Here is a 288,358-nt window from a genome sequence, read left to right on the forward strand (position 1 = left end):
GTAAAATTTGTGTTAAAGCTGGCATCCCAATTTTGGAAGAACTAAACCAGGGTGCCCTAAAAATATTCTACTTCAGAATAAACCACAACCATAAAAACCACAAAAATATCACACGTGAAGTGAGTGGTGCAACTCCGTGTGGGGGTTCCCGGGGTGGGGGGGGGGGGGAGAGAGTTCCAGACCCAAACTCACACTGCCCCGCGTCCGAAACGGTAAAGAAATGACAGTTAACATGTGGGGGTCCCCGGGGGTGGGGGGAGCTCCAGACCCCCAGGGACACGCCCAGGGGGCCGGGCCGGTTCCGGCATGCCGCCCCGCGTCCGAAACGGTTGAGAAATGACAGAGTTACTGTGTGCCGGTCCCTCTACTGTACTGTACTGTCACTGTACTGGCACACTCGAAATCATCATATATACAGTTAATAACACCATCGGGGCCCATGACGTAAATCACTGTCAAGTTCAAGTGCACGGTCATGTGCCCGAGACGGAGATTGATAATCTCCGTCAAATTAGTGCTATAAAAACTGATCGCATCGCTCTACAGCCTAGAGGTGCTTGTTGACGATGGGCACATTTTATTAATCGATGAAATAGGCCCGGGCCCTCAAGGTGTTTTAATAGGTGTTTGTGTGTGCGTTAGGTGGTGAAACAGGTGGTGAAAAACAACCATGCTGTTTTCTTGCTCATACCCAGCCAGGCAGGCAACCACCCAGCCAGCCAGCCATCCACGGCACACACATAACTCCGTAAGGGAGTGGTTGCAAGTTGCAACACTCAAAGAAATCACAGAAATGAACATGGTCCTCAAAAAACACTATCGAGAACAATACTTTGAATAGCAGCTGGCACAGAATTTACCACACGGCAAAACACCTTACAAGTCAATATTTCCATTTGTTAAATTAACACAAATGTTACTGTGCAGTTACTTAGCAACAGCCATGGCAACCGATTAAGGCAGCATCACAACTGCCAGTGTTCACACTCTAGTTATCTGGATACATGAATGTGTGAGCTAATTATACTCAACAACGCTGATTGTTCTTTTTTATGTCAAATTCTTACTGTGAAAAAATCTTCAGCAAATACTCCGATTATTTGAATCACCTTTACTATCTGAAAATAAGCTGCATTTTGTCAGTCATTTGAACACAAATTAGAAAAATGTCTAATTTCAACACAGATATGATTCTCCTTTACAAACCATTTATGGTGTAACTATGGTGTAATTGCTTTGTGTATGGATTTTCCAATACCGCAGTAATCACAGAGAAATCCCAGCTGTCCCATTACGCACACACGGGATGTCACTTTATGGGAAGATGATTAATCACGCAGTTTACCCATTTTTGAAGGATGCACTTAATGCATTCTCCCGAGTCCCACCACCACAGGGGCTAGTATACACCACCTCCTCCACATTCCGTGTTTGATATAAACTTTTAAAATGTATGTTGAACCTTTACAGCTCAAGGGAGGCCCACCAGTTTAAAACCTGAGTCTTCTATTTGAATGTTTGAGTCTGTCTATCTATGTTATACTGTGTGTGTGTGTGTGTGTGTGTGTGTGTGTGTGTGTGTGTGTAATAAGCTTAACAATGTCTTATTCATTTCTTGCCTTGATCTCCCAGCCCCACCCCCGCCCTCTTCTTCCCTTTCTTTGTTTCTTGGAAAGAATCCCACGATGGGAACTATATGCATACTGTGTGTGTGTGTGTGTGTGTGTGTGTGTGTGTGTGTGTGTGTGTGAGAGAGACCAAAGGTTTATAGTCTATCCCTGCAGGAGTGAAATCTTACCAAGGGTCAGGAGTGGTTGTGAATCACCCAAGTTCACCTCATGCTGCACAGTAAACAATGATACATTCCGCCAGGCACTTCGGTTTGCCTCTTTGATCACTTATTTTGTTTTTCATAATTCTATCCTCGCCACACCTATAGCCCATGTTTTTTGAAATTTTGAAAAAAACAGTTAGCCTCGTTTCTCATCATTTTGGACCATGGGCTATAGCCCATATCGTACGGCATTTGAGGCATTTGAGGATTTGAAAAAAATGAAAAATTGAAAGAAAAAAAATCCGCAATTTCCATTTTCGCAATTACCATTTCCGCAATTTCCGCAATTCCGCAATTTGACAAAAACGATGGGTTATAGCCCATGTTTTTTGAAAATTTGAAAAAAAAAGTTATCCTCGTTTCTCATCATTTTGGACCATTGGCTATAGCCCATATCGTACGGCATACTATAGCGCGCCGTTTTTCATCATTTTTGAGGATTTGAAAAAAATGACGAAATGACAAAAACGATGGGTTATAGCCCATGTTTTTTGAAATTTTGAAAAAAAAAAGTTAGCCTCGTTTCTCATCATTTTGGACCGTGGGATATAGCCCATATCGTACGGCATACTATAGCGCGCAGTTTTTCATCATTTTTGAAGATTTGAAAAAAATGACGAAATGACAAAAACGATGGGTTATAGCCCATGTTTTTTGAAATTTTGAAAAAAAAAGTTAGCCTCGTTTCTCATCATTTTGGACCGTGGGCTATAGCCCATATCGTACGGCATACTATAGCGCGCAGTTTTTCATCATTTTTGAAGATTTGAAAAAAATGACGAAATGACAAAAACGATGGGTTATAGCCCATGTTTTTTGAAAATTTGAAAAAAAAAGTTATCCTCGTTTCTCATCATTTTGGACCATGGGCTATAGCCCATATCGTACGGCATACTATAGCGCGCAGTTTTTCATCATTTTTGAAGATTTGAAAAAATGACGAAATGACAAAAACGATGGGTTATAGCCCATGTTTTTTGAAATTTTGAAAAAAAAAGTTATCCTCGTTTCTCATCATTTTGGACCATGGGCTATAGCCCATATCGTACGGCATACTATAGCGCGCCGTTTTTCATCATTTTTGAGGATTTGAAAAAAATGACGAAATGACAAAAACGATGGGTTATAGCCCATGTTTTTTTTAATTTTGAAAAAAAAAGTTAGCCTCGTTTCTCATCATTTTGGACCGTGGGCTATAGCCCATATCGTACGGCATACTATAGCGCGCAGTTTTTCATCATTTTTGAAGATTTGAAAAAAATGACGAAATGACAAAAACGATGGGTTATAGCCCATGTTTTTTGAAATTTTGGGAAAAAAAGTTAGCCTCGTTTCTCATCATTTTGGACCATGGGCTATAGCCTATATCGTACGGCATACTATAGCGCGCCGTTTTTCATCATTTTTGATGATTTGACAAAAATGAAAAAAAACGATGGGTTATAGCCCATGTTTTTTGAAATGTTGAAAAAAAAGTTATCCTCGTTTCTCATCATTTTGGACCATGGGCTATAGCCCATATCGTACGGCATACTATAGCGCGCAGTTTTTCATCATTTTTGAAGATTTGAAAAAAATGACGAAATGACAAAAACGATGGGTTATAGCCCATGTTTTTTGAAATTTTGAAAAAAAAAGTTAGCCTCGTTTCTCATCATTTTGGACCGTGGGCTATAGCCCATATCGTACGGCATACTATAGCGCGCAGTTTTTCATCATTTTTGAAGATTTGAAAAAAATGACGAAATGACAAAAACGATGGGTTATAGCCCATGTTTTTTGAAATTTTGAAAAAAAAAGTTAGCCTTGTTTCTCATCATTTTGGACCGTGGGCTATAGCCCATATCGTACGGCATACTATAGCGCGCAGTTTTTCATCATTTTTGAAGATTTGAAAAAAATGACGAAATGACAAAAACGATGGGTTATAGCCCATGTTTTTTGAAATTTTGAAAAAAAAAGTTATCCTCGTTTCTCATCATTTTGGACCGTGGGCTATAGCCCATATCGTACGGCATACTATAGCGAGCAGGTTTTTCATCATTTTTTAAGATTTGAAAAAAATGACGAAATGACAAAAACGATGGGTTATAGCCCATGTTTTTTGAAATTTTGAAAAAAAAAGTTAGCCTCGTTTCTCATCATTTTGGACCGTGGGCTATATCCCATATCGTACGGCATACTATAGCGCGCAGTTTTTCATCATTTTTGAAGATTTGAAAAAAATGACGAAATGACAAAAACGATGGGTTATAAGCCCATGTTTTTTGAAGAAAAAAGTTATCCTCGTTTCTCATTATTTTGGACCATGGGCTATAGACAAAACATGTCAAATAACAAAACAAAAGCAATAAACAAAAATCATCAACCACAACAATCCAAATGCCTAACCTAAATGCTTTTCAAAGCAAACTTATGTCATACAACCTCTAATCATTAGGGTTCATTATGACAACAAATGAGATTTAGGTTGGAACCTTTCACTGTAGAGCATGCAATAGCATCTTTTCTGCATGAGCTATGGTGGTGCAATGGTTAAAATTCAGACCTTGCAAACAGAAGGTTCTGGGTTCAAGTCCAGCACGGGCATTTTCCTCTTTGCATCTTTATCCAATCTTTCACTGTAGACTGTGCAATAGCATCAATTCTGCATGAGTCATGGTGGTGAACTGGTTAGGACACTGGCCCTGCAACCAGAAGGTTCCTGGTTCAAATACAGTCATGACAATTTTCCAATTAATCTTGTCTTGCATCTTTGTCGAATCTTTCACTGTAGAGCATGCAATAGCATCATTTCTGCATGAGCTATGGTGGTGCAATGGTTAAAATTCAGACCTTGCAAACAGAAGGTTCTGGGTTCAAGTCCAGCACGGGCATTTTCCTCTTTGCATCTTTATCCAATCTTTCACTGTAGACTGTGCAATAGCATCAATTCTGCATGAGTCATGGTGGTGAACTGGTTAGGACACTGGCCCTGCAACCAGAAGGTTCCTCGTTCAAATACAGTGATGACCTTTTTCCAAGTTTGTACTCTTGTCTCGAAAGTGGGTTAAGTATTACATTCCCGGTTATAGCTTACAGCCCAGCGTGGCTCAAAAGATACATCTGAGGTTTACAATCCAAAGGTTACTGGTTCAAAACTCAAACAAAACTAAAAATCAACAAAAAACTCAAACAAAACTAAAAGAAACTCAAACAAAACTAAAAATCAACAAAAAACTCAAACAAAACTAAAAGAAACTCAAACAAAACTAAAAATCTACAAAAAAATGCATCTGTGCTTGAAACAAACATTTCTGAGCCTGCATGTTCTCAATCAACCTAATTACATCCTGCTCTTTCTGGAGTTGTCATGTGACCAGCTGTGATTTTGGACTTTATTTGAACCTAAACCAACCACAGAAATATAATTCAATGTACAGCATAAATAACCGGGTAGCGGTGGCTCAGGGGTAGAGTGGCTGCATGGTAACCGCAAGGTTGCCAGCTCAAACCCGGGCTTCCCCAGAGTTGGTGTCGAAGTGTCCTTGAGCAAGACACTGAGGTTTAAACCCAACATGAGCATTTTTCTCTTTGCATCTTCATCCAATCTATCACTGCAGAGCATGCAATAGCATCAATTCCACATGAGCTATGATGGTGCAATGGTTACAATTCAGGCCTTGCAAACAGAAGGTTCTGGGTTCAAGTCCAGCATGGGCATTTTCCTCTTTGCCTCTTTATCCAATCTTTCACTGTAGAGCATGCAATAGCATCAATTCTGCATGAGCTATGGTGGTGCAATAGTTAAAATTCAGACCTTGCAAACAGAAGGTTCTGGGTTCAAGTCCAGCACGGGCATTTTCCTCTTTGCATCTTTATCCAATCTTTCACTGTAGACTGTGCAATAGCATCAATTCTGCATGAGTCATGGTGGTGAACTGGTTAGGACACTGGCCCTGCAACCAGAAGGTTCCTGGTTCAAATACAGTGATGACCTTTTTCCAAGTTTGTACTCTTGTACCTGTATCTCTAACCTTACAGTGCGCAAAAGAACAGGTTAAGTATGAATAGATAGATCTGACATGTCAGTGTGGCGCGAAAGATAAACCTGGAACTTAGAAACCAGAGGTACAGGGTTCAAACCTAACATTTTCACTGTCCATCTAAATTCTAAAAGGCTGGTTAAATACAAGTTCCCGATTGTATCTTACATGCCAGTGTGGCTCAGGGGATAAACCTGGGGTTTATAAACAGGACATTCAGGGTTCAAGTCTCCTGAAGAACATTTTCACTGTCCATCTAAATTCTAAAAGGCTGGTTAAATATTAGTTCCCGATTATACCTTACATGCCAGTGTGGCTCAATAGATAAAAACTAGGCTTCAAAAACCAAACGTCATAGGTTCAAACCTCAAAGTAAAACTAATAATCAACCAAAAAGTCAAACAAAAACTAAAAAACAAAAAAATCAACTGAAACAAAACAGCTGAGACAAAGTGTCATAAAAACTCAAATATCTCAATAAAAACTAAAAATAAAATGGTTCAATCAAATTAATGTGAAAAGTACAAAAATCACTTTGCTTAATATGTACATTTCTTAAGCTCCACCCCCAGGAGGCAGGCTCATTAAAAAAATCCCGCCCTAGAGGCGGGTTCCCAAAAAAGATCCTCCCCCTCCCACAGGAGCCAAAAGAGAGCGGGAGGAGGGAGGCCGGATTTCGGCTCTCTTTACCTTAAAAAGCCCAAAAATGAAGGTTTACCCTGAGCAAGATTCAAACCCACCACCTTCAGCTTGCGAGACCTATGCTTTCCTCTTACGCCACTAGGACTTTCACACTAATAAGAATTTGGAGGTTGTATTTAAGGTTGAAGGCAGAGGTGACAGGTCAAGGGATGAAAATCCACTTCAGACACCTCTACCCCTGCCAGAATGATTGAATCTAAAGGTGATGATCAGGGTTCATGACGACTCAACTGAGATTTAGGTGATTGCTTAAAACCATCTGGTAGAACATTGTTAGAGACTGCACACAGATTTACAATGTCATTAAAATGTCATACCCTTTGTTATCATATTAATGTATTCGTTTCTGATGATCACAAATTAAGTACATTTTATTGCTCTCACTTTAGACTTTTACTTTAAAAGTGAGAACAAATGCACTATAGCCTGTTTATCAAAAAGTGTTTTATGATTAGTATATATTTTTTTACACTTAATTTGTTTTGTTAAAGAACATTTGCTGTTCTCACTTTAGAAGTAAAAGTCTAAAGTGAGAGCAATAAAATGTACTTAATTTGTGATCATCAGAAACTAATACATTAATATGATAACAAAGGGTATGAGAAACTAGTTGAAAACACTTTAATGACCAAACAGCGCTGTTATGACCACAGCTCATCTTAGAGTAGCTCAATTAATTTAGAAAAAACAACACTTTATACACTCATGGCATGCAGCATGTCAATCAAATCAAGTATAGGCTGAGTTTTGAGCTATTCTATAGTGACTCAAGGAAACATTATTTAATTGAATCAAACAAATTCCATTTCACTTATTTATTACAACAAACACCAATCAATTAAATACAAAAACAAACAACAATTTGGGCTAAGAACTAAGTACTGTGGAATTGTATGTGTGACCATGTCTTAAATGCAACTTGATGGTATGCCATCTTGGGAAACCATTAAAAGTGCTAAGGTAACCACACTGCTTATGCATTACACAATGGTGAGAGTAGACAAGCCTATAAGCAGAGGCTTGTTAGAAGAACCACAATATGAAGGTCAAAGGCAACATTTCTGCACATTGGTCATCAACACTGATGCGTAGAGAGGGGACGCCTGAGAAACATACATTAGGACCACAAAGTCCAAAAATTGTATCGATGGCCTAAACTCAAAAAGTGCTACAAGCAGTTTCCTACTTTGCTCAGTCAGTGCACACAAAGAAAGACCAAACAGGAAATGGAGCATGGGCACCAGGCTTTATAGGGGAGGGGCTAATCAGTGACTACTTACACCTGAGTAATTGGGGGTGTGGCCTGGTCTCCCTGTCAGGTGTAAGTAGCCAATCAAACAAGTCCCATTTGCAGCAGAAATATAATTCAATTACGGCATTCAGTAATCCAAATAAAATCACTGAATCATTACTGAGGTGTTAGTGTTTGTTGTCAGGTTCTTATAGTTTCTTATAGTTTGATACCAGTGGTTTTAAAATGTTCTGACTGTCAAAAAAAGCATGAAAAGCTGGCTTGAGAGCATTGAAGGAGAGGCCCTTATATTATGCGTGCCATTAGTGGGCGCGTAGTTAGTCAATTAATGCTCCGTTGCATGTCGGTATCACATGCTCACAATGGCTAATCTACAAGCTCACAACTTGTGCGTGTTGTGAGGTTATTGAACGGCGATTTTAGATGCGCGATACCGCCATAAGACAAAGTATAAATCCGTCTTTAATTGTAAATGGTTGTGTGTGTGTGCTTGCCCAGGTTGTGGCCCACCCTGCACCTGAACCCAATGAGTCCCAGGGAGGTGAGGAGTGTGGTCAACGCAGAGTGCCAGGCCATGGAGGTCAAACTCACCAAGGACCAGGTGAGGGGGGCATAACAGTGTGGACAGATGGTCCTAAGGCTCTGACAAGCAAATCGGATTTGTCAGCCGTCTGCTGTCGCCCCGTCGAAGTATCACCAGTATCTAGCCCATATCATACGGCATACTATAGCGCGCAGTTTTTCATCATTTTTGAAGATTTGAAAAAAATGACGAAATGACAAAAACGATGGGTTATAGCCCATGTTTTTTTAAATGTTGAACTGGTTAGGACACTGGCCCTGCAACCAGAAGGTTCCTCGTTCAAATACAGTGATGACCTTTTTCCAAGTTTGTACTCTTGTCTCGAAAGTGGGTTAAGTATTACATTCCCGGTTATAGCTTACAGCCCAGCGTGGCTCAAAAGATACATCTGAGGTTTACAATCCAAAGGTTACTGGTTCAAAACTCAAACAAAACTAAAAATCAACAAAAAACTCAAACAAAACTAAAAGAAACTCAAACAAAACTAAAAATCTACAAAAAAATGCATCTGTGCTTGAAACAAACATTTCTGAGCCTGCATGTTCTCAATCAACCTAATTACATCCTGCTCTTTCTGGAGTTGTCATGTGACCAGCTGTGATTTTGGACTTTATTTGAACCTAAACCAACCACAGAAATATAATTCAATGTACAGCATAAATAACCGGGTAGCGGTGGCTCAGGGGTAGAGTGGCTGCATGGTAACCGCAAGGTTGCCAGCTCAAACCCGGGCTTCCCCAGAGTTGGTGTCGAAGTGTCCTTGAGCAAGACACTGAGGTTTAAACCCAACATGAGCATTTTTCTCTTTGCATCTTCATCCAATCTATCACTGCAGAGCATGCAATAGCATCAATTCCACATGAGCTATGATGGTGCAATGGTTACAATTCAGGCCTTGCAAACAGAAGGTTCTGGGTTCAAGTCCAGCATGGGCATTTTCCTCTTTGCCTCTTTATCCAATCTTTCACTGTAGAGCATGCAATAGCATCAATTCTGCATGAGCTATGGTGGTGCAATAGTTAAAATTCAGACCTTGCAAACAGAAGGTTCTGGGTTCAAGTCCAGCACGGGCATTTTCCTCTTTGCATCTTTATCCAATCTTTCACTGTAGACTGTGCAATAGCATCAATTCTGCATGAGTCATGGTGGTGAACTGGTTAGGACACTGGCCCTGCAACCAGAAGGTTCCTGGTTCAAATACAGTGATGACCTTTTTCCAAGTTTGTACTCTTGTACCTGTATCTCTAACCTTACAGTGCGCAAAAGAACAGGTTAAGTATGAATAGATAGATCTGACATGTCAGTGTGGCGCGAAAGATAAACCTGGAACTTAGAAACCAGAGGTACAGGGTTCAAACCTAACATTTTCACTGTCCATCTAAATTCTAAAAGGCTGGTTAAATACAAGTTCCCGATTGTATCTTACATGCCAGTGTGGCTCAGGGGATAAACCTGGGGTTTATAAACAGGACATTCAGGGTTCAAGTCTCCTGAAGAACATTTTCACTGTCCATCTAAATTCTAAAAGGCTGGTTAAATATTAGTTCCCGATTATACCTTACATGCCAGTGTGGCTCAATAGATAAAAACTAGGCTTCAAAAACCAAACGTCATAGGTTCAAACCTCAAAGAAAACTAATAATCAACCAAAAAGTCAAACAAAAACTAAAAAACAAAAAAATCAACTGAAACAAAACAGCTGAGACAAAGTGTCATAAAAACTCAAATATCTCAATAAAAACTAAAAATAAAATGGTTCAATCAAATTAATGTGAAAAGTACAAAAATCACTTTGCTTAATATGTACATTTCTTAAGCTCCACCCCCAGGAGGCAGGCTCATTAAAAAAATCCCGCCCTAGAGGCGGGTTCCCAAAAAAGATCCTCCCCCTCCCACAGGAGCCAAAAGAGAGCGGGAGGAGGGAGGCCGGATTTCGGCTCTCTTTACCTTAAAAAGCCCAAAAATGAAGGTTTACCCTGAGCAAGATTCAAACCCACCACCTTCAGCTTGCGAGACCTATGCTTTCCTCTTACGCCACTAGGACTTTCACACTAATAAGAATTTGGAGGTTGTATTTAAGGTTGAAGGCAGAGGTGACAGGTCAAGGGATGAAAATCCACTTCAGACACCTCTACCCCTGCCAGAATGATTGAATCTAAAGGTGATGATCAGGGTTCATGACGACTCAACTGAGATTTAGGTGATTGCTTAAAACCATCTGGTAGAACATTGTTAGAGACTGCACACAGATTTACAATGTCATTAAAATGTCATACCCTTTGTTATCATATTAATGTATTAGTTTCTGATGATCACAAATTAAGTACATTTTATTGCTCTCACTTTAGACTTTTACTTTAAAAGTGAGAACAAATGCACTATAGCCTGTTTATCAAAAAGTGTTTTATGATTAGTATATATTTTTTTACACTTAATTTGTTTTGTTAAAGAACATTTGCTGTTCTCACTTTAGAAGTAAAAGTCTAAAGTGAGAGCAATAAAATGTACTTAATTTGTGATCATCAGAAACTAATACATTAATATGATAACAAAGGGTATGAGAAACTAGTTGAAAACACTTTAATGACCAAACAGCGCTGTTATGACCACAGCTCATCTTAGAGTAGCTCAATTAATTTAGAAAAAACAACACTTTATACACTCATGGCATGCAGCATGTCAATCAAATCAAGTATAGGCTGAGTTTTGAGCTATTCTATAGTGACTCAAGGAAACATTATTTAATTGAATCAAACAAATTCCATTTCACTTATTTATTACAACAAACACCAATCAATTAAATAAAAAAACAAACAACAATTTGGGCTAAGAACTAAGTACTCTGGAATTGTATGTGTGACCATGTCTTAAATGCAACTTGATGGTATGCCATCTTGGGAAACCATTAAAAGTGCTAAGGTAACCACACTGCTTATGCATTACACAATGGTGAGAGTAGACAAGCCTATAAGCAGAGGCTTGTTAGAAGAACCACAATATGAAGGTCAAAGGCAACATTTCTGCACATTGGTCATCAACACTGATGCGTAGAGAGGGGACGCCTGAGAAACATACATTAGGACCACAAAGTCCAAAAATTGTATCGATGGCCTAAACTCAAAAAGTGCTACAAGCAGTTTCCTACTTTGCTCAGTCAGTGCACACAAAGAAAGACCAAACAGGAAATGGAGCATGGGCACCAGGCTTTATAGGGGAGGGGCTAATCAGTGACTACTTACACCTGAGTAATTGGGGGTGTGGCCTGGTCTCCCTGTCAGGTGTAAGTAGCCAATCAAACAAGTCCCATTTGCAGCAGAAATATAATTCAATTACGGCATTCAGTAATCCAAATAAAATCACTGAATCATTACTGAGGTGTTAGTGTTTGTTGTCAGGTTCTTATAGTTTCTTATAGTTTGATACCAGTGGTTTTAAAATGTTCTGACTGTCAAAAAAAGCATGAAAAGCTGGCTTGAGAGCATTGAAGGAGAGGCCCTTATATTATGCGTGCCATTAGTGGGCGCGTAGTTAGTCAATTAATGCTCCGTTGCATGTCGGTATCACATGCTCACAATGGCTAATCTACAAGCTCACAACTTGTGCGTGTTGTGAGGTTATTGAACGGCGATTTTAGATGCGCGATACCGCCATAAGACAAAGTATAAATCCGTCTTTAATTGTAAATGGTTGTGTGTGTGTGCTTGCCCAGGTTGTGGCCCACCCTGCACCTGAACCCACTGAGTCCCAGGGAGGTGAGGAGTGTGGTCAACGCAGAGTGCCAGGCCATGGAGGTCAAACTCACCAAGGACCAGGTGAGGGGGGCATAACAGTGTGGACAGATGGTCCTAAGGCTCTGACAAGCAAATCGGATTTGTCAGCCGTCTGCTGTCGCCCCGTCGAAGTATCACCAGTATCTAGCCCATATCATACGGCATACTATAGCGCGCAGTTTTTCATCATTTTTTAAGATTTGAACAAAATGACGAAATGACAAAAACGATGGGTTATAGCCCATGTTTTTTGAAATTTTGAAAAAAAAGTTAGCCTCGTTTCTCATCATTTTGGACCGTGGGCTATAGCCCATATCGTACGGCATACTATAGCGCACAGTTTTTCATCATTTTTGAAGATTTGAAAAAAATGACGAAATGACAAAAATGATGGGTTATAGCCCATGTTTTTTGAAATTTTGAAAAAAAAAGTTAGCCTCGTTTCTCATCATTTTGGACCATGGGCTATAGCCCATATCGTACGGCATACTATAGCACGCAGTTTTTCATCATTTTTGAAGATTTGAAAAAAATGACGAAATGACAAAAACGATGGGTTATAGCCCATGTTTTTTGAAATTTTGAAAAAAAAAGTTAGCCTTGTTTCTCATCATTTTGGACCGTGGGCTATAGCCCATATCGTACGGCATACTATAGCGCGCAGTTTTTCATCATTTTTGAAGATTTGAAAAAAATGACGAAATGACAAAAACGATGGGTAATAGCCCATGTTTTTTGAAATTTTGAAAAAAAAAGTTAGCCTTGTTTCTCATCATTTTGGACCGTGGGCTATAGCCCATATCGTACGGCATACTATAGCGCGCAGTTTTTCATCATTTTTGAAGATTTGAAAAAAATGACGAAATGACAAAAACGATGGGTTATAGCCCATGTTTTTTGAAATTTTGAAAAAAAAAGTTAGCCTCGTTTCTCATCATTTTGGACCGTGGGCTATAGCCCATATCGTACGGCATACTATAGCGCGCAGTTTTTCATCATTTTTGAAGATTTGAAAAAAATGACGAAATGACAAAAACGATGGGTTATAGCCCATGTTTTTTGAAATTTTGAAAAAAAAAGTTAGCCTCGTTTCTCATCATTTTGGACCGTGGGCTATAGCCCATATCGTACGGCATACTATAGCGCGCAGTTTTTCATCATTTTTTAAGATTTGAACAAAATGACGAAATGACAAAAACGATGGGTTATAGCCCATGTTTTTTGAAATTTTGAAAAAAAAGTTAGCCTCGTTTCTCATCATTTTGGACCGTGGGCTATAGCCCATATCGTACGGCATACTATAGCGCGCAGTTTTTCATCATTTTTGAAGATTTGAAAAAAATGACGAAATGACAAAAACGATGGGTTATAGCCCATGTTTTTTGAAATTTTGAAAAAAAAAGTTATCCTCGTTACTCATCATTTTGGACCATGGGCTATAGCCCATATCGTACGGCATACTATAGCACGCCGTTTTTCATCATTTTTGAGGATTTGAAAAAAATGACGAAATGACAAAAACGATGGGTTATAGCCCATGTTTTTTGAAATTTTGAAAAAAAAAGTTAGCCTTGTTTCTCATCATTTTGGACCGTGGGCTATAGCCCATATCGTACGGCATACTATAGCGCGCAGTTTTTCATCATTTTTGAAGATTTGAAAAAAATGACGAAATGACAAAAACGATGGGTTATAGCCCATGTTTTTTGAAATTTTGAAAAAAAAAGTTAGCCTCGTTTCTCATCATTTTGGACCATGGGCTATAACCCATTGTTTTTGTCATTTCGTCATTTTTTTCAAATCTTCAAAAATGATGAAAAACGGCGCGCTATAGTAGGCCGTACGATATGGGCTATAGCCCACGGTCCAAAATGATGAGAAACGAGGCTAACTTTTTTTTTCAAAATTTCAAAAAACATGGGCTATAACCCATCGTTTTTGTCATTTCGTCATTTTTTTCAAATCCTCAAAAATGATGAAAAACGGCGCGCTATAGTATGCCGTACGATATGGGCTATAGCCCACGGTCCAAAATGATGAGAAACGAGGCTAACTCTTTTTTTTCAAAATTTCAAAAAACATGGGCTATAACCCATTGTTTTTGTCATTTCGTCATTTTTTTCAAATCTTCAAAAATGATGAAAAACGGCGTGCTATAGTATGACGTACGATACGGGCTATAGCCCATGGTCCAAAATGATGAAAAACGAGGGTAATTTTCTTTTCTAAAAGTCTAAAAACAGACGTCTAAAACACGTCTATTTTAGACGTGTTTTAGACGTCTATTTTTAGACTTTTAGAAAAAAAAAAATGACGTTTTTTATCCCATTTTTAGACACACGTCTAATAGCCGGCTATTGCTCAGTGGGATGGTCAAAATTGATGAAAAAACAAGGATTCAAATTTTCTTCAAAAAATCAAAAAAAAAAAGCTATAACCCATCGTTTTTTTTTTTTTTTTTTTCAAATCCTCAAAAATGTTGAAAAACGGCGTGCTATTGCATGCCGTACGATATGGGCTATAGCCCATGGTCCAAAATGATGAAAAACGAGGGTAATCTTTTTTTTCAAAATTTCAAAAAACATGGGCTATAACCCATTGTTTTTGTCATTTCGTCATTTTTTTCAAATCTTCAAAAATGATGAAAAACGGCGCGCTATAGTAGGCCGTACGATATGGGCTATAGCCCACGGTCCAAAATGATGAGAAACGAGGCTAACTTTTTTTTTCAAAATTTCAAAAAACATGGGCTATAACCCATCGTTTTTGTCATTTCGTCATTTTTTTCAAATCCTCAAAAATGATGAAAAACGGCGCGCTATAGTATGCCGTACGATATGGGCTATAGCCCACGGTCCAAAATGATGAGAAACGAGGCTAACTCTTTTTTTTCAAAATTTCAAAAAACATGGGCTATAACCCATTGTTTTTGTCATTTCGTCATTTTTTTCAAATCTTCAAAAATGATGAAAAACGGCGTGCTATAGTATGACGTACGATACGGGCTATAGCCCATGGTCCAAAATGATGAAAAACGAGGGTAATTTTCTTTTCTAAAAGTCTAAAAACAGACGTCTAAAACACGTCTATTTTAGACGTGTTTTAGACGTCTATTTTTAGACTTTTAGAAAAAAAAAATTGACGTTTTTTATCCCATTTTTAGACACACGTCTAATAGCCGGCTATTGCTCAGTGGGATGGTCAAAAATGATGAAAAAACAAGGATTCAAATTTTCTTCAAAAAATCAAAAAAAAAAAGCTATAACCCATCGTTTTTTTTATTTTTTTTTCAAATCCTCAAAAATGTTGAAAAACGGCGTGCTATTGCATGCCGTACGATATGGGCTATAGCCCATGGTCCAAAATGATGAAAAACGAGGGTAATCTTTTTTTTCAAAATTTCAAAAAACATGGGCTATATATAACCCATTGTTTTTGTCATTTCGTCATTTTTTTCAAATCTTCAAAAATGATGAAAAACGGCGTGCTATAGTATGACGTACGATACGGGCTATAGCCCATGGTCCAAAATGATGAAAAACGAGGGTAATTTTCTTTTCTAAAAGTCTAAAAACAGACGTCTAAAACACGTCTATTTTTAGACGTGTTTTAGACGTCTATTTTTAAGACTTTTAGAAAGAAAAAAAAATTGACGTTTTTTATCCCATTTTTAGACACACGTCTAATAGCCGGCTATTGCTCAGTGGGATGGTCAAAAATGATGAAAAAACAAGGATTCAAATTTTCTTCAAAAAATCAAAAAAAAAAAAGCTATAACCCATCGTTTTTTTTATTTTTTTTTTCAAATCCTCAAAAATGTTGAAAAACGGCGTGCTATTGCATGCCGTACGATATGGGCTATAGCCCATGGTCCAAAATGATGAAAAACGAGGGTAATCTTTTTTTTCAAAATTTCAAAAAACATGGGCTATAACCCATTGTTTTTGTCATTTCGTCATTTTTTTCAAATCTTCAAAAATGATGAAAAACGGCGCGCTATAGTAGGCCGTACGATATGGGCTATAGCCCATGGTCCAAAATGATGAGAAACGAGGCTAACTTTTTTTTTCAAAATTTCAAAAAACATGGGCTATAACCCATCGTTTTTGTCATTTCGTCATTTTTTTCAAATCCTCAAAAATGATGAAAAACTGCGCGCTATAGTATGCCGTACGATATGGGCTATAGCCCACGGTCGAAAATGATGAGAAACGAGGCTAACTTTTTTTTTCAAAATTTCAAAAAACATGGGCTATAACCCATCGTTTTTTTCATTTCGTCATTTTTTTCAAATCCTCAAAAATGATGAAAAATGGCGCGCTATAGTATGCCGTACGATATGGGCTATAGCCCACGGTCCAAAATGATGAGAAACGAGGCTAACTTTTTTTTCAAAATGTCAAAAAACATGGGCTATAACCCATTGTTTTTGTCATTTCGTCATTTTTTTCAAATCTTCAAAAATGATGAAAAACGGCGCGCTATAGTAGGCCGTACGATATGGGCTATAGCCCATGGTCCAAAATGATGAGAAACGAGGCTAACTTTTTTTTTCAAAATTTCAAAAAACATGGGCTATAACCCATCGTTTTTGTCATTTCGTCATTTTTTTCAAATCCTCAAAAATGATGAAAAACTGCGCGCTATAGTATGCCGTACGATATGGGCTATAGCCCACGGTCCAAAATGATGAAAAACGAGGCTAACTTTTTTTTTCAAAATTTCAAAAAACATGGGCTATAACCCATCGTTTTTGACATTTCGTCATTTTTTTCAAATCCTCAAAAATGATGAAAAATGGCGCGCTATAGTATGCCGTACGATATGGGCTATAGCCCACGGTCCAAAATGATGAGAAACGAGGCTAACTTTTTTTTCAAAATTTCAAAAAACATGGGCTATAACCCATTGTTTTTGTCATTTCGTCATTTTTTTCAAATCTTCAAAAATGATGAAAAACGGCGCGCTATAGTAGGCCGTACGATATGGGCTATAGCCCATGGTCCAAAATGATGAGAAACGAGGCTAACTTTTTTTTTCAAAATTTCAAAAAACATGGGCTATAACCCATCGTTTTTGTCATTTCGTCATTTTTTTCAAATCCTCAAAAATGATGAAAAACTGCGCGCTATAGTATGCCGTACGATATGGGCTATAGCCCACGGTCCAAAATGATGAAAAACGAGGCTAACATTTTTTTTCAAAATTTCAAAAAACATGGGCTATAACCCATCGTTTTTGACATTTCGTCATTTTTTTCAAATCCTCAAAAATGATGAAAAACGGCGCGCTATAGTATGCCGTACGATATGGGCTATAGCCCACGGTCCAAAATGATGAGAAACGAGGCTAACTTTTTTTTTTTAAATTTCAAAAAACATGGGCTATAACCCATCGTTTTTGTCATTTCGTCATTTTTTTCAAATCCTCAAAAATGATGAAAAACGGCGCGCTATAGTATGCCGTACGATATGGGCTATAGCCCACGGTCCAAAATGATGAGAAACGAGGCTAACTTTTTTTTTCAAAATTTCAAAAAACATGGGCTATAACCCATTGTTTTTGTCATTTCGTCATTTTTTTCAAATCTTCAAAAATGATGAAAAACGGCGTGCTATAGTATGACGTACGATACGGGCTATAGCCCATGGTCCAAAATGATGAGAAACGAGGCTAACTTTTTTTTTTTAAATTTAAAAAAACATGGGCTATAACCCATCGTTTTTGTCATTTCGTCATTTTTTTCAAATCCTCAAAAATGATGAAAAACGGCGCGCTATAGTATGCCGTACGATATGGGCTATAGCCCACGGTCCAAAATGATGAGAAACGAGGCTAACTTTTTTTTTCAAAATTTCAAAAAACATGGGCTATAACCCATTGTTTTTGTCATTTCGTCATTTTTTTCAAATCTTCAAAAATGATGAAAAACGGCGTGCTATAGTATGACGTACGATACGGGCTATAGCCCATGGTCCAAAATGATGAAAAACGAGGGTAATTTTCTTTTCTAAAAGTCTAAAAACAGACGTCTAAAACACGTCTATTTTAGACGTGTTTTAGACGTCTATTTTTAGACTTTTAGAAGAAAAAAAAATTGACGTTTTTTATCCCATTTTTAGACACACGTCTAATAGCCGGCTATTGCTCAGTGGGATGGTCAAAATTGATGAAAAAACAAGGATTCAAAATTTCTTCAAAAAATCAAAAAAAAAAAGCTATAACCCATCGTTTTTTTTTTTTTTTTTTTCAAATCCTCAAAAATGTTGAAAAACGGCGTGCTATTGCATGCCGTACGATATGGGCTATAGCCCATGGTCCAAAATGATGAAAAACGAGGGTAATCTTTTTTTTCAAAATTTCAAAAAACATGGGCTATAACCCATTGTTTTTGTCATTTCGTCATTTTTTTCAAATCTTCAAAAATGATGAAAAACGGCGCGCTATAGTAGGCCGTACGATATGGGCTATAGCCCATGGTCCAAAATGATGAGAAACGAGGCTAACTTTTTTTTTCAAAATTTCAAAAAACATGGGCTATAACCCATCGTTTTTGTCATTTCGTCATTTTTTTCAAATCCTCAAAAATGATGAAAAACTGCGCGCTATAGTATGCCGTACGATATGGGCTATAGCCCACGGTCCAAAATGATGAGAAACGAGGCTAACTTTTTTTTTCAAAATTTCAAAAAACATGGGCTATAACCCATCGTTTTTTTCATTTCGTCATTTTTTTCAAATCCTCAAAAATGATGAAAAATGGCGCGCTATAGTATGCCGTACGATATGGGCTATAGCCCACGGTCCAAAATGATGAGAAACGAGGCTAACCTTTTTTTTCAAAATTTCAAAAAACATGGGCTATAACCCATTGTTTTTGTCATTTCGTCATTTTTTTCAAATCTTCAAAAATGATGAAAAACGGCGCGCTATAGTAGGCCGTACGATATGGGCTATAGCCCATGGTCCAAAATGATGAGAAACGAGGCTAACTTTTTTTTTCAAAATTTCAAAAAACATGGGCTATAACCCATCGTTTTTGTCATTTCGTCATTTTTTTCAAATCCTCAAAAATGATGAAAAACTGCGCGCTATAGTATGCCGTACGATATGGGCTATAGCCCACGGTCCAAAATGATGAAAAACGAGGCTAACTTTTTTTTTCAAAATTTCAAAAAACATGGGCTATAACCCATCGTTTTTGTCATTTCGTCATTTTTTTCAAATCCTCAAAAATGATGAAAAACGGCGCGCTATAGTATGCCGTACGATATGGGCTATAGCCCACGGTCCAAAATGATGAGAAACGAGGGTAATTTTCTTTTCAAAATTTCAAAAAACATGGGCTATAACCCATTGTTTTTGTCATTTCGTCATTTTTTTCAAATCTTCAAAAATGATGAAAAACGGCGTGCTATAGTATGACGTACGATACGGGCTATAGCCCATGGTCCAAAATGATGAAAAACGAGGGTAATTTTCTTTTCTAAAAGTCTAAAAACAGACGTCTAAAACACGTCTATTTTTAAGACTTTTAGAAAAAAAAAAAATTGACGTTTTTTATCCCATTTTTAGACACACGTCTAATAGCCGGCTATTGCTCAGTGGGATGGTCAAAAATGATGAAAAAACAAGGATTCAAATTTTCTTCAAAAAATCAAAAAACAAAAGCTATAACCCATCGTTTTTTTTATTTTTTTTTCAAATCCTCAAAAATGTTGAAAAACGGCGTGCTATTGCATGCCGTACGATATGGGCTATAGCCCACGGTCCAAAATGATGAAAAACGAGGGTAATCTTTTTTTTCAAAATTTCAAAAAACATGGGCTATAACCCATTGTTTTTGTCATTTCGTCATTTTTTTCAAATCTTCAAAAATGATGAAAAACGGCGCGCTATAGTAGGCCGTACGATATGGGCTATAGCCCATGGTCCAAAATGATGAGAAACGAGGCTAACTTTTTTTTTCAAAATTTCAAAAAACATGGGCTATAACCCATCGTTTTTGTCATTTCGTCATTTTTTTCAAATCCTCAAAAATGATGAAAAACGGCGCGCTATAGTATGCCGTACGATATGGGCTATAGCCCACGGTCCAAAATGATGAGAAACGAGGCTAACTTTTTTTTTCAAAATTTCAAAAAACATGGGCTATAACCCATTGTTTTTGTCATTTCGTCATTTTTTTCAAATCTTCAAAAATGATGAAAAACGGCGTGCTATAGTATGACGTACGATACGGGCTATAGCCCATGGTCCAAAATGATGAAAAACGAGGGTAATTTTCTTTTCTAAAAGTCTAAAAACAGACGTCTAAAACACGTCTATTTTAGACGTGTTTTAGACGTCTATTTTTAGACTTTTAGAAAAAAAAAAATGACGTTTTTTATCCCATTTTTAGACACACGTCTAATAGCCGGCTATTGCTCAGTGGGATGGTCAAAATTGATGAAAAAACAAGGATTCAAATTTTCTTCAAAAAATCAAAAAAAAAAAGCTATAACCCATCGTTTTTTTTTTTTTTTTTTTCAAATCCTCAAAAATGTTGAAAAACGGCGTGCTATTGCATGCCGTACGATATGGGCTATAGCCCATGGTCCAAAATGATGAAAAACGAGGGTAATCTTTTTTTTCAAAATTTCAAAAAACATGGGCTATAACCCATTGTTTTTGTCATTTCGTCATTTTTTTCAAATCTTCAAAAATGATGAAAAACGGCGCGCTATAGTAGGCCGTACGATATGGGCTATAGCCCACGGTCCAAAATGATGAGAAACGAGGCTAACCTTTTTTTTCAAAATTTCAAAAAACATGGGCTATAACCCATCGTTTTTGTCATTTCGTCATTTTTTTCAAATCCTCAAAAATGATGAAAAACGGCGCGCTATAGTATGCCGTACGATATGGGCTATAGCCCACGGTCCAAAATGATGAGAAACGAGGCTAACTCTTTTTTTTCAAAATTTCAAAAAACATGGGCTATAACCCATTGTTTTTGTCATTTCGTCATTTTTTTCAAATCTTCAAAAATGATGAAAAACGGCGTGCTATAGTATGACTTACTATACGGGCTATAGCCCATGGTCCAAAATGATGAAAAACGAGGGTAATTTTCTTTTCTAAAAGTCTAAAAACAGACGTCTAAAACACGTCTCTTTTAGACGTGTTTTAGACGTCTATTTTTAGACTTTTAGAAAAAAAAAATTGACGTTTTTTATCCCATTTTTAGACACACGTCTAATAGCCGGCTATTGCTCAGTGGGATGGTCAAAAATGATGAAAAAACAAGGATTCAAATTTTCTTCAAAAAATCAAAAAAAAAAGCTATAACCCATCGTTTTTTTTATTTTTTTTTCAAATCCTCAAAAATGTTGAAAAACGGCGTGCTATTGCATGCCGTACGATATGGGCTATAGCCCATGGTCCAAAATGATGAAAAACGAGGGTAATCTTTTTTTTCAAAATTTCAAAAAACATGGGCTATAACCCATTGTTTTTGTCATTTCGTCATTTTTTTCAAATCTTCAAAAATGATGAAAAACGGCGTGCTATAGTATGACGTACGATACGGGCTATAGCCCATGGTCCAAAATGATGAAAAACGAGGGTAATTTTCTTTTCTAAAAGTCTAAAAACAGACGTCTAAAACACGTCTATTTTAGACGTGTTTTAGACGTCTATTTTTAGACTTTTAGAAAAAAAAAAATGACGTTTTTTATCCCATTTTTAGACACACGTCTAATAGCCGGCTATTGCTCAGTGGGATGGTCAAAATTGATGAAAAAACAAGGATTCAAATTTTCTTCAAAAAATCAAAAAAAAAAAGCTATAACCCATCGTTTTTTTTTTTTTTTTTTTCAAATCCTCAAAAATGTTGAAAAACGGCGTGCTATTGCATGCCGTACGATATGGGCTATAGCCCATGGTCCAAAATGATGAAAAACGAGGGTAATCTTTTTTTTCAAAATTTCAAAAAACATGGGCTATAACCCATTGTTTTTGTCATTTCGTCATTTTTTTCAAATCTTCAAAAATGATGAAAAACGGCGCGCTATAGTAGGCCGTACGATATGGGCTATAGCCCACGGTCCAAAATGATGAGAAACGAGGCTAACTTTTTTTTTCAAAATTTCAAAAAACATGGGCTATAACCCATCGTTTTTGTCATTTCGTCATTTTTTTCAAATCCTCAAAAATGATGAAAAACGGCGCGCTATAGTATGCCGTACGATATGGGCTATAGCCCACGGTCCAAAATGATGAGAAACGAGGCTAACTCTTTTTTTTCAAAATTTCAAAAAACATGGGCTATAACCCATTGTTTTTGTCATTTCGTCATTTTTTTCAAATCTTCAAAAATGATGAAAAACGGCGTGCTATAGTATGACGTACGATACGGGCTATAGCCCATGGTCCAAAATGATGAAAAACGAGGGTAATTTTCTTTTCTAAAAGTCTAAAAACAGACGTCTAAAACACGTCTATTTTAGACGTGTTTTAGACGTCTATTTTTAGACTTTTAGAAAAAAAAAATTGACGTTTTTTATCCCATTTTTAGACACACGTCTAATAGCCGGCTATTGCTCAGTGGGATGGTCAAAAATGATGAAAAAACAAGGATTCAAATTTTCTTCAAAAAATCAAAAAAAAAAAGCTATAACCCATCGTTTTTTTTATTTTTTTTTCAAATCCTCAAAAATGTTGAAAAACGGCGTGCTATTGCATGCCGTACGATATGGGCTATAGCCCATGGTCCAAAATGATGAAAACGAGGGTAATCTTTTTTTTCAAAATTTCAAAAAACATGGGCTATAACCCATTGTTTTTGTCATTTCGTCATTTTTTTCAAATCTTCAAAAATGATGAAAAACGGCGTGCTATAGTATGACGTACGATACGGGCTATAGCCCATGGTCCAAAATGATGAAAAACGAGGGTAATTTTCTTTTCTAAAAGTCTAAAAACAGACGTCTAAAACACGTCTATTTTTAGACGTGTTTTAGACGTCTATTTTTAAGACTTTTAGAAAAAAAAAAAATTGACGTTTTTTATCCCATTTTTAGACACACGTCTAATAGCCGGCTATTGCTCAGTGGGATGGTCAAAAATGATGAAAAAACAAGGATTCAAATTTTCTTCAAAAAATCAAAAACAAAAAGCTATAACCCATCGTTTTTTTTATTTTATTTTCAAATCCTCAAAAATGTTGAAAAACGGCGTGCTATTGCATGCCGTACGATATGGGCTATAGCCCATGGTCCAAAATGATGAAAAACGAGGGTAATCTTTTTTTTCAAAATTTCAAAAAACATGGGCTATAACCCATTGTTTTTGTCATTTCGTCATTTTTTTCAAATCTTCAAAAATGATGAAAAACGGCGCGCTATAGTAGGCCGTACGATATGGGCTATAGCCCATGGTCCAAAATGATGAGAAACGAGGCTAACTTTTTTTTTCAAAATTTCAAAAAACATGGGCTATAACCCATCGTTTTTGTCATTTCGTCATTTTTTTCAAATCCTCAAAAATGATGAAAAACTGCGCGCTATAGTATGCCGTACGATATGGGCTATAGCCCACGGTCGAAAATGATGAGAAACGAGGCTAACTTTTTTTTTCAAAATTTCAAAAAACATGGGCTATAACCCATCGTTTTTTTCATTTCGTCATTTTTTTCAAATCCTCAAAAATGATGAAAAATGGCGCGCTATAGTATGCCGTACGATATGGGCTATAGCCCACGGTCCAAAATGATGAGAAACGAGGCTAACCTTTTTTTTCAAAATTTCAAAAAACATGGGCTATAACCCATTGTTTTTGTCATTTCGTCATTTTTTTCAAATCTTCAAAAATGATGAAAAACGGCGCGCTATAGTAGGCCGTACGATATGGGCTATAGCCCATGGTCCAAAATGATGAGAAACGAGGCTAACTTTTTTTTTCAAAATTTCAAAAGACATGGGCTATAACCCATCGTTTTTGTCATTTCGTCATTTTTTTCAAATCCTCAAAAATGATGAAAAACTGCGCGCTATAGTATGCCGTACGATATGGGCTATAGCCCACGGTCCAAAATGATGAAAAACGAGGCTAACTTTTTTTTTCAAAATTTCAAAAAACATGGGCTATAACCCATCGTTTTTGACATTTCGTCATTTTTTTCAAATCCTCAAAAATGATGAAAAACGGCGCGCTATAGTATGCCGTACGATATGGGCTATAGCCCACGGTCCAAAATGATGAGAAACGAGGCTAACTTTTTTTTTTTAAATTTCAAAAAACATGGGCTATAACCCATCGTTTTTGTCATTTCGTCATTTTTTTCAAATCCTCAAAAATGATGAAAAACGGCGCGCTATAGTATGCCGTACGATATGGGCTATAGCCCACGGTCCAAAATGATGAGAAACGAGGCTAACTTTTTTTTTCAAAATTTCAAAAAACATGGGCTATAACCCATTGTTTTTGTCATTTCGTCATTTTTTTCAAATCTTCAAAAATGATGAAAAACGGCGTGCTATAGTATGACGTACGATACGGGCTATAGCCCATGGTCCAAAATGATGAAAAACGAGGGTAATTTTCTTTTCTAAAAGTCTAAAAACAGACGTCTAAAACACGTCTATTTTAGACGTGTTTTAGACGTCTATTTTTAGACTTTTAGAAGAAAAAAAAATTGACGTTTTTTATCCCATTTTTAGACACACGTCTAATAGCCGGCTATTGCTCAGTGGGATGGTCAAAATTGATGAAAAAACAAGGATTCAAAATTTCTTCAAAAAATCAAAAAAAAAAAGCTATAACCCATCGTTTTTTTTTTTTTTTTTTTCAAATCCTCAAAAATGTTGAAAAACGGCGTGCTATTGCATGCCGTACGATATGGGCTATAGCCCATGGTCCAAAATGATGAAAAATGAGGGTAATCTTTTTTTTCAAAATTTCAAAAAACATGGGCTATAACCCATCGTTTTTGTCATTTCGTCATTTTTTTCAAATCCTCAAAAATGATGAAAAACTGCGCGCTATAGTATGCCGTACGATATGGGCTATAGCCCACGGTCCAAAATGATGAGAAACGAGGCTAACTTTTTTTTTCAAAATTTCAAAAAACATGGGCTATAACCCATCGTTTTTGTCATTTCGTCATTTTTTTCAAATCCTCAAAAATGATGAAAAATGGCGCGCTATAGTATGCCGTACGATATGGGCTATAGCCCACGGTCCAAAATGATGAGAAACGAGGCTAACCTTTTTTTTCAAAATTTCAAAAAACATGGGCTATAACCCATTGTTTTTGTCATTTCGTCATTTTTTTCAAATCTTCAAAAATGATGAAAAACGGCGCGCTATAGTAGGCCGTACGATATGGGCTATAGCCCATGGTCCAAAATGATGAGAAACGAGGCTAACTTTTTTTTTCAAAATTTCAAAAAACATGGGATATAACCCATCGTTTTTGTCATTTCGTCATTTTTTTCAAATCCTCAAAAATGATGAAAAACGGCGCGCTATAGTATGCCGTACGATATGGGCTATAGCCCACGGTCCAAAATGATGAGAAACGAGGCTAACTCAAAATTTCAAAAAACATGGGCTATAACCCATTGTTTTTGTCATTTTGTCATTTTTTTAAAATCTTCAAAAATGTTGAAAAACGGCGTGCTATTGCATGCCGTACGATATGGGCTATAGCCCATGGTCCAAAATGATGAAAAACGAGGGTAATCTTTTTTTTCAAAATTTCAAAAAACATGGGCTATAACCCATTGTTTTTGTCATTTCGTCATTTTTTTCAAATCTTCAAAAATGATGAAAAACGGCGCGCTATAGTAGGCCGTACGATATGGGCTATAGCCCACGGTCCAAAATGATGAGAAACGAGGCTAACTTTTTTTTTCAAAATTTCAAAAAACATGGGCTATAACCCATCGTTTTTGTCATTTCGTCATTTTTTTCAAATCCTCAAAAATGATGAAAAACGGCGCGCTATAGTATGCCGTACGATATGGGCTATAGCCCATGGTCCAAAATGATGAAAAACGAGGGTAATCTTTTTTTTCAAAATTTCAAAAAACATGGGCTATAACCCATTGTTTTTGTCATTTCGTCATTTTTTTCAAATCTTCAAAAATGATGAAAAACGGCGTGCTATAGTATGACGTACGATACGGGCTATAGCCCATGGTCCAAAATGATGAAAAACGAGGGTAATTTTCTTTTCTAAAAGTCTAAAAACAGACGTCTAAAACACGTCTATTTTAGACGTGTTTTAGATGTCTATTTTTAGACTTTTAGAAAAAAAAAATTGACGTTTTTTATCCCATTTTTAGACACACGTCTAATAGCCGGCTATTGCTCAGTGGGATGGTCAAAATTGATGAAAAAACAAGGATTCAAAATTTCTTCAAAAAATCAAAAAAAAAAAGCTATAACCCATCGTTTTTTTTTTTTTTTTTTTCAAATCCTCAAAAATGTTGAAAAACGGCGTGCTATTGCATGCCGTACGATATGGGCTATAGCCCATGGTCCAAAATGATGAAAAACGAGGGTAATCTTTTTTTTCAAAATTTCAAAAAACATGGGCTATAACCCATTGTTTTTGTCATTTCGTCATTTTTTTCAAATCTTCAAAAATGATGAAAAACGGCGCGCTATAGTAGGCCGTACGATATGGGCTATAGCCCACGGTCCAAAATGATGAGAAACGAGGCTAACTTTTTTTTTCAAAATTTCAAAAAACATGGGCTATAACCCATCGTTTTTGTCATTTCGTCATTTTTTTCAAATCCTCAAAAATGATGAAAAACGGCGCGCTATAGTATGCCGTACGATATGGGCTATAGCCCACGGTCCAAAATGATGAGAAACGAGGCTAACTTTTTTTTTCAAAATTTCAAAAAACATGGGCTATAACCCATTGTTTTTGTCATTTCGTCATTTTTTTCAAATCTTCAAAAATGATGAAAAACGGCGCGCTATAGTAGGCCGTACGATATGGGCTATAGCCCACGGTCCAAAATGATGAGAAACGAGGCTAACTTTTTTTTTCAAAATTTCAAAAAACATGGGCTATAACCCATCGTTTTTGTCATTTCGTCATTTTTTTCAAATCCTCAAAAATGATGAAAAACGGCGCGCTATAGTATGCCGTACGATATGGGCTATAGCCCATGGTCCAAAATGATGAAAAACGAGGGTAATCTTTTTTTTCAAAATTTCAAAAAACATGGGCTATAACCCATTGTTTTTGTCATTTCGTCATTTTTTTCAAATCTTCAAAAATGATGAAAAACGGCGTGCTATAGTATGACGTACGATACGGGCTATAGCCCATGGTCCAAAATGATGAAAAACGAGGGTAATTTTCTTTTCTAAAAGTCTAAAAACAGACGTCTAAAACACGTCTATTTTAGACGTGTTTTAGACGTCTATTTTTAGACTTTTAGAAAGAAAAAAAATTGACGTTTTTTATCCCATTTTTAGACACACGTCTAATAGCCGGCTATTGCTCAGTGGGATGGTCAAAATTGATGAAAAAACAAGGATTCAAATTTTCTTCAAAAAATCAAAAAAAAAAAGCTATAACCCATCGTTTTTTTTTTTTTTTTTTTTTCAAATCCTCAAAAATGTTGAAAAACGGCGTGCTATTGCATGCCGTACGATATGGGCTATAGCCCATGGTCCAAAATGATGAAAAACGAGGGTAATCTTTTTTTTCAAAATTTCAAAAAACATGGGCTATAACCCATTGTTTTTGTCATTTCGTCATTTTTTTCAAATCTTCAAAAATGATGAAAAACGGCGCGCTATAGTAGGCCGTACGATATGGGCTATAGCCCACGGTCCAAAATGATGAGAAACGAGGCTAACCTTTTTTTTCAAAATTTCAAAAAACATGGGCTATAACCCATTGTTTTTGTCATTTCGTCATTTTTTTCAAATCTTCAAAAATGATGAAAAACGGCGCGCTATAGTAGGCCGTACGATATGGGCTATAGCCCATGGTCCAAAATGAGGAGAAACGAGGCTAACTTTTTTTTTCAAAATTTCAAAAAACATGGGCTATAACCCATTGTTTTTGTCATTTCGTCATTTTTTTCAAATCTTCAAAAATGATGAAAAACGGCGCGCTATAGTAGGCCGTACGATATGGGCTATAGCCCACGGTCCAAAATGATGAGAAACGAGGCTAACCTTTTTTTTCAAAATTTCAAAAAACATGGGCTATAACCCATCGTTTTTGTCATTTCGTCATTTTTTTCAAATCCTCAAAAATGATGAAAAACTGCGCGCTATAGTAGGCCGTACGATATGGGCTATAGCCCACGGTCCAAAATGATGAGAAACGAGGCTAACCTTTTTTTTCAAAATTTCAAAAAACATGGGCTATAACCCATTGTTTTTGTCATTTCGTCATTTTTTTCAAATCCTCAAAAATGATGAAAAACGGCGCGCTATAGTATGCCGTACGATATGGGCTATAGCCCACGGTCCAAAATGATGAGAAACGAGGCTAACTTTTTTTTTCAAAATTTCAAAAAACATGGGCTATAACCCATTGTTTTTGTCATTTCGTCATTTTTTCAAATCTTCAAAAATGATGAAAAACGGCGTGCTATAGTATGACGTACGATACGGGCTATAGCCCATGGTCCAAAATGATGAAAAACGAGGGTAATTTTCTTTTCTAAAAGTCTAAAAACAGACGTCTAAAACACGTCTATTTTAGACGTGTTTTAGACGTCTATTTTTAGACTTTTAGAAAAAAAAATTGCTCAGTGGGATGGTCAAAATTGATGAAAAAACAAGGATTCAAATTTTCTTCAAAAAATCAAAAAAGAAAAGCTATAACCCATCGTTTTTTTTTTTTTTTTTTTTCAAATCCTCAAAAATGTTGAAAAACGGCGTGCTATTGCATGCCGTACGATATGGGCTATAGCCCATGGTCCAAAATGATGAAAAACGAGGGTAATCTTTTTTTTCAAAATTTCAAAAAACATGGGCTATAACCCATTGTTTTTGTCATTTCGTCATTTTTTTCAAATCTTCAAAAATGATGAAAAACGGCGCGCTATAGTAGGCCGTACGATATGGGCTATAGCCCACGGTCCAAAATGATGAGAAACGAGGCTAACCTTTTTTTTCAAAATTTCAAAAAACATGGGCTATAACCCATTGTTTTTGTCATTTCGTCATTTTTTTCAAATCTTCAAAAATGATGAAAAACGGCGCGCTATAGTAGGCCGTACGATATGGGCTATAGCCCATGGTCCAAAATGATGAGAAACGAGGCTAACTTTTTTTTTCAAAATTTCAAAAAACATGGGCTATAACCCATTGTTTTTGTCATTTCGTCATTTTTTTCAAATCTTCAAAAATGATGAAAAACGGCGCGCTATAGTAGGCCGTACGATATGGGCTATAGCCCACGGTCCAAAATGATGAGAAACGAGGCTAACCTTTTTTTTCAAAATTTCAAAAAACATGGGCTATAACCCATCGTTTTTGTCATTTCGTCATTTTTTTCAAATCCTCAAAAATGATGAAAAACTGCGCGCTATAGTATGCCGTACGATATGGGCTATAGCCCACGGTCCAAAATGATGAGAAACGAGGCTAACTTTTTTTTTCAAAATTTCAAAAAACATGGGCTATAACCCATCGTTTTTGTCATTTCGTCATTTTTTTCAAATCCTCAAAAATGATGAAAAACGGCGCGCTATAGTATGCCGTACGATATGGGCTATAGCCCACGGTCCAAAATGATGAGAAACGAGGCTAACTTTTTTTTTCAAAATTTCAAAAAACATGGGCTATAACCCATTGTTTTTGTCATTTCGTCATTTTTTTCAAATCTTCAAAAATGATGAAAAACGGCGTGCTATAGTATGACGTACGATACGGGCTATAGCCCATGGTCCAAAATGATGAAAAACGAGGGTAATTTTCTTTTCTAAAAGTCTAAAAATAGACGTCTAAAACACGTCTAAAAATAGACTTTTAGAAAAGAAAATTGACGAAATGACAAAAACAATGGGTTATAGCCCATGTTTTTTGAAATTTTGAAAAAAAAAGTTAGCCTCGTTTCTCATCATTTTGGACCGTGGGCTATAGCCCATATCGTACGGCATACTATAGCGCGCAGTTTTTCATCATTTTTGAGGATTTGAAAAAAATGACGAAATGACAAAAACGATGGGTTATAGCCCATGTTTTTTTAAATTTTGAAAAAAAAAGTTAGCCTCGTTTCTCATCATTTTGGACCATGGGCTATAGCCCATATCGTACGGCATGCAATAGCACGCCGTTTTTCAACATTTTTGAAGATTTGAAAAAAATGACGAAATGACAAAAACAATGGGTTATAGCCCATGTTTTTTGAAATTTTGAAAAAAAAAGTTAGCCTCGTTTCTCATCATTTTGGACCGTGGGCTATAGCCCATATCGTACGGCATACTATAGCGCGCAGTTTTTCATCATTTTTGAGGATTTGAAAAAAATGACGAAATGACAAAAACGATGGGTTATAGCCCATGTTTTTTGAAATTTTGAAAAAAAAAGTTAGCCTCGTTTCTCATCATTTTGGACCATGGGCTATAGCCCATATCGTACGGCCTACTATAGCGCGCCGTTTTTCATCATTTTTGAAGATTTGAAAAAAATGACGAAATGACAAAAACAATGGGTTATAGCCCATGTTTTTTGAAATTTTGAAAAAAAAGGTTAGCCTCGTTTCTCATCATTTTGGACCGTGGGCTATAGCCCATATCGTACGGCATACTATAGCGCGCCGTTTTTCATCATTTTTGAGGATTTGAAAAAAATGACGAAATGACAAAAACGATGGGTTATAGCCCATGTTTTTTGAAATTTTGAAAAAAAAAGTTAGCCTCGTTTCTCATCATTTTGGACCGTGGGCTATAGCCCATATCGTAAGGCATACTATAGCGCGCCGTTTTTCATCATTTTTGAGGATTTGAAAAAAATGACGAAATGACAAAAACGATGGGTTATAGCCCATGTTTTTTGAAATTTTGAAAAAAAAAGTTAGCCTCGTTTCTCATCATTTTGGACCATGGGCTATAGCCCATATCGTACGGCCTACTATAGCGCGCCGTTTTTCATCATTTTTGAAGATTTGAAAAAAATGACGAAATGACAAAAACAATGGGTTATAGCCCATGTTTTTTGAAATTTTGAAAAAAAAAGTTAGCCTCGTTTCTCATCATTTTGGACCGTGGGCTATAGCCCATATCGTACGGCATACTATAGCGCGCCGTTTTTCATCATTTTTGAGGATTTGAAAAAAATTACGAAATGACAAAAACGATGGGTTATAGCCCATGTTTTTTGAAATTTTGAAAAAAAAAGTTAGCCTCGTTTCTCATCATTTTGGACCGTGGGCTATAGCCCATATCGTACGGCATACTATAGCGCACAGTTTTTCATCATTTTTGAGGATTTGAAAAAAATGACGAAATGACAAAAACGATGGGTTATAGCCCATGTTTTTTGAAATTTTGAAAAAAAAAGTTAGCCTCGTTTCTCATCATTTTGGACCATGGGCTATAGCCCATATCGTACGGCCTACTATAGCGCGCCGTTTTTCATCATTTTTGAAGATTTGAAAAAAATGACGAAATGACAAAAACGATGGGTTATAGCCCATGTTTTTTGAAATTTTGAAAAAAAAAGTTAGCCTCGTTTCTCATCATTTTGGACCGTGGGCTATAGCCCATATCGTACGGCCTACTATAGCGCGCCGTTTTTCATCATTTTTGAAGATTTGAAAAAAATGACGAAATGACAAAAACAATGGGTTATAGCCCATGTTTTTTGAAATTTTGAAAAAAAAATTACCCTCGTTTTTCATCATTTTGGACCATGGGCTATAGCCCATATCGTACGGCATGCAATAGCACGCCGTTTTTGAACATTTTTGAGGATTTGAAAAAAAAATTAAAAAAACGATGGGTTATAGCCTTTTTTTTTTGATTTTTTGAAGAAAATTTGAATCCTTGTTTTTTCATCATTTTTGACCATCCCACTGAGCAATAGCCGGCTATTAGACGTGTGTCTAAAAATGGGATAAAAAAACGTCATCTTTTTTTTTTCTAAAAGTCTAAAAATAGACGTGTTTTAGACGTCTGTTTTTAGACTTTTAGAAAAGAAAATTACCCTCGTTTTTCATCATTTTGGACCATGGGCTATAGCCCGTATCGTACGTCATACTATAGCACGCCGTTTTTCAACATTTTTGAAGATTTGAAAAAAATGACGAAATGACAAAAACGATGGGTTATAGCCCATGTTTTTTGAAATTTTGAAAAAAAAAGTTAGCCTCGTTTCTCATCATTTTGGACCATGGGCTATAGCCCATATCGTACGGCCTACTATAGCGCGCCGTTTTTCATCATTTTTGAAGATTTGAAAAAAATGACGAAATGACAAAAACAATGGGTTATAGCCCATGTTTTTTGAAATTTTGAAAAAAAAGATTACCCTCGTTTTTCATCATTTTGGACCATGGGATATAGCCCATATCGTACGGCATGCAATAGCACGCCGTTTTTGAGGATTTGAAAAAAAAATTAAAAAAACGATGGGTTATAGCCTTTTTTTTTGATTTTTTGAAGAAAATTTGAATCCTTGTTTTTTCATCATTTTTGACCATCCCACTGAGCAATAGCCGGCTATTAGACGTGTGTCTAAAAATGGGATAAAAAACTTCATTTTTTTTTTTTTCTAAAAGTCTAAAAATAGACGTGTTTTAGACGTCTGTTTTTAGACTTTTAGAAAAGAAAATTACCCTCGTTTTTCATCATTTTGGACCATGGGCTATAGCCCGTATCGTACGTCATACTATAGCACGCCGTTTTTCATCATTTTTGAAGATTTGAAAAAAATGACGAAATGACAAAAACAATGGGTTATAGCCCATGTTTTTTGAAATTTTGAAAAAAAAAGTTAGCCTCGTTTCTCATCATTTTGGACCGTGGGCTATAGCCCATATCGTACGGCATACTATAGCGCGCAGTTTTTCATCATTTTTGAGGATTTGAAAAAAATGACGAAATGACAAAAACGATGGGTTATAGCCCATGTTTTTTGAAATTTTGAAAAAAAAAGTTAGCCTCGTTTCTCATCATTTTGGACCATGGGCTATAGCCCATATCGTACGGCCTACTATAGCGCGCCGTTTTTCATCATTTTTGAGGATTTGAAAAAAATGACGAAATGACAAAAACGATGGGTTATAGCCCATGTTTTTTGAAAATTAGAAAAAAAAAGTTAGCCTCGTTTCTCATCATTTTGGACCGTGGGCTATAGCCCATATCGTACGGCATACTATAGCGCGCAGTTTTTCATCATTTTTGAAGATTTGAAAAAAATTACGAAATGACAAAAACGATGGGTTATAGCCCATGTTTTTTGAAAATTTGAAAAAATAAGTTATCCTCGTTTCTCATCATTTTGGACCATGGGCTATAGCCCATATCGTACGGCATACTATAGCACGCAGTTTTTCATCATTTTTGAAGATTTGAAAAAAATGACGAAATGACAAAAACGATGGGTTATAGCCCATGTTTTTTGAAATTTTGAAAAAAAAAATAGCCTCGTTTCTCATCATTTTGGACCGTGGGCTATAGCCCATATCGTACAGCATACTATAGCGCGCAGTTTTTCATCATTTTTGAAGATTTGAAAAAAATGACGAAATGACAAAAACGATGGGTTATAGCCCATGTTTTTTGAAATTTTGGGAAAAAAAGTTAGCCTCGTTTCTCATCATTTTGGACCGTGGGCTATAGCCCATATCGTACGGCATACTATAGCGTGCAGTTTTTCATCATTTTTGAAGATTTGAAAAAAAAGACGAAATGACAAAAACGATGGGTTATAGCCCATGTTTTTTGAAATTTTGAAAAAAAAAGTTAGCCTCGTTTCTCATCATTTTGGACCGTGGGCTATAGCCCATATCGTACGGCATACTATAGCACGCAGTTTTTCATCATTTTTGAAGATTTGAAAAAAATGACGAAATGACAAAAACGATGGGTTATAGCCCATGTTTTTTGAAATTTTGAAAAAAAAAGTTAGCCTCGTTTCTCATCATTTTGGACCGTGGGCTATAGCCCATATCGTACGGCATACTATAGCGCGCAGTTTTTCATCATTTTTGAAGATTTGAAAAAAATGACGAAATGACAAAAACGATGGGTTATAGCCCATGTTTTTTGAAATTTTGGGAAAAAAAGTTAGCCTCGTTTCTCATCATTTTGGACCGTGGGCTATAGCCCATATCGTACGGCATACTATAGCGTGCAGTTTTTCATCATTTTTGAAGATTTGAAAAAAAAGACGAAATGACAAAAACGATGGGTTATAGCCCATGTTTTTTGAAATTTTGAAAAAAAAAGTTAGCCTCGTTTCTCATCATTTTGGACCGTGGGCTATAGCCCATATCGTACGGCATACTATAGCGCGCAGTTTTTCATCATTTTTGAAGATTTGAAAAAAATGACGAAATGACAAAAACGATGGGTTATAGCCCATGTTTTTTGAAATTTTGAAAAAAAAAGTTAGCCTCGTTTCTCATCATTTTGGACCGTGGGCTATAGCCCATATCGTACGGCATACTATAGCGCGCAGTTTTTCATCATTTTTTAAGATTTGAAAAAAATGACGAAATGACAAAAACGATGGGTTATAGCCCATGTTTTTTGAAATTTTGAAAAAAAAAGTTAGCCTCGTTTCTCATCATTTTGGACCGTGGGCTATAGCCCATATCGTACGGCATACTATAGCGCGCAGTTTTTCATCATTTTTGAAGATTTGAAAAAAATGACGAAATGACAAAAACGATGGGTTATAGCCCATGTTTTTTGAAAATTTGAAAAAAAAAGTTAGCCTCGTTTCTCATCATTTTGGACCATGGGCTATAGCCCATATCGTACGGCATACTATAGCGCGCAGTTTTTCATCATTTTTGAAGATTTGAAAAAAATGACGAAATGACAAAAACGATGGGTTATAGCCCATGTTTTTTGAAAATTTGAAAAAAAAAGTTATCCTCGTTTCTCATCATTTTGGACCATGGGCTATAGCCCATATCGTACGGCATACTATAGCACGCAGTTTTTCATCATTTTTGAAGATTTGAAAAAAATGACGAAATGACAAAAACGATGGGTTATAGCCCATGTTTTTTGAAAATTAGAAAAAAAAAGTTAGCCTCGTTTCTCATCATTTTGGACCGTGGGCTATAGCCCATATCGTACGGCATACTATAGCGCGCAGTTTTTCATCATTTTTGAAGATTTGAAAAAAATTACGAAATGACAAAAACGATGGGTTATAGCCCATGTTTTTTGAAAATTTGAAAAAATAAGTTATCCTCGTTTCTCATCATTTTGAACCATGGGCTATAGCCCATATCGTACGGCATACTATAGCACGCAGTTTTTCATCATTTTTGAAGATTTGAAAAAAATGACGAAATGACAAAAACGATGGGTTATAGCCCATGTTTTTTGAAATTTTGAAAAAAAAAGTTAGCCTCGTTTCTCATCATTTTGGACCGTGGGCTATAGCCCATATCGTACAGCATACTATAGCGCGCAGTTTTTCATCATTTTTGAAGATTTGAAAAAAATGACGAAATGACAAAAACGATGGGTTATAGCCCATGTTTTTTGAAATTTTGGGAAAAAAAGTTAGCCTCGTTTCTCATCATTTTGGACCGTGGGCTATAGCCCATATCGTACGGCATACTATAGCGTGCAGTTTTTCATCATTTTTGAAGATTTGAAAAAAAAGACGAAATGACAAAAACGATGGGTTATAGCCCATGTTTTTTGAAATTTTGAAAAAAAAAGTTAGCCTCGTTTCTCATCATTTTGGACCGTGGGCTATAGCCCATATCGTACGGCATACTATAGCGCGCAGTTTTTCATCATTTTTGAAGATTTGAAAAAAATGACGAAATGACAGAAACGATGGGTTATAGCCCATGTTTTTTGAAATTTTGAAAAAAAAAGTTAGCCTCGTTTCTCATCATTTTGGACCGTGGGCTATAGCCCATATCGTACGGCATACTATAGCGCGCAGTTTTTCATCATTTTTTAAGATTTGAAAAAAATGACGAAATGACAAAAACGATGGGTTATAGCCCATGTTTTTTGAAATTTTGAAAAAAAAAGTTAGCCTCGTTTCTCATCATTTTGGACCGTGGGCTATAGCCCATATCGTACGGCATACTATAGCGCGCAGTTTTTCATCATTTTTGAAGATTTGAAAAAAAATGACGAAATGACAAAAACGATGGGTTATAGCCCATGTTTTTTGAAAATTTGAAAAAAAAAGTTAGCCTCGTTTCTCATCATTTTGGACCGTGGGCTATAGCCCATATCGTACGGCATACTATAGCGCGCAGTTTTTCATCATTTTTGAAGATTTGAAAAAAATGACGAAATGACAAAAACGATGGGTTATAGCCCATGTTTTTTGAAATTTTGAAAAAAAAAGTTAGCCTCGTTTCTCATCATTTTGGACCGTGGGCTATAGCCCATATCGTACGGCATACTATAGCGCGCAGTTTTTCATCATTTTTTAAGATTTGAAAAAAATGACGAAATGACAAAAACGATGGGTTATAGCCCATGTTTTTTGAAATTTTGAAAAAAAAAGTTAGCCTCGTTTCTCATCATTTTGGACCGTGGGCTATAGCCCATATCGTACGGCATACTATAGCGCGCAGTTTTTCATCATTTTTGAAGATTTGAAAAAAATGACGAAATGACAAAAACGATGGGTTATAGCCCATGTTTTTTGAAAATTTGAAAAAAAAAGTTAGCCTCGTTTCTCATCATTTTGGACCATGGGCTATAGCCCATATCGTACGGCATACTATAGCGCGCAGTTTTTCATCATTTTTGAAGATTTGAAAAAAATGACGAAATGACAAAAACGATGGGTTATAGCCCATGTTTTTTGAAAATTTGAAAAAAAAAGTTATCCTCGTTTCTCATCATTTTGGACCATGGGCTATAGCCCATATCGTACGGCATACTATAGCACGCAGTTTTTCATCATTTTTGAAGATTTGAAAAAAATGACGAAATGACAAAAACGATGGGTTATAGCCCATGTTTTTTGAAAATTAGAAAAAAAAAGTTAGCCTCGTTTCTCATCATTTTGGACCGTGGGCTATAGCCCATATCGTACGGCATACTATAGCGCGCAGTTTTTCATCATTTTTGAAGATTTGAAAAAAATTACGAAATGACAAAAACGATGGGTTATAGCCCATGTTTTTTGAAAATTTGAAAAAATAAGTTATCCTCGTTTCTCATCATTTTGGACCATGGGCTATAGCCCATATCGTACGGCATACTATAGCACGCAGTTTTTCATCATTTTTGAAGATTTGAAAAAAATGACGAAATGACAAAAACGATGGGTTATAGCCCATGTTTTTTGAAATTTTGAAAAAAAAAGTTAGCCTCGTTTCTCATCATTTTGGACCGTGGGCTATAGCCCATATCGTACAGCATACTATAGCGCGCAGTTTTTCATCATTTTTGAAGATTTGAAAAAAATGACGAAATGACAAAAACGATGGGTTATAGCCCATGTTTTTTGAAATTTTGGGAAAAAAAGTTAGCCTCGTTTCTCATCATTTTGGACCGTGGGCTATAGCCCATATCGTACGGCATACTATAGCGTGCAGTTTTTCATCATTTTTGAAGATTTGAAAAAAAAGACGAAATGACAAAAACGATGGGTTATAGCCCATGTTTTTTGAAATTTTGAAAAAAAAAGTTAGCCTCGTTTCTCATCATTTTGGACCGTGGGCTATAGCCCATATCGTACGGCATACTATAGCGCGCAGTTTTTCATCATTTTTGAAGATTTGAAAAAAATGACGAAATGACAGAAACGATGGGTTATAGCCCATGTTTTTTGAAATTTTGAAAAAAAAAGTTAGCCTCGTTTCTCATCATTTTGGACCGTGGGCTATAGCCCATATCGTACGGCATACTATAGCGCGCAGTTTTTCATCATTTTTTAAGATTTGAAAAAAATGACGAAATGACAAAAACGATGGGTTATAGCCCATGTTTTTTGAAATTTTGAAAAAAAAAGTTAGCCTCGTTTCTCATCATTTTGGACCGTGGGCTATAGCCCATATCGTACGGCATACTATAGCGCGCAGTTTTTCATCATTTTTGAAGATTTGAAAAAAAATGACGAAATGACAAAAACGATGGGTTATAGCCCATGTTTTTTGAAAATTTGAAAAAAAAAGTTATCCTCGTTTCTCATCATTTTGGACCATGAGCTATAGCCCATATCGTACGGCATACTATAGCGCGCAGTTTTTCATCATTTTTGAAGATTTGAAAAAAATGACGAAATGACAAAAACGATGGGTTATAGCCCATGTTTTTTGAAAATTTGAAAAAAAAAAGTTATCCTCGTTTCTCATCATTTTGGACCATGGGCTATAGCCCATATCGTACGGCATACTATAGCACGCAGTTTTTCATCATTTTTGAAGATTTGAAAAAAATGACAAAATGACAAAAACGATGGGTTATAGCCCATGTTTTTTGAAAATTAGAAAAAAAAAGTTAGCCTCGTTTCTCATCATTTTGGACCGTGGGCTATAGCCCATATCGTACGGCATACTATAGCGCGCAGTTTTTCATCATTTTTGAAGATTTGAAAAAAATGACGAAATGACAAAAACGATGGGTTATAGCCCATGTTTTTTGAAAATTTGAAAAAAAAAGTTATCCTCGTTTCTCATCATTTTGGACCATGGGCTATAGCCCATATCGTACGGCATACTATAGCACGCAGTTTTTCATCATTTTTGAAGATTTGAAAAAAATGACGAAATGACAAAAACGATGGGTTATAGCCCATGTTTTTTGAAATTTTGAAAAAAAAAGTTAGCCTCGTTTCTCATCATTTTGGACCGTGGGCTATAGCCCATATCGTACGGCATACTATAGCGCGCAGTTTTTCATCATTTTTGAAGATTTGAAAAAAATGACGAAATGACAAAAACGATGGGTATAGCCCATGTTTTTTGAAATTTTGAAAAAAAAAGTTATCCTCGTTTCTCATCATTTTGGACCATGGGCTATAGCCCATATCGTACGGCATACTATAGCGCGCCGTTTTTCATCATTTTTGAGGATTTGAAAAAAATGACGAAATGACAAAAACGATGGGTTATAGCCCATGTTTTTTGAAATTTTGAAAAAAAAAGTTAGCCTCGTTTCTCATCATTTTGGACCGTGGGCTATAGCCCATATCGTACGGCATACTATAGCGCGCAGTTTTTCATCATTTTTGAAGATTTGAAAAAAAATGACGAAATGACAAAAACGATGGGTTATAGCCCATGTTTTTTGAAAATTTGAAAAAAAAAGTTATCCTCGTTTCTCATCATTTTGGACCATGAGCTATAGCCCATATCGTACGGCATACTATAGCGCGCAGTTTTTCATCATTTTTGAAGATTTGAAAAAAATGACGAAATGACAAAAACGATGGGTTATAGCCCATGTTTTTTGAAATTTTGAAAAATAAAAGTTAGCCTCGTTTCTCATCATTTTGGACCATGGGCTATAGCCCATATCGTACGGCATACTATAGCACGCAGTTTTTCATCATTTTTGAAGATTTGAAAAAAATGACGAAATGACAAAAACGATGGGTTATAGCCCATGTTTTTTGAAATTTTGAAAAAAAAAAAGTTAGCCTCGTTTCTCATCATTTTGGACCGTGGGCTATAGCCCATATCGTACGGCATACTATAGCGCGCAGTTTTTCATCATTTTTGAAGATTTGAAAAAAATGACGAAATGACAAAAACGATGGGTTATAGCCCATGTTTTTTTAAATTTTGAAAAAAAAAGTTAGCCTCGTTTCTCATCATTTTGGACCGTGGGCTATAGCCCATATCGTACGGCATACTATAGCGCGCAGTTTTTCATCATTTTTGAAGATTTGAAAAAAAATGACGAAATGACAAAAACGATGGGTTATAGACCATGTTTTTTGAAAATTTGAAAAAAAAAGTTAGCCTCGTTTCTCATCATTTTGGACCGTGGGCTATAGCCCATATCGTACGGCATACTATAGCGCGCAGTTTTTCATCATTTTTGAAGATTTGAAAAAAATGACGAAATGACAAAAACGATGGGTTATAGCCCATGTTTTTTGAAATTTTGAAAAAAAAAGTTATCCTCGTTTCTCATCATTTTGGACCATGGGCTATAGCCCATATCGTACGGAATACTATAGCGCGCAGTTTTTCATCATTTTTGATGATTTGACAAAAATAAAAAAATGAAAAAAACGATCGGTTATATTGAAGCGTGCACCTACACACGCACAGGCGCACATGCGTATGCACACCTGGACCTGTAAATGAACAACACAAAAACTAAGGCACTGGTGTCGGACTTCTGGTTTACCGGAACGGGGTTCAACTCCCTGCAGTGCCCTGCTAAATGTGTTGTAAAAACAGCCTCTTAAGACCAAGTCATTGAAGTGTTGATCACGGTTCCATGGCCCATGACAGTCTCACAGCACGTATTGGACACACACAGACGCACACGCTATCATATCACATGGTGCTTCTCCCATGCCTCATCAATCTTTTACTGTACATTCATCCTTTCCTGCCCAATAGGCCCGTCCCACCAATTTGCATAAGCCATTATGGCTGTCAGCACTCAGGAGTGCTATAAATCCTATAAGTATTCATCCGCTGGGAGAAGTTTTTAAAAGACGTGTAATACATGTACCAGGGTTTAACCTGTGACTAATGAGGAATGAGTGAGGGTCCTCCACGGTGAAGCATCATCCAGACATTATGATGAGTAAGGAGCCTTCGTGATGAACAAGGCCTACACTCCTGAGGAGAGATTTGCCTCTTCTTTATTCTATTTCCTGCGAAGTGCGCATGCACAAATGTTAACTGCGCCTCAGGCGCAATCTCATATAAAATGCATGATTATGATACTTAATACTTAAGTTGCCTGGCTCATTTACAGTGCAGTATTACAGTATGTCATTCCTGGCCTGTCGAATTGAACGGGATATATTCCTTTAAAACCTCAGGAAGAACACGGCTTTATGATTAAATTCTACCTCCATCTGCCAGCATCAATTACAGAAAATGTTTGCCTTGCTGAATTGGAAGCAGGGATATCTCTCCTGCGCCATCAACAGTACGCAGTACGCTGCCGTGAGAATAGGAAACTCAATAGAGGCACAATATCAAAAATAGATTTATTTTCTCTATCCCACCCTAATTAAAGCTGTAGTGCACAGCTGGCACTCTGCGCTAGTGGATCTGGGCTGGCTCCCGCTCTTGGCGAGTGTGAGCATGACTGGTTGATTCTCTGCATCAAGACAGGCAGAGTTGACATCATCAGGGTGAGAAGAACAGAGAATGTCCTCCTTTTTAATGACAAAACACACAAGCGAGGCCAAACCCAGCAGAGAGCTCAGACAGAGATGGAAGCATTCTGCCAAGTGCACTAATTCAAGATGACTCCTCCACAGGGCAACAACTTTCAAACTCAGCGAAAACTTAAGCCTCCCAGCAGGAGCCAATGCCTTCAGAAGTTCAAAACAGAAACTGTATTAAATACTGTATATAGAAGGAATTATGTTGAAGCACAACCCCAAAAGATGTTATACAGGACTGGACAACCCAAACGCTTGGATTCTAGTTTATCCATAAAGAACTATATCTGTGAACACCAGCCCCATTTGGCCTGAAGTCAATCCGCAGTGCTAAGCCAACTCTGCATAGACTACATTGTCTCCAGTCTAATTAAGGGGCTCTCCCAGCCGCAAGCGGATAAGCCGAAGAGTGTGTGGAAGCTTTAAAGTTGCAGTCGTCAGACTCGTCACCACTGCTTTAACCGTCTGCATCCACAATCTGAATGGCTGCCAGCCAGGTGTTTCCGGAAGAGTCTTGTAAAACCTGATTGAAACAAACTGCGTTGCCCCACGCGGGCTCACTCAACACTTCCATAATGACACGTCATTATCTTCAGCACACATCTTTCTGCTTCATTTAAGCAATTCCTAACCAGGGAAATCCATCACAGAGGTGCCGCTTATCCTACGGTCGCGCCAACCTCCAGCACTCGCTGATTTATTCTATCTGCGATCAGCTCTGTCTTTTGGCCTCCGCCGTGGCACAGAAGGGCACCTTGAACCTTTCTAATTATGAAGCCATAATTTAAAACTTCATCAGTCCATGGTGTTGGGTGGGCCAATGGACATGGAGGCAAACAGCAGGATCTGTCTTCAGGTGGGGCTCATTATTTAGGTGAAGGCGAGGGCATGTTAATAGGCTATATATGTAAATATGGGCGATGATGGGGATGGGAAGACTGATGCTCTGTGGAGTTCTTTCACTCACTTACACTAATAACAGTCCAGGGTCGTGTTACTTTGTTTAAGATGAGGCCAGATTTGATGAAAGCTCACCCCATTAGTTAGCCACTCAAGTTAGTTTTTCTCATTTATCTAGAGGACACAAACAACAAAGTGTTCTTCTACTCTAAGTGGGCCTATACATCCCCAGGATGTGGCAAGTGCAACAACTACACTGAGCAGCATGCAAACACTTTCTCATGATTGTGATTTTGTCCTCTGCTCCACTGTCTTGGTGGAGCATCTGGACAATGAAAGATGAAGGTGGTGAGGTGTGTGCGTGCCGTGCATGTGCAAAAACAGAAGGATAGCTCTACATTCAACAACACTGTAATAAAGCAATTATTCGCCACTGCATATTGTTCTCCATGACCATTTATGTTTACCTGGAACATTATCGAGTGATGCATCGTCCGCAGCGCAGGTGGTGGAGATTGTAAACATGTTTTTCTCCCAAAGAAATAACTTGAAGATTTAATTCTGAGGATCCTCTCTCTCCAGGGCCCTCAGGGACAACGTAGCTTGTAGATTGGTTCATGCACAATACTACCGCACAACTATGTACATAAATCTGTTCAGAAGAGCAGAGCCTTCAGTTAGCAGACGACGCATCCATCGTCTGACCAAAGTCACCTTGAGCAATCAAATTACTTCTGAAATATAATCACTCCGAGTCCTACTCAATCAGAATTCAGAACTGTAAATTTTCCATTTCTTCTTTGAGGTGTCAAGAATACCTTCGGTTCAAGCAACGGCCAATGCAACCACGTTCCAAGCATTACAACTACCTGTACGCAAACGGGGAATAAAGAGAGAAAGATTAAAACCTCATAAACCGTTTTGCTTTAATAATGAAATAAAATAAGAAAAGGCAGAGTTACAGTTTGTGATATTCTTGTTGTCGGTTGGGGTTGACGATGGTATGCTGAGTGTTGGGTAAGCAGGCTAAGGAAAAGAAACACACTTGGTTGAACTGCCCTGTTAGGAGCCGTACATCAGCAGTGAGACGTGCACATACAGCATAGAGTAGTGGTCCTCAAACATTTTCATGTCATGTATTTTAGGTAATATCTGATCCTTCCATGACCGCGGAGAGCAAAGGTTTGTTTCTCAGTGGATTTATCATCGATGAAGATTAAAAAAAGAATTGAGCAACAATATTTTTGCATAAAAATGACTCATTTCCCCCCATTAATAACTTTCAGATTTAAATCACTAAGCATGCATAAATGAAGCATTTCTGATGATCACATGGTGACTTTTCTACCTAACTTTGGAGATAAAGGCAACGGCTCAGTTGAGGAACTTGCCTCTGCATAATTCACCGTAAAACAATTGCTAAAATCATAAGTTCAATAAAAAACTACATTTCTGTGTGATTCACTGTTCCCCACTTTCACTCAAGTGTATCAACAATGGGCTGAAAGTAAAAGCTTTTCCCCCAGAAAGTAGAAGGTGGAGTGGGGGCTCATCGACAGTAAAGGTTTACTTGCACCACAGAGCCAATCTAACAGTGGTAATGCCCTGGCCAAGGTTATTTCTGTTCACTTCACACACACAGACCAAATGGGTGTAGTTAGCAGATATCCCCAGGCCAGCATGCTGCAATCCATTTCAGTTTAGTTACTTCTAGGTGCCGTAAACTACCTCTGGGCTTCAATACCCACAATTAATGTTCTCATCCGTCTTTATCCCCATATGTCCTGGAGATAGCGTTTCTCTTCTCTCAGTCCTGCCAGAATCTTCATTGCTTCCAATTGGTCAAGCTGGAGTTCTGCTCTGATCATCTCGAGCAGAGTGTCATTCACATCCTTGGCCATGTTCTTGGCATCCCTGGTAATGGAAAGAATGTGAATCAAACAATACAACTTAGCTCAAAATGATGACCGTCTTGGTTTGGAAACATAATTGGGAGCATTGGTGAGTGCAAATAATTGTAAAAATCCGATCAAAAGACCATTTTTCTGTACATTCTACTGTACAGAAAAGCTCTACACTGACAGCATAGGCTCTTTGTATGTTGGAAGGCATTATGTAGACCAGGGGTGGGAAACTTTGAAGTTGGAGAGGGCCACTATATTTCCGCACTCACTCCAGGGGGGCCACATTGCACATATGCAGTGCGACACGTTTTGAGCTTGTAGATCTGCTATTTTTGCTATGTTTGAATTGAAATATCCAGATTTGTTTTTCCTTTATGCTATTTTTTAATTGGAATTTGTATTTAATTTCAAATGCATTTAGTTATACTTCTGTTAACCTTTTGAACTTAAATGCAAACTAATGCTACTAATATAGACTGAAGTAATTAAAGTGGGTCATGTTTGGAAATGTAACAGCTGAAATCAATAATATATCAGCATTCCGATATTAACCTGCCGCCCCCGGGCAGCCAGTTGCCCATGTATGATGTAGACTGTAGAGCATTAGTGTGGACATACGTATATATTGGTATGACGGAGCAGAGATATTGCCGAGAGCTATTGGGCCATCATTCCAGAGCTTTCAGTGTAATTAATCAGTGACTGCCTGACATTAATCTACCTTAATTTTCCCTTCTCAAAATTTCTACCACTTTCCTTGCTGTCTGTTCTTGTTAATTTGCCGCAATATCTATTTCCTAAGAGCATTTGCGCACTTGCTGGCCGTTATAACTAAAGTCAAGTCAAATCATGCTAGAAAAGTGCGCAGATCTCGTACCGGTATATGGTAAATCGATGTGCCAAATAAATAAACATAAATAAATAAACTACACTGTTACATTTATACAAAAGAAGAGACAACAAAGTCACTAGATCCTTCTCACAAGACAAAAGTTCCTGGGCGGAAAATTAATTAAAATCTATAAACAAACAATAAGTTGCAAAAACAAGTACACAGAGTACATGCACAACAAGGTGGGGGCGCAAAGTTACCACACAAGCTGTTATCTCTTGATGTGATCACATATCAATTCTGATTGGTTGTTCCATACTTCGATAAATAAAACTGTGCGGCTTGTACTGTGCAAGCTGGCAGAGTGTGGGTTCCTTCCTTCATTGATGTTGCTTGCCTGCTGCATTTAGCCTATGCACCTGCTTTTAACTCTTTTGTTATACATCTGGCAGTATTCAAAATTACACTGTGAAGTCTCCAAAGAGGAAGGTGTTAACGACTGTAATGAGATAAGCGACTTGAAAGTTCTGTGACAATCTTCTTCAAGAAAATGTAAATGTGTCCACATGCAAAAAGCCTGCATCCACAATCACTTTAGTTTTCAAGTTGATGCATGACAGATTTTACTTTTGCCTTTGAAATTCTCCACTGTGAAAATAAGGATGAATAAAAGATTCTCTGCACACAGTGCACAGGGCTATGACAATTATTATTACATTTGCTAAAATGCACTATCAGCAGTAAACCGTTTTATATAACGATAACACAGTACTACAGTATTTAATCCATTAAAACCAGGGAAGTATCCGTCATTCATTTTAGATACAGATAGTCAAAAATATATACAAGCTCACATCGCCTCACTTTATGACACACTGCAAGCTTGTACATCTGCTATTTCTTTTAACATTTTTTTAAAATCTTGAAAAACGACTTGACTACTGATTTAGAAGGGTTAAAACTACGGGTTAAAACTACCACTATCCAGTCCATCTCACCCACAAACGTAGAGGCAGCCGTTCTGTTTGAGCAGGATGTCGGCGACATGTTGGCCGCTAAGAAGCAGGTTGTGTTGGACGTATCTGGGTCCTGGTGGGGAGCCGGTGGTGGTCTTGTCCTCCTGATTGTCTCTGGAGAAACACACCCTGAGGTGGCTCAGAGTACCGCTGGACACAAAGCCCTCAAGCTCCTCTCTGGGGTTAAAGAGAGAGTTCATGTCAGCCGTTAAAAAGGAACGTCCACTTTGAATCAAAATATCCAAAAATGGAAATTGTAGCTTAAAGATTATCATGATAATGTTGTTAAGACAAATGAAGATAGTCATAATTATGGTAATAAACTTGGCAAATGGTACATTTATTACCATTATTATGTCAATCTTGTTACCCATATTATCGGGACATTCTCTGGTTCACAGCAAATGTTCTACTCTAACATGATATAAGCAGTTCAAAGATTATCGAAACTGGCGCCCGTAAATAAAGTCTGAAGTCTCGTTTGAAATACCCATTCTGCATACTGTGAAATAAAAATTTCAATCAATCAATCAAAGATGCACTATGTAACGTCCAATTACAATGTTTACATCCAATCTGTATGGTAAGGCTTAGGTATGTTACAATATGACCTATACAATCAATGTGGTTCTACTGAGACATACATTATAGGTCCCGTGACTGAGTGGTATACTGCATGAAGGTCAAAATTCAATTTCTGCCCTGAGCAAACAGGCAGGCTGTATTAGCTCAGTGGTAAAAATGTCAGCACTTGCACAGGAGATTCAAATCTGAGGTAGAAAAGTAGCGTTTCTAGATTATAGCTTCAGTCATCCATTATAGATGTCCCATCTGATTTCTTTGGTAAGAACCAAATATTTCAGCTTGGCTTCATATGCAAAGTTCAGTCACTGTTATGCACATCAGCACGCACGCACGCACGCACGCGCACACGCACACACACACACACACACACACACACACACACACACACACACACACACACACACACACACACACACACACACACACACACACACACACACACACACACACACACACACACACACACACACACCTCTAGACTTGGGCATTTTTCAATAATACATGAAAGCCACGGTATGAATACAAAGGGTAGAAATTAGTGCTGTGGTTGCCTTTGTTCTGTCACTTCCATTTAGTTGCAGCCCAGAATTGGAAACTGAGATACATCTTTAGCTGGGTAGTCATTATAAAAAGCCCACCAAACCTATTGACTACATTCTTACATACGCCTATATCACACCTCCTGGTTATTAGTCCATCTGCTACAGTAACTAGGGTTCTCCATTTCTCACTTCTGTGATCACAAAGTATTTCTGAAAGTAAAAACGAATAGATGAGATACCATGGCATTTGGCTCTCAATAATCACCGACTGTCATGAGATAAACGTATGGTTGTACTTTCTGGTAGGGCTGGGTGATAGGACTTCAAAATCAATATCACGATTATTTCAAACCTTTGTATCGATTACGATTAATGAACAATTATTAAAGATAAAGAAAACTGCTCCACGATTTTTCAATTAAACTACGGTTATCGGTTCTAATAATATCGGTTTTGATATACCTATACCACAGCTAGACCTGTCCCATGCTGTCTGAGAACAGCCCATGGCAATATTCCCAGAGCCTAGAATAGTAAGGGTGTGTGGAAGTGTGAGTGAGCACTACAGAGAATTGAACATTTGGAGTGTACAACAAGTCGATTGTGCTAGTGCACATTCTGTCATAAGATTTCTCAGCACGTATTATTGTTTTACATCAAAAGCCAGATACACTGAACTTATCCATTAATAAATATTTAATAAAATATAATTGGATACCACGCTTGCGGCGAGGTCCAGGGTTGATTTCATGCTCTCCGAGTCTCCGACATGAAACCAATCTGGGATTGTTGTTCTTCTCTTCATCCTGCTGCAGGTGTATATTTTTTTGTATTCCCATCTATGCAAAGTGGTCCTCACTGACTCATACAACAGACGGCCATAATCACACTAGTCAACACTGCAGGGGGTGTGCATATATTCCCACTTATCGACAAAACCCTGCTGGGAACAAACTCAAAGCTACCTGGCTGTGAGTCGCCGATTTAACAGAGAGATAGAGGAAACACGAGAGAACAAACAAAGACTTCTATGATCTGTTCCTCTGTGATTAAAGACGTTAATCCATGCATGCCGTTTAATCCTGTGACAGAAATTGGTTTCTGATTACATGTCTACCATTGACTGGGTACACCAGTCAATCAGCATTTAGCCAGCGTGAATTAAGAATAATTAATGTTTGACCAAGGAGTCCTTTGTGCACTCAAAGTATTTGCAGACTTTGAGTCATGCACTCTGTGCCAATGTCATGACTGAGCACAGCTGGTGAGACACACAGTGTTGGGGAGAGAGTTGTTAAGAGTGACGATCGTAGTTGACGTGAATAGGACAAAGTTGTGAACGACATAAGTATGCCACCGTTAAAGGGGACTACTGATCTGTTTTCAGCGACCCAACGCAGTAGCCATGCAGTCGTAAATCAGCTTCGGATGGGCACATCCATAAATATCATTTTTGTGAGGCAGGTCGTTGCGGACATCAGCCAAGGGTTCGCTCATAATTCTGCCATTGCATTATTCAGACCATTAGGTTAGTATGAGGTTAGGTTTTAGTTCTACAGCAGTGGGTTTCAACCCTTTTCATTTCAAGGCCCATTATTTATTCGGCATTTGAGCCACGGACCACCTTTTGATGAGATTTAGTCTCTCAGACTTATATTTTGTCGTCATTGGATAAAGATTTGTCCATGCTGTATTGAAACATTGAACATAATAAGTCTGCATGCCAGACTAGTGCTATACGATATGATATCCAAAGGCCCCCCCCTTGTGGTTGTAGGATAAGGAGAACAGTCTGAAGGAGAGACTAGGTTGCACTGATTCTAACCCGTGTGAACTGATAAGTAACCAGAGAGGGGTGCTCTGTGGAGTGCAGAACTGCACCAGGCTGGGTGGCCTACACAAGGCTGTGCAAGTCATGGGTTGCAGCCATAAGAAAGCTAGATGGCTCAGCCGCGCTCTGGCCAATGGAGAGCGACGTTGCTACGTGGCGGCCATCTAACCGAGGGGCAGCAAAACATGGTGTCTATGGGGCATGTACTTTATAAATAACCATAACTTGCTTAATTGTCAACCAATTTTAGTTTGTTATAAACATCAGAGATGTCCGCATACTTTTATACAATGCCCATAAAACAATTAATCAGATCAGCGTCCTGAATCATAGCCACGTTGACAACGTTTGTAATAAACCAACCCGTTTGTAAATCCGTCAAGATTTGAGGGAGTTATGACTATTTTTGTTTGAGCTGCCATAGAACATATACTGTACTGTAGCCCCTCAGCAAGATGGCCACCGGGTGAACTACGTCAGAGACTCCGCCTTGAGCCTTTATATACGTCTATGGTTGCAGCTGCCAGGACCCGAGGAAGCTTCAGGAGAAATGGCATTTCACCGACATACAGTAGAACTCTTCCCATCTCTTTTAGGAGTGAAAGTATTTTGGAGGTGCGCTCTAAAAGCAGTGTGTGTGTGTGTGTGTGTGTGTGTGTGTGTGTGTGTGTGTGTGTGTGTGTGTGTGTGTGTGTGTGTGTGTGTGTGTGTGTGTGTGTGTGTGTGTGTGTGCGTGCGTGCGTGCATATCAATCATTGGTGTCTACTTACTGTCACACTAGAGGGACATAAATCTAACTTACCTGAAAAGGTAGTCTCTGTCTTTGTGGCGACAGCCAAAGAACAACCAGGTCTCACCAAACGGCACCTCAGGCTTCATCTGCCGCTCCTTCTCCCTAAAAGGCAATTAGAGAGTAACTCAGTGGTCAATCAATATTAAGAAACGGCTAGACTGGGGAGAGAAAAAGAGTCCTTTAACTTCTGTCTGCAGAGACAATCGACCAAGCACCACAATGTCCTAATGCATAGGAATGAGTGTGTGTGCTGCAATGAGGTTATTACTATTATTAAATTACCCACAAACAGCAAGATGGATCGCATCACCATCAACTGTTGCTAAACTGGCTCAAGTCCTCGGCAGTACACGACACGTGTGCATGCACACAGGCGTGTCTTTTCAACTACACTTGCATGTTATGTGAAACCACCGCTGTAAAAGCTATTCCTCTTGTGGCCCGGAAATCTGGCATGGCTCCCAGAATGCTTTGCAAATAATGGCAGCGTGATGGCACCCGGCACCAAAGATGCTGCTATCTGCGACGCACACCTGCTGGGAAGGTGACAGCACCGTGCAGATAACAACAGTTGACCCCCAACCTTGTACAATGCCATCAGTCAGTTGACCCATCCGAAGGGCCAGGCCTTATCTGTTTATCCCCATCTGGCAAAGGGGGACAGAAGGATGAAGAGAGAGAGAAGAGGATAAAAAGAGACAGGAATGTTGCTGAAATCACCAACAGGGACAATGGGCCCTGTGGATGTCACAGAGAGGCATGGAGATTTGGGGCCTTTGTGCCGTGTCTCTGCACCTCGGGGATAAGACGTCTGCTTCCACTGCTCCCCAACCTGCGCCATTCTTATACTGAATGACTTGTTGTCGCCCCCACTCCCCACCCCACCACTAGAAAGTGCTGAATTATCTGTGGTCACAATAACAAAATGGAAGCCAAGTGTCACAATTGATGGAGTTGTATGGTACCTAAAAAGGTATTAGAAGAGTGTTGACAGCTATTCTGTGGCGGGACAAAATTGAGTCCGGTCTGAATAAGCATACTACACAAAGCCTCGCCTCATTGAATTTGAAGGTAAGTTGACAGTTCTTGTACACGTTTGTACAAGTTTGTCTCAACTTTGTGCTAGTAGAATGGGGTCAGGTAGATAGCTGCATGGCAGAGCTGCTCGAAACAATCTGATCCCCAACCATTAGCATCCTGGATGAGATTCTTCAGATGTGCAAACAGCCCCCCAAGTAAACTCATTTTAGCGGCTTCGTCTATCTCCTCTCCTCGCCCTGCCCCGGAGGGATCAATACCAATATGAAAAACCAGGATCCCATTTTGAGCAGAGCACACAAGCGTCATCTCCAGAATACAAATTACATTGCATAGCCAACACTGAACGGTCTGCAACACAGTCCCAGAGGGGACAGCAGCATTGCCAGTGCACTCCATTTGGGGGCGGTCACCTTTCAGTGGCATTCAGAGGAACAGCGGGTGGAAGGAAATCGCAATGGATGACATGGTGGTTAACACCCAGGTTGTGGTATGCGCTCTAATACTGTGATCCACGAAGGCCGATGGGAGAGTCTCAAAAGTCAATGAAAGGATAAACAAACAAACCTTGCACACAACAACTCACAATTGCCTTGACACTAGTGCAGCGCGATTCCATATACATATTTACTTATATGCATGCCCACTTTACAATGCATTCAGCACAATACAGTACACATGTGCACCACACTCCAATTGTAATCAGCCATTTGACGGATGAATGGACAGTTGGACACACAAACACACACACACACACACACACACACACACACACACACACACACACACACACACACACACACACACACACACACACACTTAAGTTAGTCGATAAAAAAACCCAGTAAATGTTATAAATGCTTAATGATATCCCTTCAACTATAGGCACTACAGCCTACATACTGTAGAAAGGTTTCCCAATATCCAGATTGTGAGAATCTCATGCCCCATTACTCATATACAGTATACACTCAGACTGTAATCAATACCAGACCGCCCAGGGTCTTCTCTACATCTCCAGATAGCAGCAACTCAAGCGTCAACTCTTGACCTTTCAGCCGTTTCACCCTACTTACACTTGTTACTAATTTAGCTACAAAATAGCACAAAGGAGTTTCTAAAACAGGCAATTAAATTCAAGGGAGCTTTATTGGCATGAGAAAATATCCGTTTAAATTGCCAAAGCAAATGTCAAAAACAGTTGAAAATGGGGAAAGTATACAGTTGGACGGGGTACAGCATTTTGTAAACAGAGCTATAGTCACATTGCATCGTCATATACATGTTGTACAGGGTACAAAGCTTTTTTGAAACAAGTAGCAGCATTTTTCACTTTGGGACAAATAGCAGCAGGTGGAGGTGCGACTGTGTGTGTGTTGTGCCGTGTGTGTGTGCGTGTCACGGCTTAGGGATTGGAGTGTCCCTGTGTCGTTTTCCTGCTAGCTCGGACCTTGAGGCAGCATACATCATCCTGCTGACAAAATGGTGATTGTTATCTCTTATCAAAATGCAGCATCAGCAGCGGGTTCTTTGTTTGGAATCTCGAGTCAGATTGTGTACACAGCCGTGCCCCATGACAGCTTTTCACGTTCCCCTGACACAATGCACAGCTGGTAGGAGACACAGACAAAGAGAGAGAGACATCGATGGAGATAGGAAGACGGCAAGGAAAAACGATGGAGACACTAAGAAGATGTACTTGATAGATGCTTTCACATGGCTTCCTCCCATTGCAAATTAGTCTCTTTGAAGTAGCGTAGTATGACTAATGTCAGATAGGCAGTAGAGAGATGTATTTTTTTTACATCATGACAAGGTCCCGTGCAGATATCAATGAACCACAAAACATTTACCGTTATCATTTATTTTGAGAAATGTAATTGTAAAGATAATAAGCCACTTGGCTGAGGTTAGAAGACCCTAAACTGTTTATATGGTCAGTGTCTGATCAATCTGGGAACCCATCAGTTTAGAATGTGTTGCAGAGCTCCTAATCTACCTTGAGAGATTAGTGTCCGATATATACATTAGGGCTGACCTTGGTTAGTCGAATAATCGATCGGAATGAGTCTTAAACTACTCTCTTAGTCGATTAGTCAATGTTTTGTTTTTTTGCATGATTCGACTTAGAGATTGGACTAATTTGTTATATTAATTAACAAATAGTTTTAAAAAATAGCTTATATATCATGATTTATCGGTAGAAACCAAGCATTCTGTACTGTATGTTATCAGACATTAAGCACCCCCCCACAGCCCAAATTGAATGATTCTCTATTGCAGGGTTCCCCAATTAGTTTTCCCCAAGGGCCAAATTTTGTCTAGGGTGACATGCTGGTGCCACAAAAATGTAATTGTATTAGTTAAAATACATGTAGAATACCTATTTGACAGTTGCAGGAACAAATTTGCCTTGATGCATTAACGAGCATCAATGAGCTGGACACACATGTCAGTTCTGCAGTAAAGTGACTGGAGTTTCTCTCCAAAAGCCCATGAATATGACGGAATATGATGATTATGGAACACTGTGATTATGGTAAACTAAGCTCACATTTCATATCACACACACACACACACACACACACACACACACACACACACACACACACACACACACACACACACAATACCTGTATTATTCACCAGCCCCCACAATAATATATAATAGTTTACTATAAAAATCCTTATTCGGGGACAGCCCTAATATACATACTGTACACTTGAATATTCCCTTTCTCTCCCAATCTCTCCCTCTTTCTGCATCTCTCTCTGTATGCATGCACTCGCACTCACTCCAGAATAGAACAGAAAACGACTGAGAAGTAAATTCACCCAGACATGGTTGAGACTAGCAGCCTATTTGACAAACGTATTGATCAGACACAGACCTGTATATTGTGCGCAGCAAGTGTCCAGGTTTGTTTGGTACCATAAGGACTCTAAAAGATGCATGTGGCCACTCGGCCGTGGTGTAATTATAATTCAAACGATTAAAGAAGTGTGGGGGGGGGGACCAAATAAAAGTCTCCATGCCCGTGGTTATTAATCAGTGTCCTGTCCACCAGAACATGTCCTCTCTGGCTGAAGCTCACATTGAGATGCGACGCATTATTAGCTGCAGTTGTTTTTATACAAAAATGTTTAAAGATGGAGTGCCCCGATTTTTTTCCACCCTAAAACAAGATCATCAGGTATTATTATAATATAACTTTTTCCAAAAAGTGTACAGTATTTTTTTAAATCATGCTTTTATATGGACACACCACTGTTACCGGTGGAAACATGTTGGCAGTTGCCTTTTTAATTGAATAAAGGCTTTCCTCCTCATTTTAACCTTGAGTGCCCGGATCGTTTTTTTATGCCTTGTGTATAAGTGCTGTTTGTCGGCTTTCAAACAGTTCCTTGACAAACCCACTGATGCACCCATTCTATGGCCACAAACAATTGCATTAATTTTGCTTTGCTTTTACTGGAAATAAAGTGCACAATACAAAAATGTACTCATTCTTCTGTGCTACTAGTAAAAAACTTGTTTGTCGTTTACACAACGGTCTCTAAAGAAAGCGGCAAAATAAAATATCAGATGTGCCTTCCGTTTAAACTTTAGACGGCAGATGCATTATCGGGGGTTGAAAAAGCATTAAAGTGGAACTACCTTCCAGAGTGGAAATCATTGAAAACGCTGCACCTGGCGTCTCCATGAAAACATGAAATCCTCAAAATGTGTGATGTCATGGCTCTGTTCACACCGGCTGATGTAAACAAACACCATGTGCGTTCGTTCGTGCCTCCTTCTAGATGCCGTCGTCGTCATCTAAACGTGGCCTAAATTAACCCATCCAATTGTCATTGGAAAGCCGTCCAACGAGAACTGCTGTTGTAAAGCAATCATTCATTGCAAGATTTCTCTGGCCCCCTCTGACACATACCGGTACTTATTCATAAAAGGTGCATTTTACAGGGCTTTAATGTCAAGACGATACGACAGTAATATTAGGAGGCACAACTCTATAACTCTAACCATTGTTTTACCATACATGATACCATAACCTTATTGTTGTGTATATTATGCATGCATAGTTGATTGGTGGAAGAGCATAGGAAATAGTGCAGGCAGCCAACAGTCAATATCCCCACTTCACCTCCTCAGCAATTACTAGTCATGATTTACATTAACACCCTCACCACCCCTAGAACGCTTTACTTCGAAATCAATATGTCTCTTTGCTCTCACCTGACCCGTGGTTGTTCATTACAGATGAAGTCATAAACGGTGGCTTTGGAGAGGGCTTGATTTATTCCTGCTGGGACAACTGAAGCACCTGGTATAATCCCTGACGTGTTCACAGCCCTGTCTGCCAGATTAACGGCCGTCCACGGAGCGCTAGGACACACCGGCGTTTGTGTTGCATTAAGCAAAGTCTTTTGCAATTGTTGATTCAAAATATATGCAGATTATCTTCACTTGACATCACCTGAATGTCAATGACATGACTATGAATTAATGCATTATTTTAAAATAATCATTTATCACATAATAAGTCACCATTCTATCAGGGTGCTTGACATTCTCCTGCATTTTCTCAACTTCTACCTGGCCTATTGATTTGGTCATTTACAGGTTCCGTTCATAGGACGTGTCCACACCTATTTTTTTTTACAGTCTATGGTCCACACGTCATAGGGAATCCAATCGACGGATGCATAGGACGCGTGTACACGTCCTAGCGCATCCTCAATGATATCAGGCGAGAGAATAATATTCAGATTTTTTTTTAGTGAGCCGGGGTGGCGTTTCAGCCATGTCTTTCCGGCACCCCAGAGCTCCTATTTTGAAGGAATCCCGGGAATGATTGTGTTAAGTCAAAACAGCACATTTGTGGGTTCGAAGGGGCCTCCAGCTAAATGATTGATAGGGAACCAAATGGACCCTGTACCGGTCTGTAACTCTGAGAGTGTACAAATGTAACCAAATGGACTCGGAAGGGTCCGTTTTGTTGCATTTGCACACGCTCAAGAGTTATGGCGTTCCGTATTGTCTGACAACACCGTTGCTCCCGACATGCGTGGCCGGTTACAACTAACCCGTGTCAGGTTAAAACTCACCTGTGGCTTCCTGTGACATTAGGTTTAGGGTTCAGGATTTGGTCCGACTGTTATGGCGGACCAAACACATGCGCCCTACCAAACTGGGGCTCCTTGGAATTAAAAGGTTTGAGAACCGCAGTTGAAGAATTTGGACAATTAATTAAAATGTATATAAAGCAAGGTCTTTTATTTACTTTTAAATGTTTAAATGGGCTGGCCCCCGAATACCTCTCCGGGCTCGTAAAACCCTACACCCCGGCTAGAGCTCTGCGCTCTGCGGATCAGGTACTGCTAGAGGGCCGAATAACTAGCAAAAGCACTAGGGGCGCACGCTCTTTCGCGGCTGCAGCTCCCAGGCTCTGGAAGAGCTTGCCCCTTCACTTGAAGTTTGCATTGATACTTCACTTTCAAGTGTTTGGTACCATGAGAGCAAGAACCCCCAATACCGTATATAGAACACAATGGTCTATGTTCTACATCTGTTACTATTGCTGTACCTCATGTGAATATCTGCCGCGATATAACAAAGTGGTTTGAACCGCCTGACATTGCTATACTTGCAGCTTAGAAATTGAAGCCTTAACCCACATAGTACTGCAAACAGCAGCAAAATAAAATACCAAAACAAAACAAGTGGACATTTTGGCCTAAGGGTGGTGCTAGAGGAAATCGCGTGTCACTCAAATGGTTAGGAGCATGAATGAGCTCAGTAGGTTTCATGGCAATCGATCCATTCGATTTTTGCGTAAAAGAGGAAAGGCCATGGGTTCACTAAAATCAGTAGGGGTCATCCTCCTGGGAGCATGGAGGTGCACAGAACATTCCATTGGCAATACAGCTTGTGGTATTCATGGCATAATGTTTGGGACAGAACCAACATTGGCATACGTTCTACATAAGTCCTGCTGCTAGCCAAGCTAAAAATATATCTATATCATATCATTGTTGCCGGGCAGAAACCCTCTCTAATTCATTGAGGAATTATTTTAAATTGTCATTTAAAAGAGCATGACTCAAAATATTCCCATTCTGGGCGGGAACCCCTTTTGGTGTTCTAACCCTTCTGGACGGGAACCCATACTGTAAATACTGTACAGTATGTACAGTATTCAAAATTTTAAAAACTTTGATGCTGCTATATAAATATTTGAAGTTTTTCAGAAACCTTAGGTCAGGATTTAGAGGGCTTTTTAGAATCGGCCTCAGTCCAAAATGGGTTAACACTAACCCATCCTTATGTGTAATGTCCTAATTTATTTGAGAGGTATTTGTTTTGTTTATGTTTTGGAGGGTTTAAATGTCAAAGTCAATGTCAATGTTGAGAGGGAGATTGATCGATTGACGGGCCGTGACACACGTGATTAAAAGGTACAGCATCTTGCAATTTATTCTGAGACATTACTTCTGTGTTGGTGTCAGTGGTTTATACGTAAAGCATGCATTGGTTGCTACGTTGTTGAAACATGTACATTTTATCTTAAGGAGGATCATTAATACCCCATGAAATTTTAACTTGTGATAGAAATATCTGACCGTTACAAATGAATGCCCTACTCCGTCCTACAGCTACAAACAATACGTGCTCTTCAAACTGCTGTACCTTTGCTGTAAGAAGCCGATGAAGGGTGCGACTCCTGTTCCTGGTCCCACCATAACGAACGGCAGCGATGGGTCAGAGGGAGGTCGGAAGGTGCAGTTCGGTCGGAGACTCGTGCGGATCTGGGGTCAGAAATCATTAGAAGCCATTTACGTTCAATTAGAGAAATTACTGCGATAATGAGAAAACCTCCACATATAATGATCGAAATGATCGAAATTAATGGACCTATTCCAAAACAATACACCAGTGAGGAGACCCAAGAGGTCCCGCTGGAAACAGGGCAGGATATGGCTGTCAGGTTTAATTTATTTTTATGTCATTTATGCTCTTAGAATCAATCCAGAATAATTTTCTGATTTACAATGAAGGCCAGTAGAAGTCGACCTCTTACGGATAAAACCAAATTATCCACTTGAAACCAATTAGAATCCCTATTCTAGGTATGTTGAATAGGTGATCATAGTGATCATTCGGCAAAAAGGGCAAACATTTTGCGAGAATAGCAGATCTACAAGCTCACAATGGGTCGCAACGTGATGCGAGATCACCTATTCTTGCCTAAGAGATATTAGTGTAGAGCCTGAGGGAGAAAACTAAAACGATGAGACCAAGTATAGACCGCTGGGGGACTCTGGTCAACAAAGTATACAGGGATTAAATGCTTAAGGTTAAACAATCCTTGATTGATGATTAAAGAGAACCGAACCGCTAATCAACAATAACCCAAAAAGGGAGACCCGTCTGAAGTGAGTGGCGCGGTAGTATACTTGTACTGTACTGTATTGTACAAGCTCTCCTTCCTGGCCTGTGTGTGTCCTGGGCATGACGTTAAACTGCTCCGTTGTAGTCAATGTAGTAGCTGCATGGATGCATTTGCAATTTCTGTGGACTATGTAACTTGCATACAAGAAGGCACTACTAAAAATGTCTGGGTTTCCGAGGCTAACGCTACCTGACGGCCCCTCCCATGAACAACTTACTGGGAAGAGAGGCAATATAGACCCGGCCATCTCTGCTGCCACTGCTTGTGCCCATGGAGTGCTAAGTGACATGTGTGTTATATCATGAGGACATATCTGAGTTTGTAAATGTAACCTTTACTGCACCTAACATATTTTCAACACTTTCATGTATGAGTCCAACAACAGAATACACCTTATTTCATCAATAACCCACCCTTCTATGTTTCTGGCAACAGGAAGATTGCAGCATACTCCAACCAAACAAGAACTTGTTGAACCCACACAAAACCATTGTATACTTCTAGCTCACACAGGTTGTGTTTATGGTGACTCGGAAAACTCCTCAGGCAAACTTCTGTTGTTTTCACTGCTGGCAGAATTAAGCCTTGGGCAGATTGCAGAAAAGAAATAAACAAAATAAATCACACCCACCTCGAACTTCTGACCAAGAACTTTGACAGCAAGAACTAACTTGTGAAAAATCACTGCCAAAGTTCTTCTGACGGTTCTGACTCCATTTTGTTCTTATTGACCTACCCTAGTAGAACAACATTTGTTTGTTTAGGCAGACTATGCTTGGTGAGTACTGTACAACTTGTCTTTGAGGTACTTTTACTTTACTTGAATACCGTATGTCCTTTTTGATCATTTATACTTGTACTCCACTACATCTCAGAAGGGATACTGTACTCTTTATTATTATTACACTACAATTATTTGAAAACTTTTATTACCAGTAAGACGCCCTGAGGGTGAGAAGCGACCTCGCACGCATCCGCCTGGGTGACGGCAGACTGCTGGCCGAGAGCTGGCGCATCGTCATGACTATCAGCTGACTATCAGCTGACTATGAGCTCCACATATGGAAATCCATGTGTTGGTTCATTTGGTTCATTTGCAAGTGTGACTCGCATCGCGGCAACCACACTGGTTATCATGAGACCATATATTGACATTCCCATATATGGGCTTAATATTGATGAAAAAACCAAGCTCACAACACTACGCACAACGTGTTGCATTGTGATCTCTATAATAAGTACTTTTGATACTTTTAAGTAGAATTTGATCCCAACACTCAAAATGTACTTTATTCTTTATTCATATGGATCCCCATATGGATAACTTAAAGATACTCAAGTAACGTTTTTAATTTAGAACTTAAACTTCTTAGTTTTGTATTTAGTAGAGTATTTCTACATTGTGGAATTGTTACTTTAATTAAGAAATCAATATTTCTTCCATGCACCACTGACTACGGTGCCTTTAGCTATGGCAAACCTTCCATTTCATCTAGCCCTGAATGAAAGAAGTTAAGAAAAGTGACAGGGGTTACAATCTGCCTGAGTATTCAATAAAACGTACTTTGGTTTCTCTTCCTGGTGAGCAGGGAAACCTTGCCTGAATGCCAGATGTCTTGAACTCCCCAGGCCCTCAGACTCCGCTTAGCTGAGGCAGTACTTGTACAACTGATTTTCCTGTGACTCAGACCCCTCCCTATCCACTCCTAAACTCAAAAATCTCTTGTTGTTTTGAAAAGAGCACCCCGGTGGCTCACCACCACATAAAGGAGGCTGTAGTCCGCCTGCTGCTTGCCGGGTTTTAATCGACCGAGGCTCTTTGCAGCATGTCATCCCTTCTAGCTCTCCTGCTTTTCCTTTCTCAGCCACTGTTGCCATCAGAAATAAAGCGGAAATGTCAATAAGAACATTCCAACTCCACTGGTATTTTTTCCCCCATCAACCACTTAAACTCTCTATACTTAGTGAAACGGACTTGAGCTGGATTGGCTCTGTACTTGGTCTGCATTTGTTTCTTTCTATACAAAATATCTTTGCCAGAAATAGACGATCTACTGTAGGAGCTCGCCAATGTGTCGCATTACCAGCTTGTATATTTGCAACTTTTGGCTAATGTTCTCCCAGAATATGGATGCTGGGTTTCAAGTGGCTAGCAGCAGTACAAAGTCAGCAAAAATATATATTTGTAATAGCATTAGAGACATTGGGAAGACGGTTCTAGCAGCATCTAATCTGAGGTCAGTAGGAATATAGTATGTCATTCTGATCCACAACATCACCTCTCAACTTGAGTGTGGCCCCTTGCTCCCATGATTTTTGTATTTTTTATTATACCCGCTCTTTAACCAATTTTAATTACATTATAATTGTGAGCAATTCATTCCCCAAGCCAAATTCCCTGTACAGTAATGTAATATTGGAACAAAATTAAAAGTATATCATCCGAGACCATTAAGATTGGGCCCGTGGGGGGTTCAGTGAGGCAGAGCCCACACACACTTTTATGATCTGATGCATGACGCATCAGTCATGTTTATCTTTTTATACAGATAATATCGACATTGGTTATCGACCAGAACAGAGATGTTGATATGGCCAGACATTTCACATGGGTGCATCCCTGTCCGATAGGCTCCTTACCGTTGGGGGAGATGGCCAGCAGGGAGCATTGGCAGATTGCACCAGCATGGAACTGACCAGGTCAGACAGCCAACCAGTGCACAGGCCCTGCCTCCCAGCAGGTCTCCCAGGGCAGACAGGGTACTCCACCACATTGAAGACAAATTGCAGCTTTTCTGGGTGCCTTAGATTGGAGCTGAGGACACAGGAGTAGACAGACAGACATTATTGAAGCGGAGAAATAATCAACCCAAATAACGTTTACATAAGTTTTCTATGGACAAAATGTGAGAATCCATTCCCTACTCGTCTACAGCAGGGGTAGGCAAGCTTTGGCACTGGTGCCAACATTAGCACAAAGGAGGGTGATCACTGGCACACTGGCATAAGTGTGAGAGAGAGGATGTTTTGTTTCTATTTGAAAGATACATCCTGCACATAATTCTACATTCTACTCTGAACTCTGACTGGGGAGGCAGGAGGGTTATGCTCTTGATCATTATAACAATGTGATAGAATATTTAAAAAGGGAAAAGGTTATATTCATGGACAATCAAAATATGTTTTGGAATTGTGGTGTCATTAAAATGACACGGCACACTGACTATGTAGATTATAGAAAATAAAAACATGGCACTTTGTTTCAAAAAGGTTGCAGACCCATGGTCATATTCAGAATCTTAATCGACAGAGCAAATAATGGATACTGGATATCCAGACTTGGCTGGTTGGTACAGACTGGCAACATGTAAACCTTTAACAGCTAGACATTTAACTTGCCGGTATTATTATTATTATTATTAAATGCAGCACTTTAAGCGCTCAAGTATATACAGGGGTTCCAAAACCTTTCCATGCAAAGGACCCGCAAATACCCACCATAAAAATACAACTTTTCACCCGTTTCTGTATTGGGAAATGTCAGGAAAAATGATGATAGTTGTATATGTCATAAAATCCCAAGGCGCAGTAGAGGAAGATATGTTCTGTTCTCATCTGCTACACTGGTCTCACCAAGAATACAACTTTAGAGGAGGTGCATTCCAACAAAGGATAATCAAAGGAATGAGGTTATGCACTCATTAAATGCAACTCTAATTACAGTATGGAAATGAGCATGGGAGAAGTAGAATGAAAATGAGAGCGCTAAATCATGATCTACATGAAATGTAAATTAAACCTAATTTGTGCGTTAATGCCAATTCGCGCTTTGCCAACTACAGCGCCAATTCAAAACGACTGACTTGTCTCTTTTGTCTAACAGACAAAACTGCGTCCGTGCTTCCTCCATCCTCTACCTCCTTGCTTAGGAAAGCACGCTCTCCCCATCCCTCACTCTCCATTTCCTGTGTGCCACTGGAGACCTCCATTGACCACAGCATCAATAATGCAAGCCTCTGTAATGTCTCAGTGCCATCTAATAAACTACAGACACCATCTCTCATTCCTTTCTCTTTTAGTGTGCACACATGCACACACAAGCATGAACAGTGAACCCACACACATGTTGCTGCGTGCAAAGTTGCAAACAGAACAGATTAGTGGAGAACTAATGAGAGGAGGTAGGCAGTTCTGACATTGGTTTCTTTAGATGTTGCTGTTCCATGTGAGGTTTAAAGCAAATCGAATAGGCACATTTAACAAGCATTGATTGATTGATTGAAGATCAATTGGAGAACTACAGTACATTTCAAGCACAACTCAATACAAAACTGTTAACTGTGGACGACACCATAAAGCATTACACTTGTTTACAATAGGGTCCACCATGTTCAATTCATCATAACATTTAGAGACAACAAATAAACACTATAGCCAAAAACTGGAAATCATCATAGAGGTAAAAAGGGAAAAACATATACAGTGAGAGGAAAAAGGGGTGGGATTCAGATTTTACGAGGGCCAGTTTCGAATTGCAGCTGTCCGTAGGTGCCCTTTGAGAGCGGTTTTGAAGGAGTCAAGGGATTCGCATGTCCTAATGACTGTTAGTAGGACGTTCCACATTTTGGTGGCATAGGAGCGAAATTAATTTAGTCCCTTCTTGTGCCGAATCTGGGTTGCACGTGGTTTGTTGAACTCCCTCTGGTGTTGTGGGTGTGGACTTCGTTGACATTAAGGAAGTATTTAGACAGGTACATGGGTATCTTGGTGGTGTAGCGAATCTTGTGGAACAGACCCATTGCAAGATGCTGTACTCTGTCGTCAATCCTAAGCCATTCCAATTCCAGACTGTCAAAATGGGCAGGGGTGAGGTGGGTTCGGGGAGTGAGGCCAAGTAGTAACCTGACCAGTTCGTTTTGGGAAGTCTGGAGCATGAATCAATGACCAGCTAAGTGTACCACAATAGCAATAGAAACAAGCAGCTATGGTTTACAGTGAACACAGACAATGATTCATGTTTACATGGTTTCGTGCAGAACAAAAGATAAGTCTCTTTGTCACCTTACCTGGCTGCTGAATAAGGCCTAGACTGCAACTTTGGCAGGTGCTCTGCAAAACAAACAAGCAATGTATGAGTCATAACATTATCTCTCACTTTTGACTGTTTCATGCCGTCAAACCCCAATAACCAAAGGCAGTGAATGTCACCCTCGGCTGCGGGGACATCTACCTACCAATCTATCCCCCGCCTGCCCTGGCAGGGTTAAAAACTCATTTCTAGGACACACTTCTATATTTATGAAATTACAAACTCAGGGTTATGGAGTCCCAAGTGTCCAGATGTGGAGCCAGTAGGAAACAGATTGCTTATGCAGACCTTATTTCAATAGCAGCCATGAAGGTGCCCTCCTTTGGGTAAGCTATGTGGTGTGTGCCGCATACAGTACGTGTGGAGGCTTCAATAAAAAGCGATAAAAGTTGAGGGAGCTAAAGAAAGGTTGTGGGCATTAGCAACAAGACATCGTTTCCCCCCCCCCCACCCAACATGCTCACAGTGTATTTTCTTATTTTTCATCCATTGAATCTAATGATAAATGAACCCAAAAGCTATGCTGCACCATGTGTACCAGCTGAGCCATTGGAAAAACACAATTTTTTCCTGATAAGCCCTTTGGTAAAGTAAGCAGCTGGGTGAAATCAGCTCTCTCCACCCGACGTTCCCTCTTTCTCTGACATCTAAAAAGCTCAGGGAGAGACAGCTCCCCACATTGACGTATGAAGTCTGCATTCCATGTCTTTGTGTGCCGTTGAAGATTACAAAACAAAAGCTGATGACAAATGATACCACTTAGCCTTAGTTTGCGTTAAAGCCTTGTGACAAATGAACAGGTTTGGTCTTCCTTCTAAATGTGCATCAAGTTCCCGACAGAAGAGACTACACAACAAGCTCAGGTATTAGCTAAAAGAAATACCCAGTAGTAGTACGACTACTACTTCTAAAATCCAAAATGTAATCGTGTGGATCCACATGGGAACAAAGTGTGGATCTGGTCTAAACATGATGCATCTTGGCAGGAGGGCGATTCGTTACTACAGGTTGGTCGAGGCCTGTTCAATATAGAGGGAGCGAATTGAGATGAATAGCATGTATCTCTGTCTGCATGCGTATGTATGTGCTTCCGTTGAAACTCCTCACTGTCAGGTGAAAATATTTTTGAGTGGTGCAGCCACTTCAAGGACCCTCCCTATGTCCATATGTCCATCCCTATGTCTGACCCTAACTATGTTTAGGGTAACAACAGGTGCTAAAGTGGCGCTGTTGCCTACAAACAAACAGAGAGAGAGTGTTGCCAGTTAAGGTTTCAGATTAGAGCCCCATAGACTTACATTATGAAATTAAGTTAAATATTAAAATAAATTATAAAACATACACTGTATGACAGATTAGTAAAGGTACTATTAGTTAGCCTAGCAGTGGAGAACCAAAAAGTGATAAAGACCTTAGGACCTTAAATTAGAGATATACTTGGCATCTATCCGGTAACAAGGACTTAAAGTGGCATCACAATATTTACCAAATGCCCTAGTCCAGTGGTTCCCAAAGTGAGGTCCGGGGACCCCCAGGGGTACCTGAGGGAGTTCCAGGGGGGACCCATCTATTTTGTTCATGTTCATAAAGTGCTAAAGTGTTTAAAGCAGTGGTTCCCAAACTTTTTCATGTCAAGGACCCCCAAATTGACACTACTTAGCCCGTGGACCCCCATTTGAAAAGATATGCCAGGGACCCCCATAAGAGAAGTCGTACACATTTAGACGTCTACATTTAGACGTCTGTATACATTTAGACCAGTGGTTCCCAAAGTGGGGTCCGGGGACCCCCAGGGGTACCTGAGGGAGTTCCAGGGGGGACCCATCTATTTTGTTCATGTTCATAAAGTGCTAAAGTGTTTAAAGCAGTGGTTCCCAAACTTACATTTAGACGTCTACATTTAGACGTCTACATTTAGACGTCTGTATACATTTAGACCAGTGGTTCCCAAAGTGGGGTCCGGGGACCCCCAGGGGTACCTGAGGGAGTTCCAGGGGGGACCCATCTATTTTGTTCATGTTCATAAAGTGCTAAAGTGTTTAAAGCAGTGGTTCCCAAACTTACATTTAGACGTCTACATTTAGTTGTCTACATTTAGACGTCTGTATACATTTAGACCAGTGGTTCCCAAAGTGGGGTCCGGGGACCCCCAGGGGTACCTGAGGGAGTTCCAGGGGGGACCCATCTATTTTGTTCATGTTCATAAAGTGCTAAAGTGTTTAAAGCAGTGGTTCCCAAACTTACATTTAGACGTCTACATTTAGACGTCTACATTTAGACGTCTGTATACATTTAGACCAGTGGTTCCCAAAGTGGGGTCCGGGGACCCCCTGGGGTACCTGAGGGAGTTCCAGGGGGGACCCATCTATTTTGTTCATGTTCATAAAGTGCTAAAGTGTTTAAAGAAGTGGTTCCCAAACTTACATTTAGACGTCTACATTTAGACGTCTACATTTAAACGTCTACATTTAGACGTATACATTTAGACAGTGTCCCCCTGAGTGCCTCCCCAGTGTCCCCCTGAGTGCCTCCCCAATGCCTCCCCAGTGTGCCTCCCGAGTGCCTTCCCAATGCCTCCCCAGTGTGCCTCCCGAGTGCCTTCCCAGTGCCTCCCCAGTGTGCCCCTGAGTGCCTCCCCAGTGCCTCCCCAGTGCCTCCTCAGTGCCTGCCCAGTGTCCCCCCAGTGTCTCCAATAGCAATACAAGAGCAATAATACTTATTAATTAATGAATCTAATTAATTAATTAATTAATCAAAATTGCGGCCTGTGCCCAGCACCATGCCAAAGCTTTTTCCTGCAGGAAACACTGCTTGTGGTTGTAAATATATTGTTATCCGTGTTGCGAGGATGAGAGGGTACCTGGAAAAATATCTACCCCAAAAGGGGTACCTGGTCCAAAAAAGTTTGGGAACCCCTGCCCTAGTCGATAAGTTCATGTTTCCTACAAACTTCCTTGATCAGCAATGAATGTACTACTAACATATTATGTCTCTTCAGTTGTCTGATACCGTCTGTCATTCAGATGAGACTTCTGATTACAAAATGGGAAGTGAACCTGTCACTACTATACCGGATGCTTTACGGATTATAATGTTCACTATGGTATCTCAATGTTTTATATTGGTCATAAAATAAAGCCCAACACTGAATTTTTACAGAGAACTTCTGTCGTAATCAAAAAATATTGATTGTGAGCTGTGCATTTGGTGGGCTGCAGAGATACGGTACACTGAAACACACTGCACAAGTATGTCTCCTAGTGGGCATGTTATCCCAAAATCAATCCGAACCAACCACTCCACACTGCAGCAAAATTGATTTAACTTTGGAGAAAATATCTTCATTCTTCAGGACCACCTGAAGGACAAATGCTTCTAGGCACAATTCAAAACAAAATACAGTGTGTACACACACACACACACACACACACACATGCGCGCGCACGCACACGCAGGAACACACCCTCTGCCTTCACCACGTATCACTGTGACTGTCTCCTCAATGCGCTATGTGACAGCAATGTCGGAAAACGAAGGTGAATTAATCCATCATCTCTCTCCCACTGCTGGCACAGAGGATACCGTTGCCGCTGACACATGGGATATAATATCACTTTTAACCCTTTCGAGTTCAAAGTTCTGCAAGTGACTCATACGAGATGGCCAAGAACCATCTCTGATCTAACCGCTATGATCGATGGGTTTCTATGTCGATGCTGCACAAAAGTCCCTCTAGTCTAGTAGTCTGTACGCAGAGGTACCATTAAAGTCCCTCTAGTCTAGTAGTCTGTATGCAGAGGTACCATTAAAGTCCCTCTAGTCTAGTAGTCTGTATGCAGAGGTACCATTAAAGTCCCTCTAGTCTAGTAGTCTGTATGCAGAGGCACCATTAAAGTCCCTCTAGTCTAGTAGTCTGTACGCAGAGGTACCATTAAAGTCCCTCTAGTCTAGTAGTCTGTATGCAGAGGTACCATTAAAGTCCCTCTAGTCTAGTAGTCTGTATGCAGAGGCACCATTAAAGTCCCTCTAGTCTAGTAGTCTGTACGCAGAGGTACCATTAAAGTCCCTCTAGTCTAGTAGTCTGTACGCAGAGGTACCATTAAAGTCCCTCTAGTCTAGTAGTCTGTATGCAGAGGTACCATTAAAGTCCCTCTAGTCTAGTAGTCTGTATGCAGAGGTACCATTAAAGTCCCTCTAGTCTAGTAGTCTGTATGCAGAGGTACCATTAAAGTCCCTCTAGTCTAGTAGTCTGTACGCAGAGGTACCATTAAAGTCCCTCTAGTCTAGTAGTCTGTACGCAGAGGTACCATTAAAGTCCCTCTAGTCTAGTAGTCTGTATGCAGAGGTACCATTAAAGTCCCTCTAGTCTAGTAGTCTGTACGCAGAGGTACCATTAAAGTCCCTCTAGTCTAGTAGTCTGTATGCAGAGGTACCATTAAAGTCCCTCTAGTCTAGTAGTCTGTACGCAGAGGTACCATTAAAGTCCCTCTAGTCTAGTAGTCTGTACGCAGAGGTACCATTAAAGTCCCTCTAGTCTAGTTGCGAACGCAGTGAGCACTAACTATGAGACCTAGCAGATCATGTCTGTCTGTCCCGCTGTTACACCACCTGCCCGCCACCAGAGGGCGCAGCTGTATCACACACAAAAACACACACACACACACACACACACACACACACCTTAACTTAACTTAACTTAAAAAAAACTTAACTTATAAAAAACGTAACTTAAAAAACATTTTACTTAAAAATAAATAACACACACCTTAACTAAAAAAATCTTAACTTAAAAAAAATCTTAAAAAACCACAAATATGTACGAGCTGCGTTCGCTTCCCGCGTTTGCGCGTCTTACTTGTAGTCTGTATGCAGAGGTACCATTAAAGTCCCTCTAGTCTAGTAGTCTGTATGCAGATGTACCATTCATTTGTATGTGTGTGTGTGTGGAGGCACATCCGATTCTGTGCTCAATGCAGTTTTTATTCTACCGTCAAATTGCCGATGTCATTCATTATTTGGGCATGGGAACTCTTCTCTGTAAAGACAAGAGAGTATTGGGAGGGGGGAACATGGTATCGGAATATATCTATTAAAAATATTGATTCTGTGAGATTTTCTCACTTTTTATCTATCCAAGACTCCTTGGATACTGACAATTTAACGCTCTACCAGTCACACTACATTAGTCCTACAGATATTTCTCATACAATCTCAGTTAAGCCTACAGCTTAAATAAAAGATGCCCAGACTAGATATGATTCAGCTCTGTGTTTTTCATTGTGCAACCGTTCAATCCAGAGGGCTTAGTTTCCACCTGTTCCACATTACACGGACATTAAATCCAGGAACCAATTTATATACCCATTTTATACCCTGCAGGCACAGGGCCACGGACGTCTGGATGTATGTGCCTCTTTCCTCATTATTTATAGTTAAGAGTACAATGGCAAAAACATCAATCAGCACAACCCTTCCACTTTCGGTCAAGCTAATGAAGCACCAATGGTAAAGTAATGTGTTCATTTGCTTCAACAGTGTACAGAGAGTAAGGGCAGACCATTAACCTATGCTCCTGAGTCCTGGTTGACCCTGCATTATGTCCTTGTGAAGCTCACCCGCTGACCGATGAATGGACCGCCACATTCCTGGGCAACAGCTGTTGCCCCGAAGTGCCTCCAGCAGCACATTTTTCACGGGGGCACGAAGGTCCACTCCTGATTGCCAATTTCTGCATCGGTTCACCACAGAGAAAGGTGCTGCGGTTGGCAATACAGGCCAAAAATAACCCACATTGGGTAGGCCAACTATATGTGACACAGCTGTTTTAGAGGACAATTCAAGTTGTATGTAAAGTTGTAGCCAACTCATTTCACTGTCTGGTAGTTTTCAGTCAAAGGATATTAGATGTATATTGAATGACCAGCCAACTCTCTAATGAACTCACTGAAAACATTCTTTCACTAAGCTCCGGTTTAGAAGATCACAAAGGTGATGGTGTGAAATGCAGAGGGAAAGGCAGAGAAACAACTGATCAATGTCATTAGCAGGGAATGAGGGGGGAAACGGTTATCTTTTGAAATGGTCAGGTCATTATTTTCACAGAAACTATCTCAAAATCTCATTTGTGTCTAATGGGGTTAATAATTGCACCAGTGAATCAATGTACATTATTTGGAGAAGCTCTGGGATCTCTAGCTAGCCATTTAATGTAATTATGGGTTATGAACAGTGGGACAATAAACAAGATCCATACTTTGCTGGGGTTATACTGACCCCTAGTGAATGCAAATATGCTAGACGGACAGACCTCTCTTGACTACATTTGTTATAGGTTAAGGAGCACTTGGTGTTGGATCCTTTCAAAAGTAAAGAATATATATATAGAGTATATTATTCCACCGATAGTTTTTCCCAGGTGTAGTTTACAGCAAAGGCCTTCGCAGTCTCCATCTACAATTAATCACATCTGATTCAAAACGCTGTAAAGTCTGCATCTGGTCATAAAGGCATTGTATTGTAACTCAATAAATGTCTACAGAAATTCCAGAAAAGTAATGTACCATTTCCTAACATCTTAAAAAACTGAAAAGCCCAGGGTGTTATATAGTTTTTCCCATATGATGGAGAAGAGCATAAATGCCAAGCAAAAGATATAAAAAGAAAAACTGTCTCATTGTGAAATAAGAAAGAAAGAAAAAAACAACGTGAAAGAAACGTTGTGAAAGAAATGTGACACCCGTCATATGTCATTGGGCTCAAATTCTCCCCTGGGCATATTGGCATTTAAGTATGAAGGCCCATACTTTGAGGAACATGCACTGTTTTCCCATTCACCAAAAATACTGCAGACAGACAATATATAAACGTTTGTCATTCTGACCTATGAGGAGGCTGAGAGGAGGCGAGATGGAAGGGAAAGCAGAGAGCAGGTCCAACACACTGAGGCGTGTGTCTCTCACAAACAGATTGTAGTCTGCAGAGCCTTGTTTACTGCATAACTCCTGCAATCTTCTCTTCTGCATGCTGTCCCCTGTATATTCCACCAAAGCTCTGACAAACCCCTGAAGGGATAGAAAGAAAAGTAGTGTGGTGGTTTGCATCTCATTTAGTCAGTGGTGTCAGGATTTTATTTTTCCCCAGAGGAACACATCCACTTCAGTTCTCATTTAGGAGCACAATCTACCAGTTGTTTTTTTATGCAAATCCACCTTTTCAGACTCCATCATGGCCTGTAGCACTTACCCTAGCCCCTTAGATAGCCCTTTTTGTAGACTTGGATAGCATTTTATACAGACTATAGCAAGTGGGTAGACAGCACTAGAATTACATTGTATGTAGTCATAGCACTTTATAGTATATATGTATAGTTTAATTATATAGAGATTCCACTGTTATGTTCTTAGCTTACGCATGTTTCATGAAAACTACTTTTCATGTATGTGATGTATTGCCATGCTTTTTTGTTCTTGCTTAATGTAAATCGCTCTGGATTAAGAGCAACATAAACCTGTGAGAACTCGTAATACAATGTCAATGTCTTGTGGCATGCCGACGCCACGCCACACTTGCAAATGAGACTGCCAGAAAAGCCATCGGCAGTCATCACATTTACAGCATGTTCAACAATGTTGTGATGTTGTCAAGCCAAAGGAGCCAATTAATTTCAATCAACAGCAATTTAGAATGCCTTCAGCTTAAGTTCCTAATGGCCCTCTTTTATGGACACACACGCTCAAGAATAAAACCATTTATGACCTCCTAATGTAAAACTGAATCTCCTTTGCCATAGCAGAATATGAAGCTAAACATGTCACTTTCTGGGAGCCAAATTTAGAGAATCCAGTCTCACCTGAGCTCATTAAAATGTACTGGAACTTTTGTAAAATGGGGAGCCAACAGAAACAGGCCAGTGGCCCAGTATTTTAGAAGCGATGCCATAGATATGGTGCAGATAACTCTCTTTACACAGCATTATACTAAGTGAAGTCATTAGAAGGCCATTTGTTTGGACTCAATTACTTGTAATCCCAAGATGAGAGAATTGTAAATATCAACAAATTTGCAATGAATTTACATTAATTTGCATTCTTTATTCTGTCCCAAATGCATTCTGATCAGTCGAGATAATATATTCTGAGCGTGTATGGCTGTGATGAATAGGATGTTCTGGGTGATTAGACATTCATTTACTGTACATTGTAGTGAAGCATACATGGATTGCACCTGTAATGTTGTTAAGAGTATGTCCTGCATTGGGGGGACAGAATTCCTCTGTGGTTCTTTGGTTAGGCCTGTCACAATTATTGCATAATCACCTAATCAACACATCACTTGTAAGCTTGTAGATCAGCTTTTTCTGTCATTTAATAATTAGTTGGAAAGTATAGAATTATTAAAATTGTGTCAGTAATGTGTAATTTCTTTGTATTTAAGTTATTTGTCATATCTGCACTGTGCAATTTGTGATTATGAAGCCGGAAACAGAAATAGAAATGTTATTCATATGATCCAGGAAAGGAAGTCAGGGAGAAAGTTGGCTGGTTGTTGAGCCACAAAGCAATGCAAAACTGTGAGTGGGTGGCACAGCGGTTTTCTGAAAAACGCGGCCGGTGTGTAACCACCTTTATTGGCCCGTGTTTGTGGAAGGGAAGCCCGGCAGGGAGGGCAATATTTGTCACACATACTCCTACGGGCTAGGCGGGCACCTATGACGGAGAGGACAGAGGCTCTAGTCTACTACGTCCTTCCGGTAGGGGCTCCTCACTGGCAGGTTAATCAGTAGGATACAACAGCAGTGACAACACACGTGTTTAGGAATTAATTGGCATAAGAACTGAAATTAGGGAGGTAAAAAACTAAAACAACACTGAGTGACTTTGGTTGAATAAAGTTTTCCTCCTTTTTAACCTTTAAGTGTGCCCGGATCTCCGGCTTTGTTCTAACACTGACTGACAGTGACTATTACTGTTCTCAGCAGTAAGAACAGTGTTGTCAATTAAACTAGTACATGAAAACAACTTGAAATAATTAAAAATATTGCTGTTGAAAAACTTCCCCTTCCCTTATTATTACAACTACAAATAATTGGTGTGAATAGCAGCCCACAAAAGTATACCTAGTGCTTTTACAGATACAGTATTGCAACTTAGCGGCTTAAACTTTTACAATAGAGTTTAAGAATAGCACACCTTCTTAGGCACACTCCTTATCTCCAGACACCATGTGAGCAGGTGTTGCAGAGTGCTGTTTTCAGGGATATAGGAGGGCACCTGGGCACCTATATGCAGGGAGACAAAAACACAGACAAAATCATGTCATGTTCATGACACTGTGAATGCCATGAAGCTAACAATCCAAAACTTAGAAGATGAAAACAGTGGGTAAATTATTGACCATTGTCAACAAAAGCTGAGTGATATATGGAAGTCCTGTATGATAGAACATAATGACCAGCAATACCAGCAAGTTCCCTTGCTGGTAGTTGATGTTTGCACTTATTTGTACCTATTTTGCATTATTTTATAAAATATTTACTATGTGCTGTTATTACTATGTACCGTATTACTTTTCCTGGTTGTTTTTATGCATTTCTTTTTGTGCAGCACTTTGGAAACCTTGTGTTTATGAAATAAATTTGACCCATTCCATGCTTTAGTGCAAATACCAGGTATTTTGGTTGTGGAAAAGATTTAATAACAATCCTGCACATTACCTTTCTTCTTGGTGTCATTGCGCAGGGAGAGCTGGACGCAGTGGTTCATCTGCTCCTGCAGGCCCAGTCTATAGAGAAGCTGTTGTACCTCAGACGTTCTGTTGGGGCATAGCACCTCAAACGAATCCCCCGGCTGGTAGGTCATTGCAGGATTGGCCTGGAACACAGAAAGAAGGAACATTGTAAACAAAACATTTCAAGTTGGTGTTTTACTTTCTCTGTTTACAGGCTGCAAGCCCTTGCAGCAGAGGAACAAGAGGCGTGAAGACATAACTCATGCTGCTTACTACAATGCACACTGCAGACTTGCTGCAATATCATGCTGTAGCCCTTCATCATTTAGAACAAAAGAGACAAACATAGTAATACAGTATGCTGTGGTGCTTACAGATATGTCCAGCTCTAACAGAAGGGCTGTCTTGACTGAATCCCCCCTGGTCAGCTGTACAGCCCTGGATATGGGCACCTCCTGAAGCATTTCTGTATTCAGTAGAGTAGAGCTCTGAGGAAATAAAAGATTTATTTCAAATAAACAAAGCCAAAAGAGGTACTGTAGTGTCACGCAAGGAATACCCCAGAGCTCTCTCAGCCAATTATTAAAAGGCACTCAAGCAGAACAAATAAAATGGGTAGCCAGCCCCACCACCAAAAATAAAATATAACTAGAACTGCACTCTGTCGAGTGCCTACTTGCTTGTCGACTGCTACAAACCATCAAATCTCAGCCTCTCTGTGAAAGAACGTTTACAATATTGAATTATTAGGTTTAGCTATTTGAAGTATGGTAAAAGCTTCTATTTATAAAAGAAATACAGTCCCATTGATTTAGAAGTGGGATCCACTTGTAGTTTCTCAAAGAAAAATAAGTCATGGATATCAGATGATTTTTTTTTAATATTAATTGAAAATATATTATTATTATTATAATATTATTTATTTTAAACTGTCAATAACATTGCTTTAAATTTACTTAATCTTGCACTATAGTGATATCAATACTAAATCATGGTCTGAGCAATAGGTGTCTCTAACTTCAATGTTTGTAATGGTATTTTCATATTTATTAAAATATACATGATCTAAAATACTTCAGTAATCTGTAGTTGGATTTGACATGAAGGTCTGGAATGGGTTGGATTGGGGGTCAAATCAACTAATCAAATGATTGTCGAGCATGGCACGGCTGCAGCTCATCACGTGGCTCGCCGCTCCAAGAGATGGGTCAAATGCGGAGAACAAATTTCACTGCGGTAACGTGTGACAAATCGTACGACTTTGACTTATTGTGAATATAACCCTCATTCATACTGTGTAATGTATGTTCATGTTCAAAACAAACACTGCATTTGGCCTTTAAAGAAAGACACAGAGATATATTGCCTGAATTGTGTGCAGCAGCAAATCTCACCTCATCTACTTTGTCTTGCTGAAGTGAGACATCAAGGAAGGCAGAGGGCAGTGCAGGAACGTTTAGAGCTGATTGTGACAAAGGCGGGAGTGAGTGAGTCAGTGAAGCCTCCAACTCATTATGGGGTACTCCAGAATCCCCAGTCTGTCTCTCTGGCTCTGATTTAGAAACATCAGCAATGCCATCTGACCCAGACGATATCCCAGGTCTATCCGACAAAGATGCTAGTCTGGGCTCAGAAACAGTCGTTTGTGCTGAAGCCAGAAATAATGATGTGGAGTCGCTTGCTAAAGGCTCTTTGTCTGGGTCAGAGTTCTGACCGTCAGTGTCAGTGAGACTTAGCAGGCTTAGTTTGACATCCGGAAGACTGGGAGTTTCCTTTATATGCGTGTCCTTCTCAGTGGCCATGATTGATAAGGCACCTTTGATTGCTTCCCACAGTCCTTCAATCCAGGGGTCCAGAACCAGCTCCAGCCTGGAGCAAAGACAGACAGCAAAGTCCAAAGGTGACAAAGCCTGATAATATCTCAGTTGTACCAGAGCATTGGAAGAAGGCTACCGGGGTCAACTTGGGAAAGTACCTGGCTACAGTTGTGAAATTCACAGTCCATGAAATCCTGAGCATGTTGAAATAGCAGCACACGCACACACACTCTCTCTGTACTTACCCTACACCATCGTCTGCATGTCCTGTAGCATAGAAATGTTTGGCTCCAAGTTCCTGTAGACGACTGTCAATTGTCTTGCCACAGTTGCAGAAATTTGCATAATTTGTGTCTCCCAAGGCTGGAGTGTACACAACAAAGCCTGTGTTAGGGGTTATTTCAATGGTTTACCCAGTCACTGCAATGCCTGATTTACACTTTGCACACCGTTGTTGTGCACGTGAAATATTAAATCTAAAAGCTCACTCACAACACATCAACAGTGACGTATTGTAGACCTTGAATTTTCGGTGCACAACACCCACCTGCAACTAAATATAACTCAGGTTTATGCAATATGTAACCTAAATATAAAATAAGTAGTGAATGACATAACCTGAGTGCTTGCAAAGTTCTCTGATTATAGTTTATAAATTACGGTGGTTGGTTACCTTTTGAGAACATTTTTGCACAAAACAATGAAAAAAGTGTTATGTACAGCAAACTGTCGTCATAGATTGACAGTCTGTGTTCAATGTGTACATTTCAAATATTGATTTATAGATAGACCGCACAATGCAGTAGCTTACCTAAAAGAGCATAGCAAAGGTTTTTAAAATGGTCTGATGCGAGCGTCTTCTTCTTAATTCTCCTCACAAAATTGAGTGAGTTGTCTGGTGGCTCTCCGTCTCCAGTAGTAGACACAACAAATACCACTGGAGCTTTCGCCCTCTCCAAGTCATACTGGAAACAGCAAGAATGATCAGCAAGTGGTGTTAACATTACTGTTACTGTCAATGCATAGGACTGGGACACATGTTGATATTATATTGATATCATGATATATTATGAGACTAGATAATATTGTCTGGAATTTTGTACAGAGCATGCGCATGCATAAAGTGAATGGCAAATCAAGTGGCAAAGTGAATTCAATTTAATGTTGTTTAATGCAGTCGGATATGATGTATGGGCTGTCAATGCCAGAAAGTAGTTTTTTGCCACTCAGTAGGTGTTCCCACATAACTTCCGGGTATGATGCCACGCGCATACCCGCTCTATTGTCATAATAATATATATGGCGGAAAATGTATTTTCCTGGTTTTAAAGGCTATATAAAAGCAAAGTGATGACATTTTCGGAACTTGCCGGACTGTTCTAGCTATTATTGTCTCTATTATTTGCCTTAGCACGTTTAAGCAATAGGCCTTCATCATAATTATTATCAAAAACTGTCATTGTGTAAATACTTTGTGAAAACACCAATTATCATCCCAATATCAATATTGAGGAATTTGGTAAGAAATAATGTGATACCCTCCCGCATAATAGCATAAAGTCATGCAGGATTTATTCTGCTCTGATTACAAATGTTAACTACCTTTTCGTTCTGGTCCAAGCAGCTAATGTCAGCGACCAGTCCGTGTTCCCCTGCCTCTTCAGCTATCCCCTCTGCAATGGACTGGGCCTGTCCCTTTTGAGAACCATACAAAATCAAGAACCGGCCATTCGCTTCACAGGGCATTCTGCAATAGTAAGAAACACAATCAAATTATTTCAACAAGGAATCCCAAATAGGCTCTGCACCGGTCGTCAAAACGTCAAAAGCCTTCTATGGAATGCCTTGATATGTAGCTAAAATATAATTATCATATTACATCTTGTGACGGCCCCCTGTATAGATTGTATTGTACTATATATTAGGGTGTATGGTATGGTATTGTGGTAGTATGGTAATTATATTAGGTGGTCTGGTGTAGCTTTGTATATTATATTTATTATTCACTTAGTTTGCTTTGCTATTCCTAATTCCCTTTCTCCTTGTGTTGCAGTGGATTAGAGCTGTGATGATCAATCAGCCAAGGGTCGGCACCTGGGCCTGGTGCCGACGCCCTATATAAGCCTGTCTCCCCAGTCCCTTCCTCAGCTCTGTTGTATTCAGTTCTCTTTTGCTCCTCTCCCACCATGCACCTTTTTCAGCATTTGGGTTAATACATACAACATGCACACACATCTCACTCATGCATACACGCACTACACTACTGATTACTGATTTCCACACCTCATCTGTTTGCTCTTGATTTGGGTATGATTTGGTTTAATTCCTTATTTTGGCCAGGCCAGGTATCTAACAGCTATAAAGACATAATAGTATCTACTGTCTGGAAAGACTAGCAATAATATGTGCAAATTGTGCATATTATCAGCAAGCAATTAATACTGGTGTCACGTGTGCCAATTAGTTGGATCATTGCTGGTCAACAAAGAAGTTATGATGAATTGAACAAGGTGGACCCTCTTGTAAACAATTCTAGTGCTTTATTGGTCGTCCACTCACAGTTAACAGTTATTTGTATTGAGTTGTGCTTGAAATGTACTGTAATTCTGCAAACTGTTAATACATATTCAATCAATCAAAAAGTTCACCTAACTAAAACATGGTTTTAGCTGTCAGCCTGTCACAGAGTAAAACATATTTGCATATAGTGCTCAGTCTTACCTAGTCGCTGAGAGTCTGGAAAATAAACAGACGGGCTGCCACAGAAAATGCTCTGCAACATTGTGGAGCCTCAAGAAGACCATGAACCACCTCCGGACATTACGTCACATTTGACGTCCAGAGACACAGGAATGAGCACGTGGATAGTACACTCTGTGCTGCTTGTCTTCTCTACAGACAATACTGCTTTAGTTACACAGTAAATGATTGGCTATTGTTGTGGTAAACATCATGATAACGGTGTCAGCACTGGTCAGCTCAACTTTCTCAAAACAATAAACCAGTGACATTTACAACTAACTGAAACGTGTCGAAATGCACATAACAGCAATTATGTTTGTCGGATTGTGTAAAAATGTGTTTTGTACCTCCAAAATAGCTTCTTCTACTGTCTGTCTGTCAGTGTGTGTGGAGTCGGACCATAGTGTTTACTTCTCCATCCATTGATTGATTCAGTCACGCGAGATAATAGTGCATCCCGTGGTCGCTCGAGATTGGACGAATCCATGTTAGAAAGGGGGTCAACTAAATGATAACACTTACAGTCACAGATGTTAATAAAAAAACGACTAATTTTAACATATTTTCAGACCCATGGTTTCTATCATAAACAATTTAAATGTGCTTTACTTTTAACCTCAACTTCCTCAAGTATGTGGGGAATATAGGAGGAATGCCTGGTTTCTATTCCGAATTAACCAGTCTGATCTGGTCTAGAACCCACCTACTGTATCCGGTTTTTTGCAAAGCCACATATGCATGCATGTATCGTTTCCGTATCCGCTCTACACCCAGACCGGATCAGTGAACTGTAAAGTAATGATGCCAGTCTAGCGTGCAACTCATAGCTTTTGGTCTAGTCTAGCTGTTGCCATGTCTGCTTATTACAAGCAAAGCATAAGTTTCTGTAAAGATGCTTGTAAATATTGGGTGGCTGCGGGATTTTCTTTTAGATATATATATATATATATTTTTTTTTAATGTTTCCTGGGCTCAATTGCACTGGCTTTTCTGGCTCAAACAATTAAATGCTCTGATTTTCCAGATGTCACTATTGAGGCCTGTTTACATGTTTTCATTGCAGCTCAAAAGGCTTCAGAACACACAGGCCACCGAAGTGTAATTGAGGTTATAATACCTAAAAGGGAAAATTAATGTCATGTTTACTTTAAACAAGTGGCTGTGGCTCTCACACATTTTCATGTCAAAGACCCCCAACATTAGTTTAGTATGTATTTGTCAGCAGACATCATCTGAACATAATGTTGTGCCGGGGAGGGACCCCCATCCCCCATACAAGATGCTTATGTGGCCACTTTTGGTATTGTTTTCATATATGTTGCTTATTTATCTCTGTCTTCTCTATGTATCTGGCAACACTGTTCACGCCCAGAGACCCTTCCAGAAGTCGCCGGCAAACTTGGTCGGCTTGCATTGTTGGACAGTGGACACTCCCAACCTTTTCCCGTTAAAAAGGCACTATTTGGTCCGTAAGACGCTTGTAAAGCGTCCAATCCCTCACTCGACATGTCCAGTTTGGGGACTCTCGCCTTCGACGAGTATGGAAGGCCGTTTATCATCATCAAAGACCAGGATAAGAAGACACGACTAACGGGCCTGGACGCACTGAAGGTACAATGGGCTAACAGTGACGCATGCTGATAGCATAACTGGATGCATGTGCATCGTGGTTGAAACGGGAAGGATCACTGATTAAACATTGTTTTTATTAAACCCCTGTTTGTTCCGTACCTTTTTAGGTGAAATTGTATTTATGTATTGTGCGATGTTCTTGCAGTCGGATGAGATTAGCCAGAGGATTATGCATGCTAGCACGACAGCCCATGTGCTCCCCTGTCTCTCGGTCTCGGGTTGAGAATGATGCTGCATGTTTAAAGAAGTGTTGACTCACTGGACATCATAAATAAAACTTGAAACTATCATTGACACTCTAACTCATTCGAATGAAGTGTGCATATTATAACTAGTAATTCAAAGAATGAAGCATTGTGACCTTTTCACGTGAATGAAATGTAGACAAGACTCATCCTTTTTTTTCTCATGATGTGTCGTCAAGTCATTCCCATGAGTTGTGCGGTTTCAACTAATCTTATGCAAAAGAAAATAAACTGTTTAAAATTATGTTAGTTGACACTGTAGTGTTTGTGTTTTGCAGTCTCACATCATGGCAGCCAAAGCAGTTGCTTCAACGCTCAAAACATCCCTGGGACCAAACGGTGAGTACAAACAATGTTTTATCCTCATCACACATATGAAAAGAGACTAGTTCAGATGGACTAATTTATTAAGATTCTAAAATTAAATTACTTGGATAATGGATTATATATGAAAAATAATGTGTTTGCCAGCATATACTGTTTTAACTGTTTTCCTGTTATCTCTGACCAGGCCTTGACAAGATGATGGTTGACAGGGATGGAGAAGTGACTATCACAAATGATGGAGCCACTATTCTCAGCATGATGGATGTGGACCACCAGATCGCCAAGCTCATGGTGGAGCTTTCCAAGTCCCAGGATGATGAAATTGGTGATGGAACCACTGGAGTAGTTGGTAAGGAGGAAGAAGATTATACAAATGCCTTCGGGGCCGCCCTAGTGTAGTGGTTGGAGCATAAGGGCCCATTCATACTCTTATTTTAGAGCCGAATAAAAGTCGGTTCGGTGCTGTAGAGCCTACAATGTAACGTCATTTGAGGTTCGTGGGGGCAGGTACCATCCTAAAGTCGTCTCTTCGGTGCTATTGAACATTTCTGACGAGCCGAAATCATTTCAGCACTACAGCGGTAAAATAGGAATATGAATCGGCCCTATGCATTTAATGCGGTAGATTGTGTGTTCGAACCCTGCCTGGGGTCAATGCCAGCAAGGACATGCGGTCCCAATGGGTTCCTAATTCCAATTCAAATTGGTTCAGATCTGAGCCAAGTCTCCTGAGTGCCTGAAGCCTGTCCTGGACAGGGTATCCGGATTCAAAAACTCATTAATTCAAATCAGAAATTCTCAAACTTCTTTTGTGCCAAGGACCCCCCCCCCCATGAATTACAAATGCAAAAATCTAAAATTACATGGATGCTTTCCCGTTTTCAATGGGTTAAGTACCATGGCTTAGTTAGCATGTAGTCATGGTGATTGGTGAGACTACGTACAGTTTAGTTGCTGTTCGACAGATTCGAGAACACGTATGAGCCGGTCTGACCGCAATAACTATGCCATTACCTGATTGTTTTGGAGAGTGCATGTAATCTGCACAGTCATGACTACACATACTGCAAGAAGACTGAAATAGGATTAATGCCAATTTCACACCAATAGTATTTTGTTTTTAAATGCATGTGTACAAAGCATCTGAAACACCTTGAAAGGTGATGTGTACTTTTGTGGGTATGTGTGTGCTTAGTAGTCCATGCTTATTTCAGACCAGCGCGTTTCTGGCTGGCTGCCTGCTACACTGTTCCAGTATATTTTTTATTTTTTACAGTTTGACTCCATAAAACGCGTACCCGCATTTTAATCCAATATCCTACGCTGCCGAGATTGGCATACGCTGAATTATTTTATTCATTATTTACTTTTGATCCGTGTAAATCCGGCGAAAAAAGGTTCCTCCGTTTGTTATGAACGATCGCACCACCCGCCATCTTGGTGCGACCGGAAGACCGCAGCACAAGACCCGCCTCCATGAGGAATTGTACCCCATTCATTTGCATTGGCCTCAATTTCCCAGCAGCCCACAGCATGTGTTGATTTCCAGTTTCGTCATCAAAACGAAACCATCTCGTCTCTAGCTCCGCGGCAAAGATGGTTTATTTTTATTTATTACAATACGGCGGATTAAACGCATAAAACAAAAGGCGGGAATGTGGGGTGCGCACGCTTTTCCGACACACTGAAGATCCGAAACGGGGGGACATGCGATGCGAAAAAGCGATGCTCCGACATGCGCTGCTCCCGTGCTTGCGGTTAGGGTTAGGTTAGGATTGAGGTTTCGGATCAATAGTATGTCGGAACTAAAGCCTGCACCCGGGAATGTCGTAGTAAGCACGCATCGTATCCTGGATTAAACAATTAGCGGCCGTCAAACTGTTAACGTCTTCCTCCATCAGTTCTGGCTGGAGCTCTTCTGGAGGAGGCCGAGCAGTTGCTGGACCGTGGCATCCACCCTATTCGTGTATCTGACGGCTTCGACCGGGCTGCACGTGTTGCCATTGCGGAGCTGGACAGGATTGGCGAGACCTTCCCCTTTGACCCCAACAACATAGAGCCTCTCATCCAGACGGCCATGACAACTCTGGGATCCAAAGTGTGAGTATTCTGAAAGTACTTCTGTTTTCAGTTATTTGATACAAAAATGAACATTATCTAGTTTTTTGCCCGCGTCTGCTGGATGTTGCTTCACTTTGTTTCCACTTGTTTTCTGCTAGCCAGGCAGGCCAGTTTGACTGCGTCCCTACCTGTGCAAATTGTTAACCATGAGGTTTATATTACTAACATGGCTTGGGTTGGTTGGCTACTCCTAATGGTCAACTTGAGAATCTTTATAGCCTATATGTTTTCAATAGTGCATTATTTTAGGGGCTGATATGTCAGTTAATTTATTGTCATAAATCTGTCATGTGGCTGCTCCCTTGGGTAATTAGTTGCCAACCATGTACTGTATGTATAAATGCCTGTCTCGCTCTTCTCCAGATATTTTGCTGTCAAGACTGTCAAGATGTTTTATCAAAATATCACCTTTTTGCCTTTCAGTATCAATCGCTGTCACAGACAAATGGCTGAGATTGCAGTGAATGCCATCCTCACTGTGGTTGACATGGAAAGGAAGGATGTGGACTTTGAGCTTATCAAGATGGAGGGCAAGGTGGGAGGAAAGCTGGAGGACACTCAGCTCATCAAGGGAGTTATTGTGGACAAAGAATTCAGCCACCCACAGATGCCCAAGGTACACACAAGCAAAGAAGAATTTATTCTTTGTCACTTTTCCATACCATGTAGATTAAGACACAATTGAATAGTTGACTGACTTCTACCTAAGAACTTAAGGAAACGGCAATAATGAAAATGTTTAGAAAGACCCTAAGACCTGCAGAGATTTCTTATGTCATTGCATTTGCGCCCCTATTCTTTTTTTTTTTTTTTTTTTTTTTTTTTTTTTACTGTTTCCAGTAAAACTAAGCAATGTCTTTGTTTGTGGACAGACTCTGAGAGACTGCAAGATTGCAATCCTTACCTGCCCGTTTGAGCCCCCAAAGCCCAAGACCAAGCATAAGTTGGATGTGACCTGTGTGGAAGACTACAGAGCCCTGCAGAAGTACGAGAAAGAGAAGTTCCTGGAGATGATCAAGCAGGTTAGTGTTGTCTGCATCCTTCAGCAATTAGACGGGTAGAGTAATGGTAATGATGCCTTTATTCTATTCAAACGTGTACTGTTCATATTCCAGAAACCAAAGTGCTAATTTAACTCGGGGTGTCTGCGTTAAATTTATACTTTTAGTGGGTACTATTACTATTAAAATAAAAACTGAAATCAATCTATTGTACCAATGTTGAATGATTGCTTCAAGTACGTTGTTTTACTATTGATCTATTGCACTACAAAACTTTTTGCATATTTCTTAATGCAGGTGAAAGACCAAGGAGCCAACCTGGCCATATGTCAGTGGGGCTTTGATGATGAGGCAAACCACCTTCTGCTTCAGAGTGAGCTGCCTGCCATACGCTGGGTCGGTGGGCCTGAGATCGAGGTGACAAGACCCTATTTTTAAATGTACTACTTGTATACCCACCCCCAAAGAAAACATGCTGGCTTAGAATTTGTTAAAGGTGCATTGTCAAATAATAGTTTTTTTATTTTTACACATTTTGGTGTTAAATTAATCAAGGTGTCACTTAATTTGGATTCCTGTCTGTATAGATTAAATCATTTCATTGTAACTGCTGAACAAATACAATTTATTCTTTTTCATAGAGCTGGCTATTTTCCCAGTGTGATTCGACATTTGAGAACTCTGAATTATCGGTTTAACACTGCCATGCTATCTGTTGGCCTTGAGCAATTTGGCGCTTGGCGTTTCCCCATGCGTAAAAAAAAATCTATAAAATGCTAGGAAACGTACTGTCCATGTCCAAATATATAACATTTTTCTCCTCCACAGTTGATCGCCATTGCTACTGGTGGCCGCATTGTGCCACGGTTCTCTGAGCTGACCCCTGAAAAGCTGGGCTCAGCCGGTTTAGTGAAGGAGATCTGCTTCGGCACCACCAAGGATCGCATGCTGGTCATCGAGGAGTGCAAAAACTCCAGAGCTGTGACCATCTTTATCCGCGGGGGCAACAAGATGGTGAGTGAGAGATGAAAAGTGAAATACCAGATCTGGAAATCAAGCTTCTCCACTCTGTGCGTGTGTATGTTGTAAGTGATTTCGGACCCCAGGAAGACTAGCACCAGCATGGAAACAAAACAAAAGTTAACATTTACCGAATCACGAAGGGAAAGGCACTTAAGTTCTGACTAGTATGCCACTGCCTCATTCTTTGTTGCTGTTGTGCCTTCCACTTTGCAAAACTTGAACATAGTTCTAGTCAATTCTACATTCTGTTCCAACAGTTGCCTGTTAATGTAATTCTCGCTGGGGATCAAATTAATGTAGCTGTTTTCCAACGGCAAACTGCTACATCCCTGTCAATGTCATAACGTCCAGTAGGCAGTAAATAGAATGATGAACTTCCGGCACTTCTTATAATAAGTGTAGTAATAAGTGAAATGGCCTTCAGTAATTTGGAGGTGTGGTTAGAGGGTTATCCTGTGTGGATCATGCACATAATTTCCCCAAAATTATTGCTTCCACATTTTGCCAGTGATTATGAATATTTAACCCATTTTGGGCGGGAACCCCTTTTGGTGTTATCATTGTTATGCTTTAGCTATTGATAGCGCTACCGAGTGGCGCGCTACGAGCTTGTAGGTCTGCTATTTTTGAAAAATCGAAGAACGACTGACATAGAAACATAGCTTTTTCAGAAAGCTGTCAGGATGTAGAAGACATTTTTAGAATCTGATCTCAGGTCAAAATTGGTTAAAATAGTCAGAATCTTTATCCACAAACCATGACTGTTGCAGATGTTGGTTAGGCAATTTAGATTATTGCTTGACAATGATTGATTTTGTGTTTTCTTTACTGCTAGATCGTTGAAGAGGCCAAACGTGCCCTCCATGATGCTCTGTGTGTGATCCGCAACCTGGTCAGAGACAACCGTGTTGTCTACGGTGGAGGAGCCTCTGAGATTGCATGTGCCCTGGCTGTCAACAAGGCAGCTGATAAAGTAAGCAACTCGGGATAAGAAACATTGTAGTCTTTATGACTAATAAGTGTTCAGTAATTTACAGCAGGAATACAAGTGTATTCAGACCTTACTTTCCTCTGAGTTCTATAATACATGTAGGTGAGTTTTCTAATGGCACAGGAAATTGTAATTGGAAGTAATAATTAAATCACCCAGTGTTAAAATGGAATAACCACAGTATATAGAATAGATGCTTGATTTACTTTGTAGATTTTAATCTGTAGATGCACTGCGCAAATATTATGCCCATGCCGAATGCCGATGGATACCTGACTCCAGCTCTTCTCTCTTTTAGTGCCCGTCATTGGAGCAATATGCCATGAGGGCGTTTGCAGATGCCTTGGAGGTAATCCCAATGGCACTGGCTGAGAACAGTGGGCTGAACCCCATCAAGACTATGACAGAGGTCAGAGCCAAACAGGTCACAGAGAACAACCCCTTCCTGGGCATTGACTGCCTCCACCTTAACACCAATGGTAAGTAACCAGCTTCATGTGGGGGGACTTAAGCATACCGGTAATTCAAATTATGAGATTGAGGCATTTAGCAAAGAAAGGGAGTGATGCCAGTCTGTAGTTAGTGACGTCTGGAAAATGTGACCATAAGCTGAAGGCAGTGAGAGCCTCATCTTGTGCCACTTCCTTTCGGCTGCTTTGAGATGTGTTCGCTCAGCTCTGCCAGTTTCAGATAACCAAGGAGCTGAATTTTTTACAGCTGCTGAAAGTTGCGGGTCTATGGTCAAACTAGGGGGTTTTCATGAATCTGAATCCATTCCAAGCATTAGTTTTGCACAAAAAACACTCCTTGGGCTTCAAAAGGCCATAGCCGTCAACCCGGTGTGCATACTTAGTTTAGACTAGTCATTGGTTAGACGTGGGTTAAGGTTGGGTTTAGGTGTGCTGCCCTGCCCACATTAGGGCAAGTGTCTATCGCAGAGTGTTTTTCTTGTAAAACGAATGCTTGGAATGGGTTCAGAATCATATAGACCCCCGAGTTTGGCCATAGCCACTTGCCCAAATATGCCGAAATGTGTTGACCTCATCACATTTTGTGATGACGGCAATGGCTGTTTTTAGCCCGAGGAGTGTCCTTCGTGCAAAACTAATGCTTGGAATGGAAACATTTTGCCTTATAATGTGGTTGTATGGTACCCCAACTTTCAGCAGCTGTCAACAATTCCCAGAGGGTAGTTGAATATAAACCAGCGCAGTGTCTTGACACTGCTCTGGTTTATTAACTCATAACTAATAATAACTAATAACTAATAAAATCTGTTTTTACTCTACTACAGACATGAAGCAGCAACATGTAATTGAGACTCTGATTGGCAAGAAGCAGCAGATCTCATTGGCCACTCAAGTGGTGAAGATGATCTTAAAAATCGATGACATCAGAAGCCCCGGAGAGTCTGAAGACTAAGTCCAGTTGAGTGTGCATTATGTGAAGGCTCTGCCCTATTCCTAACCCCAAGCATTGTCCAAAACGTTCGACATACTGTTATTTATCCTTTGATACAAAATCTCTCCCCTTTTCAAGGTGTTGTAGCACTGAAGTCATTAAAATGTTCTGTTCAAGTTGGTTTATTTGGTCATTTTTATTGGTATGACGTGATGAAGCATATTACAGAACGTTAAACTATGATAAACGTGAAACTTGCTTTTGAATTTAGTGGGTGCCCTGCATAAATGACTGTATATTGGTTACAAAAAGCCTTTATTTAATATTCCAAGTGTATCCCTACAATTTAAAGTTTCAATGCCAAGTAATTTGTAGCACCATAATTTAAGTCCACTAAAACTAAATTGCGCTGTACAACGGCAAGTATGCAGGTTTGAAAAGGAATGTTGGTGTTGGAATGGTAAAACTATCTTGACAATATCCAGATCTTCCTATATGGGGAGATCTATTCATTTTAGTTTATGAAACTAAGTGTGAATAGGGAATGCATAACATGCAATGTTAAGCTGAACAAATATGGTTTTACACTGAAGCCCTACATGTATTTCTTCAGCCAGTTAAGCATGTCTTTTCTAGCCTCCTGAATGCTGGGCTTGTCTGTGGGATTGATGTCCTCTCTTTTGCGATGGACAAACCCATGACCCTGACCGGGGTAAATCTTCACTTTGTAGTCCATGGTGCATTTCTCCTTTAGTTTCGCCTCAAGGACACTTACCTGAGAAGACCACATAACTAGAGCATGAGAAACATAATGACATCAGGTCTCGACTATTAAAAGCTTCCTACAAAAAGGGATGTATCTAAATTCATATTTTTAAATTGTCACCCCACCCAAAAAGTTTGAGCAATTAATAGAACCATTTCTATGCTTTTGAACTGAATCCCTTTTTTTTTTGTCCCAACTAAATTATTTAAAATAATTTTATGCAATGGGTTTCCTAGGGAAATCAGACCAAATGTCAAGAGATCCTTTGTAGAAATCCCCTGAAATTATATATATTAATTTAATTGAACCCAACTCTGTTGAACTGCATAAGTTCAGGTAAAATAAGTCTGTTTTGAAGCTCCCCAGACTACAGTACACATGCATTACATTAGGAATTTAGAAGAACAATTTGAATACAGTAGATATTAGATGCATTATATATATTCTACACAATACATACAGCTCCTCAAAAAAATTGAATATTCTGCAAAAGTTCATATTTCAATTAATTGCGCATAAAGTGAAATATTTAACACCTTTTGTTTTAATCTTGATTTCATCACCAGTCGTGGCATCGAGGTGATCAGCCTGTGGTAATGTTGTGGTGTTATGGAAGCCTAGGTTTGCTTTGATAACAGCCGTAAATTCATTTGTATTGTGTATTGCATTATTGTCTTATGTCTCACACCTTCCTCTTGACAATACAACATAGATTCTCTGGGGGGTTCAGGTCAGGCCAGTTGGCTGGTCAGTTGGTCAATACACCAGTTACTAGCTGTTATGGCACTGCAGGCAGGTGCCAAATCCTGCTGGATAGGAAAATCAGCATCTCCATAAAGCTTGTCTACATACGCAGTGGTGTCATGCTCGTAGAACGCAGTACCACACCGTGGTACCAGTCATTTGTTGACGCTCAGGGACGGGACGGAATGGTGCATGTGCGTGCACACTAGAACGCGTCTCCCTAGATTCAAGAGAAGATGCACCATAGAGTATTAAAAGATGCACCTAATCAACCTTGCGTCACCAGACTGTCCAAGACGCACAAAGTACCCAGTGGTCTAGGTTTATTGCCCCCCCCCCCCCCCCCCTCTATTTTAACGCCGTGTCAAGTACCGTGCCTACTTCTTTGCATAACAACATGACCGCTTTAACTGTTTATACCTGATGAGCGCACGGTAAGCATGCACACTTACATGGCTGTAGAGTAGACTAGGTGGTGTTTTGTACACAAGAATGCCTTTTTGAATTATATTACAGGAGAACATGAACTTTTGCAGAATATTCTGAGCTGTACATATGTATTTTTCTTCAAAACTTGATTACTGGTAGAGTGGAAAGTGAAGAAAATTAACCTGGTCCAATGGGATAACCTCATCTTTCTCCCCGAAGATGAATAGTGTTGGACTCTTAAGCTCATATCTATCCTCCCTCTCCTTGATAATACCTGCCCACATGGGAATGACAAAAAATATATTATCTCAGAAAGCTGCATGCCGTCTGAAGATTTTTCTAAAATAATTGTAATTCTCATCACTCATTATTAGTCACATCTTAAGATATACTATCAGTATCTGTACAACATAGTCTCTGTGATTTATTGACAAAGGCATTGTAATAAGAGAGTAGTGTCGCTAGCGTAGCTATTGGAATCATTTAACATCATTTGATTAGAGTCATGAGTGCAAATGGTGAAATGTAAATTAAAAGCTTTTCAATTAAACAAGTTATTGGGTACCAATCACATTACCGTAAACTGAGACTCCAGCTTTGACCTCTGGATACTGTAGGGCCAGTAAGTGTGTAGCAACCCCTCCCCAGCAGAAGCCCACTGCTCCGATGTGTTTCGCCTGACATTGTTCCTTAAGAAATGTCAGCACTGCATCCACCTCTCTAGGGAGGAAACACAGGAGCGAAGAGTAGAGGTCTGTTATAGAACGTCGCAGGCCTGCCCCCTTCCATGACGACGAGCGGCCCGGAAGAGAATTTCCCAATTAATTTTTCCCATAGACGTTTCAAAAAGTATTTAATTAAAGACCTGTAAGCCTCGGACAAAGCTAACTCTAAATGGACTATTGAATTAGATGACAATAGTTACTTGTTGATGTTTGTGGGCTTCTTGTCCTCCAGCCACTCCTGAAACTTGGACCAATCATGTGTAGGACTCCATGGTTCCTTCCCCATAAAGAAATCTGGGCAAACAGCACTGATCAACGGCACAACGGGAGAATAAATCATCATTACAATATCAGAGCGGTCAGCTTTTAAAAGCCTGAACTGTCTGTCAATGTTAGATTATTAAAGATTTGATTTTACACACATGTATCCATTAGCAGCCAGCATATCTGCCATATATCTAGTATTAGGCAGCTGCCATCCATATATATCCTGTATGACAATGATGGCTCTGTCGGATGCTGTGGGCGGCTTCACGACATAAGCCTTGATGTGCTCTATCTGGACCTCCTGGCCCAGGGCCCCATACTCCATCCTGTCACCAATATCACACGGGCATGACTTTGCTTCATTTGCCATCTGTAAAATACACATTAAACACAGAAATATAGCTTAGGTGTGCATATCTTGTACTGAGTAGTGAGGGGCAGCGATGGCCTAAAGGCCTATTGGTTTAGTTCCTATCTATCCACCAGAAAACAGTGTGTAAGTGTCAACAGTGTAAAATCTCCCTACCACACCTGTTCGGTCGGTGTCCCCCAGGGCTCAATACTACTAGGTCCAATTTTGTACTCATAAATGACCTACCTGAAGTATGTAATAATCTACATGTCCAGATGTATGCAGATGATGCTGTTGTACTTGCCCATGGTAAAAGCTATGCAAAGAGCTAACCTTTAAAAAACATGTGAAGAAAGTCACTAATACGATTAAATTAATTTTTAATTTAATTAAATTTAAACAAATTAGACCCTTCCTGACAGTTGGAGCGGCCAGATCGTATCTTCATTCACTGTATGATCCTATCACACATTGAATACTGTTTCACAAACTGGTCTTGCACAGGTGTGACTACTCTCAAACCCATAGAACAGCTCTACAAGAGTGCGCTCAAAGTCTTTGACAGGAAGCCCCACTACATATCATCATTGTAACATCCTCCGGAGGCTAATCTTTTTTAGCTTTGATAACTTAAAAAAATTCAAACAGGTTGGGGTCATATACAAGACCCTACATGGTCTGTGCCCGCCCCCCCCCTAAGTTAATTCATTAACCCATTCTGACCTGAGATCAGATTCATACGAGGTTTCCACTGGACACACACTGGTCTGATGAACCCATTCTGACCTGAGATCAGATTCTAAAAATGTCAGTCGTTCTTCGAATTTTTCAAAAATAGCAGACCTACAAGCTCATATCGCGCCACTCGGTGGCGCGATATGAGCTTGTAGATCTGCTATTTTTCAATAGGTAAAGCATAACATGATGCTAACACCAAAATGGGTGCCCGGTCAGAATGGGTTAAACGAAAGCCTGATAGGGGAATCAGTACCAGAGCAACCACTCGAGACTGCGAAGTGACGCACCGGCAAACATTCGGCCAAAATGTCCTCTCAGTACAGGGTTGTATAGCATGGAATGGCCTTCCTCTGCGTATAAGGGATTGTGCTACATTTCCATCTTTTAAATTCAATCTGAAAAAATGGTTGCTTGAAAACCAAAGCTGCAACCATTCATGATTATTTATTTTTTTATGCTGTGTTCCCTATGTAATGTTATGAAAATGTATTCCACTGTTTGCCTGTCTGTTTTCCGTTTTTTGTCCGTCCATTAATATGCATTGTCCTGTCCAAATAAACAAATAAAGTAAAGTAAATTCATACTCCAGTTTAAGGTGATAAGTGGTTAGTAAAAACAGTGTTGGGGTGAGCGGTGAGTTGCTTATCACTCAATACTGGAGTATGAATAGGCAGGCCTTAAAGGTTAGAGGAGCAGTAGCCCTGGTTCAGTGAGTTAGCGAGTCTCTCACTAACACCCTGATGGGAAAGCCTCTGCTGCACAAAGGGAAAAATTCCACTGCCTTGCAAAGGGTCCAATTTTACCGAAAATAAACAAAACTACTCTGCTAATCAGTAATCACCGAAACAAAGCCTGTTTTGTATTGGTGAAACTCTATTCTCCAAACTCGGAAGCGTCTCCGGTCCCCAGCTTCTCTCTAAAATGCACTTTGTGCCATTTTAATAATACCGGACAGTAACGTCTTCTACTACTACATTTCTGGGTTGTGCCTGCGCCAATCCAGTTGGATGCATTTTATTTCATGACAAAAAGAATGCATTTTAGAGAGAAGCTGAGACGCTTCGACGAAGTAGGATATTGTGAGCACCAGAGGCTTTCCAGACAGGGCCGAGAGACTCGCTAACGCACTGGACGAGGGCTAGAGGAGTAGGCTACCCTTGTTACCGGAAGGTTGCCGGTTCGATTCCCCAGATTGGCAGGAAATCTGGATGGGGAAGTGAATGGTCATCACTCCCCCAGCACTGCTGACGTGCCCTTGAGCAAGGCACTAACCCCCAAACTGTTCCAGTGGAGCTGCTTAGTGGTCAAGTGTGTTTCTATGTGCAGGGTGTTACTGAAAACAAGCACTCACTCAGCTATTACCCTGGGTAAATAAAGAACAACCAAAAATGGCATATATATAGATGTGCTGTGAGTGACTGAGTCATGCACTGGAGAGCAACCTTTGACCGAGCAACAGTAGGCTACACTAACATTGTGAAAAGCCTGGTGTAGCTTGGCTTGTGCGTCACAATTTACTATGTAATGTCTACATTTTTGGATGGATATTAAAAAAATAGTTCTCAGCCAAATGAGTTTGTTATAGCTGGTTGATATTGGTGAGGATGATGAATCGACCGTTCTCCCCAAAACCGAAATAGTGAAAATACTTCTTCAATCAATCAGCAGATATTGTATTGATCAGATCTCAAACTTACCTTCTTTCCGAGACGAGTGAGCCTGTGAGGACTCGGGACAGCTTTATTGAAGGAAAACGACTGCTTTACGGTATGTTCAGAACTTGTAGACAGATCATATGAATGGCTGGCTGAAATGTACGCCCCCTTAATATGAATGCACACCGCGAATCACATTTCGTCCAGTGGCAGTGCTGTTCGACGGTTAAAGGACCATGCCTTGGATCTATTGAGTATCAGATTCATAGTCGCATTTTACCGATTTTGAGTTTTGACATTTGCATAAGATACGAAAGTAAACGTAAGACTCGATGTGAATGAATGCTATATCCACAAGCACTGGCCTGTTACTGAGTTGATTGACCAACTAAGTCTGGTGACGCGAGATGTGTCCCAGTCCCAAGGACTCCCACAGTCAGGGCTGTCTGTCTGTCACATCATGGACAATCATCATTGCCATGGAAACCACGTAATAACATAATTTGCTGCTAAGAGTGATGAAATTAATGGAAATACAATTCTAATCACCTCCTCATTTAATCTTATTCCAAAGAAAACGAGAACTTGTTTATCATTCAATATCAGTATCAAGTTTCAAAAGTTAGCATTTTTCCAATCCATAGAAGTAAGTAGGGGCCTAAGTAATTAAGTAAGTACATTTTATTTATATAGCACTTCTCACAGAGAAAACTCACAAAGTGCTTTACATGCAATTGAGTGTTCTGTATTATTTTGTAATTACATGATTGACATTTATTATTTTCAGATGGAGGAAATTGGTTATTGGTTTTGATATAATATGTCAAACAAAAGGAATAAACCTATTATTCCTTTAGATTTTGGGATTCGTGCAACCTATGTTGACACTGTTCCCCATAGGCTGGGTACTGAAACGGGTTTCAGTGGTCACCTCATCACCTGAGTGTGCTCACACGAAGGCTCGGCCCAGAGCACTGTCCAAAACATTATGCATACTATTATTTATCATTTGATACAAAATCCCTCCCTCCCAACATTGAAGTCATTAAAATGTTGTGTTCAAGTTGGTTTGTTTCGTCATTTTTATTTGTATATGACATGGTGAGGTATATATCACAGGTCTTACAGATCTTTGATCACACACACACATGTACATGCATTAGAATGTAGTGGGTTCCCTATACATAAATTTGGTTACAACAAGATGCCTTGATTCATATGCCCATATAAAATGATTATACTGCGCATTCAAATTGTAATCTACACAAAGGTTTAGTGCCAAATATTTTTTTAGAACCATGGTTTAAGTCCACTTTTCATTGTGACTAAAATCACTAACTGCTTTGTCCAACAGTCTAAGCAGGTAAAAGGAGAGTGCTGTTGTTTTCTTTTCTTTTGAAAACAAAATGCCTGTGGTCTCTGTTGTTGTTAGTAAAAAAAGAATCTTTATAACCCCCAGATGTTCCAACATAGGTAGAAAATCTCTACATAGAATATCACCACCACCACAGTAGTTCTGCAACACATCACAGCACTCATTATCTGCCCCCTCTAACATTTATTTCACCTTTTATAAAGGTAGGATACCTTTATGAAACCAAAGTGTGAAAAGATAACATGCAATGTTAGCGATGTGCGAGAATTCTACTAAATGTATCCGTATCAATTAACGCCACACTGAAGCTCTACATGGATTTGTTCAGCCAATTGATCATGTCTTTCCTAGCCTCCTGGATTCTGGGCTTGTCTGCAGGGTTGATGTCCTTCGTTCCGCGATTGAAGAACCCATGGCTCTGACCGGGGTAAATCTTCACCTGGAAGTCCACGGTGCATTTCTCCTTTAGTTTTGCCTCAAAGGCACTTACCTGAGGAGACCACATTATAAAAAGAGAATGTGAGACAATATGGTGTCATGTGCATGACCAAGCATCACCCATAGGAGTTTGTCACCTCCATGTTTGTTTTGTTGAGCAAGTAATTGGTCCACTTCTATGCTTTTCTTTGCCACTGAGGAAGTGAACATTTTAAGTGCCCTGAGAGTAAATTAGTAGAATAATTGTATGCATGAATAATGTGTGTGTGTGTGTGTGTGTGTGTGTGTGTGTGTGTGTGTGTGTGTGTGTGTGTGTGTGTGTGTGTGTGTGTGTGTGTGTGTGTGTGTGTGTGTGTGTGTGTGTGTGTGTGTGTGTGTGTGTGTGTGTGTGTGTGTGTGTGCGTGCGTGCATGCATGCATGCATGCGTGAATGTTTTTGTTTAGAAAGAATAGTGCAAGTGTACATAGTATATAATTTATATCATTTATTATAAATACTAACCTCGGCCAATGGGACAACCGTATCTTTCTCCCCAAAGATGAACAGTGTTGGACACTTAAGCTCATACAAGTTATCCTTGTCCTTGATGACACCTGCCCTCATGGGAATGACAAAAACATATGTCACAAAGCTGGCTAGTATACTGAAGATTCCTTTACATTTTTGTAAAATAATTGTAATTCTCATCACTTCATAACATATCTGGAAATTATACTGTATACCTTTACAACATAATATCCATGCTTTGTTGAAGGAGAACAAGCACTACTATATACATAAACTAGTAATTACAGCAGTATGTTGTAATTGTAATTGTGAAGTCACGACACAGCAAGAATGTTTCCCCCACAGATGTCAGTCGACTAAAGTGATGAGTTCAGATGATGGAATGTCAATGAACAGCTTTTCAGTTAAATGATTAATTAATCACATTACCATAAACAGAGACTGCAGCTTTGACTTCTGGATACTGCAGGGCTACTAAGTGCGCAGCAACCCCTCCCCAATTCATGCCGACTACTCCGATGCGCTTTGCCTGACATTGGTCCTTCAGGTATCTCATCACTGCATCCACCTCCCTAGGCAGGAAACAAAGTGTAGAAGTGAAAAGAAGATAAGAGTTGAATGGAGTTGAATGAGAAGTGTTGAAGTAGGAGGACCTGGGTGTTGAAGTAGGAGGAGAGTAGTATGAGCTGGCTGATACACGATCAGCTCTGCAAGCTGATAAAAATGTATGACACTTGACAGGCTAGCATGGAAGCTAGCCTGATAAATGTCCCAACCAAGTTTGGAGGGAATTGTATGCACAGGGTGAAATCAGCCCCCCCAACGGCTTCTGACATACATAGTAGAGGCGAGGCCCTGTCTGTCGTGGGAATTTGAACGCACAAACTCGCAATGTGAGATATTGTGATATGACTTGATTTATTTGGTTATTCTATTAGCCTACTGAATGAAAGGTATTTTGCATAAACTAAAGCATATCCATGAGTGGAACCAGGAGGACCTGAGTTTTTCAAGCTTGTCATAATAGACTTTCCTGGGTCAAGGACTTCTATAATTTATGAGTACTAGTAAAACCCAGGTAGCTTACTTGCTGATGTCTGTGGGGTTCTTGTCTGCCATCCAATTGCTGATTTTGGCGAAATCGTGTGCAGAACCCCATGGTTCCTTCCCCACAAAGAAATCCGGCAGAACAACACTGATAATGGCAAAACAGGAGACAAAGTTACCATTACAATCTCAGACCGGTCAGTCCACATAAGATACACAACGTAGAACATTCAAATACAATAAAAAAGGTTTACTACAAAATTAACTCTTATACAGTATCTGTATGTTTGTTTTTTAGAGCACAGCTATCATGTTACTGTTAATGTTAGTATGATTATTAAATATTAGATTTTACACACATGTATCCATTAGCAGCCAGCATATCAGCTCCATATCTAGTATTAGGTGACTTCCATCCGTAGACGTCCTGTGCAATAATGACGGCTTTGTCAGAAGCACCGGGCGGATTTACAATGTAAGCCTTAATGTGCTCTATTTGGACTTCCTGGCCAAGGGTGCCATACTCCGCCTTGTCACTAACATCTGCCATCTGTAATAAACATAAACAGAAAGATAGTTATGAAGATGTGGAAGAAATCAAAAATGCATAAGGCTACCCTATTTGTTGAGTGATCAAGCAGAGGCCGGGAACCTGGATGGTGCTACAGTGCATGCCATCCACTTTGCCAAGAGACACAAGAGTCATCAAGTGTGATGACAGTGACATTCTTGTGTTATTTTATTATGCAAGTTGCAGGCAAGCAAGCTCAGCTCGCCCTTATGCAAAATAACCATACTGTGTAGTGTATAGAGGCAAAGAGTGTTGTGCCAATCAATACAAACTCATATGAAAAGCTGCAGGGGGAAGCTTTGGTTCCAGCCAGGTTCCCTAACACCTCAATGTCACTAAAATCAATAATACAGAGTAGACCTCTCAAACTACAAAATAGCAGAGATAGCCGCGGGAAGTGGTTTTGACCAGGGGGTGCTGAGGACCTCTGTCCCCCACCCAGCAGTTTGGGTGGTGCATCATAGGAGAAGGACAATGGCAACAGAGGAGGCACCGGAGCCTTTTTATTAGGGTCCACAGTACAAATTACAGTGGACTGTAATGTGTACTCTGCACCTTGATAATAAAAAAGCAGTAGATTTATCCTTCTTACAATATAAAAGTATATTTGAATAATGTTTAAAAAAAAACATCTAAAGAAGTAGAATTAAAATATTTACTACTAAGTACTGTGTAGAAGAATAGTTTAAAAGAATCTATAATAAAAGGCAACCGCAAATACAAAAAAGAAGAAAAAAAAGAACGAGACAGACCTGTTATAATTATATCAAAAACCAAAGCCTGTTCCTCTACTATTTGCAAATGTTCAGATCTAAAACTTACCTTAGAGTTTCTGTGTGAGGATGAGGAAAGCTTTATTGAAGACTTCAAGAGCACAATGTAAAATATGCTCAGAAAGACCGTTTATATTAATGGCCTAGACCACGCCCCCTTTACAATGCACACCCCCAATCACATTTATTCTGGTAATTCGTTCCGGAAATGCTTGAGAAAGATGAAATAGCCATGTTGTTTGCAATGACGCCAACACACGCCAATACCACCCACACATGCTTGGACTTGCGTGTCACTGCAGACAGTGCATCTCCCATATCTCCCACTTCGCCCATATCTGCTGGGCGAAGTACAACAATATGCAAACACAGCAGTAAGATTTGTGAGTTGCTGTGATAGGAGAAGGATATCAAATGGAACACAACCACCCTAAAGACTAATCATTGTGTATATTCCTGCACTATACCTGCATCGAGTGATCTTGGTACATAGAATTTGATCTATTGAAGATTCTGACCTTCAAATGTACATCAAGAATAATTGAATGATACAAATTCCTGGGCACACATGTAGCTTATATGTGTGAGTTTATGTTAAAAAAAATGTAGATATGAAATGTACCAATTCATTTCGTTTTAAGATTTTGTTTGTATTTGTGCTGCCAGAGGGATGTGTGGGGGGGAAAATATATGTCAATTGTTGAAAATACTTCTGTAATATAAAGAAAATGAATAAACATATGTTTATAAGATATGAAATGTACAATGATTTCATTGATACAGAGAGAGATATATGTGCGTGTCAGTAGCCTACATTTGCAAATCAACATTCCTCCACATGACAAACATTTGTTTTTGATTAAAACATTTTGCTTTTCAATGTGAAATCAGTCAGAACATGTGTTATAGTGTAGTGTTGGTTAAAGGAGTATTTCAGAGGAGATCTTGAAAAAACAAGAAGGTGGCCGCACCCGCCAATAGCCAGAGTGCCAATATTTTATTAGGACAGCAGGTAAGACAAAAATGAATGAATGAAAGGAGTATTTCACCTGCCTTTGTCCCCGCCTGACGGGCGGGGACAAAGGCAGTTTTGTCAGAGCAGCAGCATTATTGGCTTATAGGAATGGAACAATGGTATATGCTCCTGAATTTTAACATATATTATGGTGGTACTTGGAGAGCCAAATATTGTCTGAGGACTGAGGTGGTAGGCTACTTCAGTATAAAAAGGTTGGGAACCAACGGTCTAAGTGACCGAAACATATAACCTAATATTAAAGAGCAACATTTTGGCAAGTGTGAGTGTCTGACAGTGCAGTGCACTGGGACCTTTTCTTTGTTTTTCAGGGCCGGCATGCACCCTGGCTGTGGTCATGTGGGTCTGGAACTTCCGGCGACCCCCACACGGAGTTGCACAACTGAAATCAATGTGATTTAGGTCTTCATCAGGCAAATGTATCAGGCACGTTTGGTTGATGATGACCTCCTAAAGGGTCGAAACATTGCAGTTTTTTGCCATTAAATAAAGTAAGTCTCTTGTGGAACTTGTGTGCCGTTGTTTCTCCTTTGTCACATGAAGGGTAACCACGGATGCTGTCACCTGTCACATATGTTTGTCCTTGAGTCAAGTATTGTAGCTATACTACGTAGGTCTACGCAGTGTTTTTGGAAGTGGGGGGATGCCCCATAAAACAAACCACTAGAGGGGTGGTTTGATTGATTGATAGGCAAAAATGTACTTTTCCCATGTTGTTACGACAGTAACGAAAAGTGTGCCTGCGGCCGTAAGGCTGTGTTGTCTTGTGTGTTGTTGCTGCTGCTGACACCGGTTTGTAATGTGCATAGTGCGTTGCCGGGCCGGTGCACCTTTTCAGCTCACAGTATACCTGTTCAACTCATCTCCTTAGTTGTGTGCATTATTCTCCAACGCAACACTGCTGAAAGCAGCAGCATGCAGGACACAAGTAACTAGTAACTTCCAAAGTGACCAGACCCGTAACTGTAATGTGATTATCAATTTGGAGGAGTAGTGTCGTTACATTACTCGTTACCGACCAAAGTAGTGTGATTACAGTAACTAATTACTCCGTTACTAGTTACACCCAACTCTGTTTACAATAATCATGGAGAATTTACAATCTGGACTGGAGGGGCACAAAATCCTACCTGGGGGGGATTTTATACCTGACGAAGGCCCCTGAGGCCGAAACTTTGTATTGTTTTCCGCTCTGTTGTCAATAGATTGTTTTGGGAGCTTTTAAAACGGTGTGTGGATCTCCTCTTTCCTTTCTTAGTTATTCTGTTGGATCCTGCACCCGTTGCAATTTGTGGATGTGCGTGCACCTCTTGACCATTGTGGATTAGGATTAGGATTGGGCCACTCTTTCGACTGAGATAAGTAGCCTATTTCCTACACTAATAATGCTGTGTTCACAGTACACTAGCACGGACAAAAGCTACAAAACAACCAAGCATGTTCAGCTACATTCATTGATGCCGAGTCGTGTTCAGTATTTCTCAAGCCACACTGTGTAAATGAAAAGGGTATTGTTACATAGCACAGGGAACTGGTTAAGCGCAAGAATGAGTTTTTCTTCCTTTTTTTGGAACATACCGGGAATTGTGGAGAGAGAGAGAAGGGGAGTGGAAATAATTAAATGAAAACATTAAATGATTGATGTTTCACTGCGTCATTGGAACACAGAAAAAAGGTTGGAGCCAGCTCAACTTTTTGACATCCGTCATGCAAGTGACAGTGTCAGGCACGCGCATCAGTTTGTATGTCGCTGAAAATTCTTGTAGGCTAGCCTCAGTATAGCCTGTTGCTTTGTCGACACTGGTGTAGGCTAGTAAATGCAGAATTCTCCTTATTTTCAGAAAGTCTACTATTTTGAGGTTTTGAGACACAAAGTCATAATTCTGATATACACGCAATTGTCTTGAGATACCTAGTCTGAGAGCATCTCATGGGATGTTTTTTTTTTTTTTTTTTTTTCATTCATCACATTGAAGGCCTATTTATCCAATGAACACCATACCAGCCTGTTGGAAGAGTTGGAGTCAGAGGTTAACCATGTTTTTCAGGCTGAGAGCCAAGTTATTATTATTTTACTGTCAAAGCGCAAAGAACTACTTGACGTAAACTGCTCAGCTTGCTTATAACTTGACCATGACTGGCACCAAAACCTCATAATGGAAACTTTGGAAACTTTGGAAACTTTGGGCAAACAATGAAGGTCGAGCCGTGTTTTGCCAGTGCAATGGAAAGGGGACAATAATAGCTTGGTGGTGGACTGTCTCTTACTGTTGCCACGGAAACGGTCGGTGGCGTGCCGTCAGGCTACGACGTCACGTCACCCTATAAAGTATGGCTCAGAGAGACAGAAGAAGTGTGCCAAGTCAGAAGCAGTAGAAAGAAGATAATAATATAATATAATAATATACTTTAAGCAATATAAAAAGAGGTACCCTAAATATACTTGGGCTACACGGATAACAATATATTTACAACCACAAGCAGTGTTTCCTGCAGGAAAAAGCTTTGGCATGGTGCTGGGCACAGGCCGCAATTTTGATTAATTAATTAATTAATTAGATTCATTAATTAATAAGATTAATACATTAAGATTAATTTGTATTATTGCTCTTGTATTGCTATTGGAGACACTGGGGGACACTGGGCAGGCACTGAGGAGGCACTGGGGAGACACTGGGGAGGCACTCAGGGGCACACTGGGGAGGCACTGGGAAGGCACTCGGGGGGCACACTGGGGAGGCACTGGGAAGGCACTCGGGGGGCACACTGGGGAGGCACTGGGAAGGCACTCGGGGGGCACACTGGGGAGGCACTGGAAAGGCACTCAGGGGCACACTGGGGAGGCACTGGGGAGGCACTGGGGAGACACTGGGGAGGCACTGGGGAGGCACTGGGAAGGCACTCAGGGGGACACTGTCTAAATGTATACGTCTAAATGTAGACGTCTAAATGTAGACGTCTAAATGTAAGTTTGGGAACCACTGCTTTAGCACTTTATGAACATGAACAAAATAGATGGGTCCCCCCTGGAACTCCCTCAGGTACCCCTGGGGGTCCCCGGACCCCACTTTGGGAACCACTGGTCTAAATGTATACAGACGTCTAAATGTATACGTCTAAATGTAGACGTCTAAATGTAGACGTCTAAATGTAAGTTTGGGAACCACTGCTTTAAACACTTTAGCACTTTATGAACATGAACAAAATAGATGGGTCCCCCCTGGAACTCCCTCAGGTACCCCTGGGGGTCCCTGGACCCCACTTTGGGAACCACTGGTCTAAATGTATACAGACGTCTAAATGTAGACGTCTAAATGTAGACGTCTAAATGTAAGTTTGGGAACCACTGCTTTAAACACTTTAGCACTTTATGAACATGAACAAAATAGATGGGTCCCCCCTGGAACTCCCTCAGGTACCCCTGGGGGTCCCCGGACCCCACTTTGGGAACCACTGGCTTAGAGAACATCCTCATCACTTAAAGATTTAAAAAAGTATGAGCTCTCTCCTGAACTGGTTGGATAAAATGTGTTACATCCCAACCTGAAATTATTTATTTAAGACCTGGAGGGATGGTGAGGAGGATAAAGGTGTGTGTGTGTGTGTGTGTGTGTGTGTGTGATGGAGGGGACCCAAATGTTCAAGCATGTTGAAATCTACCTTTTCAAAGCATACATTTATGTATTTATTTGTTTGTTTGTTTGTTTGTTTGTTTGTTTATTTGGAATGGAATTAATATGTTTTTTGACCACAACTTGTGTTACAAACACAATTTGTTTGTTTGCAGAATTACAGTAGGCCTACATTTCAAGCACAAACTCAATACAAAGACTGTTAACTGTGAGTGGACGACCCAATTAAGCATTACACTTGTTTACAAGAGGGTCCACCATGTTCAATTCATCACACAGTGTTAGTAAATAATATCCATGTGTGAATGTGTACCAGTGTTGAGTGAGAAAATGATACAACACCGGTCACCGGTATCTGATTATTTTATGTATACCACGTGACAACAGTCACGGATGTTTTCCTGCCGTAAAATTCATGGTGAAACTAAACGTTTCACCGAAATCGGTGATCTGTCAAATGATGTGACTCCAGGAAACAATACATTTTTATTTTTTACAGTGAACTGAGCGCATTTGCCGAAACGAATAAATAATATAAATTATGAAATCTATCAAGGCCGTGGCTCAGCGGTCAGCTCACCTTGGATGGTAATCCAGTCTGGCAGTGTGACACGGGTTCGACTCCCGATCCCGGCGGCCTTTACTGCATTTCACCCACTATTTCAACCCCCATCTCTCTCCCTACTGTCTATCCCTCCATAAAAAAATATAAAATAAAGGTGAAAGCCACAAAAAATCATAAAAATTAAGAAATCCATCAAATCAAATCCATGCAGTTCTTGCATTTTACAACCTAGAAAACAATCAAATGTTGTTATTTTTTTTTTACAGTGAACTGAGCGCATTTGCCGAAACGAATAAATATTCATGTTCTTTAGGTTTTTAGGTTTATTTAGGTTTGCCTTTGACAATTGCAACTTCTGGAGTCACAGTAGTCGATAGGTCACCAATTTGTGTGTAGCGCTTGGCCTGAACGCTGCCGTACATGGGAGTGTTCTGTTGTGACAGGAGATGTGGGCCGTGGGGTAGCAAGGCTCACTGACTTGGGCAACAACTAGCGAGGTTAGCATATTTTGTCTGTCAGAGTCAGAGACGAGTCACTATTGAGCAAAACAAGAGGAGGATGTTAACGTCAGCCACGTTTCTGGTGGAAATGTCACCGTAGAAATAATAATAATAGTTTAAAAAAACCTTTTGTAAACACAAAAAATTGGTTGTAAGATCGGACGTGAAGAAGCAAAGCAGCGTTGCTGGGTCTTAAAACTGTGTGGACGGACACCATTTTATGATTGTCAATGCATCCGAACCCCAAGGATAAACTCTGATCTCTCGCAAGCTTAACGTTGTTAGCCAGCTATACATTATTACGTGTGGATGGGTTCTCAGTAGAGCATACCACTGGGGGAAAAGGTACATTGCGAGCATAATGGATACCGCCGAGGAAGGTAAATGAACTGACTGTACAAATTGCATCATTGAAAGAGAATCAAGTCTGGTGGTGCTATGGTGGCCTCCTAGTGGTTAAGCAAGCTTACTAGCTAACAATCAACCAAGGCTATAGTGAATGTTTTGAGCTACAAGAGATCATACTGCTAAGAATAATGTTGTCATTCAATGAAGCTGATGTGATATGTTGTCAACATGTCAGGGAGCATATCAACTTATGTGTCATTTGCACGTTATGTCAGGTGGACAGCAATAGCCCAACTTGGCATGGTCCTAGCTGAGCCCAGTTTGTATTAAGTCTCTTTCCACAATAGTCAAATTAATCATGCATCAATCCAAGTCGCTTATTCTCTCAACATGATGCCTCTAACGATGCTACTTTCCCCCATCCTCCCTGTGCCATTGGTACCTGTCTTAATATCTCAAATATATCTTCCTCACTTTCATATGTGCAGCGGATATTTGTCGTGTGTGCCGCTCGGAGGGGACCCCGGACAAACCCCTCTATCACCCATGCGTCTGCACTGGCAGTATTAAATTCATCCATCAGGAATGGTATGTGAGTTTGTCTCCTCCATAAAATAAAACAGTCATTGTTGACATCTTCCACACCACACTACCATCTCTACCATTCATCTACTACAGTGTCAAGTAGACAGTGAATCCTATGACATGTTACTGAGGATAATGTATGTGACAATGGCTGCATTGACAGCCGGTGTGTAACAGAAGAAATATGTGTGTATATACAGTACGAGGTATCAGGTATGTAATAAAATACATATCACACATTCGATATACATATTATGTATATGTATGTCGAATGTGTGACAGCTGAATAAATGTGTGTATATACAGTACGACGTATGTATGTCGAATGTGTGACGGCTGACAACCTCTGTCGCTGTGTGACAGGTGTGACGCTCTACAAAAAGGTCGACCTGTCTTCTACTCTTTCAGTGCTCCTATGACGCAGTGAAGCTTCAATCGATCAGTCAATCAATCAATGTTTTTGTTTCACCACTTTCACTCCAAATATAAAAGGTAGAAAAATGTAGTCATGTCGTTAACCAGTTCTTCAACACTAACCTTTTCATACACAATGTGTCTTGAGCAACACTTCAATGGCGACTCAATGGCGAGAAATGTAGCTGGCCACGCTCAGTCGGGGGTCCGCTCATAATTCCGACATTCCATTATTCTGACCATTAGTTTACTGTAAGGTTAGGAATGGGGTTAGTTTAGCCAGTCGGACCGGTCGTTTACTCATTTTGTAGCTTTTGTCGTGGCTAGTGTGAAGGCAGCATTAGGGTGGTGGGTGGTGGTGGGGGGGGGAGGTCAGAAAGGCCAGGCCTGGATTGTTCTGTGGCATTTGTTGAACCTGTGGCTGAATCCATATTAGCTCATGAACTCCACAGAGTTTTGAACAACAGGTTGAGGCCAGGGTTTTTGGGTAGGGGGGGGGTTTGCATCTGAATAGTAGAATTGTGGAGTCTGTAGGTTTTATCACAGTTTATTTTGTACTGCTTGGTCAGTGTGTTTGGAAACAGCTGGGACTAATCATTACGTTACATAAACCAGCTGTTAATCCTACAGCTTTATGTCATAATATGCCAACAACATGGTACTATTACAACCGAGTGACCGACTTGCTGAGGGTAAAAGACTTGCTGGTTAACCAGATTGTGATCAGAAACTCATGATACTGTCACTTTTACTATGACTGAAATATTATCGGCCTACGACATGCTCACAGCCTGTGTGTGTGTGCGACTGTGCGTGCGTGCATGCTTGCGTGCGTCCTGAAAAGTTCACCATAGCCGAGACTGTAGCTGTAGTGCCGAAATGATTTTGGCTCGTCAGAAATTTTCAGTAGCACCGGAAAGCCGACTTTAGGACGGTACCCGCCCCCCCGAACATCAAATGACATCACATTGTAGGCTCTACAGAGCCGAACCGACTTTTATTCTGCTCTAAAATAGTATGAATCACGCCTTAGGCTAATATCTTGACTTTTGTTTCTGAGACCTGCTGTGTCATAGGCTGTGGCTTCAGTCTGCTGCAGCACTTTATTGTATAGCCAAACCTGGTTTACTCACACTCCATGAATAGAGTTCATTCAGGTGAATGAAATGTCTGGAACACTGAAAGTGATTTGAAAAAGAACAATATGCAAATTGTGCCATTATTTTTCCGATGAGGGCTGCGTCTGCGTATAAATGCGTGTGAATAAACAAAACTTTGCACATTGGCCGTGCCAGTGCTTTATTATTAGCAACTGTCTGCGAGCAAATTAAGGATGTCATTGCCGTTCCTCTAAGTTTAGCCATCGTATGAAGGGCTTGTCTTGCACAATGGATACATATTTTGTTGTACTAGTAGTAGGTATTAACTGTCAGCTCTGTCTTAAACACACATCTATGAACATTATAAAGACTTTGATCATCAAGGTTTCTACCGTATATATTGAATTTTGATGAGGATAATTATAGTGTCTGAAATAAGCACTGTCGGAAAAATGCATCTGTCTGACATCTTGGGGCATCAGTGTACTCTATTTCTCACCTTGTTCATGTTGTTTGTTTTACAGTTTGGTCCAGTGGTTGAAACACAGCAGAAAGGAGTACTGTGAATTATGCAAGCACAGATTTGCTTTCACACCAAGTAAGTACTTAAACAGTGTCAGCAGGACATTACTTAACACATTATACTCATTTATTTCATGTGTAGTGTAGTGTACTATCCTTGACCTGCTTTCTTCTATAATAGATCATAGTTCTTGTCGGATCAGCAGTTTTAAAGTAGATACATAAGGATGCTGTGGCTTTGTTATTGACCTCTACATCTGTCTTCTCTGTTACCCCCAGTCTATTCCCCAGATATGCCGTCCCGTCTTCCCATACAGGACATCTGCGCAGGGTTGTTGACCAGTGTGGGCACGGCAATACGCTACTGGTTCCATTATACATTGGTGGCTTTCGCATGGCTTGGTGTAGTTCCTCTAACTGCATGTGAGTGCACACACACACACACACACACACACACACACACACACACCCACACAGTTACGTAAATTCTGTGTGTAATTGTCAAACACTTACAAAGTAGTAAGTAAGTATGCAAAGTAGTAGAATTACTATAAATTGACATTGTCCCACAGTACTGTACAGTATGTGTTATAAGCACATCCGTTTGTTGAAAATCACTATTGCATTTATTAACATTGGGAGGACAATCTTAAACAACATCAAACACAATGGTTGTAATTCTCATGAATGCACAACAAATGTTTAGGCAAGTACAACTTCTGATGTGCAACTTTCAGTAAATCATTCTGGTTTAGTCCTCTTTTACATTACACATGACATTGATTACATTGATAATAATCAATAGATTTTTTAAACCAGTTACACACTGGCCATTTACCCACTTTGGTTGGCTATTATAACACATACTGTATTCTTCTATCAGGATCTTGTAAATCCTCATTTAGAATAGCTGTGTCGGCCCACGGTTCATCCTTCCATCCAACACTGAATACAAACTGGATTGTCATGCCTATGACGGTCCCTTCATCTTGTGTCACCATCAGGCCAGAAATTATAACCATGCTCATATTTTACTCCCAAACAAGATTATTGGATGGATTACATTGTAATTTGCGGTGCACCTTCATGCTGCAGTACAGACTCAGAGACGTTGGTCTCTAGTGCCACCATTAGACCAAAAGTTCTGAAAATGGAATGGTTTGCCTTGGAACTTGCAGTGTGGTGAACCCTAACCCTTTGAAAGACCCTCACCCTTGCAGGTGGGCCTCATTAATTTTGTGACCCCATGGCCCATCAATGAATATACAATTATTTGTCCACCCCTAATTCTGCCACTATTGCTAATTAATATTCATTTGTAATGCAATTTTTTACTTGTAGCCCTAATAGTGATAGAAAAGGGCTGTAGCACAGTCTCTACCCTCTAGCAGATGCTAGTGGGTCTTTTAGACTCATTAAGGCCCTGACCTACTGCAGGCGACATTGACACGCGGCAAGTTAGGCAACTTGGAAGCCTGACAACTTAAAATTGTTGATATAATCAGCTTTTTAATATATTGCTGCTTTGCCTTTTGTATTGAGCCTCTGTACCATCTGTATTGTCCCTCATTGCTCGCTGTAGCTTGATTCCGCACCGGCACAGCACTCGGAAAACAGTCCACTGTAGCACTCGTCTTGTTCGCGTCTTGTTGCATATAAGTATAGTGCCGGCTGCACTGCAATCATTAATGATTTGAACTGCATCGCATTGACTCGAATTTAACGAGATACGTACCATAACGCACATGCAAGCATGCACACAGAGTCTGGACTGTACTCCATTCACACCTCTTCTCCTTTCTCTGGTCTGTGCCGCATGTCAAATTAGAACTGAGCTAGGGGTGGGCGATATGGAAAAATATAACATCGCAGTATTTGTATGATTATTAAGTTACTTAACAGTACAACCACCTACAGCCAGGGTAACAACAACTAGAAGAAAAAGGAGTAACTTTAGGCCAAAATACGTATTATTCTTTTGCAGGGATGCTCCGATCAGGTTTTTTGGGACCGATACCGATCAGCGATTGTTTTTCTCATGATCGGCCGATACCGATAGGTCCGATACCAATACTGATCTTGTGAAATGTTGCAAATTTTAATATTTCCAAAATGATTATATGTCAAAACCCACATCAAAACTGTTCCTGTGTGTGGGGAGGAAGGGGAGAATGTTTAGGCCCATCACAAAAATGTTAAATGATGTTATACCACTTAAATGGTGTAAAATATCGTTTTTGTTTCATCACAGGTCGCATCTACAAGTGTCTGTTTACTGGCTCTGTGAGCTCACTTCTGACACTGCCATTGGACATGCTTTCCACGTGAGTGATGATCAATGTACTGTACTTTAGTAATATCTGTCGTTGGACCACATGAATCCTAGAAACCCTGCACTGGGCATGTCATTATAGGTGAAAATAGACAAATATTTGGTGAAAATGGAAGATATATAAGCTTGTGTGATTGGCTATTTCCACTGTCCTCCCTGGTGAAGACAGAGTGAGGTCCAAACATGTTGGTATAATAAAGGCTGTTCCCTCTTTTTCTTTTTACCCGGATCGCCTATTATTTGATTGCTATTTTCACTTGACGTACAACAAAGAATTCTGTGTTTAAGTGGTAAAATTATGTGCAGGTGAAAAAGCACCATGGTCAAATTGAAGACAAATCAACGTAATTTACTTTCCAACAATGCCTGCATTGTACAGGACATTTCAACTAGTTCACTTTGACTCCTGAAAGCATGCTCGCTACAGGCACATTCAAAATTCCCTCTCATGTATACATTACTTGTGTATATGCTTGCATGTGCATTTGATGTTTTAGAGAAAACCTGCTGGCGGACTGTCTGCAGGGCTGCTTCGTGGTCACCTGCACTTTGTGTGCATTCATCAGCCTGGTGTGGCTCCGAGAACAGATTGTCCATGGCGGCGCCCCCCAGTGGCTAGAGCAGCAACAGCCGCCGCCACCCAACGTGGCTGCACAAGCCAACGAGGTCAAATGCACTCACACTGAAGATCACCCATCCATCAATATTTTGACTGTGTTGTTTAGTAATTCCAGTTTGTGAACAGGTTCCAGAGAATCTGAAACGTTCTCATAACTTTAACCCTCCACTGAGGGTTTTGTCAAGCTCTACTGAGGATAAGTCAGAGGATAAGTTGAGGTCAAGTAGAAGGAGAGGTTAAGTGAATCATTCCAGTGCTTTAAAAAAATGACTGCAAACTTTCAGTGTCACACTAAATTTTCTTTGTAGCACCATAGCTTTCACCGATAGGCTCTTACAACATTTATCTACATAGAAATATCGTGAAATGTCCTGCAGTCTATATGGAGTCACTGCAAAATCTATGTCTTCACTCAGCGTCTCACTTTTGTTCTGACCCATACACACATACCTCCCTCTCTGATGTTCCTGGAAACTGACTTATAATGTTGGCTGACTCCAGGCACAAGGTGCAGGCCAGGGAGCAGCTAACGAGCCCCCTGTGGTCCAGCCGGCCCCAGCTGACCTCCCGGCCCAGAACGAGGCAGACCCAGAGCCCCCCGATGCGCCCCCGGACCAGGGAGACGACGCTGAGCTGAACAATGAAGAGGATGTGGAGATAGAGGATGGGGCTGCTGCTGAAGATGCAGACGCCAACAATGGAGCGCAAGGTTGGAGAGATTTTGTATTGAATCACAGTTGTTGGTGCCAACCAGGTCATTAATGCTATACACCCGTGTAAAATAAAGCGATAAAAAAAATGCATTTGGTACAGTAGGGGTGGGGGGGGGGGGGGGGGGGAGGTTAAGTGCAGTTTAAAAGCAACAAGGCAATCATATCCTTTGTATAAACGTGCAAGAGCATCAGGGGGACTGAAAGGCTTGTGAATATAGGAATGTTTTTAGCCTGGACTTAAAGCTATCAACGGAGGGGGCAGATCTGACAGCAAGAGGAATGCTGTTCCATAATGGGAATTGGGAGCAGCGACAGCAAAGGCACGGTCCCCCCTGAGCCTCTTCTTTGTCGCTGTCGTCTGTCTGCTGACCTGAGGGTCCTGATGGAGGAGGGATATGATAGGAGGTCAGTGTAGGAGGGGGCCAGTCCGTTTAGTGCTTTGTATGTAAAAATAAGGGTTTTGAATTGAATTCTGAACCGAACCGGCAGCCAGTGAAGAGAGGCCAGGACAGGGGTGATATGATCTCTCCTCCTGGTGCCAGTCAGGAGTCTGGCAGCCGCATTTTGCACCATTTGGAGTCGGGATAAGAATGACTGGCTAATTCCGGTGTAGAGGGAGTTGCAATAATCTACAACAACACTGTTTACAGAGGGGCTGCTATACTTTAATATTCCCTTTTTGTAAATATCACAGGGGTTTTATTCTGGAAATTTGTCAAATTTTTTCACCCCTCATGAGTTTGCAGTTCCAGCAATTGTTTTCCACTAAATTGTTAAACAGGACAGGATTGATTTACCTCAATGAATTTGGATCACAAATTGCTCTCTTTTGTCAAAGAGATATTACTGGTGAAGTCTTGTGTCAACAATGTAGGGTTATTGGAGTTTTTGTGACCTTGAGGAGATCACTTTGAAGGCACAAAAAATAACTTTTCGGTTGTGCGATAGTCATATGACAAAGTATAAATCAGCCTGAATCCCTATATGTAGATGACATGAATTGGAATGCTCTGGAGTGGGATAGAGCAGCTGAAGAGTTGACCTGGGAGAGGGTAAGTCTCAACAACAATATCAATTTAGTATCAATAATATTGATATCACTGACTTGACATCCCCCTACACATAATTGCATAAGTTCACATTCTGTACAGTACTAATATAGTCCTGCTATATACCTAGAGCTATTTCATTAAAACGTAATGTCATTCTACGCCTTCTCCCAGATGCTTGGTCTGGATGGATCTCTGGTCTTCCTGGTAAGTTGACGTAAGCCTACAGAATTATCCGATGTCATGTTTTTAGCTTCTTCTGCATTGCAGATTTATTTTTATTCTTTTACCCCCAACACTTGCTTGGAAGTATGTCTGGGATTTGAAAGACAGTCAGCTGATGATTTTGTGTTTTGTCATTTTCTAGGAGCATGTGTTTTGGGTGGTGTCTCTAAACACACTCTTCATCCTGGTCTTTGGTGAGTAAATTAAAATCAAACTGGTGAAGATAATCACAATTTGGTACTATAACATTGGATATTATAAAATAGCATCTATGATACATAACCCTAACAATTACACATGTCGTGAATAACCACACAATTGCTCACCTGGTAAAATATGCATTCCTGACTTATTTTAATGAATACAATAATATTTTAACTCATTTGTATGAGTATCTTAATGCAATAATAACTGAAGTTCAGAGGAGTGCCGGCTGCTGAAGCAGAACTAGGAGATGAAAGTAGTCACCACACACTCTTGACCCCTATTGGTTGTCAAATGGTACTGCCCGAAGCTCCTACAGTACCTGCATTGCCCCTGGTATCATGTGTGGGAAACGGGTTCAAATCCTGGTTAGGACATGAAACTCATGGACTGCACTGCAGCTTTAAATAATAATAAATAAAGGAGAATTTAAAAAAAAATGGAACTGCATATAATTATTTATATTAAGTATTAGGTACTAGGCTCATGATGCATTACGTATTATCTTATTATACTTCCTCTTTCAGCGTTCTGTCCTTACCATATTGGGCACTTCTCTGTCGTTGGACTTGGCTTTGAGGAACATGTAAGAACGTATTTATTTACATCATGTCAGTCAAATCAATTCATTACATCCAAAAACCATGGAGCGTTTTAAGCTATGCTAAATAATTGTTCCTTGTTTTGTCTGTGACTTCTTGTCCTTATAGGTCCAGGCTTCCCATTTTGAGGGCTTGATCACAACCATAGTGGGCTACATACTACTGGCTATGACTCTCATTCTCTGTCATGTATCCTTTGCCTTATGCACATCTTAAAGGTCGCTCTTCTTTTGGGCATTTCTAATCTTGATTAGCGTATTGCTTGCTTATTACTACTGATGCCTTGATGAGGACCACAATGGAAACAAGCTGCCAGGGCTTTTTGTTTTAATATTTTCAGCTTTATTGTACATCCATACCACTGTATTCAATCAATCACTCAATCAATCAATACTATATCACCAACACATCTTCATATAAAATGATCATGTCACAAAGGCCCCCATAGATTAATTAATTTGTCTTGTTTAACATGTAGGCACAGAGTTGCATATGAATGAATTTCATAATTTTTTATATGCACAAGCCGACATCATCATTTGACAAACTCTAAGCTGCCTACCTGGGCTGTGTCTTACCATGGTTACTTGAAGATGAATTTCATAATGCATGTAGTTTTAGAGTTGAGTTGGTGTGATATTGACCCTTGACAGCTATGTGTAAGGGTCTGGCTGCATTGGTCAGGTTCCAGCGTTCACGACGTCTCCTGGGAGTCTGCTACATCGTTGTCAAGGTAACTCTTTTCCGTGTCTGTGTTCTTTGCATAAGCACTGCAAATCACTTTGAAAGTGTGGTCTGTCAAACATGCACTGGTTTTAGTGTCTTGGGGTGCACAGGATACACTGGCATTGGTTTCTCGTCCACTGACAGCTCGAGCATTTAGCATTATATGTGGCCAGCCTCTTGTTTCTAAAACAAAAAAGCAGCATGTGTATCGGAGGAGAGGTGGTTGTCTACACCAGACCAATAGTAGAGGTTACCAGTGACAGAGGGAGAAATCGCAGGTGAAAAGGAGTATTTTAGGGGTACTTTACAATGTATTTCATGAACATTGTGTTAATAAAATAATCACAATTCTTTGTAACATTGGTAATATAATACCACAGTAATAACTAAGTGTCTTATTTGCATGTTAGTTTGTTTTCCTGACTGGTTACTTGAATAATTATGTCTACTTTTATTTACACAATTTAATTTGGTTTAATTTTGATTATGTTAAATATTACGTGTGTGTGTGTGTGTGTGTGTGTGTGTGTGTGTGTGTGTGTATATATGTGTATGTATGTATTTGTATGTGTGTGTGACTGTGTGTTTTTTGTACTTGATCAGGTGTTGAAAACCAGCACTCGTGCTAATACACTGTAAGCAGTGCGTCTTGTCCATCCAATGTGATTGTGATGTTCATGTCAAATAAATAAACACAACATAAGCTGCTGTAGTGTTAATGAGGATCGACTGTGCCTCTGTTATAGGTCTCTCTGCTGGTTGTGGTGGAGATTGGTGTGTTCCCACTCATCTGTGGCTGGTGGCTTGACATCTGCTCTCTAGTAAGACTCTACCACAACTCACTCTTTTCGCTATTTTGTGTGTGGGGGGGTGTTATCTTCAATATTGTACCAATGACTTTCAGCAAGACTGACTAAATAATAACTACTTTGGATATATTGGAACACAGGTTATTTTGTCTATTTCTTGAAAAGTAACCGTTTTGGACATTGACCTATAAGGTTTCCGTCCGACATCAACGTTATACTGTCACTCTTGCATGTACTTAATTTCTTTCCATCTGTAAAAACATGTTACTGTTCCACCACACTTTTCAATGTACAGTGGGTTTAAACTGTCCTTCCATCTGCAGGAGATGTTCGACGCCTCGTTGAAGGACCGAGAGCTGAGTTTTAAATCGGCACCAGGCACCACTATGTTCCTACACTGGCTTGTGGGAATGGTCTATGTGTTCTACTTCGCCTCATTCATCCTCCTCCTCAGAGAGGTGAGAACCTGATTCCAAAGTCCAAACATAGCCCTGCTGAGGCGACTCCTACAGCAGTGGTTCTCAAACATTTTAGTTTCAGGGACCTGCAGGAGGACTAGATGTTTGATACAATATTTTCTATCTCTGAAACCCTGAAACATTCAGGCATGCCTCAAGAAGGTCCATAGGGACCGACACGCATAATACATTTTGTCCTCAGCCTCTACTCTAGGTGTGCGAAAGCTTTTCTGTACTATCTCTGAGACGCCAATCTACACTGTCAAATCCTGATTTTAATTCTTGAGAGGGTACAAATGTAATTTGTTCACTCTCAGAGTTACAGACTATAAGGGTCTACTCTTATTTGGTTCAATAATGAAGCTGGGGACCCCCTGAAACCCCATCAACGATCCCTAGGTGTCCCCAAAAAACTGCCATAACAAGTTAATACATGTGACGCCACCGGGCCACTAATCGAGTGAGGAGTTTCACCAGGAGGACAAACTGGGAAACTTAATTAGTGGATCGGTGGCGTCGCGTGTATCACAGGTGAAACGTTCTCGTCTACACCCTCCCTGATGAACCAACCAGTGGGGGCGTTAGCAGCAACAGGGGACTACATTATAAGATCATTATAATATGATTAGGGAATTGGCTTGACAACTTAATTGGGAGAAGAGGGGATAATAATAGCTCTCCTGGTGTTTCTTTTTTCCCCAGAGACTCAAAATTGTGTTAAGAGCATTTGGGGAGAGTAGGATCTGGGGAAATTAATGTTGTGGAAGATAAATGCAACACACATTATGGATTCTTTATTGACTACAGGTACTGGCATTGGTCGCACATTCAGTTGCAGATAATACAATCACATCACCATTGAAGTGTAAATCATTGAATACCACACTACTGCCGTTCTCCCATTTATGACGCTCTCTTTTCCCGTCCCCCATCTCCCTTAAGGTGCTGAGGCCCGGAGTGCTGTGGTTTCTGCGAAACCTCAACGACCCCGATTTCAACCCGGTTCAGGAGATGATCCACCTGCCCATCTACAGGCATCTGAGACGCTTCATCCTCTCCGTGGTTGTGTTCGGTTCCATCGTGCTTCTCATGCTGTGGCTCCCAATTCGGCTCATTAAAGTGCTGATGCCCACCTTCCTCCCTTACAACGTCATGCTCTACAGGTAGCCAACAAAGCTTGCTAGCATAAAGGCTAGGCTCCCTTAGTCAGTTGTTGTGCATTAAAAAGCCTCACCCCATTATACGGAATCTTTGGTAGTATTTGTGACCTTTGTCACACTAACACACTAAGCTTGCTCAGGGTAGGATTAGCAGTGGAGCGAGTTAAAGCCTCCTGGGTTATGTTATCTCTTCTAGGATAATAATCATGGTCACCTTTCCTCCTTACAAAGTCATGCTCCACCATTTATTTCTACCATTTTTAATTGATGTGGTGTTAATGATCCACTGCTCTCACTTTATTGTCTTTAACACTCCAGAAGGGCATGGCAATATCGGTGTTGTATTTTAAACCGTCTCTTTTTCTTTGACCACGTCTCTCCTTATCTCTCTCCAGTGATGCCCCGGTCAGTGAGCTGTCTCTGGAGCTGCTGTTACTCCAGGTGGTGTTGCCGGCTCTGTTGGAACAGGGTCACACCCGGCAGTGGCTCAAAGGCCTGGTGAGGGCCTGGACAGTCAGCGCAGGATTTCTACTGTAAGTCAATCATTTCTACATTATGTACAGAATTGCAGAATACAATAATAAGACTTGATGTTTTCCCAAGTGACTGCATTTCCCATCTATTAGTTTCTGTAGCGTTACTGTATTGACGACAAACTTTTTTTTTTACTCCATCTCCCCAGAATAGCTATTATTCCCAACCTTCCCAATCTACAGGCATCTCATGCACATCATCCTCTCCGTGGTCATGTGACCACTGCTCATTTTGTTTTTGAGGCATTAAATGTTGAGACATTATGATTTGGCCCAAATATTTTAATAGCGGCACTTTTATGATGTCAAATCGCTCAACTTTATTTTACATCAGTGTCCAGCAGAGCATGTGCAATGCATTGTAATTATCGCCATCTGTCTATCCGTCAACATTCATTTTAATCCAGATTTGATCAGATTTGTTAGATGAATTGAGGGTAGTATCGGGCACTATTCAGTATTTATTTTTCCAATTACCGGTAGTCCAAGATCACAGATCAGCCCAATGCTTATACACAGTATGGCTGCATTCACTCATTTATGTATTTGTTTAATTTGACTGGACATTTTGATTTGATTCTATAATGTTAATTTGTCTTTCTGTGTTAATTTTTTTGATTGCTTTATATTGTATATATATTTTATATTGTATTTGCTTTGTTCAGGGCGTCAGGAAGCCTATAGACTAGAGGCTCATTGTTGTGTCTCTAATGTGGGTCCTAATTAACATAACTGAGTAAACTAACCGCATTTATGTGTTGTTCTAAACTATGCAGAGACCTCCACTCTTACCTCCTGGGGGAGCAGGAAGACAACGACCCTAATCAGCCTGTCAACAACAACAACAACAACCCCCCCGCGGGTCACCATAACAACAACAATAACAACCCCGCGCCTGCTGTAGGGGAGGGTCTCCATGCCGCTCACCAGGCCATTCTGCAGCAGGGCGGGCCGGTAGGCTTTCAGCCCTACCACCGGCCACTCCGCTTCCCATTCAGGGTGAGTAAGCCCGCCTTCCTAATTTACATAACCGTCACTTGTACTGTAGGCCTGTTCGAGGTGATTGCAATTATTTTTGCATACCGGTAATCGCCATAATCGTTTCCATTGAATATTTTACATTTTTCAAAACAGTGGAAAGTTGTCAACGTTTCGTGGGACATTGTGAGCGTGTAGATTTGTTTTAGTTTGAAAGTATAAAGTTATTAAATATGCCCTTTCTTAGACAGTATGTTCCATTGTTGAAAATGTAATTGCAATTATTTGTAAACATTAATTGTCAAGTAAAACTTGACACAGCCCCTATAGTCACACGATACCTTCATGTACCTGCAGAAGACACATTTCAGGATTAGAAAATACAAATCACATCGTCACTGTCGGGCAGCAACCTCTGCTACCTAGCCTACTGGATCACACTACAGCAACCTCTGCTACCTAGCCTACTGGATCACACTACAGCAACCTCTGCTACCTAGCCTACTGGATCACACTACAGCAGCGTCACAAAAAAGCATCAATAGTAGCAGATCTGCAAGCTCCATCTGCCATTTTGAGCTTGTCCATCTGCTACTTTTGATGCTTTTTGACATATGTACAAAAAGAGGCATACCCGTATGCCTCTTTTTTGTCTCCACCAGGCCGAAGGCATGGGGAGAGAGTATGTTTTGCACTCCGTCCATGTGTGAGTCTGTCTGTGTGTGTGTGTGTGTGTGTGTGTGTGTGTGTGTGTGTCTCCGTCCGTCGGTGTACAGCTAATCTCCGGCACCGTTGACCCGGTCGATGCCAAATTTTCCACACACACTCCCTGGATGCCAACGATTAACCTCTGCGCAAAACCTCTTTCCAGAACGGCCTGTTATAGCACCACCAGGAGGCCGACTTTTGTAAAACACATTTTTAGATTCTGTCCAGTCCAGTATCTCTAGAGTCATGTGTTCAAGACAGATCTGTCGGATATTTCATATTCCATCCTAATTGGCTAACATTGGCTTTCAAAGTTTGCAGGAACGTGTGTGTGTCCGTCTGTTACCAGCTTTGTATATTACTCCAGATTGCAATTTACGTGAAATCTTTCACCGACTTTTCTACTAGGCTGAGGAATATACCCCACCCTTTTCACATTGGCCTGTTATAGTGCAGGTGGATTTTAGAAAAACACATTTTTGGAACAAAATGCCTCAAATCATCCAATTGCCATCCAAGGCGTTAGAAGAAATGGCACCCTTTTCACATTGGCCTATCATAAAATTGTTAATTAGAGGGCTAGTTTTGAATGAGTTCCTCAGGCTCCGGTCACACGCAGAGTTATTCTGCAAGAGGATGTTGCAAATTAAAATGATGAGAAACATGAGTTGTTCAACTTTGTATTTTGCCAGTTCTGATTTCCTTAGCAATGATGTAGTTCATATACTCTTATTAGCCAACGGTGTGCTTACTGTAGATGCCCGAGGGCTGTGTTAAGGAAGCACTTGATTGGATTGATTTGTGTCAGCGTTGAATCCGTTGATTGAATAAGATTAGACTCTAATAGGATAACTTCCTTAAGTCGGGTAACCTAAACCAGTATTCAGAGTAAAGCTTGAATCAGTTACTATCGTTATTGTTGTAGTGTTAGTCTCACTAATGATTACCCCCCCAGTAATCGATAACAGAAACTGTTATTGTTCAAACTTGACAGTATATTATCATTATCAATTTACTAAAGACAGACATGTATATGTAGAAGCACAACAATACAAATTAAAACCTCTTCTCTGGAAAGCATTTTAGGACCACCTAAAGTTTGTGGTGTGCGCCGCAGTTAAATTTAGAAATGTGCCTACGCCCTAAGCCCTAACTACCACCTACAGCTTCATCCCTATAACTCCACCCTTAGCCATTCCTGGCAAAGTTATGCTACATTCTCAGGCTTCAATGGTTGCACTCACTACTGACAACTCTAATACTCTCAATGACACAACAATGGTGTCCTGATGGTGATTATTTCTCTCTCCTTTACACCATAATCTAATTCAGATCAGCTCGTGTCACGTACTGTGATAACGTGATCACTGTTACTGGCTCACGGTTCAGACAAAAATAGGTGGTAGAACACAACAGCTTGTCAGTCGACAGAAGACTTTTTATAAACTTTTTATTTACCTCTCTGTCTGCAGATTGTGTTGCTGATAGCATTCATGTGCATCACCCTGCTGGTGGCTAGCTTGGTGTGTTTGACCCTGCCAGGTAAGACAACAGCCAACAGACTGCCATTCCTCGTCCTAACCCCACGCCCAAGCCATGATTGAAGAGTAATGTGTATAGTTGTGTATATGTGTATATGTCATAAACACTGAACAGAACCACACTCAATTAAGTTCTTTCAGTATTTATTTGACATGTTCAAGATGATATATATAAAACGGACAAATAGTATGGTTCTGCTGCCTTCTTCAGAGGCTGTGTCCGTGTGTCTCTATAGGCGTATGCTGTATGCATAGACTCAATCAATCAAAAAATCACGGATGTTTTTTGAAGTACATGTTCTTCTGACGTGTCGCAGTATTCACCGGGCGGTGGCTGATGTCCTTTTGGACGGGCAGCTCCAAAATCCACGAGCTGTACACGGCAGCATGCGGCCTGTACGCCTGCTGGCTGTCCATCCGCGGCGCCACCGTGCTGCTGGCCTGGATGCCTCAGGGACGCACTGTCATCATGCTGAAAGTCCAGGAGTGGACATTCATGGTAAGGTACCAGGACAGTGAAGCACTGAGAAAACTGTTGCGCCTTTCTTCGTCCTTTTTTTCCTCTTCCAAACTTGACTACGGTAGCGGAAGGGAAACTTTGACAGAAAATTACTCGCTCACCGTATAGAAAATAGAAGTAAAACTCCTTAGATAGACTGAAGCAAACGTTTGCTTTTTAATTGCACTTTGAGCACAGAGCACTTTATGAGCATGATAAAATAAAATAGTTTTACTTCTATTTTCTATACGGTGAGCGAGTCTTTTTCTGTCAAAGGTAAATGTGCTCTTTGCTCACTTCCTTCATGTGTTGGTAAATCCTGCTTACGTCATTTCACCAATCAAGTTCAGAACAGAATAGCACCAGTGCTTAGTACCTACTATTAGGGACACTTAATGCTTTCAATGTGCATTTCAGCTCATTGTTGACGGTTACCATAGTCTAAAACATTTACTATACAACCTACCTTTCTGTCTGTTTTGGCCGTTATTTGTTATTACAATTTCCATTAAGCATCGACCAAGTTAGCTGGGAATAAATAGTCTATGGCAGCCATTACATCAATCCTGATTCATATCTTCTGGAATTGAGATCAATATTTTCTGTACAGAGATAAACAAAGTGTGTGTGTGTGTGTGTGTGTGTGTGTGTGTGTGTGTGTGTGTGTGTGTGTGCAGATCCTAAAGACCGTGGTAGTTGCTCTGCTGGTAGCTGGAGTCATCCCACTGCTGCTGGGTCTGCTGTTTGAACTAGTCATCGTGGCTCCTCTCAGGGTGCCACTAGACCAGACGCCTCTCTTCTACCCATGGCAGGTATGAATGACGCATATGGTTGTGTGTGTGCAGCAGTGTGATGTGATGGCTCTTTTTCCATTCCTAGACATATCATCTCAAGATTCGTTCCATTGTTGTATAGTCAATCTGCGATCATATGAAACAGTTGCATGCGCTATTGAGCAGTATGCATGAAAATTGTGAAGACATTGGTCTTGACTTGTGGGAACTCTTCTTTGTCTTTACCCATCACTTGTACCTGACAGTATCGGCCATATTTCGAACATAAACAGAGACCAAATGTTACCGAACATACCCAAATAATTTAGTCGATTCTGACTAAACATCATTGCACAGTAAAGAAGTCATGGACATTTCAATTGAATTCTCAGCTAGACTTTTCCCGTCATATGGAATGACTGCTTTAAAATGCAGAGGGGAGTTTCAAGTCTGGTGATGATCCTCATACAATTCAATGCCTTCATTGAAAATCTAATGCTCTCTTGCTCACAGTCTCTCTCTTTCTCTCTAGGACTGGGCTCTTGGAGTTCTCCATGCAAAGATCATCGCTGCCATCACCCTCATGGGCCCCCAGTGGTGGCTGAAGACTGTCATTGAACAGGTGAATTTGAGATGAATGTTTTCACATTGCATAGGTGTTGTTTATTAAAGATCCCCATTACAACGTAGAGGCGACTATTGTTCCTGGGATCCATGATGCTGTAACTGTTCCATGTCTTGCCACTGACAAACATTTTCAACAAGCCAGGTTTTTTTCCTTTGTTTTAAGTGCAAGCTGTCTTCCTCAGGTTTACGCCAACGGCATCCGGAATATTGATCTCCACTTCATCATCCGTAAACTGGCAGCTCCTGTCATCTCAGTCCTGCTGCTCTCCTTGTGTGTGCCGTACATCATCTCCATAGGCGTGGTACCTGCCGTGGGTGAGTGTGTGTGTGTGCGTGCATGTACTGTATATGTGTTTAACTGTACATCTATTGGTGCTTCTCATTGATATGATCAACCCTTATGTTAATTGTAAGGGTTAACTCTCGATTGAGATCCAGAATCTCTGGCCCGTGGAGAGTTGGCCATGCCCTTAATAGCATCAACAGTTAAGATAAGTTAATTTATGTGTGTATATTTGTGTGCTGCACTGAAAATAGAAGATCTACAAGCTGAGCTTGCATTTGACACAGGGGAGAAAATGTATGAAACATTTCATAAGAAGTAATGATAGTCTTGGAAAGGGAGTGTGAAGAACCAATGCCATGATTCTTTATTAAATTACTTAAAGCTGCATTAACGAATATGTATAGTAGAGTATTGAGTTTATACAATGTACGTAACTATCGTGTGTGCCGTGGTTGTACGGCTATCGTGCATACTCTTCCATTGAGACATGTAGACCCTGGTTTCAGGTAGGACATCTACCTATTGGTAGTGTTAACTGAACCATAAGCGCATTACCCCCCTCCCCTAACTAAGTGCATTCCTATCACAGGTGTGACCCCAGAGATGGAGATTTTGATGCAGAGGAGAATCTACCCCTTCCTGTTGATGGTCGTCTCTCTCATCGGTATCCTGTCCTTCCAGATTCGACAGTTCAAGCGCCTCTACGAACACATCAAGAATGACAAGTAAGGATTTGCAGATACCTGCTTTAGAAAGCAGGTTTCAATGTCTGGAGCTGGGTGTAGGAGGTTGACAATGGTTTGGATATGTTATGTCCTGACTCGTACTGTTGGACAGGCGTGTTGTTCTGTTGGGTGGTGGGCAGTACCGGTTTTGTGGTGATACTTTTCCTATTGTTTGACAATGTCCACCAATATTAAACTCCAATCTTCAAGTTCACACGCATAGAGCATCACAGTTCCGCCCCCTTTCATGACGACGACAAGCCCGGAAGATAATTCCCCATTCATGTTCCCCATAGACGTTTCACAAAGTATTTATTTAAAGACCTTTTCAGCCTCGGACAAAGCCAACTGTTGTTGTGACAAATCATGCAAGGTTTTGGGCCGATCAAGAAAAAAAGGTCAGGGTACAACACATTTCTTTAGTTTTTCTTCTTTCTAATTATTTGATCGGCCCAACGTTGTGTTTATTGTCATTTGTCGTCACAACAAGAGTTGGCTTTGTCCGAGGCTTAAACGTCTATGGGGAAAATGAATGGGGAGTTATCTTCCGGGCCTGTCGGCATCATGAAAGGGGGCGGGACTGCGATGCTCTTTTGGACCTCACACGCTTCAAAGCTGTCACCGTGCCACAAGTTCACAACTAGGCGGTCCACCCCTTTGCTCCCATAGAAATGGAAGTGACTACGGGGAGGCTGACTTGCAGATTTTTTTGGTTTCTTTTATTTTATTTGTATTGACGTCACAATAACATTGAAAACAATGACAATGGACAGACCAGATGTTCCAGCACTAGTGCTACTTTTTCAACACTGCTGTGTCCACTAGAGGATTTTCTCAATTAATTTGAAAATAATCTAAAAACTAATCAACTCCATTGAAGCGCATGTGTGACTATACAGTTGAAGATGATAAATTAACCTACCGGTAGTCGGGTTCTCTCTCCTAATTGGATAAAATTGGTGTTCTGTCCTGAAAAAATAATTTGGATACTTTACGTGCTGGATAGATGGGGATAGAGCTTTACAAAAATGTTATTACAGTATGAATATAGGGCCATTGAACAACAAAGAACTAAAATCAGCTTAATTTCTCCTTTCTCACTCTGTGCAGGTACCTCGTCGGTCAGAGGCTGGTCAATTACGAACGCAAAAGAGTAGGCTTGATCCCGCCTTCCAACCCTGTGGCTGAGTAGTGTTTTGTGTGTGACGAGTCAATACATTTTCGCACCCAATCCCACCTTTCCCTTTCCCTCTGCGGGTTTCAAACCGCTCCTAAGACTGCATTCCTCGGCAATCTCCTGTGGATCTTGGTGGATTCAATACATGTCAATCAGTTTGTTAAATGCCCTTTGTGCCCAATCGGTGGCTGGGGGGAAGATTGTATGAGATGTGTGCCGCAAACCAAGTGATCTGTTCAGATTGAAGGTGCAGAACAGGAGAGTAATGGCTGATTTATACTGTATCGTACGGTCGCGTCGCCGGGAGTCGTACAACATAGTATGATTACGTTTCAAGAATTAGAGGTTTGAAACTATGTGTCTGTATTGTTGTTCATGCCTTGCTTTGTAAACAGTTGCCTGAGAATTGTACATGTGTAAATATTTTGAACGCAGACTTTGTTGTCTTAAAAAAAATAGAAGAAAAACAAAAGACGGATGGATTAATGCAATGACCATTGTACATCTTAAAAGTGTATGTATATTAATTTATTAAATCAAACTCACAATTTATATTTTTTTCTTGCATTTTGTTTTGTATTGCAGAGACAGAGGGGAAAATATCTTTCTAAGTATATGTGTATGGTAACTTGATCAATACATGATTGTTGGTGGTGTGATTTCTTCATCTTTTGGGATGAGTGGAGACGGGAGCACAACTCCAAATGTCTCCTCAAGAATGCCAGGAATCTCCTCTTCCTTTAGTTCCCTGGTGGTTTTTATTCCCCTTCCACCTCCCTCTGTGGGGAAGGTGGTGGTGATCAGTCTATAACCTATGTAGGTGAGCCTTCCCCCTGGCGTCAGCACGGAGCAGAGCGACTTGCAGAAGAAGACGGAGCTGGCTGAGCTCTGATGATAGTCGCACATCTCAACAAAGTCCTCTCGACACCGAGCTTCAAGCATGAACTTGTAGAGATCAGTCCACTCACCATCTGCCTCTCCGAATTCGTCCCCTTTCCATTGTAGGAAGTGCATGCCCCCCTCATCCTTTGTGACTCGATATAATCCGTGGCCCTGCTGCTTCTGCGGTTCACTGGTCTCCATTGACACTGGGAAATGGAAACCCGACCCTCCAAACCCGACGTCACACAACCAGCGATGTCCTTCCAGGCTGACCATTAAGATCAGGTGGTCGAAAGGGGGCCCGTATTGGCAGGTGATTGAATTTCTCACCTGACCCGAGAGCAGAGTGACTTCGAAGCCCATCTCCGACAGCAGCCATGAGAAGAGACCGTTGTTCTCAAAGCAAAAGCCGCCCCTGCGCTGGTTGACAATTTTGTCGTACAGAATGTGAAGGTCCAGGCGTAGGTGTCCACCACTGTGGATGGTGAGGTTCTCAAAGGGCACTGACCGCAGATGACAGCTGTGCACATGACAAAGTACATCCAGGGTAGGCACGCTTGGACGTACTGCAACATGACCGATGCGCAACAAGTACTTGTCCACGTCCATCTCTGCAGCAGACATTCTTTGTCCCTTTTTCATAGACACTCCTTATTCAATGTGTTGAAGATTTCCTGACAAATCCCGTTTTGCACTGTGAGCCCCGGATGAGTCATAAAGGTCCATGGACTTTGTACATTACAGTGAATCCTGTACTTCCTGTAGGCTGCCTGCTGTTTGGTGTTTTGGTTTATTTTTCCCTGGCGCTGACATTTTGGTCTCTATGTCGCTCTCCCCCCTTTTTTGTTTTCCATAAGCTGCTCATTCACTTTTAGCCTACATGGCTCCAGTCCCTGTGAAACAAAATGAAAATTCTGAGTGTCAGGCTAATTCACTTCCCCAGCTTATCAAACATTACATTACACAATCCTTTTATATCCTTCCCATTAGAAAACAAGTTTGAAACATCCTCAACCATGGAACAAAAACATCAAAAGTGTGTTGCATTGTAACAAGTTAACAACACTAACAACAGAACAGTGTCTGCTCTGCTGCTGGGCTTGTGTCTTTCTTTTTTCTCTTTTTGACTGCCCGACTTCGGTGACGTCACGTCGTGGACACTCCCTTTTCCTCAGTCAGAGAGTGAGAAAGATGGCGCCCACACACGTACTGAGATGCTGTCAACGGGGCTTAGCATGGATCCCTGTCATCTTCATCGCCTTGGTCGTCTGCTGGTCCTACTACGCGTACGTCGTGGAGCTCTGTATATGTAAGTTCGGCCCGTTCTGCCGTGCGATGATCGTTTCTTTCCACGTTTAAGAAATCAAAAGGCTTGGGGTTTTGGATTGTGGGGGGGTTGCCGTCGCTCGGCAAAAAAGAACAGATCTACAAGCTAACAGCGCGTCGCGGAGTCGCTGGAGCGTCTCGTTGATGGCTTGTAGATCTGTTCTTTTGGGGGCGAGCGGCACCGTCGTACGGAGTTTGTATGCTGCTGTCCACCCAGCTGTTGTCCAGCCCAACAGGAAGTGAACGGGACTGCAGCTCAACAATGGTGCTGCTTCTACATGCATACATTATACAGCTGTTTTATTTGTAGCCTATTTCAGTGGGATCGACGTTGTCTTACATTGCTATTGTGTTTTACAAAGACATGGTTTCACCAAAAGAAAAAGTTTTGCCGTGATTGTATCATGGTTTTATTGGCAGTGGCACCCCCGGGCCCCGGCCACCTTTAATGTGTCTGACTGTGTTGGATCAGAATGATGAATAATCACACTAACGTTTCATAGGACCGATTATTAACTAACGATGAATGATACGCTATCTTTGTGCTTTAGGTGTAGTGTCTTGGTGAATGAAGTATATTTGCTTATAACGTTTACAATCGTTTTGAATAAAGAGCGCATAAAAGGTGCCGGATTTGACTATTAAAGTTAGTGAAATGCTTTTCTTAAACAGTTGACCCGCGACCCGCGTCATCACTATTTGGGATAATGTCCCGAAAATAGCAAAGATATTTAATTAATGTAGTAGTCGTAGAGTCTGAGTCAGGGAAAACAGAAAAGTTACTATAGTATAGTGCTTCGATCGATGGACTCCAGTCAACAAAATATAGGGTAAAGTGGTTAATCAGTTAAATGTATATATATAGGTCTAACTGTTTAGCAATGTGTTCTGTGAATGTATTGGCTTTTTAATGGGTGGTTTCCCCCTTCTGTCTTCTCTCTTCTATAGTCACCATCCCCAGTTTTGCAGAGCAGAGTAAGTACACACAGATGTAGCCTAACTGGATTTTATTTGTATTACTGGTCACTGGATGAGAGACCGAGATTCAGATTGTCTAGAATACTGAAATGAGGCAATTTGCCGCTCATTGCAACTGAGCCACTTGGCTCGGTGTCCATTTGAGCTGCTCTGGCAGACCTTGACTCAGATTGGCACAGACAAAATGATGCACACTCTTCAGGCACACTCCGTCTCTCTCTTGACTAAGAGGCGATGCCCATGCATAGACAACGACAGACACAGTACCTTGTAAGCCACAAATACTGGCATAATCCTAATTTATAATTTAGTCGTACATATGTAAGCACCATTGTTGGCAGGCATCACTCACTCAAAATAACAGAGTTTTAGCTACACAATGCATCCTGCCTGAGGACAATGACGAATGTTGGGATGTTTGTCACATAGCCTTATTTATTCATATTGCAAATCGGTTAATTTCTCAGAGCGTTATTTGCCCCGGTCATACGGCAAAGTGCAAATTAGACTAGTGGATTCACTGCTCTTGCATCTCTACTTTCTGATAGTGCTGAGCAATATTGCATACGGTCGGTAAGTAATGAATAAAGTAAAGTAATGAATCCTCACAAGATGGATCCTCTTGTAAGGAGCCTGAACATACGTTCAGTTCAATTCGTTCAGCCTGATCTCTCTTTCATTATACAAGTCAGAATTGCTATATGTCTATCTTAGTATGTAACCTGCTATCATAGTATCCCAAGAGTTATGTTGACACTGACAGCTGTATCTTATAGTCTGCTTTTTCACAGTCTAGTGTTTTCTCCTTTTGTCAAAGAAAGTAGAACCTTGTGAATGTGTTGTTGATCCTAATGCCTTGCTCCATGTTTTGTCCTAGTTTTGTACCTGGTGTTTTTCCATATATCCTTCATCATGTTTGTATGGTCCTACTGGATGACCATCTTCTCCAGGCCTGCAAACCCTTCCAAAGAGGTACAGTGGTGTGACTGTCTGTGTGTCTTTACTCACTACATTGCCATAAAAGATATGAAGAGTAGTCTGAACCATGCATGGTATACAGGCATAGAGGTGTACTCATTTTTTTTATGTCAACACAACATCACCCAGGTGTTTGTTCGTCACTGACCAAGCTTATCCACCTGAGGGCAGGCTTATCAGCTTGAGTCATGTGATGGGTGATGTAGCCTGCCTGTATATGAGGTCAACAATGACTGCTGGGTGGTTGATAATTTGGTCATAGCTATATGCTTATTTATTCACATTGACAAAATGGCATGTGATCAACACTTTTAAGTTAATAAATTAACATTACTGTTAATGATGAACAACTGCCCTGGCGAACAAAATGGTATAGTCAGGAATTCCCTGACAGTGTGGTGATAATCAGCTGCACGTTGCAGCTGTTCTCTGACCCATTAAAGGTAGCTGTTTTACCACAACAATCAGCAATTAGTAATCAGAAATTAGATGAGAATGATGACGACACTTGTTATCATCAGATTAATCTGCAAACACATCGGTATCAAGTTGTTTTTAGATTGATCATTATTTTTCAGAATGGACAAAATTATTATAATTTTTCAATACAGAATGAGATCATATCAACATCGGTAATATCGGTTATCGGCCATAACAGCAATTAATTATATCGGATATCGATCGGCCAAAATGTCTCATCGGCACATCCCTATGGTGTTATTTGCTACACTCCGATGAAGGCCATATGGCCAAAATGGGGTTTTCTTTCTGTCTCATAATGGCTTATTAAAAAAGAAGAAAAAGTTAATGCATCAGCTCTGAGTGTGACCTTCATTATTTATTGATACCAAGCCATATCACAGCAACTGTGCTGGGTGGCAGAGTTTCATCCATGTTTGTCATGTTAAGTAATGAGGTTGCTCACAGTGCCAGTTCCTGAGAGTACCACTATTCAGGGTGTTCCACCTCGGGCTGCCATAGCTTTGATGTTAGGTTTAGGCTTAGTTTCTGGGAGGTTAGGTTAACGCAAAGTTGTTGTGAAAGGTTCGGTTTAGGCGTCGTTCTGTGAGGTTAGTTAGGCATATGCGTATTAGGGGAGGTCCCTGGGTGAAACATCCAGTCTCGGCAGTTCCTACAGGAGATTTTGGATCTAGTTTGCGCTCATTGGTCAACTGCACTATAACTGTACAGAACAGAAGCTGTCCAATCAGCACACACTTACCCACGACCTGCTTGTACTTTATATCACTCCCCTTACCTAGGGCATATAAAGGCTGGATATGTGATAAATATTTGTACGGTTTACTGTAGCTTTGTTGTCTGCTTAGTGCTTTCACAAGGCAACAACCTTGTAGCCTATGCAGTTTGTTTTGGAATGAGAACGGGTCTTTAATGTCACATACTGTAGTTGAATACCACTGGCCAACAATGTCTGTTCCTATGTTGGTCTGTGTTACAGATAAAAGTCTACAGCTAAAAGAGTTTGTTTTTAGTGCCCAGCATTGTCGATTAATTGTCACACTAATAATTATGATTAACTATTTAATAGTGTTTTACATCTAATATTGGAATATTTTAATCAATGAAGACATTTCTGACATCAATTTTCCAACATGGAAACAATTTTGACGATTATGCAAAATAATTGCGATCATCCCAAATAATATTGCGATTAGACAATTATGTAACAGTTGTGACAGCCCTATCAGCGACAATATCATGCAACAGAGTATAAATTAGGCGTTAATAACCTGTCTCTCTCTATGTCACCAGTTCTGCCTCCCGAAGGTAGAGAAGGAGCGCTATGAGAAGGAGGAGAGGCCAGAGACCCAGCAGGAGATCCTGTGTAGGGCTGCCGCCAACCTGCCTCTCTACACACGTACAGGCGCTGGAGGTTGGTCTGCGCATGTTTGTTTGGTTTTTTTGCCTGCGTTTGTGCACTCATGTTTCGTGTGCATCAGACAGTGCTGTTATTTTAGTTAGTTTTAAGTGCATAAGTAGTTTGTTTTTGCCTTGATTCATAGAAGATGAAAAAATAATGATCCGAATGACATCAGATATAATTTACAAATCATGTTATTTATGAAAGGTTCCAGCCTCTTTAACAAAAATAATTGGTTTAGTTAGTTTAGCTTCTTGTTTTTGTTTTTGTTTTTTGGGGGGTTTAAAAAAAATGACTGCTCTGTGTTGGAGTAGTCTCTGAAGCAATAATAATAACCAGACTGCTGTTTGTGCAGCGATCCGCTATTGTGACCGCTGTCAAGTCATCAAACCAGACCGCTGTCACCACTGCTCCGCCTGTGATATGTAAGTAAACAACGTCTGTCATACTGTTGCTTTACGTTCAAACTTAAATCTGCTGTATAGACGGTTTCTTTCCCCTGATAACTCAATTAAACAGATTGTGACCTCTTGACTGGTACACCATTTCTACAACCTCAGAATGTGGGAGCTTGATGTCATGTTGGCTAACCGCCCTCCCAGTTCCTTCTGTGCCAGCTCAGGAGCCAATATGCATTTACAAAAGCCTTGTACTGTCAGTTGTTAGCTGAATACCTGTAATGTCAAAGTCATACGATTTGTCACACACGTTATCGTAGTGAAATTTGTTCTCCGCATTTGACCCATCTCGTGGAGCCGCAGCCAAGGTGCGCCGCGCTCAGGAATCATTTGATTAGTAGATTTGACCCCCAATACAACCTTTTGATGCTGAGGAGGCACTGGGTCCCATTTTTACAGTCTTTGGTATGACCCGGCCGGGGATCGAACCCCGACCTCCCAGTTTCAGGGCGGACACTCTAACCACAAGGCCACTGAGCTGGTAACATTGTGACATGTGAATGTGACTGTAACATGTGACATTAAATATCCAATAATTATATAGTGAGAGAAATTGTTTTTGGACTCTCCGACCCATTTGGGTCAACATGCACTAACGTGCAAAGTGGTTGTTTATGGCTAACTTGTTAGGTTATGCAAACTACAAGATGATAACTTACAAACAGCTGACTAGATGTGTCCAAGCCAAAGGTTGTTTATATGGTCCTACCTAGCTAGTAGCTATGTCCAAGCCAAAGGTTGTTTATATGGTCCTACCTAGCTAGTACATAAGCTACATCATTTGTTTTAAAATCAATTGTCCTAATTAAATTTAAATTATTTATTTTAATGTAACTGGATTGAATACTGTTGCATTTAGTCATTCCACTGAAAACAATTGAACCCACTGAACAACAGCTTGTTCTATCCCCTCCCTCTTTCTCACTATAAACCTTCCTCTGTGTGGTTCCCTCCTCTGTATGATAGGTGTGTGCTGAAGATGGACCATCATTGTCCCTGGTATGTATGTAGTATGTGCATTGAGTCACAGAGTTTGTATGCTCAGTGAGAGCAATGTTACATTTCCACCATGTTTATTTCACAGTGTTGCAACATCCATCTCCATCTGACTATGCTGCGTCTGTGTGTCTCCAACAGGGTGAACAACTGTGTGGGATTCTCCAACTACAAGTTCTTCATACTCTTCCTGGCCTATTCGCTGGTGTACTGTTTGTTCATTGCAGCAACCGTACTGCAGTATTTCATAAAGTTCTGGACAGTGAGTAATGACACTCGATGGACCCGTGTCCACCGAACACATTTGTGACCAGATTTGACTGAGAGACTGCCATCGTGCAAATTACAGCTTATCACCAGAGGAGAAAAACTTATTTTTTCTCAAAATGAGTTAATAGCACAGGCAGACTCTTCACATACTAGAGCATGTCTGAAATATGTGTCAGAGCTGAAATCGACATGTAAATATGAAATAAATGCCCAAACATCAGCTAAGTGTAATGTAAGACCACAGAAGTGAACCTTTCAAGCCTGTTTTCTCAACTCGCTGTTTTCTGCAAGACATTACTCTATAAGGCATATCTCCAAAACTGGTGAACTGAACAACCAATATGTCAATTTGAAGCTATGATTCCCTGCTTTCATATGACATGAAAAAAACGAAAATTCAAAAAAATCCAATGGCAGTCCCTCAGTCAAATTTAGTCACATTTCCTGACTCTCTGTCCACTCACGCCTGTGTGTGTGTGTGTGTGTGTGTGTGTGTGTGTGTGTGTGTGTGTGTAAAGAGCCTGTGTAGAGGCTGTGCAGCCTGTACGGATGCCCTGCCCTCGGTCCCGCATGCTGCTCGACACTCTTGTACTAAGCTGTGCTGCGCCAGTGTTTCTTTGTCCTCTCTTACCACTTCACCCTCTCTCACCCCTCTCTGTTCTCTTCCCTCCTGTGTTCTAACCACACAGGGTGGGCCATTGTTCTCTCACTATCTCCACTATCACAGCCTTCAGTCACACCACTCTTCCCTGCATCCTCCTCTCCCTACACTACCACCACCAACAACTTTTAGCCCATTGATTCACTGACCAGCACCAAGTCCCGCTTTTCGTCTTTCCATTTGAGTTCTGGACACACCTACACCTGCCCTCTTTCTCTCTTCTCTCCTCTTTTCTATTCTCTTCCCTCCTCTCCTGGCCGCTACTTCGGTTTGCCCTTTAATTTCTCAGTTTTGTCTCCTAAAACATCCTCCCTCTTCCATTGCATCTCCTCCCACTCTTTCGATCCACCTGTGCTCTCCCGGTGTTGCTAACGAGTGTGTCTCTTATTTGTACTAAAGCTTTGCCGGAGGAAATCGGCAGAGAACTGCCCCAAGGTAATCCAGCATCCCTCCAAAGCCTTTAGTTGAAGTCTGTCTTGTGGTGATTTTGTCATCGTCTTTGTGCAGTGCTGTGTTGATACTGCTAATAATGCTGTCATGATGAGATTATTTTTTTATATCTTTCTTCCTCTTTCCGCCAGCCTCCCTTTTCTAACACTTTCTACTTCCTCTCTTTTGCTCTCCGTCTCTGTACAAATTCGACATTGACATGTTCTTGTTCTCTTCTTCATCCCTGTCAGAATGAGCTGCCGGACACTCGTGCCAAATTCCACGTGTTGTTTCTCTTTTTTGTGGCTGCCATGTTCTGCATCAGTATTCTGTCCCTCTTCAGCTACCACCTGTGGCTTGTAGGGAAGAACAGGTCCACTATAGGTAAGGCACAAGACATACGTACACACACGTGTCTAAATCTCAATTTTATAATTTTGCATATAATGACATGCCCAAAACACGGTTAAACTACCGTGACCATTGATTTGATGACGGCATCACCCAATAATACACACTGCTCTATGTAGAGAGAGAGAGAGAGATAGCACTCATCCAAATATTTGTTGCAGCTTATTCTTTGGAGTTGCTGTCATCACTTCAAATGAGATCCTTTTTACCATCCAAATGTATTGTTGTATTCTAAGTGTTCTATTTTTTTTACAAGCAACCTTGTCTGGACAATAGATGCTTTCATAGTGACTCTAGATATGTATTGTTTGTGTATAACTATATAATTGACTCTTTTCATTCTCTCTATTCTATGTCTGTCTGTATCTGTTTCCTTCATCTCAGAGGCATTCAGAGCGCCAGTCTTTAGGACGGGCTCTGATAAGAACGGTTTCTCTCTGGGCTTCCGGAAGAACATCGCTCAGGTCTTTGGAGACCAGAAGAAATATTGGCCTCTGCCCGTCTTCACCAGGTGATTAAAGTAGATCACATAAGGCACAGGCTCTACAAACACCAGAAAGGGCATTTAACCTGTCGGCCTGTATTTCCGTCTGTCCATGTGTCTGTGGCAAAGAAGTTTAGGGATAAGGGATTTAGTGGTGACGAAAATGGAGCCCATAATCTCTGGAGTCATGTGAGAAAGATGTATGAATCAGATTCTTCGGATTCTATTCCAGTTGGCTATGACCGCCTTTCAAAGTTTGCAGGCTCTGGTTAGGCAACCTGGGATGACATTTCTAGTTTATACTAGTGTCATTCGCTGAAAAGAACAGATTTTCAAGCTAACACCGTTGTGTGACATTGATTGAAATATTTATTAACAGTTTGCAGAATTACAGTACATTTCAAGCACAACTCAATACAAAGACTGTTTACTGAGTGGATGACCCAATTAAGCATTACACTTGTTTACAAGAGTGTCCACCTTGTTCAAATCATCAAAACATTTAGAGACGTACAAATAGACACAGGAAGAACAGGAATTCATCAAAGGATGTAAAAAAGGGAAAAGAAACGTATACAGTGAGGGGGGATTTTTACGGGGGCCAGTTTCGAATTGCAGCTGTCCGTAGGTGCCCTTTGAGAGTGGTTTTGAAGGAGTCAAGGGATTCACATGTCTTAATGACTGTTGGTAGGGCGTTCCACATTTTGGTGGCATAGGAGCGAAAATAATTTAGTCCCTTGTTTGTGCCGAATCTGGGTTGCACATGGTTTGTTGCACTCCCTCTGGTGTTGTGGGTATGGACTTCATTAACATTAAGGAAGTATTTACAAATTATGAATTAGGCTTTAGTAAAGACATTTAGTTATTTAACCTTCTTTATGATTCCTTTGTTTGTGTAGTCTAAACATCATGTTACATTCATGTGTGCATTTGGTTCGCTGGGGTTTTGAGCTCCGTCTCTTGTATTCTCGTTTGACACCAGCCAGGGAGATGGGCTGACGTTTGCCACACGGTTGGTGAACAACGTTGACGCAGAGCAGGCCACTGTCAACCTGCAGCCAGAGCCCAGTAAAAGGTGAGCAAACACAGATCTTCACAAATGTTAAAGGAGAACACCACACCAAAACACACTGGCCATGCATCTACCTTCATCCCTGTGCCATCATCCATAGTGCCCTTGATTTTTCTCATAGATGCCCCCTCCTCTACATCTCCCTCTGACTCCCCCCTCCCCTCCCACAGCTTGCATTTGCGCATGTTGTCCTCCTTCTAATGTGGGTATTTAGATAGCTCCAAACTTTTTTTTTTTTTCACGTATCGTATTATTATAGTATACTGAGACTCACGCATGCGCAGTTTTCACTCTAGGCCAGCCGTTACATGTAATCTCAGACGTAGTCGATTCCAGACGAGATTCTCGCGAGACGCGCGAGACTTCAAGCTCCTGTCAACTCAACTCTGTGCTCTGCTCTTCCACGCCGCCGCCTACCACTTGTGTTTACATTGTTTAATTACATTCGCACGCGTGTCAAGCATTCCTACTAGTTGTCTAGTTTCATTTATTTGAGCAACAACATGCCTCGTTGTATATATCCAGGCTGTTCAACCGCAAAGACTAGGTCAACTCTAAAGAGAAAAAGTTTTCATGCGATAAGTTTTCATGCGATACCTACTTTGAGGAGACGTTGGCTTCTAGCACTACAGATGGATCTCAATAGCTCAGATGAGCAGACTCAAGGACGCATTATTTGCAGCGATCACTTCAAGGCAGATGATTTTCGTCCAAAACAACAAGAAGAAGAAACTACTGCCTCGCTACATAAAAAGAAGGGTCACGGTCTGACCCAGGACCTTGTAGCTGTGAGGCAACAGCACTACTGAATGTGCCACCGTGCCGATACTATTGACTTCACACTGCACATTGAACACTTTGAATAAAAAATGTAAATGCCAAACTAGTGGGAATTACTACTGCTAAAATGGTGCTGCGTCAATTTATAACTACCTACTCCAGACTTATGTTACTTATCTACATACAAATTATATATATATATTTTTTTCATTCATTTTCCTGTATTGAATCTGTGTAACACTATATTGTTGTTACTTCCAATAAGAATTGAGCATATTGGCTGAAGCGTGTCATTCTGTGACTCATTTAAAAAATGCACCCCAAAATAGTATGTATGATTGACATTATTTTAAAGGTTTGTCAATAGTACAATGTTAAAATATTAATATATAGTATCAATAGAAATACAATATAATGAATTATATTTGAAATAACACTGGCATTTAGATTAGATAAATAATGAGCCAACAGCATGAATTTCTATGGCAACTGTTATAGTCACATGGAAGGAAATTATAAATAATACAAATAGGTTTTTATAACAGTGACATTTATTAATTATAATGACAACATTATAAAAGCCAGTCGTTATATTGTAATTTACTTTCAATTTGAAAATGGATTGAAATGAACAAGGGAGAGAAACATTGTAGAAATTAGGCTATTCATCTCTAGGAAAAACCAACACTGATATCTCCTGCTTCCTCTAAGAATCCACGATACAGCCCGGATGGTGAGGGGTAGATGCTTCTTATTTTGGAAACCAAACATGATGGCAAAACAATTCTGTTGCCTTTCCCAAGCGTTTCTCCACGGAGGACGAACTCCAACACAATCCTATAGGAGGCTAGTCTGCATTGCCTGTGTTCGAAGAGAAAAGTTTTAGAAAAGGATTACAATAGGATTACAATTTACAACAATGTGTATGCTTGGTAGATATAGGCCTCTATCTGAGGTATAATATTCAGGGGGAGGGGGTGAATAGCCTCCCTGCTTGCATGCATTTATTTATTTTCCAGAATGTCAACGTTCATAAATACAAGTCATGTAATGGTGAATGATTAGATTTAGATCCGTTATTCACTTATGTATAATCATTGTAGGTATTAGTAATTATAATAGTAGGCTACGTTGTTGTAGACTATACTTACTCAACGGATAGGTGCCCGTCTTCTCCTTCTGGTTTTGGTCGTTTGTCCCAGTTTATTTTCTTGGTCAGAAAAAATAATTCCAATACTCCTCTGTCGAGTAGATGGGGTAGAGGTAGATATGCATTGTCTGTGATGCATGAGCGACGACGAGAAACACCTACTGTCTCTGTGTTTTCATCATCACTATACAGGCTTCGACCTCCACTCTTCCCATTCTCTGCTGCATTTACATTCCACTTCCAATGGCTTTAAATCGCAGTTTCCACATGAACACCAAAATAAATCCTCGGTTCTCTGCCGTACGCCTGGAAGGGGAACAGTAGAACCACCAGCTGCCTCGTTCATCCGTGCCTCCTCCATTAGACGCATATCTTCGTCGGTATACTCTGGCTCGTATAAGTAGGGCTCCTCGCCATATTCAAAATCTTCAGACATATACTCAACATCTTCTTCAACTTCGGCCATTATGAAACTAGTCTAGTTTGTTAATAATACAGAAAGATAAGGACTATAATGATGCGACGCGATCAGTCATCAGATTGCATGTAAACAAACAAGAGGGAGACTGGGAGAGATAGTGGATCACAGTTGAAAGGAGCGCTCCAGCTTGAAGTCTCGCGCGTCTCGCGAGAATCTCGTCTGGAATCGACTACGTCTGGGATTACATGTAACGGCTGGCCTAGAGTGAAAACTGCGCATGCGTGAGTCTCAGTATACTATAATAATACGATACGTGAAAAAAAAATAAAGTTTGGAGCTATCTAAATACCCACATTAGAAGGAGGACAACATGCGCAAATGCAAGCTGTGGGAGGGGAGGGGGGAGTCAGAGGGAGATGTAGAGGAGGGGGCATCTATGAGAAAAATCAAGGGCACTATGGATGATGGCACAGGGATGAAGGTAGATGCATGGCCAGTGTGTTTTGGTGTGGTGTTCTCCTTTAACATGGTGTACTTATAAGCTTGTGAAATATCAATGCAAAACTAATTTTGCCCAAGTATGTGTCAATAAGGAAAGGGAATGTGTTGGAAAAAAGTAGAGGTCTGCCCAGAACTGAAGACCCGAGCCCCAAACTGAGAGTCCAAATACCCATATGTGTGTTTAGTCTAACGTACATAATACCATTCTCCATCCAACAAACTAAATAACTTTGGCATAAATGCTGCTCCAGACTGTTAAGAATATTATTCTATGGGACCTTGTCATTTTTCTAAAAAGATGAACAATGACAACGTAGTCCCCCAAATATCATTATGAGCTGTCAAAACAATTTATTGTCTGAACCCAATTTGTTGTTTTAACCCATTTAATGACAATGATAATGAATTTATTGGTAACAGGTATCGTCGGTTTTGGCACTGTTTTACTGAGGTTAATGTTAGGAATAAGGTTAGGTTTAACCGTTTAAGCATAATTTACTTACAGTAGGTTACTTTTTGGAATACCAGGCTGAGCAGTTCCACCGGCTCTACGCCCGGAGTGAGTTGGTAAAAGAGAGACTTTGTTTGTATTCAATTTATTTATATAGCACATTTCTAGACGTCGTCAACAAAGTGCTTTACAGAGCAGGGTACAAGAAAGCAGATACAACAAAAGATCAATTAATAAAATAGCAGGCACAACAATACAAAATAGAAACATACAAAGCAATACAACTATGACCAATTTAGAAAAGGCTTTATCATAGAGGTGGGTTTTTAGAATAGATTTAAAAGATGACACAGATTTTGCACACCTTAGCACAACAGGTAGGGCGTTCCAAAGAGACATAGCTGGGAGCCTGGCCGTTCAGAGCTTTAAAAGTTAAATCTTAATATAAATTCTGAAACTAACGGGTAACCAATGAAGATTAGCTAGGATGGGGGTGATGTGGTCACATTTTTAGAGTTGATTAACAGTCTGGCAGCTGGGTTCTGTACTGATTGGAGAAGGGATAAAGCTATTTTGCAGAGACCGGGAGAATAATTGAGTCACAGTAATCTAGACGAGAAGAAATAAAAGCATGAATTACCTTTTCTAGATCTGCAGGTGACAGGACGTTTCTAGTGATTCTAATTCTAGTGATCTTCCTGAATTGGAAGTAGAATGTTTGGACCTGAGACCGATTTAAAAAATGTCTTCTAAATCCTTTTCCTGGATTGAATTGGTTAATGCCTTGTCTTTTCAGCACTGGCGATGTCCAAGGCTTAGCAAGCCCCCTCGGTGAGACCGAGAACCGCCTCCTAACCAATGACCAGCAAAGCAACAACACAGATCATCTGGCTAATGACACCCTAAAATCAGGTTAATTAAATAATAATAATAATGATTTTCAAGTCAGTGTTTACCTTTGGGTCTATTGTGATCTCTCTGTGCCTGACATCTTCTCTACCGTCCTACCCCCACAGCCGAAAGTGAGACCATCACGATCTCCATGGAGAGCGAGTCATAACCAGGTGAATTGATCATTTCTCAGTCAACATGTACTCATGATCAGTGATTCTCTACCTTTTTTCATTTCAAGAATTTGCAGTTTGATATGCTTTTAGACAGCGGACCCCCTTTTGATACAATTTCTATCTCTCGGACCCCATTCTACACTGTAATCTGAGGGTGTACACATTTTCCATTTGTACACACTCAGAGGTACCGACCTGTAAGGTTCCAGATTCTAGACCCAATGGTGGTCGACCCGACATTGAGAACCAGTGCTCAAGAGAACAGCTTAGAGTTTTAACTTAGATGGTGCTCGCTAACAATCTCTCTTGGCACAGATGCCTGGTTAACACTCAATTATGTACATTTTCACAGAGCTAATATTTCTTCAAAGGAAACTGAAGATAGTGGCGTAATGAGCGCATATGTTTCCTCTTAACCCATTTTAGGCGGTAACCCCTTTTGGTGTTATGCTATGCTTTAGCTATTGAAAAATAGCAGATCTACAAGCTCATTCGGTAGTGCGCTACGAGCTTGTAGGTCTGCTATTTTTGAAAAATCGAAGGACGACTGACATAGAAACATGGCTTTTTCAGAAAACTGTCAGGATGTAGAAGACATTTTTAGAATCTGATCTCAGGTCAGAATGAGTTAATGATCTCCCCTTCGTCTCCTCTTGCCTCCCACAGGAGAAAGCCCTCTGCCGTCTAATATGATGCCTTAAGCAAAGCAACACTTTAGTTTGTCGCCATGGAAACCGCCTCCCGGCACTCATCTGCCTTCCTTCAGATCCATGCAGCATAACCGCGGACATGCGTTCTCCTTTGGCCCATCACACAGAGCCCAGACATGGCTGGTATTGATGTTGTCAGCATGCAGTGCCATGGATTACATTTCACACCTACTAAACACGCAACCCCCCCCCACCACCACACACACACACACATTATGCACACATTATTAGAAACACATTTTTGGATCATTTGGTTTCTTCCACCTGTAAATGAGGAAAACCTCAGCCTCGGCCATCCAGTGTTCAACAGGGACTGATAGTGGATTAGAGTATGACTCGACGCGGGGAAAGGAAAGCAGCCATTTGACCAGGAAACTCTGTGCCAGAGGCTGCACTGTGGGCTAGTTTGAGGGTCTACAACGAGGACTTGAACCACCGAGTGAGAAAGGCAGGAACAGAAAAGACATTTAATTTCACCTTGTGTTTTTAGAAAGGGAGAAATGGATGCCATCATCATCATCACGGTTCAGTCTACATTGATTCTTCTTTGTGTGTTTTAACTCGTGATGATGTACAATGGCGGTATGGACCGCACCTTAGAGATGGGATCATGCCAACCAAAAACCTTGGACTACATCGTGGAAAACCAGTGTGTATGTCTGTGTGCGTGCGCACATTGTTCTGGGCCGAACTTATGGAGCATGAATTTATGGAGCAAAAAGCGTGGGAACTGGGTTATGGACATCGAGAGTACAAGATGGCACATTTGCACTTTCTGAATGAAGTATCAATGTCCATCAAACAACGTGCTGCACGTGTCCCCCAAAAAATAAGACAAAAAAAGCCTCCCAGATCGAGTGGATATAGGCTGGCTATAGGATTTACCGCACGTACGTGTGTTTTCTGGGACTAACGGGAACTAAAAAAACAACAAAAACAAAGATCAGCTTTATGTGTTTGGTTTACACACGTTCATTCATCCATCATCTGGAAGATGCAAGTGATTATTCGTTCTTTAATATCCGCCAACGATGCCATCATGCTGGGAAGGAGCGATTGATCCGTTTTCCTTAGCTTTCCCGTTCATCCTGTCACGTTCCTTGAGTATTTGTTTTGTTTTTTCTACAGCTCGGTGCTTTCGGCCTGTGCAAGTCCACCTCTGTTCATTGCCAAATAAGGGCTGTCCCATCAGGAGGTCCGACCTCTGAACAAGAAGTGTTTACAGCATGTCACCTTTTACCTTTACCTTGCTTCAGCACCTCATTGGGCCAGTGTCCTAATAACCAGTTGACGTTCACCCCGACACTGCAGATTTTTTGCGTCAGAAAATATGTTTTTGTTTTGTAATATACTGTACACGAATGGCCCAAAATATGTTTTGGACACTGTGTATGGTAGTTTTTCTTTTCTTTAGTTTTTTGTTCGTTATTGGTTTATTTTTATTTATTTCCAGGGTCCAAAATATATTTAAAAATTTAAATATATTTCAAATGCATCTTTGGCCTTTTTGTATCGTTTATTTATACATTTTCTTCTTTTTTGTTCATTTTTTTCAAGCAGTACTGTTTGTATAATGATGTTGTGGGTTGGATATGGGGTTGTGGGTTGTGATCTTATTGCAGTTCCAGTGCTGGCCAGGAAGTGGCAGTAAACATCCTTGGTATACAGTAGATGGCTTGGGGTCAATTCACTTTCAGTCTAGTCAGTTAGAGCAAGTGAAGTTTTCTCACTCGTTTAGAACTCTCATGGGTAATTTCCGTTTACAGGTGAAAGTGAATGAGAATTCACTTTCACAGAATGTTCTGTAAGCTGTACAGCTTCTTGTCTCTAGACTGCATGTACATGAGTATTTAATGTAGAGCTTTGACCTCCAATCGTCAAATGATCTCAGACTTCAGTGGAGTCTAACAGTGACGTGTTTTGTGACAGTGTGGGTGACTCAAAGGGTCTGACAGAATATTTGAAGGTCACTTCCCGCATCAGAGAAATGAGTAAAGAGCCTAACTAAAAAACGAACTAAAAAAACGAAATGAGAGCTTAATAATCTCATGCTATGGTATATCAAAACAGCCGAGCAGGAGTGTGCTTTTTTGGATGTGTGTGGCGGGCGGGGGGACTTTTGAACGACTTATGCTTCTAGAAGATGCAGTTCCTTAACCAGGGACATGGACCTAATTCAAAACTTGATCAATTTCTGCTGATTTTTTTTCAGCATCGTCCTGATCACTCTCCTTTCGGGTGTTGCGGGAGTCTCCTCTTAACGAAACCTGTCAGAACCTTTGTGATGTTTACAGACATGTTTCCGTGACAATGGTGAGTGTTATGATGGTGTATGTGTCTGTGAGTAATTATTAATCACTATTGTAATGAATGTACAACAGACAAGACTGGGGGTTTTGTTGTGTGGTGATTAAGAGGTAATTTAGAGGGGACAGCTACAGTTTTTGAACTGTTTGATTTGACTGTACAGCCTAATTTAGTGGTTCTCAAATTAAACCCCAGGGGTCCTTGAAGCGGTGCAAAGGGGTCCCCAGCTAAATGCTTGATAGTTAGGAACCCTTACAGATCTGTAACTCTTTATAAATACAAACGTTTGAGAACCTACTGGCCTAATTAATACTGAGAGTTAAGCCATCCATGGCTTATAGATCTGTGCTAGATGAAGCTATGAGCTACAGCTTGGCTGACGCAGTATAAATTAGTCTTGTGGTGAATAATAATCATATTGTACAATACCATTTGAGTCCCAGCAGATAACTGATTGCAATTCCAGTTGAGTTTATGATCAGACTGTGTGGGATTGCGCAACTTTTCTTTTTTTTATCTCTCTCTGTTGACCATGCTCATTGGCTTTTTAAATTGTTTGTATAAAGGGGTATATCAAAGTTGTAATAGAGTGTAGGGCCTGGCCTTTTTTCCACACGACCACTGAATTCTGACGCCTTGGACCTGTCCTTGTTTTTACTAAATGCTTATTTTCTTTCTCACGGCTGTTTGGCCTTGAGACTAAAGTGTGTGTGTGTGTGTGTGTGTGTGTGTGTGTGTGTGTGTGTGTGTGTGTGTGTGTGTGTGTGTGTGTGTGTGTGTGTGTGTGTGTGTGTGTGTGTGTGTGTGTGTGTGTGTGTGTGTGTGTGTGTGTGTGTGTGTGTGTGTGTGTGTGTGTGTGTGTGTGTGTGTGTGTGTGTGTGAGTGATGCGATGCTTAAATGAGTGTAATTTTGTAATATTGTTGTCTTGGGAGAAATGCCTCTGTGCAGCCATGAGATTTTTTAACACACCTCTGTACATATATCCGCACACAATCCAGAGTGTTAATTTAATGTAAAAGCTAACCGTGAAGGCTGAAAATATTGATCTACAAACTCACAATGTGTTGCAGCGCAACGCGCTGTGAGATTGTTAGAGCTGATATTGTCAACACTGGGTGCTGGGTAACTAATTGTAATCGGGGTGGTACAAGTACCATATTTTACACTCTGCATTGTACTGTGTACATCTGACTAATGCTCGGAAGCATGGAGCGTAACTACGTTTTATGATTAAAAACTGCCTCTATTTTTTGTTTCTTTGTCGACTACAGCTAGGTGCGTCAGGTTTGAAAATCAGCTTGACCCTTGTCTTTTGCACCTCACCCAAATCGTTGCTGTCGGTTGGAAACCTTGTCCAAAAACGGTTACATTTCAAAAATGAAGCTGTGCTCCAATGGATGCAGTGTAGTTGTTTGTAGTATAGTAGTAGTTGTTTTTTATTTTTATTTTTTTTTATTTTTAATACTTTTCATTGGGTTCAATATTTAAAACAGACACACTTAATCACTTTCACTTATACTTTAATTTAATTTTGTTCTTGCACAAGCTCACAATTCAGCATGATGGAACACGTGAGCTTGTAGATTGGCTATTTCTGCAACTTTCGTGTAACACTAGTATATGTATGTAGGTAGGTATAATTTACGGGGGGGAAGCTGAATTCTGGAGGTAGGTTTCCACCCAACCGCGACGATATAAATGAAGCCATAGGGACTCCAGTCATAATGGAGAGAAGAATCTTATCAGTTCTATCCCATTTGGGTTTTTGGACTAACACTCAAGACATTTTACTTCTGCATGTACAGTGCAGATGTAACCTATTTGAACTCTGCTTAATGCCACGTCTTGTTTCTTTTTGTTACTATGTTCTATTTTACAATGTGTGTACTGTATATATATTGAAATTGTAAGGAAAAAAAGACTGCATATATATTTTTCTTGTCTGATTAATTTGACCGTTCCTATTTTATGAATGAAGTACATGCCTCTATACAATTAACGTGGAAATAACAATAAATGTTCTTTTTTCTAAGCCTCCAGTTTTAATATTGCTCTCATTGCTTTCTTTGGCTAAATCGCAATTCCTGTTGCACAACCATAATCCATAAACCGTAAGAAAGAAATGTTCACAGATTTTGCAGATGTGCATTTCGTCGCAGCTTGATTCAATTTATTTGGGTATGCGGAAAATAAGACCAATCACACATATTGACAGCAGTGCACACGTTATGCAACAATAATAGCTCTGTCATAACGGGATGGATGTTCTCTTGTCCCATTTGGTTTGTTTGACAACTGTTGGGTTGAGGCTGCTCTGAAGAGATGACTAACGTTTGGGTCAAAAAGGTCCCAAATATCAAGGTCCTGCAATCACATAGTTCCCCAATCCAAAAAGGCCTAGCTTTAGTTTAGGCTTTTAATGTTAGTTTTAGTTTTTAAAGTTCCGGAAAAAAAGATGCACTTCACTAAGCCATCTACAAAAAGCAATGTGTTCATAACTGACTTGAACAATAAATAAAGAGCAAAACAAACGTTAGCATCTGGGAAACTACCATCTGTCCTGTTCCAAGTGGTGAAAGATTTTCTAATTGAGCTCAACAACCTTCATGAAGATTGGTCACACTATTATCACATTTATTTTCCAAGTGAAAGCCTCATTACTTTGGAATTTGGACTTTCTTTGGAACTCCTTTGAACAGCTGTCCTTATCCTTCTGAAGAAGTAGGTGGCTTATCGTCGGTATCAGCCGGTAACACGCGGGAGTCTACCGGTATCCCCGTTACAAACTTACAATGCACTAGACCCCTGGGAGATGGAGTATGTCCCCGTTACAATGCACTAGACCCCTGGGAGATGGAGTATGTCCCCGTTACAATGCACTAGACCCCTGGGAGATGGAGTCTGTCCCCGTTACAATGCACTAGACCCCTGACTTGCTGCAGCAAGACGTGCTACTCATTCACTGAGTTGGCGGTGTCTGGGATCGAACCCATGAACTTGTGGTCCAAAGGTGAGAGCTCTACAGACTGAGCTACCCAGACACATCCAAATCCAGATTCTGACTAGCATCCAAATCGGACCAAATGGCCAAATCCTGAGTGTTGGTTTACTGTAAATCCGTCTATCAATGGACCATTTAAGATAAGGTTCTGAGTTAACAATGGGCAACTCACAAGGGTGTGTCTTTTTCCTGTATGATCCTGTTGTTGCAGATGTAATGACACACAGATGTAATGACACACACACAGCTTGAGTGATCATTTCCAGGGAAGTTCAATGAGTGTGTATACTGTGTATGCATTCGTGTGTGTGTGTGTGTGTGTGTGTGTGTGTGTGTGTGTGTGTGTGTGTGTGTGTGTGTGTGTGTGTGTGTGTGTGTGTGTGTGTGTGTGTGTGTGTGTGTGTGTGTGTGTGTGTGTGTGTGTGTGTGTGAGCGCACGTGTACACGGACGGCATTCATGTGTGTCTTGTCTGTGATGTGAACCCACAAGGTAAATGACCACTAGGACATTTGAACTGCCAATGATCTTCTGTGGAGAGTAAACACACCCCTGGTTAAAAACCAAACAAGTGTGACCTCCACATGCCATGCATAAGCAGCCATGCACCCAAGAGCTTTGAACCTTTGGAACCACTCAATAAGCCTCGTAGTAATGGCTGTATAATGCTCTGTATAGAATGCATGTTAACAAAATAGACTAAATGATTATGTGGAAATTCACAAAGGACAGAATAGAATTTAAACATTAACATTTCCCTTCCCAGCAATTGTCAGTCTTTCGACCTCAATGGTTCTCAACATTGGGTCCAGTGTTCTTTGTGGGGGGCTCCCCTCAAAAAGTTGGAACTGGCCAAGAGGCAAATGGACCCTTATGGGCCTGTAACACAACACTGTGGGGGTCCTTGAAATGTAAAAAGTTTAAGAAGCACTGCTTTAGAGTACAGTATTTCAGTCAGACGGTGGAAGTACAGATGAATCAACGTGAAAGCAAAGTGTTGGTAAATCCATGGCCCCAGGCTAAGGAAATGCGCAATCAATTGACTCAACAGCTGGTAAGAATAGCTGAATCATCCTGCATTTAACAACATCAACATTGATAACTCTCTCTTCTCTTGCACACACACACACACACACACACACACACACACACACACACACACACACACACACACACACACACGCACACACACACACACACACACACACACACACACACACACACACACACAGAGGAGAGCTTTGTGTGATTTGTGAATCAAGGATAAGGACATTGTGATTCATTTCAGTGTTTTTATAAAAACATAAACATTTTTGGAACCTTCCACTGTAACCTCAACCTTCAGGCACCGAGGACACTTCTGCTGAAAGGACAGCAAGAAGGTTTTCAAGCGATGTCTATCTAACATTTTGTTTTTAGACCAGCGATACACAACCTGTGGACTGGGCCCACAAGTTTAAACATTGTATGGGGTGCATACAAAAGTCCGAATTAGATGTGAAAATGACCCCATAACTGGGCCATAAGTATTTTAAAGTGAAACACTCTTTTAAAGTTGATTTAATTGATTAGTTTGATTTACTGTTTCTGTCATGAACTGTATTGTCATGAACTATAATCAATGTACTGTGTACTTTTATTATGTAGTGATGCCCTAGTGTTTCTTGTTTCTTGCCTAGTTGTGTTTGTTTGCCTGTCTTGTCATACCTCCCTGTGATTACTAGTTTTCTCCACCTGGGTCCTGTTAGTCTCCCAGCCAATCCCTGTGATGATTGTTAGTCCTGTTCACCTGTGTCTTGTGACCCTGTGTCTACTTAAACCCTCAGTTCCTTATGTTTCCTGTGTAAGAGCCACTTTATGAGGTCATGTCATGATGACCGTAATTGCTTTGATGTTGATTGCCTATTTTATGCAACAGTGTTTGATCACATTAGCAGAGTTCTCTTTTTACTGCCTTGCTTAGATTTGTCAGTCTTTATTGAATGTTTGTGATTGGTGCTCCTTTTCTTTGGTCTAAGTTACCCTCCTGTCCTCCTGTTTGAGCTTGTCAGAAGCTATAGATGTTGTTATGGTGTTCTGTAAGTAGTGTTTCCAGTCCTATGTTATCCTGAGTTTTGGGTGAATAAATCCCTCTGCATTTGACCAGTCTGTTCTGCATTTTGGGTCCTACTTCTGAGTCGCATAACAGTTTCACCTGCAGCAGGGAGCCTGTGAGAGTTGTGCACGACCACATCACCTGTCTCTGTTGTGCTTCCTCTAGAATAGATGTCATCCATGTCTCTAGTCTGGTTCCCTCGTCGTCAGAGTGCCAGTCCATTTATTGGGTTGTTGGTTGGGTAGTCTGTTCTAGTGGCCAATTGGTAATAGGCCTATACTAGCTACTATTGCTGATTCCTCCTGTCAGCAGGCTGCCTATATTGTCCTGCACGTCTCGGTGTCCAAGTAAAAGTTTGTATAATACAGGCCTTTGCCTTTACTGCAAAACCCTGACAGTTTGAAGGAGGGACTACAAGGAATTATAAATGGAAACAATATAGCCTACACCATGCATCATGCCCCCATCACCTGATTCGGCCACAGTGGACCGACTGCAGCTGTTTAACATCCTAACATGATAGGAATCTTAATCTGTCAACATCACTGTTAGGAAACGTATAGACTAGCGGTCAACTTACTGTAGGCTACATGTAAACGGGCTTCAAATCAGTTTTTGTCAAGTCCCTCAATGGGAGAGAGACTCAGAGAGCATCGTCTTCAGAGCATAAAATGTTTGCAAGCAAAATGCCTCACATGACGACGCCTCTGCATCGGTATCCATGGGAACAGGGGGCATGTGATGGGAAAGCAAGCTTCAGGCTCCCGTCCTCAGGAATGCCCCACACCCCCTCCCCTTCCCTTTCCTCATGCCCCCTTTCCTGGTGAAGCGGCAGCCTTTATTTCTTCTATCACTGAGACATTCTCTCTTCCATTGGGACGGTGGTTCAATGCATGGGCTTCTTGTGTGAACAACGGGACAGTCTGGGAGGAGGACCGACCGAACATGAAATCTTGCACAATTGGCCCCTCCAGCGCCCACGGGAACCCCGTGCATTGCGTCAATTACTAGACAGTCATCCGTGATTTGTCAGAGGAGTAACGTCCGGTACGGCGTACACAAAATCAAGGCGTTCCTCCTATTTCAACAACAAATTGTTTTCGGGAGCCGGGGGTGATTCCCAAAATCCCTGCACCACCTTTGTCTCAGTGGCATTTCCACTGCAGGGCTCTCGTGAGGTATTTCTTGTCGCTGTATGGGTGCACTCTCTTGAAACTTTTAGAGGGCAGAATAGATCCTTTCATCTCCGTCGGTTCTGAACGTCTGGATATAAGCAAGTGGTTGAAATTGGAAATTGCACCGCGAGAACTTTCACTCTTTTACAGCCAGTATGGACGGAACCAATCGAACTATTGACCCGAGTTGCAGGGACCAACCACCGGTTGCAATCGACATCATCCTTCGTGAGTAGACTTGGCTGACTTGCATTTCATTTTGTATAAAAAGAGCCTGGGTATAGTTGAGATTAGCTCTGGTCCATAGCTCTAATGCGTTTCATGCAGGGCAGAATCGTAGAAGCAGTAGAAGGCTATGGATCAGAGCTAAATTGAGATGCAGATCGGAGTCAGGAGGACAGGTGTTGCCTTTGGCTTTATGCCTGTCATAGCTTACTTTGTGCATTTCTTTCTCTCCATCAGCCGATTTACATTAATGGGGTACGTTAGCGCATGCTGCATTAATTGTTTAACCTGCTGCAGTGCTGCTAAATAAGACTTCAATACATTATTTTTTATAAAAAAACTATTTCTGGCTGATTCTGACCTTCCACATTTTACAATGCTTTTGAACTGGTTGGTCAAGCCAGCTGTGTCTGACCACATCTTTTCACACATTGCCAAACAAAGTTTAAACAGTCTCAAAGAATTCTATTAAAGTTTAAATAGCCATTTGTTATAAATGGCGTGTTTAGCCTATAAAGGCATATCCAAGTTAATTATCATTTATAGGCCTATAGGCGATTAAAATGTTTCCATATTATTATATTGTCCTATATATAATGAGCATGGCTTGTTATTTAATGCAATATACCCGTTATACCGGTTGTGCCCCACCATATAGTAGACTATACCAGTATAGCCTGTCTGTCTGTGTCCCTTTTAATCTTCTTACTCATAAGTCATATGAACAAATTAAGCCAAATTACAAATCCATATATTGATATTATTATAGGCTAATATAAATCACAAGTCAGAACCAAATCAGAATCAGATCAACTTTATTGCCCAACAGTGATTTTAAAAGTGGGGTCCGTGGACCCCCAGGGGTCCTTAGGGCTTTGCTGGGGGGTCCCCATATGCATCAAAACCACTTTAATCCTTATATATATATTGGCTATTTAAAATAGCTTGTAGATCAGCTATTAAAAAAATAAATTAACACATTTTAAATATTTTAACAACAGTTCCCTGCCACAAACTATTTTCAGATGGGGGGCCCACGACCAAATACATTATTTGGGGGTCTCGGACATGGAAACGTTTGGGGAACCCTTAATTGGATTAGACTAATCTTTCATGTTTGTAGCCTATTCTGTGTGCATATGCTGTGCACTGTGCATGTCCTGGGAAAAGTTGTAGTAGAATACACCTGTTTCATTTGAACTAACTTATTTAATATGCACAATAAGATCCACAATGACATTATTTATTTATACATGTATTATCGTTTATCATAGTTCCTGGTTAATTTTCAATAACTTCTTGTTTTTAGTGTCAGAGTTTTGTTTGGTTTGACCTGATTCATTTTCACACAAAAATGAGAATGGCGCAGCCTTCTCGGATAACACATTTTTCTTGTGGAAAACCACATACCCTAGGCTCTGATGGACATCTTTATTCCATCCTGTGTGCCAAGTGTGAATATCCGAGACAGCTGCCTATAGTTACCATTCATTTAGTGAAGATCTTCATTGGCCCTGAACTTACAGGCAGGTTAGTTTAACCACACTCAACATCTGAAGGACACACCTGTTGTCAGACTTAAGGCCAGTCCACAGAACACCAATGCTTCAATGCAACACCGTGCAACATGCAACTACGGTTGACAAGGTGACAAATAAACCCTCTTGTACCTCTTGAGAGACATTGTAAAACATATTGCTTTAATTCATAGGCATATTACTTTGGTATACAGAAAGAATAATTTGTCAATTTATTGAATTCCCTAAAGCCAGAAATCCATGGCCAAGTGTCAGACTGTGCAAAATATGAACAGGGGTACACACCAGGGCAGACCAAGGATACTGACTTTAATTATATTTAATTATAACATTGTGATTATTATCCAGTGTTATTATGCAGTAGTAGGCTACTGTATTTTAATATTTATACTCTAGAGGTCAGGTTGGGCCGGCCCTCACACCACGTTGCACCACAGGTCAGACTGATATGCCCATATATGTTGATCTCTGTATCTGTTAGCCTTGTCCCTTTTTATGCCAATATATTGAGATCCCTGATATCAATATATGTCCATACTGTATATGGACATGCCCCCGTTTGTGCCCATGCATGGAGCTGACTGATTTGTTTGTGCCTGATACCATGACGAGTGATGACACATGGAGGTCTGTGACTGGTACATTGCATAGGGAATTTACAAGTTTGTGAAACACTAACACTTATTGGGAGGTCTTTGTTTTAATGTCTTGGAAGTTTTTTGCCTAATTTGTGTGCTGCTTTCTTGGCCAGGGCTCACTTGAAAATAAAGAAAGGAAAGATTTGTAGCATCCTGGGCTGTTAGTTGGTTGAGGAGGGATTTCCCAGCCTGCCTTGGGTGCATCTGTGTCTGATTATGTATGTTTTTGTTTGTTATTTAATTAGTATGTGCAAGGAAAGGAATTGTTATTTTGGTCTATAATCTGTTAGTCACAGGGTTTATGTGTTGTTGTGTTGCAACAGAGAGGTTAGTTGTGTTGAGACCCCCTCTTCAGTTCCTGGACTGGACTGTGTCAGAGAGATGCATTTGCTGTATGAGTCAAATAAAAGACATTCAATGGGTTGATTGTTCATTACATTGGTAAACCAGAAGTGGGATGGCATTTAGTTTTTGACTAGCCAATTATATTTACTAATTTTTATCTCCATTACTCATTTTTCTTGCCGCTGCTGTTCACCTGCCCGTGAAACCACTTTCGGTTCTGCGTTGCTGTTATCCGTAGCATACTGAAAATACACAGTATCAGCCCTCACACGGAACATTTTTGTATGATACAGAGACAACATGACCAATTGTGAAGGACACGTGGCGGGCGAGTATTAAATGACATACTGTAGTTGATTTGATTTGATGTTATTAGACATCAAAGAAAAACAACGTCAAGGATATAAATACAACAAAGTCGTGAGACTTATTTCCATTGCGGTCCTTGGTCTGAGACAAACAATATATTACAGCAGATACAGGCAGTGCAACAATAAATAAAACACTCTAGAGCTACACTACTTACAGCATGAATAAAAAGGATCTCATTATAAATATAAGTGATCATATTTTCTGCAATATTTTCTAAAAGCCTTTTTCTTAAAAAGGAGATGGCTGCTGATGCTCTTTATCGTTGTCATTGATGCATTGGACAACTATTCAGGGACTTAACCTAAAAGGTTTGATACTGATGATCGGTCCAGTTGTTTCTATGAGACTAGCTGCACACATTCAGACACACTTCTCTCTTCAGTTTTCATTTATAATGACATTTTGGCCCAGTAAGCAGCACACCCCTATTGGTCCATTCTGTTGCCTCAGTGACCTGGGTCAGAAGAACTGTTAGGGGTGTTCTCCTCTGGTTGTCTGTGGCACTTTTCCCTCTTGCTCAACACACATGCAGTCCTCTCTGTCCCCCACCGCAGCAGATGTAGTCCTGTTTTGGTGCCAGTCAGCTCTGTTGGAAATGTTGAAAATTGCCAAAGTAGTGTGGTGAATCTGACTGTCAGTACAGTCAGAAGACACACCTAGAAGAGTTGAGCACAGCAGCAAGATATGTATTATCAGTGTATCTACCCCTATCTAGTAAAAATGATATATGATTAAAAATGCCTTAAAGAAAAACATTGTTGAGTAGGGTTTCAACTATTGATTATTTTCTTAGTACTGATTATTATTCTATTGAGTCTTCTTCTAAATTGATTTATCTGATTAACTACTGACTGACTAATTAACTCTAAAAAGTGTCACACAAAATTATTGAAAAGAGCACAAAGTTCACCACACTTTGCTATTTTTGCTACTTGTTACAAGATTGTTTTTAAATATAATAAATCTATTGGTTCAATCAAATGTTGCACCCCTATTGTTGCATCAGGATGGCTTGACCATTGAGTGTGTTTTGTGACTGATATCGTGTGATTGTTGAGGATGATGGAAGATGCCAGAGAATTAATGGCTCAAGACCCAGAAGTGCCCACAATCCATGAATTTCCTTGAAACGATTAACCCAACCTTTGTTCTCGTATTTCTTTTTCCATGTGAACAGCCAACACTCATCACGTTCGCTTTCTTTCCGTAGAACAGCTGTTTATTTGAGCAAGGTAATCACATCCATGTGTTTGTCAAACTTTAGAAGCTCTTCCCAGAAATGAGTAGCTTTTTTTAAGTGAGGTTCATACAAGGATTTTGGAAAGTCTGCGTTATCACAAGGTTACACATAGAGACACAGCAAGAGTTTCCCCCTGAGGCTGTTAGAGCCCTGAACAATCACAACACAAAACAAAGTATAAATGTATCCATTATATCATTATTTTTCTGTTTATATTGTTTTCAACAATATCATGGCAGGTAAGAATGTGTCCCACATTTAAACTAGTACTGTATAAGGTGTACTTAATACTTATTTAAATAAAATATAAATGTATATTTCAAACATATATTTAGAGTATGAGTAGTAGGCTACAAGCATGAGGCATATGGTTCTTGTGAGCTGTTCTGTATGTGCATCAGGTCCAACTAATATGTGGGGAATGGCTACATATTTTAGTCGTTATGGCAAATCTTAGAACAATATTCTAAGAATGCAATTAATTCCCTCCTGTCTTTCTAGAAGTACGCATTTTGGCTGTTCACAACTAAATGCTGTTAGGATGGAAGCCCTAAAATGTCAGGAATCATGAGCGGGATAAGTAACACAATAATACAAACAAATTCCATCCTGCAATATATTACAAATTACATAAAACATTTTCAAGACCATACAAATGACAAAATCCCACAATATGTGAGAATTGAAACAAACTTGAGACTACAATTAGCCTGTCATATATCATTTTCATTTCAATATTAGTTAAACATATTTTATATCGACTACATACACTACACCATGTTTTCTTTTCGAGGGGAAGGGTTTCTCCTCTGCAATCCATCCAGTAACCATAATGTGTTCTTCTGTGCCTAGAGTACAGTAGTTTCAAATCTTCATTCATTTCTACTCTCTCTCTCTCCAGAACTGGATGTCTTTGGGATCGTCCTGTACTCTGTGCTGACTTTAATGGCAGCCGTCTCCGTGCTGGTCTACATAGAAGAATGCATCTATTTCTATATCAAGTTGCCGTCCAACAAGAAGAGCGTTGTGGTCTGGGTCAACGGTGCCGCACCGGTAAGACTAAAAGCAGTTTTTATATACTTACATGCCAAACGCCTGTTACTTAAAGGAGAATTCCATGCTAGAAGGCTTTCTTACCTTTATTTGTAGTTGTTAACACCTGGACCAAAGAGGTCCAGGTGTTATTTTGTGCAAAAGTGCATTATTGGCTATTTCCCCTAATATAAGCCATCAATGAATTGAATTGCAAGGAATTGAATGGGGCATTGGGGTGTTGTGCTAATTCGCTTATTTCCATCGCTCAGAAATCATTTTTTTTAAATATACCGGTATCCTCTCTTCATAATGTAAATAGTATCCAAGGCGGCACACTTTACTTATTTGGATTTCGATGGAAATAAGTGAATTTGCACAAAAACCCAACCCCCATTGAGCACTTACTGTATATTAGGGGAAATAGCCACTAATGCACTTTTGCACAAAATAACACCTGGACCTCTTTGGTGGGGACGTAACAACTACAAATAAAGGTAAGAAAGCCTTCTAGCATGGAATTCTTGAAACGGGAATTGGCTATTCAATTCAGTTCAATTATTCTTTTGAAAAAGGTTTTTTTTCTGCACAAGACATGCGTTGACTCATCATACGTTCTCTCTCTCTCTCTCTCTCTCTCTCTCTCTCTCTCTCTCTCTCTCTCTCTCTCTCTCTCTCTCTCTCTCTCTCTCTCAGGTGATTGCCACCATGTCATGTATGGGGATGTGGGTTCCCAGAGCTACCATGTTTACTGACATGACCTCCGCCTGGTGAGTGTCTCCTTCTTCACTCCCTCGCTGCATGTCTCCTCTGTCCTTAGCTTACATCCCATGCTGCGCTGGGTTTTCTTTCAGTATGGAACCCCTGTAGTGAGAGGTCAGCAAGGCAAGGGAATCCACACCGAAAATCACGCAGAGTGATATACTAGAAAACAGGGCTGGCATTGTACTGTACAATAGGCTACACTAGTAATGCTTGTTTTCTCTACACTCTCACTCTTTCTCAGAATCTCACCATTCCTCTCTTCCCCTCTCAGACATACTGTAGTCTCTTTTGAACCTCTTCCTTACGTGTTCCTCTTACACTATTCTTCTTTCGTATGCCATGGATCTGCTAGCTGTCTACAAATATTGTAGTCCTACGAACCGCTAGGACAGATCAGCGCCAGATTTCTTGTGCACATGCCAGTATAGACCAAGGAAGTAACGCCATACGTTTCATTTTCACATCTTTTGTAAAATATTTAATGTGTGTGGCCAGTGTGGCACAGAAGTACCTCCACTAATATTTAATGTTTTATACTTTTTAAAATATTTAATTTAATTTTATAATGGAAGTCAATAAAGTACCGAAGTCTGACGTAATGTACGCATACCTGGGTCACGGTTTTCTTCCCCCCATTCTGACTTGCTATAGACGCATATAATATCGTGGCATATAAGAACCGCCACCTATTAATTCAATTTGCGCCAGTCATGCTGTACATTACAGCTGTACATACGTCACAGACTGGCCAAATGAAGCCAGAGTGAACCACTGCCCCCCTTTATTGTTTACCTCTGTCCTGTTCCATATGTGCACATCTCTCCGTAGCTACTTCGCCATCGTTGTGTTCAAGTTCCTGATTCTGATGCTGGAGGAGGTGGGTGGCGACGAAGCCTTCCTGCGACGAGCGGGGAAACACAAACTGAGGATCAGCACGGGACCCTGTTGCTGCTGCTGCCCATGTCTGCCATTTGTGGCCATCTCACGGTGAAGCACAAACACTTTCTGAGTATTTAGACACTGAGCTGAGATCACTGTTCATACATCGTTTAAATGGAGACCAACAATAACCACGACCTGCCCTCTGTCAGCTGTTAACATTATTTACACTGTAACAAATCAATTTATTTAAGACAGTTACAGATTACAATTATTCGATTTCAGGGGAGAGAGGACGTTTTGGCAACAAGTCGATGTCTAGTTAAAATCTTTGAATATTCCATAATGTCACGTACAGTAATGTATGTTTTAACAAAAAAAAGAAGCAAGGTCTACTCTTTGTTCTGTGCAAGACAGGTTGAATGCCCCCTCGGCTATTTAACCCTCTCAGTGTACAGACGGGTCCCCCTGTGTGTTTCATCACATATTAGAGTAGACCTATATTACACCCCCTACTGGCTAAAACAAAGGCCACTAAACCTATACATTCTTCATGCATATCATTATATGCCTGAAGAAGATCCAAGGTGCCAATAATGTAGTTGAATTGGCTTATGTATACATTAGCTCACTATACCCTCACTATACATGAGGAAGCTTGATGGAGGGGAAAGGAACTGGTTGGAATAACGTGTTCCTTCCACGCGCTACGTCCAACCAGGGAAACTCCCCCCTGTCAGGTGTAAAGGAGCAACTTGGACACTCAGGCATGAAGGAAGCATGAGTTCAAGTCCGTTGCTCTCCCCTTGTCCCCCATATATGGGGACTAGGTTGGTGGAGGGTGTGTAGAGCCCAGGATCACATTAGATGATTGACACAGGGGGTGAAAAATGGGTTACAAAATCGTGGGATAAAAAATATATTATTTACATGAGGAAGCTGGACGCTATCATGGACAACCACTCACTCCCCCGCCACATGGAGTTTGGCAGGAGGGGAAATGATAGATTCATCATCCACAAGGGAACACTCTGTAACGTAGACAGTACTAGACTGTCTTTTGTGCTGTTAGCTCTTAGAGTATATATGAATAGAGACGGCACCCGAGTTCTCCTCCCATCCACTTGCATTAAGTTGCTCTAAAGCGTATGAGGCTATTTCAGTAGGAACAGAGTGCATTCTGGGATGGATTGGGCCCAAACACATGAACGCGCTGCCGTTGACTATCATTGCACACGTTCACGTATGAAACAGCGTTCACGTGTCATCGTGAACGTGCACAATGATAGTCAACGGACCAGCGCAGCGATGTGTTTGGGCCCACGCTGCAATACCGAATTCGGCCACTATGTCCATTTCGCCTCAGGGTTTCCTCCAGGTGCCGTCTCTATTCATATATACTCTAAGCGTTAGCTATATGAAGCTGTATAATGATGCACAAGATGGCCACTCTCTTATGTAGTCAGCAGTCGAGTGGGACAATAATAAGACTGGCTGGTTACAGTGTTTTAATACAGTGTTTTTCTTTTTTCAATGTCATAATCCAGGCGTTCTCTGTTCCTGCTGAAGCTGGGCTCCTTTCAGTTTGCCCTGCTAAAGATAATCTTCACCATCATCTCCATCGTCCTCTGGACCAATGGAAACTTTGTCCTGGTTGACGTGAGTGGATGATGTTAATAAGATGAAACAAATATCATTTTCAAACACTTAAAACTTTACAGTTAATATATATATATATATATATATATATATATATATATATATATATATATATATATATATATATATATATATATATATTTGGAACTGACCCTACAGGGGTGTGATTGTGTAATTTGTGTTCCAGTTGAGCATCACTGGTGCAGCCATCTGGATCAACCCGTTTGTGGGCATCTTGACCATCATAGCCCTGTGGCCCGTCGCCATCATGTTTATGCACTTGAGGACCACCTTGCGAACGCTCAAAATCATTCCCAAGTATGCAATGTACCAGGTAAGGTTCAGTCACACATGAACATCATGCATCTAAGCAGGCACATACAAAAGTTAATACCCCTAGAATGTGATCTTACATACATTTCATGTATTCCGAATACACAACCATGAATTGGTCCTATCCGAACACGGTTACTATAATGATCGCATCAGCATTTAAACTACCACTGCGTCTGCAATCACCCAATAATGAATTCCTAAGATTTGGGGACTAGTTTCATATTCATTTGAAAGTTCTGGCAGAAAACGTGTATTTAGTCAAATATCACCACTTTTCCATGAACGGACGACATTCTCTCTGGTGAGGGGCACGGAACAGGACTGAACATATCAAAACTTCCTTTAGGGAGCACAAATGTATGGGACACACAATATAGGCACATGAAAGCGCATTGTGCATCCCAAACATCAACTGTTCCCAAAGGACGTTTTCATATTTTCAGTCCAGCTTTTCCTCCTGGAAAAGTGGGGATATTTAACTTTTTTACACACGTTTTCTGTCAGAACTTTCAAATGGATATGAAACTAGAGGACAATATCTGACTCCAAGTCTTCGGAATTAATTACTGGGTGAGTAGGCCTACACAAGTTTAAATGCCGACGTTGTCAGTCTGCTAACCGTGCACGGATAGGACCGATCTATGGCTGGGTACTTGGAATACATGAAATGTATGTAAGCTATTAACAATATTGGAAAGGTGAATATTAGGAAAGCCAGACAATAATGCCAAACAATATTGTTGGCTGCTAGGAGTGCCACAGAAAAAAGTGAAACCAAGAGTCACTTGTCCAACGGACAAGTACAATTTTAATGCACTTGTCCGGAAAGATTTATTACTTGTCAAGGACAAGCCTTAATGTCAAGCCCTGTCCAAGTATTACATGTGGCTGCATAGCAACCCATCATTGTCCTGGATAAATACACATAAAAATGTTGGTAAACTAGACACCTATTGAGTATAAGGCAGGTGTCGCCATCCAGTCATATCTCTCATTAAGAGGATGCCTGTATTTGTTCTCAGTAAACACTACACCCTGTACAACAGTCATCATCAACCTTTTTAATTTCAAGGACCCACAGTTTGACACGTTTCTTTATCTCTCGGACCGCAATCTAAACCGTAAACTCCACATTGTTCATTTAACACCAGATTAGGTTGTTTGCATTGTACCTGTTAAAGTGGCCGCTGAATGATTGTATGTTGACAGTTCTTATGGCTCTCGTAGTAGGATTTTCCAGTGATTATGTTATATTAATGTAATAATGTGTGTGTTTAGCTGGTGCTTGTCCTGAGTCAGCTTCAAACTGCCATTATCAACATCCTGGCTATGAATGGTACCATTGCTTGTGCCCCACCCTATTCCTCCATGGCACGAGGATACTGTGAGTATAGTTCATCAATCTACATCACCCAAATCCCAACCTGTACGTGGGCTGGTCCCCACTGGTGGGCCCAGAGGATATTGCAAGTGAGCCCGCAAATATTTGGTAAAAAAAAACCCCACTATGATTCTAATGATAACATTAATATTAAAGAAATCTATGTAAAAAATATTATTATTTTTAAACCCAGAAAGAAATGGGTTATTATGTTACTTCCATTGATCCGAGCCAGAAGACAATTGATTGATAGATTGATCATTAAAATTAATATCTGAAAATGCACACGGACCCATCTGACCACTTAGCATAGCAGCCATTTGGCTGCCTTGTTAGGTGGTCACATGGGTCAACGCTTTGGGAACTGCTGATCATATACATTTTCTCATCTATTAATCCATTTATATGAAGCAGCTCTCTGCTGGACTTTATCATCTCACCTGTGACCTCTCGCTCTGTCTCTCTAGTGATGAGTCAGCAACTGTTGATTCTGGAGATGTTCATCATCACGCTGGTGAACCGCTTGTTGTACCGTCGACAGTACGAAGAGTTACCACAAGAGGCTTACAAGGACAACGAGAACACTTGCATGATCACGGGGCCAGAGAGCGCCTGAGCTCTGTGTGTGTGTGTGTGTGTGTGTGTGTGTGAGAGAGAGTGTGTGAGTGTGAGAGAGAGAGATGTGAGAGAGAGAGATGTATGTGATTCTACATGATATTGTATTGGTATACTGTATATATCCAGGTGTGTCTTTGCTCTACTGCAAAACAAAGAGAACATATGGAGGGGAGCATAACGACCATGGCAAAATGAAACCGACAATAAAACGAACCAGTGGTGGAACGTGGACTAGTCCCTGGAAAGTACAGTTGGAGATCCACATAAGAACACAGCATGTATTGGATTCATGTAATACACTGACTGGCCTGTGGATGTCATGGATTTGCAAAGCTGTAGTGTAGTGTATCCGGTTCACATCTTGGAATAGCCTTCCTATCGCACATCAACGGGATTTTGATGTTCCCAGCTTTAGCCTCTTCGTAATAATTACAGTTGAAGAATTGTCTTGTTTTGTTTTTATTGCATTTTATTACAGTGTGTTCTTCATTTTACTATGATGCCATGTTGCACAATCAGGGTTCGCCATGCCGGCTTGTGGTGGACATTTTTGTCGAGGACATTCAAATATTACCAGAAAACAGAGCTATAGCCCTAAATGTATATACTACTTAGTGCTGTGGTCCTCAAAGTGGGTTGAGGGTCCTTCTGGGTTGCTTGAAGGTGGTCCAAATGTGGACCATTACAGGTGTGTAACTGGGTACAAATGGAACAAACCCACCCATTTGATTCCATTTGTACACACTCAGAGTTATGGGGGGTCCTTGAAAATAAAATGTTCGAGAACCACTGTCCTTATGGACCTTAATGTGTCATAGTAAATCAGTGTCATACATTTTCTGAAGATATAAAATATAAACTACTACAGACTATATTCTGTGCGCAATGCATACAATAGAATAGTTGTAGGATTTGTACAGTTAATTTGTAAGTCATTTACAAATACAATATCTGACCCACATGGGTATAGACACATTAGACAGCAGTGGCTTTGCATTGATGAAACCGTGTAGGTTGAACACACTGTTCCATTTTCCATTCTTTGAATGTAATGTTTTCACTGTCAACTGAATGAAAAACATCTCTCACATTTAAAAAACAAAAAAGTAAAACTGTTTAATGTGCCTTAAACAATTCATTGTTTCTCTCTGTTCTAAGAAGAGACCTTGAAACATTAAAGATGTCTTGTTCAAAAATGAGTGACTGTCTCTAGATAAAAGTGTGATAAGTGCCACATTCAAGGGTGGGACATGCACACAATGATTACACAAGCATTGCTGTGTACATCTGTAATATAGCCCATATCGTACGGCATACTATAGCGCGCCGTTTTTCATCATTTTTGAGGATTTGAAAAAAATGACGAAATGACAAAAACGATGGGTTATAGCCCATGTTTTTTTAAATTTTGAAAAAAAAAGTTATCCTCGTTTCTCATCATTTTGGACCATGCGCTATAGCCCATATCGTACAGCATACTATAGCGCGCCGTTTTTCAAGGGATTCGCAATTTTTCCGCAACACTCAACACCGCAATAAAAAAAAAACTAAAAAAACATCGGCTATAAAATATCGTATTTTCCGCAACACTCCGCAATTTTTTTAAAAAAATCTAAAAACATGCGCTATAACCTATCGTTTTTTCCGCAATTTTCCACAACACTCCGCAATTCCTCCGCAACTTTCCTCGATTTTCACCTTTTTTAAATCCTCAAAAATGATGAAGATTATAACGATGACCTCTGAGACCATGGACCAATGTAAATACAACAAATTGAGCAGGGCACTGCAGGGAGTTGCACCCCGTTCCGGTAAACCAGAAGTACGACACCAGTGCCTTAGTTTTTGTGTTGTCATTTACAGGTCCTTTGGTTAAAATGTAAATTTTACATTTCAACAGTAAAGTAATAAAGTAAATATAAAGAAGAGAAACACAAAAGTACAAAAATAACATTTTCGAATTACCTGTATTTGCTTTGATTTTTTAAACTTTCTCTAACCATTATTTGACACTTTTGGTTGTTGAAAAACAGCTTCTAACCATTATTTGACACTTTTGGCTGTTGAAAAATAGCTTCTAACCATTATTTGACACTTGTTTCAAATTAAAAATTAAAAACATGGGCTATAACCCATCGTTTTTTTGGTCCAGAAAAATGTGTAAATTTGCCATGAAAATGCTTCAATCTGGTGCACTTTGAGATAAAAATTAAGAAACTAGGTGGGGGCCACATGTGGCCAGTAGCCCATGTAAGGGATAGGGGATACATGAAAAAAAAATCTTCTCCCTGTGACGAGGCGCCTAGTTCGCCTATGCCTAGAACCGGCCCTGTCTGTAACATTTGTCCACACACATTTCTATCGGCAGTAGAACCACACATTTATTTCTTAACTTTTATGGCAATATCGTTGATTCGTTATCGTTTATTGTAGGTGGTCTGCTGCATGTCCCAGGTCCTAAACTTGTCATTGACTTTGTTCTGACCCACCATCTAATTAATGGCTTGGAAATAAATTGGCCTGAGGCTATACCCCCTCAAATGGAATATTAGTATTCTGTATGTTTGTTTGTGTTTTCTTTTGTAAACATAGGATCTGTACTGTCTGTCAACATTATAAAACCATACAATGTCAGTATTTTTTTTTTTTAATAAAATCGATTGAAATACTTTAAATGTGTCTTGTCTTGTGTCATTTATGATTTATCATCTTCTATTCTATTCTATCCTATTCTATTTTTCCAGTCCTGCAGACTTGACTTGTCAGGGTGGTGATGTCTTCCCGCGCGCAGCCACTAGGTGGTACTAGCACTGGTAGACGTGACAGAGAACTGTCATAGAGCGGGTGGTGGTCGTGGTCACAGTTTAAAGGGAGTAGCAGTCTTTGAATACACGCTTTTTATATTTTATAGTGCAAATCATCACGAGCTAAAACAAAACAAAACGAATCCTACATGTTTAGATGTATCTCTGTCGGCTGTCATCCCGTAGGCATAAAAGTAATAATTAAATAGCAGCTAGGATGATGTGATGATAAATATGTTTACAAACTTCGGAGTTGGGACTTCCAGTCATCGATTGCTGATCCCATACAGGCATACACTGACTGGTATTTGGAAAACATATAACACATGGTCCATTGTGTTTGTGTCCAAGCTATAATTATGTTGTACAGTAGTAGCATGTGTTCCGCAAAGATAATTTATAATGTAAAATAATTCTCTTATCTTAACCTGTTGTGATGCCCTGCAGGCAAACAGGTTGACTGACACGCGGCTCGTCCAATGGGGCCGTGGGATTTCCTTAATTCCGGGTTTTGACCCAATCGGCGTGGAGCACCAACGTCCGTCACGTACGGTTGACTCTGAACTTGAGAGGGATACGTGCTGCTGTGAGGCGAGCGTGCAGCAATGTTCCAACATCAAACCAAGACATTAGACTCGCATTGCTATCATCTAACTCGTATGAATACACATTAATTTCTACCGGTCGCTGCTGCTGTCAAATGTGGACCGCGGACAAAGGATAACGGCGTCACGCTGTCAAAAGTGTGTTATTGAATGAGCTTATCGCGTGTTGTTTTTGATTGGATTCTCTCGTACTGTACACCATCATCATCATCATCAAGTTCCCACCATGAGGATCTTCCTGTCTCTGCTGAAACACACCAACCCAAAGATTGAATATTATTCCAGATTCTCGCCCTCTCCGCTCTCCATCAAGCAGTTTTTGGATTTTGGTGAGTATAGAAAGAGGAGGAGACTGGAGTGTGATGTGTGTGTGTGCATGAGTGAGTGTGTTATGTTCTGTACCACAGTCTTACATACAGACATGTCTCTGTGTCCTTCCTCTATAGAAATAACTTCTTCATCAACAATATAATTATAGGGGGCACTTAATTGGCGTGGCTCTTTATTAAGTAGTTTCCTAGAATCGTGGCAGCCATTGCAGAGTCAGATTAATGTGAGTTCAGTTGGCTATAAATAGGTCCACACACTATGTCGCCGTGAAACCTTATACTGTAACTCAGACTGTTATGAGATGACACGGTGCTTTTGAATTGAATGTTTACTCAAAACCCAGTCGTCACAATGACAGGTCATGCAGAACAATGGTGCTTTTATCCCTTCTTCTTCAACTTGACCCCCAAATTAATGTATTACAGTATTTGGCCATTGATTAAAATATTTAGAGCATTTCCAAGATTTGAATTTAAGCCAAACCCTAACCATTTTAATTACAAAATAACAGCTCTACAAGATTGCAACGCATCACATTGTAAGGGACGGGTTAAAGTGGTTAACAGATTTATGCTTAAACAGATGTTTATGCTAATCTTTCTGGGAACCTCCTGGAATACTCCAAGGATCCCTGAGGGTACCCAGACTACACTTTGAGAACCTACTGCTCTAGGCAACTACACACAGCACAGACTAGCCTAAGATTGTGACTTCTGGTGTCATCAACTTCACCACAAAGGCTTTAGTTTAATTAATCCGCCCGTGATTAAAAGCATGACCAGCTGAGATTAAAACATGATTTCTGGACAATAGTTCACAGCCGTGGCGGACAAGATATACATAATGCTACAGGAAGTAACAACAGGTTGGGTCTTGCCCTCCCCCATTGCCCTATCCAATCATGCCAGTGCCAGGAGAGAAGCATGAGTATGTGACTGTCCCAAGGACGAACTAAAAGATAATCATCGTCACACACCTCACTGGTGGTATGCCATTCGCCCTGGCAGAACCATCTGGTTTCCAGACGAGGTCTGCCAGACCACGAGTCACTAGTACTCACTATTTTGGTTGCGTTGTCTTCGTACTTCTAGTTAATTCCCCAAATGTTAACTGTACCAAGTGTGAGTGCTTTTCACATAGCAGCCAGGCATGATTTTCTCTCTTGACTTATTCTCTTAGGCCCCTTTTCCACCGGTTGGTTCCCAATGAGAACCGGTTCAGTTCTTTTTGGTTTTTAGTCCATGAGCCAGAGCTCCAAAATTGAAACTTTAATTATGAATTGAGTGTGCAAAACCATACCTATATTAGATTGTTATCACCACCATTAAACTTCCCCAATTGAGTACTTACACGAATATGGATTTACATTTTAAAATATGCAAATGAGGCATTATGTAGGAAAATATGCAAAATAATCGAAAATATTAAAAAGCTACTACTGTGGAAGGGTTATCAAGTATTAATTTACTTGTATTGATCCTATAAACAATGTAATATAGGGTATAGTTTGCCCACCAATTTTGGAGCTCTGGCTCATGGACTAAGAACCAAAAAGAACTGAACCAGTTCCCATTGGGAACCAACTGGTGGAAAAGGGGTCTTAGTGCCAGATCCTACATTCATATGCCTGAGGCTTATATGAGAGATGAGTTCAACGACCTTAGCTCTAGTGAGGTAAAGCCCTTGTCCTTACTCCTTATCATGTCTTTTCTGTTCTAACAGAATTCTGAAGTCACACTCATGACTATGCTCACACTGTGGTGCCATGCTTTTTCACTTGTATCAGCACTTTCACATTGAGCTCAGTAAATGTGTATTGTGCAATATAGTCTTGTCCGTGTATGGGGGAGGGGAGCTGGGCAGGGAGGGTGACATTAGTAACTGTACGTACTCCTAATACAGGCTGTGATGGCACTTGTCAGGAATACCGGAGAACTCGCCGCTTTACCAACTCACCGCAGCGAAAAGTGGAGAGAAACAAGCTTCATCATTATTATGCTAACATGCTGTCTTCATCAACTCAACTTTAGCATTCCTACTTCATCTAGTGTAAACTCTAAACAACTATCCTCTCTCTCTCAATTCAATGCAATTTAAATAAAGGTGAAGTAAAACTAAAATGCACTAAACCGCGGCAGGTCGAAAAACCGGCGAGTTCTCCGGTTACCCTTGTCAGCAGGGAGTGTTGGGCGGAAGGAGTAGGATGAAGGCGCTAGTAGTCTATTCCCTCCCGGTGAGGTATCCTCACTGGGAGTGGACAGTATGTGCCTGATGTGGGGAGGAATTAAGTACCGGTAGTATAACGACTGACTAACATTGGGAAGAAAATGGGGTAATAAGCAAAGAAATCTTAGAGTTGACCATCATTTTTGTGTCGTGTACAACATAAGAGTCTGCAATGACTGTTTCAGTCATTGTTCTTCTGCAGGAATTCAATAAGCTGTGTATGGTGTTAAACGTGTTTATGCTAGGCTTGCAAAAAATGCAAGCTTTTTGGCCTCGTACTGTCACTATGTAGGGAAACCACTGCCACACTAGTCCAATTAAATAATGCACTGTTGGAAGGTTCTTTAACTGAATTAAATTGTGCTGAGTCACATCTGCACTCTGCAGTCTGCAGTGGGGCATTCAACATTTCTTTAATATAAACCCAGTTGGAATTAGGGCTATAGTTATGTACAAAATCAAATATCACAGTTTTTGGCCAAATACCGTATTGAAATTGCGATGATATTGTATGGATGACTATGGTGCTTTACCGTAATACTTACACAATTAATGAGATTTTTGATTAGAAAAAATCCTCAATAACGCCTGTATACCTAAGTTGGGTGTAATGATGATTATTATGTCTTTCGATATATATATATATGTATATTAAAAACAACAAAAGTGCATTTTTCCCATAATTTTGGGTGTCTCTCAGGCAGGGAAAATGCATGTGAGAAGACGTCATACATGTTTCTGCGCAAGGAGCTGCCCGTGCGCTTGGCCAACACCATGAGAGAGGTGAACCTGCTACCCGATAACCTCCTGAGTCAGCCCTCCATCAGACTGGTCCAGAAATGGTGAGTGACCTCGTCCAGAAATACACTTAATACATGATGTTAGGCCCCCGACAGTAAGCCGATAAGGTAGATGCTAGTGAGTGAGTGAGTGAGTGAGATATGCGGGTGCATATGACAGGTTTGTGTGTGTGGACTGCAGTTCGGAGGATTGCAAAAGAAAAATGCAAAATAATTTGCTAAATATTCATAGTCAGCTTGTCTATCTGGAGAAGATGATGTTTCATATACAGTATCCTTGAGTAGTTTAAAAATAAATAAATCACACCCATGTGAAGTGAGGGGCGCTCTAGTGCAGATGATGAAGTCTTATCATCGTTCATGACGTAAAATAGACACTATGCCTATTTGCTTAGACACTGACGTGAAATTCTCCATTCATTGTCAATGGGAATTTAATGTTTGTGTTGGACAAAAATATACACTATGTGCTCAGCCACTATAACGTAACATTCTCCATTCATTGTCAATAGGAATTTCATGTTTGTGTCGGACAAAGCTTGTGAACATACAGTAAAAGATGGATATAGAGAGGCTATCGCCCCTCAACAATCTCATCTTTCTGTATAATACAAAGTCATCAATGTGTTATCTTTTTCTCCTCCCCTTTTTCTCCTCTGTGTGCATCCAGTGGTCTGGTTTGACCATAATGGATTTTCTTTAGATAAGATATTGTTTAGGCTTTTTCTGCCTTTATTGATAGGTTGAAAGTAGACTGACAGGAAATGGGGAGAGAGATGGGAGGGACGACACGTGGCAAAGGCCATCGGAATTAGGAGTCGAACCCACGGCACGCCTAGGCTGGCTCAGCAGTGTAGGTGCCCGGACGGTTAAGCTAACCATCCGGGCCCATAATGTAACCTTATACTGACTGCTATTATTTTAATGTTTTATGCCTTGCTTTTCTTTTCTTTTTTCTCCATTGCTCTGTAAAGCACTTTGAGTGACCTGACGAACGGACAGGCAGGTTTTATAGTAATCTGTTGGTGTGTTTGGATCTATTACGTATACGCTCTAATAATTCAAGTGTGTGTGTGGGTGGTGGTGAGGGCTTCCCTAGGAGGGCTGAGTGCATAGAGAGAGAACAGTGTACAGAATGTGAGTTTCACTTTGACTGTTTGTTCTTTTCAGGTACATGCAAAGCTTTGTGGAACTGCTGGGTTACGAGAACAGAAAACCAGAGGATCCTCATGTGTTGAATGAGTGAGTGATGTACTGAATAGAGAAGCAACTAGTAGCCACATATTTAACCTGTGTCTTGTCTGACAAGAAAAAAAACAAGCTCTCTCTCACAAGTATTGTGTTAGATATATGATTCAGGTTAAAAAATCATCCAAGTTGTCCTTTAACTGCAGAGCACTAGCTAGGCAACACTTAGTAGTAGTAGTATTACCCTCTGTGGCATAATTGATGTAACAGAAGGTAATATTCAACGCAGTAGTAGGTGGGTCAAACATTCAGTACAATGTAGTACAGTAGGTACAGCTCTAAATACATGTGTAAATCATCTATCCATTGCACACTGCCCTGTCTCACTGAAGTTGCCAATCCCTGTAATAAACAAAGCCCTATTCTAGGCTGATTGGACAGTTAAGAGTATATATTTATACCATAACAATGCCCTGGTTACAGAGTGACAGTCCTTTATGACAGATAGGCTGGTCATGACTCATGACAATGACATAGATATATCAAAGTACAACAATGTCCAAGCCCTGGAAAGGTTATGAAAAGTCATATTGGAAAAGAACACTGGGTGGTCCACCGTGCCTCAAGCCAAGTTCAGGCTGGTCCGTCCGGTGTATCTCAGGAGCAGGACTAGTGAGGCATGGAGAAAGATGGCACTGGAGCAAAGTTATTAAAGCCTTTCTCTTATTAACAGGGTGCAGGCAAAACATATGACCCAATGAAGATGTATCAACGTTGTTATATGTTTTGCTTGCACCCTGTTATTAAAAAAATCACACCCCTGTGAACTGAGTGGTGCAACTCCCCCCCCCCCCCCACACACCTCTCTCTCTCTCATTAGCAGGCAACAGTGCAGCACTATCCCTCTCTCTGTTTCTGGCACAACAGCGCCCCTACTGGTACTCATAGTCATATACTGGTGCTCATTAACGTCACAGACACACATAGGTGAACAACACATAGGTGAACACGGACATTGCTGTTCCTTGGAGTGGTTGCACCACTCAAGAAGGCTACCACTTACAGCTGCAGAAGCCCCAAACAGTCCTCCACAGACCCACGTACACACAGAAATGTGTGTTTTTTTTGTTTTTCGACATACCGTTGGTCCAAGTTAAACTGCCATTTTACTGATTACCTACTGTCTTCCATCCATCCATCATCTTTCAGTTTCCTGGAGCTGTTGATAGAGGTCCGCAACCGTAACAACGACGTGGTTCCTACCATGGCTCAGGGGGTCTTGGAGTACAAGGAGAAGTTTGGTTTTGACCCCTTCATCAGCAGCAACATACAGTACTTCCTGGACCGCTTCTACACCAACCGCATCTCTTTCCGCATGCTCATCAACCAGCACAGTGAGTGTCACATTATCACATGTTGGGATTGATTTATTGAATACTTCAAATGTGTTACAGTCAACCAGGGGCGCAGTCAGACAGATATTTTGTGAAGCCACTAAGGAAATCGGCACATCCTGAAAGTTCATATAATGGCCTGTTGTGGCACTGTCAACTTCACCTAGACTGTATTACGTTTAATAAACATGGTCATGACTACTTTCTGCTTCCAGTCACTAGTTTAAAGTCTCATTTCTCATGTCATAATATTCTTTTTGGAAAATGATGGTCCCATTTATTAAATGATAAATTAAATAATAAATTAAAAATAAAGTTGCGTATGTTCTGAGGGGCGTGGCTACCGTTACACTGTTACAGTCTATGATCGGGAGCCACCCCCGTTCGAGTCAAAATAAAAACCAACTAAGAAGAAGGGGATAAGTCCCGCCTCGTTGTCTGGGCCAGCCAATGGGCCAGCTGGGCCCAAACGGATCTAGAAAGATGGCGATTTACAATACAAGGACTGACTGGCTTCATCTTACGTCCATATCAGACCCGGCGAACGCTTTGTCCATATTTTTTTTACAGTCTATGCAGTCAACACAGGTTCTTACAGGTTTTCCACCCGACAGCAGCAATATACTGCTATACTGAGTTCTGAAGTCCATTAACAAGCACAGCCAGTTCTATTTTGGAGCAGTTTTGTTGAGCTTTGAGTCAAACAACTCCCATCGCTGTTCCACAAAACACACCTGCACATGGTAATATATTCGTATGCCCTCTCAGTCTTCCTCTTTGTTTAATCAACAGGGAAAGTCATCTTGACTTTATAGAGCCTCAGCTCTCTAAAAGTAACAGACTGATGGCTTAAAGATGGAGTGCCACCATTTTTTCCCACCAGATCTACAAGTTCATAGCATATGAACTTTACTTGTAGGTCTGCTATTTTTGAAAAATCGTTAAAATGTGCCTAAAATCTACGTCAGGCCTAAATGGGTTAAAACATGATCATCAGGTATTATTAGAATATAAGGAGGAATAACTTTTTCCAAAAAGTGTACAGTATTTGTTAAAAGCATGCTATTATGTGGTCACGCCCACCAGTTAATTAAGTATGCCTGGTTTGCCTGGTGGGTGGTGATGGGTGGTGATCTACCTGAACTGAAGCCGCACCCACAGCTGTAGTTGTATGATAAAGGGGGAGGCTTTAGGGGATGGGCTGATAGTGTGATGTCACTATATTACTGTTTATTTCATTGGCCCGTTTGACTGTCAAGGGTTCAGCCTCCAGGAAGAAACCCTAAATACAAAGTTAATACACCATTGCACATAAAAACGACTCCAGGGTGTCTAATTAAGTACTGTCACCTCATAGACCTCATTTTTAATGCAATATTTGCAGCAAGATCTTCTAATGCTGCCTTCACACTAGCGGCAGAGTTGGCATTGAAGGGTTGCTTAACACACTGGTTGACGCCATCAAGCATGTGTGGGAGCGGACAGGGAACTGGCTGACGTCATGAAACAAAAGCACATGATTGATTGACACTTCACTGCGTCACTGGAGTGCTGAAAATACGTTTAAGCCATCTCAACTATTCTGCTGTAGTGCGGCATCAGTGTTGCTTTGTCTCTGCTAGTGTGAACGCAGCATCAGGGTGTCACTCAGTGCAAGCCTCATGTTTACAGTGTAAACATGTGGCCACAGCCAGGCACACAGCATCACTCATTATGCACAGTATGGCATTTTGAAGACAAGTTGAGAGTATCCCTCCTTTTCATTACTATTTTCCATCATGTTTATGTCAAAAGCTCACTCTGCACTTTATCTTAGAAATCCAAATTGACAGAAGGACCAAAAGGATTTGTAATCGATAGAAGTACATTTGGTCATGGATTTAATATTTTCAGTAAAATCCATTCAAATGTACTGAATTTGAGATAGATAGATCTTTATTGTCATTGCTTGCATTATAGAGCTTCACCACTGGCATACAAATAAATAACCATACTGTGTACAATAACCCAAAGTGCTAGTGCAATGTAATGGTGCAAAGTCATATAGTTCAGCAATGCATAGTCCAAAGTTCAATGCAAAGACCAAGTCCATTTTCAGTACCTTTTTAGTACTATAGAGGAGGCTCGGGGATGGGGGGGTGGTGGGCAGGTTGTTCATTCAGCAGCCTGACAGCCTGTGGGTAGAGGTGTTGGTCAGCCTGTTGGTTTTGGACCGGATGGATCAGACGTTGGAAAAGATGGTGTGCTGGGTGGAACTGGTCCTGTAGGATGTTATTTGTATGGCATAGGCAGGGGGAGGTGAAGACTGTGGAGATCTCTGGAAGACTGGTCCCAATGATCCTCCCTGCAGCCTTGACCACTCTGTGGATGGCCTCCTTGTCTGCCCTGGTGCAGCTGGAAAACCATACCAGTCGCCTATAGGTGAGCACACACTCTACTGCACAGTGGTAGAAGTTGATCAACAGAGTTTGTGGAAGTCCTGCCCATTTAAGTTTCCTTAAAAAGAAAAGGCGTTGCTGTGCCTTCCCCACGGCAGAGGTGATGTTGGTCCTCCAGGACAGGTTGTCGGCCACAGTCACGCCCAGAAACTTAAAGTTCGAAACCCTCTCTCCACCTCCTCATTTCCAATAAGGAGTGCTGGGGAGTGGCTGAGATGTCCGGACCTGCGGAAATCAGTGATAATTTCCTTTGTTTTTTATGTATTTAGAGCTAAGTTGTGATTGCCGCACCATGCCACCAATCCCTCGACCTCCCTCCTATATAAGGTCTCATCATTTCCTGTGATGAGGCCAAGTAGTAGTAGTAAGTAGTGTTGTGTCATCTCTGCTATAAGGTTAGATGGAGAGGAGGAGCAACAGTCGTGTGTGAAGAGTGTGTAGAGAAGTGGACTAAGCACTCAACCCTGGGGGGCCCCGGTGCTAATGGGCAGGGTGGAGGAGATGTGCTTGAATGGTTCAACCTGAATTTTCAGATTTTTCCTATACTTATTGACTCTTCATTGTCATTTATTTGAGATGAATTGTACAGCAATTTATTATCTCCTTTGTTTTCGTTGTCTTGTATTTTATTGCATGTAAAGCACTTGTGAGTCCTCTCTGTGAAAGGTGCTATATCAATAAAATGTACTTACTTACTTGACAATTCTGACATGTTGTGTGCGGTTAGTTAGAAAGTCCAAAACCCAATTACATAGTGTAGTGTTCAGTCCAAGTTCATGTAGTTTGCTGTGGAGTTTACTAGGCAGGATAGTGTTGAAAGCCGAACTAAAGTCAATAAAAAGGAGTCTCCCATACCGTATGTGCATGTTCTTATGCTCTAGGTTCTAACAGAGTGTGTAACACAAGGGATGTCCACCGCCATCTCAGGGTTGACCTCGCCATGCTGTATGCATTGGTGTCCCCAGAACCATGTGCCGCATTCCTGGCTCTTACTAGTGATTGTAGTTTTGGTGTCATCCAAGGTTTTTGGTTTGGAAAGACACGGATCTGCTTCCAGTGTGTAACATTATCCACACAAAAATTGATATAATCCAGAGTCTGTAAAATTATTCAGAGACCCATGCATCAGTGCTTCCAGGCCACTACAAATATCCCAGTCTGTGGTGCTGAAGCAGTCCTGGAGCCCAGGACTGACAGACCTGACTTCGGGCCTACTAGATCAGATTTTTGGTGTGTACCAAGGGTGCAGGAGGAGCGAAACATGATCAGAGAGACCTAGATGGGGGTACACCTGGGCTCTGTAAGCATGGGTTATGTTGGTATAAACCTGGTCAACTTGCAATGGCGTCAACTTCGGGAGTGCTTGAGGGCACAAGCACCCACTGACTATAATAATAATAAGCCAAAAAGCACACACTGACTGAAGGCTGAAGCTCTCCTCCCCCTGGTCATTTTGTCACGTAGGCACACACCTTTACGGTGTTCACAGAACAGGTATTCAAATGCTAATACGGTGGCTTTGTTCCAGTGACCGCACGGTTTATTCCACTCCGTCTCCTGCAGCAACACAACACTAACACGGTCAGTGGACAGGCTGCTGTCTGTGTACCGTCGGCCCGTCTGTAAAGAGCCATGAGCTGGGAGGGAGGGGAGGGGAGGGGCAGCAACACCGCCGGCCAAAATATCCATCTGAGCCATCTCAGCCAAAATATCCCAAAACAATGTCCGGGGAACAGAACTGTTCCTTTTCCTCAGACTACTTTTACTTTAATTAAAAGGTAGGCCTAAAATGCAGTGGCTGTAATTGGGTCAATGATCTTGCTTTCGTGAGCAATGGTGTACGAGATTGGTAATAAATTGGTCAAATCATGACATTGTTAGACCATCTGGGGGAAATAAATAAATAAATCTGTGTCGTCGTCCCACCTAGATAAAGGTAAAATCCACCCGCCGCTTATGGCTGAAACAATTTAATTCTTTACTGTTTTGATTGATTGATTAAAGTACATTTAAAGTACAACTCAATACTGCCGTTATAGGAACCTTCTGCCACTGTGGTCAAGTATATTGCTCTCTCTAGTAGCACATTTCACATTAAAATGTTTCTATTCACTGTATTTCTTTGTAGCTCTCCTGTTTGGCAATGACACCAACCCAGCTCATCCCAAACACATTGGCAGCATTGACCCCACCTGTCACGTGGCTGATGTAGTCGGAGGTAAGATTTGAAAGACCTTTTCTCATTAAACATAACTTCTTACATTTTTAATTAAATTTAAATTAGCAGCATTTTCTTTTCTTGACTAGTTGCAAAAAATCCACAAGATTTTGATTCTTATTATTTCACTCGAGCAACTCTTTTTTTATGATATTTTTTGTGGCTTTCGCCTTTATTTTGTTTTTTATAGAGGGATACTGTAGGTATACAGAGAGAGATGATGGGGGGGTGACACGCAGTAAAGCCGTCTGGATCGCGGATCGCTAGAGGAACCCGCGGCACACTGCCAGACTGGCACACTGCCAGACTGGATTACCAGCCAAGGTGCCCAGATGGCCGCCCGGGCCAAACAACTCTTGGATTGAATTAAATAGTTTTAATTGAGCATAGAATTTGAGCATAGATACACGAAGCATAGTTTGACGTCTGAGCTCTGTCTCTATTCATTCCATCCCTGTAAGCATGAGAAATGTACAATTAAGTGATAATTCTTTTTTACAGGGAATGAATAAGGGGAATATAGAATCGGAGCCTACAGGTGGATGCTGGGGAGGCGGTGGGATTGCAAAACTTCATAGGGCAGTAGCAGACTGTGAGGCAATGTTCAGTAGAGGCAGAAACCGTAGAGCAGCACAGTGTAGCAACCAGCAAGGAGGGAAAGCGAGGACTGGCCAGGTAGGCAGGGAAGTTTAAATAGCCCGCCCTGATCAGATAAAGAGTGCATGTGACTAGTCATTTGAACAGGGTTTGGCACGCAGCCTTGAGTTGTCTGCCTGAACCTGAGCTCTGCAGGCTTCGCATAATCTTTTCCCCGTCTTGTTTATTTTTTTTGCATTGCTGAACTAAATGTTTGCATAGTGCAGTTATGAAATAACAGCTGTTTGCTTGGAATTGCATTAACTTGTCTGTGCTTTGCCTCTCAGATGCCTATGACACAGCCAAGATGCTATGCGAGAAGTACTACATGGCTTCTCCTGACCTCAAGATTGAGGAATTCAACCGTAAGAGAGATTCACTCTTGTGTTTGTATCATTCTGATCATCGAGATAATATTATTAACAGTGTTTCTCCTACTATTGTATTGGTGGTGGTGGGGGGCATTGGAGGGATTTGGTGCAATTACTAACCCAGTATAAAAATAGATTTACATTGACATACATTCAGGCTGTAGACTTAACTACACACCAGACGTACTGTAGCTTTTACCCATCGATCTTCTATTCATCCATGATCCGCCCATTCAATCTATTCATTTTCCCATGGCTTGGTGTTTCATAGTGTTGACTTGAAACTACTACTACTTGTGTTCTCTTACACATTCTATTTCAAGCTAGTGGTGCCAGAAAGAGTCTCAATTTAGTCCTGCTGTGATTACAATGTTGAGACTGTGTCTCATTATCTTCAAAGTGTTTGAGTGAGTGAATGCATGTACGTGGGTGTTTTTTTATGGGTGCGAGGAGACGGGGCATCTGCATTAGGGATGCACCGAAAGGGAAATTCTTGGCCGAATACCGAATATAGGAAACAGTTGGCCGAAAACCGAATACCGAATATCCGAATATGATTAATATTATACATCTTTTTTCCTACCATTGCTGTCATGGCCGTACCTCAAAAATATTTTAGCCATTTTAGCCATTTTCTGCCAAACATTTTCTGCGGCCGAATATTCGGTGCATCACTAGTTAAAATAGTATGTTTATACAGAGTAAGTAAAGAATAAATAATCTCTCAATCACCTGGTAATGACTGTGACACAGTCCTGTAGCTGAAAGGTTCAGAAGGTCAGTCCAAAATAGTTGACCTACAAGCTTGTAGATGTTTGGAAAATGTGAAAGATTTAGAAAGCTTTTGCCTATAATGTCATGTTGAAAGTGGTTATCACTTAACATACCTACACCCGCACAGTATAATTGGTATGAAGTGTAACTGAATATCGCTGTTTTACTATCCCCACTTAACCCATTAAGACCTGAGTTCTTTCTACATTCTACAAATGTTATGTTATGGTTATGGCAAAACTTAACTTAAATAATAATCACTGTTATGGATCCATAAAACATTTATTCTGCTCTTTTGAATGCATTAATTGCATACACATATTCGGTGATATATTTTCTGTCTATTTGGGCCGAAACCGAATAGGCCGAAAATGCATTTTAGCCATTTTCTGCCGAATCTTTTCTGCAGCCGAATATTCGGTGCATCACTAATCTGCATGCACAGGGGCACTTGCAGGATTTGATCACATTGTATGCACAAGCACTGTCTGATTCAACCACCCTCCCCCCATGACTACTAGTGACACAATACAGACACAGCCATGGCATCAGTTTTCAAATCAAGATGAATGTTAATCATTTTAAGTCATTCTGTTTGAGAGGTATGCATTTAAAGGATATAAAGAGGCAGTTGATAATGGCATAGTAGGCATTGTAGCTTATTTAGTTTACATTCTGTGGATGATCTAGAACAGGCTATGCACTGAGTGAAGTCATGCACCAGACATTTTAACAATGGAAACCACCTATGAAAACCATTCAGCAGCCTCCAAGTCAGACTCAAGTATGCACAGTTTACAGGCTTCTGTCATTTGAACCATGCACTGAGGCCCATGGCACAGTGATGTGGCATTGTGGCGGCTATTCATCTGTTGCAGTTTGAGTGCACTGAATTTGGGGTTGTACCACCAATCAATCCCCTTTCTTTTTTTTAAGATTTCTTTTTTTTGTGGCTTTTCTGCCTTTATTGATAGTGTCAAGTGAAGACTGAAAGGAAAGAGGGAGAGAGAGAAGTGGAGAGACATGCAGCAAAGGTCGTCATGAATGGGACTCGAACACGCGACGCGCTGTCAGGCCAAAGCTTATATGTGGCATGCGCCTGGACCACTTGGCCAGCGGGCGCCCCCCAATCAATCCTTTTTAAGTGTGTTTTTCAATATATATTACTATGACATCTTCACACACTTTTCCTGATCTTTCTCCCCCCCACACCTGGCAAACGCCCCTTTCACCATGACAAGGCTTGGACTATATCCACTGATGTTTCACTGAAGTGCCAATGGCAGGCAACGTTTGAATGTGTAATTGTGTACTGTACACATAGTACTGAGCCCTGTATGCCCCATTAAGGAGAGTTAGAAAATGAAAGTGTCTCAAAGCAAAACTGCACTGAGGCGAATGTGAGGGAAATGAAAGCTTATTTTAACTTTTTATTATGAGTGTCAAAACAAAACTACTGATGGAGGACCACTGACCATGCAACAACAACAGACGTTATTATGTTACAAAACCGAGACAGGAAAAAAAAAACAATCTTTGCCAAACTGTTAGAAATAGTCTGAGTCGAATGAAAATGAAAGTACCGGTAAACTTTTCCTAATGAGCATCAACCTCAATCTTGAGCCTAACGTCGCTTATAATAAGCAGACTTAAGTCGGCAACACTGATGTCATGTCCTCACTCCTCATGTCTCCTGTGTGTTCCAGCGAAGACCCCTGACAGTTCTATCCAGTCAGTGTACGTGCCCTCTCACCTCTTCCACATGCTGTTCGAGCTTTTCAAGGTAAGCAAAAAGTAGGATCTCTTTCATCGTATGGTCCTGACGCTGATGTAATTAAAAGTGTAACGTGACCTTGATTCTATCAGGATGGACCACTGCCTGCAGGCAATTAACTGTGTGTGTGTGTGTGTGTGTGTGTGTGTGTGTGTGTGTGTGTGTGTGTGTGTGTGTGTGTGTGTGTGTGTGTGTGTGTGTGTGTGTGTGTGTGTGTGTGTGTGTGTGTGTGTGTGTGTGTGTGTGTGTGTGTGTGTGTGTGTGTGTGTGTGTGTGTGTGTGTGTGTGTGTGTGTGTGTGTGTGTGTGTGTGTGTGTGCAGAACTCAATGCGGGCTACAGTGGAGCTTCATGAAGACAATAAGGAGGGCTTACCACCAGTGAAGGCAAAGGTGACGCTGGGTAATGAGGACCTCTCCATAAAGGTACAGAACACACACACACACACACACAGACAGACAGACAGACAGACAAATAACATGTTTGGATTAAAACCCAGATAGTTAGTCTGAGATAGAAATAACTGGGTTTAAGGGCTTGATATATTTCATAATGTCATGCACTGCACATAGCAGATACTAACACACTGTGTCACTGCTATGGCTATATATTTTTGGTGTGTGATGTGACGTGCAGCCAAGTATAAATCCAGCTTTAGAGAGCTTCGGGTCTTTCAGTTTATTGGCATAAGAAACAACATTACTGTACTTTTTCCCTCAGCAGATATGGGAGTTTTTCCATTTTTAGTCACATTTTCAAACTCTTTGTCTTTGGGTGGATGTATGTGTGTCTGATGTCTTGGTACAGCTGGCAGGAAGTTAGATAGTGCAGCTTGGTTTCCACCTCATCTGCTGTGCAGTAGGTGCACAGTCTGTCCTCTCCTGGGAGCCAGGTTCTCTGTCATGGGACAGTGCTAAATGACTCTGTACGTAGTCAAGGATTTCCTCAGTTTTGGATCAATCCCAGTGTTTGGGTATTCTGCCACTGTGTATTCTCTTTTTAGGGCCAAAACGCCAAATAGCATTCCAGTTTTCTCTGGGTTTTGGTTGATTGTTCCAATGAGTCATATAGTTTTGTGTGTGCTTGTGTTAGTGTACAGAGGGAGGCATCTCTCTAGTCTCGAGTTTCTCTGTACAGTACGTGTACATTATTTGGTGCTTTCCGTCGGATGCAGAGAATGGATTTACAGAACTTTGCATGCAGAGTCTCAATTTAGTGTCATTTTTCTAAATATTGGATAGCAAGTGGACCCTTTGGGATGTTTCTGGCTGATGTTCTTTTAGATTTTTTGGTTTCTTTCTGTGTTCAGATCAGTGATCGAGGAGGAGGCGTTCCCCTTAGGAAGATAGACCGTCTGTTCAACTATACATACTCCACCGCCCCTACACCCACCATGGAGCCTGGAGCTGTCCCACTGGTATGTGTACTCAATTTATATTACTCCTACCGTAGCTGTATCACCTTTTCCATATCTGAATATATTTTATAACCGCAGTACTACCGTGACAACTGCATTCCCCCCATGGGATCAATAAAGGTCCATCAAGTTAATGTTAAACGTGATGAGACATTCACCCCTAAAATTATTACATTTGATTGTGATTTCTGAGTGCTGATTCTGTTTACAGTTTGTGAATGTCTCTGTCTGCATGCCTCTGGTGTCCTTCCTCCAGGCTGGTTTTGGCTATGGTCTACCCATCTCTAGACTGTATGCCAGGTACTTCCAGGGGGATCTGAAGCTCTACTCCATGGAGGGTGTGGGAACTGATGCTGTAATTTATCTGAAGGTAGGTTGTATTTACTGTGCATCCTTATTTTCCATAGTGTTCATGATTCATAAGTGTCCTCCCATGAACCAACATTAACACTCACACAACCTCTGTAGTTTCTCTTTGAGTGTGTCCTCATTGACTCTTTATGTTTGACTGTTCCACCACCAAAGGCCCTGTCAAGCGAGTCATTCGAACGCCTGCCCGTCTTCAACAAGTCAGCGTGGCGGCATTACAAGACCAGTAACGAGGCGGACGACTGGAGCAACCCCAGCAAAGAGCCACGCGATGCCAGCAAGTCCAATTACAAGGCCAAAAGATAACTTGTGTCTAACCCGCTAGTCCCTAACCCTAGCTACCCCTTGCTGGCCAGAGCATGTACAGTATGATGAGCCTTGCCCTTGGGTAAATACAAGTTTAAGATCAGTTTTGAATCAACATTCCAATGGGTAAAGTTGCTAACAGGGTTCCCGCGGCCATGAAAAACCGGCAAAGGTTAGTCAACTTGAAAATGCAATTCTCAGGCCATGGAAAAGTCATGGAGCAAAAATTATATATATATATATTGCATCAACTAGATTTAAAATGAACTATTTATAAATGTGTGTTTCAAGGTTTCAACACATTATATCCAACGTTACACATTATTTAAGCTGCAAGTTATTGAGTTGTCATGGAAGAGTTACTGAAAATCATGAATGTGACCAAATTGTAACAAACCCAGTTACGCAGCTGGAAGATACAAACTGACCGTAGATCTGTACCCAATGGCAATCATCCACCTAGATTCTGGTGTTAATGGCAGCCTGTTGCCTTCTCAGTAAGCCACAAACTGGCTCTTCCAAAGTAGATCATCTCTTGTGAATTTGGCCATTTGGCCAGTTGAGGCCTTTTTGTCAACAGCTGTAACTTAACTTAGTTTTAATTTATTTTTTTATCAAAGTCAGTTCTTCCTCATGAGTTCTACCAGGCTTTGCTGACATGGCTACTCCCCCATGTGGCTGAAGAAGTCCTGCACTGATTCGTCAGAGCTGTAGAAGACTTACTGTTTAGTTTTTCTGTGTCCAACCCTCACATAAAAGGACCTCTTGTTTCAACTTCCCTCACACACAGAAAGACTGAGGGTTTGAATTTCATTGCAAATGGGCAAAGGAGTTTTAAATTTCCTTCCCTTGGGAGTCCCTTTTGATTAGACACAAATAGGTCAGTGTGTGTGCTGCCGTAGCAAAATCAAGTTTCAGTGGCATGTTGCTTAAGTGGTGAATAGAGAGCGGAGAACTGCCGAATTTCAACTAGAAATTATAACCGGAACATGTGTCATGAATTAATATATAGTAATGATAATAACATCAGAAAGACAACAAATTATAAATACAGGTTATTTATAAAGATTTACAGTAGGAACCAATGTATTTATTTTGTATCTCCATGAGAGAAAGCCTTACCTACTGTATACAGTAAGAATATATTGATATTCTTTTTTCTTTTCTTTTTTTTTGTGTGGTGGCTGTTGGATATACTTTAAGTTTTATTTCAAAAGGGAGAAAGTTCTTACCTCTCAGTTCAGAGTTTTAAGATGTACAGTTGGCTATAGTTCAGAGTTTTAAGATGTATAGTTATAGCTAGTTGTTATGTGTGCTTTTAGATGCGCATCAATCAGCAATATTGACCGTTATTACAGACAGTGCTTTTGCAAACCAGCAGTTGTACAGCCACACCGACGTGTTTGCCCAGCTCTGCAGCCTTTTGAACAAAATGAAGGACCAAAGGCACATCTTCAGGATTCTCTTAGAACAACGCTGTGTCAGCCTTGTCTCTCCTGCAGCTTCTGCCGCTCCAGCATGATTGTGTTTGTATTGTTGAAGAATGCACCCTTTGCGGTGAGGAACGGCCTGCTGTGATTGCACGATCCCTTTCTGGCCCATGCTAACACCAGCATGGAAGCTGTGGTGTTGTGTTGACCTGCTGCACTGAATACGCAGCATGAAGTCTGGAATCACAATGTGTGGGTGAAACTGCAGTCAGCTTCGTGTGGCCATTTGTGGTATTAATAATCATCACATGACTCTTGATTCTTGAACCTTGAATGATCTTCAGCTACGCTTGTGTTTTCAACATGTACTGGTGTCATGTTGTTATCTTCACTGATGATTGGTGGAAGTAGACGTATATAGCTATTTAAACAGCAAATGTGTTTGATATTAGCCTTTTGTTTTATCCAGGGAGAAGGGGCCATTTTAAACTTCATGTGAGGAACTATTTAGAATTCAAGGATTTTGTCTTTGGTTAGATTCCTTTTTGTTGGTTTATATAATTTGTTTTATAGAATAAGTGGGTGTAATTACACAATGAGAAAAATGAGTGGGAGATAAAGTTAAGGAAAAGTTGGATAGAGTAGCCTTGAGTGCCAGCAGGGTTACTGAGGCAGAGATAACTATCACTTGACTTTTGTATTTAAACATTTTTTGTTGCTGTTAGAGTACATGTCAATGACATTTGGGACCCTTTATAATGCCCTTTGCTGTACTGCTATACGCACATTTTTAACATTCATTTGATCTTTTTAGATCAATGCGTCAGAGTAGGTGCTGTTATTTTCACGATAAAAGCATTAAATGGTTGTAAAAAACCTGTCGGAAAAACACATTCTGATCAGCTTTGACAACAAATGGACCATAGGACCGTAGACTTGTGAAACTACAGATGTAAATTAGTTTAAAGCTATTTCTGGTGCAATATTATTGTACATTGTCCCTGTCAAATGAAAAAAGGAGAAGAAAAGATGGAGCTTGTTATATGATGGATCTCAATAATCTGAGGTGACTTCCTCTTCTCATCTCCTTCAGCTCTATACAAATAACTGATGAAGACTTGGGAGAGACGCTTCATTATGGGAAACATCCATTGTCCCTCGTTCCCTTCAGTATTGAGACAAAACCTAAAGTTTCCAGCACTGCCAATGCCTTTGTGCACTGCCATCAGTCATACTTAAGAGACAAATGAGAGCAATACTCTATATATGCCCATTGCCCAAGCCTTTGATTCAGGACTTCTGTGCAGGGAATGCTGTGTTCTGAGCTCAGATCTTGTCTTCTAAAGGCCCCAGTTAACTACTCTTTTGATGTGTGTTTTCTCCTCATTTCTCAGTGACTATTATAAGGGAGATCCTTTGATAGGACTACCCTGGTTCAGTTTTATTCTTGTAACAATGAAGACCGCTTCAGACAGGTACAATACGGTTCCATACAAGCATAGAGAGTCTGCTTTAGAGTGCCAGGGATCTGGCAAGCTTTTATAATGGAGCCTGTTTCATACCTCTGTGGTGTTACTTGTATACTGTATATAACCATATGAGCAATGTTGACATTTTCTGCCAGTGTGGAGTGATTCCTCATGTTTTTCTTCCCACATTATCTCTGGTTTAAAGAGATGTTTGAGCACTTTCTACGCATGGTTTTCCCTCATTGTAGTGAAAGTCGTGCAGTTATGCAATTGTAACGATCATAGAACAGACAGCAATCCCTGTATTCATGTTGTACCAACATCCACCAACAGTGATATTATCTGAAGGTGTGAATTAGCATGAGATCGTCTACTGTTTAAAACCTAGAATAAAAAGAACTGCTGTTGAACTATGCTATTTGTCTCTGAAGAGATTGGATTGCTTGAAAATTACTTTCAAATGCACTTACACCATTTGTTTTATTTACATGTCAAGCCATTTGGAATTAGACTTAAAAAATAAAAATAAACACACATTCCCAAAGTTTGTACATACAGTGCAGGGTTACATGTAGTGCATACAAGACATTAACTTCTCTACAGTGCATTATGAGTTTTATTTGTGGGCATTGGGGATAGGTGAGGTATGGGTCGCTGGTGAGCAGACCCGACCAAAAACAAAAGCACATTTCAAATGACTGAAGAAAAACAAAAGAACAAAAATGGGGTCATGATTTTTGAGTACCTGACATGTGTTTACCTCAAGTGCTTCATACATTACATTTCAAGTATCATCAGAGTCCTGGGGATACCTTGTATCTCCAATAGTTTTTTTGATAGTTTTTTTTTGTTTTACTTGTCAGCTGATGGAAAACTTGCAATAAAGCCACTAATGATGCATTGCAAAATATTAAAAGGAATACACGGATATGAATAGAAAAACAACAGCCAGCCTCTCTGACTTCCTGAAAATATATATTTGCTAGGAAGATATGCTTAATTCATACTCCATCGTTTGACGTGTCACGCGCTGGAAAGAGCAGATCAATGTACAAGCTCACAGCGCACGCCCCAAAAGACAAAGTATTAACTGAGCTATAGTAGGCTTCTGCAGAACAAGATGTTTCTGGTCTACACTAGGTGAGGGAAGGGGGGCAGCTAGTAATTACTGTGATTTCACTGTTGCAGTAAGACACAGGTGGGGTGGGGTGTAAATGCGTTTTCACTGTTTGCTTGTTTGCTAGCATATAAGAGGAAAGGGGGGGGTAGTCAATGACTGCGATTTCACTATTGCTTGGATTGCAAGCATTGGACAGGCAAATAGTGCGACACATCTAGGCTTGGTCTCAAAAGACTTGATATACATTCTAGAAGCAAATACTAGATGTTTGGTAACGATCTTTTTTTGTATAGTTAAAATAGTAGTTAGCTAAAGAAAGCTATAAAGTTCACAATACAGTATAGACTAAAATCATCCTAGAGACCCCGTAACATATTTTTTTAGTTGTGGTAGTCTCTCTACTTGTTTGATTACATTTTTTATTTTGTGTCAGTCACCTCAAAGAACACAAGATTTATTTGGGGGACTAGCTTTATTCCCCGTTTTAAACTGGACCTTGATTCACACTGGATACATATTAAGTACTTATTGTATCAAGGTTATTAGTCCGTTCACATCAATTTCATGTGACAATCAATTACGCAAAAGGTGTGAAGGCATTTCATGTAACAATCAATTATGCAAAAGCAGTGAAGACAGACGGGCACTGATTCAGTCAAGTTACAGCATGTGTTTTGTACTGTGAGGAAGGTGTCTGCAGTGTCATCTCTGCTGCTCTGGGGGGTGCCATTTCCCTCCGATGTCTGCTTACTGAAAGTAAAGTGACCCAATACAAGTGACATCACATCACCTGTAGAATTCTAGAGTTGAGTGGTATTAGAAGGTGACATTGACGTTACATTAACAAAATAAAACAAAACAAAAATCTATCATATTAATCTCTTTGCATCTTGCACACACTGACCATCACACCAAATCATATCACAGTGGATGGCTGTGAGATAATGGAAAATACATTATGACTTGAGAACTAATTTACAGTAACGTGTGAGTTACAAAGAACATCTCCACTAAAGGAAACAAGAGGACCAAAAAAACGATGAGGTGATTTTTTTTTGAACAGGTTGTCACTGACAGTTTCCATCAGCACTGGGCAATTTTGCAAACCTTATCAGTTCCTAGTAAGAGGTCAAGAGGTGCTGGGTAATATTCCAGACCACCTGACAGTGGGTGCACGCCAGCAAGACCCACAAATGAAGATGTTTCGAAGATGCTGTAATCATCCCAAGCCCCCCATCTGGTTTCATGAACCCCCAGGTTCTTGCAAACCTCCTGTCTGCTCAGTAGCCCGAACAACAGAGACTGTGATGGCTTCTTGTTCTTGATGTCGTTTCCACTAGTCTTACAGTACAGTGAAGAACTACATTTCCCATGAACACCCTCCGCAACTTCATGGAGGATAACGGTTTCAGCATCCAGTTTCAGTGCAGGATGTGTAGAAGGATATTATGAGTGTGTGTGTGTCATGAGCAGCTTCCAGGCAGTGTCCTGTGAGTGATTTGTATCTGGGTGTATGGGTGTGCACGCGCAAGTGGGTGTGTGCACGTTCCATGGTCCAAAGACGTCTATTTCTCATCCTCGTCGCCTTCACTCATGCTACTAATGGAAGCGGACGCCCCTTTGGGGGAGGTAGGGGGTGAGGGTCTAGCGGTGTGCCAGCGGAGGGGGGGTGACGGTGAGCGCGAGGCAGAGGGCCGCGCGGTGTGCCAGCGGGGGGACGGAGGGGATGTGGGCGACGGAGGAGAGCGCAGTGGAGACAGTTCTCGGGGAGGGCTGCTGCACGGAGACTCGCGGGGTGACATAGCGTAGGAGATCATCCGTCCACTGCGCTCCTGAAACACCTGTTTCTGCGGACCGGGTGAGGCGAGAATTAGAAGGCACAGAAAAGGGAACAGTTCTGAGAAGGCCAATGGCAGACATATATAGTTCTCAACCCCAGTCACTGGAGGATTTTAAACCTCGGCTTCTAAAGACTCACTTTTCTCTGCTTAATTACTGTCCACCACTGGAAAAGGCCTACCTAGCTCTTCAAAAACAAACACCACATACATGTACTGTAGGTTAAATGTATAGCATCATCATGATCAGTATAATTGCACAGCACTTTAAATGATGTCACCATATTGATCATCATCATCACAAGCTGTCACCTCTTTTGCAATCTAGTGATTGGCTGTTTTTTAACCAAATGTTTGTATATAAATAAATCTGTCAAACTACTGTATTATGCCTGAAGAAGGCAATAAGTGACCGAGACGTTGCCCTTTCTTAATAAATTATCCTCAGTAGATCAACAGTGTGCGGGCGTATTTTTCTATTTTACCATGGATGGATTACAAGGGGTCTGCTGATCCCCAGTTGAGAAACAATGCACTAAAACTAATTGATACACGGGTAAATTATGCAAATTGGAAGACACTGGTATGATGACTGCAAATACATATCATAGCTGTGTGCGAATGTTTCCTCTTCATACATGAGAGTGTGCGACTGACTGACTTACCCACGTCCCATCTGGGCCAAACAGTTCCAGGAAGTTGCCGATGAAGTCTCTGGATTTCTCCTCCCACTTCTGGATGAGGTCATGGCTTTTCTCCTCCACGCGGTACACAAAGTGTTTGCTCTTCTCCTCGACCGTCTTAACCTTCTCCTTCATGCGGTCCACCTGGTTCTGCAGACGATACTTCTTCTCCTGGCAGAACCACATGGGAACCGTGAGGAATTCCATTACGGCAATTCAAAGCCTAATTTGAGCTTTTCAGTTGAAGTAATTGTTGTCGACTGTCGAGCAACATGTATGTCACTATATTCACAGCAGGCTGTCAAACACCTAGTAATTTAGTCCCATTACACTGTAAAATGTTCAGGGTTAATTTAAGAATATACTGTATGCCCTAAGAGTTACAGGCCTACAAGGGTCCAGTTTGGACCCCCTGGTGGTCCCTGGACCCGGCGTTGGGAACCAGTGATCTAAATTAATCATTGTTTGGACTAAGATAGTGAGCAGCAATGTGCGAGTTCCGGCAAATAAGGATAAATCTGCAGGTTTATAAATTTTTTGTTCAATTCAGAAGAGAACTCTGAGAAGGAGTATAATTGTACTGACTGGAAATATTTCATTTCATTGTGTTATGTTTGCTCAGAGTTCAACATTATTGTATTGTACCGTGCTGCGTGCCATGGGGGTGGCTCTGTGCTTACATTGATGTAGCTGACATTGAGTTCTTTGGCAGTGTAACCACGTTGGAGGTTGCGGCGCGCGTACACGTCATAATCCCTGACGATTCGAGTAATGAGGTCAGACGTTGAGATGCCCTCCGTCCGTTGGGTGGGCACAAACATACCTGGTAGGCATGCGCACACACACACCCGTAAGCACCCACATGCACCCACATACATGCACACATGCACGCACGCACACACGCGCACACACACACACACACACACACACACACACACACACACACACACACTGAAATAAATAAACTAGAGGGGACAATTCCAAACTGCAATAACCTTGCTATGAAATCATAATCCAAGAAAGAGATGATTTGTGTGATGATGTGTTTTTCGTGCAGACTAACCTGCTTCTTTGATGTGTTTATAGACGTCCTCCGATCCCGCTGAGGAGTATGGGATGTCATCGTGAGCCACAAAATCGATCTGAGAAGCAGCCACAAGTACTCAGGTACTGTACTTTTTCTTTTGCACAATTTAGAGGTCGGCCTACCATTCATTTATTTGAGTATTTCAATTTTTCTGTACTACTTCTGCTCCGTCTCAAAAGGGAGATATTGTACTTTTTACTCCATTAGACCACTACACTACGTATTTAACAGCTTTAGTTACAACAGATACTTTACACAGATTTCGATATTAGTACTACTAGTACAAGTACACACACACACACACACACACACACACACACACACACACACACACACACACAAACACACACACACCTTGTGTTTCTCCAGGAAGTCAGGTGCGAGTGTCCAGGGAGCATCTCTGACCACCTCGTCCACGTAGCGACAGTGTCTCAAGGCCTCGTAGCGCTCATCCTCCGTCATCACCGTGAACCCTTTGTACTTATGAGTCAGTTCATCACTGCACACTGTCGCAGAGAGAGAGAGAGAGAGAGAGAGAGAGCAATAAAGCAGGAGTTCCCAAACGTTTGAGCTTGTGAGACCCAATTAATTATAAACTTGTCCATATTAGCTATTTTCACTATTTAAAAAAAATATTTGAACATGAATGGATTTCTTGGAATGCATTTTTCTAAATAATTTAGGAAATTCTTCAAAAAATAAAAACACAAACCACAACATTTAAGTGAAAATAAATGTAGAACCTTCTTCCATATGGTTTGCGAATGTCCAAATGTTTTCACATTTTGGAGTATGGTTGCTGCTAAACTTTCAATACTTTTACGAGTTAACATTACACCTTCTCCATCCTTATTTATTATCGATGTATCCCAATTGCAGTTAAATAGCACTCGCAAGCGTGTATTCTTCGCTGGCTTAACAGCGGCAAAGAAGATGGTTGCTATGCGTTGGAAACCTCATGCGTTAACATTTCGCCAATGGGCTTTAACCTTTTTAGATATCGTCCTTCTAGAGTTGTCAACGGCAAGGTTACATGGAGCAAAAGAGGAAAATGTTAATATTTGGTCTAACATTGCAGATAAAATTAAAGATATGATTTTTTTCCTATTACACAGTGGTAAGAAAGGTATACATTTTGTGACATCGTTGGTCCTGGGAGGGAGCTGCAGGACAGACTTTCGGACACCATGTATTTTTCGCTTCAGTGTTTCCTCTCAGTGATGTCTCTATTAATATATACTCTAAGGTGGTTGCTTTACTTACTTTATTCGTTTATTTAGTCGGGACAGTGCATATTGATGAACATTACATTAAAAATGCAGTGTTAAACATACCAGATTTAGCAAAACATGCTAATTTCCATCTGCAGTCCCCAGACATCAAACATCAAACAATACAAACAGGACTGACATACAGGACATAGCATACAAATACCTAGTACATTTCAAACGTAATAAGACTAGTAAGAATGAAAAATAAGAAAAGATTAAACTATTATTTGGGTAGGTTTACTGTGCTGTCAAAACCCCTAATTGGCCTCAATCAATCATTGGTGCCAATTATTGCTGTCAATCACTGATTATGAGTCAGCAGCTGGTGACAATCACTGATTGGGGAGAGGCACAGAAAACAGGAAGTGTTTGTTCAGTAATGAAAAGCAGCATCAGTGGTGAACACTGCATGGAGAGAACAGCAGAACAACTAAAAGACTAACCAAACATTGGATCTGGAAAGACTGAAAACTGTCAAGTCATCAAGGGGAATGCCACTGGTGCGATAAGTGTTTCTGCATTGCAGTTCATTTTATTGCTTAAGTTTGATGCAAGTTACTTATGTTTTTGTGCTAGGCCACATTTAACTGCTATAATTATGTTTGATTTAAGTTGCATATAAGCTTGCTGGGTCAAATTGATGATGAATGAATATTGTAGATAATATGAGTTAAAACGACCTGTTTATTTGAATTACTGAAGTGACTAGTGATTCAGTGCTGTAGGTTACATTAGTAACCCTGGTTATTCAAGTGAAATTAGTGAATTTCAGTTATAGTTTTTGTTTAATTATGAATGACCTTACATAGTTAATGACAGCTTGTATTTAGTTTTTGTCTTTTTCTCTGTTTAAGGTTTTCAACCTAAATACCTACTTCTACTACTGTACTTACCTGTACCACAACTAATTTCAAAGTAAAAACAAACAAAAGGGGAAAGAAGTTGTCTTATTGAGTTGACCACAGTTCCCCCTGTCGGCTAAGCCGTTTTTCAAGTTTGGGCAAAAAGGTTTCAGAAAAATCCAACATAACTTGACATTTACTCTATTTTGGACTAAGCGCTGCGTCATACATGATCACAAGACTGGTTATTTTTTAACCATTGTTTCAATTGTCCTGCTGTGAAAGTGAAGATCTCCCTCAGTGTAAGAGGGAGCTCATTCCAGTATTGACAACCTTTTATGGACAGTACATTGCCTACTGCCTAGAGACGAGGCAGCCAATCAGGACGATAGCATGTCAGTACAGCCAATGAGAAACATACAGTAGGTCTCAACTACAGCAAGTGGGCGTGACGGCACAGCAGAGAGAACACTGACCAGCTGTGCTTACACAGCAGCTGGTAAAAAAAAGAAGTAGATTGAACAAGAAATTGTTGAACATTTAATCACAAATCGCTGAACAAGAAATTTTTGAACATTTGAATCACAAATCACTAAAGAAAAGTCCCCTGAATATTGTGTGTACAGTAATGTAGTGTGTCCTACCTCCAACTATCAGGTAGGTATTAGGGAAGAGGTTCTTGGCCTGCATGAGAGCTCGGGCATGGCCAGAGTGGAACAGGTCGAAGATGCCATCTGCATAAACTCTGACCGGCCGGTCCACTGCCAACACACAGCGACACAACACCATCAGAGACAAACATACACTTGACTACAGCAACACAGCGCCATTACAGACAAACAACATAAAGCAATGTCATCTTAAAAGGTTAGTGTGGTGTTAATGTGGAGGACACATTTTGTTTCCATTCATACAGTATGTGTACAGAACTACAGATTTATCTGTTGAAAAATAGTTAAAGGACAATAGACAGATACAGACATTCCATGCTTTGCTCTGTTTTGCTTTGCTCTGCACGCTTGCGTGTGGTGATGTGACGACATTAGATGACCAAGCCAGCACCTCCGGTGTCATTCGTGCCCCCGAGCGCGCATGCTACATGCTCACTCGCGTGTAGTGATGACCTTAGATGTTGGTGCCAGCACCTCTAATGGCATCCTCCCCCGACCTGACCACCCAAGCTGCATTCCACGCCACACATTTCACGCTCACGTGAGATGATGACCTTCAGATCAGTGGTTCCCAAACTGTGGTGCCTGCACGGTGCACCCCTTGTGGTGCGCGAGCGCCTTCTAGGGGGTGCGTGACATGAAATGTCTAATGGTGGTGCTATGATTTTATTTTAAATATATTAACATATTATGCCAATATATGGTAAGTAATGCAGCATATAGCCTATGCTGCATATATTATGCCATATTCGGGTTCATATATGTGGATAAAAAGGAAATATATTTCTCTAGATAGCTTATGCAATTTATGTTGGGGGGGGGTGCATCAGCTAGGTCAGGAGGTAACAGGGGGTGCATCATGGCCAAAAAGGTTTGGGAACCGCTGCCTTAGATGATCATGCCGGCACCTTTTAACGCCCTTGGCCATCTAAGCCGCATGCTACACGCTCCTTAGATGACCATGCTGGCTTCCCCAATGTCTTTTCATGTCGTGGCCGTTTATGCTTCGCATGCGACACGCCCATAAAGACTATACTCGATAAACAACCCTAAAAGGTTCTCATGTCTGATGCTAGGTCTTTCCTAGTGAAGCGTGATACAAAGCTCTGATGCTAGGTCTTTCCTAGTGTAGCGTGATACAAAGCTCGGACAATCTGTGAAGCCAATGCAGAACATAATTTTCTCAATGCGGTTCTGCTATTTGCCAAAAGTAGAGTTCATGGATATTGACTGGTTCCTATGGCACATTACTTTAGTTGTTTATTTGAACAGGACAATGCATATTAATGGACGTCACATGGACGTAAACACACACAAATTTTCATCCGCAGTCCTCACAGGAAACACAAAACGGAAAAACAGACAGTCAAACAGTGGAATACATTTACATAACATTACATAGGGAACACATCATAAAAGAATAAATACACCTAAAATAATCATGAATGGTTGCAGCTTTGGTTTTCAAGCAACCATTTTTTCATATACTGTAACAATGTCAATGAGTGTATACGGTAAATGGTGAAAGAGGATTCAGGAGGAGTGAGTTGATAAACAGAGAGAAGAGAATCAAGGGGAGGAGAAACCTACCTGGGGTTCCTAAGCTGGCTTGGGCGATGGTTAGTCTCTCATGGGGAGCATGACACTCACAGCTGGTCTCCTTGGCAAAAATGGCTGGCTCTGTCAGAGTCTAAGACAGACAGATGATGATCATGAGATGAGATAGAGATGAATTTTAGTGGCCAGGCACCTTGGCTGGTAATCCAGTCTGGCAGTGTGCCACGGGTTCGACTCCCGATCCCGACAGCCTTTACTGCATGTCTTCCCCCCCCATCTCTCTCCCCATTTCCTGTCAGCCTACTGTCCGTCCCTCCATAAAATATATCAAATGAAGGCGAAAGCCACAAAAAAACCTTTTAAAAAAAATAGATGACTTTTAGTTCTCTGGCTTGGACCACCAACAAGTATTTTATGATAATGATAAGCTTCTTTAAAATGACTGAGCATTATGGAATGCAAAGAAACACATGAGCACATGATGTGAGAGGAACAGGAGAGGTGGAGAAATGACAGCACATTAAATGATTTTGAGTTTTTGTTATTGATGATTGATGATTGAATTTTGTTGCATTGTTCATGTCATGTCTATGAATTGATTGCATATGGCTAAATGGAAACAAGGTGCTATCCCTTTTGAACTGAGTGTTTGACTGTACTCTGTTGTCTTTACATTTATGTTCAATTAACTATTCAATCAATCAAAAAAAAGTATATGTCAGGCTGTAGTGTTATAATTGTCCCTTGGTACAAATAAATGTATTGGAGTGAAAGTACAATATTTGGATCCGCGTGTAGTGGAGTAGAAGTAAAAGTATTGGAAATTTGAAATAGTAGAGGACAAAAATAAAGATTAACACAGCATGTTTATCACAGCATGTGTGCTTCCCAATCCCAGTTCAGTTACTGTATTGACCAGAGCTTGGTGCCAAGTCCTTATCACAACTATTGATTTGGGGATGGACAGGGCAGCACTCAGTGCTATTGATCCCCCTATGTGCTTGTGTATGTGTGTCCGCACTGTCTGGGATATATTGTATAGTATAGTACAGTAAGGCCTCTGATGAATTAACTAAACTAAACTGGAAGAGACGCCTGTGTCCCCAGAATGTTTCACTAAATAAAATTAAGCCATACCCCATATTGTCAGTTCATCCCGTTTGTTTGCAGAATCAGAGAGAAAGTAGCAAACAGGCTAAGATAGTCAGAGAGACATAAAAACATCTGACGTCATTTAAGCAGGGGTGGATTACTGCATGGTCCTACCGGGCCCAGGCCAAGGGGCCCAAGAGCTCAGAGGGCCCCTAAGCCAGAGCCTTTGTGTGAATTGCCGCTGTTATTAACTTTGCATTGTTTGACAAAGTCCTACTGGAAAAAAAAACAAATAGCCATTCACTTTGTAGATGTCACAGGATAGAAATCACCATTATACCTTTTAACTTAAGTGCCAGTTTAACCTGCCTGTCAACAGACAAGGCAGAAACACTAAACCCAAATGTGTAGCATGTTCTATGAGTCAAGTCAGCACCTCAGTTAAAGGTTATTTAAATGGTACATGAGATGGTAACCAGAATATTCAATGATGTTGTCATTGGAATAAGCATAGGTTTTGAGCAGGTGACTCTGAAATCGGACATTCCAGTATCAGTTGTGTTTAAATGGTCCAGGTTTTCAGGTCTCATGCATTGTCCATTCATGACAATAATTCCGTAATGGGAACATAAAACTGTAACAGAAATGCAATATATATTCCTTTTAGATTATTGATTTAGTATTCATCTTACTTTGGTTATATCAATATATGCTCTGCTTGCCTCTTGAAGAGGGCGGTCGCATTTTCTTCTGAAGATGCAAGTAGGCCAGGCGCAGCGCACGCTTGCGACCACGTTTGGTTCGATTGATGTATGTATGTTTTTCAAGCCTTATGACCTGCTGTAAAACCAATTGCCCTTCGGGGACACTAATAAATAACCTTGAACCTTGTATGCGGCTGGATCTGAATGTAATGTCTTAGTAAGGAAAGTAAATGAGTCTTAGTAGATCCTTGTTATTAAGCAGCAGGCTCATACAGCAATAAGTAGCTATTCCTCTGTAGGCAAGCAGCAGACCCAGACAGTAAGACGACATGTTACTACAAGGTTTTATAAACGCAGGGAAAATGTGCCTCGTATCAGTATTCTGGCTAAGGCAGTGACTATGGCCTTACATATAGCAGTAGGCCTTTCATTCTCAGTTGATGAGAATGGAACACATGTTCATAGTTGGTCAGGGGAGTGTCTCTGCTCTCCGACAGTCGCTGAGCATGGACATGTGGAGCGTACATTTCTATATAGTCAGGCAGAATTTACCTTCCATACTCAATTGCTGAGAACACATCCAGATTGGTGTCAGACTCCCCTTGCCTTCTGAGGCAACTGAACCCTGTCCACCTTTCCTTCTTCCATCTCTTTCCATCACCTTTCGTTTTTTTCTTTCTATTCTTTACACTTATTATAACACATTTCTCATTGTTATATTTATCATAATTACATAATTATTATCATATTGTCATTTTGTATTTAACAGAGGAAATGTTGAATTTCCTGGCAATCGCCTCGGGCAGGGCCAAAACATTATAACCATGATACACAATATTTTTATCCTGTCATTCTCTATAAGCAGAACACAGATCAACCAACCAAGAACCAACGCATTTAGTACCAAACATCTTGGCTCAAGATCCAAAAGAGCAAAACAATTTTACTAGGCTGATGCTCTGAGCTAACACTTAATATTACCCATGATACACTGGGCAAGGTGGGAAGGGGAGGGGCTGACAGTTAGACAGTCAACAAGGAGCAGATGGCAGACTTCAGACTTGGCTTTTTTACACAAGCTACTAAGCTAGCCAGAACCACCAGCCTATTGGGATGAACACAGCGAGCGTGCTCAGTAAAGCCCACACCGGCTCAAGCTGTGCAACATCTGCCATAGGAAGGAAGGATTAGCCTGGAAAAACCATGGAACAGAGCAGAGAGAGAGAGAAAAAACACAGCAATGATGATAAAGTGTCACAGGCAAACGGAGAGACAGAGAGGTGGGGAAGCAGATAGGGGACGGAAACAGGAGTGAGGCGATGATGATAGATGTTTTGGTGTCGACAGAAACGGGAAAGGCAGTGAAGGTGTTATTCGGACAGGTGAAATGGGTACAGTAAAATCTCAGACAATGTATCAGAATTTACTGAGGAGGAGCAAACAATATCATCAGGTTTTAAACGCCTCTTTTCTCTTTTCTTGTGCTTTCACCATGTGCCCTCTTGCTGGGTAGCATGTTCATCATGTCGAACCCTCTTAGACATCCACAAAGACAAAGACACACATGCGTGCACGCGCGCGCGCACACACACACGCACACACAACAGTCCACTCAGCATTCTGAGCATCTCAGTACCACATGCAAGGGGACTGTTTCGTAACAAGCAAGCCTCTTTGTGTGTGTCCCCCCCTCTCTCTCTCCCTCTCCCTCTCTCTCTCTCAAATACAAAACACTCAAGGACACGAAGGCACAAAGACACACACACACACACACACACACACACACACACACTTAACATCGGTTAAGCTAATGCCCTACCGTCCGCGGATGGGGGCACGTGTGTTCTAGCTCCTCCATTATTCCCAAAGATTCCTGGGGTAGGGCTCTGGTGGTCCCCCCGTATGTGACTCAGCATCAGCGAGACGATGCCTCTCTCGCTCTCTCTCTCTCTCTCTCTCTCCCTCAGCACACTCCGTCTCTCTCTCTCTCTCCTCTGTCTCTTCCACCTCTAAGCCCCCGCCCTCTCTCCCCTCCCCTCCTCCTCCTCTCGTTAGCAGAGTGAGCCCTCGCCCGTTGTAGGCCCGACACAGCAGCAGCAGCACACAAGTCCCCTAGTAGTAGCCCTTGCCATGGCGACGGAGGAGAGGAGAGCGTGGAAGACAACGCTGCCCTCCAATCAGACCGCGGATGCAGCCGCCTCATTTGCATGAGGGGCCCGGGATTGGCCAAGCTGCCCATAGCACCATAAGTGAGAGACGGCACCGAGCATCACTGTGTTTTCCATAGCTGAGTTTTGGCAGTGAGTCTCCGTTTAGGGTTTTTAGTTACGTTTCAGTTTTTTTTTTGAGGAAGTGTTGAATTGAATAGGTGAGATAACGCTTAATTCGGTGCTTTGACAGCATTTGAACTGAAGTTAACTTTAGTGAGTTACAATGACACTGACTTGTTACTACACACACAGATTATGTACATATTCCAGCATACAAATGTGTACACACCTTTCAGAAGCTTACACAACTTGAAAGTGATTTAATCTGTTATAAGGGGCCTCTATAGGCCTACTGTAGGTTTCTTTCAGAGTAAAATTTGTTGTTCAAATAAAATAAATTCCTATATTTTGAATTGACAATTCATTGTTAACTACCTTAAGTATGAATAGTAGGCCTACAGTATTAATTAAAACATGTTATTTTTTTTATCTTTCTCAAACAGAAATTCCTATCCACGTTGACTGAAGCCACAAACTTTGAAACAATTGCACTTACAGTTAGCCTATATTTTGAGGTAGTCCGTTAATAGGCTGAGACAAGGCAAAGTATGCAGTATTTTATAAATAGAAGCAAGAGCATCTTTATTTAATGAGTACAATTACTGTCTTACCTTGCGTGGACTCCTCCTACATTGAGGAGCAGTCGATGTGTGTCTGGAACGTGTGCTGGTGCACCTTTGTTTCACCATGATGATGACGACGATGATGATGATGACGACGATGATGTCCTACAGGGAATAATACCAGTTTATGTGTCAGTTTACTGCTCCGTCAGTCACAAACACAGACACAATGTATCTTTGGTTCAGCAACACCACGTGCAACACCCCCCCCCCCACACACACACACACCCTCGTAAGGCTGCTTTCACTGGCCTGTCCTGATTGGTCCACCAACACCAGACTGCCAGTCACTGTACAATACTGAGAGTTAAAGCTGCCTCCAATCCATATGTTTCATGCCATTCATGTGTGTGTGTGTGTGTGTGTGTGTGTGTGTGTGTGTGTGTGTGTGTGTGTGTGTGTGTGTGTGTGTGTGTGTGAGAGAGAGACTATCTATCTATCTATCTATCTATCTATCTATAGTACAGTACAAATCATACAGTAGGCTATAATATATATAAAAGTAAATCCAACTTGTCATAGCAGTAAGGATGAAATAATGATAGAGATAACGGTATAAGAATAGAATGAGAACAATATAAAAGACAACTTAAAATTACAATCTGGCCCGCTGCACCAGGGTTGGTCAATACATAGCGTATAACGCAGAAATAATTGCATAGTTATCATGTGCATTCTGTCACCGAATGAAAATGCATACTGTATACTGGACCTATGGACTGTCCTGGCTGTAAAAAGGACATGTAGCCTACTGTATGTGTACTGAGGATCAATATGTGTCATGAATATAGGCATTTAGTTATAGGAATTTAGTTAGTTATAGGCCTATTTAAACCTAAGATTTGAACCCCAGTATCCAGCATGGGAGAATCCCCTCTTTCTTGACCAGGGGAGATATTGTGCTCATGAGCCTCAGGCAGTTTGAGCTTGTAGATCTGCTATTTTCAAATGGCTGAAATGTATATAGGGCTGCGTGGGCTGAATGTTTTGTAATTATAATAAAAATCTTCAAAGTAATGAAAGTTTTCAAATAATTGTAGTGGAGTAAAAGTATAATATTTCCCTCTGAGATGTAGTAGAAGTAAAAGTACTGAACATTGGAAATACTCCTAGTAAAGTAAAAAATACCTCAAAATTGTACTTAAGTAGGCCTACACTACAGTGTAGTTGAATAAATGTATTATAGTTACTTTACGCCACTGTCAACCACTGAACATGCAGCTACCAGGTCCATAGCCTTACTGGAAAATACAAAGTTTTATTCACCATGCATGATGAAGTTCTTGCAGCTCCACTCAAACAAAGAGTTAAGTTATCCCTGATTGTGTAAGGTCTAAGGTGTAATTCAATTGTGTACTGTAGCCTAATGTGTAGGCGATCAATTGGCCTCAATTGGCAACACATGTCACGTTCATGCGAGAGCCCTAGATAAAGCATTCAATATTCTCTGAAAGCTTCAGGGCACAACAGGTTATTGATTGCAGGCAGCCTACATTTTCTTTTTAATATCAATGCATTGCTGAATCGAAACTTTGACCCCTCCCCCTAAAAACAAACGGGGGAAAAAGTGAAAATAGTATACAACCTCACAACTTGTATACTGCAATTAAGGCATAGTGAGCTTGTAGATCGCCTATTTTCACTGATCTAGGCATATTTGACATTGTTCATTAATCATTCCTAATACATTGTGTACCTACATTGTGTCTACATTTATGTCCCTTCCTAGAAATGTAGTGTGGTGTCAGAAATAACAAGTACAATAGCCTATTTAAAACGTAGTGGAGTGAAGGTCATATGCGTGCAAAAAGAAGGAGGCTACTTAAACAGTAGGCTACTCAAGTAAATACTTACTGTCAGTGTGTCCAGCACTGTTGATTGCAAGTTTGCAACAAAAGAACCATGCAAATGAGTGTATTGAAAAGCCCCGAGGGAGGGCAGTATGGGGGACAGCGCATGCACAAGCACAGCCTTTGTATTATGTTTTTGTCATAAGGACTGGGTGTAGTGTCTGGGGCGAGTCCCAACAGACACCACGCCCCGACGCGCTTTCATCCTCCAATCTAGGACAGCTAGCACACCGTGCTCAAAAACACTCAAAAAGTCCAACTAGGTCGCTATGGAAACAAGGTTCAATTTAATAGTATAAGCAGGCGATGCTTCCCGAATTCATGTCTGATAAGCAGACACACTTTTGTACTATAGTAGTTGTTGTACTAGTAGGCTAGTTTGTTTAATTCAGTCATAATTCCGAATATTTTAAATCGGCATGGTAATCAGATGGCAGCTTTGTGATTTTTGTTTAAATTATATTAAATTTAAGACAAACACAACAACTACCAAATGTTGTACTGCAGTAACAGATATCCATTCTCTGATTCTCGCGATTTTTATATTGTACAACAGCGACATCATGCGTGCAGACCCTAAAATGCAGATCATTGAGGAGCACTAGTGTTGAGTGGAGCCTACTATCCCATAGCCTGGAGCGACGGTTAGGCTGCGATAAGTGCGATTGGCTAGTTCGTTGTCCGGCAACCGTTGATACCAAGCCATTTGGCGAATTAACCAATCACACCGTGATCGGCCTCCGAGCCTATGGGATATAGACTTCACTTTACCCCTGTAAGTGGCTGACCATAATACGTGCGTAATATCCTGCATATGACTTTCCCCGGGAACTGGCGTCAAGGCGATTTGGCGCGGAATGCTCTATTGTTGTGTTGTTGACTTGACTCCCGTCGTATTTACGAGAGAGGATTGAAAACGGCGAATAAACTCTCAATAAACAGGAAATAAACCAATGGCTCCGGTGTCCAACCCAGAGAAAGAGATGGAGAATGGGGAGGGAGGTGAGTGAGCATCACAGCATAAGTGAAACTAGCTAAGAAGCTAGCCAAGCAAAAAATAGCATGCATAGTGGGGTAGAGATTCTCAAACTTTATATTGTCAAGGACCTCCATAACTCTGAGACCGTACAAATTAAATGAAAAGGGTCCATTTGGTTCCATTTGTATGCTCTGAGTTACAGACCTCTTAAGGTCCATTATTTGGACCCCCCCCAGGGAACGCTGAGGGTCCCTCGACCTCACTTTGAGAACCACTGACAGAGGGTAGTAAGGGGTTGTAACAATAGCTGTGTTGGTATACCAACCACAGCACAGTTATATGGTCTATGTTATGTTTAATTAACTAAGTACTGTAACAACTGTCACGCACGACAAGCTATATTTTGTAGCTGTGTATGTTTAGGAAGGAAGGAGGAAGGAAGGGGAGACCTAGCCGCATCTAAGTTGCAATACCATTGACAGCCAACAGAAAAGACAGAAAACAGAAAAGTCTGATTGTATTAATAATCAATAATAATAAAAAATGAATCTCCACTATATTGCACCTGTACTACTGGGTTTATCTATCTCTGTTAAGACACACACACACACACACACACACACACACACACACACACACACACACACACACACACACACACACACAGTTATTCCAAGTGAAACAGGTGCGTACCACCTGTTGCGAAACTGCACAGATGCATCCAAGTTGCTTCAGTGAAGACATTTGTTAAATTAACAGCCATACATTTTTCACCTGTGCTCTGTTTCTAGGTTATAAAGAAAAAAAAAGTTTTGGCTTTAGCTTGGCTTAGCTTACAGATCTGATCTGTCTGTATATCATAATGTGACACATGTCCCGCCTCTTCCGGTCCATCCAGGAGATGCTGCAGAAGATGGTCTGGCCAGCTCCAGATCCCGGCGAGAGAAAAAGGAGAAAGTGGGAAGGAAGTCTGCACTGGAGCAGATCAGGAAAGCCAAGAAAGGGGAGAAGATCAAATATGAGGTCAGGTCTTAAGAGTGTGTTGTGTGCATGCATGATGAATATCAGAACTGCATGTAGCATGCATACAGAGATGTACTGTAGATATTCCCTATGTGGTGTGCAAATGTATGGTTATTCTATTGATACACCAGCCTTTGTATAGTCAACCTGTGTGTGTTCCAGGTGGAGGATGTTACCAGTGTCTATGAGGAGGTGGATGAGGAGCAGTACTCGAGGATGGTGCGAGACAGACAAGATGATGACTGGATCATTGATGACGGTGAGGATGGATTCTGTGGCTGGCGACTGATTCTTCTCTCATTGTTATATTCTCTCTCTCTCTCCTCTCTCTCCTCTCTATTTACCACTTGAACCGTAGCGCCCTGACTCCCTATCCAAACATTTGGCGAAAATATCAGATAATGTCTGCTAGTTTTGACGAAGAGATTTAGTGTAGAGGGAGGGAGCTTTAGTGTAGATTTGTTTGTGCACGAACAAAACAACAGGTAATCATGAATGAATAATAATGTAACAACTGTCTCTGTTGGCTTCTCTTGCTGTCTCAGATGGAACGGGGTATGTGGAGGACGGAAGAGAAATCTTTGATGATGATCTGGCAGACGACGTTGTAGAAAAAGGCAAAGGTGAACAACCAAGGCTGTGTTTGCCTATGCTTGTTGTTTGTTTGCATACTGCAGAGGTTCTCAAAGTAACGTGTCTTCATTTTTCATCCTTGATAGTTGATACAAGTACATTATTTTGTGTGTCTGATGTCTTGGCAGGCAAAGCAGGTGCTAAGGACTCTAAGACAACCCTAAAGAAAGCTCCTGTCGCCAAACCTAACACCATAAAGAACCTCTTCATGAACAGCAATGTCAAGAAACCAGCTGAGGTGTGTGCTTGTTAGTGTCTCTGAGGTGCTTGTTGTGTTTACTACTGGGAGCAGAAGCGACACATGTGGAGCTTGTTTTTGTGTGTGTGTGTGTGTGTGTGGGGCTCTTGTTCCGTGTTTGTCTGACGATGTGATGGATTGTGTCTCTTGTAGAAAGATGTGGACCTGTCCAAAGATGACTTACTGGGAGACCTCCTACAGGACCTGCGCTCTGAGGTCAGTCTTCTGTCATGAGACGCATGTCATCAGAGTCAGTTCAGATGTTCAAACACATACTGTTTTACAGTATGTGTATATTAGGGATTAGGGATAGAGTTTGCGCGCTTCTATCTGTTACTTCTCTGACACAGCGCATGATGCACTTCAACTTTGGTGGGACACCGACCACACTGAGAGCCACACGCAGCTGCATTTACACTAGGTTGTTAATTAAGGGCACATTCTGAATGCAATGCAAACTAATAGGCGAGTGCGCTCCGGTGCGGTATGCAAAGGGAAAGAATGACTTCTGTCCGTCCATGACAATAATCAATCCTACATTTTGAATTCTGTACACACATAGAGCAAAACATATTATGGGGAAATAAATTGTTTTTTTTCCCCCCCGACTTTCGACTTCTCCTAATTTGAATCGACTTGTGTTAATGAAATCAATCCATCTATTTTTAATGAATGCCCTAGTGTATACAGTACGACCAGTACTAAACCTGATGTGTAGCTCTATTTAGGGCTGGGTGATGGGCTGGACAAAATCTAAATATCACAATGGAAAATTATCTTTGATGAAACACTCACTACCTGGCTGCCACTCATAGATATGCCTATGTATGATTGACAAAGTTGTAACTTATAGAGCCTTAACATCCTTCATCTCCCGGAGTGTTCAGCTGCTGAACAGAGTCTGATGTCTTTAGACGTGTGACTATAGTATGTCATTGCTAGTGTCACTGAATTGATCCATGGTTCATCTTTATTTCACCGCTGAAAGAAACTGCAGTCACTCAATGATAATAGTATTTGCAGTAGATAACAGTAGCACAATTAGAAATTTGCACCCTATGGCCAGAAAAAAATGACTAATGATTACTGAATTCCTACAATGCCCATAATGCTTTAGTGCATTTCCCCTCCTTCTGGTCATAGACATAAACGTATATGTCTCTTCCGGCTCTGGGGGCCGTGTCAAAATTGAAGGCACAATTCTCCCGAGATTCCTTTGCGAAGCATGAGCGGAAGCTTGTCAAGCTTCCGCGTGCGTAACATAAGTCCTGGAAAAGACACTCTGTGGTTGGCCAGTAGTCACTTGAGTGACAGCGAGTGACATGGAGGAGTCGCTTGAGGGACGTCACTTTGGCAGTAGTCTCATGTTGCCAGACAATTTCGCTTCCGTCGGAGATTGTGGAATAGTTGTCTGGCTACGCGACTAACGCGAGACTACTTGGGCAGCAAAAGAGGTGAAGTGGCCCTTTAACCCATCCAGTATTTTTGTTTTCCCTCAGAAGCCATCTCTTCTGACCCCTCCAGTGGTCACCCTAAAGAAAAGGAAGACCCTTGGGTCTCCTATGAACCCGTTCTCTATCAAACCACAGATGCCGAAGGTACCAGACTTACAGATACATTTCATTTGAGAACTATAAATGAACCAAACGATCAAGAAAATACATTGTCATTTCTCTCAACGGCAGGAATCGCCCTCAGCCATGCTGCCAAATCTGAAATCGTCTCGGCCGTTCCCTGCCAACCTGACACCCAGGAGGACAGTAGCCCGCCCCCCTCCCTCTGCCCCGGTCCCCCCAGCAGCGCGCAAGAAAGTGAAAGTGGAGGAACCAGACCAGGAGGAGGGTAATGAATACCTACCGCTGTCCTTTCTTTAGATACTCTAGTCTAAAGTCATCATTCACTCTTTATTTATATCTCTCTCTGTGATACACATTACACACTAGGGGTAAAAAAAGAAGAATCTATAATCAATTCTAATAAACGGAACCGTTTCTACTTTCTGGGGGGTTTATGTCACTCACAGCAAGGTACTGTGCTCAGTCTGCACACAATATTGTGGCTCACATGTTGCTAACCCGGCATGTCTTGTTCAGTGAATGACGGTATGGAGTTTGATGGAGTGGACTTTGACGAACCGATGGAGGTGGCGTTTGAGCAGGGAGACGAGGGGGCTCCTGCTGAAGAACCCGCTAAGCCAGAGCCCACCGCAGTCCCTGTAGCGGCAGTCAAAGTGGAGTCCAAACCCGAACCCCAGGATCCAGTCCTTCTGTGAGTCATCATTCTTCATACACATTTTCTCTTGTCCAGTGGTTCTCAAACTTAACTCTATCCATAACTCGGAGTGTACAAATTGAACCAAATGGACCTACAGTATAGGGATGCCAGAAACTGACCATCAGCCAAATCGAATAATCGACAGCTCTGCTGATTAATAATCGATTAATTGATTGTTACAGTTTTATAATCAGTTTTGATGAGTAAACGTTTGTGGAGATCTTCTCAGTTCTCATTGTATGCTAGTTACTGCCATTCAGGATGGAAAATGAAATCCATTTGGATTTGGGGAGAAGTAGTTTCATAAGGGGCTGGTATGAAGTACTTGATATAAACGGAAAACGTTCAGTTCACTAGTCTACACTCTACTCTACAACTGCCTTCATTTCATCTGATTGTCTGTCTGGCAGGCTCTTAACAAGCGGCCGTTAACTGTGTCTGTTAGAGAGAGGGGCAGAGAAGAGTGGCTTTGCTCAACTTGATTTATACTTATATTCTCCACTCTGATGAAGGTACATGTTCGATATATCATGCAGCCTTACTTATTAACCTATATTTTGGCTATTTCGATTTTCGATTATGAAATATTTTGGAGACTCCGACGATTAATCGGAAAATCGATTAATCGGCGGCATCCCTACTACAGTATAAGGGTTCAATTTGTGGTGGGAAATTTGGTATATAGTCTTTTTTTTTATTGGCCTAAAATATTGTCTATATACATACATTCATGAATCCACTTGCTGACCGGCTGTCTGTATTGGGCAATCGTTTTATAGGGGTTTCTTGTGACCCTACCATTAACATCCTATGGCAGGCAAAAATGTCAAACTTTCCTTTTGCTTTAAGTAGCATGTAACATGTCAAACTAGGGGTTTGACATGATTCTGAATCCATTCCAAGCATTAGTTTTGCACAAAAAAGCACTCCTGTCACATCATAACAAATTTGATGAGATCAGCACAAATGTGAGAATTTAATGTTTGTGTAGGACAAAACTGACCAATGACCATACACTAAAATCTGGATATAGTATAGCTCCTCAAAAATATAATGATAAATAAATGACCGAACCTGGGTGGGTTTAAGATCTTCCTGGTTGCATGCCTCCTCAGGTCCAGCAGGATAGGAGGTGCATGGGGACAAGATGAGGAGGAAGGAATCGGCATGGCTCCTGCAGATGTGCAGGTAGACTCCAGCCAACTCCCATTGGTGGAGGGACCGGACGGAGAGCAGGTGTTCCGTTTCTATTGGTTGGATGCCTTTGAGGACCAGTACAGCCAACCAGGTAAGGGACGCTCATGCCCTGTTTAGTAGTGTACCAACAGTAAAGACTGCACTTCCCCATGATGGTTTTTATAATGGTAAAAATAAGTCTCAACATTTCTGAAGCAGGTTTAGGAAGGCAGGTACAGAAACGTTAACCCTGTCATCTCTGTGGCCTATACGTAGGTGTGGTCTACCTATTCGGGAAGGTGTGGATCGAGTCGGCCAAAGCGCACGTCAGCTGCTGTGTAACTGTCAGGAACATCGAGAGAACCATGTACTTTCTGCCTCGAGAATATGTGAGTAACTGTTTCCATGTGACGTAGTTGCCACTTTAAGTCTGAAAGGACAGCTCATACGCGACTTTAGCTATGGTGAATAAAAGCCACGGGGCTATTATGATGGAAATGGAAACCTCCCATTAGTAAAAAACATCTAATGTCTTATCTACTGCACCTTGTGTGGGAAATCTGGTGGGGGTGATTAGCAATTTAACTACTGACTGTTTCAAAAGTTAAAACTGTGAGCCAAACATTGCATTGCGATCTCGCCCTTCCCCCCCCCCCCCTCCTAACTCTCATTTGTTCCTTGTGTTATTGTCTCGCAGAAAGTGAACCCCAAGACAGGAGAAGTGTCTGACACGCCAGTGGGAATGATGGATGTCTATCAGGAATTCAATGAGCTCTCTGAGAAGTTCAAGATCATGAAGTTTAAGTCTAAGGTCTTCACTAATTCTGTTTGGATTTCATCTAATCCGTGTCATTTTATTACATCGTAGTAGCAGACTTGTTACATGTTGATTCACTGCGTCTCTGTCTATAGAAAGTGGAAAAGAACTATGCCTTTGAAATCCCTGATGTGCCCACTCAAAGCGAGTACTTGGAAGTCAGATATTCGGTGAGTACAATTTCAACCTGTCCATGTAGATGCAAGGTGCAGAATGGGCGATGTTACTGTATAATCATTGCGGAATGCATTCGTTCGTTCATTGCAGGCAGAGTTCCCGGTGCTGCCCTCCGACCTTAAGGGGGCGACCTTTTCCCGCGTGTTTGGGACCAACACATGCAGTCTGGAGCATCTTCTTCTCAGCAGGAAGATCAAAGGACCCTGCTGGCTCCACATCAAGACGCCACGTAAGAACCATATCTCTGCTGCAGGGAAGAAACCACCTAACTCCAAAATGTTCGTTTTTTTTCAGGAAATTAAAAATGCACATTTTAAATTTCAGAAAATTAAGATTTTTTTTGAAAACAAAGCAATACTGCTTCATCAAAGTTGGTGTTGTGACTCTATATATTGTCAATTACTTTCATGAGAGGGGAAGAGGTGGTGGGGTCAGTTGCTTTAGCAGACAGTTTGAGGGTCCAATGGGTTTTCTCAGAAGCGTTTTTACAATAACACATCAGTGTTATTGTTCACTGGCACTGATTTATGAAAGAAAAGGTGGTTTCCTCCCGACAGCAACAAAATGTAGCCTACCGGCTTCTTCTGCCGTCTTGACACTGGTCCAAAGTAAACAGACATGATTAAACGTATTAAACGTAGTATTTTGTCAAAACGGCATTGATGATATGAAAACAATGATCTTGATTCCTGTCACTCTTCGCTGACCGGGCCTGTCCTCTGTGTCCCCTGCAGAGCTCACCAACCAGTCGGTCAGCTGGTGTAAGGTGGAGGCTCTGGCCCAGAGGAGTGACCTGGTGACGGTGGTCAAAGACCTGCCGCCTCCACCCATCACGGTCATGTCCATCAGCCTCAAGACGGTCCAGAACCCCAAGACGCACCAGAATGAGGTCACACACACCGCTGGGAAGCACATGCACACACTTGACATACTGTATAACACACTTTGTGCCATGATACAACATATACATTCTACAATATTAGATCTGATTATTCTGACTGCGCTTAACCACTTAAAACCTATCCTTCTACCCTAATGGTCAGGGGGTACACAAGCACATGGCCGTTTATCCGTTCTCCTTCTACTACCAAACCACTCTGTTAGCACACATCTCTCCATGCACAAAAAAATCTGCATGCCACCCGAATGTATATGGCACACTGACTATCACGAAAAGTAAAACATGGCACTTCATGTGAAAACTATTGCAGACCCCTGTGCTACAGTACAGTACGGCACGGCACAGTGTGCTACAGTACGGCACGGTGTGCTACAGTACAGTATGGCGTTGCATAAGTTCTAGTATACTTAACTGACTGGGGTAGATTATTCCCCTCTACACCAAATCTAGTTAAATGTACATGACATTATGATGTCTGATACGGACCCAAGTCCGTATCAGACCCGCTCGGGTGACTTCCTGACCCTCAAGGTTCCTTTTGCAAAATCTGAGCAAGGCAAAGCAGCTTTTTCTGTCAGTGCTCCTTTCGATTGGAACAAACTCCAAAAATCCATAAAAATCAGATCACTGCCTTCCCTAGGTCAATTCAGGGAAATTATTTCTAGCACTTTTACTCATCAATGTAACTGTTTTAATTGAGTCTCATCTATTTATTCTAGCTTTGGACACTTTCTGTTTTACAATTCATATTTTGATATTGCTGTATTGTAGAGTGTATGTTGTTGAGTTTGTTTTTTGTATTTTGTGCTTTGTATTTCGGCTACATTGAAAATGAGGGCTTGCCCCTCAATTGTACTCAGAGTTTAAATAAAGGTTATGATGATGATGATGTTATGACATCCCCAGAGTAGGGACGCTAGGCTTGGTGTGGTTAATAAACCAGGATATAAATGTATCGTGTTAGTACAATTATATTGAGCCTGAGATCATATCCTATACACACATTTTTTTTTCAAGTTGTGGTTTAGTCCAAGGGGCATCATTCGATGCAAGAATGTGTCTGATCATAGCTTTTCCTGTGTATGCAGATCGTGTCACTGGCTGCACTAGTGCACCATGAGTTCCATCTGGACAAAGCCCCCCCACGACCGCCATACCAGACCCACTTCTGTGGTGAGTGATCGCAGTGCCATCACTAGCAGAAACCTTGTTTAAAACTGTCCCTGTGTTCCAATGGATCTGATGTAGTTATTTTGTCACAAAGCTCTTGTTAATACTTATAGAATGGAACAAAGATGTAAATTAGTTAATTTACCTAAAAAGTTAAAATTATGGTGAGAGAAGATCTCTGCCCTACAGCAAGGAAAATGTCCATCTTTGTCTTCTTTTGGTTTTATTTTCTCAACCTCCTTGATGATGCAATGCAGCAGTGTACACAGTACCTAATGTCCATTAAATCATACTGAAAGTAAAATAAATATTTATTTATTTATTAAATAAAACTGTTTGCAATAATTGTAAGCTGGCCAGATATACTCACTTGTGAATGGTGAATTGTTGTTTCAGTGGTCAGTAAGCCCAGCGACTGCATCTTCCCCTATGACTTCAAAGATGTTGTGAGGAAGAAGGTGAGTCTGTCAGAGACAGAGTGATCATCTGGACCATGTTCGACAGAATGGACACATTGTTTTCCTTCTCGTTTTCGTGTTTCAACTACTTTTTTCTTTTGCGTCAAACGGATGATATGCAAGCTTTTAACTTGTTGCATCGCAACTTTGTTCACATAATATTGTTGCTGCTAATGTCAGATAAATGTCACAAACTATTTTATTAGGATTGTAAACACTAAAGACCTTTTTTAATGGATGGGGTTTTAATATTTTGGATAACTGATTCTGTTGATCTTTTGAAAAGTAAGCAATTATTTAGTAACTAATATAATTTCGATATATTACAACGTGAAACAAAATCGAACACATTGCCCATTTTTAAATAATGTTATCCTCTGTTAACTGTGTGTGTGTGTGTGTGTGTGTCAGAATGGGAAGGTGGAGATAGCAGCTACAGAGAGGACACTGCTTGGCTTCTTCCTGGCCAAGATGCATAAAATCGACCCTGATGTCTTGGTGGTGAGTAGGAAACGTCTTACTAACTAGGGCTGGTTGATATGGACAAACTCCAATATATCTTTAACCAATTTACATATTTTGATGATAATATGGTATTGTGAAAAATCTAATATATTTTTTATCAGATAACCTTGATATCGAACAAAATTATATTACTTGTCTTTGTTCTATATTATATATTGAAATGTCATGGTTGAGGTGTGAGAAGCATATTGTGTAATTTTGAGATGACTTGGGCTTATGATTGAGCTATTCCTGTGTTATTAGGCTACCTTATTTTACTGTCATATTATTAAATCGCATAGATGGAATTTACAAATCGAAAAACATTATGGACAGATGATCAATTATCTTAAATTAATTGTCATGTGCATAAGAACATGGCATCATCAGAAGGTAAAATGATTGTGTAAGATTTTAGGCAACACGCTGATCTGTCCAATTTCACTTCCGTCAGGGTCACGATATCTTTGGCTTCGACCTGGAAGTCCTACTTCAGCGGATCAACGTGTGTAAGGTCCCTCACTGGTCCAAGATTGGCCGCCTGCGACGGGCCAACATGCCCAAACTAGGGGTGAGAAAGAAGAGCAACGAAGCAAAGAATGAAAACCAACCCATTGTGTCGGTAGCAGTGTTATGGGGTGAAACTGATAATCGAACTTATCAATTTAATTGATTATAAAAAATGACAATGACAATAAACTTTAATAAAACTAAAATAACATACAATTTACAATTTACAATTTAGGCATTTAGCAGACGCTCTTAATCCAGAGTGACTTACATTAAGCAAGAACAAAAGCATGGGAATACATCACATAAAAAACATTCATCATGAAACATGCGTAAGCTAAGAAAGTAACAGTGGAATATCTATATAATGAAACTTATACGTATAAACTATACATATATACTACTATGCTATACATATGTACTATGGCGTGCTATGACTATATACAATGCAATTCTAGTGCTGTCTACATAACATGCTATAAGTCTGTTTTAAATGCTATCTAAGTCTACAGAAGTGCTATCTAGGGTAGAGTAAGTGCTATGGGCCATGATGGAGTCTGAAAAGGTGGGTTTTCAGACTACGGCGGAATACTTACAAAAATGACAATACCTGATCTACAAGCACAATGGGGCACACAATTGTTTTTTTTAGTAAGTATAAAGTGTTTTATCAGGCTAATCAATTGAGTGTTAAAACATAATATAGAATTTTTTTTGTCAATTGTTTATATAAAAAGTGCTTCTCGATTGATCGAAAAAGTAATCAATAGAATAATCGCTAAGAAAATGATGGATGGTTGCACCCCTACAGTGTTTACAGGCAGCCTATGTAAATGTATCACATCCGTGTGACTGGACGTGCCGATGTGTTCTTGCAGGGTCGCGGTTCCTTCGCAGAGAAGAACGCCACCTGTGGCCGTCTAGTGTGTGACGTGGAGATCTCAGCCAAGGAGCTGATTCGCTGTAAAAGTTACAACCTGACCGAGCTGGCGGCCCAGGTATTGAAGGTGGAGAGAGCCACCATCCCACATGAAGACATTAGGAATCTCTACAGGTGTGTGTGTGTGTCTTCATGCGGCAGCCATTTGTTTCAGGTATAATGCTGTTTCCACAGTCCGTGGCCCAAAAAAAACAACATTTTGGGGGTTCTTTCTTGACATGAAAAACGACTGACTGACTAATTGGCATTTGTAGAATCAGTCCCAAATTTACACTAATTAGGCAGCGGAACCCCATTTGAACTGATATGCCAGGGACCCCCATAAGAGAAGAGTTTTACAGCTCTAGCAGTGATTCTCAACCCATTTAATTTCAAGGACCCCCAGTTTGACATTCATTAGGCTATGGACCAACATTTAATGTCATTTCTATCTCTGGGACCCCAATTTATATTGTAAAATCAATGCTAATTTTAACTCTTGAGTGTGTACGAGTTACAGACCGATAAGGGTCCATTATGTTCCTGAACTGTCATTTAGCTGGGGACCCACTGGAACTCCCTCAAGGACCCCACTTTGGGAACCACTGTTTTAATGGGTTAATTTATGAAAGGGAAAAAAATAGAACTAAAACAATGAAATATGGAGATATATGTTTTCTGCCTGCCCGATAGCAGCAATATACAGTATAGCCTATGTAATACATGTATACATGTGTGCATCAGTGACTCTCCTCATCTGCTGTACCTGTTGGAGCTGACATGGACAGACGCCAAGCTCATCCTCCAGATGATGTGTGAGCTCAATGTGCTGCCGCTGGCCCTGCAGATCACCAACATCGCCGGCAACGTCATGGTAACGCACACGCACACCAACGTCATGGTAACGCACACGCACACCAACGTCATGGTAACGCACACGCACAACACCAACGTCATGGTAACGCACACACACAACACCAACGTCATGGTAACGCACACACACTACACCAACGTCATGGTAACGCACACACACAACACCAACGTCATGGTAACGCACACACACAACACCTACGTCATGGTAACGCACACACACAACACCAACGTCATGGTAACGCACACGCACAACACCAACGTCATGGTAACGCACAACACCAACGTCATGGTAACGCACACACACAACACCAACGTCATGGTAACGCACACACACAACACCAACGTCATGGTAACGCACACACACAACACCAACGTCATGGTAACGCACACACACACAACACCAACGTCATGGTAACGCACACGCACAACACCAACGTCATGGTAACGCACACACAACACCAACGTCATGGTAACGCACACACACAACACCAACGTCATGGTAACGCACACACAACACCAACGTCATGGTAACGCACAGTCGCACACACAACACCAACGTCATGGTAACGCACACACACAACACCAACGTCATGGTAACGCACACACACAACACCAACGTCATGGTAACGCACACGCACAACACCAAACTCTGTAATACAGTCCATGCAGCAGCCAGGAGCTGGTGCTGCTCTCCATGGCAGTGGTTCCAGTGGTTCCCAAACTCAAATTAAGTTGTACGTAGCAAGACAAAAGAAAACGAAATACAAAAGAAGTTAAACGTATACTTCTAGTTAAACGTATCAAAGGTGCTCCAGGATCAGACGGGATAGAACATGAGAATCTGGGCACTCAATTGTACAAAGGAGGAAACGGCCTTTATTATAACAAAGTGTACGTCAACATTTATCAACCTACAGAGGTCTTCATCGCCCTGATGAAGGTCAATGGCACGAGGTACAGTCAGACATTTAGGCTTAAAGGATAACACATTATTAACACATTGGATCCTAAATCGTCAAAATGAAACCCAAAACTGGATGCACGTCATACTAAAAACAGATTTGAATCTAGTGGCACCCAAGCACCACCACTTTTGGCCACCAGGTGGCACTCTTAATAATATAAGAAATAATATAATTAAGGCTGTTTCCTCATTAATTTGAGTCCCCAGATTCTCCATTTTTATTTCAAAGTTTTAGCTTAATTGCCTCTCCCAACACACTTCATTGTCTCATTACGTGCTTGTGTGCCCCCTCTTACAATCCTGCTACCTGTGTGTTGTCGGTAGTCTCGTACTCTGATGGGTGGTCGCGCGGAGAGGAATGAGTTCCTGCTGCTTCACGCCTTCCACGACAAGGACTACATTGTCCCTGACAAACCCTCCTTCAAGAAGGCCCAGCAGGAGGTAAATGACACACACACACACACACAACACTATTGCTTGGGCTATTTACCGCAAACACATAATAACTGAAAACATAGAACCAATATGCGAGTTAATCTTGCTAATGTAGGATACTCAAGATGCATAAAGTCGTTTTTGTATATATATCAACACCAAATTGATCAATTCTAATTAATTGATGAAATTCTACTAAATCACGTCGCATTGTGACACGTCAGCTGGTAGAGCTGCTATTTCACTTTTAATCGTTCATTAATCGTAATCAAATCAAATGGTTGAAAAGATTTATATACTGATATTTCTTTTTCTTCTATAATTTTTATCCGACGATTTTGTAACTCATTTTTCACCCCTGTGTCAATTATCTAATGTGATCCTGGACTCTACACACCCTCTGCCAACCTAGTCCCCATATATGGGGGACTTCATATACTGATTTGAAGTGGTATTGCCCAGCCCTGGTTAGGACGGATATTTTCATTCATTAATTTGGACTGTATTAACATGTGGTGGGTTGTGTTCCTCACGTGGGCCCATCAGGAGGGAGAGGAGGAGGGCGATGCAGGTAAAGGCAGGAGGAAGAAGAAGGCAGCGTATGCTGGTGGTCTGGTGCTGGACCCCAAAGTCGGTACGTCTCCTTCTGGCTTTTAAAGAGGCTGCACATTTCATTTAATACCATTTCTTTTCTCTGTCTCCAGACAAAAAATCTTTGGAAAACACTTTCTGCCTCTTCAGATATTTGTGTGAATGTGTCCTACAAATGTTTTTTTTATGAAATATATATCGTATATTGAGCTCATCCTCTGTCTATTTCTTTCTGTGTGACTTGAACTGTTGTGCTCAATGTCACAGTTTGACACAAGAACACAGTTTGCCGGACACTGAGCTGACAATGAGGTTATATCTTCTCTTCTTCTCTGGAGTCCTGCCTCAAAGCAGACCAGAGGTAGAAAACTGATGTCTGATGTCATCGCTAGGGGTACGCATGCATCGTGGCAATGAAGGACCGGAAAGTCTGGCGTGGCATTGTGAAATCCATGATCTCGACCACGGTCGAAAAATGATGATGATGATGTGTCTCGCTCTCTCTGTCTCCAGTGTGTTGTGCTTGCTGCTCACGTCTCTCCGTCTCCCGCTACAGGTTTCTATGACAAGTTCATTCTGCTACTGGACTTCAACAGCTTGTACCCGTCCATCATCCAGGAGTTCAACATCTGCTTCACCACCGTACAGCGAGAGGCTCACACCGGCACGCGCAAGAAGAACGAGGTGGGTTCTTAACTTCTTATGATGGTTCCGTGTGTCCACGGCAAGGGCATTAGTGGACGCTGAATGCAACGTTCCAAGTGAGGTTTCACTCAACACCTACTGTTTAAACAGGAGGACGAGCCGGAGGAAATCCCGGAGGTTCCGGACACTGACCTGGAGATGGGTGTTCTGCCCAAAGAGATCCGAAAGCTGGTGGAGAGACGCAAGCAAGTCAAACAGCTGATGAAACAGCAGGACATCAACCCCGACCTCTACATGCAGGTAGGCACAAATGCACGCACGTTTGTTTTTAACCCTAAAGCTGAAAAATGACTACATAAGTAGTCTTGGATCAAGAATGCCATCTATTTATATAAGTAATTCTGCCATGGATGTCTCACGCACACGCGCGTGTACACACAGTCATCTTGCGTATTGTGACCTTTTTGTTTTTTGTGTGTGTTAGTATGACATCCGTCAGAAGGCTCTGAAGCTCACTGCTAACAGCATGTACGGCTGCCTGGGATTCAGCTTCAGTCGATTCTACGCCAAACCCCTGGCTGCACTGGTCACACACAAGGGCAGAGAGGTAGAGACAGACACACACACACACACACACACACACACACACACACACGTGCGCAATCGTGCATGCATCAACAACATAATGAGATAAATTATGTTGTAGCTCAGTCGCTGGAGCACTCGGACGAGTGTGTGTATGATCGATAGATCGGGAATAACCCTATAAACCTGTTACTTAAACTTAACCTAACGACGCCCACGACCATCCTAGTTGAACATTGGGGTGCATGTGTTGGTTAGACACACCAGTCCTACGGTCATGAGGCCGACAACACGTCGCACCCGACATGTGTTGCCGTTACAAATCACCCGTGGCTTCTGCGTGCGGTTGTTAGGTTAGGGTGAATCTCAGGTTGATGCTCAAATCCTAAAATGACTTCCACTCCACCTCCACTAGAGGGAACTGCTGGATCAAGTTCCACATCCCTCAGTTCACCCTCAAACACTTCTCTTCCCTCTTTCCTCACTTTCTTTATCCCCTCCTCATTTCTCTCTCTAGTCTCTACATACCTCTCTCTCTCTCTCTCTAGCTACACCCCCTTCTGTCTCTCTCCTTTTTTCATTTCTCTCTCTCTGTGTCTGACTTTCTTTTGTCATAAATATGAAACCTGATTTTAATTCTGTGAAACCGGCCCATGTAACGTTAACATAATACCACACACACGCTATGTAAAGTGTGATCGTGTAATGAGCTCTCTCAACACGGGCGTATATAAAGTGAGCCTACACAGACAGACGTACAAGTGTGGATTGCATGACATAAAACGGCTATTTTTGGATATGATGGTATTGTATGGGTAACTGAACACTCCCACCACACACACACACACACGCCGTCGCTCCATGCCAGCGGTGGTGTTCATGTGTTCATTTAATGAGCTCTAACAATACACGCGCTCAGCACAGTGGCGTTGGACTGGCGCCCCAGGGGAGCCTTTTATTATGATCTCCTTACACACACATTGTGCTTCCTAATAGAGGGCAGGGCAGTAACTTCACTCGCACAACAGCTTTCCGTGTATGTGTGTGTGCGCGTTCTGAATGTGTGCGTGTTATATTTGCTTGGGCTATTTGTGCCTCAAGTCATGCTCCTTGTCCAGTTGACAGATCTACATAGTAGAAGGCGTGTGTTTGATGAATTGGTACAGGTGTAATGCCCCCCCAAAATAAGCGGGTCCAGGCTTACTACTTGTATTCTTGTCAACAGCCAGGGGTGAATGGGTTAGTTACATTACACTTTACCACCCCCCCCAGTCCCTGTCTCTCACACTGCAGATTCTCACAGTCAATTTAACACTGCAGATTTTATTGTGTGTGCATGCATGTTGTTTACCACACCCGGAGCATGTCTTTTGCTTCGTGATTAGGGTGTTCTATAGACCTATTAGTGCTTTCTTTTCTCTCCTAAAGTGTTACATTGAATGACGTAAATGTAATAAGGCCTGGGATTAAACAGGATCAGTGTAGCATGCACGGCTTCTGTGTCAGAGGCCATGCAAAGTTTCCACATGTTACTCTATACGTGCGTTTGTAACAGTTCTCTGTTTTGTGGAAAACCTGGGTTCGAATTATATTCCCTGATCTGCATCAGGATTGTCAACATGTCAAACAACATATATAATGCTGCTATGATCTAAAGAGAGTATTTATGAATGCCATAAAATAAGGTTTAGATTCTAAATCTTATTTTATGGCATTCATAAATACTCTGACTGAATACAATGGAGAATGATGGGAGATGATACTCTAGGACAGTGGTTCCCAAACTTTCAGATCGAGACCCAAAAGCCGTTTGACCGGGACAATGTGTCACTTCGAGCCGTGTTGCCAGCTTGTAGACCAGCTATTTTCACTATTCTTAATTATTATATTTTATTTAAGGACATTTGTTTGTTTTTAAAATATAGGAAAAGATGGCATTTTTACTGGAGCCGTGACCCATAATAGTTTGCCTGACACTCGCACTGAATTTTCATTTGTTTCACTTCCTCATTCAGACTGAAAGCCCTTCCCACGGCACCAGTTTCTGGGATGGGCGTGCCAAAGTGACAGTCTTCTGCGATTGGTTCACACCAACCAATCAACATGGTAGCAAAACCGATGACGTCGTTGTCAATGTAGCTAACCCAGTTGCTAAGCTCCTAGCATCTAAAAAACATGATAAAATATGTTGGAAACCTGTTGTTTCTGTAAAGAACATGACGATTTAATACCCCGATTGATACGGTCGCAAGTTACCACAGTGGGGGCAGCCATTTTTGTTGTTTTAATGTTATCGAGATGAAACGTCGATGATGGCCAATCAGCCGCTATACATCAGATTCTAACACCGCCATAGGAGCCAGGCTACATAAACATTGTTCTGTGATCCAAACAGTGTATTGGGAAACAGTGGTTCTCAATGTGGGGTCCGAGGACCTCCAGGGTTCCCTGAGGAGTTTCCCTGGGGATCTCCAGCAAAAGGAGTTCATGTATCATCACAATAATTTAACCACTTTAACCGTATATCCATTTTAATATGTTTTAAACATTTTAACAATAGAGGGTATGCGCGTGACATCATCATCGAACCTGGAAGTTATGCAGGAATGCCTACTGAGTGGCAAAAAACTACTTTCTGGCCTTGACAGCCCATACATCCAAACCGAAAAGTCGTATCTGATTTGTATTAAACCATGTTAAAAAACTCTTGACTTGCCACTCGGACGTGCCATTCACTTTGAGCATGAGCATACCCTCTATACAAATCTGGTTTACCTGGCAAAGTATTTCAAAGGGGTACGCGGGCAAATGCACATGAATTTGATGGTCCTTCACATGAAAAAGTTTGCGAACCGACTACTGATGCCGCAGGCTGTCATGACTCTCTGCCTGGCTGTTTCCTGGTGTTTACTGTGTAGCTATGATCACAGATACGGCTATTTATACTGCAGGTTAATCTGGACAGCGCTAATATACTAATGGAGCAAAACGCTCCCGTTCCCCCTTTAGCCGACGAATGAAGAAGTCCAGGGCATAAACTGCGTGCACGAAGACCATATAGAACCAAACGCTTAACTAACACAATTGAGGTTACTACTAGTTAGGTCCCGTTTTAATACCTTGGTGTCATTTATATGTGGTGTTTAAGTATTTGCTCTGTCTTTATCGTCTTATGTCTGTATTGACCTGAGAACAATGAATTTCCATTGTGGACAATAAAGGACATATCTTATCTGGCCTCGTGCATCTTAATATAGGTCTTAATAACAATAATCTCTTGTTTGGTTTGGTTAGCAGAACAAACGTGCTTCTCTGTAATTGGTTATTCTGACTGAAACAACCTGAAAGACTAGCAACAACAGTCGGGTCATCATGTGGTGTTGTGGGTTTAAGTTAGGGTCACATCACCCCGTGCGCCTCAGTATAATGATGGCAAATCTAATCTACGTAAAATGTATCTTCAAACATACTGTTTAAAGGCGTTAAACTGGAGCCCGAAGTTGTGTTCAGCGGCCCGGGGCCAAGTGGTTCATGGTAGTTTGCGATCGCAGCGTTCCAAAATTACCAGCTGGCATTTATAGCCGGGATTCTAGTGTATTTGTGGGTATTGCCGTTGGCACCTCCTGCCCCCATTTTAATCATCACATTTGCACTCTACTTTCACATGGTGATTTAGGAGGCTTTTTATTTTTATAATTGCAACATGGACACCGACCAGCAATGTAAATCCCCCTCATCCCACCCCTTCCTTGATGTCGTCCCCCCTCTCCTGTGGGGGCACACTGTGTGTGTGTGTGTGTGTGTGTGTGTGTGTGTGTGTGTGTGTGTGTGTCTGTGCGCGCGTGTGTTCTGCGTATTTATTGATTGGACGAGGTCTCGTCTTTCTGTCACTCTTGTTTTAAGCCGCGGCCTAACACCTTATCCTCACTCCTCACCCCGCCCCTGTGGGAGAGTAGGTCAGGCCAGGGCCCACAGTCGTTTTTCTAGCCCGAGGACGGGTTAAGGCGAGGGGTCTTAGGAGGAGTTGACAGACCCTTGGCCACGGCTCTTCTGATCAGATTTGCCAAGTTAAGAAGGGAAAGCCCCCAGTTACCTCCATTAGCCAATAGCCACGTTGTTTGTGCAGAATGTCACTGTGGGTGGTGGTGGCGGTGTGTGTGTGTGTGTGTGTGTGTGTGTGTGTGTGTGTGTGCTTTGTCAGTATCTTATCTGTATCTCTGCATGTCTCTTGTGATTACGTGTGTGTGTGTGTGTGTGTGTGTGTGCGTGCGCATGCACGCCATGCTGCACTGCGGTGTGAGCGACTGGTCGAACTCTGCCCTTTGTCGGGGAACCATTTGTTGTGGTCCTGTTATGTCCTGGTATGTGTGGGTATTAAGGGGGGATGATGGGCATTAAGAGGAAGGTGAAGGTTTAGGGTTACACAGCTGAGGGTCCGCCACTCCGCCACAGATTGATGCACCCCCAACCCTGCAGTGTTTTATTTTGGGTTCCTTTGTATGTTCGCCAGAGAACAGTTGGGGGCAGAGAAGAAGATACATGAAACGCTCCGTAATGTACACGTGTGTACTTATAATAGGCTGCTGCAGTGCGTGTTCCACTGGCTCCAGGGAAATATACTTTTTATTTGTCCACCAATCAATCTAATCCACTTCACAAGTGAATTTGTTTCACCTGGGGCAGCCGTGGCTCAGTAGGTAGAGTGGATGGAAGGTAACCCGGTTTGATCCTCGGCTCCTCGATTTGTCCCTGAGCAAGGCACTTGACGCCTAACTGCCACCCTGTGTCCACAGCACTCCTTATTTAATGATATAATCAGCCCTTGGAGAAAAGGAACTTGAACTAGCTTGGCTGGTACAATCGACAAAATGTATCAAGTTCAACGTATAACTGTCTGATAGTGTACTTTGTGTTAACTTCAAGGACCCCTACTACCATTATGCAGTATTTGTCGAGCTACAAGGGGGGTGAAAATGGGAGCAAAGGAGTGTGGCTCTCGGTAACAACAAATTGCTGCTGTACTCTGACCACATGACAAGTAAGCACATGACGAGCACATTTTTGTTGTTGTACTATATAGGTGAAATCTGGATTGTTTCCGGATAAACCACCATTATTCTCTTAACACTCCACTTCCTCAAAACTACACAAGTCACGCTGAGAAGCCAGCTGCATTGACAGGGAATTCCAGCTGTAGGCGGCGGCAACATGCCTAACAACAAAGTTGTTAATATTATGTTTGAATGTTGAAGCTGAAAACGGTTGAAAACATAATCTCCGCCTCCCACCCTTCTGGCCTAGCAGATATTATGAAGTAGTTTGTGACAACTAGGTGTCTGTTTGGATCTGAATCCAAACTAACTTGTCGTATTATTTCAAAATACTACATTAATTAATCCCATATTCACTGAATTATTCATTCAATAATTGACAGATTAACAGATTGTGAAATTGTTCGAATAATTGGCAAGTGGTTGTCAACTTTTACTGGACCAGGGCTCACTTGAAAATCTTGAAAGTTAATGTGAAATTATCAATACAATCTTTGTGTTTTGCCAATTATTTGAGGGGGCACACAATATCCTTGGCCTACAGGTTGTGAATCGCTGATCTACAGCCATATTTCCTTTTTTTGGTGTGCTTTCTGGTCTGGGATTAATGAAGTATGTGTGCGTGTCTCTTGCTAATCGAGTGATGTTAACAACACCAGTCTGTGGAAGCTGCTGATTGTTCTGGACCGCAGATTAGTTTGACCTCTGACACCCTTTGCCAGCAGTTCAGACATCCCTCAACAGGTGTGTGTGGGTGTGTGCGTGCGTGCATGGGGGGGGGGGGGGGGGGGTGTGTGCGTATGGGTGTGTGTCCAGCCGTGTGGTGCTTGCGCGTGGCATTTCTCAGGGTGGAGGTTGTCTCTCAGAAGTCACTCTGCTGTAATTGAGTCCCTGTCCTTGTGTTTAAAAACAGCCTGACAATGACATGAGCTTGTAGTTGACATTATTGTATGACATGAAGAATGGATGGATGGATGGCATGAAGACTGGCGGCTACAATAAGCTACTCAGGACTCTGAGGAAGATCGCAAGATCAAAACGTCAGTCATTATTATTTATACTAGCAACTTTTCCTTCTTCTGCAACTGTTGTCCCTGCTCCTGTGACGCACCGGACTAGCTGTTTCAGGCTTGAGGCGTGTTGGTGGACTCCCTATGTTCTCAAGCTGCGAGCTACCTTTCATTTACAAAGGAAGACGGCGACATGAAGCTCCAAAGCTGCTACAAAGCCATCCAAAACTATCCAAGTTGAGGTGGCTTCAACTGCAGCTACACAAAACCGTGTTTAAAGGGGGCATGACACAGCCCGATTTTATCATTATGATGCTGTACATCAAGTGCATGTTGTGATGACGTCATGCAGCAGTCTGGGGCATATTGTATTTATCCCTACTGTATTGATACGACTCCTCCCACTCCCGAGATAAACATTTCCCTGCCTTTATGTATCCCCTCGCTCGCACAGCCTCGCACCACTAAACCAGGAAGTGACTTTACACAGATAACGTATTTTAATCTGTAGCCCCCATCCAAGACGCGGCCCACAACAGCCCTGCCAATCGGGCTCAGCTCTATTGGCACGACAGGTTGTGTGTCAGTCTGGCGAGTGGGAGACTCTGGTTCCATCCCACTACACATATAAAATATATATTTGCCCTCAAATGTCTTAGTTTTACCAACATTGTTTCATGTGAAATAGTTTGTTTATGATTATTCATTACATTTATGAGAAATGCTATACGCTATGGGTGTCCTGGGAGGCTGAGCCTGAATTCTGTCCAGGAACACGGCATCTCAAGCCGGGGAGATTACCGGGAGAAGTGTGGGGGCCAGAGGAGTGGGAGTGGGACTAGAGTGTGATATTGTGATTATGCAATAGTTACCCTAAAAACAAACACAGCAACTCAATTGCATTATAACTTATATACTAATATATATATTTTTTTTTAATGCCATATGTAGCCAGAACGAATGCTAAGTAATCTGCCATCCAAATGACTAGCCCAACCTGCTAGTCTACTAAGCCTAGTATCCAGTGCTCAGTGCGCCCGTCACGTGAGTTTTCAGACTTGGACCACGTGATGTACAGTAATGATATTTTCGGGGCGTGTCATTGAACCTTTTAAACAGTTCCACTCACTGTCTCTCAACACAATTACCGCTCGTAATGTGGGGACAACAAATTATTACCATTACCATGACTTCCATGTTTTTTTTAATCGCGGGCTTTATATTCTTCTCGCTCGTCATCTGACACATGCTTGATTGACATCATGGAGCATGTTTGATGATCAACACTTTGTATTGCTTTGTAGCTGCCAGTGTGAACACAGCATTAGGGATGGATGAGTGAAAGATGGATGAGTGAAGAGTGAAGGATGGATGAGTGAAGAGTGATGGATGGATGAAAGTGACAGGTGAAGAGGAGCTGGGTGACAGCAAAGGGTGCAGGTGGGGCTCTAAAGGTCATCTTGGATCAGACCCTTGGTAAATACGTATTGTTGCCCCCCCTGTGTTGCACGTGCAGGTCCTATATCACCCCTGGATTGATGTCTTATGAATCACAAAAGCCATTTTTGAATTTCCCAGAATCGGACGTACGGTGTAAGTAGTGCATAAGCCACCCTTACCCCGTTGCGTTTGTGTGCGCTAAGGGGCCTGCATGTTTCCACGCTCTGCTAGGCCTCTTAAAGAGCTGGCTTTGCTCCTGATAGACATGAGCTTAACAAATAGTCACATGGGACAGATGCTGCTATTTCAGCTGCACTCGCAGACTGCAGACGGTACAAGGTTTCAGAATCTAAACTACAAGTTTAGTAACACATCCTAATGAGGCCACCTGAGACCAGGCTTAATGGCAGGGATTATGATTGGTAATGGATTGATCTAGCATATGGCACAGCTATTATTGGCACTTAATAACACTTATTACAGTGTCGTAATTGACGGGACCGTATATGGTTTCAATCGTGTTATTACAAATGATTGATTAATTAGTTAAAGTTTTCCTTTGGGATCCAGCGTTAGAAAAAAATAACTGTCCTGAAACCAGAGAACACATTTCAACCAGCTTAATTTAATTCAAATGAAAGTATCAGGCCTGATTTTAGTAAGTAAAAAAAACTATTTTCACACTACACCAAGAGATTTATCAATGCATTGATATACAAAATAATAATTATAATAAATATTATATATAATATATTATTATATATTATAGTGTGTGTGTGTGTGTGTGTGTGTGTGTGTGTGTGTGTATATAGTGTGCTTCTCGGTTATTAAAAAGCTGGGAAAAGAATGGTTTCAGCATTAGCTTGATTTCTGTTTCACCCAGCCTTTGTTGTGGTTTTCCAAGCCAAACTATGAAGTTGAGAGTATTATGCTGATGGTGGACAGCAGCACACCGTTTTAGAATCTGAACTATGAGCGGCTGGCTTAGTACCAATTACTGTGATTGATAACACAATAAAATGAAAGCATAGCTAGCTTTTATGGTCGGTGGAGGGTTGTAATCACGTATGGCAGCTTGAATGGATGGAATGGGCAACGCTATTCAGCCCTCGACATTATACTGAGTGATAATTTAAGATGGCCGCTATAGAAATGTCTGATAAGATTGTCATAATTATAATTATCCTTGGATCGGTGTACAAGGTTAAAAGCTGTTGAAGTTGGCTTATTATGAAGAATGTCATTTGGTTTGGTTTATCGCTCTAATGATGGTTATCTTCAACATGTTGTTTTTTGGTTTAATCAGAAACTAACTGACTGAGTTGGTGCATGTTGGTTCTTTTAAAATACATTTCAAAAGCACATTTGTGATATTAAAATGTTTGGGTATGATTCTGTAACCCTCTTTTTAACCTGGTTTAAAAACAGTGTGTGATCAAATGAGAAGAGTCCTCTCTGTCTGTTCATAAGTACTGTGGCTGTAATTGATTACACGGAAGCATTGCTGTCATAACCATAGTATTTTTAGTGTGTGTGTGCGTGTGCTTAGCCGGTTGTATTAAATCAGGCAGGGCTTTACAATAGATTGACCCTCCATACAACAGTCATGAGAACACAGCTATGGCATTTGCCTGGGTGGGGGTGGGGGGGGGGGGGTGTTTAACAACGGCTTCAATTTGTATGTACAGTTTGAAGTATTAACAGTTTGCATGAAAGCACAACTCGACAAAGACTGTTACTGTGGACGACACACTGATGGAGCATTATTGTTTTGGGCTCGATGTCAATCCCAATTTTGGAGGGTCCTAGACCACCGATGAATGATGTTTTGATTGATAATTTTGTTTAAAAAAGTGCAAAGAGTTTATTTGAGAACATTTAACGGAAAACGGAAAACTAAATTAAATTTAAATATATGAAAAATGTTTAAAAAGTAAAAATAAATCTGGATACGCCTGCTGCATAATTGACCATTCTGATCAACCGAGGGAAACATTATGTCCAAACCCATTTATCAGTTGGGCTTTTGGGCTCAACCGTCTACACACATAAGATGCACCTTTGACAGCGCTGTGTTCCTCTGCTGGTACTATTTCAGGCTTTCCACTGTCATCCTCAAAATGCTTCTCAGCCGTGCGCTTTTCAAAACAATCATCACTGGAGGCTACCCGGCTCTTTTTACGAGGGCCTCCATGCCGTTCTGAGGTTTAACATTCCACCTCTGATCTGCTCATCAGCACACTGGAGTGTGTGTCCCTGCATGTAGCATGTGTGTGTGTGTGTGTGTGGGTGGAGGGGGTGGGGGGTGTCAAAGTGGAAGAATGAAGGAGGACTGTGGGAGATGACCTCTCAACAACTGCCTCATTTATCCAATCTATCTTATCTACAGCAGCATGTCTGTCACTGTGTGTATGTGTCAGTCATTAAACCAAGCAGGTCAATTAAGACCTTGTTTTAAACGACCACCTGGCACAAAAAAACAAAGAAGACCTTTTCGGAGGGTCGGAGGATTTCAATAAAAGGAAGACATGACATCATGACACATAAATCACTTAGAGATAAGAACGGCAAAATAGCACAACAACAGGTGGGATCGGTGCAGTTATCACAACAAGACGGAGCCACCCGTCAATTAGTTACACAGGACACACCAACACAATAACATCACAACTCGGGTAGTACTAGCCTCGGAAACCCAGACGTTTTTATTTCCAGGGAGAAGAAAAAGTCTGGGTCTGAGTCCACTTCAATTTGGCATAGAGTAGCGCAAACGTCGATCACTCTCTGCTGATTTCTGATCGTCTGCACCTTTTGTTAAATTGACGTACACCCATACACACACACACACTCCTCTCTCTCTCCGTCATTAGTCTCATGTCCAGCAGCTGCGCACAGTTTCTCGGAGCTGCCTCAGTGCCTATGCCATAGAAAGCATAGGTGAGTTCCAGGCTAGTGTAGTACAGACACACAGGTTCACAGACATGATCAAAAGATGCCTTTTAAAATCTATGAGTACACTTCTTAATGTGGTCTAAACAAATTCAACCCGGTCCAGTTTAATGTTAAAGGATTTATAAAAAATAATAGTATTGTGTTGACAATCGTTCCCCCCCCCTGATGAGCGTGGAGAGTTGTCTTTCTTTTGGGATGTTTGGTGTTTGCAATGCATCGTCATGGAGCAAAATGTTTGTGTGGGTCTTGAAAGATCACAACATTTCTGGCGCTGCAGGAAGACTGTTCTAGAGAAACTGATGTCCTCCATGTACGTCTGTACAGATGATTTGGAAATTGACTTCCACAGGTTAAAGGTATCACCCAGCTCCACAGCTAATTAGTTAAGACTAGTTGATTAAGTCGAGGCATAACAGTTCTCTCCTCTTCTGTTTCTGATGGGAAGCCGAGGCTGACTGTAAAAGCGCTGTCATAACTTGAAGTACTGTAACTCGAGCACTCGCATTCTGCTTGTTCAGTTGTTTGTGCGTGGTGGTGGCATGTACAGTGATGAGTTGTGCACTCTACGGACACACACTCACACACACACACACACACACACACACACACACACACACACCCCCTGGAGAGATGTTTGGTTAGGTCTGTAAGAGTGTGCGGTGGTGGTATGTGTTTAAAGAAGAGCGCTCCTTGTCTCTCTCGCACACACTAGCAAACATGCACACCCATGCATTCCCGAGTCATGGTCAAACGACTTGTCTTTCACGGGGGTCACTCCTTGGAACAGTACATCGTGCCGCAACTGACGGCGCATGGAAAATGTGTCTAAATGAGTCCGCACATCAATTACATCAACGCATTCTCACCTCGCCATCCTCCCCCATCTCGCCCCCCTCTCTCTGTATATTTCCCACATCTCTGTGTCTTTCCCCATCATCACTTCTCCCATCCTTTTCCATCCATTCTGTGCTCTTCTTTTTCTGTCTCTACTGTCCACCCTCCCTCTCTTTCTCTGGTTCCCCCTGGCTTTTACATCAGTGTGACTCGTGTCAAAGTTTAAGGGCCGATTCATACTCCTATTATACCGCTGTTTCGGCGCTGTAGTGCCGAAATGATTTCGGCTCGTCCGAAATTTTCAGTAGCACCGAAGAGCCGACTTTAGGAAGGTACCCGCCCCCCCGAACGTCACATTGTAGGCTCTACAGAGCCGAACCGACTTTCATTCGGCTCTAAAATAGGAGTATGAATCTGCCCTAAGAAAGTACCACGTCCAGCTTCTAATACAGATTTGGTTAAACTTTTAAGCAGGCTGTAGGTTCTAGAAGTTGGGAGTGATCAGAAATGTACAGTTTAGAAGATGTGCTCATCCAGTGTGACTTAAAAGGGAATACACTAATTTTCAACATTTTTCATTAATATACCTTGGAGTTGTTGTGTGGAAATGTTGCGCACCCCATTCTGTGTTGCCTAGAACTGGAGGTCTGGAAAAAATAGTAACATTATCAAGTACATCTTTGTGAAATGATGTCACTGAGATGTACTTCATAATGTTACTGATTTTTTTTCAGTCCTCCATTTCTAGGCAACACAGAATGGGGGAGAGATTTTATTATTTCCACACAACAACTCTAATGTATATTAATGACGTAGTAAAATGTTGAAAATGAGTAAATGGCATGAATCCTGACAACAAGTCAGCTAACAGGGTAAGTGCTGCGGTCAAGTAAATGGAGTGCAAATAAAACCATTAAGTGCTACAAAGTAACTAGGATAGCAGTTAAACATCAAACATAGCATTTATAGCAACATCCTGCTATCTAAATAACATGCTATTGCACGACAATCTTTTGGCCTTTTCTGCCTTTATTGATAGTATATGATGCAGTATATCGACAGGAAATGGGGAGAGGGAGACGGAGTGACATGGATCAGGACTCAAACACTCTTGTCAGGCTGCAGTGGAGCCTATAGGTGCTGGGATCACTAGGCCAGCGGTTTGGGCCAGTGAGTTTGAATGTTTTCAGTCTGCGGTGGCTGCATGATCGTTTAAAGCATGGGTATTCAACAGAGGGTTGTCCTCGGCATCTTTGCAGGGGGACCGCCAAGTTATTCTTTGATATTAACACAATCCATGCCAACCTCGAGATATCTCGAGAAAGGCTATTGTTACCATCTTGGCCATTCACGAGATCATGAGATTTTCTTTAAGAGCATTATTCCAGCTTTAAAAAAAGATGTTTGCGTCGCGCTGAGAGTGGAGCGCTGCTGATTGACAGTGCAGGAGTTATACAATTACAACTAAGTCTATTTATTTCAGAAAACTGGAGGATTTAGATTATTTTTTTGTAATTTCAAGGTCAGTTGTTCAATTCCAAATGGTATCAAAGCGTTCTCTGGCACCCACTTTGAGAAACCCTGATATACTGTACTTTTGGTCTCCTTTCTTCTTCATCTTTGCTCTTTCTAAATGGTCAGTAATGGCTCTGAACTTTTCATTGGTAAAGAAAATTGGTGCAAAATTGGTAAATTGGTGCACTCACCCACCATCTAAAGCTGCCAGCACTAGATATACTGTTATACAATGACAAATTCGTGTCCCCCTGACTCCATGCATCGTGTCCTGACAGCCAATCAGTGTTGATGTTTTGATGAATTGAACAATGTGGACAATGTGGACCCTGTTGTAAACAAGTGTAATGCTTAATTGGGTCGTCCACTCACAGTTGACAGTCTCTGTATTGAGTTTGTGCTTGAAATGTACTGTAATTCTACAAACTGTTAATAAATATTTCAATCAATCAATCAATGTTGTCCGGAACCCCGGAAATGTTTTTGCTGTTTGGTTTTATTCATCCAGTTCCAACTGAACTGTCCACCCGGGACTCTGCAATGGTGGAAAAAAACAATATACAAACTCTTCGCAGTCCCGCCCCGCAGTGGCGTGCACAGACATTTAGAGGGACAGGTGCTCAAGTGAAAAAAGGGCACCTTGTGCAGCGCGAGGAACCGGCCGTTTGCCTTAATGGTGTGAGATTTATAGATTTTGGGGCATAATTAATATATTAGAAGCTTTTTTTTTAAATCAAGAATTTATCAATTTCACCATGGTCCACTTACTGTACTGTACACTGTACAAAGAAAAAATAAGTTTTATTTATTTCTTCCAAATGGCACATTGCTGTCCAGAGGGCAAGGGCAGGTGGTGCTCTAGCACCCCCTAGTGTCTATCTGTGCACGCCACTGCCCCCCCCCCTTTCAGAACGAAAATAAATAATTCCCCATTCATTTTCCCCATAGGCTTTTCAAAAAGTATTTATTCACTGACAAATCTGTCGACATTCTATTCTATCAGAAGTTGTAACCCAGGTAAATGCATCACTCTGCAATTTTAACTAAAATGTATCACCTGTCCAAAGTAATTTCTGATACAGACATAACCTTTTTTTAATCAGCCTATCCTTGATATAACTCCATAGGTCAATGATATAGCATTATGTAGTGATGTATAAATAGCAGACATTGACTGTCTGCCAGTCAACTTCTGTGTTTTGGTACGTTTGGGGGTTTCACACCTGATGCTGATTGATGCCATCCAGGTGACTTCTCAAATTGTCTCTCCCAACATCTTCCCTCCACTTCTCCGCTTCCAATAAAACTAGCAATGTACAGTAACATCCTGAGCGTTAATTTAATTTGTAATTCGACAGTCTTCGCGCTTTTCAGAGTGAATGAACACTCCAGATTTTACTGCGCAGACATTGTGTCTGCATAAAGATTTAGCCACTACCATTTAGTGCTCATGGTGATCGAGTTTGGCCTAGATTTGTGTGCGCGTGCCTGGATGTGGATGCCTGTGTGTGTGTGTGTGTGTGTGTGTGTATGAGAGAGAGAGACCTTGACCTTGACTGTAGTTCCTAATGGAAGAGGCTGTTCTGTAATGAGCCCCCCTCCCTCCACTCGCAGGACAGTGGTATGTAGCAGCCCATAAAGCATGCTTAAGTCCCACTCCGGTTTCAGGGAGTGGAACACCCCTGTGCTGCGCCCAGCCTCCGCCACCTCCGCCCCACCCCTCCCCTCACACTCTCTGAAATAGCCGCGTCCTTGTCCCCGCGGAGCACCGCGTGTCCGTCTGTGTATATCCCCTTAAGAACGGAGGCCCATTTTACAAAGGCCCTCTAAATCAGTAGTTCTCACTCTTTTCGAGGTATGTGTTTAAAAAAAAGAAATAGCAGATGCTGTGAGCACGAAGTGCCGCACTGCGAGCTTGCATGTCTGCTATTTTTATTTTGTAATCTAAAATGACACGGATGCTTTCCCGGTTTTAACGGGATATATGCGTCGGTGGTTGATTGAGGGGCAGATTGCTGGTGACAGGTCACACCGCGTTCTGTCCCACCGACTCCCCCCAGATTAGCGACCCTGACCCCCCCCCCCCCCACCACCACCACCACCACCAAATCTCTCATGCACGCGAGCGCGCACACACACCTCCATCTCCAACTTAGCTGTCCATCGTGTACGATGATGACACTTGCTTTGGGTCGGATGGGGGGGGGGGGGGGGCAGCGTTGTTGCCGCTGGTGCCACTTTGTGTGGCTGTCGAGGCCACAGATCTTTCCACAGGCACGCATGCACGCACGCACACACACACTACCAGAATTATAAAATGTGTCCATCACTTATCCTGTAGTTCATGAAGGCCATTAGGAGTCACTAAATCATGCATGTGAATCTGTTTGGGTGAAAGAGTGTATAAACGTAACCTGTGGATGAAATAAAATGGACCTTTAACTTGTTTATTGCGACCATAGGTCGCATTTACTCTGAAAACCTGCATTTCCGTGTGTCATGTCACACCTCCATACAGTATATGGTCACGCTTTGTGACATCACACCTCGTGACATCACGCCTCCATATATGGTCATGCCTCGTGACATCACGCCTCCATCTCCATATATGGAGCTGACCTGTTCTGACGTCCCATATGTTTGAATCCTCCCCACCCGTCCTTCCTCTTTTATGTCTCCCTTTTGACTGATACCTGTTCATTCAAACTCTAGACGGGCCCACCCCAAAGTGGTGGAATTATACATGCATACATTATTACATTTACCCAAGAGTAATCGAATCAAATAAATCACTTACGTTAATGAAAGTATTCCATAAATGTATGCCGGATGCGTCCAGTGCAACGTGGTTGCCTTGGAAAACAACGGGAAGTGTTGATAAAATGTAATACATTTTTGGTTTCTGCACTTCTACAGATTCTGATGCAGACCAAGGACATGGTTCAGAAGGTGAGTCATTGAAAAACTATTTATCTACAGTACGGCATTGGTTTTCAAACGCACTGTGGGGATGCACCTGCTCTCTGTTCAAAATTGTACATAATCAATTAAAACGATATGTTTCATAACTTTTTTTAATAGCACTTATTGCAGTAATAAGTTGTGGTTGCATAAACCTGGACCTTGTCTCACAGCACAGCAGTGTGCCCTCACTAATCCGTACAATTAACAACCTGTTCAAATGTCAGTTATGTAGGAATCTTGACACCTTTTCAACTTTAGGGCGTGTGGGCATAGAGGTAAAACACAGGCGAGAAGGGCCCAACATGACAGCGGGCCTCTGGCCTGGCTGGACACACAGGACACAACTGTCAGTGTTCAGAGGAATGTCAGCGAGAGGGAGCACAATGACTAAATTGGGGAGAAAATGGGTCCATTTCTTTCTGACATTGGTGATGGTGGTGTTTTGTCTCTCCTATTACCCACTAATGTTTGACGTCCTGTGTTGAATCAGATGAACCTGGAGGTAATCTACGGTGACACGGACTCCATCATGATCAACACCAACAGCAGATTGTTGGAGGAAGTCTTCAAGCTCGGCAACAAGGTCTGTGTGTGTGTGTGTGTGTGTGTGTGTGTGTGTGTGTGTGTGTGTGTGTGTGTGTGTGTGTGTGTGTGTGTGTGTGTGTGTGTGTGTGTGTGTGTGTGTGTGTGTGTGTGTGTGTGTGTGTGTGTGTGTGTGTGTGTGTGTGTGTGTGTGTGTGTGTGTGTGTGTGTGTGTGTGTGTGTGTGTGTCACCAGTGCTAACATTTTAACAGTGTTAAAAAAAACAGTGTACTCCAAGTAAAATGATGAAAGCATTAAAAATGCCTGGTAGACCACCACTGGGACTTTATGCAATATGCTGGGGCCAGCGTTCTTTAACGTTTGGTAAGATGTAAGAGTCATGGCGGTACTTTCCAGCGGTTTTAGCTTGGCGCAAGCTGGTATAATATTTATTTTTCATTCTTGTTTTCGTATGACTCGGCCGGGGATTGAACTCGGACATCCCACTCTCAGGGCACTCTTACTAAAAGGCCTCCGAGTTGCAAGGGTGGATTAATTGGCTTAAGGACTACATTCAAAGAAAAGGGTAAAAATAATTACCTTACCTGGATTTCATCTTCAGACGAGATAATAAGACTGGGACGTATCCCATCCCACTTTATTCACAGTGACCTTTATATCTATAAAAACACGGATGCTTAAGTTTTAACTGGCATTCTTTTTTATTTATGAGTGGTCATGTTGCTCAGTTTATCTAATTTAACATTTGTGGAGTTGGTCACCTGACCAAAAGCGGTTGACAGAAACTGGTCGACATGTTCTGTTGCCCCAACAGCGGCAGAAACAAGCCCTTTTAACCAGGCTACTTGCACACACTACAACTCGCTTACAATTCGCAAACCTGGCAACACTGCTCTGTGTTCTCATAGGCCCACCAGGCCCGCCCCCACAGCTACTTTTCAGTCTCACAATCGGCCATCTTGCTTTTTACTTCGATGCGCGAGTGGACATTTAATGCAAATACATTAATTATAGCTCCAGCAAGCAAACACAAACACCTCAACTCCATCTCATTGTGAATAAGAATTCCGAGGGGAAAAATAATTTTTGGAACGCCACTTTCACCCAGTATGAAGCTAAATGTGGAAGCCGTGTGTGTCACACCAACACTGGTGACCCAGAGAATCCTGTGCCGATTCTCAGGCATCTGGCCTGAGGCACTGCCTGCGAGTTGGCTCTGCGTGCGCTTCTTCCAACTCTCACTGATTTATCCAGCTCACACGTCAATCACAGTCAGCAGCTCTCAGCCTGCACACACACGCACGTCTGTCTTGCGCACACGCGCACACACACACACATACACACACACACACACACACACAGGAATGGCTATACGGCGGCGAGACAGCGCAGCACGTTATAATTTTCAGTTTCATTAAATAACTGTCTTTCTCAGCGTGCGCACGTGCGCACACAACATTATTCAAGTGAAATGCGTAACGCCAATATTGGGCTCATATAGGCTACCGATACACGACGAAATAACTGACAGGAGTGACGGTGCTGTGACTGAGTAAACTGACAACGCTTTCTGACAGAGAGAGAGAGAGAGAGAGAGAGAGAGAGAAAGACGTGTTAGAGTAACGCGCGCGAGCGAGAGAGAGAGAACGTCAGAGAGAGAGAGAGAGAGAGAGAGAGAGAGAGAGAGAGGGAGGGAGGGGGGGGGGGGCAACAAGCTAACAGCATACGTTCGTTCTATGATCCATAAAACGACAGATCTGCCGTTTAAGGGCAGATCTGCGGCCGCGCAATGCTGTGTGTTTTCGTCTTTTTTCCTTTTTCCCTCCTGCTTCCACATGACTGCAGCCTCTGATAGCTACTGTGCTAAAGATGCTAAAGCAACACAAAAAACATCCACACGCAAAACAAACCAGGGACCAGGGTTGCCACATATCGTGGATGTGAGAGTGAAACAAGCAACCAGGTCTATAAAAATGTTAATAGGCCAGTTCAAAGTAGGTAAATAAAAAATGGTCCGGAAATTAGTCTTAAAATAATCAATTATAGTGTTGACTGTCAAACTTTGTTGTCTAATGTTGTTTCAGAGCAGTGGAACTCAAACATTTCCATGTCAAGGACTACCAATAGATAAACAAGTCCAAAGTAGCTTATAATGATCAGACTTGGCAACACTGTCTCTAGGTTGAACGTTCCTTTACAAGCTCACACATATGAAATATGTTTTTTTTAATCTTCAAACTGAGACATATTTTATGATAATACTGTTAGCACAGTCATCATACTCCAAGAGCATACAAATGGAACCAAATGGACCCTGATTTTCCCAGAGAGCAAATGGTATCAAATGGGGGTCTGTGGCCTAATGCATTTCAAACTGGGGCTTCTTGGTATTATATTCTCTGCATATCTTATCAACTTGGGGTGAATATTTCACCACAATACTTTACTGAATATTTCACAAGAATATAACACAAGAGTCAAATGTACGGTCAAATGTAATCACAATATAGGCTACAGATGTAAATATTTATGACACAGTAAAATGTCGAAAAATAGTGCTATCCCCCCCCCCCCCCCCCCCCCCCCCCCCACACACACACACGACAGGCAAGGCTGTTGTTTGCATCGTTAGCAGGCAGCAGCTACCTTGGCACTGCTCTCTGTGACTGTAGTTGTTTCACCATGTTTGCGTATTTATGAGAAATAAAAAACACTTTCTGTTATTATAATAATTTATAACCCATCCGTTACTACATGTGCAGGGCACACTACTGAGTTTAAAAACACAGCTGAAACATGAAGTGGAGTCTGTCAACTCTGTCAACGCAATTTCCTTCTTCCCATATTGCGCTGCAACGACACTAGGATTGAGCCCCCCGAAGGGGGGCGAAATTCTAGTCTATCAACAAGTCGTGACATTCAGGGGTCCAAGACAGCCTGGCAGGGCTCCAGTGTGCACCTATAGAGCACCGAAGTTTGATGTCACTTTCAGTAGAGGGCGCCAGTACACAGGTTCATGTATTTTTTTTATTTGCATTGAAATCCCCATAGGGGGATTTTAGGTCGCTTCATATAAGAACTGTGTTTAAAAAATAAACCGATCATCCCGGCCTTTCTGTCAGGGGGGTGGCTGTGCGTCGTTAATAATGTCCATTCATATTTGATAGTCAGTTTCTGGAGAAAATGGAATTAATGTGGCCGCAATTGCCTTGAAACTACATATGAAAAAATGTCGCTAATATACGTCCCGCCCAGCTGTCAACACATTGCGTTCCTAAGATTCCTCCTTGACGTAAGCTCCGCTGGCGGTGATTCGACTCGTACTAACGACGAAACATTAAATATCAATTAAAAAAAACGTAATTAATTAACAGTTTATGTTGTGCTGGGTAGTCTCTGGGTTGTTTGACTCGTTTCTAGCGCTCATTGTGTTACTCTTTGATAACGATATGGAAAAATGCACTATAGGTTAACTATAATAATTTCCTATAGAATTGAATGTTTATTTAATGCCATCATGCCCAGGTAGCGTATAAAACACACATAATGTGTGTGTGCGCGTGAGATAAATATTCCATGTTTTGTGCTTCATTTAAGCCAACTTCGGTTGTGTAAATGTGCTATATAAATAAAGGTTGATTGATTCCCTGGCCGGGTCATACCAAAGACTATAAATATGGCACCCAATGCCTCCTGTCCTGACTTGGCTCTCAAGGGTCGGGTGGGTGGGGTAGTGTCTTGTCCAGGAGGTGAACAGTGCTTGTGTATCATGGCAGGGGAATGTACTTGTACATCAAGCTGCCCCACGCTACAGAAACACAAGATAGGCTCTTTCTCTATGGGCTTCATGACACGGCAATGCTTACTACTTACTACTTCACTCATGTACAGCAGTTTACAACTGATCTTGAGCACGTAGAGTGTGTGCAGTGTGCACGCTAATAAGCGTTTTTAACCTGTGTTGCTGCTGGTGTTCTGCCGGCGTCCAGGTGAAGGCAGAGGTCAACAAGCTGTACAAACTGCTGGAGATCGACATCGACGGCGTCTTCAAGTCCCTGCTGCTGCTGAAGAAGAAGAAGTACGCCGCCCTGGTGGTGGAGCAGCAAGGCGACGGCAGCTACAGCACCAAGCAGGAGCTGAAAGGCCTGGACATCGTGCGCAGGGACTGGTGTGACCTGGCCAAGGAGTGTGGCAAGTATGTCAGCCACCAGACATGTTAGGAAGTAGGGATGCCAGAAAGTGACCATCAGCCAAATCGAATATTCTTTTTTTTGTTTTTAGTTTTTAATCAATATCAGATAAAACTTTTAAGATTTTATATTATGCACATGCCATGGTCACATAACCATTATATGTTGTTGAGTGCATGCTTTGACGGTTACAGTTTTATAATCAGTTTTGATGAGTAAACCTTTGAAGATCTTCTAAGTTATCATTGTATGCTAGTTACTGCCATTCAGGATGGAAAATGAAATCCATTTGGATTTGGGGAGAAGTAGTTTCATAAGGGGCTGGTATGAAGTACTTGATATAAACAGAAAACGTTCAGTTCACTAGTCTACACTCTACTCTACAACTGCCTTCATTTCATCTGATTGTCTGTCTGGCAGGCTCTTAACAAGCGATCGTTAACTGTGTCTGTTAGAGAGAGGGGCAGAGAAGAGTGGCTTTGCTCAACTTGATTTATACTTATATTCTCCACTCTGATGAAGGTACATGTTTGATATATCATGCAGCCTTACGTATTATTAAAATCGATTTCGGAGACCCCGACGATTAATCGGAAAATCGATTAATCTTTGGCATCCCTATTAGGAAGAGGAGTTTGTTTGAGGGAAATTAGAAAGTAGTTAGTATATGGTTGGGTTCCTGGCGTTATGGAGGTCCTTGAAAGTTTGAGAACCACTGGCTTATTGGATTGAAGTTAAAGATTTAGTTGGAGGGGAGTTAGTTTAACGGGTGTTTGATTTGGAGAGATCAGTTGGAGCAGACTTGGATATCTCTTAGGAAAGCCTAACCAGTTGAACTCCAGCTTGTATACTCACCAATTCACCAAAGATAGCAGATCTACAAGCTCAAAGTTTCGTTGTGTCTGCTATTTCTGGTGAAGAGATTTGGTGTTGAAAAAAAGTGGTCAGTTTCTCTAAGAATAAAGGGTTTAAGTGGTTAACACCAGTGGGCCTGCGGCGATATTGAGGCCGTTCCACCCCTCTGCCACACAAAACCAGCTGAAGTGTGTCACTGAGTGAACTAAAAAGGAACAGTGCTATGGAGACGTATGTCCTATTACTGCAATGATAGGGGGTAATTGTTGCTGCCCTGGGCAGTGTTAACGTCAATGAGAACACGGGTGGAGCATGAGAATGGTTCTAGAACAACAGTAGAAGAGGTATCGGTGAACAGAAGTCAAAGGTCAGGATTAATTGTATCCACTTCATAGGGCTGGCAGCTCCTTTCACTTTCAGAACCAACATGCATTTAAGCTATTTCCAGAAAAATTGTTCTGGTGCTCCATTAGATAATTTGATATCTTCATTTGTCTGCATGTAAAGTAGTTGTATAGGAGTGCATTATTTCTTGTTGTGTAATGTTGTTCCTCTCCGTGCATCAGTTATGTCATAGGTCAGATCTTGTCGGACCAGAACCGTGATGCCATTGTGGAAAACATCCAGAGACATCTGGTTGAAGTGGGAGAGAAGGTTGCGAGTGGAAACATACCACTGAACCAGTACGAGATAAACAAGGTGAGACTTTAGATAAAGACAATTTATCATTTAGGACTGGGAAATTCAAGGCGCTCTTTCTTCACTTACAAGATTGTCAAAAACTAAAGCTTGGGCCTTGTTTGCCACTGTTGGCGGACTAGTAACAAACCCTCCTGTGTCAGTAGCCTCGGAACGCCAATCCACCAGGGACTGCAAATTAACCGTTTGGCCGCCTGAATTAATTAAAGAATGATTACTATGCCAGGATATCCCCCCGTTCAACCCTTATTTTGAAGATCCAAAACACAGTGACAGGAACCAGATGTTCTTACAAAAAACACACAAAATCATATAAAACATCATATATAAATCATACAAATATTTGTATATGATTTCTTATATAATTTTGTAAGATGTTTTTTTTTAATATGATTTATGATTTTTTTATATGGTTTTTTATGTCCGTCTTATTCCAACCATAGGTTGGAATTTCCAGCCATAGGTTGCTTATTCCAGCCGTAGGTTGCTTATTACAGCCAGATGTTGCTTACAGTATCCCTGTGTTATTTCATCCGTAGGTTGCTTATTACTGCCTTGTACCCAAGGGGCCAAAGGGGGTTGACCTGCATTTGTCATAACATACAAAGTTGTCCACCAGAAATATCTATGACCCAGTAGGATCACAACCTATAAGGACAACTCAGTCAATTTTGTTGTCCAATATGGCCGCCACAATATTAGCACCAAGAAAATAGGTTTTGGCCCTAACTTCTGAACCAGATGAGCTAGAAATACAAACTCAACGCCAAGCCGGACATCCCTTCCTTCACTGAGTATGGATGGTCTCTCAGTGACGGGAACGCAGTCCCCTGTCCATCTACAGAGCCAGCCTGGCCTATGTCAATGAACAAGACAATATCATGTAGCTGTATCAAAGGCTGCCAGAAAATCTGTGACTGGAGACAAAATGCAGCAGGAGCTTCATTCCATTCCTGACTGGGAATGGCTCAGATGCATCATCATTCTCTTGGACTGGCATCCTGTCATGAAAGGACGCGATGAGAGAGATCAATGCCCCTGGACAGCCAAACTTGCCAGGGATCTGCCATAGGCCCTCACGAGTCACAATTGACTGTGTGAAAGGCCTTGGTGAGGTTGACAAACACCATATTGCTCTCTGCACTTTTCTTGCAGCTGGCAAATGGAAAAGATCATGTCACAGGTACCTCTGCCTCCGTGGAAACCACATTGGGATCCAGGGACAACATTCTCAGCATGGCTGATTAGCCGGTTGAGGATGATTCTTTCTACGATCTTTCCTGTGATGTTCATGAGGGCTATACCGTGATGGTTATCGCAGTATGCCCTGTCCCCTTTCCTCTTGTAAATATGCACTATGGATGCATCCTTGAAGTCTTGAGGGACTTCCCCCTCTTCCAGATTAACTGGTACAGGTGCCAAGCGGCCATATTGGACTTGCGCAACAAAATTGACCGAGTTGTCCATATAGGTTGTGATCCTACTGGGTCATAGATATTATTTCTGGTGGACAACTTTGTATGTTATGACAAATTTCCCCCTGGATATTGGGTTGCTTATTACAGCCGTGGGTTTCTTATTGCAGCCGCGGGTTGCTTATTACAGCCGTGGGTTGCTTATTACAGCCGTGAATTGCTTATTGCAGCCGTGAGTTGCTTATTACAGCCGTGAATTGCTTATTGCAGCCGTGGGTTGCTTATTACAGCCGTGGGTTTCTTATTGCAGCTGTGGGTTGCTTATTACAGCCGTGGGTTGCTTATTGCAGCCGTGGGTTGCTTATTGCAGCCGTGGGTTGCTTATTGCATTCGTGGGTTGCTTATTACATTCGTGGGTTTCTTATTGCATTCGTGGGTTGCTTATTACAGCCGTGGGTTGCTTATTGCAGCCGTGGGTTGCTTATTGCAGCCGTGGGTTGCTTATTACAGCCGTGGGTTTCTTATTACAGCCGTGGGTTTCTTATTGCATTCGTGGGTTGTTTATTACAGCCGTATGTTGCTTATTTCTTATTTTCTCCAATTCCATGCCTGTGCAAAAATGCATAAATGAAACTACTCACTAATGGACATAATGGCCTGGTGGGTGAAAGGGCAAAACTATTTTAATCCGGTTTAAAAACTGAACACAAATTCATACCATCTCTCCATTTTTCCAGGCTCTGACTAAAGATCCTCAGGACTACCCTGATAAGAAGAGTCTGCCTCACGTGCACGTGGCTCTGTGGATCAACTCCCAGGCAGGACGAAAGGTCAAAGCTGGAGACACCGTCTCCTACATCATCTGCCAGGTGTGTGTGTGTGTGTGTGTGTGTGTGTGTGTGTGTGTGTGTGCGCGCGCGCGCACATGCAATGCGCCATACAGTGTGATGTATTGTTTTTTTGTCCACAAGGGAAAATTGTTTTGCTCCGGTCAAATCTGTTCTTTTGGGAGGTGATGAAGTCAGCAGTCTATGTAATGGGGGGAAGTTGCAGGACTACCCGATGCCTGTTGTAGCTTGATTAACTTGAAGCACATTGACTTAATATGTTAATTGTTAATTGATTTTAATATGAAGCGGTTTTCTGAAAATAGACACCAAGGTGAATGATAGTCTTCCGTTGTAAACATTCAAACATTTATTGCCAAAACCAACTTGTTGATTTGGATGTTATTTGTATGTGCTCCAGGATGACATCAACAAGAAAATCTCTGATGTAATGTGAACGACCATTGCAAGCGTGGTAGCAAGATAAAATACTTTCACTTAAGTCAGTCACCTTTCCTCCTCTCTCTGTGTGTGACAAGGCATGAAGCATCCGTAGGCCTACCACAAAATAATATAACTTTAGTTTATAATGATGACATAAGATGGAGCGGTCTTACATTGTGTAAAAAAATATCAGCAATTTACACAAAGATGAAGGAGTACCGGTACTTCCATTATAGGGGACACAGTATCTTATAAATTCAATATCCTAAATGATTAGTATCTGCACTTAAGAGATGATGATACACAATATATTGTGCAGCCCTACCCTAAAGACAAACAAACTACAACCTAATACCCACACCTCCACCCCTGCTCTGTTTCTGTCTGTCTCTCTCTATCCGTCTCTTGTCTGTCTGTCAGACCACAATGGAAATAAGCTTTAGGCTTTATTGTGTGTTTATACTCAGTAATGATACTTGACTGTATGTTGGGTAGTGCTCTTGTGCACTTTTTTTGTGACATCACGAAATATCTCTCTTGTTTTCCTTATCTCTCCCGCTCTCTCCCGCATCCAGGATGGCTCCACGCTGTCTGCCAGTCAGAGGGCCTATGCCCTGGAGCAGCTCCAGAAGCAGGAAGGCCTCAGCCTGGACACCCAGTACTACCTGGCCCAGCAGGTGCACCCTGTGGTGTCCCGTATCTGTGACCCCATCGAGGGCATTGACGCCGTGCTCATAGCCACATGGCTGGGTGAGTAATACAGGCCCAAGGGACTGAAGCACAACACGTGCTCCTAATGACGTCAGAAAAAAATCACACCTGTGTGAACTGAGTGGTGCAACTCCCCTTTCCCCTCACCCCCCCTCCTCCTCCTCCTGTCTCTCTCTTTCTCATTAGCAGGCATCTCATCATAGTCACATTAACGTCACATAGACCAACACATAGGTGAACACGGACATTGCTGTTCCTTGGAGTGGTTGCACCACTCAAAAACCTCCGCTTCAGACAGGTTTTCCGAAAAATAAATATCACCTCCCTTTCCGAACGTCGGAATTGGACGTAACACTAAGCCTTTATGTAGATAAAGTTATACTCTCTTATACTTGTGTAATTGGACATTACACAAGTATCCTTATTATATAAGGATTGAAGAATACAAGAGAACAGCATCAATACCAGTAAGTATTTGGAAGCACATGAAGGAGGTATACCTGTCAGCCAGTTCGACCTGTTCCCTCCGTACCCAGTAAGCTACAAGACCTCCCCAAGTAAGATCCCTTGTTAGCCCCAATTACTGATGACTCCCTACAATTATAGGAACCCCTCAGCAACCGACATATTGATTCGTCGTTATCTATGTGTGATTCAAGCTTTGAGCATGCAGAAAGAACAAACCTTTCTGTGTTATTAAAAGTGTACCTTTTCCAGTTTAAAATGTGTAATTATTTTTGTCCGCTTGACACTTGTTGAAAGTCTCCTGATGAGGTATAAATAAGCCTTATTACTGACATGGTATCTTGTGATAAGATGCCAGTAATGTGGGGTCATTGGAGTGACTGTGAGTGACTACTGCTGATTACGTTGGAGGCCCTGGGTGCTTTGGCAGCTGTATTTTGTTTCCCCCACCCTGAATAGCCCACAAAGCCGGCCATATCATGACACCAACACCTTGAGTGAGCAAACCCCATAAAAGCTCAAGGTCCTGGCATCAAAAGAAAATGACTACATATCCCTAGTAGACATTTCCTCATCTTTTTAACCCCTGATGAGCCTTGTTGTGCTCCAAGATCCACACAGGCAGGACCCTCCAAGCCTTTCCATAGTCTAGTCGGAAGCCCTCTAAATGGTAAATGGTGCATTGTGTCGCAGTCCCGCCCCCTCGAGAGACCTGGAAAATAATTTCCTGTTCATTTTCCTCATAGACTTTTCAAAAAGTATTTATTTAAAGACGTTTACGCTGCGGACAAAGCCAACTCAAGTTGTGACAAATCATGACAATAAACACTGTTAGAAAGAAGAAAAAAAACGCAAGGTTAAAACACTTTGTTTGGTCCAAAATATTGTGTTTGTTGTCATGATTTGTCACAACTCGAGTTGGCTTTGTATGACGCTTAAAAGGTCTTTAACACTAGCAAGTCTGAAAAAAATTCACTACTACTCAGTCGGCTGAACGGTCAGGGGGACCGTGTTTTTGGTGCGATTTGATTGGCCACTCTCTCCCCCACTCGTCCCTCCAGCTGGAGCCGACATTGTTCAAGCCTCCAAGCCTGCATCCCATTTCCAACGAATTAAATCATATATGTATAATGTTTGGCTGGTTAATTAACTTGGAATTTGTTTACTATTTTGATAAGATAATATGAATACAATGATTGTTATCCATGATGAGGCCAGAGGGATGTTATTGAATGCTCTGTTTCAATGGAGCGAGAAGCTAGCTAGCCTAGTTAGCTAGCTGTCTGTGTCGTGTGTTGTTAACAATGGGACATTGTCTGAACTGCTGAGATGTTGTCATTTCTAAACGCATGTTTTCACTCCTAAAATGTATAAAACTAATAATTCATGTGAAAAATATATATATTGCCGTTGCCTGTTAGTGCTATATTGCAACATAGCCATGGAAGAGTGTCGCGTTGCTGCTTGCTGCCTTCTGTTCTTGTTCTTCTGTTTCCTTCCACCCAGCAAAGAGCCAAGATCACTCGTCTTTTCTCGTGTGTTATCGATGTAATTAATATATGTGACCCCACGCGATGTACAGACTGCTTGACTAGGCATGTAAACGTGACATAATTGTATTAATGTTTAAGTGTAATGATGTTATTGACCGGATTGTCCGTAGTCCTCCAGCCGTTAGCTTACATTTGCTAATATTATAAGCTAACCGCATTACTAAAGCCAATGTTTTGTGGTAAATGCGGCATGTCCGCGGTAAAGTAGGCTTAGTAGCCTACTATTATATTTGATTGATTGTGCCAAAGAAAGAATCACGTCAGGTCAAACCGGCCATGCAAACGAAAAAGTTTGGGAGCTGATAAAACACTTTCCGACTTTGTTTTAAGTCTGGGTAGGCTATGTCATTTTTATATAGAGGGGGAAACATTATAGGCTACGCGTGTTATCGATGTAATTATATTTGATTGATTGTGCCAAATAATCGCCTAGTTAGCTAGCTGTCTGTGTGTTGCGTTTTCTTTTTTTTCCTCCACTTTTCTTTAAATCATAACTCGCTCATTTTTTGCTCATTTAAAAAAATTCAAAAGTTGTGTAGGCCCTCTCTACGAAACGATATCAAGTGAAAAGGAAATGTCGGGGAATCGGGTTATAAAAGACACCATTATCAAGCAGCGCCAAAAAAAGCGAGTAGGCCTATGGGGGAGAAAGGGGGACGGCGGTCCATTGTGCCGATAATAGCCAGACAGAGTAAGAGATATATGCCTAAAATCATATTTACAAAACGTTTCAAACGGGGAAAAAAACTGATGATTTCAATCGAATATTTAGACAAAGTCATGCAAGGGGAACTTTCTCTGGACTCCATGGGCTAAGAAAATAAACTTTTAAATCTCAAATCCGGTCAGAACGGCTGCTCCGACGTCGTAGTGTTAAATAATTACTTTTTGAAATGTCTATGGGGAAAATGCATTGGGAATTATTTCCTGGGCCTGGACTGCGAAGCTCTATAGCACCTTTATCCAAGTCGCTTTACAGAGATTGTGCATTACATTCACACCGATGCCGGGGGAAACCATCCAAGGCACCAACCTGCACATTGGGAGCAATTAGGAGTTCAGTGTCTTGCTCAAAGACACTTTGAGCAAGACACTGAACCCCTAACTCTGGGTGACACTGCCACTAACTGGGGGAGCCCGGGTTTGAACTGGGAACCTTGCGGTTCCCATCCGGTCACTCTACCCCTGCACCACTGCCGCCCCATAGAGCTAGAGTTTCCTGTCGGGAAGAAACCACTTAATTAACTCCAAAATGTTACACCCTCCACCCCAGGTTTGGACCCCAGCCATTTCCGGGCCCAGCAGCAGCACCAGAGGGAAGAGGAGAGCGACAACCTCCTGGGAGCTCCGGCCCAGCTGACGGACGAGGAACGCTACAAAGACTGCGAGAGGTTCACATTCACCTGCCCTCAGTGCAGCACTGACAACATCTACGACAACGCCTTCGAGGGAGCTGTGAGTACATGGCGGCACAGTGGTCGTTACCGTAACCACGTATCCTAGTAAAAACGGACCCGAGTTGCAAATATACTTGGACTTGTTCTTGTACTGAAAAGTAACAGTTTTGGACATGCACTGGCAGCGACGATATAATGCGTTCGTGGTGTGGTAAGAACTTACTTGGAATCAGATGAAGATGTATATATTATTTTAATGAAAGTGTATCAAACTTTCTTTGAAGGCTTGGTGATTTAGTCATCCACTTTGTTGTGTCTGTCTGTATTTTTAGACAGCTGCCTGGCTCCAGTGCGGGCTCTGTTTTCATTGGCGTGGTTTGAGCTCCGCAACTTGAAAAGCCTTCCCTTAACCTCCCCCCCTCCCCACACACGCGCACACACACACACACACACACACAGATCTCATAACAGTTGTTTGTCAGGCCAAGGTTGTGTGTATGTATGCTATCAGCTTGTACAGTAATAAGGAGCAGGGCACACAGCTTTCTCTCGTCTCAAAAGACACTAATAACCACACACCGCCACCCCCCCCCCCCCCCCTCCCTCCCCCCACTGACATAGACTTGCAATACATTACAGGGGAGTGATGTACACTCATTGCATAACAGGGCGCTATCAACCCACATTTCAACAGATGCGTCGGTATGCCTTGTTGAGACACCATGCCAGATGAGATACCCTCTTAACACGACCCACATCATTTTAAATTAAAGTGTGTGCAATTTGCGCGTACAATACACATGAAATTGGAATAGATGAACACTTATAACGAGGCAAATAAACATGGGAAGGAAACAAAAACGTGTGACTTAAGCTGTGTTTCAAAACTACAGTGGCAGAAACTTACCGACAAAACAATTGGCATAACTTGCTGGAATGGCAATGGGAGAGACCGGTGCTGGCTGGTATTGATTTATAAGCGACGGTTTTCATTTACTTTATACTTGTGCGAGAGGTAAGCACATGATACTGTAACTTCAATCCATCGAAAGAGGACGGAGGATAAGCAAGCGTTTTTCTCATATTTTTCAGTTAGTTCTGTTTCTAGCCTAAAATATCTTATTATTCTCTCTCTCTCTCTCTCTCTCTATATATATATATTCAACATATCTTGAATGTCAAAGGTCCCTAAAAGTCTATTTTGTATTTCCTGTAAACCAACTTAATTTCCTGTAAACCCAAACATACTGCTTGATGACATGAATAGACATTCATGAATCTAAATTAGAAGACCAGGCGGTGCATTACTCATTTTAAACTTAAACGGTACATTAAACTATGTATCTGAAATTTCACCACGACTTTAACTTACATCTTAGGACAAGTCGTCTTCTTCATGTAAGTTTCACCTTTCTCTGAGCCTATTGTCAACATTGCTCTGAAGCATTTTGTCACTAACACTTTGTCGTCCCGCTATTAAGCATCTTATTAATTTAAGCATGTTGACTCTATCCAAAGTGACGGACTGTCTGTCTCTCTTTGGCCGAAACAATGCTCCGTCAAAATAACGTTATGCGTTTTCACCACAGGGAAAACATTTATTCCGCCAATATATGCCGAAAAGCTTGCCATAAACTTTCGAACACCAAATATGCCGTCACAGAAGATCAGTTCCTGTTTTCACGTGAGATGAATTTCACAATTTCCACTATATTTCCTGCAGTCTGGTTATGCGATAACGGGGTATCATTTTGCCAGCCACATTAATTAACCAGGATTTCACTTGTGGTGGTGAACCCCCACCCTGCATGAAGAAGACCGGTGTGGCTTCTCTCTTTGTCTCACACACTAGACTGCGACTGATAAGACAGTAAGTTAATTAGGGTAGTGAGCATGTTCTAACATTTCAGTGAGAGGGGAGGACAGGCGGTCCTTGACTCCACTGCTGACACTGAGCCAGAAGAAGGAGGGAGAGGATGATGATGTACTGGATGCCCATTAGCTAGAGAGGCCTTGTAAAAAGTGTACAAGGGGGGAAAAGTGTTCTTTTCATCTAATATTTGTCCTAATGGAGAAGTTAATCACTACTAGTTATTCCCTATTGATTATTCACCTATAATAACAGGCACCCAGTGCGTTAACGCAAACGACCCCGGAGAAGCCGGCGGCAGCCCCGGGAAGAGTACTCTTTTCTTTGTGAAGGGCAGGGTGCCCTGGAATGGGTTCGCCCGCGGTTCGCCTGTGCGGTCCCAGTGGTTAAATGTGTTATTGTGAAAGGTATAAATTAACAGATGATGCATTGGATATTAAAAACTAAGACATCTCAAAGTATAACGCAGCAGGGAACAAGACCCCAACACATGCTAAGATGCTTAAATGTGTGGGGCGTGTCCAGAGTCGACATTTCATGAGAGAAAGATGAAAACACACACACAACCCGAAAACTAAACGTTTTATTGAACACTTGAGTTTTATTCATTCAAGTGGTCAGATAAGAGACTTCAGCCTTTCTCGGGGGAGGGTGAGTATTGTTATCAGAGTGAAGTTTGGAATGAAACCAGGATTATGGAGGAGGAGAGCTGGACAGAGGAGGAAGGACACAGCGTAGAGAAGGGAGGTAGACTTCTTTCAAATGAAGGAAAGCGAAAGGAAGAAGAGAGAGAGTGTGTGTGCTGCAGTTGTGTGTATTTATGTCTGTAATAATTTGTGTGTGTTGTTTCAGTGGATATTGTGGAAGTAGTTCTGAAAATGGGTCCTTGGAGGGGTTAATATATTGGAACCAAAGGGCTTGTAGAACAATAGCTTGTAGAACTTCTATTTTCAGGGTATTTCATTTTATCACAGGTCTCTTATGGGGTGAGAAGTAAGTACTACCTTAAGTGACTGGAAACCTAGGACATTCCCTTTTTACACAAAAATGAACAACGCCAAAATAATCTCCCAGGGGCTCGTACAGTGTGAATAAGTGCCTGTCTGAAGTCTTTCATTCTCCTGTCAATGCTTCAACTACATTTAGGGGAGAGTGATCACAATGACAGTATTTTTTACTGCATTAACTGGAGGGAGTGGAGGTCTAGCTGTCAAATAGAACATTTGGGTGGGAGTGGGTCATGTTGACCTGCCTTCTCTTGCCCACATGTGACCCCTGACCACAATCAATTGCTTATAGATGGTATATATTTTTAAGGTATATAACAGCATATACTGCTGTTGAATAAAGGGAAGTTCTGTAGTATGGTGTTCGGTATATGACAGTCAAGCAAGCATATATTTTTCAAATGGCTCTCATCTTGAGAAAGTCGACTCATTTAAATATCTTGGAGTTTGGCAAGACCCAGAGCTTACAGTATGGTTGCCTGAGCTCACTATCGTTTTATTAATTGCTTTTCATTTGATGTTAGAAAAATAATCTCTCAAGTGTTACTTCTTATTATAGATTACGCAGATGTTGTGTATCAGAACACCACAGAACATCTCATCTTAAGCCTCTTAATGTCTTGTATAACTCCCTGTGCAGGTTTGTCTCAAAACTGCCCCATGTACAACTCGCTTAATTGGTTGCAGCCTAAATCAAGAAGGCAATACATTGGTTTCTTTTCATTTATAAATGTATTTATTTTAGGTGCCCTTCTTACTTAAAGCAGTATTTGGCCCAGTCTACTTATCAACTACAATATCCTTATTTTAAAATACCAATCTCTCTATATATCTCTTTTTTTTCTTTTTTTATAAACTTTGAAAAACAAAAAATGGTGGCATTAACGGCTTCTTTTAATAAACCCCACAAGTATAATGTAGAATAAATACATTGAATTTTCACCCCAAAGAAAGACAACAGAAAACAAAACAAACAAACCTTAAATACAGGATCAATAAGAGTTGAAAAATAAAAGGCAGACAAAACAACAGTACAAGACATCCGACAAACAATTACAAAGTACATGATACATCCATATTCCGCATTACATCACAGCAGTCCAACCACAGTAGACTTTCAAGAAATACCTCTAATGTGGTTGGACAAAGGCCCATCTGATTGGATGTCTCTTAGATCTATTTCCTTCATTCACATCTTGACTCACCTTGTGCATGGCTCTATACTGACATGTACCAGCAAGGACATACACTGTGCATGGTTCTAAACTGACATGTACCTTAAGGACATACACTGTGCATGGTTCTAAACTGACATGTACCTTAAGGACATACACTGTGCATGGTTCTAAACTGACATGTACCTTAAGGACATACACTGTGCATGGTTCTAAACTGACATGTACAGTACCAGCAAAGACATACACTGATGTATTTGCACTGTCCCCTTCTTTCCTCTGTTGCTCAACCCACTTTGACCTGAGATCAGATTCCAAAAATGTCTTCTACATCCTGACAGTTTTCTGAAAAAGCTATGTTTCTATGTCAGTCGTTCTTCGATTTTTCAAAAATAGCAGACCTACAAGCTCATAGCCCGCCACTCGGTGGCACGATATGAGCTTGTAGATCTGCTATTTTTCAATAGTGTGTGTGTGTGTGTATTTTCTGTATCTGTGCACTGTATGTTTCTATGTATTTTGTGCATGTTTTATGGGTCCCCATTGAAAATGAGATGCTGCATCTCAAGGGGCTATCCCTTCAATACAAATCTAAATCTGTTATCCCACAACGCCAATTGTGGAAGTTTGGCATAGGACTAAAACAGCCGTCTGACCCATTTGAGCCCATGAGTTTGACAGGTTTAAGTCATCTCAACTTGGATTTGTAGTGCAAATGACATTAACAAGTGCGAACGCAGGTTTGGGCTAACATTCCCCCGATGGCAGTAGATGTCGATTGAATAAAATATTATGTGATTTATTTTCATTAAGGGCTCTTGTTGAACCGGAACCGGGTAAAGTTAGCATGTTCGTTGAAATTGTGCATGTCGCCAACTAAACTCCATCATGAACTGTGTTTCAGGGCCTGAAGATTGAGCCCAGTCTGATGAGATGCTGCCATGTCCCCTGTGGGGCACGCCCCATCGACTACCCCGTCAACATCTGCAACAAACTGCTACTCCACGTCCGGCAACACATCAAGAAATACTACAGTGTGAGTATGCTTGGCCCTCTGCTTATGCAAGTGTTCTCTGTCTACTTAGTGCAGCACCCATTATCATAGTACTTGGAGGCCAGTCTAGGTCAGTGGTTCTCAGTGCTGGCAGATTTGTCTGGTTTCCAGGCTAGATCCTCCAGGTTATTGTGCAACATTGTTTTCTCACTCAACAGTAAACAAACCAACATACAGTATTGATTGATTGATTTATTAACAGTTTGCAGAATTACAGTACATTTCAAGTACAACTCGATACAAAGAAAACTGTTAACTGTGAGTGGACGACACCATAAAGCATTACACTTGTTTACATTAGAATTTCTAGTCCTAGTTACGTTGCAGCGCACTATGGGAAGAAGGTAATTGCGGGAGTTGACTCCACATGTAGTAACGGATGGGTTATTAGTTATTTTTGCATCTGCCGCTTTAGATGACCTGAGATGACTTGATTGATTGATTGAAAAACAAATGATGTAGCAGCCGCTGCCTATATGTATCGGGTCTGGATCGCATGTTGGTGAACTCTTGCCGTGTGTGATCTTCGGCGCGGGGCGGAGGGGGTCCGCGGTAGTATGCGTGGTAGTCCACTGTCCGCGAGTACAGTCACTGAGTCTGTTACCCATTAAATCCTTACTCTTAAATCAGCGTGTCTGCTCGGCGCTCCGCTGTTTTTGTGTGTGTGGGACACGTGTGTGTGTGTGTGGGGGGGGTGGCTTACAGGCGTGCGTGTGTGTGCATGCAATCAAAAGCCAATGCGAAGTTGCGAACAGTCTAATCGTTTTACTTAGGCAAAAAACAACTATTGTCAAACAACAATGTTGATGTAACTAAGAGATTCGCTGAGAGAGATATAGTTTATATACAGAGATTTAGAAGGAATAAGCAAAATGGTGAGGCGACTATTCTTCCTTGCGTGAAGATGTTTCTCTGCGGACTCGGAGAGAGGGAGATCAGATTGCAGGCTCGCAGTAGGCAAAAGGGGAGGGGCTGAGAGCTAGTGACGGGTGAGCACATGTTGGCTCTGATTGGCTAGTGGCCACAACTTTTATGTTCACATCTTTTCATTGGCTTGTGTTCACATCTTTTCATTGGCTTGTGTTCACAACTTTTGTTCACAACTTTTGTTCACAACTTTTCGCCACGTGACAACTTTACAATTGTTATAATAGATAGGGCCCACCAGGGGCACGGTGGCACAGTTGGTAGTGCTGTCGCCTCACAGCTAGAAGGTCCTGGGTTCGATTCCCACTGGGGACGCTGTGGGCACTGGCGGCGTGTTCCCTCCTCTGCGTCATCAGTGCCCATACTCGAGGCGGGGGTTGGCGAAAGGGCCTTTCTGTGTGGAGTTTGCATGTTCTCCCCATGTCCCCTAGGGTAGATACCCTCACAAAAACATGAAGTAATCCTGGTCTCTAAAACTACCTGCCCCTGGCCAGCCGGGGCGCCTGATGGAGGGGAAAGGAACTGGTCGGAATAACGTGTCCCTTCCACGCGCTACGTCTGGCCGGGGAAATTCCCCCCTGTCAGGTGAAAAGAACCAGCTTGGACTCCTCATGCATAGAAGGAGGCATGAGGTCAGTCCGCTGCCCCCCCAGGTTGGCAGAGGAAGTGTAGTGCCCAGGATTACATTAGATAATTGGCACTGGGTGAAAAGAAAACTGGGTTACAAAATCGTGGGATAATAATTTAGTAAAACAAAAAAAACAATAGGGCCCACCATTTTCAATTCATCAAAACATTTAGAGACTTACGAATATACACAACTATAATATAGTCAAAACAGTAAATCATCATAGAGGAGGTAAAAAGGGAAAATAAACTTATACAGTGAGGGGGGAAAGGGGTGGGTGGGGGATTCAGATTTTACAGGGGCCAGATTCGAATTGCCGCCGTCCGTAGGTGCCCTTTGAGAGCAGTTTTGAAGGAGTCAAGGGATTCTCATTCGCTTAATGATGTTGGTAGGGCGTTCCACATTTTGGTGGCATAGGAGCGAAATTAATTGAGTCCCTTGTTTGTGCTAAATCTGGGTTGCACATGGTTAAGTGCGTACAGAGTATCTTCAAATTTCCAAAGTTCAACATTTTTAACCCCAAATTGTCAAATACTAGATATTTTGAGCCGCTATGTGTCCCTCACATCTAGTAACCTCTCTCCGCCTCTGTCTCCCTCCCCCTCTATCTCCTCTCTCCCCTCTCTGACATCCGACGTTCTTTGTAGGAGTGACTTTAATTATTTTATTGAGCTTTGATTCATTTTCATCCCGTGCGTAACTTGGACATGAGCGGGACTGAAATGGTGTATGAATATGGACTATGTGCACCAGCCGCAGTACCGTTGGCAGTCCATGTAGGGTGATAAACCCTAGGGTCCCTTTTCTGGGCATATGATAATACAGGGCTTGACACTGAGGTCTCGGAGGCAAGTACAGGTCATGTTCTACTTACCCAAAGGTCACGCCCACTTGCCCGAAAAGTAAATAGTCCATTATAAAATGATGATAGCTAAAAGTTGCACTTATAGAACTAATTCATGTTAAATGTAATCAATAACTGCAGAGTGGCTGATTTTAAAAAGGTAGCATTGATTGTTCTTCATAAACTCCACTTGCCCGGACATATTTACTCGGGCAACCGTTAGTGTCAACCCCTTAATAGGTGGGAAATTGACAAAAAAATATATATATATAATAAAAATGGATGAACATTTGGTAAAAACAGGCACACATAGCCAATGTGAAATAGCCAATCTACACATTCTCAACACATGAGCTTGGGGAGATCTACTTCCGCCATTGACGTACAAAGTATCATAGGATGTAAGTGGTTAAACTGCATTCCAGTGTTGTCTTGCATCAGCCAGATACCTTGTGTGTGGCAGGACCCATTATCTCTATCACGACGGTGCTTTGCAACACCTTGGTCTCCAGTGAGTGGAATGCTCTGTTGGTCTCAAAGGCTGGCCAAGAAAGTGTGTGTGTGTGTGCTTGGAGAGGGGGTGTGCGTAACTCTCCCACAGTGCTGAACAGAAATCAATTAGTGCAGTGAATATGTGGGGAGCAAGCCCCCCGCAACCCCTTTGTCACGACGTGTGAAACAGCTGCTACGCGTGAGACAGCTGAATGTGTACACCCCGCGATGCACATACACACACACACACAGCATTGAAGGCTGAGCTACAGTACACACACACACGCACGCACACACACACACAGAGGGGCGACGAAGAGGGCTAATATTGTGTAATTAAGGATGCCTTTCAGGCAGAGGGAGAGTTCAAATAGAGCTATTTGTCTGGTCAGAGAGAGTGAAAGCTCCACACCTCTGTGTGTGTGTGTGTGTGTGTGTGTGTGTGTGTGTGTGTGTGTGTGTGTGTGTGTGTGTGCGCTAGCTCTCTCCAGCCAGGACCACCAGGGACATTAATCATTAGTGAAATTACCTCCTGTCTTGAACCCCCCCCCCACACACACACACACACACACACACACAATTCACACACACCCCACTATCAATAAATCTGCACCCAGAGACTGTACAAACACTTGTTCCCCATCACATTTCTTCTGTTTTATTGCTCTATCTCTCTGGTCATCCTGCACTCCGCTGGTCCCACTGTCTTTGACAAAATGACATTTATCTGTGTCTGTGGTCCCCCTCACCCCCTTTTTTCTCCTTATCCCCATCTAAACACGGTTGCCATGGCATTTAACAAATTATTGCAATTACCCTCGTCTTGTGGGTCGCCCCTGGAGATGGGCTGAGGGGCAGGGGAAGAAAGGTGCAGGGAGGGTGGGCGAGAAGAGAGAGGGAAAGTGAATGAGGACTGGAGAAGGTGATAATCCTTTTTTGAACAAAAGGTCAAATTGTTGAATAGAGATGCTTTGATTAAGCAGAGGATGTACAAAGTGGACCTGTGTGTGGTGTGTGTGTGTGTGTGTGTGTGTGTCCTATTCAGTATAGACCTGGGAGTGTTGATTATTGAAAGACAAAGCCAGCTACAGCTTCTGTGTGAGGCGTGTCCTCAACCCACCTCCCGTTTGTGTGTGTGACTGTGTGTGTGCGTGCGTGCGTCTGTGCCACTGTGTGTGTGCCACTGTGTGTGGCAGGTGGATTCCATCAGTTTAAGAGTCATGTCAGAAGAGCGTCTCCTGTGTCCAAACGTCAACCCCAGCCGACCCTTAACCACAAACATTTCCTTTGAGGGAACTGGGGTTAAGAATAGATAAAAGGGCATGTTGTATAGGTCAGGTGTTGAGTGGATAGTCTTAATGTAGAGACCGAAGCATTTAGCATATCAGTAGCGGGAGCTTTGATCCATCATTGACCTTACTGCCAGTAGTTTATGAGTGTAACATTCTAAACAGCTGCATCATGCCATCATTTCTTTAACCACTTAAACACTGGTCTCAGTGAGGAGGATACGCCTTGTAACTGCACTTGGGCCACTTTTTTCCCCCATCTACTTCTACACCAATTCTCTATGCCAAAAATAGGCGATTTACAAACTCGGACCGCTTGGAGATCGGTTATTTTTGGGGAAATGTCCCCCCAGAGTAGGAATGCTGATGTTCAAGTGGTCATTTGGCTGCTTCCCTGAGATATGCAGAGAAATGGTACTGTAAATGAAGGTAAAACGAAATGTTGTCCATTACGCCAATACGCATACAAGATACACATTTTATCAATAACGGAACAGTTGTACACAGAAGTGTTTGTGTTTGTGTGTGTGTGTATGCCAGAGGGGACAGTTCTCTTTAAAAATAGGTTCATAGACGAGTGGAATAAGGGGCCAGAGCGGGAGATAGAGGTATACATTTAGATGGAGTATGTTTGATGGCGGTCCTCCTGTCATGACCTGGTCTTGCCTCTGTTTGGTTAAATTACGTGGAACTCATTTGACGTCTGCATTCATTGAGTCAGGTATCCGCTGCTATAATTATGCAATTATGAGCTCTTTATATTCCTTTACCTACAACCGTCTCCACCGTACCAACCCCCTGCCAAGCTCCACTCGCGCTAAATGCCTCAAATTAGATCTCTTTCTCTCTCTCGCCCTCCTAGTGGGTGTCTTGTGTTTTTCATATTTTCTTTCATTCCCTTTCTCAGTTTCACTAAAATGTGTGTGTGTGTGTGTGTGTGTGTGTGTGTGTGTGTGTGTGTGTGCGTGTGGCGATATACAACGTGTGTCTTTTCATCTAGATTGAACTATTGTGTCGTTGCAGTGATGCACGGTACATTCACTTCATTACTGACCTTGAATACATTTTGTTGTATGTCTCCAGAGTCTGCAGACAATTCATTTAGTCAGGATACCAATTCTATCCATATCAAGAGAGAGAACCCCACAGAGATCATTTATCAGCTTCAATTTACATAGTGTTCCACTTTTCGACTGCCATTCTTTTAATGGATTTCTTTTTAAATCACACTTCCAATTCCACTTATTTATCCTGTATTCTATAGGAGTTCTCTCTCCTGCATAGATACAATTGGTATCCTGACCAGAACATGCATGTTTCTGTTTAGTCATCAGCTGGAGAGACTGGGAGATCCTTAGTTACTTAACAAGCACTTTATAGCAATGCAAAGCACGTATTTTCATTTCATATTTTCAAGCACACACAAACCTCATGTTTCTCTATATCAGTGGTTCTCAAACTATTTCATGTCAAGGACCCCCAGAATTATATGTAATTGGCCCCCGAACCCCAATCTCAAAATATGTTGTTCCGCGCTACAACCATGAGTGCTGCGCTACAAGCTTGTAGGTGAGGTCTGCTATTTTTCAATAGCTAAAGTATAACAATGCTTACAACACCAAAAGGGGTTCCCGTCCAGAATGGGTTAATCTATCCTTGGATGTTTCATGAGTTCTTGTGATGTGTCTGTCTTGTGCTTGCGTGGTCCACATACTAGATGAATCCATGTGATGCACAAGGTGTGTGTGTGTGTGTGTGTGTGTGTGTGTGTGTGTGTGTGTGTGTGTGTGTGTGTGTGTGTGTGTGTGTGTGTGTGTGTGTGTGTGTGTGTGTGTGTGTGTGTGTGTGTGTGTGTGTGTGTGTGTGTGTGCGCCACACGTTTCTGGAACCTATGGGAACAGCAGTGTGTGCCAAGGCTTGTGTCAAACAATCAGGTTAATAACCTTGTAATGATATCACACACACACACACACACACACACACACACACACACACACACACATGTATTACTATACTTGTGAAGATGTCAACATTTTAGGATAGTGTTTTCTTTTTTATTGCACATTTGCCTTCTTTAACACTGAAGCCGAAAAGGCAGATCTATACGCTCACGATGCGTATAGTGACCTTGTGGATTGGCTATTTTTGGTGCACAACACTACCAGCCCACAACTACCGTATGTAAAAGTCAGTCATAACTCCCTCCTCTAAATGTGACCTCTAAATGTGTAATCCCGGCCTGTTTCCTAATTGTAAGCTTACTCTTTTTTTTGGTATTATCATGAAAACATCTATTTCTCTTGAGAGGACCAGGAAAATGGTCCCCACGATGTCTGTCTCAATTCTACTGTACTTGTGGGGACACTTTGCATGATCATACACGCACGCACGCACGCACACACACCTTATCAGCTACCTCTAGCTGTGTCTTTATCAGTGTCAATGGAGCAATCTCATTTCCCATGATGCTCTGCTTGCTTTTTGCCAAAGTGGCATCGCTGTTCAGATAATTAGTCCTGGCGTTGTGATTTCTGGGTAAAGCTGTGAACTGTGGGACTCTATAATTGAATTGGGACCTACAGTAGGTGTGTGTTTGTTTTTCATTTAGAGGTGTGTGTGTGTGTGTGTGTGTGTGTGTGTGTGTGTGTGTGTGTGTGTGAGAGAGAGAGTCAGTCATGTATTTGTGGCCCAGTGCTTCAACTGGTTTTATTCCCACAAGAGACCTTTTTTAAAATGAATCACATAACCTAACGCACTGAGGATCCATCTCCTTAAAAGTCCAATTTTACTTGCTTTTCTGACGGGCAGCGATTTGACGTGGCTAGTAATTCACTTTGGTTGAGAAGTGAGCATCTAGATTGGAGACAATCTGAATTGTGGAGTGCAATCCTGTGTGATCGTTTCACACACACGCCTGCCAGCCATTAAGTGGTCAAATGGGTGAGCCGCGTGCATTCTCAGAAGAAAAAGTGTGAGAACTACTGATTTAGAAGGCATTTATCGAACCACGGTCTTAATGGGTTAATTAAGCCAGTCACAGAGGAAACTGCGTTGGCAGGAGAACAGGTGCGGTTGTGATGTCAGAGTTTAGTGTGAGGGACACATTGATGGACGGACGGACGGACAGACAGACAAGATGACGCAAATCAGTTGGTTTGGGGTGGATCTCAAGCCCAGTCATTAGTTGGGTATTAACTCCCCCTTCCCCCCCTCTAAGCCCCCCCTAAGTAATGACGGGGCATACAGGCAGAGATGAATGAAGGCAGATTGAGTAGGCGTGGGGGGGGGGGGGGGTGTTTAAACCACTGCACCTGCCCAAGGCCACTAACTCACTACAGGGGGTCCTAACCACTGCCGCTTTCGCTGCCCCTTGCTCTGCTTGTATGGGAAGTGCAACACACTGCTGTGGAACACATAGAGAGAGGGATACTTTTTGAGTGGTGCAACCACTCCCTTACGGAGCTACGTCTGTGTGTGGGTGGCTGGGTGGGTGCATGGTTGTTTTTCATCGCCTGTGCGCAACCAACACACGCAAACACACACGCATATATTAACCGTATATATGGTGATTTTGGGTGTGCCAGTACAGTGACAGTACAGTACAGTAGAGGGTACAGTAGAGGGACCCCCACACGGTAACTCTGTCATTTCTCAGCCGTTTGGGACGCGGGGCGGCTCGCCGCAATCGGGCTGGCACCCTGGCAGGGCTTGACGCTTAGCATTTTTCCAAGTAGCACGTGTGCTCCTAAGTTGAAAAATCTAGCACGATGAAAATATTGTGTTTTTCTTTAATAAAGTCAATGAGGAGGCATTTCAAAGTCACTGGCTCCACCATTATAACCACTGGCCCAGGACATTCATCAGGTGTTGATCGCCATAATAAATAAAAGTAACATATTTGGTAAAAAATCTTTCCGTAAAATAAAAGACCCTAAAGTAAACGAGCAAAACTAACTTCTGCCTATTCCATATCATGTGTAAATCAGTTCATTTTATAACTACTACACCTAAACTACATTTCTATAAAGCAAATGTGATTCTACGATGCAGCTTGATGATCACATATTAACTCTTTTTTTCAATTATAAAGTGCTGTTGTTAAAAGTATGTCATCACTCTCAAGCATACATTACTTAGGCTACATTACATTTGTAAAAAATAATAATAATGAGGATTATCCTACCTATTGTGAGAAATGAGAATGTTCAGTTTTCAATAACAACATTTACATCCTAATGCATCCTAATCCTAATGCAGTACATTACAACTTTAGAATATATATTCAAAAAGCTTTATTTGTTACTGACTGACTGACAGATTAAGCAGCAAAATATTGTTGGGACTCCACATATTTTTACTTGAGGACTTGTTTTAGACGAGCATATAACGTCAGAGCTGAGAAGTATAATTGTCACTGTTTATTTAACTCTGGATACTGAAAGTGTATGGGACTTGTGTGACGAGCGCGTAGAACAGAGGTAACTATGGGTAGAACGTAACGGCGGTTATAAATCACAGATGATTAGTTGATTCTTTGAAAACTGGCCGAGTGACGAGCATTTTTATGACCTAATGAGTTTATGGTGCGTTCGTAAAACAGCGCACCGGAGCGTACTCGCCTATTAGTTTGCATTGCACAGTCACTCTCCCCCTCACAGTCGGAGGGAAAAGCAACCAGTGCCGATAGGCCGTTACCACTCTGAGTGTGTGTGAAGAGTCTGAAAGCAACGTTAGCATATGTAGCAGTATTCCTTTTCGGGTTTATGATCCGGTCGGGAGCGGATGGTATCGCTACGTCATGTTGTAGTCATTGTTTGTAGTCATCAGGCAGGAACCATCAATCTGGAACTTCCTCTTCCCTCAAACCGATTTTTCTCAATAAAAGCCGCAGGCTACAAGAGCTTTTATTGTTATTCTTCCGGTTTGATGGAAAGGAAGTTCCAGATTATGGTTCCTGCCTGATGACTACAAAACAATGACTACAACTTTACGTAACGAAGCTCACAAAACGTTGCAATATTATAATAATCTGTGACTACTTAAAAGGTAAGTTAATACGAAGAAAGTTATGTTTTATCTTGCAGTCAATGCATTAACAGTGTGCGATACGAAGGAAAATGTTGATGTACATGTTTGTTTGTCTCTGTTTCACTCTCGATTAGCCTCGCTCACCCCTTCCTCTCTCTCTCTCCGTCTCTCGTAGGGCTGGTTGGTGTGTGAGGACCCAGCATGCCAGAACCGGATCAGACGTCTGCCCATTTCCTTCTCTCGCCACGGGCCCATCTGCCCCGCCTGCACCAGGGCCACCCTCAGACCAGAGGTGACACACACACACACACACACACACACACACACACACAGGCCACCACGAAGGTAAGGTTGTATTCAAATGCAACTGGTGAATGAATATATATACCGCACAAAGACACATTATGAAATTAAGGCAAGAGGTAAAGTAAACACTCGCACAGACATGAACAAAACACAATTTTAACTAATAATGTGAGTTTTGTCCAGGTGATGGTGCTCTGGAGCCAGTTTATTCCATGTGAGCTGATTAATATCATGTTACACCACATGCACAACAGTACGGGTGATAAAGTGAGACTCCGTCTCGTGTGTGTGTCTGTCTGTCGGTCGGTCGGTAGTTTAGTAACTGTCTGCGTTTGATAGAAACCTTTATGAGCACTTTGTTATCCAGACCACTGGATTTAAAAGAAATACTCTTCTTTCAATTGAACATTTTTCTTTCCTCTCTCACTCCCTCTCCTCTCTCCATTTAGACATTAACTGGCACCCCTTAGCTGTCCTCATTTTTCTCCCTCACCCATTTCCCTGTCTCCCTTTCTTTCTCTCTTTCTGCATTGGCTGTGTGTCTGGCATGTGGCGACAGGTTGTAAACCTTGGGAACGATTTCTGCTGTCACCATTGTCTGTTGGCAGAATTTAACTCTGTGCCTGTTTGCCCCTTCCTCGCTCCCCTGCCTCCTCTATCCACTTGTTTCACTAGTTGTGTTTGACCTTCATTACTCAATACAATATAGTCTATATGAAATGCCTAATGTGTTGAGTGCCACAACGTGCACTGACATTTACATTTTAGCCATTTAACGTGGCTTGTTATCAAGAGCATCCGTTCATCAACGTAAGTGCAGCAGGAAATTAACCTTTAGATTTTTGTCTCAGCCAATAGTCCAGATAGCCACATGTGACCACTCTCTGACACACAGTCGTTCTTCGATTTTTCAAAAATAGCAGATCTACAACCCACCGAGTGCGCTATGAGCTTGTAGATCTGCTATTTTTCAATAGCTAAAGCATAACAATGACAACACCAAAATGGGTTCCCGCCCAAAATGGGTTAAGCACCAGAACTCCCTATATGATTTAATATCTGTATTTGCGTCTGTTATATTTATTATTTATCACAAAGCCTCAACAATGATTTGGAGTCGGGAGGTACATATATATTTTTAAGTCTTAAGTGTTTTATTGTGTTCAAATTAAATTAAAGGCATCCAAACTGTATGTACCTGTGTGGAAAAAAGCTGCACACTCAATAATAATTGGGATATAGCCTCCAGGCTGTAGCGGAAGATGAATGCGAGCATTCCCGACTTTACGATCTCCCCGAGCCGTGCTCGTTCTCTCAGTTCCCTCCCGTGCTCGGACGCAACGCGACACAATTACTTTCGCCGTGGGCGTGCTGAGAACTGTCGATCTACAAGCTCACGACGCACTGCAATGCGATGCGCCGTCGGCTTGTAGATCGGCTATTCTCGGCGTATGACATCAACGCGCAGCCCGACTAAATCAGGCATATCTCATCCCTTCATGCCCCCCCCCAACCCACCCCCTCTCTCTCCATGGACAGATTCAGAGTGTGATCTGATCTCCATGTAATGGGAGAGTAATAGGCACTCTGCCTTGATTGGTTGGTAATTTGGGGGAGTTATGCACAGGTGCAAATGTGCAATTGTAATATTTTCAGTAAATTAAATTTCATTCTCTCGCTCTCTCGCCCCCTCCGTCTCTCTCGCTCTCTCTCTCGTCCTCTCTCTCACCCCTCTGTCTCTCTCTCTCTCGTCCTCTCTCTCCGCCCTCCTGTCTCTCACTATTTTATCTCATCAGCGCTTATCTCAAATAGGCTGTGATTTTTTTCTCTCTCAAAATACCTCTATATCTCAAATAACGTGTCTCCCTCTGACTGACTTATTTCTCTCTTTTTTCCTCCTTTTCTTACAACCTCATCCTTCTCTCTTTTGTCTTTAGCGTAGCTTTGCTGTGTCTTTCGCTCTCTCTCTCTCTCTCTCTCTCTCTCTCGCACACACACACACACACTCCCTCCCTCGCTCTTCCCTTTTTCTCCATACTCCCAGCGTCTCTTTTTCTCTCATTTTTTTATTGACGTTCGCTCAGGCGCCCCATTAGAGCTCCCTTTTTCCCTCTAGTGGAAATTGCAGCATGTTAATTTTCACACAAATTACGGCAATAGCAGGTATCTCTATTTGATACATTATAGCGGGAGCAATCAGAGATAATTGAGTGCCTTTCAGACGGAGCTGGCTGCATTCACCGCCGGCTCAAAGCTGCCCCATTATCCCCTAATCGCTCTTTAAACATGGAATTTTGCTGAACAAAAATTTCTTGTCATAATTTTGCTTAAGTGTATTTGGAAATCACAGTCCTTTGAGCGAGCATAATTGAAATCAAATCCCTTTCACTGGAGCTGACATTTCTACATTTCCCCCCAATTGAAATTAATTTCAAAAATTGAGCATGAATATCTTCAAATAGCAGGCAATTATGCCTTTCAATGGGGAGAAATTACGGGTTCTGAATTGTAGGAGGCTTTGCGGGTGCCAGTTAAATGCCTTTGTTTCCCACCATGTTTGCCTAGTAAAGATTTCCATATATTGACTCATTACAGTGCCTTGTGAAGCCGATCACCGTGTAGTCTGCGAAAACCGACAATAATGCTTGTTACACCTAAAACGCTAAAGTTTGTGCAGTGCTTACGTTTGTGTGCTTGCAGGCATGTGTTTATCTCACCCTCTGTCTCTGCAGCTGTGGTGTGTGTGTGTGTGCGTGCGTTGGACTCCAAGCCATACTATATTGGCTAGCTGGCACTAAGCAGTCACACGACAGTGGTTATAAATTCAATCAAGTCAACCCAGGATTTTTCAATGTAGCTACCTGTATGCATGGCTGTGTATTCACATAAAAGGCCAGGGAGTTGTTTGCATCATACGTAGGAACAATGGCAAACCTGAACAAACTCACTGGGCATCAGAGCAGCATACTTAGTACTTACAATAAAAATGAAGAGCAATGTATCATATTATGAAATAAAATATGAAGAATTTTAAACGTAATGTACAGGCTAAAAGCAACACATTTGCAGCTGCTTAATGCAGGAAGGATTGCTGGCAAAAAACGCTGACTGTATCAAGGCTCAGGTTCAAGGCTATCATATACGGTCACTAAATGGAGATTATGTTAGAGCAGTCTTCTGTGGTTTTCAACTATTTTCATATCAAGGTCCATTACTGCATTTGAGCCAAGGACCACCATTTGCCACAATTCCATGTTGTATTGATGCGGCAGAGAGATCTACAATCTCTAATTGTGTAGACATGTTTTAAACTAAGTAATGCAGATGTTTAACAATAATCTAACTTGAGAGCAAAAAAATTAACCAAATTGACCCGTATGGGTCCATTTGGATTCATCTTACACTCCCAAGAGTTAAAGATCTATAAAGGTCCATTTGGTTACCAACTCTCCACTTGGAACCCCCTCAACGCCTACTGGTGGTCCCCAGACCACTGGTTGAGGACCCCTGGGTTAGAGGTTAAAAGTTAGACTATTATTTATGTTCTATCTTAGATGCTTTTGTGCATCAATCATTCTCTGTTATAAAATGATGTGGGTGCACACAATAGCACAGTCAGCACAAACAGTCAAACTATTTGACTGCGAGGAAGATCCGTTTCTTCTTTTCTTTAGATTGTGGAATAGTTGTTACGCGAGACACCCTACACAAAGAACACAAAGCCCTGTACGGCGTCCTGGTCTTGTTGTGCTGGAATGGATTGGCACCGCGGAGGATTCCTCCTAACCCCTGGTCTCCGTGATTGTGCGCAGGAACTTTACCCCTGTGCACAACCTGAAAATGAAATCATTAGTCGGGGATGATGAAACAATTAGTTTGGTATTAATGAGAGCTTTAACCCATTTAGGCCTGCCATCGAAATTAAAAAAATGTCTTCTATATCATGAAGGTTTTCTGAAATACCTATGTTTCTATATCAGTGGTGCTCAATATTTCATCTCGAGGACCCCAAAAATGATATGTAATTGGCCCCCATCTGAAAATATGTAGTTCCAGGGACCTCCCCAGAAGCAAAGATTTGAGTTAAAAACGTTAGCTCTGAAAGAATATAAATATATATAGAGTGCCACGCTATGTAGATCTGCTATTTTTCAATAGCTAAAGTATAACAAAACACCAAAAGGGGTTCCCGTCATAAATGGGTTAAGCTGCGCTCCTCACTTGCCGTGTGTCTAACCTGATCTATGATATACTCATGTATATATATTTATGAGTTGCAGGCTAGACTATATAAAGCCAAACAAATTCCATAGATGATTTAGAATGCATTGCATGATGATAGACGGTAAGCCAGCCACGTTATGACATTGCCGTAAAGGAGGTCGTTGTGTTCACATCAGTCAACATGTGGATTTACACGATTTAATTCTAAACCTTGATGATATTAGAACCCATTACAATTGTATAAAACATCCATTTGAGCTGTGTGTATGTATGTGTATTGTGTAGTCTTGTCTGTGAGATGCGGTGAAGTTGTTTTGAAGACTTTTGGAAAGTCTAGGTTTGTGTGAACCGTGCCAGGCTGTTTCATGCCTCCGCTCTGTGCTTTGGTATTCTTTATCTCCTTCCTTTTCTTCTTGATTTCATTCAATTTATCACTGCTCTCTCTCTCTGTGTCTTTCACTCTGTTGCGTCATTGTCTGCTTCTTCTATGTCTCAGCGCAAAAAACACATTTACACATGCACTTGTCGTTCTCTCTTTGGCCGATAAGACCCAACAGATGTGTGCGTGTTGCTAGGGTGTGCATGGTGCTGTAGTGTGTGTGTGTGTGTGTGTGTGTGTGTGTGGGGTGTGTGGTGCTGTAGTGGGAGCCAGTCAGGGGAGAGGGAGGGGGTAAGAGAGCAAAGGGCCTACTTGGTGGGGGCTGGTGGGGTCCTCCGCTCCCAGCAGAGAGGCAATTTCACAGCTGGTTTGCGCCTTTAGGCAGTCAGGCTGAAAATGCTGCAGATTTGTGGTGCAAATTGAAATGGTGTCAGTGATGAACAAAGCCCTGAGCCGAATGACGAGTTTGTGTGTGTGTGTGTGTGTGTGTGTGTGTGTGTGTGTGTGTGTGTGTGTGTGTGTGGCTCCAAATTCAATAACGACCCGTAACATCTTAGCCACGCCTTTCTGACACCTGTCAGTCAATCTCCATGTGGTCAGTGGCCCGCCTACATTCAATATGACATCGTTTGAATGGCTGTGCATGTGCCGAGTGTGTGTTACGACTCACCGTTTGGCAAATCGATAAATTGAGGCCGAAAATCGACATGTCGATCCATTTATTTTTTGAGAACGCAACTATACATTCCTTTAAGCAACACAACTTCTGCAGCTGCACCCATATGTTTAGCCCAATAATAAAAAAGTACTTTATTACCGGTATGTAAACGACGACACTATAGGAGCAGCGCTATCGGCTGTGCTATGCTATCGCCGATAGCCGGCTATGTCCCAACTCTCAACTTGAGTTACCGGTATTGTACATTTCCCATAATAGCCTATAGCCACTATAATGTTTTACTTAATATGCTACTGACTGTATTCTTATTGGAAAAAGATACTCTTATAGAAAGGCTATTATTTTACTAATTTGTATAATATAATATATAATATAATATAACCAATTAGTATAATTTGGTATAGCCGTTGCATACATTTTATTTGTATGCTACTGTCGTGAAAGTTTATAATAGTTCGAAGTTTCAACACCAAAGTACCGGTAGTAGTTGTGAATTAGCAAACTGGACATTTAGACTGAATGTTTCCTTTATCCTCGCGTTGGGCTTCTGTAAGCGCAGGTCCGTTGTACATCACGTTCCACAGCAGTCTGCCCTGACTTCTGTGTGTGCTTACTGCGTCTGGAACGGTGTGGGCTAGTCCCTCCCTCCTATCCCCTCTCTGGGGCGAAACGGGGTAGTAAAAACGGGGTGATTGTGTGACTGTTTACTGCCTGTGTGAGTTGTGAACCTGGGCTATGGAAAGCTCAGCTGCAGCTCATGACACGAGCACACGACCAGCGCCTTCAGTGTTGCTAAGATGCCAAGATCTCATGTGGGATCTATTCTCCAACCACAAGCATGGCGATGATGTGTCGAGCGGTGCCGCCGACTGTGTCCGTTAGCAGTAGCAGCACCGGAGTGTCACACACACCTCTCCCATTGTATTACATTTGGAAAACGGCAACGTTTATAACGTTGTAGAACAAGCATTAGAAAATAAAATAATAGTAATTAAAAAATACTATTTTTTTACTTCTATCTTTTGAGTCGCGATGCGCATGAGTCGAAAATTGAGTTGATTTCCGACTTATTTTCACATCCCTTGTTGGGAGGAAGTATGTTACGCATGCGTTATCTATGCCAGCCCAGCAAGTTCAACCTTGGCTAGCGTAACCGAGGCTCCGCAATTGGGGATGTGCATGGTTTGGTTGTTGGCCTGGCATCACATCCAGTGGTCAACAGCTGTGTGTGCCAGTTGGGTAACTATAGAAAGCCATCACTGTTCAAATCAGTCTCATTAGATTCTCTCAATTATGCAGCAGCGTTTTAATCAAATTGACAGCCTCTGCTGTTCGCAAGCCTCTCTCACAATGGCTTATCACAACAAACTATTATGAGGGAGGGTATTTCAGGCCCGATCCTCTTTATTTCTCTCTCTGTTCTGACACTGTATTCTCTCTCTCTCTCTCTCTTCTCCCCTCTGTCTACCTCTGGCTGCCTGTCGTCATGTGGATCCTGTTAATTGCAGTGGAGATTAACAAGGCGAGCAAATTTGTTTTCTGGCATTTATTATGTCAGACAGAGGAAGGGAGCCGGGTTCATGGATGAGTTACGGATATGTGTGTGTGGGGGGGGGGGTTGGGCAGACATATGAGATTAGCATACCAAGCCAAACGACTATCTTACTCTGTTTCGTAAAGGAGGGGAGAGATTGAATTGCCGACAATGTCTGTTCCGCGGTATGTTGGTCGGTAAAAAAATGTTTTCATTTTTGAGTGGTGCAACCACTCCTATAGACTACTATGTGTGTCCCTGGGTCTGTATCCTGGCTGGCTGGCTGTGTCCGAGCACGAAAGCTGGCTGGCTGTGTCCGAGCACGAAAATAACTTTTGGTTGGTTTTCACAACCAAGTATCACTATTGAGCAGCCGAACACACACACTCACACATATTAACTGTATATATGATGATTTGGGGTGTTGCAGTACAGTACAGTAGAGGGACCCCCACATGGTAACTGTCATTTCTCTAACCATTTCGGAGTGTTACAGCTAAACACACCTGATGATGTTGATGGGGAAGAGTCATTCCTTACCAAGGTACCAATGTCTTAGGGAAGCTATTATACAACTTGGTTACAAATGTAAACTGCTTGGGTTCACACTTGGAAGCCTCGGTTATGTTATGTACATCTGTTGTGAAAGGCCTGCAGATTGCAAGAATGCCCAAGCCGAGAGCTAAGTCATTGGCTAAAGTGTGTGTGTGTGTGTGTGTGTGTGTGTGTGTGTGTGTTTTCTCCACAGTACTCTGAGAAGGCCCTGTACAACCAGCTGTGTTTCTACAGGTTCATATTCGACTGGGACTATGCAGTGACCAAAGTACAGCAGATGGACGAGAAAAGTAAGATGTGCACACACAATAACACACTCTTAAGGCCTGGACATAGTCCGTTTTCACTTAAGTTGGGGTGAGATAACGCAATGCAATACACTCCGTCCGTTACGTTGCCATGCATAGTGCATCCAGTGCTTATGTATCCTTATGTGAACGTGAATTTCAGTACAACAATTCCACCACTAGTTGGCGGTTGAAAGACTTTCTAGTAGTGGCTCTCCCACAATGCAACGCTGCATTTTCAGGAAGTGAATCTGGTCATTTTTTTGCCCCCGTTGTTGCAACTTGCAAGTGATGATGCCAGGGCTCGACAGTGCGACTAGGTAGTCTCATTTGCTACTAAAAATAGAACAGTGCGAGTTGTAAAATTCAGTTTGTAGCACCTGTGCTACTACAGAATTTGACCGTTCAATAAATGTTTTATGTTGTTTGTGCTGCACTTGAATGCAGGCAGCACCACTGCACTAACCAATGGCATCAGCTGAAAATAAAATCCCGAATCCCGATATCCCATGAAAGACGTACAGAGTAGACTGAAAGACAGAGCAGCATGCTTGCTCCGCTGTCTCTCTTTGTGGCCAGTGGCCACTGACTGCTCGCTCCCGCATACATGAGCATGCATGCATGGCTCTCAGTCTGTTATGCTACGTTGGCTACATATGCTAACGTTGCTTTCAGACTCTTCACACACACACACGAGTGGTATCGGCCTATCGGCACTCGTTGCTTTTCCCTCTGACTGTGAGGGGGAGAGCGCACTGTGCAATGCAAACTAATAGGCGAGTGCGCTCCGGTGTGCTGTTTTACGAACGCACCATAAACTCATTAGGTCATAAAAATGCTCGTCACTTGGCCAGTTTTCAAAGAATCAACTAATCATCTGTGATTTATAACCACCGTTACGTTCTACCCATAGAGTTACCTCTGTTCTACGTGCTCGTTGCACAAGTCCCATACACTTTCAGTAACCAGAGTTAAATAAACCGTGACCATTCTTCTTCTCAGCTGTGACGTTATATGCCTGTCTAAAACAAGTAAATATCTGTGGAACTAGTCCCAACAATATTTAGCTGCTTGTTAATCTGACATTACATAGTCGGCGTTGCAGCCTTAGCCATCCTTTGCTATCAAGTCCATTCACTGCCTTTTTCATTATTGCATTTCACTTTGTGATAAACAATAAAAAGCAAGTCTTTTGCACACCTACGAAGGCAACAGGTGCGTAGGTAAAGACCAGACGAGGACCCCAGCGCACTGAAAAGAAATAAATCCTGCACACGGTCTTCAAATGCAAGAAAATGATTTAATGGGAATTCAACAACATTTTGGTCTGTTAGACCTTCATCAGTTTATCTTAAGCCTTAACACAGTGCGGGAGTACTTTGTGTTAAACGCCATATAATGACATTGTTCCTTGTACTACACTTTTGTGTTTTCAAAATCAAGCCTATAGGATGGATACTGCAATAGACATTGAAATTGCATTATGAACAACTGCTCCTAGTGCACAAATATATCCCGCCCTTCACAACATAGCATTAGCAATCAGTGGCTTAACTTGCGCCTTTTACACACACTGCACTTTACACACCGCACACACACACGCAGAGAACAAGCGAGTGGACCATGGGCATTGGGCTGGGTGCGATGTGGTTAAGGATATTCAGCCCCTCGAGTCGACAGCCCTAATTTAGAAGAGGGGTTCAATCACACAAATACAGAATGCAAAATTCTCCAATCACCGAAAGGAAGAAAGAGCCTCTCCATCTCTCCTCCCGTTTACCCCTGGCTTCTCCAAACCTTCTCCTTTCAGTCTCCCTACAGCTCGTTCTCTCTCGCCTCGCCTCTAGGACAGGCACTCGTTGGGTTGGTGTTGATTGAAAACGCGCTTTACGTTTGGGGAAATGATAGGGCACGCTGACGAAGGACAGCCCTGCTCCCATAATGGGACATGGAGCGTATATCCCCCCCCCCCCACCCCACCCCGTCCTGCCCCCTCCTTGGAACCAAATAGATACTACTCCAGGGCTCCGAGCGCGCTCCGAAGGCATCTGCCGCAAGGCCACTTTAACCACAGTCCTCCCTGATTGATGTCACTTGATTAGAAAGGGTCCGCCGGGCTGAGTGATTTATTTATTTGATTAAATATTTATGTTATGTATGAATGTACCTCAGAGTAGCGGGAGTCACAGGCCCGAACAGAAAAGAGGTAAATATAACATGTAATCAACAGAATGACCACTCACAAGAGCTGAAATAGGGGTAGCTGCTAACATTATTATTATTATTATAGGCTTGATTGGATTTATTTATTTTTCAATCTTTTCCTTGGATGCAGGAAATGATCGTCAATCAATTCTTGACGTGCCCCTTTTTTTTCAAGCCAGCCGCCAACTATGTGTCATAGTTGACACATTATGTATGTTGAACCTCAGCGCTACTGACCACTTCAGCGCTCGGCTGCCGGTCAGATGGGTGGTCCGCATGCAATTTCAGAGCACGTTTTATTTGAATCAATCTATAGTCTTCTGGCTTGGATCAATGGAACTATATAGGCTACTTGAAGTTGCTATTTATCTGTATCACAATCAATGAAAAATCTTTTTTCCAGATTTTTTTATAAAAGGAAAATACCATGATATTTTTCTTTGCATAAAATACATTGTTATATTATCAATACAATCTTAGTGTTTTTCCAATTGTAAACTCTGCCAGGCCTGGCTGAGACTATGTTTTCGCACCTGACCCTCCGTGTGTTCGTCCATCCGTCTGAACCATAGAGTATAAAGAAGGATAGAAACACTGAACTGGCCCAAAGCTCAAATCTGTCTGATTTTTCATAATATGGCATCCTGATTGGCTAAGATTGGCATCTAAAGTTTGCAGGAGTGGCTCGTTTTTAACAAAATTCCTTGAATGCATTGTCCGATTTCAGTGAAATTTTGCACACTTACAGTATTCCCACTAATAAGCCGTGGAAGAAATGCCACCCTTTTCACATTTGCCAATTATATTGCCACCAGCAGGCTGATTTTTAGCAAAACATATATTTCATCATTCCTCATTGGCTAAGATTGGCATCTGAAGTTTGCATGTCTGTGCAATAACTTCAACTTCTACAGAGTCCACTCACCTCTATAATAATTGAATTCTGAACATTTCTGGCCTACAATAACCTACCTGACCTGGCGGAGACCTGTGTTCCCAGGAGCACTTTTTCTAGTTAATACTGCCTCTGCTTGGGCTGCATCCAAGTTCTCACTGGCTTGGACTATAATTGTGTTTGCCTTGTGAGTCACTTTATGTACTCGCACAGAAGCACTTCATTGTCTGTATGTAGGACACACAGGAATTGGTTCTGCTTAAGGTGCCACATGAAACTGTACAATGTGCAAATCACTGACAGTCAACTTCAATGGAAGCACAGTATTTCATTCTGGGCTTGCTCCAGCGAGCGCACTAAAAAAGCTTTGTTATAGACCAACTTTGAATCAATTCTTGGTAGCCGGTGTAAAGACTAGAGTCATATGCACCACTTTCTTGATATTAGTAAGGACTCGAGCAGCATCATTATGAATCAACTTCAATTGTCTGGTCTAATTTGTTTAGGGAGACCTGTAAAGACACCGTTACAGTAGACACACACACAAGTATGCTACGAACCCCAAGTTTGTACAATGGTGGAACATACATGAAAGCACACACACACGCTGGTATTAAAGTATAGGTTTAAGGTGTTATCCCTTGGACCTGGGGCAGTAATACCCCATATTACTGCATTATACACCCATGACTCCAGGAGCCAAACTGCTCAGATTACAGAGAGGAGAACATACAATCCTATAGTGTGTGTGTGTGTGTGTGTGTGTGTGTGTGTGTGTGTGTGTGTGTGTGTGTGTGTGTGTGTGTGTGTGTGTGTGTGTGTGTGTGTGTGTGTGTGTGTGTGTGTGTGTGTGTGTGTGTGTGTGTGTGTGTGTGTGTGTGTGTGTGTGTGTGTGTGTGTGTGTGTGTGTGTCCTGTCCACTCACTATAACTCATCCTGCACACAAAACTGTATCAAGTGTCGACTATATTAAAAGTGGTGGGTGACGTTCCTTTAAATCGCTGGTGGCACAAAGTAAGACATACTATGATGTAGTTACCAGAGGCGAAAATGGCTCTAACAACGCTGGTGTTAAGCAGTGCATTAATACAGTTACTGCACTGCGCTACAGAAGGTAGAAAACAGAACGTATACTGAATATGCATTAGTTGTGTTGTACGCATGAGGACTCGCCACAAATGAAGCGCTGTTTGAGTGAGAAAAAAAAGGGCAGCTTTAATTGAGTCTACATTGAACAAAATCTCATGATTATACTTAATGTGCACATGCACACTGCAGTCCAGTGGTGCATCATTGTAGTGTGTGCTTTTTCTTCATGTAAATTGTATTATGACTGATTGCCATGACTGAGTAAAACAGCAAGGTAATTTCATCCGCTGCAGGAGATGGCTAATAGAACACACATGGAGGCATTATTATCACACAATGATCAAACATATACTGTCCATTCCTTAGCCATACATCCTGGATCAATGCCTCCAAATTATTTCATGTCTGTTCTCTATCCTCGCACAGCTTTCTTTTCCTCTCTCCCTCCCTCCATTCTTCAATCTTTCGGCTGCCTTTCTTTTCTCTTTTCTCCTCTACTGACTTCCTGTTGCCCCCCCCCCCCCCCCCGATGGTTCCAGATTACAGTCTTTGAGTATGGGCAGTATGACAATGACTGCATGAGTGAGCAATAATGTAATTTTGCTGCATTGATAAAAGATGAATTGTCCTTGAGCCGCGCTTTCCTAATGATCCATTTACCGACCGATTCCCTAACACCTCTCTCTCTCTCTCTCTCTCTCTCTCTCTCCATCCGCTCTGCCTGTCCTCCTTTCCTCTTCCACCATGTCTGTATCTCTCTTCTCGTCGTCGTCGTCGTCCCCCCCCCCCTCGCTTCCTGCCGTGCCAATACAAAGCGAGGTGGTGGAGAAATCTGCGGGTGCGATTGTCAAATCAATTATTCATTCTGTGCAATTACACTTGCACAAAAGAAGTTTCCCCCGTGCTCGGAGTGGTGATTAAATTAACTGCTATTCCAGCTGCCCGCCACCACCGCAACCCCTAATAGAATATTCATGGCTGCGGCGGACAGAGTGGCCGATCTCCATTAACTTCATCATGCTCACTTAATTACAGGCTTGTTATTGTATTTACACCTAGTTAGAGAGTGTGTGGATCCCTGGCGTACTCGCGCCCACCATTGTCACGGAGCGCGCACGAGTGTGTGCACTTGCCGCACCAGTCGTGCGTGTGCATGCTGGGGTACACACACCAAATGAAGTTGCCGTTGCAATGTCGGAGAGCATTGCCTGTCCCGTTTGTGTGGATGTGGTGCTATGCAAGGGACATACCTCCATCTTGTGTATCCCTCCACTCCCTCATTCTTTGCCATTGTGGTTGATTCGATTAGTTTGTCTCCACCAGGCCGAAGGCACGGGGAGAGAGTATGTTTGTCTCCACCAGCCCGAAGGCACGGGGAGAGAGTATGTTTGTCTCCACCAGCCCGAAGGCACAGGGAGAGAGTATGTTTTGCACTCCGTCCGTGTGTGTTTTTGTGTCCGTCCGTCCGTCCTTCTGTCCGTTACCAGTTAATCTCCGCCACCGTTGGTCCGATCCATGCCAAACTTTGCACACACACTCCCTGGATGCCAACGACGAACCTCTGCCCCAAATATTCGGACTGTTATAGGCAATAACATTTCTGTAGATTACTCGTACACATTTTAGCCATACATTACACAATTCGGTATAACACTATTTCCATAGTCATGTGATCAACACGGATCTGCACCATTTCCCATCTTCCATCCTGATTGGCTAAGATTGGTTTCCAAAGCTCAATTGATTAGTCCGTTTCGAACAAAATGCCAGAAATCACAAACACAGTGAGCAATTTCCGTGAAATTATACAAGCACATTTCCACTAGGCCGAGGACGTCATGCCACTCATTTTTTTCAAAATCAGCCTCATGGTGGCGCTATAACAGGCCAATTCCTGTTTTTAGCTATAACTGAATCGATCTGTATACAACTTATGTATGCACACTCCCTAGAGATCATGGAAAAACTTTGTCCCTGCATCCCTCCACATCTGCCGGTTATAGCGCCACCATGAGGCCAATTTCTGCAAAACACATTGCTTATGCTAGTCGCACAGATTTCATCCAAATCTCACGCAAATCGGTACCCATGATCTCTGTAGTCATGTGATCAAGACGAGTCTGTTGGATTTCGCAGATTCTACACTGATTGGCTAACATTACCTTCCAAAGTTCCAAAGAGTGGCCCGTTTTGTTCAAAATGCTGCACATGTCCTGCTCATCCAGAATTCTATCTTCAGAGATGCTATGAGTGATCTGGCTCTGCATTTCCTCAACAAAATGAAGAAAATTGTTGCAAAAAACAAACCTGTTTATATTACTCCTAAACATTTTGCCAAACATCTCACACAGTCCTATCCTCCTGGTTGAGACCTGTGCCCAGAAGGGAACTTTTTCTAGTTTGAACTGCAACCCTACTGTGCACGGACTTACAGCAAGGTGTCTCTCTCACTTAAATCATTCTTTTATTTGTTCGCTACACAGTGATTGAGGTGGAAAGGAGAAAGGAGAGAAAAGAGGTGGTGGGGGGGAATTATTTTCTCCTGGCTTTCAGAAATGACATGATTGCTTCCGCTTGATCATCACACCCCTTTTATTCCTCTGATGGACTCACTAGTTCACACCTTCATCTCCTCTCATCCTTCCTTCCCTCACTAGTTCACACCTTCATCTCCTCTCATCCTTCCTTCCCTCACTAGTTCACACCTTCATCTCCTCTCATCCTTCCTTCCCTCACTAGTTCACACCTTCATCTCCTCTCATCCTTCCTTCCCTCACTAGTTCACACCTTCATCTCCTCTCATCCTTCCTTCCCTCACTAGTTCACACCTTCATCTCCTCTCATCCTTCCTTCCCTCACTAGTTCACACCTTCATCTCCTCTCATCCTTCCTTCCCTCACTAGTTCACACCTTCATCTCCTCTCATTCTTCCTTCCCTCACTAGTTCACACCTTCATCTCCTCTCACCCTTCCTTCCCTCACTAGTTCACACCTTCATCTCCTCTCATCCTTCCTTCCCTCACTAGTTCACACCTTCATCTCCTCTCATCCTTCCTTCCCTCACTAGTTCACACCTTCATCTCCTCTCACCCTTCCTTCCCTCACTAGTTCACACCTTCATCTCCTCTCATCCTTCCTTCCCTCACTAGTTCACACCTTCATCTCCTCTCATCCTTCCTTCCCTCACTAGTTCACACCTTCATCTCCTCTCACCCTTCCTTCCCTCACTAGTTCACACCTTCATCTCCTCTCATCCTTCCTTCCCTCACTAGTTCACACCTTCATCTCCTCTCATCCTTCCTTCCCTCACTAGTTCACACCTTCATCTCCTCTCATCCTTCCTTCCCTCACTAGTTCACACCTTCATCTCCTCTCATCCTTCCTTCCCTCACTAGTTCACACCTTCATCTCCTCTCATCCTTCCTTCCCTCACTAGTTCACACCTTCCTCTTCATCTCCTCTCATCCTTCCTTCCCTCACTAGTTCACACCTTCCTCTTCATCTCCTCTCATCCTTCCTTCCCTCACTAGTTCACACCTTCCTCTCCTCTCATCCTTCCTTCCCTCACTAGTTCACACCTTCCTCTTCATCTCCTCTCATCCTTCCTTCCCTCACTAGTTCACACCTTCATCTCCTCTCATCCTTCCTTCCCTCACTAGTTCACACCTTCCTCTTCATCTCCTCTCATCCTTCCTTCCCTCACTAGTTCACATCTTCATCTCCTCTCATCCTTCCTTCCCTCACTAGTTCACACTTTCATCTCCTCTCATCCTTCCTTCCCTCACTAGTTCACACCTTCATCTCCTCTCATCCTTCCTTCCCTCACTAGTTCACACCTTCATCTCCTCTCATCCTTCCTTCCCTCACTAGGTCACACCTTCATCTCCTCTCATCCTTCCTTCCCTCACTAGTTCACACCTTCCTCTTCATCTCATCTCATCCTTCCTTCCCTCACTAGTTCACACCTTCCTCTTCATCTCCTCTCATCCTTCCTTCCCTCACTAGTTCACATCTTCATCTCCTCTCATCCTTCCTTCCCTCACTAGTTCACATCTTCATCTCCTCTCATCCTTCCTTCCCTCACTAGGTCACACCTTCCTCTTCATCTCCTCTCATCCTTCCTTCCCTCACTAGTTCACACATTCCTCTTCATCTCCTCTCATCCTTCCTTCCCTCACTAGTTCACACCTTCCTCTTCATCTCCTCTCATGCTTCCTTCCCTCCATCTCTGTTCTTGCTCAGATGAGAACTATCTAGTACTAGGGCTATTGTTACTATTGTACGTCTTGATGATGAATCGAGTACAATGGAAACAAAACAAGTCCTCTGTTATCCTTTTGGCATAGCTTGTTAAATTGTACTTGGTGTACTGCTTTCAACGTGTTATGTTGCCTTTAAAACCATGAGAAGAACACTTATTTCATATTATGATATTATATTACAAATTGCCTGATGATATCTAGTCTCGTATCTTGACATCGATATCATATTGATGTATTTCCTATCCCTATCTGGTGATAGTTTCTGCTGTTGCTTAAGTCAACTGCGCGTGTGTGTGTGTGTGTGTGTGTGTGTGTGTGTGTCTGTCACATGGATGGTTTGTAGTTGCCATGACGGTGTTGTGAGTCCATGCAGTGTTTAACTACCATTCATCGTCCCTGAGTATCTCCTCTTAGTGTGTGTGTGTGTGTGTGTGTGTGTGTGCGAGCGCGCGTACATGAGAGCCCCTGCCTTACTTACTGTTAGTGTGTGTATCTAACCTTTGTTCCCGTGGGTCAGACAGTGGACTGGTATTTATCCATCAGCCACTAATGCAGTGGGCAGGAAGAACGGAACAGGAGATAGCTGGGACCTGACAGCCTGCCAGATGGATGAACCAGCATATGTCTGATCCAGAACAATTTTACACACACACACACACACACACACTTGTTTTATAAAGTGATTGGTTATTAACCAGTTAAACCCTATATACTTTGTTGACTTGCTAGTATTTCCCTCTACACCAAATCAATCAATCAAATCAATAGCCAATCTACGCTCGGGTGGGTGGGTCCTTGGGTACCTTCATGATGCTCAATGACATCATAGAAGGTATCCCTGCCCATTTCACCTGGTTTAGTGGAATTGGGACCAGTGGGGAAAATAAATCCCTACACCCCCAATGGGCTTTTTCTTTTTTTCACTGGACCATTCTCACAGGAATGGAATTTAGAAATATGAAATTTAGTACATTGAGTAAAATATTCACGTGAAAAGTGGTTTGACAAAAGTGAAATATGCCAGATTTATATACTTGAACACGCAACCAACAATCTACAAGCTGAGCTTGTAGATCTGCTATTTTAGATTTGCAACACCAGCGTGCAGCCATTCTCACATGTCCCAGGAATGTGTGTCCCTATGTATGTTTAGGGTACAATGTCTGTTTACGGTTAACCTGATTCCGCCAGATTGCGGCAGTATTGAGTTCACAAGTTCCCTCCTCCTACCTTGATCTGGTCTCTCTCGAGCAGAAACGATGAACTGGAAGCAGCGGGACAAAAATCTGATGTCTCCATAATTTTGAGTTGTAGTCTTGTTAGCTTGTGATTACATTTGCGCTGTGGCACAGGTGCAATACGTCACCAGCCTCGTGTTGAGCATGGCCAATAAGGATATTTAACACTGAGGTGCCCACAATGTTTACGTGTCCACTCTTCCTGCACCCTTTTGCAATTGTGAAATTCGTAATCCTTGCATTGCTTCTGTCTTTATATGGAATGAAGCCCCAACATGTGAAAGCTGATGTGCTTTTGTTGTGAAGGGAAAAGTTTCTGAATGTCTCAGCCTGCATATTTCCATGTGCTGAAAATAGCTGCAATCTACAAGCTCACAACGTGTGGTGGACGCGATGCGTTGTGAGCTTGTCAATCTGCTATTTTCAGCATGCAACACGTCGTACGACAAAGAATATACCAGTTTCACGTGGAAGATGTATTTTGTTGGCCGAGGCGATTATGCATGTAGCCTGCACACTACTCGCAGGCTACACGCTACTTGACGCAAAATAACAAGCTGTTTTTCAGTGGCACTCGATGTTTAATCAAACAACAAGTTTACCTCAGTGTTTGGGGACATGTTCTGACTCTGCTATCTCCGTGGATTCAGCCCGAGCAAAGCCGAGCATCATCCTCCAGTTGTAAAATGCGTGCTGCGTGCACTGCACTGCAGGGAAACTAATGCAGAGAGAGAGAGAGAGACGAGACTCGGCGGAATGAGCCAGAAGAAAGTCATATTTTATTATCGCACTAATGCCTGCTGTGCCTCATGGTTGAGGCGGGGAGTGAAAGCAATGAGTAGCACCGGAGCGACCTCATTATATTTTAACTCGCACGTTAAGTAATTAAGTAGCATATGCGACCTAGGTCGCACGCTGGAGCCCTGCTGGAGACACTGAAAGCTGAGTGCCAGAGCCAGAATTACCACTGAGCCAATAGAGCAGCAAAAGCACAGCAGCATGGGATAGCAGCTTGTATGCATTAATTTACAACAACTTAGCCTCGTTGTGTATGTACTATACAACAAGACGGATTCAGAATAGGAACTTGGCGATAGCTGTTAGTTGTCATCTTCTGTCTCCCTTGGCTGTGATTTTGAGCCTCGGTCAGCTTGGTCTGTGTCTTTGAGTTGATGTGATCAGATCGGTTCTGGTGACTCAAGATAGAAGCTCACTGTGCCCCATCTAGCCATATTACAGCCCACCTGAGGGGGACACATTTACTTCATACACTCTAGTCTAGGGAGCTTTCAGTGTGTGTGTGTGTGTGTGTGTGTGTGTGTGTGTTACTGTAGGTTATTAATGGTACCCCAACTTATATGGAGATCCCTGATGTCTGAATATTAACACTTGCAAATTAAACAAGTTGGTACAACACATGGATCTCCATATGTGGAGATGACTATCGTCACCTGGATCACGACGCTGACCTCACCAAACCCTGGATAGCCATACATGGTTTGACATACTAGATCTGCATATATGGAGCCGACCAGCAACTCTACATCTGACCTCACTGACACCAGATTTATAGTTTTAAGCCCCTTTCCCCAAGCTAGAAGCAGCAGCTTCTAGCTTCCTTGGTGTGAACGGAGCATGACTCCTGCTTCTCAACTGTGCTGTATTAAGAAGCTGTGTTGTTTCAGCTTCTTGCCCTCAGGGCGTCTTGCTCTTAATAATAATGTCTGCATAAGTATAGTAATACAAACTTTGAGTGTGTGTCTACTGTCTGCCATCACAGGTAGTGGTGTGTTGCCATCTACCTCCTCAGGCCAATCCTTTTTTTGTCCCCAGCCTCAAAGTGATAGCATTACTGCTCAATCAGCTCTCTTAAGGAAGAAATCCAACTTTAAACGGTTTTGATTCACTGAAATATCAAAGCACTCTCTTTACCTTTTTGTCTCCGTTATCGAGAATCAAGATTGTATTTAACTCACACGGGTACAAGTGGAGAACAAGATAAAGATGGTTATATGACTAGAACAGTACAGTAAAATAGATATACATCATCGCCATTAGCAGCCAAATCTAAATCTTAGCAGCAATGGAATATTCAGATTTAACACCGGATCCATGAGGTGCACAGTAAAGCATTATACAGTACATTGTCAATTAAGAAGGGATGTACATCTTTACGTTTACATATCCCCTGACTTTCTCCATCTTTCCTCAGCTCGCCTCAAGACGTGGAAGGAGGAGAAGGAAGTGTACAGGAGGCTTAAGGAGGTGCCGGACAAGGCGCTAACGGCCAGCAGCTACTCCGACGTTAACCTGGCCAAACTTTTCCAGGCCTTCACCTCCCTCAAGTAAACACACTTGTGTAGTATGTACATAAACAACAGCTCCGTCTCTCACACTCGCACAGCATGTACATACAGTCTCACTGATGACCGATAGACTCCTGGTGCTCTGATGGATCGATGCCGCTGAGGCACTGAACCCCTGCCATTTTAACTAACTTTACAGAAGTCGATTTTCTTTTTTTGATCGACTCTGCAGCTCTACACTTGCTTTGATACTGTAAATACTGGCCCAATACATGAATATGTGAATATTCCATTAATGTACGTACGTATGTCTGTGTACATTCCCGGATTGTCTTTTCAATACCGAAAATTGCGGAAAAAACGTCACGCCTGTGGAGGATGCGTTGGTGTGTGTGTGTGTGTGTGTGTGTGTGTGTGTGTGTGTGTGTGTGTGTGTGTGTGTGTTTGTGAGCGATTACAGACTATGACCTCTATATCACGTACATGCCATCTAACGGCCCTATTATGAACCCCATCACATCTTCTCCCCCCTCCAGTTCCTTCAAATACACACGCGCACACACACAACACAGTCACTCTCAACTGTCTGTGACCCCGTCACCCCTATCAGGTGTGGTAAATGGGGGCAGCAATCAAACCTAAATGACTGTGCGCGCTGTAATATAGGATAGTAGGGAAGAGGAGCAGGATGAAGGGCTACCAAGTTATACTTGGTTGCGCACCAGTGTCAAGCACTAAAAATAGCAGATCTACAAGCTCACAAAGCAACACTTTCTGAGCTTATAGATCTGCCATTTTCGCCTCTGCTTTGAAATGACTTCCCCTCGAAGCAACCACGTGAACGAAGACTTCTTCTAATTACTGCCATTCATTGCAGTTTTGTGTGTGTCTGTATGTGGGTTGAAGAAAGGTGCAATGGTTAAGAAGGCAGAAACAAAGTTTAGTGAAAAATGGAGTGCTGTGTCTGTGGATCAGCTGATGTCCTTCCAGACTTTGTTTAAGGCTCACAATGTGCAGATTATGTATTAACCTATAATTTTGTACGGTATTCCAAACCCACCTAGGTGTTTTTGCTTTTGTTGTTTGTTGTTAGCATATTAGCATATTATTTTTTTCTATGTTGTGATTTTAATACTAAAACGTCAATAAAAAGTGAAACCCAGAGTATGTTGAGCGTATTGTATCTTTATTGCCAGCTTCTGGTTTTGCTGTGTCCAATGGGGGTGAGTGGTGGTTTTGCTGTGTGCTATGGGGGTGAGTGGTGGTTTTGCTGTGTGCTATGGGGTGGTTTTGCTGTGTGCTATGGGGGTGAGCGGTGGTTTTGCTGTGTGCTATGGGGTGGTTTTGCTGTGTGCTATGGGGGTGAGTGGTGGTTTTGCTGTGTGCTATGGGGGTGAGTGGTGGTTTTGCTGTGTGCTATGGGGTGGTTTTGCTGTGTGCTATGGGGGTGAGTGGTGGTTTTGCTGTGTGCTATGGGGTGGTTTTGCTGTGTGCTATGGGGGTGAGTGGTGGTTTTGCTGTGTCCAATGGGGGTGAGCGGTGGTTTTGCTGTGTGCTATGGGGGTGAGTGGTGGTTTTGCTGTGTGCTATGGGGTGGTTTTGCTGTGTGCTATGGGGGTGAGTGGTGGTTTTGCTGTGTGCTATGGGGGTGAGCGGTGGTTTTGCTGTGTCCAATGGGGGTGAGCGGTGGTTTTGCTGTGTGCTATGGGGGTGAGAGGTGGTTTTGCTGTGTCCAATGGGGGTGAGCGGTGGTTTTGCTGTGTGCTATGGGGTGGTTTTGCTGTGTCCAATGGGGGTGAGCGGTGGTTTTGCTGTGTGCTATGGGGTGGTTTTGCTGTGTGCTATGGGGGTGAGTGGTGGTTTTGCTGTGTCCAATGGGGGTGAGCGGTGTTTTTGCTGTGTCCATTTGGGGCGAGTGGTGGTTTTGCTGTGTCCAATGGGGGTGAGCGGTGGTTTTGCTGTGTCCAGTGGGGGCGAGCAGTGGTTTTGATGTGTCCAATGGGGGTGAGCGGTGGTTTTGCTGTGTCCAATGGGGGTGAGCGGTGTTTTTGCTGTGTCCATTTGGGGCGAGTGGTGGTTTTGCTGTGTCCAATGGGGGTGAGCGGTGGTTTTGCTGTGTCCAATGGGGGCGAGCAGTGGTTTTGCTGTGTCCAATGGGGGTGAGCAGTGGTTTTGCTGTGTCCAATGGGGGTGAGCGGTGGTTTTGCGGACAGAAGGAATACTGTGAGGGAAGCATTCTCTCCATGGCAAGTTTGAGTATACAAACTTGAAACCATGCATCACCCCTGCAGTGCAAAACCATCCAAATCCAGTGTTAATTTAACTCCATGTCATCAAAACTTGTTTAAACTGTCTCATGTCTATATACTGTAGTTAAATCCCTCCTCTCTACTCGCTTTCTCCCTTTTTACCGCCTGTGCCTGTTAAATCAAATGTCATATACAGTTTAGACTCTAAAGTTTACAGTCTAAACTGAGAGAGGGGGGGGGGGGGGAGAGACCTAGTTATGAGGTGTTTTATTAGAGGCACGTGCAGTTACTTGTATATCTATTAAGATGTGCAAGAGTGTTTCTTTAAAGGGGGAGGATTTCAGGTGGAAATTAATTGTGTGCAGACTCCACCTCAGCCCATAGCATGCACTTGGTGCCCTGTATGACCTTGCAGGCTCATGCAAAGGCTAAACTATAGGTCATTTAGCATAGACTGAGAGAGAAACAAGAGTATACCTATTGAAATGTTGGCGCAAGTGGTTTGAGGACCACTGTGATATACAGTTTATAAAAATCACACCTGTGTGAAGTGAGGGTCGCTGTTATAATTATTATTGTGACCGAGGCCAAGTATGGGTGTCTGGTCTGGGATGGAGCCGAGGGGATCTAACCTTCCTATAAGTACGGAAGGGACAGATATATCCCCTTGAGCGCAAGCTGGTATAGGTAGCGAGATCTTGATATGGAATCCTAGGTCTGCTGTGTGATCTCGGTTCTTCTTAGCTTAAATCTGTCTTAGCTTGCACAGCATAGGCAATGATATTTATGGTGTTGGGATGTCAGGGGTGATGTCACTCTGACGCCCCGGTTATCATGTCAGAGAGGCACTCCGTTCCTTCGTAACAATTATACATCATCTCATGAACAACTGAATGTATGTGATTGGTTGGTTAAATGTACATTTTTAGCTGACATTTGACCTAATTTCTCCTTTCATTTGTCAATGGCAAATATTGAGACGTGTGGGGACAAAAGCTGTATATAAGTGGGGCAAAAATCACCTTCATCTCTGGAGTGGACAGTCAGACTATATGGGAACATACAGTGGCTTTTGTGTGTGTGTGTGTGTGTGTGTGTGTGGGGGGGGGGCGCTCGGCAGCAGTCTGCGTTCTATATGTGATGCGTGCTTTTTCATCTTAGCTTTGTCAATGGACTAATACCAGCCAAATCTATAGTCCCTGCATTAATTCGACCTCACTAAGCTAATAAAAGCGAACGAGTCTCTTTCTATTGACACGTTAAGCTTTATTGCCTGTAGCCTACGTTTTGACCAGAATGGCGGCGCTGGGTAAAGCGATGGACATTGGACAAGGTAGCCTTTGATGAGGGAATTAGTGCTCCATTCTGTCCCTATTATTCATAGCGAGGTGGAACATACAAGTACCGGAGAGGGTGTCAAAAGGAGAGCTGGTTCTATTGCAAAGTGTCTCCCTTGTTCGGGCTGAAAGGGCGGTTATGAGACGATAAACCGCTTAATACACTGAGCTAATTGGATGAGAGCGAGAGAGACGGGGAATTAAGGCCTGTTCCAAATGGGAACAGAGTGCCATGGTCCGCTATTCAGGCCTTTCATTGCCTGCATGGTCTCCTCCTCCGGGGGGAGGCGAGTCTGTTCATCAAAGCGCCTTGTGGAGCTCCTCTCTCGGGGACTGACTGAGCGAGGAGTGATCCGACTATAGGCGTAGAGTGATTGGGTCTATTCTCTAGGAGGGACGTGGTGGGAGCAAGCACCAGGCCCAGGAGAATCGAAATCAACAGACAACAGCCAAATCATGCGCGTCGCAGTAAATGGGAACAGGGCATGGAGCGGTTATGATGGTAGGCCTATATAATGGGTGGCAAATAACTGAGAACATTTGTCAGACCTGCACATGAGTCAGCCAGTCAGCCGTGGACGGTCGTGTCCACCACTGGACTATGCCCTAATTCGTGGAATATAGGCTACCAAGCCCAAGCCACACACTATGATTTGTGTATGTTTCTAGTCCATTTATTCATCCACTTTTTTTCTTTTGTAAACATTCATTATCAATCATTCATGCAATCTTTTCCAAGAGTCATGACTCGTGCATAATCAAGAGGCCCATACAGGCCGCGTCTTGAATAATAGAACAGAGAGGCGACGCCTCCAACAAGTGTGACTTTTAAAATGCATTCCCGACGACAGCATTTCAATTTCCTCGCCTTTTTGCGTTGGAGACAAAGTTAAGCCCTTCGCACAGCGGGTCACCCGCCTCCTGGATGGCGCCCGGCATTCCCCAGATATATGGACAAATTGGTTTGCCATTCATTAGTTAAATTCACAATAAGATTAAAGCTCCGCCGGAAAATCTCATCAAAAAAATCCAAAAGGGCCTAACAGAAAAACACGCTCCATTGGCCAATTTGGTATTTAGGTCTAGGGGATTGGGGAATATGACGAATAATCATCATTCATCAAATCGCGCACAGTGCTTTTTGTGTGCAATAATAATAATAATAATAATATAAATGGTATAGTCGTATAGGCTATAGAGCTGTGCAGTCAGACTGTTTAGTGTGTCGTTGAGGTGCAGTGCTTATAGTAGGCCTACCTAATTACTGCGGTGTGATGTTGTGAATTGAGTGATTATCCAATAGCCGTTAGCCAGGTAGCCTTTATTCCTATAAAATGAGGCCGAAATCCGAATACGAGCTGGTTTTCAACGCAGTCAATAAAGGGATCTAAACTAATCCGAAGGGTAATTTCACGCGATTTGGTTGTGCACCATAGACGGGTCAAACGAACGTGAAGAAGTTTTGCATTGATTGCCATGCTTGTGCGTCGCCGCTGCGCTCCGTGCATGCATGGAGGGATTTGGAGGAATTAAGTCTACAAGGTGGGAGAGAGGGGCGAGGAGAGGGGATCTGGGACTCCACAGAAAGACTTTTTGATAAAGTGGTTTGTTACTTCATTAATGACAAAGGGACTCGCTTCCATCGACATGGCATTACAGATGTTAAGACCAATTTAGCGCCTTTAAAAGATTTAAAGGAAGTTTTGTGAAGGGGCCCCCTTCCCGGATAGTGGGCGATCTAATTGAAAACCCTCGCCTTTTGTCGTGCGTTTCGCATGTGGGGATTAGGCCATGAATATATGGGCTAGTATTTTGTCAACTCGACACTAGAGACCAGACGCACGCAGCGCACGGAATTATATTTGCCATTAGGACACTAATACATTTTCTCTCGTATTTATTCAAGGTGGCCCTTGTCTATAGCCCATGCTAAATTCATCCTTAGTGGTATTTTTAGATTTTCATTCCTCCCCATTGGCCTAAAGGCACAAAGGAACTAAAATATGTTATGAACCTTAAACCTTGTATTCAGGCTCCCCTATATAGCCTGCTTTATGAAAGCGTCTGTTAGATATAATAGTTCTATACTAATAGTCTCCTGTTATGTGCATCATGGCTTTACCATTTGTATTTATAGGCATGCCATTAGAAATTGTTCAGAATCTCTAGAAGAAAATATCAGCTATTTTAGATGTATTTCATTTATTTATTTAGCCTTATGTATTTATACTTTGTTACTATATGACATGCTCAATTAGAATAATCAGCCTTCACCAATAAGTATAAAATAGACAAGAGTTGATAATGGGTAAGGTCAACATTTTCTTATGACAATGTAAGACAAGAAATATACCAATGTTCTTTATATCAGTTTTTATTAATAGTTATATAATTTTCTATTTCACATATTTTCCTGGTTTAGACCTATATATGTCAGTCCTAATGGAATTAGAAATAAGGAATAAGTCATTTTACCAGTGTAATTTATTCAAATTAGCATTAATAAACCAGGAAATGTACAATCACTTTATAAGAAAACAAAACTGTCCTCATCACTCAGTTCTCATGACATAAATAATTATCTAAAAACCTAATATTATTTCATAAACACAGGGGAAATTCTACACAGGGTAACATTCATAAAACACTACACCAAGTGCAACTGATCAAAACATGGTCTCTTCTCAAATATACATTGACCTTTTTTTTCCTCTTTTCTTTCTTTGTTTTGTTTTTACACTATGTACAATTTTTCTCTTGCACAGTTCAGCGAAAAGAGACACTGGTCAAATCCCAACTTGGCATGTTTGTCCTGTCGTCAAACTCAGTGGAAATTGGAATCCTTGTATTGTTAAGTGCTGAACAATAAATTCAAACAAGATACTAGGCCAATGTCAAAATCAGTTTAAGTATTTGGTGCAGAAATATTGTAGGTGATATAACACCACCCCAAAGATATTTTGAAATGTAACGAAAACTAACATAACCAATTAAACCCCATATACATTGTTGACCGGAGACCCCCAGGGATCTGTGTTAACTTGTGAAAAGGCTATGGAAGGTCTATGGACAGTTTTCCTCATGGGAGTATTTCTTCGATAGCATTATAAAATACAACGGAAGCGTGTAAAATATTGTGACCGCTGAACATATCAACCAACCGTCCTAAGTTACATTTTCAGTGAAGGTCATGAAACGTCATCTCAAATTTTCAACCTGATCCTGTTGCTTTTTTGTTTGTTTTTTGGACATTGTAAATTAATTCAAATCACTGGACCCTACAACTCAGAGAGTTGTACTGCAGGTGCGTATGCGTGCATGTGTTGGTAGGATTGGTTTGAATCCTCTGGCGTATAGCATTTAGTTTTACAATGCAATTTTGGGTCATGGTTGGGTGGAATGGACGGCTTGGAAGTATTAAACCAGGTTTAGACTAGTGAGCAGTCAACCGACTTACACATTAGTTTAGACAGTGCTCTGAATTTGTTGGGGTGGGGGGAGGGGGGGTATTGAGGGGTGCACAGCAAAACACTATATAAATACTTTAACCACATGAACCCTATATTTTCTTTAGAGATTTGTTTCAGGTGGAAAAACGGAGTGGGCCTAGTATAGAGCCCTAGAGGACACCGTTCAATATTGGTACAGTATATTGGGTTTACATCAGGAGAGCTTGAACACAGAGGAGTTTGCTGTGTTTTGGGTGGTCGTCCCCTTCTATACTGCTCTGACCTCCAGGAGAGTATGAAGGGCTTTGGGTGTTAACCGCTTTAACCCCGGCAACCATATTCTTGGGGGAATTCAGGGGAGCCAAAAATAGCAGATATGTATGCTCACAAAGTCACAACGTGACACGTTGGTGAAGAGATTTGGTGTAGAGGGGGAAAAAGTACAGAGCCAACTCGGGTCCAGTTTGCTAAGTCTATATAGGGTTTAAGTGGTTAAAATGTGGGTGGGTTGGTTTGGGCGCTATAGCTGGTGTCATAAGTGTTCAGCACACCTCCTTCCCCGGGGCTCCTGTCGGCAGTATGTTGAGCTGGGTGAGCTGAGCCGAGTGTTCCTTGGCCTTGAGGCGCAGCGCGGCGATGCTGGACGCCCTGCGGTCTGCTGCAGCCACCGTGGTGGAGGAGGAGGACGAGGAGGAGGAGGAGGACGGGTCGGACAGGATGGGGCCTGGGTGGGAGGCGTTCTCCACAGGAGGCACGGGCTGCCGGAGCAAGGCCGCGGCGGCGGTGGAAGCACTCGTCAGTGGACCCATACTGGAGAAGAGTCTGGTAGACGGAGCAAGCCATGGGGAGGATGTTAAGCATGAGAAAAACACTGTTGCTGTCAGTCAGAAACCTTGTCTCCTGTCCTAATCTCCATATTTCAGTGAATGTTTTGTAAATTGTGACGTACTTCATCCTACAAATCAATCAATCAAAATCTTTGTGATTTGCAACGTCCTCACATCTCACCAGGCAGTGAACCCTGGCCCACAGGTTGGTAATCGCTGCTAGAGATTGGTGGAAGTGCCACCGGGGGGGTGGTGGCGGGGGAGGTATGTCTGGGATCGTCTCACCTGCCGAAGGTGGGTCCAATGAAAGCAGGGTGGCGAAACATGGCAGCTGTGCCCAGAAAGGTGCTCAGTCCTAACTGGGTAGCCAGGGGCGGTGCCGAGCCGTTGTGCGGATGTGCCAGTCCCGGGAAAGCGGCGGCTGCAGCCGCTGCAGCCGTCCAGGCGGACTCCAGCGCAGGGTGTGGATGAGGAGGGAAGGGACCTCCGTCAAGGTAGTGGCTGAGAGGGTGGGCCGCTGCCAGGGGACCTGGGAACGGCAGGCCGGACGGGTGGCCCTGCACCCCAGCTTTCTCTCGTTTCCTCCACTTGGCCCGGCGGTTCTGGAACCACACCTGGAATGGACACCATCGCATGGTGAGAGAGCAGCAGAAGCCACACTAAATTCCCATTTGGCTCAGGCTAGATTGTGATTAGCTCAGTCGTTCTCAAGCATTTTCACGTCAAGGACCCCCTATTATTTGTATTAAAATATTAGTATTATTTTTTTTCCAAAAAGTCGTACACACCAACACATAACGGATATAAAATACAGCAGACACTGTCAACACAGAATGAAATGTACATCCAAATACTTGACCAAAATTGAAAAGAAAATGTAGTACAATTTACATTGGCAGATAGCGGCATAAGGAGCCCCTACAGTATATGTAGGCTACAGTATTTGCCATCAGAAAATATTTTGGGGACCCCATAAAAAAATTGTATTGTTAAAATGCTTTAAAACATATTCTATATACATTTTCCAAATGTTTCAAGATTATTGAAAATGGCCAATGTGTGTATATATAGGGTTAAAGTGTGATTTCTGCTAGAGACCCCATGGGAACGCCTCAAGGACCCACCAAATACAGGTCCTTAAGAACTAAAGCTAAAAAAGGTAGTTTTGAGGTGCTGACATCCATGCAGTCAACCATGACCCATTGTAGGCTATATTGGCCCCATCGGGAATAACCTGTGGGGTGACCGTTTTCAAGCTGATGTCCCTATAGTCCTATAACCAAATCTCTATAAAAGACTCAAATGTCCTGGTTTTCAACACAGTTAAAGTAGTAACACTTGCTTTGAGTGCTACAGCTTATATGATAGATGCTTATCATGTTGTGTCCGTTAAAGGTGCATGCAGTCAGGTGTGCTAAGCACTAAAATAATTGTCCCCCATCCTGATGAAAACAATTAAAATAAAAAAAATCTTAGAATCGTAGAAACAACTGACTTCCATCCGGGGCGCGTTATTTAACTTTCCCACGCATCCCCTTGTTGCACCAGTTTGCACTGCAGAAACATGGGGCTCTCACAATGACGAAAATGTCAACACGAGCAGAGTGATTGAACGGGCAACTTGAGCGACAGTCAGTGACCACACACACACATACACACAGGCATTATTCCAGGAGGGGCTGTTTAGCATTACATGGCCCCTCGGGAATTTATGAGTTTTTATCACCTCCTGATGGCGCCCGTTAAGTGATTTGTTCACCTTACGGTCCCCTAAAGCGACATCTGTTGTTTTACCGTCGGCCATAACCCCGCCAGAGCTTCCATCGTGTTTGAACTGTCTCTTTGGTTATGAGCCCAGGGTTTCGACATGCAAGCCACGCTCTCAGTGGAGCAGTGAGGGAGGAGGGAGGGCGCAAACACCTTTAATGGTCTCTCATTCGTTCCCAAGTGCAAAGCATCGGATCAATGCAGGCCTATTGCAATCACATAATGGGAAATCAAATAGCATTATCGTCCCGTCACCCCCACTTTTCCTCCCCATCTCTCTCCCTCCCTAGCTCTCTCTACCCCCCCCCCCCCCCCCCTTTCATTCTCTCTCCCTCCCTCCCTCTCTCTTTCTCTCTCTCTACACCCCCCCCCCCCCCATCTCTTCCTCCCTCCCTATACTCTCCCTCTCTTTCTCTCTCTCTACACACCTCCCTCCCTCTCTCTTTCTTTCTCTCTACACCCCCTTCTTCTTTCTCTCCATCTCTGGCTCCCTCTCTCTCCCCCTAGCTATAGCGGTGGACCTTGGACGTATATGTTTACTTGAATATATAGACTATACTTAAAGTATTGTATACATTTTTGGTATAGGGCCTATATGACAAGCCCTCAATGTGCGTGATCATGACACTGTACTTGAGAATATGTTAGGCCTATATATACCTATACTATCACACATTTCAAAAACAAATATTATAGGTTTCTGGGGAAAAGTAGGCTTGAGCTTGTGGATCTGCTATTTTCACTATAAAGCATTTGAATACTTAAATACTTTTAATCAAGTAAGAATGTTGACTGAGCGGAGTATTTGACTCAGGTATACTGCATGCGTCCACCGTCCACCACTGTTCCCTCCCTTCTCCTCTCCCCCTCTGATGGGAATTCAAACAGTCTTGTATCCCTGGAAATACAACAGTGTTTGCTCGGACTTGGAGCACTAAGTGAACGTTTATGAATCACCAGCGTTGACTTAATTGCCACTAAAACGTCCCCAATCGCACGGTAATAACATTCAATAACAGGAAAGGCCTTCCCCGCTGCAGCAATTGGAGCCATTTAACACATTTCAGAGTAATAAATTACCGTCTCAAATTGGCCCAGGCGCACCGTCGATTCAAGGCCAGAGACGCATAATATCACCGATTATTATCCAGACGGCGTAGAGCTAACGTTTTACAGGGGATATAAAACATTAAGAGGATATAGTTTCAGATTTATCTATTTACGAGTCATGCTGTTAAGTTAAGCTTATTGTGTTTAAATAAAGCTTTCGGGCGCTGTTTCAGGCAGCAATAAACTAAAAAGAAGGCCACTTACTTGCACACGCGCCTCGGTGAGGTCCAGACGCATCGCCAACTCTTCTCTGAAAGAAAAAGACAGAAATAAAGACGGAGAAATATATGGTTACAATTTGGTAGCGAGGTAGAATTGCTGTTTCTCCACCTGTTCGCTGTCAACAATAGACCACGGAAATAGGTTAGCATTTTCCCTGCCACAGAAAGAAGGCATATAACCATATAGCCATTCTGTTTTCTGCCTTGGGTGTGTAGGGCCTGCCGCCTGGTGATTGTCACTGTAACAACATAATGGTTTAAATAATGACATCTGAACAAGGCAATTGACTGAAATAGCCTATATGGGCTTTTGGCGCAAATTAGACCATCAAGACGCGTGAAAATAAATTAAATCAATTCAGTTCAAATAGGATAATGCCAAATCAAATAGTGAATGATTTTCTTTTATATATTTTTAGTATACAGCCTACAACGACTTGGTTTTTGAAATATAAGTGTGTGCAATGTGTGCAGCAGCATAACTGCCATGCTTGCAGGCTGTAGGATTTTGAAATATCATCAGAGATGTATGCTCTAGTTTAGCCTAAAATATAATTATATCAAAATAATATATATTATATAGATAATATGAGTCTAAAATAGTTACAGTACATTTGTGTGTTTGTGTGTTTGTGTGTGTGTGTGTGTGTGTGTGTGTGTGTGTGTGTGTGTGTGTGTGTGTGTGTGTGTGTGTGTGTGTGTGTGTGTGTGTGTGTGTGCGTGTGCGTGTGCGTGCGTGTGTGTGTGTGTGTGCGCGCGCGCGCGTAAGCGCCCTTGAGCTTGTGAAGGCCTCAAATTGCGCTGAATGAATCCGCATTACTGCCGCCGCATGGTAATGTGAGCCTGGCGCATCCGCTAATTCTTATGAGAATAACATGGATGCCATGCATGTACAATGGCGAGGGATAAATGTAGCTAAACGACCTTAGTGTTTCCACTTAGACGCATTGTGTTCCCTCATGCCAGGCACGGTTTACTGCGCTGGCGCGTTTATGAGGTGCGAACTCCGCAGTGTCCAATTACAAACGTATATGGAATTACAGGGGGATTTCTGCTTAGGCTTTTACGTAAGCCGGGTAGTGTTTACTCGTAAATAGACCTAAATAAATGTAAGACATTGTCAAGTTTAATTACAATTTGTAATGTTTCCCCAGAACTTTTTGTGTGTGTGTGTTTATGGGAATTGTGTGTTAAATTGTTTTAATAGATTAATACATTGTTATAGCTTAATTATTATTATTTCGTTCTGGAATCTGTATTATTAATAATAAACATTTGTATTTAATAGGCATATGCCTGCAGCCTATTTGTCTATTATATCCTACATCTATAAATCATTCAAGAAAGGGAATACGATGGGCATAAGTTAAATTAATATGTGGGCTGTAATAGGCCTAATTATATCTAATATGTCGGTAATATAATAGGATGTATGTCTGACCTAGTGAAGACGTCGGGGTAATGTGTCTTCTGGAAAGCTCTCTCCAGCTCCTCTAGCTGGTAACTGGTGAATGTAGTCCTGTATCTTCTCTGTTTGCGTTTCAACATGCCTTCCTCAGAGTCACTGCCCGCCGACAGACAAACGCTGTCCTCCCCGTCCCTCACGTCCCCGTCCCCGGCGTTCAAGCTCTCCCTCTCTTCGTCCTTCGGGGAGAGGCTGACCGCGTTCCCGCAGTTCTCCCCCTCTTTCCCCGTGTCCTCCTCGAACTTCAGCGGCCCGAGCTCCACCAGTCCCAGGCTGCCGTCCTCGGAACCTTCCCCGGGGCTCTTGTCGCCCTCTCCCCGGCCCAGGGACGCGTTCTCCCGGTAGGACTTGCTTCGGCTGATGCTCACCTGCGGCGCCTGGCTGATCTTGAGGTTGTCGCAGGCCTGGTCCAGCAGCAGTCGTTCCCTATCCAACTTTTCTCCGTGGTCGTGAAGGTACTTCCCTCCCGGTCCATACAGCCTGCGGAGCTTTGGTGGCAGGTGCATATCGGTGTCGATAGACAGGGCCAGGGGGTCTTTAGTTGAGCCTGAGTAGGATAGGAGTACACCGTTATTATGCGCAAAGGACAACAAATAAGAACGCTAACATTTCAGGCTTTGCGCACCTTTCATCAGCTCTGCTATATAGCCTATTTTTTAATGGTCAGAATATGCGATGAAGCAGTTATATGAACTTGAAGGACAATTAGGCAATAAACAGTCACACATCACACATGTCATTTGGCCC

General features: G+C 41.6%; 12 protein-coding genes across 20 annotated transcripts in view; 6 read left to right on the forward strand and 6 right to left on the reverse strand.

Moving 5' to 3' along the window:
* Window positions 1–43,525: 43,525 nt before the first annotated feature.
* Window positions 43,526–78,355, reverse strand: mtrr (5-methyltetrahydrofolate-homocysteine methyltransferase reductase). 3 transcript variants are annotated; one of them, XM_080793459.1, is made up of 16 exons: window positions 77,914–78,340; window positions 76,795–76,939; window positions 76,004–76,157; window positions 75,438–75,555; window positions 74,770–75,244; window positions 73,750–73,863; window positions 73,362–73,518; window positions 72,838–72,926; window positions 70,530–70,710; window positions 63,627–63,669; window positions 61,201–61,375; window positions 57,798–57,916; window positions 50,078–50,170; window positions 46,300–46,494; window positions 44,314–44,479; window positions 43,526–43,591 (listed from the first exon to the last, which is right to left on the reverse strand). In XM_080793459.1, exons 1-15 carry the CDS (start codon window positions 77,994–77,996, stop codon window positions 44,335–44,337), a joined length of 2,286 nt encoding a protein of 761 aa, XP_080649585.1. In that variant the 5' UTR covers window positions 77,997–78,340; the 3' UTR covers window positions 43,526–43,591; window positions 44,314–44,334. The 3 variants fall into 3 exon arrangements, with proteins under 3 accessions (XP_080649585.1, XP_080649586.1, XP_080649584.1); XM_080793460.1 differs by having other exon boundaries at window positions 43,532–44,479; window positions 78,282–78,355; XM_080793458.1 differs by having other exon boundaries at window positions 43,532–44,479.
* A 949-nt stretch (window positions 78,356–79,304) lies between these two features.
* cct5 (chaperonin containing TCP1, subunit 5 (epsilon)) lies at window positions 79,305–86,851 on the forward strand. The gene is made up of 11 exons (XM_080793391.1): window positions 79,305–79,545; window positions 80,090–80,150; window positions 80,323–80,487; window positions 82,040–82,238; window positions 82,683–82,875; window positions 83,132–83,281; window positions 83,558–83,677; window positions 84,089–84,274; window positions 85,119–85,256; window positions 85,573–85,753; window positions 86,569–86,851. Exons 1-11 carry the CDS (start codon window positions 79,441–79,443, stop codon window positions 86,694–86,696), a joined length of 1,626 nt encoding a protein of 541 aa, XP_080649517.1. The 5' UTR covers window positions 79,305–79,440; the 3' UTR covers window positions 86,697–86,851.
* Window positions 86,852–86,856: 5 nt separating this feature from the next.
* Window positions 86,857–92,469, reverse strand: cmbl (carboxymethylenebutenolidase homolog (Pseudomonas)). Its single transcript, XM_080793392.1, has 6 exons — window positions 92,394–92,469; window positions 89,762–89,976; window positions 89,540–89,647; window positions 89,192–89,334; window positions 88,797–88,888; window positions 86,857–87,450 (listed from the first exon to the last, which is right to left on the reverse strand). Exons 2-6 carry the CDS (start codon window positions 89,974–89,976, stop codon window positions 87,271–87,273), a joined length of 738 nt encoding a protein of 245 aa, XP_080649518.1. The 5' UTR covers window positions 92,394–92,469; the 3' UTR covers window positions 86,857–87,270.
* An 859-nt stretch (window positions 92,470–93,328) lies between these two features.
* On the reverse strand, window positions 93,329–97,158 carry LOC308336362 (carboxymethylenebutenolidase homolog). The gene is made up of 6 exons (XM_080793719.1): window positions 97,113–97,158; window positions 96,079–96,269; window positions 95,760–95,867; window positions 95,102–95,244; window positions 94,667–94,758; window positions 93,329–94,216 (listed from the first exon to the last, which is right to left on the reverse strand). The coding sequence occupies exons 2-6, from the start codon at window positions 96,267–96,269 to the stop codon at window positions 94,037–94,039; spliced, it is 714 nt and encodes a 237-aa protein (XP_080649845.1). The 5' UTR covers window positions 97,113–97,158; the 3' UTR covers window positions 93,329–94,036.
* Window positions 97,159–102,759: 5,601 nt separating this feature from the next.
* Window positions 102,760–123,055, forward strand: LOC308336224 (E3 ubiquitin-protein ligase MARCHF6-like). Its single transcript, XM_080793527.1, has 25 exons — window positions 102,760–103,176; window positions 103,633–103,732; window positions 105,768–105,841; window positions 106,045–106,188; window positions 108,017–108,089; window positions 108,595–108,763; window positions 109,218–109,425; window positions 110,420–110,481; window positions 110,653–110,685; window positions 110,846–110,897; window positions 111,435–111,493; window positions 111,618–111,698; window positions 112,174–112,242; window positions 112,982–113,056; window positions 113,368–113,502; window positions 114,445–114,665; window positions 115,058–115,195; window positions 115,972–116,194; window positions 118,354–118,423; window positions 118,740–118,921; window positions 119,599–119,733; window positions 120,227–120,316; window positions 120,504–120,636; window positions 121,197–121,332; window positions 122,443–123,055. Exons 1-25 carry the CDS (start codon window positions 103,158–103,160, stop codon window positions 122,522–122,524), a joined length of 2,763 nt encoding a protein of 920 aa, XP_080649653.1. The 5' UTR covers window positions 102,760–103,157; the 3' UTR covers window positions 122,525–123,055.
* A 54-nt stretch (window positions 123,056–123,109) lies between these two features.
* LOC308336381 (arylamine N-acetyltransferase 2-like) lies at window positions 123,110–124,565 on the reverse strand. Its single transcript, XM_080793743.1, has one exon. It carries the CDS (start codon window positions 124,031–124,033, stop codon window positions 123,143–123,145), a length of 891 nt encoding a protein of 296 aa, XP_080649869.1. The 5' UTR covers window positions 124,034–124,565; the 3' UTR covers window positions 123,110–123,142.
* Window positions 124,566–124,579: 14 nt separating this feature from the next.
* On the forward strand, window positions 124,580–142,759 carry zdhhc20b (zDHHC palmitoyltransferase 20b). Of its 2 annotated transcripts, XR_013966154.1 has the most exons (14): window positions 124,580–124,700; window positions 125,666–125,692; window positions 126,573–126,667; window positions 128,447–128,567; window positions 128,911–128,980; window positions 129,980–130,012; window positions 130,151–130,271; window positions 131,621–131,753; window positions 132,165–132,291; window positions 133,247–133,339; window positions 137,436–137,551; window positions 137,656–137,703; window positions 138,373–141,465; window positions 141,607–142,759. XR_013966154.1 is itself a non-coding variant. In XM_080793746.1 (13 exons), exons 1-12 carry the CDS (start codon window positions 124,583–124,585, stop codon window positions 137,697–137,699), a joined length of 1,098 nt encoding a protein of 365 aa, XP_080649872.1. In that variant the 5' UTR covers window positions 124,580–124,582; the 3' UTR covers window positions 137,700–137,703; window positions 138,373–142,759. The 2 variants fall into 2 exon arrangements, 1 of the variants encoding a protein (XP_080649872.1); XM_080793746.1 differs by having other exon boundaries at window positions 138,373–142,759.
* Window positions 142,760–146,712: 3,953 nt separating this feature from the next.
* Window positions 146,713–160,659, forward strand: slc51a (solute carrier family 51 member A). 2 transcript variants are annotated; one of them, XM_080793633.1, is made up of 9 exons: window positions 146,713–147,221; window positions 152,253–152,404; window positions 153,080–153,153; window positions 153,977–154,135; window positions 155,575–155,686; window positions 155,874–156,020; window positions 157,301–157,406; window positions 157,871–158,040; window positions 158,084–160,659. In XM_080793633.1, exons 1-8 carry the CDS (start codon window positions 147,149–147,151, stop codon window positions 158,017–158,019), a joined length of 972 nt encoding a protein of 323 aa, XP_080649759.1. In that variant the 5' UTR covers window positions 146,713–147,148; the 3' UTR covers window positions 158,020–158,040; window positions 158,084–160,659. The 2 variants fall into 2 exon arrangements, with proteins under 2 accessions (XP_080649759.1, XP_080649758.1); XM_080793632.1 differs by having other exon boundaries at window positions 157,871–160,659.
* Window positions 160,660–161,389: 730 nt separating this feature from the next.
* LOC308336576 (pyruvate dehydrogenase (acetyl-transferring) kinase isozyme 3, mitochondrial-like) lies at window positions 161,390–180,983 on the forward strand. 2 transcript variants are annotated; one of them, XM_080793988.1, is made up of 12 exons: window positions 161,390–161,759; window positions 164,687–164,828; window positions 165,957–166,028; window positions 167,184–167,368; window positions 171,935–172,024; window positions 172,948–173,025; window positions 175,512–175,588; window positions 175,901–176,002; window positions 176,887–176,994; window positions 177,251–177,364; window positions 177,520–177,640; window positions 180,193–180,983. In XM_080793988.1, the coding sequence occupies exons 1-12, from the start codon at window positions 161,657–161,659 to the stop codon at window positions 180,204–180,206; spliced, it is 1,206 nt and encodes a 401-aa protein (XP_080650114.1). In that variant the 5' UTR covers window positions 161,390–161,656; the 3' UTR covers window positions 180,207–180,983. The 2 variants fall into 2 exon arrangements, with proteins under 2 accessions (XP_080650114.1, XP_080650113.1); XM_080793987.1 differs by having other exon boundaries at window positions 177,520–180,983.
* A 2,270-nt stretch (window positions 180,984–183,253) lies between these two features.
* Window positions 183,254–193,300, reverse strand: LOC308336106 (choline-phosphate cytidylyltransferase B-like; the record flags this gene model as incomplete). Its single annotated transcript, XM_080793353.1, has 8 exons — window positions 193,253–193,300; window positions 189,671–189,770; window positions 188,054–188,170; window positions 185,651–185,802; window positions 185,273–185,351; window positions 184,890–185,032; window positions 184,192–184,380; window positions 183,254–183,535 (listed from the first exon to the last, which is right to left on the reverse strand). The coding sequence occupies exons 1-8, from the start codon at window positions 193,289–193,291 to the stop codon at window positions 183,254–183,256; spliced, it is 1,101 nt and encodes a 366-aa protein (XP_080649479.1). The 5' UTR covers window positions 193,292–193,300.
* A 3,723-nt stretch (window positions 193,301–197,023) lies between these two features.
* pola1 (polymerase (DNA directed), alpha 1) lies at window positions 197,024–276,342 on the forward strand. 3 transcript variants are annotated; one of them, XR_013966164.1, is made up of 38 exons: window positions 197,024–197,178; window positions 198,054–198,178; window positions 198,341–198,437; window positions 198,724–198,801; window positions 198,940–199,049; window positions 199,203–199,265; window positions 200,549–200,647; window positions 200,735–200,891; window positions 201,143–201,317; window positions 202,439–202,611; window positions 202,776–202,888; window positions 203,197–203,310; window positions 203,412–203,486; window positions 203,584–203,722; window positions 204,228–204,382; window positions 205,483–205,567; window positions 205,961–206,022; window positions 206,434–206,523; window positions 206,981–207,097; window positions 207,915–208,090; window positions 208,700–208,829; window positions 210,117–210,233; window positions 210,774–210,861; window positions 211,375–211,502; window positions 211,614–211,763; window positions 211,948–212,070; window positions 227,767–227,799; window positions 228,305–228,397; window positions 232,347–232,552; window positions 233,969–234,101; window positions 236,254–236,385; window positions 237,363–237,537; window positions 240,790–240,971; window positions 245,870–246,001; window positions 255,403–255,519; window positions 263,098–263,194; window positions 275,093–275,614; window positions 275,647–276,342. XR_013966164.1 is itself a non-coding variant. In XM_080793985.1 (37 exons), the coding sequence occupies exons 1-37, from the start codon at window positions 197,130–197,132 to the stop codon at window positions 275,227–275,229; spliced, it is 4,425 nt and encodes a 1,474-aa protein (XP_080650111.1). In that variant the 5' UTR covers window positions 197,024–197,129; the 3' UTR covers window positions 275,230–276,342. The 3 variants fall into 3 exon arrangements, 2 of the variants coding, with proteins under 2 accessions (XP_080650111.1, XP_080650112.1); XM_080793985.1 differs by having other exon boundaries at window positions 275,093–276,342; XM_080793986.1 differs by having other exon boundaries at window positions 200,552–200,647; window positions 275,093–276,342.
* A 4,899-nt stretch (window positions 276,343–281,241) lies between these two features.
* Window positions 281,242–288,358, reverse strand: part of arxa (aristaless related homeobox a) — a 7,795-nt gene continuing 678 nt past the window's right edge. The window contains exons 2-5 of one of the 2 annotated variants that reach the window (XM_080793406.1): window positions 287,588–288,146; window positions 286,130–286,175; window positions 283,334–283,662; window positions 281,242–283,043 (exon numbers count right to left, since the gene is read on the reverse strand). In XM_080793406.1, coding sequence (XP_080649532.1) covers window positions 282,764–283,043; window positions 283,334–283,662; window positions 286,130–286,175; window positions 287,588–288,146 — 1,214 coding nt within the window. In that variant the 3' untranslated portion in view covers window positions 281,242–282,763. Of the gene's footprint in view, window positions 283,044–283,333; window positions 283,663–286,129; window positions 286,176–287,587; window positions 288,159–288,358 lie in introns of both variants that reach the window. The other variant, XM_080793405.1, reaches the window with a different exon arrangement.

Source organism: Protomyctophum bolini (genome assembly GCF_963924005.1).
Source record: "Protomyctophum bolini genome assembly, chromosome: 21".
Classification (NCBI taxonomy): domain Eukaryota; kingdom Metazoa; phylum Chordata; class Actinopteri; order Myctophiformes; family Myctophidae; genus Protomyctophum; species Protomyctophum bolini.

Excerpts from the sequence above, each read along its gene's own strand:
- LOC308336381 (XM_080793743.1), bottom strand. The coding sequence starts at position 124,033 with ATGAAAAAGGGACAAAGAATGTCTGCTGCAGAGATGGACGTGGACAAG.
- LOC308336362 (XM_080793719.1), bottom strand. The coding sequence starts at position 96,269 with ATGGCAGATGTTAGTGACAAGGCGGAGTATGGCACCCTTGGCCAGGAA. Across the intron at positions 95,245-95,759 it reads AACCCCACAGACATCAGCAA|GGAGGTGGATGCAGTGATGA; the intron begins GTAAGCTACCTG and ends TTTCCTGCCTAG. Across the intron at positions 94,217-94,666 it reads CGGTTGTCCCATTGGCCGAG|GTAAGTGCCTTTGAGGCAAA; the intron begins GTTAGTATTTAT and ends TGGTCTCCTCAG.
- zdhhc20b (XM_080793746.1), top strand. The coding sequence starts at position 124,583 with ATGGCGCCCACACACGTACTGAGATGCTGTCAACGGGGCTTAGCATGG. Across the intron at positions 130,013-130,150 it reads ATGGACCATCATTGTCCCTG|GGTGAACAACTGTGTGGGAT; the intron begins GTATGTATGTAG and ends TGTCTCCAACAG. Across the intron at positions 131,754-132,164 it reads GAAGAACAGGTCCACTATAG|AGGCATTCAGAGCGCCAGTC; the intron begins GTAAGGCACAAG and ends CCTTCATCTCAG.
- cmbl (XM_080793392.1), bottom strand. The coding sequence starts at position 89,976 with ATGGCAAATGAAGCAAAGTCATGCCCGTGTGATATTGGTGACAGGATG. Across the intron at positions 89,648-89,761 it reads CTGGCTGCTAATGGATACAT|TGCTGTTTGCCCAGATTTCT; the intron begins GTGTGTAAAATC and ends GCCGTTGATCAG. Across the intron at positions 89,335-89,539 it reads AAGCCCACAAACATCAACAA|AGAGGTGGATGCAGTGCTGA; the intron begins GTAACTATTGTC and ends TTTCCTCCCTAG.
- mtrr (XM_080793459.1), bottom strand. The coding sequence starts at position 77,996 with ATGGTCTTCTTGAGGCTCCACAATGTTGCAGAGCATTTTCTGTGGCAG. Across the intron at positions 76,158-76,794 it reads GCTTGGACCAGAACGAAAAG|TATGACTTGGAGAGGGCGAA; the intron begins GTAGTTAACATT and ends TGCTGTTTCCAG. Across the intron at positions 70,711-72,837 it reads TAAGGAGTGTGCCTAAGAAG|GGGTTTGTCAGAGCTTTGGT; the intron begins GTGTGCTATTCT and ends CTATCCCTTCAG.
- pola1 (XM_080793985.1), top strand. The coding sequence starts at position 197,130 with ATGGCTCCGGTGTCCAACCCAGAGAAAGAGATGGAGAATGGGGAGGGA. Across the intron at positions 202,889-203,196 it reads ACTTTCTGCCTCGAGAATAT|AAAGTGAACCCCAAGACAGG; the intron begins GTGAGTAACTGT and ends ATTGTCTCGCAG. Across the intron at positions 246,002-255,402 it reads ACATCAAGAAATACTACAGT|GGCTGGTTGGTGTGTGAGGA; the intron begins GTGAGTATGCTT and ends CGTCTCTCGTAG.
- LOC308336576 (XM_080793987.1), top strand. The coding sequence starts at position 161,657 with ATGAGGATCTTCCTGTCTCTGCTGAAACACACCAACCCAAAGATTGAA. Across the intron at positions 172,025-172,947 it reads CGTGGCTGATGTAGTCGGAG|ATGCCTATGACACAGCCAAG; the intron begins GTAAGATTTGAA and ends TTTGCCTCTCAG. Across the intron at positions 177,365-177,519 it reads ATGCTGTAATTTATCTGAAG|GCCCTGTCAAGCGAGTCATT; the intron begins GTAGGTTGTATT and ends CCACCACCAAAG.
- cct5 (XM_080793391.1), top strand. The coding sequence starts at position 79,441 with ATGTCCAGTTTGGGGACTCTCGCCTTCGACGAGTATGGAAGGCCGTTT. Across the intron at positions 80,488-82,039 it reads TGGAACCACTGGAGTAGTTG|TTCTGGCTGGAGCTCTTCTG; the intron begins GTAAGGAGGAAG and ends TTCCTCCATCAG. Across the intron at positions 83,282-83,557 it reads TCCTGGAGATGATCAAGCAG|GTGAAAGACCAAGGAGCCAA; the intron begins GTTAGTGTTGTC and ends TTCTTAATGCAG.
- LOC308336224 (XM_080793527.1), top strand. Across the intron at positions 105,842-106,044 it reads CAGATTTGCTTTCACACCAA|TCTATTCCCCAGATATGCCG; the intron begins GTAAGTACTTAA and ends TGTTACCCCCAG. Across the intron at positions 113,057-113,367 it reads GGCTTGACATCTGCTCTCTA|GAGATGTTCGACGCCTCGTT; the intron begins GTAAGACTCTAC and ends TTCCATCTGCAG.
- slc51a (XM_080793632.1), top strand. The coding sequence starts at position 147,149 with ATGGACGGAACCAATCGAACTATTGACCCGAGTTGCAGGGACCAACCA. Across the intron at positions 152,405-153,079 it reads GGGTCAACGGTGCCGCACCG|GTGATTGCCACCATGTCATG; the intron begins GTAAGACTAAAA and ends TCTCTCTCTCAG. Across the intron at positions 155,687-155,873 it reads GAAACTTTGTCCTGGTTGAC|TTGAGCATCACTGGTGCAGC; the intron begins GTGAGTGGATGA and ends TTTGTGTTCCAG.